Here is a 202,316-nt window from a genome sequence, read left to right as displayed (position 1 = left end):
TCAGGAAGCTGTCGGGTGCGAGGGGCTTGTGCCCTCCAGAACCCCGCTCCAGGTGCAGGAGCGGAGGGTCCATACCCACTGGTCTCCAGGGTGCGGGGTTCCCAGAGGGCCCTACCTCCAACCCTGGGATGTGCAGACCCCTCCCCAAAGTCTGGGAACCCAATCCTCCACGCTGTCTCGGGCCTGCCAAGCACCGAGGTGACACCGCTTTTTCTGTCCTCTGCGAGGACACATCGTAAATCCCCTTAGGAGCTCGGGCCAGGGCTTTAATAGGCCCAGGACCTAGGTCCTTGGGGACGGGGCTCTGCCCTAGCAGGCGCCACTTTTGGGCTGGACGGGGCTGGCGCCCGCCCCAGACCTATCCCCACAGGGAGATGGGCAGCGCACATATATTTTTAGCTGGTGAAAGGAGATAGTGGCTCCCAGCGGGTAGACGGGGCCTAACGAGGCCCTCGGGGGGAGGGAGGCTTGGGTCCACCTAGACCTCAGGCTCCTCGTCTGCCATTTGGCTCCCTCCTCCCATTCAGAAGCCCACCTGTGGGGGCGGTAGAAGCGGGACACGTCAGAAGGGACACAGGGACCTAAAGGCAAGTGGGATGGACGGCTCCCGTCGACGTTGCTCCCACTCACACCCCTTTCCTTGGTGTTACCGCAGGGAAAGAACCCTCTGTAGGCCTAGGGGGTGGTACCCGGCCCGTCCCCCTTTGCCCAGTGGATCTGGTGCCCCGCCCCACCCCACGTAGGTTGGTGTCCCTCCGACACGTGGGCTCCCCCGGAACACGGAATCACACCCAAGCTCCAATTTCCACACTTTATCTCGGTGCAGTAACTGGACAGTCCGGAGGCCTGGAAGGCACCTGCTGCGCACGCGCAGTCCGTCGCCGCGGGCCTAGCCAGGCGGGGCGGGTGGGGGCGCCGCCGCGCGGGCGTAGAGGGGGAGCCCGCCGTCCCGCCGGCCCGGTGAGGTAGGCTCAGACGCAGGCACACTCGCGCGCCGACAGCTCGTGGACCGTGTGGTAGCGGCTGTGCGCGTCCAGGAAGGACACCTCGTCCTCGTAGGCCGTCGGGCGACAGCAGGGCTGCGCGCGCACCCGCTCCCGCCGGACGCGCCTCCGCTGGCGGAGCCGCCGCAGCCCCAGGTCGTACACGCGCGCGGCCGCCTCGCAGGCGCCTGCGCAGTAGCGGAACAGCACCGTCTCGTCCGACGCGTAGCCCAAGCCCAGCTCGCTCACGCGCACTTCGAGCTCGCGCAGCCCGCACGGCCGCGCCCCCGATCGCGCGCGCGCGCGTCTCCGCCGGGCCCCCGCCCGACGGTGCGGACGCGGGGATCTGCCGGCCCAGGGCGTCAGCTGGCGCAGCTCCACCGCGTCCGGGGCGCCCTGCAGCAGCGCTCGATCTGCGGGGAGAGACACAGAGCGGGGTGGGTCGGTGGGGAGCTGGGGGAGAGCTCCGACCGTCGCCCTTCCCCTCGGAAAACAGCCCCTTTCTGGGCCCCGGGGGCCTTCGCGCACCCTCCCAAGGCCAAGTCTCAGCTCACGGCCACTTCCCAACATGGCACCTAAACGGTCCCTGTCTGGGGGCCCTGCGGGATGCCTGAGCAGAAGCCCAGCACCATGGCTCCCAACGACCTTCTCTGGACCCAGCCCCTGTGTTGGGCACCGGCCCTTCCGCTGGGCTGTTAATGAGTCCCTAGCTCACTCTGTGGGGGCCCCACCCAACACCCGCACCCACCCCCCTCCGCTCCATCTCGTGCTGGCACTCAGTGTCTCCGTGAACAGCACCACATCGGGCTGGGTGGGCTGCTCAGAACGTGCAGACGACAACAGCAGCAGACACCGAGGCCTGGTGTGGGGACCGCGTGGGGAGGCAGCAAGGGGATAGCCCGGCCTCCCCCGTGTTACAGGTGAGACAACTGGCCATCCAATAGGGCAGAGACTGGCCGAAGGCCACAGCACTCGCAGGTGACAGAGAGAGAGAGAGACACGAGTACAGGCTTCTTCCGGCCTCCCTCGTGTGGCCAAGTTTGGCCCAGGTCCAATTCTCTGCGCTCCCACGGTGCCGGGAGGTGCCCGGAGTCACAGATTCCCAGGGCCCCGGAGCCTAAATTTATTTCCCAGGCGGCTGGGCTGCCCCAGTCCTCTGGAGAGCCTGGCAGGCATGCCAATGGCAGGTGGCACTGATAGTGGAAAGGCAGGCGGGGGCTCCCAGCCTCTGAGCAGGTGGCAGGCATGCTTGTGGTTGGGAGAGGAGACCCTGAGTTTATCCCCTGCCTGGCCGCACCCCTGGCTCAGGGAGACCCTAGGGAGGGGGTGTGTCTGTTTCCGCAGGACATCTCAGGAAGCAGACAGACCCTAATTGTGAGTCTTGCTCTGCCAGTTCCAGCCCTATAAAACTTCAGGCAGGTGATGGCCCTGCTCTGTGCCTCACTTTCCCTGTCTGCTCAAGGAGCTCGGAGTATTCCGATCTGGCTGAGGCTGTGGCACTGGAAAGTGGGGATCAACTGAGCATGTTTCCAGTTCTTGAAGCCCTGGGCGAGGACTGGGGTGGCCGGTGGCGTCTGCTTTGGGGTTAGGTTGGAGCCTACCTAACTTAGGGTGCCTAAATTTCCACCCTGTAGTGTGCCTGTCTCTCAGGTATACATCCACACAGTTATTGTGGCCGCGGTGGGGGGCGGGCGGAGGAGGTTGCCAGATACAGTACAGATGCCCGGTTAAATTTGCATTTCAGATAAACAGTGAGAGCTCTCTTAGCCTATGTGTCCCTGCCTCCCTCCAGCAGGCCTGGCCACCTGCACAGGGTCTGAACACACCGATATGAGACGAGCAATAGCTCTCCCCCAATCCGAGCCCCACCCAAGCCCCACCCCGAGCTCCCACCACCCGCCCCCGCCTGCAATTCCACCACCCGCGCATTGGGCTCAGGGGGACTCGGGGCGGGGGGGTCAGCGGCCACTCTCTTCTCTTAGTAGGACTGCGCCCAGGAACAGGCTGCCAGGTGGGCAACCCCCGCCCAGGGGCCAAGAGCCTTCCCAGTGGATGCCCGAGATCCCACCGTCGGTGTCGCAGCTCAGGCTCTAAGCGCTAGGTTTTGGGGGCCCCACCCTGGTCTCTGGAACTCAGGGTCTTGGGAAGGACTTTGCTGCCCGCCGGAATAAGCGGGGGGCGGAAGTGGAGCCCGTGCCTCAGGCCGCCCTTGTCCATTGTAAGGACAAGAAAGGAGGATTGTGTGGGCCGGCAGGGCGGGCGCGGACTTGCCCACGAACCGCACGCGGTGCAACCCCGCGGGCGCCATGCACGCGCCGCGACCGCGCCCACACCTCAGCCGCCGGCGTTGCGCCCGCGTGGACACGCGCGCACTCACAGGAGGTCGGACCCAGGCCCTTCTACCCCAACTCCGTCAGGTGGGCGGGGCAGGGGGCGGGCCCCAGGGAGGAGCGGGGATCAGGGGCGCCAAGGCCACGCCCCTCGAAGGGGGCGGTTCTGTATCGCCACCCCAAGGTATTTTCCCCGGGCGCATCTCTCCCAACCTATGTCTCCCTGTCTCTGAGCATCTCTGTTTCTGTTTCTCCCCCCATTTCTACGTCTCTCGGGGTTTCCCACTCCCCTTGGTCCTTGTCCACTGGGCAGTTCCTTGGGGTCTCGGGTCCGGCCTTCCGGTACCTGCATCCCGTGCAGCGCATGGGAGCTCCCCCATATCAGAGGTTGGATGCCCCGGTCTAATCTCCATCCAGACCCCTGGCCCCTCAAGACCAGAACCTAATTCCTTGTGAAACCCCCAGCTCCCAGGAACCCCTCCACCACCACCCCTGCCAGGACCTTGGGGGAATTTGCACCCTCCCCACCCGATCTAAATTAAGCCTCTTTGGCCTCTAAATAGAGTTCCACCACTATGGCCGCCTCCCTATCAGGGAAGCTGACCTAAGTCGGGGACCCCCTTACACTGGGCCAGGCGGGCGATCCGGGCGTCCAGGGTGCGAGGTGGGCGGCGTAGTGGCGTCAGTGCGGGTCCCAGGCGGTGGCTGAGGAGCAGGCCGTCCCGACACATCCAGATGGAGAGCACCGAGCTGCAGAGCACCGAGGCCAAGGCTGCCGCCTTCCAGCGCTGCATCCTCGGCCTGCGGGCACGTGATGGTCAGCCCCACGGCCTCCGTCTGTCTGTCTGTCAGTCAGGCAACAAACGGAAACAGAGAGCTGGGCCAGGCGCCGGGGACACAGTGGGGCCCCTGATTTCCAGCCACTTCTGCTTAATGATCAGTAATAACATAGACACAACTCATCAAGGAACCACTGAACCAGCTTGTGAAAAATGCTGCCCAGGAAAGCGGTGGGCACTGTGCCAGGAGTAGCAGGGCAACCGCCCCCATCTGGGGCTGCCACAGTGCTTTCCTGAGCATTGACGAAAGCTGAGGCTTGAACAACCAAGGTAGGAGTCCGCCAGGCACAAGAGAATGGCATCTCAGGCAGGCGGGAAGAGCCAGTGCAAAGGTCCTGAGGCTGAACCAAAGTTGGCCAGTGCAGCCAGGAGGCTGGAGCCCAGGGAGCCTGGAGGGGAGACTGGAAGGAGGTGAGGGTGCTCCCAGCAGGGGGCACTGTGGGACTGGGGGGCGTGGAGAACAGAATGTGCTCTAGTGTGTTCCTGACATTGGGGTCCTCCAGAGTACCTCCCTCCCCTCTCTGAGCCCGAGTTTCCCCTCCAGACAGATGAAACTACTGCCCAGGAACAGGTGTCCATGGACCTAAGCTGCACTCGACCCACCCACCCGCAGGCCTTTGCACAAGCCCCTCCTCCCACCCAGCACAGTCTCTTCTCCTCCTCCCCACTCCCAACCCCATCTGAGTCTCAGCTTGGACAGCGACTCCCCCAGGAAGCCCTCTCTGGCTGCTCTCACCTGCGCCCTTCCCCCACCCCCTGCCCCCGGGTCGGAGCAGGTGTGCACCCCCAGTGGCCCCAGCCTTCCCGCCGTGTTTCACGGATGACTCAGTGCTGGGCCCGCCCAGCCCCGGCGCCCTGAGTGCACACAGTAGGTGTTTCCTGAGGCCTGCGCATTCCCGCCCACCTGGGCCAGAGCTTCTCCCCGCCGCTGGGCGGCCCCCAACCCGGGTTTACATTCCCAGGCCTGGCAGCCTGGTGGTGGCCCGCGCGGGGCCTGGCGGCCCGCCCGGTGTAAACATTTACACGGAGCGCTGAAAGCCGCGCTGGAGGCCGGTCAGCGCCTGGGCTGGGCTGTGGGGTGCCGGGCGCCCCCACGCGCGCACCTCGGGCGGCTCAGGCTGCGGGCCCCTGCGCGGAGCCGGCATTTGCGTGCGATTTGCATTTCAGTCTGGCCTGGACCCCGCAAGGGCAGACTGGGCTCAGTGGGTCTGGAACCGCCTCTCCATGCCTCCTCCCAACCCGGCACCTCCGCCCCACGGAATCGCTGGCGCGGGACCTACAGCGGCTAGACAGTAGCAGGGCACATGTATTAAGCACCTGCTGTGTACCAGAGCCGGTGCTGAGCCCACCTAGGAGGCATGGTGAGCTCCACTTACAGCTGGGGAAAGGCAGCACACAGCAGGTAGGGGCTTAGGCAAGGACACAGCTAGAAAAGCATCTGGGATTGGAATCTGCCTTCTTGGGTGGGACACACACGTGGGGGCTTTGCGGGGCTGGGCTTGGTCCTGGATGCCCGATGCCTGTGTAGTCCCCTGAGGACTCGGCTGCCCTGCTCGGTGGTGTGTGGATCGGGTGTGTGGGAGGAACACTGGTGGCCCCTGTGGCTGGAACAGAGTGAGGGGGGTGGAGGGGGGAGGAGGGGAGGCCGGGGAGGGGCCCGGGGCCGGTCTCGCAGGGCCTTGGTGGCCACGGGGGGCACATCTCCTTGTCAGGCTGGTGCAGCAAGCAGACGCAGCCTGGAAGTTGTCAGGTGCCCCAACCCACCCCCTGGCCTGAAGGAGTATCTGCTTTATGCTTTGGGGCCATAAAGCCCTCTCTGCACGCCCAGCACCCCGGGTGCTCTCACGCACGTCCTGCCGTGGTGTGCCTCCGTTTCCCTGCTAGGCTGGCACGAGAGCCCCGCCCGGTGCCAGGCTCTGGTCCTGTGTTTTTGCGGAGGCCTTCCTGGGGGGGGGGTGCTGAGAGGCTGGATGGGCTGGGAGACGGCCTGACCCCCAGAGCCCCCGGTGTCCTTGGAGCCGCAGACCCCCCGGAGCTCTGCTGAGGGGCAGGAAAGCAGAGGGCCAAGGGTGGAGGGGGCCCGGTGGGTGCGGCTGATAAGCGTCTGTTAACAATGGGCCTTTCAGGAAGGGGGTCACCCAACTGGTTTGTGTCTGGCGCGGCCCTGACACACGGAGGTGCTGCGCGTGTGGCCGAGGGCTCGGGGAGGGGGCCCGCTGTGCACCATCCGTGTGTCTGGGTCCTGAGGCTCCTGGTCCCGGGTCGGTGGGCTCACAGCACACGTGGGGGCTCACAATCACTCACAGTCGGCCTTCTTGTCCTCGGTCACGCACCTGGGTGCTCTCACTCCCGTGCACTCCCAGACGCTCCTGCACGCAGACCCTGGGACACGCTGTCGCTTGCACACTCCGACACCGGCCCACTTACACTCCCTGCGCTCGTGCTCACCAACCCCTTCCAGCAGGGTGGGGCTCACACACGCAGGTGTTTTCACGCGCACACGGGCATTTTCACTCATGTTGGAAACACATGGCCGTGCCCTCACACTCACACGGGCCAGTGTCTCACACGTCCATCCGAACGGGAGCACACTCACGCCCGAGGGCATTGTCACACACACTCCTGACATTATTCCACTCCCTGAAGTGTTCACAACTCACCCCCTCAAGGAAGATTACACTGACAGACACAGACACAGTCACGAACGAGGGCTTGCATACTCATATCTTCCAACACGATCACACTCACTTATTGGAACACAATCGCGCATTCAACCATTCTCACACGCCCTATCACTACCTCACCCACATCCTAGTGTCCTGCACTCAGAAGCTTGGGCGTTCACACTGAGGCATGTTAACGCTCACACTCACACGTTACGGCAGCCTTATTTACCTGCTAGTGTAATTCACGCTCACACATGGTCACACTTGGGCAGTTTCCACCACACTCGTAGGTTATGGTGTTTGAATACAGCCCTGCTCACACACGAGCATGTGCGCACACTTGGGCACTCGGACACAGCACAGACCGGCTGCCCCTGTCCTCTGGAGCTCTCACCCTCCCGGCCCCTCGGGTGTTCTTAGCCTCTTGCACACCTGGGAGCCCCTACACAAGCGTTTTCACACTCTCAAGAACAACACACATGGTCTCCGGCACATTGGCCCAGAGAACAGCAGGTCTGGCCATGCAGGCATGTCGCCCCCCGAGCCCTCCCCTGAGCACTCGACCTGTGCACACTCAGGGACACACACCTACAGGCGTGGGGTGTCCCACATTGTTTGCGCGCTTGGCCGAGGACCGAACTGGGCCCGCCACCTGCTTGCTTCTGCCATTCTCACTTCGTGCCCACAAGCTCATACACATGGGGACATGGGGACACACTGGTCCAGGGCCTCCCTCGCTGCTCAGACAGGGCCTGGCCCTGGTGTCCTCTCAACTCTCAGAAAATGTCCAGACCCTGGAGAATCCTCACTGCCCAGGGAAGGGAGCCCACCCATTTCTTGGGGTCCCTGACAGTCTGAACTCCAGAAAGTCGGATCCAGGATGACCTTACTTCCAGCTGGAGGCCACAGAGTGCCCAGGGCTGGGACGCGGCCCAGAGAGGGGTGATGAGTAACCCAGAGTCACACAGCCAGGCGAGCCCTTCCTATCTTCCAAGGAACAGACAGTCAGGGTGAAGGTGTGTGTATGTGGGTGTTTCTGGAACCTTTCCTTGGTAGTGCCAAGAAACTCTGCTCATTATCCTGGTGCCCAGGCAACGCCCTAAGGCTCCACCTTTCCACGGAGCCTCCCAGGAGACACAGGCCAGGCATTCCTGTTCTCGAGGTCAACAGCCTCCTTCCTGCAGAGCTCCTGGCCTCCGGGAGGCACCGGTTTCTTGCTCATTCCCAGGGAGAAGAAGGATGGGAGAAGGCACTTCTTTCCAGCCACTCGTCTCTCTAGTCTGAGGGAGGTCTTGAATCCGGGCCTCCCCCCATCTGGTAAACTCCTACTCATCCTTCAGAGCCCTAGCTCCTATGGAACCTCCTCCAGGAAGCCTTCCTGGCTTCCCATCTTGGATCTCCAGCTCTGGGTCCCTCCCTCTTACCTAGCCCCACTGGCATAGTGTTTGGACCCACATCTGTCTTTTCTGGACTGGGGGATTTTTGAGGGCTAGCCTGGCCTGGGTCCTTTTAAGGCACGGACAGGCGTCAAGAATTCTGTTCACAAAGGTAGGAGCTTGAGCGTCTGGGGGGCTCAGTCGGTCAGGCGTCTGCCTTCAGCTCAGGGCATGATCCCAGGGTCCTGGGATTGAGCCCACATCGGGCTCCATGCTCAGCAGGAAGCCTGCTTCTCCCTCTGCCTCTGCCTGCCACTCCTCCCGCTTCTGCGCTCGCTCTCTTTCTCTCTGTGTCAGATAAATAAATAAAACTTAAAAAAAAAAAAAAAAAAGGGTGTGCTGCGGCTCCTTGGCCGCCGTACTTGAGCCCCTGTGGGGTCTCCTTCCGCATACACCCTTCTCCTTCGCCACCGCACTCCTGGACACCTCCTGCGCCTTCCTAGAGGGGATCTCCCTGAAGGGTGCTGCCCAGCCCCGTGGGAACTCGAGGGAGGACACGGAGGAGCTGGACCGGCGGCTGGTGGGGCCGCCGTCACCGCCCGCGGGCAGAGTGAGCCAGGCCCCGAAGGCTGCAGGGTCGGCCGCGTGTGCCCCTGCGGGTGAGCGGGTGTGCGCGTGAGGAAGGGCTTGTGTCTGAGCCCCACGGCACCCGGGTCTAGATGGCTGCCTTAGGATCCCTGCTCTGCCTCTTCCTTGCTGGATGACTCAGGGCAAGGCCCTCCCCCTCCCTGGAGCCTCAGTTTCCCCCTCCGCACAGCGAGCTGCCTGGGACACCTCTGCTCTCATAGGGAGGGCCAGCTCCTGCATTCAGGGCAGACCTGCGGGCCTGGCCGGTGGCAGCAGCGGGCCGGGCCGGGCCTCCGCCCCCAGGGCTGACAGCAAGGGGGCTCCCTGCTCCTCTCCTTCCCCCTAGAAGGCCCCTGCAAGTTCCCGTGGTGGGGAAACTGAGGTCGCAGGAGGGGCAGGACTTGGCCTCCGACGAGGCAAGACTCAATGGTCCCTGCAAAAGAAGAACCAAATTCCACAGCCCACAAAAATGTGCCCCCTCCCTGGGAGGCCCCAGGGCCCAGCCCCGCCCCATGGTGGAGATGGGGAGGCCAGGGCAGCCTCGAGCCGGCGACACACATCTGGGGGTAAACCAGGAACATCTGGCTAGCGCAGCTGGTTCCGATGCCGCGTCTGCAGGGGCCTCATGGGGGTGGGGGGAAGCCGTTACAAACACCCCCAGCCAACCTTCCGTGCCTAGCTGGAGGTGGGGGCCCAGCCTATCGCCTTTTCCCCACCCAGAAGCTCTCTGTTGCCCACTTGCTAGAACCATCACTGGCTCCCTGCGTTTTTTTTTTTTTTTGATTGATTGATTTGAGATTGATTTTTTGATTTGATGGATTTGAGAATCAATCTGAGCTCCTGAGCTTCCATGAAGGGGCTCCAGGTGTGTCTTCACCAGAGGGAAGCCGAGAGAGGCACAGACAGAGTGACGTCTGGGGGGGGGGGGGACTGTGCTGATCGCCCTCTGACAATAATAGCAGCAAAAAATAAATAAAACTAAAACTAATAGCTCACACTAGCACCAGCGCACACCGTACTGGTGCTGTTCTAAGCACTTTACACAGAATAATTCACAGCAAAGTATGGACTATTTTATCTCCATTCTGGGGGTGGGAAAACGGGTCCAAGAAGTGACATTATTTGCTCAAGATCAAACAGAATAGAGTGTAAGTGGCCAAGCTGGGACTGGAACAGATAGTCAGGTGAACTCCTACTCATCCCTCAGAGTCCCAGCCCCAATACCCCCTCCACATTCTTAATCATGGTACCGCATGCCCTCTCTAATAGCAACAATAATAACATTAACGCCCCTACCACGCAAGCTATTATGTTTACGTAGTGTCAAGTACTGTGCTAAGTGCTTTCCACAGGTTTAATGGTCCCCACAGTCCCTGGAAAAGATGTCGTTTCCCCACACACAGCTGGTTGAGCATCTGACTCCTGATTTCGGCTCAGGCTCTGCACTCAGTGGGGACTCTACTAGAGTCTCTGCCTCTCCTCCTGTCCCTCCTTCCCCACTCGTCCCCATGAACGCGCTCTCTCTCTCTCTCTCTAAATATAGACAAATAAAATCTTAAAAAAATAATAAAGAAAAGAAAAGGCAAGGAAAAGAAAAGAAAAAAAGTGCCAAACTGAGGTTGAACCTGGGTCTCACTCCAAACATGTCCTCTCAAATGCCTCCACAGTCCCTGGGTCCTGGTGGCCAGGGCCATGGGGAGGGGGTGGCGAGCAGCGGGTGGGCACCATAGGTCCTGCTATCTGGGAGAAAGGGGGGCTGATATCCATGGAAATAAGAGGTTTTCTCGACGACCCGTAGCAGAGCAGAGCCAGCAAGTAAATAAAGTGTCCACATGGCAGCAAGCCCCGTGTGCCAGGCTGAGTTCTGCCCCCAACACACCAGATCAACACTTACTGAGCGCCTACTGTGCGCTGGGCCAGGCAGGGAACCGAGGCTAACCTGCACCCCACCCCCGCCAAGCCTCCCGTCCAGTCAGGGAGGTGGAGAAGAAAGAAGAAATGAATAAGGTAGTTTAGATGTTGGCAGTAGGGTAACAAAACAGAACACAGGGAAGTCATAGTGACTGGGGGAGACTTTGAGGGTGAGCAGCCAGGGGGGCTTCTTAGAGGAGGCCGCCTTGCAGCTGAGACCAAGTGAAGATTTGGAGAGAGTGTTCTAGGTGGAGGGAGTTGCAGGAGCAAATGGATTTTGGGGTCAGTGCGGGGAGATGAGGTAGGGGAGACAGAGGGCCATGGGACCTGCATGGTCAGCTCTCCAATCCAGCCCCCCCAACCACCACCAGTGCCTGGAATTCTCATCCTGAACCTGCTGCCACGTGGGGCATGTTTTCAGGGAGGCTGGGCTGGAGAGTGTGGGGGGCGGGCAGGGCCACCAGCTTTTCTGGCCCAGCCCTCATCGGCTGGCCTGTAAAGTTCTCACCTTGACCGTACGTAGCAGGCTGGTCTGCCTAGCCAGGCTGGCCTGGGGCGGGCCTCGCAGGCATCTGGGGCGGGCAGGAGGGGGTTCCCTGGGGGGGGGTGGATAACAGGATCAGCCTAATTAAGCCTGGCATGGGTAAGCAGCTGGTGTGGGGCCGGCGGGTGGCACAAGAGACTTGGGTCCTCTGGGAGTAGCCAGGAGGACACCGTGCAAAGCTGGCCATCGGACAGAGGGGGAACAGAGGCACAGAACTTGGGCCTGACTCAAACCCTACCATTGGTTTCCTGGGAACCTGGGGACCCGAGTCATCTCTTCTACCTCCCCAAGTACAAATTCTGCACTTGGTCCTCAACACATTGAGCTTTTTAGGCACGCTCTCTCGGGTGTCGGTCCCCAAAGCTGGGAAGTGAGACTACCTACTGCAAACGCGTGCCCCTTGTCTGATTTCTTCCAGGACCGACCTGAAGCCTGGTTTCCCTTGGATTTGAAGAGAAGCTCTTTCCTCTCCTGAATACCTTTGCTGAAGTGCCCCATTCTCCCCTCAGGCTTCCTTTGTAGCTGTTACCTCCCCTGAAAGTAACCTCGCCTGAAAATAACTTCCCACAAATATTTGTTGGTCAGTGAATGGTGTGGCCGTTGGGGTCAGGGCTCCTGGGCTTTGTCCTCCAAGGAAGACAGACTTGGACCCAGGGTGGGGCCCCGTGTGGGGAACAAAGTGTCTACATCAGGGTAGTAGGGTCAGAGGAGATTTCCTGGAAAAGGGGATTGAGAGGATGGGGCCGTGAAGGATGAGTAGGAGTTTCTAAGTAGGAAATGAGAAGTCATTCCGGGTAGCAGGAACTGCACATGCAAAGATCTGGCTGGCTGGCTTGGAAACCTCTCTTCCACTCCCTCACCCACCCCCAGGTGTGTCAGGCACCAGGCCCGTCTTATCCTGTGCTTTGTCCTAGCACAGAGCCTGGCACACAATAGCTTGATGCTTAGAAAATATATGGGGCAAGAAGGAAAGATCCCTCTGGTTCACACAGTCTCAGTTTTCTCAGCTGCAAACTGGGGAGAACCAGCCTCCTGCCGGGCCTGCCCGATGCTTACCTGGTGCTCACTAAGCAGAGGGAAAACCCCATCTGCCCCTCCTCTATCTCCCCATGTGGGCCTCGCCCCAGAGGCCCAGACTCCTCTGTCCTACCTTGGGGACCAGGAAAGATGTAGCTGCATTGGAATTTACAGTCTCAGCAAAGAACTCTGGGCCCAGTGGTGCCAGATGCATTAAAGACCCATTCCTCTCTGCTCTGTGTTTCCAGCCCTAACTCCTAGGAATCTGGCCCTGAATGCCCCAGCCCGGTTTTTCCTGGGCCAACCTCTCGGAACGGTCTCTCCCTCCCATACTCATCCAGACACTGGATTCTCCAAAACCAGTTGTGTTTTTACCTGCCTCCAGATCTCTGAATGTGCAGTTCCTGCTACCTGGAATGCCCTTTCTTTTCCCACTTAGAAAACTCCTATTCATCCTTCACAGCCCCAGCCCCAATGCCCCTCTTCCAGGAAGTCTCCCTTGATCGTCTTACCGTGAGGTAGACCCTTTGCTCCTCACTCTGGGCTCCACTCTGGGCTCCACCCTGGGTCTGTCTTCCCTGAAGGACAAGGCCCATGAGCCTGGATACCAACAGTCAGCCACACCATCACCATCCAGCAAACATTCATGGGAACAATCTCTCGATTGTGTCCTTGTGCCAGGCTGCAAACTCGTTCCTTCTCCTGCCCAGATTCTTGAAAGCTGTATCCTCTGCTTGTTTCTCAGAAGACTGAGGTCTGAAATCTGAGGGATAGTCCCGATGGTGGAATTTCAGCCAGGTGTCCTGCCGCTGGGGGGCTCCTGCTCTTTCCTGCACGGCTAGAACTAGCTCTTTGTAGCTCGCCACTAGGAGTAGTCTACAAGGCCCAGGGGTGGCTTCGGAACCCTGAACTTCAGGAGTCCTTGGATGAAGGGAATGAGGAGGGGTGTCCAAAGGGCCCCAAGGCAAGGGGGCTGGTGGCGGGGTGGGGGATGGGTCGGGGGGACTGGCAAAGCTAGAAGTCTTCCCTCCACTGACATCCGCCTAGACCAGTCACGCCCCACTGGGGCTTCCTCAGCCTGGGGCACTTGAAGACAGACAAAGAGTGTCATGGAACACACAGAGAAGGATTGAGCAGAGAGAGGGCAGGGCAGGAAGGCAGGAGTGAGGAAAGTCAGGAGTCTGGCCTCCAGCAAACCCCTCCCTCCCAGGACCATGGCCATGCTCCCCAGATCTGGGTTGGGGTCCCAGACTTGCAGGTAACCACAAGCCCAGAGCCCAGCCAGTGACACCATGATATATACAGTTACTTCTTGGGGGAAGGAGTAGTGGTGCCACCAAGTCCTGGGAGTGGCCATTTCTCTCTCCAGTCCCACCCCAAATCTGCCCCCGTCTGTATCCACCGCTGCCTAATGACTCCTAACCCACACGCTGCACCTTCTGGGAGAATTCCGAGACTATCTTGAGCAAGAGATGCCTTTTTTAAAAAGCAGGAGGCACAGCCCCCCTCTCCTTCAAATACACTCTTCGCCCTTAAGGGACTACCCTCCCCCCAAAAAGGGTTTCGCGCCCTCTTGTGGCTGAACAGGCGGCTCCCAGAGCCGAGAGAGCCGGGCCCTTACCGGAGGACACCGTGTCCCCGGAGGCGGCGGCGGCTGGAACGCGCCACTGACAGATGTTTACTTCTGCGCGCAGCTGGGCCGCGACGGCAGCTCCCCGGCTGGGGTCTGCGGATCCGAATGTCCCCCACAGCCCCTTGTACACCACAAGGCAGCGCGTGTGTCTGGGTCTCGCCCTCCTGGAGGCTGGGGAGGGGATTCAGGCTGCCCCCGCTTCCACCCTGTTCAGACGCACACTTGGGGGGGTCCAAGGAGGCAGAGGCGCGCCCGCCCCGTCGGACAAGGACCCTGGCCAGATCCTGGCTTGGAGAGGCGCCGAAGATCGCCCTGCCCACCTCTGCCCCCCCTGCCATGCGCGGACCTGTCGCCCCCTAGACCACACCTTCATACACATGCCGTTTCTTGGCTAGGGGAGGGAAGCTACCGGTCTATCCGGAGCCCCTGGTAGCCCCCAGATCCCCGTCCACGGAGCTGGTCCTCCCCCAGCGCCGATCCCCTACGGGTCCCCAGCCTGCCCTTGCTTACCTGCTCGGGGTGCCCGACTACCCGTCAGTGGTGGCCGCGCCTGCCGCCCGCGCCGACCCCAGCCCCTGCCCCTGCCGCCGCGACCGCCATCCGGGCCGCCTGGGCCCGCGGCGCTCGGGGGGGCCCGGGCCGGAGGGGGCGGCCGCGGGGGGGACGCGGCGCGGGCCAGCCCATGGCCCCCCCCGGGCTCGATCAGCCGCGGGCTGCGGCCAACCCGGCCGGGCTGGGGCTGGGGCTGGGGGCGCCCTGGACGGCCCGCGGCTCGGAGGGCGCAGAGCGCGGGGGCGCACGGACGGCGCGGGCGGCCTGAGCGCGCGGCGCTGGGCTCCGGGGCTGCTGCGCGAGGGGCCCGGGCTTTCGGAGCGGCTCCACGGCGCGCTCTCCCGCCGCCTCCGCCGCTCCCGCCGCGGACGGCTTGGCCGTCTCCGGGCGGGGGGCGGGGCTGGGGGCGGGGCCAGGGGCGGTGGCTCGGGTTTCCCGGGACGGGAGCCGCCCCCGCCCAAGGCGGGGGCCGGAGGAGCGCAGGTGCTGGGGTGCAGGGGCCACAGCGCCCCCTCTAGAAGGTAATCTCCCCGGGCCCCCGGAGACCACGGCGGTGCCCCTTTAGGAAAGCCAGCTCCCCATGACACCGCCTCCCCAAGGGCCCCCTTCTGGGATAAGAGGCACAGCGCCCCCGACGCCAGTATCCGCGGCCTTGAGCGCCCCACGCTCTGGTGAGGATCTGATTTTACTGCCAGACTCCTGGGTCCTGCCTGGTCCCCTTTCGGAAAGCAGAGTCCCAAGAAGTACCCTCACCAAGGAAGCCCCTCAAGGGAGCCCCGAGCAGCGCCCCGCTAACTAGCTGTTTCCCACCCCTATTCCAGAGACCCGGTCAGCGCATCTTCCAAAAGTCTGGGGCCCCGAGAAGCCCCTCCCCAGATTCTCCTCGGGGGAATTAAGAGCTCCAGCACTACCCCAGACGGCGGTTACAACGGCTACAGTCTCCTCTTACCCCGCTGAAGATTGTGGGGTCTTCCTAGTCCTGCCCCAGGTCCTCTTTTTAGAAAGCTAAAGAAGCCCCCGGTGACAAAGCCATTCTAGAGAACTGAGACTCCTAAGACCGTAAGTGATACCCTGAGACTGATGATACCCGCTGCCCACAGAGCCCATCACTAAGGGGCAGTTCTCCCCAGTCTGGCCTCAGAGCCCTGCGGGGGATCCCATCCCCGGCTCTCCACCGCGCTCTCTGGGTACCAAGACCTCGCGTTGCCCCTCCCGCCAGCGCGCCCAAACCCACCGGGCCCCCTCCCCGACGGCTCCGCGTTCCTAAAGCGCCCCCTGGCGGCCCCAGCCAACTGCGGGGGGGTGGAGTGGGCGGGGCTGGAACCGCCGTGGCCCCGCCCCACCGCGGCCTAGTTACCGAAAAACACCCTCCCTACAACCCCGCCCTCGGCCTCCGCGACCGGCTTTTTCCCGCGCGCCGCCTGCGTTCCTGGGGCCCGGTGCTCTGGTTTCTCTCTACTGCCGCCTGATTTCTTGGGGCCTCCTCGCTCCCGCACAGGCCGCCTGCCTTCCTCTGGTCCCAGACGCCCTGGGATACGTCTGGCTATTAGACCTTCCTAGGACCAGCGTCCCGTCTCCACGCCCTCAACGCGCGTACACACACACACACACACACACACACACCCAAGGGGCCTGTACAACTTGCACTACAACGCAGTGTAGGCGGTGACAGGAGACACTCAGGCAGTCTCACTTCCTGTACTCAGGCTCATGCGGCTGGGGGGACATCGGGGTCTGCGCACAGCCCCCAGGAAGGAGTCGGCCAGGACGTGAGCTTGTGGGTAGGCTGGGGGCATAAGGATGAGCAGGTGTCAGAGAAGTGGCGGCGTCAGAGCTGCCTGGTCCTGGTCCAGGATGGGAAGGACAGGTGTCTGCTCTATGCAGCCTTGGGCCCATCCTTCTTGAATGTGCCTCAGTTTCCCCATCTGTAAACGGGTATTATGCGTAGATTCTAATAGGGTTGTGGTAGAGACTGAGTAAGTAAATAGGAGTGACCATCCCTGGCTTGTGGTGAGCGAGGCCCATGCCACCAGTGTCTGCCGTCATTGGTGTCACCACATGGTCCCAGTGACATCCTGGCCGGAAGAGAAGGGTACGGTCCCTGCGGCCTTTCACACACAGATGCCCAAATCTTTGGCCCAGGCAGGCTCCAGCCAGCGCCATCCTTATTCTCACACACACTGGGGCACACGAAGTCCAGCAACATCTCTAACACACACAGAGCGGTCACAACGACCCACATCCTTGCCAAGGACAGGCATGGATGCACACACACACACACACACACACACACACAGCACATTCACACAGGAGCCCACGGACCTTCCAAGCAGCCCCTTGGTTGCTCGTGTCCGCTCACGCACACTCGGTGGCTTGCCCTGCACTCCCATGTCTCCTGGCGCCAGTTTGCGCCGTTAATACACACACCGTGCGGCCCGCTCCACACCCACTGCTGGGACACATGGCCACGCGGAGACAGCTCCCGCCCCTGCCGTGTGCACACACACAGCCCCCACGCAAACGTTCCACACAGTCACTCGTGGCGCACACGCCCCCAAGGGTGCAGTACACACCCCACAGCCACCCAAGCACAGGGGCCTCGGAGACACGATCACACGTGCACACAAGCATGCACACACGTGTGAGGCCAGTCTGGGGGGTACAGCCCTCTGCACACAGGCGGCCCGGCCAGGAGCCCATCCCCATGCACCCAGCCACCATTAAGCTGTCACCAGCTGCCCTTGGCCACCTCCCACTCACCCCACACTGCCGGTATCCCCCTCCCCACCATGGCTGGGGCTGTGGGGGTGGGGGCGTGCAGACACGTGGGGTGCAGGACACACACATGTGCCCACCATGTGGATGCTCGTAAAATGGTTGCCCGGGCAACAACGACTCGAAAACCCTCAGGGCTTCCTCTGGGGTGGGGAGGGCACCAGGGTGAGGCTGCGGCCAGGCGACACGGGAGGCTGGAGATGGGACGGCAGCACCCTCCACCGCGGCCAGAGACCCCATCACGCTCAGGCCCCCGGGGAACCCTGTTGCGCTCGGGGCCAGCCCCACGTGGTCACAGGAGACACATGTCCATGGCGTCCGGACACCACCACATGCTGCTGCGTCACCTCTGGACGCTGTCACCAACCCACAGACTTTGTCACCCCCTGGACAGGCGGTGACAGACACCCTGTCGCACCGGTTGACTCACACAGCAGCTGGGAACTGGGGCGCACGCAGCCACGCCCACCCTCTGGCCCCCGCCCCCCTCAAAGGAGCTGTCTGGGCCCGGCTGTCTGGGAGGCCACGGGGATTCAGGGGCTGGTTCTATTTGCAGGAAACACGGGTATTTACAATGCTTTATTTTTAAACCCTCCTTCTCCCAGACTGTGGCTGCTGTGGGGCGGGGGTGGGTGGAACAGAGCCTTGAGCCTCCCCTGCTTCTAGAGCAGCCCGAGGGTTGTGCGGGGCTGTGTCTCCCCAGCGTGCAAATAGGCACAGAGAAACTGAGGCCCAGTGTGGAGTAGGGGGCGTCTGTGGGCCACATGGCCACTGTGGCCGATTTGAGCCTGCTGGCCCTGGGGTCAAGGCCAAGGTAGGGGTGGGACAGCGCAGGTGCACCCAGAGCCCAGGCCCTGTCACCTGTCAGCCCTCCATGGTGTTTGCCTGGAAATTAGTTCCGCTCCCTCGCTGCCTCCTCGGATGTCCCCCCTGCTCCCCCGCCAGGTAGCTCCAGGCAACGCCCCCGCCCCTGCAGTGCTCTGTGCTCACTTGGCAGCTGTGAAACCTGGGGATCAGAGAGGTCAAGAGGATGGCCCAAGGTCACGGAGTAGGGGAAGAGGCTCAAACCGGGGCTGGATGATTCCAGAATATTCAGCCATGGCCATGGCTCCTCCTTCAGCCCTGACCCCCGAGGCTGGCCCCCCTGCCCTTGCTGCACAGTCACGGCTCCCAAGGGGAGTGCTCTGTTCACTAGTGGAGGCCCAGGCAGAGCTTCTGGGAGGCCAGCGGCCGCCGGCCAAGACATGGACTTGGCCGGTGGAGAAGTTTCCATCTTAGCACCAGGAGCTGGTCCAGGCCCTGTAGGCCCCGGGCTGTACCTCAGGACCCCCAGGAACCAGCACCGCAGCAGGGGAGGTGGCCCGGAGCCCTCTGTGTCTTCTGCCTCTCCTGCACCCGCCCCCAGCATCTCCATATTCAACATTGCTCCACTCCACAGTGAGCCGGTCGTGGAGATGGCTGGGCCTCTTGGCTCCTTGGGGAAATTGCTCCCACAGCCGTTCTGTGCCCAGTGCAGACCCTCAGGGACTAGCAGTGTTGTTCTCCTGCGGAGAAGGGAAAGGGCTTGCCAGGGGTCACTGGGACAGCTCAGGAACGCCAACTGCCAGCCAAGAGTCTCCCCTAAAGTGGGCTTCAGTTCTCAATTTAACATCCTGGCCCCAAGCTGGAGGATGCTGAGCAGAGAGAAGCCTCAGCCCCGATGGGAGACCCAGCCCAGGTCAGAGAGAGGGCCCCGGGGGCCAAGAGGAGCTGGTGGCCTCGGCCAGCATAGGGCCCTTGAGGCCTGTGGGCGGCGGGAAGGAGCTGGCCAGTTCCAGGCGAGGGAGGATGGGAAAAGCAGGGCTGGCGGCCGTCCCCATAGGGCCATTTGCAGCCACAGGCCACAGGTCGGGGGCCCTCTCCCTGGGGGCCCTGGGTCAGCAAGGTGGGAAAGCCATCAGGCCAGCCCAAGGGAGTCAGGGCAGCAGGGCAAGCGGCCGGGCAGGGCCTGGGCGGGGGGCGGGGGGCGGGGGGTTGTGGGCACATGTGGGGCAGGGCAGGGGATCACACAAGCACAGCCAGCCACACCCCCCCACACACAAAAGCCACAGATGTGTGCACACTGCCACACACACACACACACACACACACACACCAAACACAGACACACATAAACACGTGCACTCAGAAACACAATTATATTCACAGCCCCCCCCCAAATCAGACACACTCCCCAGTCACATAGCACAATAGATGCGTATACACCATCACACGTGCAAAAACCATAGACACTTACAACACACACACACACACACACACGCAGCAGCCCCAGCTGCCAAGGCTCACGGGTGCCCTGCGGTACGCCCCCCCTCCACAGCACCCTGGCTCTTACCACCCTCCGCCCAACCCTGCTGTCTCACGTCCTTGGCCTGGGCTGCCCTAATCCCTGTCTCGTGTCCTGAAGCCAGGAGATAAGGGGCAGCTGCAGCCCCAGATAAAGGAGGCGCAGCCACAAATCCGGGGTGGCCCCGGCAGAAACAGGCACTGAGCCCGGGCCGCACCTGTCCTGCTGCTGCCTTCCCATCCGGCCTGGCTGCCTGGCTGAGAGGGCCAGTGAGGGCAGGGGCGACAGAGACACAGGGAGGGAGCAGGGAGACAGAGAAGAGAGACTCAGAGGGAGAGAGGAAGGCAGAGACCAAAAGAAGCAGAGGCAGAAGGAGAGAGAGAGAGTGAGTGAGTACAGGCAGCGCCTTCCCCAGGCCCTGCCTCCCCCCATCTGAGTGCCTCAGTGTCCCCACTGGCACAGGGTTCCCTGGGCCACCTGCCTCCTTTCTGTTTCTCCAAATCAGTCAAGATAGGGCATTCAGAGGACGACTCAGGCCTGGTTCAGGGTGGGTGACTATACCTTAGTCATTAAACATGTACAGAACAAGGGGCGGGCCCATTGAGGGGCTCAGTGCCCACTGGTGGCGTCAAGAGAACAAGATGAGGCTCATTCTCCACCCCATCTTCCTGAATGTCCCCACGTTCTCCAGGGTGACACCTGGGACGTTCTCATCCCCCTGCCACAGCCTCAGTGAAGGCAGGGCTCCCTAGAGCAGGTCCTGGCCCCTCTGGGCCTCAGTTTCCCAGCCGTGGTAAGATGCACTCAGCATTCCTTGGGCACCTCCTGTGGGCTGGGCCTGGTCCTGGGTGCTGGGGACACAGAGTGACTGAGGTGGACCAATTCCCCCCCTCTCTGAACTCAGTACAGTGGGGAAGATGGCATGTGGCCAGGTAGCACCAGCATGGTGAGGGCCACGATTCCCAGGGGATGTCTGGATGGCTGCCAAGGCTAAAGGGGGCCGTATCCCCAGTACAGGGCAGTTAGAGAGGTTTCTGAAGGAGGAAGGTGGGGGAGGAAGAGGAGGAGGAGGAGGAGGAAAAGGAGAGAACTAGAGGGTGAGTGGAGATTGGGAGCAGGGAACAGACTTCTTGCAAGAGGGAACAGCACCTGCAAAGGCGGAGAGGTACAACTGCCTCATGGAATGTCTGGAATGAACTTGGTATTTGAGTTTAGGGTGTGGGGGGTGATGAGGAATGAAACGGAAGGCAGCAGGGGCTAGGAACTGTAGGAACTTGGGGGCCGTGGTACAGGGCTGGGGCAGTAGGGAGACACGGAAGCATTGGGAGCAGGGGAAACACCATGGTCAGATTTGTGCCTGGGAGTCTGGGCTTTGGGGGTAGGATGGAAGATTGAGGCCCAGAAGTTGCTAGGGGGTGTGATGGGAGAAGGGATGGACTAGAGAGAGACTCTGAAGGGCAGGTGGTCAGGACACAGGAACCCACAGGCTGTGGGGAGAGGGGCAAGGTGGGGAGGCTGATGCCCTGGTCTCTGGCTCAGGGCGGGTCGGCAGTCCCTGGGCCAGGGACCTCTGAGATCCTTAGATTCAGGTGGGTTGGGGATGAATGCCTGCTCCCTCTGCACAAAGTCAGAGTAGAATAAGTGAGTTAATGGAAAGGGCTTAGACAAAATTGGTGCTCAACAATTGTTTAGCTACTGGTAAACAATTAATACTACACCATTATAATAAGCAATTCATATTGCATCATTGGTATTAATGTTGTCAGTGGCCAATCCACAGTCATACCCCTTTCCCCCGCTTACAGGAGGCCCTCCTTGATTGCCTCACACAGAAAATACAGGCCATCGCAAGGCAGACCCAGGGAGCCCTTAGAGGCCCAGAGAGGGGAGGCTATGTTCAGACAGCCCTCTGCGGGCCTCAGTTTCCCTTTCTATCCAGCTGCCTCCCCGGAGGGGCCTGGGTGCCGTGGGACGGTGGGGGAGACTCCAGGTGGAACCTCAGAGGGCAATGGGACCGGCAGTCTAGGAGGAAGGAGGGAGCTCGGGCCTCTGGAGGTGGGCACGCACAGCCGGGCACGACGTCTCCCAAGACTGGACGCCGCAGGTCCTCCGTTTATCCCCGGACTGTCCTACAGAGGGCAGCCGAGGCCAGCGCTGGGAGCCAGTCCGCTCCCCCGCGAGCTCTCAGGGGCAGGGTGCCGCCTGTTGTCGTCGCGGGGGCTTGCCCGACGTCTAGGACCGCCTCCGGCACGCAGGCTTTCAACTGTCGATAATGCCCCGCAAAAAGTGAAGTTTAAGCTTTTTTTTTTTTTAAAGCCGCCGTTTTAAGGTTCTTCGAATACTCTTGTGGGTGGAACGCAGCGGGTCAGAAGAGGTACGGACCGTTTCGCTGTACCAACCTTAGCGGCACCGAGGCTCCACCCCCACCCAGGCTCCGCCCCCTTACGTAGGCTCGCGAACAATGGCGACACTTGGAGCGCCCCGGGCATGCGCGTTTCCCCAGCCCGACGGGAAGACGCTCTCGCGACCCGGAAGGCCTTCCCGCCGCTCTCCAAAGCCGGCGCGAGGGGGGCTGATGGCGGAGGGAGCGGCGGAGGCCCCAGCAGACAGTGGTGGCGGCGGCAGCGGTTCGGGAGCCGGCGCACCGGAACCGGGGGTGGCGCCCATTAAATCTCAGTGAGTCGCCGGGGCCGGGGGAGGCTCTCACGAGGCCTTCCCGGCATCTACAGGCGGTGCACGCCGGGTGGCGGGGCAGCGGCCCAGGTGGGAAGCTCGCAGGCTCTTCAGCCTGGGCTGGTTCTGCACCCGCAGGGTCGGAGCTGACAGCGCACGTTGGGGGCTGTCACGTGTGCGAAGGACACCACGGTGCTTGTAGGGGCGCGCAGGGTTGGAGGCTGGGGCCCGCAGTGCATGCTGGGGACTGTAGTCCGGGCGTGTGGCGGGAGTAGCGCTCGTGCACCTGCCGCTAGTCTCAGCTATGGGCAGGGACTTGGGTCTGAAGCGAGGGCCGTGGGGCATGCTGGGGAATGTGGCGACCGTGGCCCTGTTGCAAGGCATGCGGGGACATGTAGTTTTCTCTAGCCGAATGTGGTCGGGGATATTCTTGCTGTTTGTAGTGTGGCTGGGTACTCTGGGCAGTGAGACCCAGGGACAAAATTTAGGCTCTGCCTGTGGCCTTGAGACGCGCCCCGACTGGCAGCTGGCCGCTTCTAGGTGGTGTACTCCCCGTCAGCAGACGCACCTAAGCAGAGACAGGTGTTCTCGGTCCCTTTCCCCAGTGTCCCTTGCGTCTGAGCCGGAGAAGGGGTTCCTTCCACAAGCGCTCTTCCCGCTGCCTCTCTGCTGGCAGGTATCTCACCACCAAGGAGCAGTTCCACGAATTCCTGGAAGCCAACGGGCAGGAGAAGCCCAGCCAGGGAGTCGAGGCAGGAGACCCCAGTGGCAATGACCCGGCCGAACCTGAGGCCAAGCGCATCCGACTGGAGGATGGGGAGACGGGGGAGGCGGCCGAACCCGGGGACAAGCCGAAGGTTCAGAAGAGAGCCCGGGGCCAGAACAAGGGCCGGCCCCACATGAAACCCACCCACTACGACAAGAATAGGCTCTGCCCCTCCCTGGTCCAGGTGAGTGTAATTGTTGCTTGAAAGTTGCTTGAAAGAGTAAACTCAGGCTTGATGGGTTCCTGACTTGCCCTGGGACACCCACCAGCAGGGGAGGGCCTCTCACCCAGGCTGCCTGGCTGGCCCGGCGTGCCCCGATCTTTCCTCGTGGCCTCTTGGTTCCCACGCAGGAATCAGCAGCAAAGTGTTTCTTTGGCGACCGCTGCCGCTTCCTGCATGACGTGGGCCGCTACCTGGAGACCAAGCCTTCAGACCTGGGCCCCCGCTGTGTGCTTTTTGAGACCTTCGGCAGGTGTCCCTATGGCGTGACCTGCCGCTTCGCCGGGGCCCATCTGGGACCCGAAGGCCAGAACCTCGTGCGGGAAGAGCGGATCCAGGCCCCGCCGGTCCGCAATGGCCTGGACAAGGCCCTGCAGCAGCAGCTGCGGAAGCGCAAGGTCCGCTTCGAGCGCGCGGAGCAGGCCCTCCGCCAGCTGAGCAAGGGCCACCGGCCAGGCCCCTCCCCGGAGGCCTCAGTCCCCGACGTCTCGGGGGCCGAAGGTGCCCCTGGACAGGACAGCGGTGACACCCAGCAGGCCCTCCTGGAGCCAGCTGCTGATGCCCCAGTCAGTGGCTCGGGGCGGACCTGTGGACCCCTGACAGATGAGGATATAGTCCGGCTGCGGCCTTGTGAGAAGAGGAAGGTTCGTGTTCGGGGCTTCCTGCTGAGGGTGCTGGGAGCGTGCGGGCAGAGGGTGCTGGGAGCGTGCGGGCAGAAAGAGCCAGACGCACCCCTGAGCCCCAGAGAGTTGGGGCTGGGCGGGAGGGAGAGGAGGAGAGAGGGGAAGTCTTCCTGGAGGAAGGGGCATCGGGCCTGCGGTTTCGATGGTTGGGCAGAGACGGCAGCAGAGGTGAAGACGGAGTCGTCTTCGCACAGGGATCCGTTGGCTCGTGCAGAGGCCCAGAGGACGACTGCGGGCGGGGTGGGGAGCAGGGAGCTCCAGAGGCCTGGCGAGCCCCCCTGGGTTTTGTTTTGCTGCAGCTGGACCTCAGCGGCAAGCTGTACCTGGCCCCCCTCACCACGGTAGGTCAGCCCGGCAGGGCCCTGTGTCTGCCCATCTGGTGGGTTTTGGGGCTGCGATCGGCGTCCGGGGTTCCTGCCTGCTGCCCCTCACATGTGCCCATGGCCCCCATGGCCCCCAGTGCGGGAACCTGCCCTTCCGGCGGATCTGCAAACGCTTCGGGGCTGACGTGACGTGCGGGGAGATGGCCGTGTGCACCAACCTGCTGCAGGGCCAGACGTCTGAGTGGGCCCTGCTCAGACGCCACCCCTGTGAGGATGTCTTCGGCGTGCAGGTCGGTGCCGCCCCAAGGGGAGGGAGGCGGGAGGGACAGAAGGGCTCTCGGCCGGCTGCTCGCCCTGGGGCGGGTTCGGGGTTGGAGCTCCCTGACCGCAGGCCTGACTCAGGCACTCCCAGACCCGTCTTGCCTCAGCCGTGGGCTCAGGGGCTGACCCGATGCCGCTTTGCGGGTCGGTGAGACAGGAGGGCCTCTGGCTGGATCCCCACGGTGGGCAGGGCCAGCCTGGGCCGGGCCCTCACTCCCTGCTCCGCCCCCGGCCGCAGCTTGAGGGCGCCTTCCCTGACACCATGACCAAGTGCGCCGAGCTGCTCAACCGCACCGTGGACGTGGACTTCGTGGACATCAACGTTGGGTGCCCCATCGACCTCGTGTACAAGAAGGTAGGAGCTGCGCAGCCCTGGACCTCCATGGTGTGGGCGGGGATGGTAGCCTGGGACCCCATCCCAGGCTCTTGCCTGAGTGTCTGCGGGACCCGTGGGCGCTGCTGCGCCCTGGTTTCCCCCATTTGGCTGGAGCAGGCAGAGAAGGGTGGCAGGCCCGGCTCGCATTCCGCTGTCCCTTGCTCCAGCCCCCACTCTCTCCCAGGGCGGGGGCTGTGCCCTCATGAACCGCACGGCCAAGTTCCAGCAGATCGTCCGCGGCATGAACCAGGTACGCCCTCTGCCCCACCGCCCTCCCCTGCCCCGGCCGGCCCAGGTCCCGCTGACCGCTGCCGCCCCCCACCCCCCGCAGGTGCTGGACGTGCCGCTGACCGTGAAGATCCGCACCGGTGTCCAGGAGCGCGTGAACCTGGCCCACCGCTTGCTCCCTGAGCTGCGGGACTGGGGCGCGGCCCTGGTCACGGTGGGTCTCGGGGCACGGAGGGCGTGGGGGCCCCCACCGGAGCGCGCGGTGCGCGGCCCTTCCTAACGGTCTCTCTCTCCCCGCTCCTTCCTCCTGCTCTCTGGCTCTCCTCCGTCTCTGTCTCCGTCTGTCTCTTCATCTCTCTGTCTCTCTCTCTCAGCCCGTCCCTCTTGGTGTCTCTGGGTCTCTCTCTCTGTGTCTGATCCTCCACCCCCCGGACCGGCTCTCCCTCCCCGCGCGTGGCTTCTCCTTCAGCTCCACGGCCGCTCCCGGGAGCAGCGCTACACCAAGCTGGCCGACTGGGGGTACATCGCGCAGTGTGTGACGGCAGCCAGCCCCATGCCGCTGTTCGGTGGGTCCCCCGCCCCCGCCTGGGACCCTGCCCTGCCCCCGTGGGCATTACTGGGCTGCCAGAAGCTCCCCGAGAACTCCCGCCTGCCCCCGGCTCCCTGAGACCCCGCCTCTGTCCCTCAGGAAACGGGGACATTTTGTCGTACGAGGATGCCAACCGCGCCATGCAGACTGGCGTCGCAGGGGTGATGATCGCTCGGTAAGGGCGCTCTGTGCCTGGGGCGCCACGAAGAACTGGCCGGCGCCGGTTCTCCTCCCTGCTCGGTGTCACTGGCGTGGCTCTGCTGGGGGGCGGGGGGTGGGCAGCGGACCTCTGTGCTCTCAGGGGTTGGAACTCTTGGGCTTTGAAGGTTGGCTAAGCCTGGCGGAGCGGCAGGGCCCCGGAGCCCTCCAGCCCAGCGCTCCCTACCCCACTCCCAGGGGTGCCCTGCTGAAGCCGTGGCTGTTCACGGAGATCAAGGAGCAGCGGCACTGGGATATCTCGTCGTCCGAGCGCCTGGCCATCCTGCAGGACTTCACGCGATACGGCCTGGAGCACTGGGGCTCGGACACGCAGGGCGTGGAGAAGACGCGCCGTTTCCTCCTCGAGTGGCTGTCCTTCCTGTGCCGGTGGGTGCAGGGCCATGCGCGGGCTGGGGGGGGGGTCCCGTGGAGGGGGGCTGGCCTCACCCCTGCGCCCCGCCTGTAGGTACGTGCCCGTGGGCCTCCTGGAGCGGCTCCCACAGAGGATCAACGAGCGGCCACCCTACTACCTGGGCCGCGACTACCTGGAGACGCTCATGGCCAGCCAGAAGGCGGCCGACTGGATCCGGATCAGGTGCCGGGAAAGCGAGGCGCTGGGCTGCGGGAGGCCGGGGAGCCGCTGGGCCGCGGGCCTGACCCCGCCCTGTGCCCTCTCCACAGTGAGATGCTGCTGGGACCTGTGCCGCCCAACTTCGTCTTTCTGCCGAAGCATAAGGCCAACGCGTACAAGTAGCCGCGGGCTGGGAGGGGGCGTCTGAGGGGGGCCCCAGCGGGGCCTCCTGCTGCATGAAAACACAATAAATCTTATTCTTTTAAAACCCAGGCCTTTCTGTGACCCCAAGGCTTCCCCGTCCCACTCTGGGGTTTTGTCCCCATGCAGGGCCGACCCTCTCTCCAGCACTTAATTGTCCTTTCTCATTGACAAGAGTCTCCCAGTCGCCTCCATGGGCCCAGCCCTGTGCTGGCCACCACGGCTCCCCAGAGCGGCTTCACCCACCAAGAACGTGCTAGGCGCTCACGAGGCAGGGGCCTTGGCCTACGCAGGTGTGGATCAGGGCAGGCTACCTGGAGGAAGGAGCCCTAGAGCTGCCCAGAGCATGGAGGCAAAGGCAGAAGGCGGCAGACTGAGTTCAGGGTCTGCCCCGCTTTCTGTGAGGCCTGTCTCTGACTGCCTTGGTTTCTCCCTCTGCCCCCTGCCCCCCCACCCCCTGATACCCGGAATCCCGACCAGTGGGCGGGCCACAGCCTGGAACCCGCTGCCCACAGTAACCAGGCAAACAGAACTCGGCAGGACTGAGCCTGCTCTCCGGGTGGGCTGCCTGTGCTCCCACCTGCTGCCCCCCCGGCCTGCCCAGGCTGGCCCCCCTGCCTCCCCATGCAGCACCCCAAACCCTTCTATGCGCCTTCAGCTCCCCAAGAAGGCTTCAGCCCCCGGGGCCTGGATGGCACCGAGGGGTCAGGCAGCCAGCCTGCTCCCGCCTGCACGGAGCCGCTTCCTGCTGTGGGTACGAGTCAGAGGGTGTCGGGTGTGGTGGGTGTCGGGGTCCCCAAGGGGGTGGGGCCCAGGGCTCAGGACCCTGCCCAGCCACCTGCTTTTGTCCACAGGCTCCTCCAACCTCTATCAGCCCCCAAACCCGGAGAAAGAGGTGTTTCCAGGCCCTCCGGCAGGTACCAGCCTCCCCCCAACCCTTGATGGGGATTCGGGGGTGGGGAGGAGGGGTCGGGGCCTGTCCTGCCCATGCCCCTGGCCCTAGGTGGCCCCCAAAAGGTAAGGCCTAGGTCTCTGGTCTCTCAAGTAGGCCTTCAGGGGCAAAGCCTATGCCCACCGTTCCCCGGACAGGTCCCCAAAACAATACCCAGGTCCCTGACTCCCAGATGGGTCCCCCAAAGTGGGATCTCTGTCCCCATTCCTCAGATGGCCCCCCAGGCCAGGTGCCTATCCCCTGTCCCACAGATGGGCCCCCAGGGTTTGGGCTCTGCCCCTCCCCTCCTCTAGCCTGTACTCCTGGCCCCAGCTGGGGCTCAGAGCTCCTCTCAGGGTGCCCCTCCCTGGCCTGCAGGTTTCCAGATGGCACCCTGCGGGTGCTTCTTTGACCCCCGCATCTACCGAATCGAGTGGGCCACCACCGACTTCGGCCAGTCGTCCCTGTACAAGCTGACAGCAGTGGGCGGTGGGGGACCCCCTGGGGGTCCGGCTGGGGGTCCCGCCTCTCCAGGCACCTACCTCCTAGAGCCCCAGCACTACCTCAAGGCCCCCGTGCCAGCCCCACAGCCCCCGCCATACCCACACTACCAGCCGCTGCCTGGGGGCCCCCAGTACCTCATGCCCTACTTCCCCCCCGAGGGGCCTGGGCCAGAGGCTCTGGGCTTTGTGGGTGACGGGGGGCCCCCTGCCTACATGGAACTGCCCCCGCCCCTGCTCAAGGAAGGCCTGGGGCCAGCTGTGCCGCCACCCCCGGCCCCGCCCCCACCCCCTGTGCCCAAGGAGAACAAGCTGCCTCCCCTGCTCATCACGTTCCCCACGGAGGCCGTGTTGCCCCCTGGCGCCTATGGCCACCTCAAGGGCCGCCTCAGTCAGTTCCACGGGCCCAGCGAGCCGCTGGCCTTCCCCTCCAAGGAGCTACCGGGTGGTGGTGCTGGGCCGGCCCTACTGTACCCGCCTGGCCCCGGGGAGCCCAAGGTGGCGGAGGCGGAGGCCGCCCCCCTGGGGGCGGGCGAGGCCAGGACCCCCGAGGCAGCCAGGGCCTTCGTGCTGCCCGAGAAGGTGCTTCTGGAAGACGCCATGAAGCTCTTCGACTGCTTGCCGGGCAACGCTGAGCCCGATGGGTCCCCACGCAAGGCCCCTGGGCCAGCCCTGCCGGACAGCGGGGGCGGCGGGGACGACTCATCCAGCGACATCCGCTCGCTGCACCTGCCGGACGAACTGCTGTCCTTTGACTACAGTGTGCCTGAGATCCTGGACACCGTGTCTAATGTGGACTACTTCTTCAACTTCAAGGCCTTGGATGAGGAGCCACCACCCCGCCCGGGGCCCCCCGTCGCCAACACCGTGGCCCCCGCGGCACGACCCGAGCTGCCTGGCAAGAGGAAGGCCGGCGCCTCGTCCGCCAGAAAGGGCAGGCAGGGGGGCAAGGGCAAGCAGGCTGCGGGCCCGGCCAGCGCCGCCCCCTCGGGGCCCAGGCAGGACCTGGGAGCCGCCCCCCATTAAAATGGATTTGACCGCTCAGCTCACTGTCGGCTTGGTGGCATCGGGGCCCGGGGACAGCAGGCTGACGCTGGACGTGGAGGACGGTCCCCTCCTGCACCGTCGCAGCGGGCCCGGGGTCACACGGCAGGGCCCAGCAGGCCCACAGCGCCTCCCGGGTGAGCCGGGCAGCCCTACCGTCCCGAGGAGTCCTGAATCCCTCCTTTCCACGCCCCAGACAGTTGGGAGTCCGCCAGCAGAGACGGGGAAGGGGGGCTTCTGCAGGTGGGGAGACACTGTCCGCACTGCACGCTAAGGACCTTTCCCAGGTGTTTGGTGGGGAAAGGGTTGCCGGGGAGGGCCAGGAAGTGGCCTGGGGTTGAGGCCTACCCTCCCCCACACGCCTACCCCAAGCTGCTTCTCTCCCCCTGCAGAGGACCAAGGGGCCCTCCCGCCCCAGGCCCTGGGCTGGGTCCCTGGGGCCTTCGTGGTCGGACTCTGCTGGGGTAGAGCCCCGGGGGTGGCAGAGTCGGTAGCGAACCCGGGACTTCCTGTCTGCCGAGCTCGGCGCCGGGAGCCTGCTGGGCTCACCTCGGTCCGCTCGGCACAGCCTGCCCCGCCCGGCCCTGTTCTGTGCCCGGCTAGGGGAGCCTGGAGCCCGCTGCCCTTCACTTCCTGACCAGCTCCCCAACCCCCGCGGCCACGATCGGGGTACTTTTGAGACTAAAGCCAAACGCGCTTGATGAAGGGAAGGCCCTGGCGAAAGACGTTGGCAAATGGGCTTGGTTTCCTCGAAGGTCCATGCGAACGTCAGCGGTCGGCCTAACGTGGAGAGTGGCCGCCGTCATGCTCACCGGCCAGGCTGGGCTCCCTGCCCCGTCAAGGTCACGCTCCCACGACCGGACTGAGACGGGACTGGGCCACGAGGCGGACCGTGGACTAGACTCACTGAACCTCAGAAGAATCAGGAAACTCACGGGACCACCCGAGTTCTCCCTTGGGATGAGCTGGCCGTCCGTGCCACCGGGAGTCAGAGTGAGGTGGCGGGAGGGGAGGGAACCCCCCCGGACGGCTAGGGAGAGTGCACACGGCTGCGTACGTTGTGTATACGTGCACACGCCTGCGTAGACAAGTGCGCGTTTGTGTATACGTGCTGTGTGTGCAGGTCTGTGTATCTGTAGATGTGTAGACGCGTACACACGTTCATGTCCTGGGTAAACACGTGTGACTGTGTACACACGTTAGGGATGCACGCACACACATGTATCCACGCTACCAAACACCCGTGTGTGCGTCCCTGCACACTATGCCTGTGCACCTTGCCCAGGCACACCCATGTACACGTGTGTGCGGGCATGCCTGCGTCCATGCCATAGGCACGCATCCGTACGTGTGCGCACACATGAAATCACGCTTCCAAACATTCCTCCGGGGACACAGCAGAGCACACACGTGCGTGTTTGTATACACGGAGGGTTTATGCCCCAGAGACGGACTCCCGGCAGTGGCTGCCTCCTCCAGACACCCCCGCGCCCCCTCGAACGGGCCACGGGGCTGCGTCTTAGGCCTTTCAGGGAAGCGCCCCTCGCTCCGTGGGGTGCTCCGCTCCCTCACGTCGCCCGCGTCCCGTCGAGGGTCTGGGCTGCCCCGCTCCCAGCACAGGTGCTGCAGGGCAGGGGAGCTGCGACAGAATGATGGAAGGTGCCGGGGGGAGGACACAGCACGCTCCTAACACGCGGCACGAACACCGCCACCAGCCGCTTTATAGAACGCTTTAAGGCCACGCGGGGCTCCCCCGGTGCACTTAGCACCTGCCTCGGAAACACGCACAGGCCTTTCGGCACCTCCCGCACAGATAAATCCAGAAGCCCTTGAACTTGAGGCCCTTCTCCGTGTGCAGCAGTTTGGGGATGGCGTAGGCCAGCCACACGGACAGCAGCATGACGGCCACGAGCGGGATGATCGTGGCCGCCGCCAGGATGACGGACAGGGGGAAGGCGCCGTGCACGTAGATGCTGAAGGTGGTCTCCAAGTGACAGTAGCTGCAAGGGGCGGGTGGAGAGAGGCCATGGGGCACTGTCCCGTGGGGCCCTGCCCTTCGCCCCACTGAGTGTGCTAAAACCCACAGAAAGGAGTCCTGGGCCCCGGGTGCTGAGCTGGGACGCCTGGTTCCACTTCCATCCATTTCAGCTCTTCTCCAGTCTGAGTCTGCTGTCCTCCCTCTGCTGGCAACTGTCCTGTCCTCCCCGGGGTTTCCCGCGGCCCCCTCCTCCTCCAGGGACCTACTGTCTCCCTGACTCCATGCCCACACTCAGTCTAGAGAGGCGAACTAACCATCCTGCTCCCGAGTGGAAGCAGAGGGCGGGCGTGGTGGGGCCACAGGTGTCCATGAGGTGGGCTGCGAGCACCAGGGCGTAGCAGGCCGGGAGGGAAGGGCACCCCGGGAGACAGGACCCAGGGTAAAGGAGAACTCGCTGGACCCATGGTGCGGACAGAGGAGTGGATGGGACCAAAGGCCGTCCTGTCTCTCTCGATACGCCACCCCGTCCCCCCCGCCCGTTGGCCATCCCAGAGCTGGCCCCCCTAGATCAAGGCGCGGGGTCTCAAGGCAAGTTCTCCAGGTACTTTGGGGAGTGGAGTTCATATCCGTCTAGAGAGGACAGATGTCCCGCACGCACCCCCACAGTGGGAGATGTTGGCAACCCAGGCCAGCACACCTAGAAACCTCTTCGCACACGTGGGTAGTAAATATTCAACAACCAGCTCTAAGGGGAAAGGCTGAATTTGTAGGGTGTGCCGAATCCCATGGTGTAAATTCTCCCACCGTGGCGGATTCCAGGCAACCAAGGGAAAGGCAATTGGCTTGCGAGATCCCTGGAGATGTAAGGGTCTGCACGTGCACTCCACCCATGAGGTGGGGCTTGAGAGGGGCGTGGCCGCCCGCCACGGCTGCCCCCGCCCCCGGGAACCCAGAGTGGGCTCTGAGTAAGAACTTACTTAGGGAGTGAACAAATGTCATCTAGAACTTCGGATGCCACTCTTCCCAGGGACAGTCTGGGCGCTGGGAACATTGATGTTTATCCAGGACCCGCCCAGGGGAGGGAGAAAAGTGGGTCCCTCGCCTGTGTGCGAGCCTCCCCAGGAGAGCCAGTCATCCCCCCCAAAGGTCCCTGGCATGGAGTGATTCGCCCCTGTTCACCTGTAGTACGGATCCACGATAGAAATGTAGAAGACATAGATCCCATTCCTCTGGTCAAAGATAACCTTGTTTGCCGTCGGGCCTCCCAGGATCTGATACGGGACGTTTGGCCATCTCAAGGGGGCTTCATTGTCGGGGTCATGGCAGCTCACATAGTTCTGGGGAGAAGGACAGAGGCATGCCCACTAGCTCCGGGGGCTGGGGAGGGCCGGGCCCGTGCCCACAGATGTACCCCCACTGCAGGCTGCACCCCACCTGCAGCACTGCTCACCCAGCACCCATGGGAGCGAGTCCAGGGCCAAATGCCTGATGGGCGGGTGGTGCATGACCTTGGAGGGACACTGTGGGTGGCTGTCCTCCTGTATCCAGGCCTTGAACCCCCGAGTCTGGTGTGAATCAGATGCCTCTATTTCACGTACTCTTGGTGTTACGGCCTGACATGTTCTCCACATACACACACACACAACGAGCCCACCGCCAATGAAATGCTGGAATCCTAACTCTTAGGGCCTCAGAATGTGACCTTATTCAGAGATGGGTTCTTTTTCAGGTGATCCAGTTAAAATGAGGTTGTTGGGGTGCCTGGGTGGCTCAGTGGGTTAAAGCCTCTGCCTTCAGCTCCGGTCATGATCTCAGGGTCCTGGGATCGAGCCCCGCATCAGGTTCTCTGCGCAGCAGGGAGCCTGCTTCCTCCTCCCTCTCTGCCTGCCTCTCTGTCTACTTGTGATTTCTGTCTGTCAAATAAATAAATAAAAATCTAAAAAAAAGAAAAGAAAAAAGTGGCCCTTGATCCAACAAGTTTCGTGTCCTTATAAAAAGGGGAAATTTGGACCCAGACATGCCTGCGGAGAACATCATTTGTAGACAGAGGCAGAAATCAGGGTGTGTGTCTACAAGCCCGAGAACGCCGGAGATGACCGGGAAAACACCAGAGGCTGGGAGCCTGGAACAGATTCGCATTCACCCTTAGAAGGTACCGACCCTGGCAACACCTTGATCTCAGACTTCGGCGTCCAGAACTGGGAAAGGATCCATCTCTGGCATCAAAACTACCTGGTGGTGGTGTTTTTGTCACAGAAGCCCTAACTCCCTGGTGCACCTGGGAAGTCTGAAGGTAGAGAGGGCACAGAGCCACCTTCCTGGGGCTTCTCACTGGCGCTACTGCCGAGCATAGCCTCGGCGTCAAGAAGTGGTCAGGGGGTACCAGCAGCTTCTCGGCCCAGTCTCCAGGGCCCAGGATATTGTACGAAGGGGAACCTTTGAACCCAGCTGCTTGCCCTTAACCAGTACATCGTGCTGCCTCCCTGAGCAGAGTAACTTTGCCCTTCTGCGCTATTTTGGTGGACCCAGATGGGAGGAGGGGCTGGGCTTATAAAAAGCAAAGACAGAAAATGAAAAAGCAAAAAAGTCAAAGTGATGGGGAGCCCAGCGAAGGGTTGGGGCGCCTGGGTGGCTCAGTGGGTTAAGCCTCCGCCTTCGGCTCAAGTCATGATCTCAGGGTCCTGGGATCGAGCCCCGCATCGGGCTCTCTGTTTGGCAGGGAGCCTGCTTCCCCTTCTCTCTCTGCCTGCCTCTCTGCCTACTTGTGATCTCTCTCTCTCTCTCTGTCAAATAAATAAAATCTTAAAAAACAAAACAAAACAAAACAAAACTGAAGGCTCCTCTCATATGGCATCAGCAAAAACCCAGAAGACATCACGGATACACCATGGGACAGTTGCACTGCATTGCAACAGAGGGTTAATCTCTCAGCTCTAGAAAGAGCTCTTGACAAATGAGCAAATAAAAGAAGTGAAAGTGGCTCTCAATCAGGAAAAGGCATGAAGCCCGAAGCCTGGCCTGCAGCAGAAGTCAGGCACATGGAAATGGACAAGTCCATCCTGGGGTGGTACACCTAGCTGGTGTGCTGTGGAGAGAGATGCGTGGTGGGAGGCATGTGGCGCCGGCCCAGACTGCGCATGCGTGTACCTTATAACCCAGCCAGCCCTTCCCTGCCTGTAGACAGCTCCCCAGGACAAGGGACCCATGCGGGTGGATGGAAGAGAGAGACTGGATATAGCCCAAGATCATGGGTGTGGCAGCGGCTTAACAGCTTGGAAGCACCAGACTTTGGGGGTCTGGAAGCTTCCACTCTTGGAACCCCAAGCCATGCTGTAAGGGAGCCCAGGCTACCCTGCTGGGGAGAGAAAAAGCACACAGACCGACAGCCTAGCTCCTGCCTAACAGAAGCCCCACACAGGAGAGAACCTTCTCAGACCTGACAGCTGAAGCCCCCTGCGGGGGCCACCCCACCCATGCCGCAGGAAAGCACCCTGCTGAGTCGGGGGTGGGTTGTAATGGCCAGTTCTCCATCTTACTGCTCTTCTAGCCTTTCTGCGGGTTCGGAAGTTCTGATTAAAAACCAGAACACAAATGCAGAAGCAATGTCCATGGTGTGGATGGCCACTGGGGTGTATGTTCCCCAAACCCAGGCCCTGCCCGCCTCCCCCCAAAGGTTGAGGGATGGGGTGAGGGCGGACCCCTGATTTCACCTGTGCCCCAGCACCTAGCAACCCTTGGATCTCAGCCTCGTGGCTGTTAACAGCAACAGGCCCTCCCATCTGTCAGCAGCTCCCTGCGTGGTGGAACCACACAGTGCCCCACGAGGCACCCCTCCTCCGGGTCTCCCTTGGTTTCCTTGGCAGACACATCCCTAAGTTAGCACCCCAACAGGGCCGGTTCTCATACCCATACCAGACCTCACTTGTCCGTATGTTTTGCCTCTGGCCTCCTCTGGGTCACCTCTGAGCTCCCCCCATACAAACAAGCTGTGTATTTGCCTCTGCTGCTCCCGCTTCATCCTTACGATGTCACTGGCCCCAGGGTCTGCCCAGGAGCTTCAAGCTGGAAACAAGGCAACGCTTGACTCTGCACCTCTCCTCCTACCTCATCCTGTCCCTCCCCAGGCCCTGCTGGCTGTGTCCCTGTTAGGCACCGAATGTGTCCCCTGCCTCCCCAGATTCATATGTTGAGACCCTAGTCCACAGTGGAATTTGGAGGTGGGTCCTCTAGGAGGTAATTAGGTTTAGATGAGGTCCTGAGGGTGAGAACTGAAAACAGGGTCTCAAAGGAGAGATTTGTATATCTGTGTTCATAGCAACATTAATTAACCAAAATGCCCAACGTCCACTGACAGGTGAATGAATGGTGTCCATCCAGCCAGTGGAGTGTTATTCAGCCTTAGAAAGGAAGGGACTCTGACACCTGCCATGATGCAGAGGGACCCCGAGGACAATGGGCTCGGTGAGAGGAGCCAGACCCAGGTCACATCCCACAGGACCCCACTCCCAGGAGGTCCCCAGGGGAGTCCTGTCCACACAGAGAGGAGACTGGGGGAGCCAGGGCTGGGGCAGGGGGTACGGAGTCTATGCTCTGTGGGAACAGAGTTCAGTTTGGGGAGATGGAAAGTTCTGGAGACGGAGGGTGGGGTGGTCGCAGGACAGTGGGAGTGTGCTTCATGCCCCTTAAAATTATTACAATGGTACATTTTAGGTTGTGCATATTTTACCACAATAGAAAAAATTTTTAAATCCTTAATTTTTAAAAGGGGCTTGGGGCACTTGACTGGGTCAGTCAGTACAGTATGCAACTCTTGATCTCAGGGTCATGAGTTTGAGCCCCACGTGCGGTGTAGAGCCTACTTTATTAAAAAAGGGGGGGCACCTGGGTGGTTCAATGGGTTAAAAAAATCCTTCAGGGGGCACCTAGGTGGCTCAGTCAGTTAAGCATCCAACTCTTGGTTTTAGCTCAGGTCTTAATCTCAGGGTTGTGAGTTCAAGCCCCACATTGGGCTCCAAGCTGAGCATGGAGTCTACTTAAAAAAAAAAAAAAAAAAAGGTCTTTAGGGGTTAAAAAAAAACCCTGGGTTATATAAAGACCACATGAAATGGAAAAAGGAAACTGTTTCTTAGCCTCTAAAGCCCCATTTATACTGACAGAGCTAGCTGCACCTGGTTTCGGTTGCTGAGTGGCTTATAACAAGCAGTCCATCCAGACGTGCTGAAAATGCAGGCATTCAAAATTGCCAATCACTGGGACTGATGGGGAAAAAAGTAAGGGGACCATCTCCTAAATGCACGCTACTCTGAATGACGGCACTCGCGAGAAGAATGTAATACTCCGTATGGGCACAGTCGGAAAATTACAATAAACGCGAACCACATATGGGTGGCTTTCTCTATTAAAAAAGAAAGAAAGAAAGAAAGAAAGAACAAAGATCAGGGACGCGGTGCCTGTACAGCCTGGCGAGTGCACGGAACCGATCGTGGCAGTGAGCTGCGCGCTTTCACAGGGGTTGTAGGTTAGGTGAATTTCCCTTCAGACTGGGGGTGTGCGGGGGAGCAAACCCATCGTCCGTAAGAAAATACGTGATCAACTCAGAAGGAGTGTGTAGAGAAAGTTTCGGAGGCGCGGGGCTAAGAAAGGAAGCGCAAAAAAAAAGGAGCCAAGGTCTGCCCGCGGGGCCGGGCTGCGGGCGTGGGAAGCGAGCGCCACCTCTTGGCCGCGTCGCCGCCCTGAGTCCGCGCCCTTGGCCTTGACTGGGGAGCGCACACCCGCGGGTCAGCGGGCTCGCGGCGGCCCGCGCGGCAGCTTTTCCTTCCGCAGCACCGTGCGCTCGTTTCTCCGTCGTGCAACGCCCCCGCCGTGCCCCGAGCCCCCAGACGTGCCCCCCTGGCCGACCAGTCCGCGCGGTCTGACCTCCGGCCCGCAGCCCGCTGCTGGGGCCTGTCTTGGAAAAGGAGTGGACGCTACCTCTCGGTCCCAGGCGAAGGGCCGCCTGTCGCCCGCGGTCTCCATGATGGTGGTCCAGTTCTGCGGCTGGGCCTTGCAGAGCGCCGTCTGGGCCGTCAGGGAGTAGGTGTACGTGAACAGTCCGTGCACCTCCAGTAGGACGAACTCTGTCTCGATGACCTCCTGGAACTTGCCTTCCCGCCACCTGGGACACAGGCGCAGGGCCGGGCTGAGGGGGGATGCGGCGGCCCCCGGGTGTGATGAGCCCATGCTGGGGGCGGTGGGGGGGGGCGGCAGGGAAGGCGGTGCTCCCCTCCCCCCAAGCCTCCCCAGGCTGCCACTTTGCGGAGGAAAGCAGCGGCAGGTGGGACAGGGGAGGGCGGGCTGTTTCCCGCTGTGCCTCTCTGCCTCTTAGCTGAAGTCTAGAGCCAAAAACCACCACTTGTAAAGAAATAGATTGATTAGATAATAAGTAAACACACACACACACACACACACACACACACACACCCCTTCTGGCCTATCTGCCAACATTCCAAAGGGATATATTTAGGGCTGTTGATTCGGGTTGTTCTAAAACTGATTTGGGGCACACCATCTGTGATCTCCTGGCAGGTGGGAGCTCCGGCCCTTCCCCTGGCTGGTGGCTTTCCTTGATCTTTACCGTATGGGGGCTTGTGTGCCCCCACGTGGCGGCCCAGAGTTTGGGGATCGATCCCACATGCCCGGCCCCACAGTCTTGCCAGTGTGTGGGATTAGGGCCACCGGGAGCAGAGACATGATGTCCGAATGACCCCGCCTCTTTTCAAGGGTAAGCCGGTTTCTGCTGTCGCGAAGTCAGCGCACTACTATTGAGTCTGACGGTCTGCGGGGCACGGAGCTGTGCCCAGGCTGGCACATGCCTTGTATAAGTCAATTACCAATAAGTAAAATGGAATAGCCAGTTCCTGGAGTGCCCTGGCCACACTTGGGAGTGCTCGGGAGCCACATGTGTACTGACTGCGGACAGGGCTGCACGGAAGGATGGAGAACTTCCACTGGGCAGCGCTGGTCTGGGGCAGCAATGAGGTAGCTCCCTCCCAGGGCAGGGTGGTTCTGGTCTCCCCAGGCCGGGGCTCCAGGGGCCCCACGGGCTGGTCGACCACCCACGACAGTGTGGAAGCTACGCGCGGTGGGGTGTGCAGGGGCTGTGATGAGGAAAGGCAGCAGAGTCCACAGACGGGGGAGTGACGTGAGAGCCATGGGCTAAGTCGTGTCCCCCCAGACTCCCACGTGGCAGCCCTAGCTCCCCATGTGACTGTGTTTGGATGTGGGGCCTTTAAAGGGGTGGTTGAGCATGACCGAGGTCATAGGGTGGGCCCCGATCTCTCGGGAGGAGAGGGAAGCATGGCTGTCTTTGCTCCCTGCACCACCTGAGGACACAGGCAGAGGTGGCCGCCTGTACACCAAGGAGGGAACCTCGGCGAACCCAGCCGTGCCGCCCTGTGACCTTGGACCTCCAGCCTCCTGGACTGTGACAAAACCAGGGCCCATCATTTAAGCCCTAGTGGGTGGTAAGACATTGCAGGAAGCGGGGGCGCCTGGGTGGTTCAGTCGCTTGGGTGTCCACCTCCTGGTTTCGACTCAGGTCAGGATAGATCACGAGACCAAGCCCGCATGGAGTCCCCTGGAGCTCCTCGCTCCTCTGCCCCTCCCCCCACTCGTGTGCTCGCTCTCGCTCTCTCTAATAAATAAATAAATCTTAAAAGAAAAAAAAAAAAGACATTGCAGGGAGAGGGCATAGCAAGGGCGGGGCCTAGGGGTCCACTGGGGGTCCAGGCCGTACGGAGAGGAGTGAGGAGGCCCGCGGGGAGGAGGGAGCGCTGCGGGAGGTAGCCGGGGATTGGAGGGCCCCCCTGGGGTCTTACAGTTCCACCACGGGCTTCCAGGGGTTGTCCCAGTAGACGAGGCTGGGGCAGCCCAGCTTCTCATACTCGTACTGCACCACCAGGTCCTCAATGGCCTTCTGCCCCTGGAAGTTGGGGTCGTAGGCTTCCCTAGGCAGAGACAGGTGGGGTGGCAGCAGAGGGCCATTCAGAGCCATGGACCGAACGACCCCAGGAACCGTGCGGCAGTTAACGTCTCGGGCCCCCTTGGCCGGGGCGGCAAACCCAAAGCCCGGCAGACGGCCTTTGGGCTGGAACTACAACAGTTCCCTACGCCTACGGCCTCCCCCATCAGACTGTGGACCTGCCAAACCTGTGCACTGATGTGAACTGACTCCTTAAACTCTCCCCTCTCTCTGTCTGTCTCTGTCTCTGTCCCTCTCTCTGTCTCTCATGGTCTCTTATCTCTCTTCGTGTGTCCCGTTTACCTGTCTTTCCTGAGGTTCCGCCTCACGCACCCCTCAGTGCCCCCACGAGGTCTGACTGCGGGCTTCCTGGTCAGCAAGCCCAGCAGTGCCAGGATAGGCCTCGGCCGTGAGTGCAGACAGGGGCCTGACCCCTGGCTCATGTCTGAGGGGCTGTGGTGTGTAAAGCACACGCGTGTCTTCCCGTGCTGGGGGTCGGGGGCTCTCTGTGCCCGGGGGCCAGGCAGGGCCAAGGTCGGCCCCATGCTCTCTCAATGGCACTCAGGACCAGCCACGCCATACAGAGGGTCACCCTGGCCCTCACCCCCTCCCGCCTCGGCTGACGGGGTCTGGCCACCCCGCTCGCTCAGGTGAGCCGGTGCCCAGGCTCCAGGAGCAGGTAGGAGGCTGCCAAGATGGCAGCAGGGTGGCCCCGTAGCTGGGGGGACCTGGGCTGCGGGTCCTACCACATCGCGCCGGCTCCGGCAGACCCGCACCTCCCCTACCAGTCCGCTCCCCGCCTCAGATTCCCTATAGTCCAGATATCAGTCTAAAAATAATTTCCAGGGAGCCTGGGTGGCTCAGTGGGTTAAGCCTCTGCCTTCAGCTCAGGTCGTGATCCCAGAGTCCTGGGATCGAGCCCCGCGTCGGGCTCTCTGCTCAGCGGGGAGCCTGCTTCCCTTCCTCTCTCTCTGCCTGCCTTTTTGCCTACTTGTGATCTCTGTCTGTCAAATAAATAAATAAAATTTAAAAAAATATAAAAAAATAAAAATGATTTCCAATTAGCCTTTGGGGCTAGGGGACAGTCATGGGAGGGAGGTCGTGAACGGAAATCTCGGGCTCACCTCTCAATGACGTAGCTGTAATTGTCCTGAAGGCCCACGGGGTCGAGGATGTTGTTCTGACAGGCTGAGATTTCGCTGTGAGCGACAGAAGATGGTGAGAAGTTCCCTACCCCCACATAGCACCGAAAGGATCGTGAATTCTTCCCTGGGACACGTACAGCCCGGCTGGTTTCATATTTGAGTCCTTTCTTACTTCCAGGCTCAGTCTGCATCTTCCCTGCCCAGAGTCTCCAAGGAGCCCAAGTTCATGTGGGAGAATGATTATCCGAGCCCCAGACCTAGGCGCTGGGTGTCCTGACTCTTGAGACAATCATTTCCTGGATTTTCTTTGTAGCATTGATCCGGGCATGCCTCCTTAGGCAACACGGTTTCTTTCTGCCTGATTTGGGGTTTTAAAGACTAGAATCACGTTGTGTGTGTTCTGTTGTGCTTTCTGTTCCATGTTTCTACAACCCCGTCCAGGCACTTCTGCCTTGACGGTTTGCGTGGCTGGGACAGTCCGTTCATCCAACCACTGTACCTGTTTGCCCATCCTCCTGTTGAGGGATTCTAGCTGGCTTGCTTCCAGCTAGAAGCTATTAGGAATAATACTGCTCAGAACATTCTGGAACCCTTGCCAGTGTCCACGTGCATGACTGGAGTTACGGGGTCAAATGACGTGCTTTCTAAAGCACCTGAAAAACGTACCTACCCACCCACAAAGTTGGTGCGTTCTGGAGGCTACCTGGGGCTCCCTGTGCTGACCAGCCCTTGCTACTGGCCATGCTCTGTAAATTTCACCATGCTGGTGAGTGAATTTGGCCTCTAAGAAAATTTTTTTTCTTTTCCCTATTAAGTGAGGTTGGCCACCCTTTCAGCGCTTTTACCAAGCATATGGATTTCTTTACTTTTTCTTTTTCAGAAGTGCCTGTTCAAGACTTTTGCCCCTTTTTAAAAATTTTGTCTTTTTTTTATAATGATTAATTTGTAGGAATTCTTTATAAACCCTGGATACAAGCCTTTGTTGGTTCCACATGGGACAAATATCTTCCTACTCTGTTTATGGCAGAAGCTATTTGTATATTGTTTTAAAAATATTCCCTGTACACATGTCCTAACTATGCAATTTATTGATTCAACAAAATGTTTCCATTTGGGGGAAACATGGTAAAATCATCACCTGAGTTTTTCATTGCCCTCGAGCAGTGGAGAGCTGAAGCCAGCCTCGACTAGCTCCTGAGAGCCAAGTGTTAAATCTTCTGGAATTCTGTGGGCCCGCAGAAGCTGGAAATCGACAGGGTGGGCGTCTTCACACCACAGGAATTGGCACGTGCTTGGACTTGGGGCCTCCCCCTCCACCCAGAACCAATTGTTATACATTTATCAGCACACCACTGCCTGAGGGGGGAAAAGTATGGCAATTTGGCCAATCTTCTGGCTTTTTTTATTTTTATTTTTTTAATTTATTTTATTTTATTTTTTAAGATTTTATTTATTTATTTGACAGAGAGAGATCACAAGTAGGCAGAGAGGCAGAGAGAGAGAGGAGGAAGCAGGCTCCCCGCTGAGCAGAGAGCCCGATGTGGGACTCGATCTCAGGACCCCGAGATCATGACCTGAGCTGAAGGCAGCGGCTTAACCCACTGAGCCACCCAGGCACCCCTAATTTTTTATTTTTTATAAACATGTATTTTTATCCCCAGGGGTACAGGTCTATGAATTGCCAGGTTTACACACTTCACAGCACTCACCAAAGCATATACCCTCCCCAATGTTTTTTTATTTTTAAAATTGGATTCTCATGGCTGCATTCCCTGGGGGGTAACTATGGATACTGAAGGCAAAGTTCTGCAAAATTTCAGCAACCAATTAAAACCCAAAACCCTAAGCAATTTTAATCAAAATGAGGAATTCAGGGACTCATAAAAGAAAGAGAACACTCAAAGGATTAGAGAAGAGGGGAAAAAATGTAAATATCAACAAATTGATCAAGGAGGGGAAACCACTGTGCCAGAAGACCAACTTAAACCATTAGTATTCATTATTTGACTATTTGCTATGGAAATGTTAAATATATACAAAAGTGGACAGGACCATGTCACCCGACTTCAACACACTTACTTCTGAATGACGATCTTTTTTTCCTGGTCACAACCCACTGAAATGAACGCCGTCTGTGGAGGAGAGAGGCGGACACGCTGACCTGGGTCGGTGAGGGCCACTGATGGCCCAGCCACAGCAAACACTCACACCCAGGGGAGACTGGACATGATGAGCACAGATCCTGACACTGTGACCCAGGCTCCTGGGACTCACTGGAGCCAGGCTTGGCTGTTGGAGCTTTCAAGCCCTAAGACCCTCCCAGAGCTACGGGGTGAGCCTAAGTGCCCCCCACCACTTAGCTCCAACCAGAAACCAATTTATAAATGCAGGATAATACTTGGCATTATATACTTGGCATATAGAAGGCTGGGGAGAAGAATGAATGAATGAATGAATGAATGAATGAACCAACTAATGAATGAGTGGATGGGCTTCAATAAACAAACAGGAGATGGGACGCCTGGGTGGCTCAGTTGGTTAAGCATCTGCCTTCGGCTCAGGTCATGATCCCAGCGTCCTGGGATCGAGTCCCACATCGGGCTCTCTGCTCAGCAGGGAGCCTGCTTCTCCCTCTGCCTCTGCCTGCCATTCTGTCTGCCTGTGCTCACTCTCTCCCCCTCTCTCCCTCTGATAAATAAATAAAATCTTTAAAAAAAAAAAAAAAAAAAAACAGGAGAAAAGAGGAAAAAGCTATTTGTGCTTCTCAAAAAGCTAAGATGGGCTTCTCAAACTGGGGTACGGTGTTACCCTCAGAGATGTAAAAGGGAGTCTAAAAGCATATTAAGACAAACTTTATATTTTTATATTAAGTTTTTATATTATTGTCTTTATATTAAAACAAACATGGATTGGGGCGTCTGGGTAGCTCAGTGGGTTAAGCCTCTGCCTTCACCTCAGGCCATGATCTCAGGGTCCTGGGATCGAGCCTCGCATCAGGCTCTCTGCTCAGTAAGGAGCCTGCTTCCCCCACTTTCTCTACCTGCCTCTCTGCCTACTTGTGATCTCTGTCTGTCAAATAAATAAATAAAATCTTTAAAAAACAAACAAACATGGATTTATCAAGGAACAGAATGCAAGGTTTATATCAGTTTTACAAAAATTGTGGTATAGAATATATATAACATAAAATTCGCCATTTTTTAAATTTTTTTAAGATTTTATCCATCCATTTGACAGAGAGAGAGAGCACAATCAGGGAAAACAACAGGCAGAGGGAGAGGGAGAAGCAGGTTTCCCACGGACCAGGGAGCCCAATGTAGGAGCTCAATTCCAGGACCCATGACTTAAGCAGACACTCAGCCAACTGAGCCACCTAGGCACCCCTAAAATTCACCATCTTAGCCATTTTGAAGGGCAAATCACAGTGGCATCAAGTACACCCATCCTCCTCCAGAACTTTCCATCTCCCCACATGGAGACTCTTTCCCCACAAAGGATGGACTCCCCACCCCCTGCCCCAACCCTGGCTCCCATGGTCTCTTCTCTGTGTGGATGGGACTCCTCTGGGGACCTTCTGGGAGTGGGGTCCTGCAGGTTGTGTCCTTCTGGGTCTGGCTTCTCTCACTGAGCCCAGTGTCCTTGAGGTCTATGTTGTAGCAAGTGTCAGGATGTCCTTCCTTTCTAAGGCTGAATTCCAGTGTGAGGATGGGCCCCCATCTGTTTATTGATTCACACACAGGTAGACATTTGGGTTGCTTCCACCTTTTGACTACTATAAAAATGTCACTATGAATACTTGTGCATGGGTTTCTGTGTGGATGATGTTGTTTTCTGTCTCTTGGAGCACCAAAGAGTGCTGTGATCAGAGTTGGTGACTCTTGTTCTGGGGATGTCCAACAAGGAAAGAGACTATCCATGCACCTGCTCCAAGGATGGTGAATCATGAGGGGGTGCCCTGGGGAATGCTGTCAGGGGGAAAGGGAGTGACCCCGGCAACTGGGACAGGATTACCTCCATTTTCAGATTCCATCTGAGCATGGGCTCAGCCAGCCCCTCAAGGAAAAGATAGAGGAGGCCCACTGCCATATTCTTATTTTTTTTTTTAAGTAGGGTCCACACCCAGCATGGAGCCCAACGCGGGGCTTGAACTCATGACCCTGAGATTAAGACCTGAGGTGAGATCAAGAGCCAGATGCCTAATCGACTGAGTCACCCAGGTGCCGTGCCCACCCCTCACCACTGCCATCATTCTTAATACTACCAACAAAGAATATGGAACACAAATTTTACCAGCGGCTTGAGGTCCACACACGAAATTTCCTTGTTGGCTATGTCCAGAGTGATGGTAGATCCTGTGGGTCTCTTTATGCTGCAAGGCAATGGGATTGTGTGGTATTGCACACCTGTGTCACACATAGGGTCAGTGTTAAAAATAATCACTGACTCATCAATTTATTTATGCATGCATGCATCCATCATCCATCCATCATCCATCCATCATCCATCCATCCATCCATCCATTTGTCCATCTGTCCATCCATCCGTCTACCCATCATCCATCCATCATCCATCTATCCATCCTTCCATCCCTCCATTTGTCCATCTGTCCATCCATCCATCCATCCATCCCTCCATTTGTCCATCTGTCCGTCCATCCATCCATCCATTTGTACATCTGTCCATCCATCCGTCTACCCATCATCCATCTATCCATCCTTCCATCCCTCCATTTGTACATCTGTCCATCCATCCATCTACTCATCCATCCGCTCAGCCATTTGTTCCAGAACAGAGACAGAGAACCTCTGCTATTATATGGCGGCCCCACCCTCCCTTGAGTTTCTACCTCTTCTTGAGTCAGTTTTGTTCATTTACATATGATAACCTAATGAAAACATCTGAATTCCAATTTCATTATCCCCAAGCTACATCCATGTTTTCTTGTTCTGTTTTTTGCTGAGGTGTAAGTGAAATACAATAACATATTTGTTTCAGGTCTATGACATAGTTATCTGAGGCTTATATACATTGCAAAATGATCACCGTAATAATCCTCGTTACCATCTGTCGCCATACAAAGTCAGCGCATTCTTATTGACCATATTCCCCTGCTGGACATTACAGCCCCATGACTTGTTTATTTCATAACTGCTAGTTTGTACCTCTTGACCCTCTTCACCTGTTTTGCCCACTCTCCATCCCCCTCTCCTCTGGTAACAATCAGTCTTTTCTCTCCATCTATGAGTCTGGTTTTGTTTTGCTTGTTTGTTCATTTGTTTTGGGTTTTTTGGGATTCCACATGTAAGTGAAATCATATGGTATTTGTCTCTCTCTGCCTTTTTTCACTCAGCACAATGCCCTCAAGATCCATCCATGTCATCACAAATGGCAAGAGTCCACTCCTCTGATGGCCGCGTGATATGCCATTGTACACATACACTCCATCTTCTTTATCCATTCTTCTATAGATCGATACTTATGTTGCTTCCATAATTTGGTTACTTTGAATAATGCTGCTATAAACATAGGGGTGCATGGTCTTTTCAAATTAGTGTTTTTGTTTTCTTCAAATAAATATCCAGAAGTGGAATTACTGGATTGTACGGTGGATCTATGTTTAACTTTTGGGCAAAACTCCCTATTGTCTTCTGGACGGGCTGCATCAGTTTGCATTCTCACCAACGGAGCAAGAGGCTCCCCCTTTCTCCACATCCTCGCCAACAACTGTTGTTTGCTGTGTTGTTGATTTTAGCCATTCCAACAGTGTGAGGCGGTATCTCGTTGTAGTTTTGATTTATATTTCCCTGAGGATCAGTGACGTTGAGCATGTTTTCATGTACTATTGGCCATATAGATGGGGAAGTGTCTATTCAAATCTTCTGTCCGTTTTTTAATCGGACTGTTGCTGTTGCTATTGGGTTGTGTGTGTTCTTTACATATTGTGGAGATCAGCCTCAGTATCTTCTCCCAGTCAGAAGGTCGCCTTTTCCCTTTGTTGATGGTTTCCTTCGCTATGCAGGAGCTTTTTAGTTTGAGGAAGTCCCCCCGCCAACTATTCTTTTCATGGGTTCTGTGTCCATACTTTTCATTTTCTATTCCCAATGTTCATTTCGCTTCCTCCTCCTTTGTCAGGATCACGGGGTCTCATCTAGTGTACTGGTCTTCTGAAGAACCAGCCTTATGTCTCATTGTGACTTGATACTGTTCTTTGGCCTCTATTTAATACATTTCAGGGGCACCTGGGTGGCTCAGTGGGTTAAGCCTCTGCCTTCAGCTCAGGTCATGACCCCAGGGTCCTGGGATCAAGCCCCGCATCGGGCTCTCTGCTCAGCAGGGAGCCTGCTTCCCCCTCTCTCTGCCTGCCTCTCTGCCTACTTGTGATCTCTCTCTCTGTCAAATAAATAAATAAAATCTTTTTTTTAAAAAAAAGAATACATTTCAGATTGTATCACTGTTAATTCCCTTCTTTTTGTGGTTCCCCTAGTTCTTTAAGTTAAATATTTAGTTCGTGCATTCTTAGTCCATCTCCCTTAATAATAAAAGTGTCAGGGCACTCATTTTCCTCTGAGTACTTTAGGTGTGTTCCATGGATTCTAAGATTCAAGGATTATCTAGAAAAGTGTCTCTTAATTTCCAAGAAAAGGGTTTTTGTTGTTGTTACTGGTTTTACTTCTCTGGCTGTTCAGTTCTAGTTTTGTTGGATTAAAGTCTGAGCATGTGGTCTGAAAAATCTCTCCTAGGAGGTCTGGTGGATATTTCTAATGGCCAAGTACATATAAAAAATGAGTGATTTTTAAAAAAATTCACCATAAGTGTGGGAGAGAAGAACATGCATTCTACATGAATAACATACAACGTACTTTTCTTTTTAACTTTCTATTTACGTTTTTCAACTTCGCTCAGGTAAAACTGATAAATAAATTGTAAGACCGTTAAGGTATATAATGTAATTATTTGGTATCTGTGCATTTTGTGGAAGGATCCCACCCCCCAACACACCCATCACCTCACATATTTACCTTTGTTTGGGGGTAGTGGTGAGAATATTTAAGTTCTACTTAAATTATACTATACAGTGGTACAAAATTCTAGATCTAGAATTAAAACTTTTTCAACTACATACTCTGGGGACCTCCTGGGAGTGGAATCCTGCAAGACGTGTCTTTCCAGGAGTGGATTGCTTTATGGGGCAACTTGAGTGTCCTCAAGGTTTGTCCACATCGTGGCAGGTGTCCGGATGTCCCTCCTTTCTAAGGCTCAGTGATGTCCCGTTGTGTGGATGGTGCCATTGTGCTGATGCAATCCTCTGTCTGCGGACACAGGGCTGGCTTCCATGTTTTGGGGACTATAAATCACGCTACTGTGAACACTGGTGCGCAAGCATCTGTTTGAGTCCCTGCTTCTCCTTCTTCCTGGTGTAGACCCAGAAATGGGATTGCTGGATCATATAGTAATTTTAGGTTTAATTTTTTGAGGAACCCACCACTTAGAAACTGTTTTCAATTATTCTGGTCTTACTGTCCTTGGAGGGAGGGAGTCTGGATCTTGGCACCGGGGTTCCCAGTTCCCGTTAAGGGAACCGCTTAGATAGCCTGGGCCACCCCTTCCCCACTCCGGTCTAGGTGATCGACCACATACCTGGAGGTGAAATTGGGGTCGGCTCTGCCCCAGTGGTGCTGCTGCTTCAGGGAAATGTTCTGTGGAATCAAGGGTAAAAGGGTCAGTGACAGCCTGGAGCCGCGCACAGTCAGGGATCGGGGAGGTCGAGGTAGGACGGGGCCCTGGGAGGAGGAGCCTGGAGAGCGTCCAGCCCTCTCCTGATTCTTTTTTTTTTTTTTTTTTAAGATTTTATTTATTTGACAGAGAGAGATCACAAGTAGGCAGAGAGGCAGGCAGAGAGAGAGAGGGAAGCAGGCTCCCCGCTGAGCAGAGAGCCCGATGCGGGGCTCGATCCCAGGACCCTGAGCCAAAGGCAGAGGCTTTAACCCACTGAGCCACCAAGGCGCCCCAGCCCTCCCCTGTTTCTAATTGTACCACTGGTGAAAGACTTCTAGAAGCTCATGGAAATGAACACCCCAAGCCCCTGCATTTCCTTGCTGCCTTTGTCTGGAGGACCTGTAGTGAGGGGTGACTGTCTCCCCTCTTCTTTAGAAGGTGGCAAGGACTGGTCCAAAGGCTCTGTTGTGGTGGACTGATGCCCTGCCCTTGCCCCCTGGCAACCTCCCAACCACCCCCCCCAGGCTTCTGGCATCAAGCACAAAGCCCGTAGTGCGACCAGGAGGCCTGGCTTGCCCTGTGGATCCTCCAGACCCCTATTTGGCTAAGCCTCTCCTGGTCCCCCAGGTCATCTCCATCCTGATGCCTCGGTTTACCCAACCACCCACATTTCCCCAGGGCTGTATTAGGCTCCCTGCCATGGCCTCTGAGCTTATCCCCGTGAACCTTAAAGACCTCACTTGTCCTGGGAGACTGCTGCCTGCCTGCGGGGAGGGGCCCGGCTGTGTCCTCTCCAAATTCCCCAGGCCCTTACCCCGCTGTGTGCTGAGTACGAGGAGGGAAAGGAGGGAGGAAGGTCAGGCTGAGGAGTGCCTTAAGGTGGCCGGAGTGGGCTGGGTGCCCACAAGGCTGTGCCCTTCCTCACGTGCACCTGGGGCTGGGGCGGGGTCGGGGGCGCAGCTCACCATCCTGTGTTTGGTGTTCCCGTCGTAAGTGTAGCCGTCCTCATAGATGATGGCCTGCAGGCCCAGGGAGTGGGGGTTGCTCACCATTGCCTGGCAGGGGCCAGAGAGGAGAAGCACACACAGATGTTCTGGGCTAGAGGCACAGAGGGGTGCCCCTGGTGGGGGGGAGCGGGTCTCGTCCACACGTATCCTTGTGCACCTTCCCACCGAAAACCAAGCTTGCTCTGCAAAAGCGGGTGCCCCTCTGATTCCCGAATGTGCCGCACTTCAACTACTCCCCAGCTGTGGCCACACAGAGACACGGCTGTGTCTCTGCAGACAGCTCAGAGCTGCAGATCCCTGACCCGTCCCAGGTGCCTGGAGAGACCCAGAGGCCTGACCTGCACAGGAGGAGCTGGGAAGGAGAGCCCGAGATAAGAGCCGGAGCCAGCCTGGTGTCCCCTTCTAGGCACTGCTCCCAGCTGGCTGGACGTCGTCCTGTGACCTTGCATTAATCACCCCGCCCCCACCGTTTTCAGCTCTGTTACTTGTACCGGGGGTTCCAGGCTTGGACATTTGGGCTTCAGGCCCGGGGAGACCCACTGTCTCTGGAGCACCTCCCGCTGCCTGAGGGAAGGCATGAGTTAGGCTCCTGCCAGACTAAGAGGAAGAGGAGCTTTTGGGAAGCTCGGGGCAGCCCCAGAGAAGGGTGGAGAACCAGGCACACAGGTCCCGGGAGAGGAAGCCAGACAGGCAGAGGGTCATTGAGGAGCAGGACAGGGCATGTCTAAGAAGTACCCTGAGCAAGGTCTCCCCCTGGGGATCCCAGGGGACTCTGAAAGCCTGGGACCCTGGGGAGCACCCCGTCTCAGAAGCGCCCACCAAACTCGGGAGGTGGCCTTACCAGCGGGATCAGGGACTTGCCGGGCCGCGGGATCATCAGGGCGGTCAGCTCCAATTTGCTGTTCATGTCAATGGTGTACATTTTGTCGTCAAATTCTCCTTCCAAAAGTTCCACCTGGGCAGAAACGCCAAACAAATCCATGAATTAAACCAAACTCCTGTTCCCAAAAGCAGAACGGACAAGCAGGTGGGTGGCCCTCAGTGGTCTCCGCCAGGGATGGAACTTTCCACTCTGTCACTCATGCCAGTGTCTTCCCGGCTAGATCCTGCAGCCCCCTGAAGACCCTCGAGGTCCACCCCATCACCTCACCGCAGGGCCTCCTCTCTGCAGAAGTGCCCCCCCAACACCTGACTTTTTCCACCATCGCTTTCTTGCTACGTGTGCATCCCTAGGTGATGCGACTTAGTCCTGCCCATTTTCAAACATTGTTCTCTCGAAGGCTCCTTCAATCCCCAGGCCCCCCGCCTCGTCCCTTTCTTTTTGTTTCTATGCAGCTTTGAAGCGCCCAGGAAGCTGGACCTGTAGATTCCCACGGTCTGGATTTTCCTGGCACAGGTAGGCATGTTGCTTTGTGCTCAGAGTTTCTGGCAGATCGGCGGCTGGATCCGTTGGGTTTGGGTTGGATCGCGCTGGCAAGACTCAACGGGTGGTTGATCCTCCATCAGCAGCGCCTGGGGCTGGCTGCCACCCTTTATGATGTTGGGGTTGCCGCAAGACCACATTCTATCATTTCGTCTGCACACATTTGCCGGGGGAGTTTTACAGACTCTCTCCCACTTCGACTTTTCGCCGGCCCATTGGAACAGTTGGAAGGGAAGATGGGGTGAAGGCTTGCATCTTGCCTTTTATTTACCCCATGTTCAAGGAAACAGATTGGCTTCCTGCCGTCCTAGCAACGCAGCCAGCCAATGAGATGCTTCTTGGAGAAGCGGCTGATTCCGGGTCTGGGGTGGAGAAAAGGCCAAGAGAACCTGGGACTTCCTGTCCTTGCTACGGGACTGTCGAAGTGGATCCTATCTCCCGGCTAATGCAGTGCTTGCCAGGCTTCTCCACTACCAAGTGGCTACTCCCCCTTTCCAGACTGTTGCCTGCAGGCTCATGACAGAGACCAGTCCAGCCTCAGGCGGGGGGTGGGGGTTAAACTCCTCTAGGAGGGAGTGCATGCAAGCACATCACTCAGAGTTCTTCTGTGGCGGGCATGTGTCTCTGCTCCTTTATTTACCCAGTCACTTATTTATATCCCTGTGGACTCAAATTATCCAACGAATTGCCCCAGCTTTCTCTTTTTAAATTAAATTAAATTTACTTATTTGATGCAGAGAAAGCATAAGCAGGCAAAGTAGTAGGCAGAAGGAGAGGGAGAAGCAGGCTGCCCACTGAGCAGGGAGCCCGATGTGGGGCTCAATCCCAGGACCCTGGGATCATGACCTGAGCCGAAGGCAGAGGCTTTAACCCACTGAGCCACCCAGGCGCCCCATGAAATGACTGTTTTAAAGAGGTATCTCCTCCCATATTTACTGCAGCTCCGTGTCAAGACATGAAATCAACCTAAGTGTCCATGAACGGATGAATGGGTTAAAATTTGTGATATGGGGGCATCTGCGTGGTTCAGTGGGTTAAAGCCTCTGCCTTCGGCTCAGGTCACGATCCCAGGATCCTGGGATCGAGCCCCACATCGGACTCTGCTCGACTCTGCTCGGCGGGGAGCCTGCTCCACCCCCACCCCTCGCCTGCCTCTCTGCCTACTTGTGATCTCTGTCAAATAAATAAATAAAATCTTTTAAAAACGAAACGAAAAAATTAAACTCATAGATACTGAGAAAAGATTGGCGGTTGCCAGGGGTAGTGGACAGAGATGGGCAAAATGGGCGAAGTTGTTCAAAAAGCTACAAGGGTCCGGTTGGGAGATAAAGCGGTCGTGGGGATGTCACGCCCAGCGCAGCGATGGCAGGTAACAGCCCTGCACTGCGCGCGGGGAAGTGCCAAGAGAGGAGACCCTGAAAGTGCTCATCACCGGAAAAAAGCAATGTGTGACTGCGCCCTGGGGACAGTTTAAACATTCAAAGTGAAAGAAATGGTGTTCTCCTGCACTTGTGACCCATGGGATTGCCAGGGTCTGCGGGAGGGGCCCCGAGATGCTACCGTGCTACTTCGGTCCCTGTCCCGAGGCTGGTCCCTCCCCAGGGTATGCGCATCCCCTTCCGCAGAGAAGTCCTTGGCTCATCCTTGGGCAGATGGCCTGGTGGACTGACGTCATTGTTATCTGAAGGTGTGGACTCTGATGGGCTCACCTCCAGCCCTGCGATTGGCGCGGAAGTGGGCTTGTCATCTCCCCTAAGCCAATGAGATGCGGGAGACACTCGAGGGGGCGGGGATTTCTCTCGGCTTCTGCAGAGCGCGGATGAGAGGCCCTGTCTCTTGCCCGGGGATACTGCGAGGCTGCCCGTCTGCACCTGCCAGCTCGATGCCGCGGTGTGAGAACCCAGGGCTTCCAGCGGCATCTAGATGGATCTTCAGGGTGAAGCAGGGAACATCCCTGCAGGCAGGGTGGACAGATGGACAGGAGACGCCTCCTTGCTGGCCTGACCCGAGGTGCTGAAATCAAGCCTCGCCCGAGGCCTTCCCCCATCAGACCTTCTGACTGCACCGGGCAACAGTTGTTTTTGGAGTAACCCCATTCGACTGGGACTTTCTGTTACTCGCAGAACGACGAGTCAAAATTGATGCATCCATGTTTCCATAGTTGTACAATTTCCCCCCGCTTTGAGCGAGGGTCAAGGCTGACCCCGGGGCTAGGTGGAAGCCTGGAGCCCAATCGAATCTCCCTCTCCAGAACTCTCCAGGTTAGATTCCGGAGAACACTGACGGTAACTTTGCTGGAGGAGGAAGCAGCCCCCGCAAGAACATCATTTGCTTTACCCTCTTCCAAACCATTGTTAAGGGTTGGCCGGCTTCCTTGTTACAAAGAGTGTCTACTAAAGTGATGTATGTTTCTATCCAAAACAAGGGGCATGAAACCCACATGAGGTGAGGGCGCGAGCCTTTGGGGGCAGTGGTGGCTGGCTGCCAGATTCAGTCGTTTAGGTGAAATTCAGGAATAAGTGCCTGTCCCGTCCCGTTTTCCCCCAGCAACACCCATCGGAGCTATACGGTGTGGTTACCAACCACAAATGCCCAGCTCTGGCTCTGTGAGGTTTGCTATTTTTTTTTTTTTTTTTTAGAAAGAGTGCCCAGAACATTGATCCAAACAGCGATGATCACATACTTTGCAAATGTCGACTTCGAGTTGGGGATCCATGAGAATCGCCTGGATGTTCACAGAACACTTCTGGAAATCGAAAGCTGGAAACATCAAATCGGGGATTGGGGTCAGTATTTCTACTCTCCCCACATCAGTGAACATCAGGGCTGCGTCCTGGGTGCAGATGTTTTGGCCTGCAAACTAAGAGGAAAGCGATTTCAGGAATCAGGTCATTCTAAGTCGTTTTTGAGGATGCCAATTTTATCTTACGTTTCAGGTTTAAAGAAGGCAGACCAAACAGAAAGAAAATCATCGGCACACTTTGTGGAAATACCTGCTCTCCAGCTTTATTCATTCCTTGGTGATAAATAATGGAAACTTTGTCTTTCCTCAGCAGAAGGGGTAGGCAGGAACTAAGTCTAGACTTAGGCACAGGTCCTGGATGGCTCTGGAGAGTCAGGACAAAGGCTACAGACCCTCACCCAGAACACGCCCTGGGGTCAGGGTGAAGGCTTCAAGGAGACGGCCCTATATTCCTCGTCCTATCCTATGCCGATGTCACGCAGCCTTCTAGAACTCCAGTGTTTGCAGCTCAAGCAGCAAAGGACCAAAGTAGGGATCGTCACACTTAAGCACTTTTCTGGCTCAGCTGCTGCTGAGCTAAGGGGCCTGAGGAAAAGAGGCAAACTTCAGTTTTTCCTCCCTTGTAGAAGTTGGATGCTATGCTCTCCTTCCTGGGGCTTTGTGAGAATGAAATAGAAACAGATAGGCATGACGTCTAAGGCAGTGTGAAACGACCTCTGCCTGCCACCACTTCCTACCTCTCTGTGCCTCTGTTTTCCAGTCTGTCCAATGGGGACCATATAAGGCTCTACTTCTTTTCTCTCTGGCTTGTTTTTTTTTTTGTTAAGTTTATTTATTTATTTATTTATTTATTTTAGCCCCTCCCCCTGGGGGCTCAATGATCCTGAGATCAAGAGTCACATGCTCTCCACCTGAGCCAGCCAGGTCCCCCTAAGGCTCCACTTCCTAAGATGCTGGTTGGGATTGGGTTGCCTGGGTGTCTCAGTTGGTTGGGCCTCTGCCTTCGGCTCAGGTCATGGTCCTGGGATCCTGGGATCTGGTCCCGAGTCGGGATCCTTACTCTGTGGGAAACCTGCCTCTTCCTCTGCCTGCCCTTCCCCGTGCTTGTGCTCTCTCTCTGACAAATAAATAAATAAAATCTTAAAAAAAAAAAAAAAGATTATGGGGGCGCCTGGATGGCTCAGTGGGTTAAGCCTCTGCCTTCGGCTCAGGTCATGATCTTGGGGTCCTGGGATCAAGCCCCACATGGGGCTCTCTGCTCAGTGGGGAGCCTGCTTCCCCCTCTTTCTCTGCCTGCCTCTCTGCCTGCTTATGAGCTCTCTCTCTGTCAAATAAACAAATAAAATCTTTAAAAAAAAATGATGGTTGGGATTAAATGAGGGAGCAAGTGGAAAAGGCTCAGACCAGCACCTGCCACATTCCCAGGGCGCAACAGGTTTTAGCTGCTGTCGTGATTTTCACAACCAGTAAAATCACTATTAATGTTAAATTTTTTCAATATTAATGTTAATTCAATATTAATTAAATTATTACTGTTATTGAAGTACTACGATTGTTTCAATAACTAGAGTGATTTCTAGCCTTCAGAAAAAGGACAGAAGTTTGAGACTAGCCAGGTGCGTGGCTGGCTCAGTGGGTTAACCATCTGACTCTTGATTTCCGCTCAGGTCATGATCTCAGGGTTGTGAGATCAAGTCTTGCTTTGGACTCTACTTTGAGTGTGGAACCTACTTAAGATGCTCTCTTCCCGGGTGCCAGGGTGGCTCAGTCACTGGGCACCTGCCTTCGGCTCAGGTCATGATCCCAGGGTCCTGGGATTGAGCCCCGCATCTGGCTCCCTGCTCAGCGGGAGGCCTGCTTCTCCCTCTCCCACTCCCCCTGCTTGTGTTCCCTCTCTGTCTCTCTCTCTCTCTGTCAAATAAATAAATAAAATCTTTTAAAAAATTTTCTCTTCCCCTCTCTCTGCCCCCGGCCCCCACCACCTACTTGCTCTCTCTAAAAAAAAAAAAAAAAAAAAAAAAAAAGTTTGAGAACAATATATTTCCTCACTGACGGGTAACAACACTACTTTGATTTTACCTACTTTGATTAGAGAACTTGACAGGATTCCCAAGCTGCCGTAATACAAACTGTTCTCCTGGGTTAAAACTGCCAGTTCATATTCATCTAGGAAAGACCAACAAGATGGAACGAAATTGAAATGAGGTTGTTTCAATGGACAAAAATACAAAAAACAGAAGAAGTTTATTATAATTTTTTTAAGAGACAGAGAGTGAGCGGGCGCAGGGGCAGGGAGAGAGAGGGAGAGAGAGAATCCCAAGCAGGCTCCACGCTCAGCATGGAGCCCAAAGCAGGGCTCCATCTCATGACCCTGAGATCACGACACAAGCCGAAATCAAGAGTCAGACGCTTAAGCAACTAAGTCACCCAGGTGCCCCAAGGGACTTCAACTGTACTTTGAATATACTTTTTAAAAAATCCTTTAAAGGACCATGCACTACTGGTTTAATTATAAGAGCATTTTATATCACGGATTTCTGGAACTCTAAGTTAACTGTGAACAGCTGCAGGGACACACACCGTAGGATGTTATGGGGTGATCAGCAAACAGGGGAGACACTGACTTAGCCCCCAAGTGACCCCCCCGCAGCGTGTCCCACTCTCTGCCTCTAAGTTTGCAGTTCGGGAGCTGTGTGAGGAGAAACACTAGTCAGGCGAAGCTCATCTTTGGGGATAGCAGTGGGACAACAATGGAGTAGCAAAGAAATCCTGAGATGCTATTTGTGATGGCTTGAAATGGGGCCCTTCCAAAAAAGGTGTGTAGCAGTCCTAACTCCCAGGACCTCAGAATGTGACTGTATTTGGAGATCGGGTCTTTAAAGAGGTGCTAAGTTAAAATGAGGCCATCAGGGTAGGTCCGAATCCAGGAGGACTTGTGTCCTTGTAAAAAGGGGAGGAATTTGGACACAACCGCGCACAAAGGGAACGCAGTGCGGAGACACGGGGTGGGGGGCAGGGTGCAGCTATCTATAAGCCAAGGAGACAGACCTGGGGCAGATCCTTCCCTGGAGCCTATGCCCAGAGCGCGGCCCTGCTGACCCTTGATTTCAGGACCGTCTGTCGTTCTACGGCCCTTAGTGCATGGGCATTGGCTGCAGCGGCCCCAGGAATCAAACACCCCATCCTCATTCTACCTCACGGTGCAAGAGGACAGAAGTTTATGCCGGCAATTGTTCTCAAATATGCGATAATCACGTCTGGGTTTGGGTTTAGGTTGGTCTGGTTTGGTTTTGTCTGGACGGGGTCTAGCGGGTCAGTGGTTAGCAAGCCCGGGAGAAGGCACTTCTAGAAAACTACCCATAGGCAGGGCACGCACTGGCAGCAACGCTGTGGATGGTGACGTTGGCTTCAGAAATGGATGAATACAAGGTGTTCGGTCCTTCTCGCACATGGACAGGGTAGACGAGCTGACCTGTGAGACGACAGAGCGGAGTCACGAGGAAAGGGACCCCCCCCCCCCCCACTGCTGAAATGCAGAGCGATTCCGCCGCCTGCCCAGTCCTTGGTGAGGGACTCAAATGATACCTGGTGGGGGAAAGCACAGCACCAGGGCCCGGGGCAGAAGGTGCCTGGGTTCCAGAAAACCAACCCCGTGCGCCCCCATGGGACAGGAACGCGACACATCGGCTGCAGAGCTCACGAGAAAGGCTGTCTCACTGCGGGAGGCGTGGACGTCATGGAATGCCTTTCACTGTATGGGTAACATATATAAGGAAGGAGAGCTTCTCGAACTCTCCAAATGGACAGGCCAGCCCTGAGCCCTTCTCTTGCTCGGGGATAGGGGGGTGGGAGAGGGCGGGGGAGTGGGGGGGGTCGATGGTGTTCAGGAAGCCTGGCTGGTGCTCAGACTGGGTGGTCTTGCAGACACACCTGTGCCCAGGGGTCCTCGACAGTACCCCTTTCCTCCTCGGCGAGGGGGGCTGCCTTCTGCTTCCTGTCTCGTGCTTGCTGGCGGACATGGCTGGGATTCCTCTGCTAGGAGGAGCTGTGCTGTTTCCGAGTTCTCTCTGGCCAGGGGAAGTCCAAGTGGGCAGCCCTGAGCCAGGTCCCAGAGACGCTGACCTTGGTGCCAAAACAAGGCTTGTGGTTCTTGGAGGGAAGACTTGGGCTCTGCCCTAGGTGACCGGTGGATGACTTTCAGACCCTCCCCATGTGGCCCTAAGAACTCCAGGGGGCAGGAAACCGGGCGGGGGTGGTGGGGGGGAGAGATAGGACACAGCCAGGACTGCCATCCAGAATGGGCGGGTCCCCGTCTATGGGAGGTAGGAGAGAGAAAAGCCAGCGGGACACCCAGAGCCTGGGCCTGGCTCACCTGAGTTTCTGGAAACCAACAGGCTCTTCTCGAACCAGAAGATGAGAATGCCTTTCTGGCCTGGGGTGATGAGGATGCCCAGGGTTCCGTTGTAGTCGAAGGGCAGCCCAAAACTGCTGTTCAGGGGGTGTTCTGAGTAACTGAACCGAGCCTGAGAGGAAAGATGACGGAATTTGGGAGAAGACATCACGGGCTCAGCGGTAGCAGGGGTCCAAGAGTTTGAGGCTTTGCTGCAGAGACTTCCTTCAGACCTTATAATCTGGGCTGGTGTTCTCAGCTTGGGGCGGCCCTGCCCTCAGGGGGACACTGGACGATGTCCCCGGGGGGATAGGAGGGGATGTCAGGACTGGGGGTGCTCCCAGGATGGCGTGGGGGGGCTTCTCCACACCCCACAGTGCGTGGGATGCCCCCAAACACAGAACTCGTCCTCGTTCAATGCGCACAGTGGGAGGCTGAGAAGCCCTGTCCTCTCCTTCTGGGCTGCCAGACACACGGCGCCCAGGGCAGGATGGATGGCGCTGGACCCCCATTGAGGCCACCTCCCGGACACGGCGGTGGGGAAAGAGGGGTAGTTAATTAGGGGGTGTCGTTCGGGGGCACCTCAATGGACCTTAGGCTAGGAATGCAAACGTGCAGGGAGCGGGCCTCCGGAGCCTGCAGCGCATTTGCTCCGGCCCCCGTCCCAGGTGTGGACACGCCAGCCAAAGCCCACAGTGGGTCTGCCCACCCTCCCAGTGTGGACACTCGCCAGCCAAGGCCTGTGGGATTGCGGGTGGGCAGCCTGAGAAATCGTGCATAGGTGGTAACCCTGGACGCTGTGGTCACCCGGGAGCAGAGCAGGGCCTAGGCACTTGATGCTAATGAGAGCACTCTGGGCGGAGACTATGCTAATGAGAGCACTCTGGGCGGGGACTATGCTAATGAAACACTCTGGGAGGGGGATGGGACCCAGCATGTGGTCAGAGGGTGGGGGCTTCCATCCCGGAGGTCAGCCCAACCGCCCGAAGCTTCCTGACAGCCGGGCTCCCCTGAGCCCCCAGAGCAGCACATCCCATCTATGCAGGGTGCAATACCGTACTTGACCTTTTTCTGCCTTAATAGCTTTTCTTCAAATGCAGTTTACATGGACTGACTCCTCTACTTAACTTAGTCTTATTCTAAATAATGATACCCGTGAGGTCACAGGTGTCAGGTACTGAACTTCCAGATACCCATGAAAATAATCATTAACAAAGAGTTCAGTGTGAAGCATTTAACACAGTCTTGTGCATGGTCAGCGAAAGTACACCGCATTTTGTATCTTATCCTTAGTGTTCAGCACAGTGCTTAGCCCCTCTAGACACTACTTAAATACTGCCAAGGGCAGGACTGAATGAGCGGATGAAACAGGGAGGAGGGTGGGAAGACAGGCGCATGGAGGAATAGGTAGGTGACTAGATGGGTGAATGGCTGAGTAGGTGGATGGATGGATAAGTAGGTAAATGGATGGAGGGAAGGTCGAGAGAGGGATGGATGGACAGATGGATAAGTAGGTCCGATAGGAGGGTGGGTGGGTGCTGGGTGGATGGATGGATGGATGGTTGGTTGGATGGATGGGTGGATGGTTGGTCAGATGGATGGATAGATGGATGGATGGATGGGTGGGTGGATGGTTGGTTGGATGGATGCATGGGTGGGTGGTTGGTTGGATGGATGCATGGGTGGATGGATGGGTGGGTGGATGGTTGGTTGGATGGATTCATGGGTGGATGGATGGATGGGTGGGTGGATGGGTGGATGGTTGGTTGGATGGATGGGTAGATGGTTGGTCGGATGGATGGATAGATGGATGGATGGATGGATGGATGGATGGTTGGTTGGATGGATGGGTGGATGGTTGGTCAGATGGATGGATAGATGGATGGATGGATGGGTGGGTGGATGGTTGGTTGGATGGATGCATGGGTGGGTGGTTGGTTGGATGGATGCATGGGTGGATGGATGGGTGGGTGGATGGTTGGTTGGATGGATGGATGGGTGGATGGTTGGTTGGATGGATGGTTGGTTGGATGGATGGGTGGGTGGGTGGATGGTAGGTTGGTTAGGTAGATGAATACATGGATGGACAGGTGAATGAAAAGCTAGATGGATTTCAGATATGAAAATTCAAGTGTGTCAGTCTTAACAAAAACCTGGCTAGGGGCAACGGTCCCTTAAGTCTTTCTTCCTAGTCCAAAGTTACTCACCTTCCCTTGATCAATGAGAAGCAGCCCAACTTGTGACAAGGAGTGAAAGTAGAAGGTCCCACCCAAAGACCCAACTAGTTCTGCCTATAAAACAAACACACAAAAAATCACACATGAATAAATCATTAATGCATTTGATTTTTACTCCAGATTACCTCATAAGCTAAAATGAAGCAAAGTTTTTTTTTTTTGTTATGATCTATTTCCCCTCTATGGAAATGTAGCATGTAGCATAGAACCTTGAATGAAGATAGCTTTTGGGGGGGGGGGTTGTTGGAGGAAGTGGTGTGGACCCAGACTGTTAGATGGTTGTCTAAATCCTTCACTCCTGCTTTGGTTCCTCATACCTGATTTTGAATGGTCAGCAAAGCATCCAGAAGCCAAGTGGGAGCCTAAGACCAAGGGCCCTATCCTCAGGACAGTGGGACAGCCCAGCTAACTGCCTCCAGACATCTTTCAGGTAAGAGAGAGGAAGACTACTATTTTATTTAAGCCTCTTAGGTTATCGTGGGGAGTTGTCTATTATAAACAGCACCATGAACTGAACTGTCTCTCCCCCAGTGGTGGGGGGAGACACACAAACATTCAAACTAGCATCATCAATGGGACGGTCCTTAGAGGTGGGGCCTTTGGGAGCTAAGTGGGTTTAGATGAGACCATGAGAGTGGGCCCCGAGGATGGGGTTAGTGTCTTTATAAGAAGAGACACCAGAGCGCCTGGGTAAGAATTCCTATTGGAAGGGGTGCCTGGGGGGCTCAGTCAGTTAAGAATCTGCCTTGGGTTCAGGTCATGATGGCAGGGTCCTACTCAGCGAGGACTCTGCTTCTCCCTCTCCCTTTGCCCCTCTCCCACTCATGTTCTCTGTCTCTCTCTCTCTCTCTCTCTCTCTCTCAAATTAATTAATTAATTAAATCTTTAAAAAAGAGAGAGAGAGAGAGAGACCAAGCGTTCTCTCTTCTTCATGTGAGGACACAGTATGGAGATAGCCATCTGTGAGTCAGGAAGGGAGCCCTCGCCAGGAGCTCAATCAGCCATCATCTTGATCTTGGGTTTTCCATCCTCCAGAACTGTGAAAAATAAATGTCTGCTGTCTAAGTCACCTAATCTGTGGTGTCTATTATGGTGGCCCGAGGTGACCCAAGACATACAGTCAACCCATCCCAACTGGAACAGGTTGCTGGACTTCCCAGCCCATCACCTCCCTACCAGACGCTCCAACTCCTTCCCTGCTGGCAGAACTCCAAGGAGATGAATCAGGAACGTCAGCCTTCTGGCCTTGAAAAGAACAGTAACCGCCCTCCCCGCCACTCTCTCTCTCTCTCTCTCTCTCTCTCTCTCTCACACACACACACACACACACACACACACACATGCAAAGAGCGGGACTATTGTATTAATAATTGGTATTTGAGTGAGGAGGCATCAAACGTAAAAGGCTGACAAGAGGTGGACTTGTGTTGGTTCATTTTATGTGTCAGCCGGACTGAGCTAAGGTATGCCCAGGCAGGTGGTAAAACATTCTCTCTGGGTGTGTCTGGGAGGGTGATCCTGGAAGAGATTTGCATTTAATTTAGTAGACCCAATAAAGATCACTCTCACCTACGTAGTCGGGCATCACCCAATCGGTTGGGGGCCCTCACAGAACAAAGAGGAGGAGGAAAGGTGAATTTGGTCTCTCGTCTCGAGCTGGGATGTCCTGTCCATCTTCTGCCCTCAAACATCAGAGTTTCTGGTTCGTGCGCCTTCGGATGCTGGGACTTCTACCAGTGGTTCCCAGGTCCTCAGGCCTTTGTCTTCAGACTGAGCTATGCTACCAGGCTTCCTGGTTCCCCAGCTCACAGATGGCAGACTGTGGGGCTTCTCTGCCCCCTTAAGCATGTGAACTGATTCTTACTGTCTGTCTATCTACCTACCTACATCAGTTTTTTAGTGATGATCAATTCCAACTGAGCACAGATGTTAAGTCCTTCAAGGCCTAATTTTGAATGCAAACAAGGGGTCAGTTAGGTTCTAGGCTCCCTTTGGCTTCCTGGGCAGGGCAGAGAAACCGCATTCAGAACACGGTCAGAGCTGGAGAGCAGAGTAGGCCCCCTGCCTTGCTTTGCACATACTTTCCGAATGTTTGGGGGCAAAGCCACTCTCTGCATTAGAACAAAGCAACCTCATGCCGTTAGCTACCAAGGATCCTGTCTACTTGAGCTGTTCAGATCCCAGCTCTGCCAGGCTGTGTGGTAAAGGCCCCGCACCGCTCCGTGCATTCACCCCTGTATCCGTGTCCTGGGGCTGCCCTGTGCTTGATGGCTTCAAACGACAAAAATGTACCATCACATTGGTGGAAGCCGGAGGTCTGAAATCAAGGTGTTGGCAGCGCTGGTTCCTCTGAGGAAGAAACCTCGCCATCCCTCTCCTCCAGCGTCTGGTGGTTGCCAGGAGTCCTCGGCATCTCCTGGCTTGCAGGTGTGGCCCTGCAATGTCTCCTGCAGCATCACAAGAACTTCTCTGCGTGCATCTCTCCACGTCCTCTCTTCTTAGAAGGACACCAGTCATTGGGTTGAGGACCCAGCCCGATCCAGAATGATCTCAGCTTAAATTACTAAATCTGCAAAGACCCGATTTCCAAGTTGGGTTATGTGTGTGGTTCTGGATGAATATACTTTGGGGAGGGTGGGAACTGAGCCAGGTCTGTTCTGGCCTCTGTATCACTGGGATGTTGATGGTACCCGATGGTACTGAGTTTTGGGTGGACCTGGGCTTAAGTGCAGACTTTACTGTGGCCACAGCTTTGTTCACATGAGTATTCCAGAAGCCATCCAGTGCCCTAACACCTTTTGAAACCCTTCCTAACTTCCTACTCTCCCTAGCCAGCTCCTTTGACCTGAAATGTTCCCTACTCTCTTCAGCCCATCAGACTCTTCAAAAAAGAAAAGCTCTTGCTCACCCAGGGATTGCTAATGACTCCTACCATGCAGGACATAAATATATATTTATTATTTTGCTGTTCATTTTTTTACCAAATTGAACATACCTGTCTTTCATAGGCAAACTTCTGAAATTTGTATCCCCGGGTGTTTGAGAAATATACAGTGGTCTGAGATATCTGATCTCCGTACAAATAAGCAAAAACTGAATTACTCATATCCTGGAAGAAAGCACACGTTCAAAAGGAGATAGAGGGTTAGGGTTGTTGCGGAAATGTTCTTTAAGGGTACAAGCTTGCAACTGGTAGATAAATAAGTTTGAGAGATCTAATATACAGCATCGTGATTACAGAGAACAACACTGTATTATACATTTCAAAGTTGCTACGAGACTAGGTCTTAATTGTTCTCACCACAAAAAGGAAGAACAACCATCACGCGACGGCGCGATGGCGGTATTAGTTAATGCTATGGTGGTCAATTATATTGTAACATATAAATGTATCAAGTAAACACATTGTACACCTTAAATGTATACATTGTTGTATTTCAATTATATCTCAGTTTTTAAAAAAAGGAGACAGATGCCCATGATCATGCTCCTGGGCATTTATCCCAGAGATGAAAACTTACGTGCAGACACAAATGAATGTTCATTGCAGCTTTACTCGTAATAACCAAAAAGTGGAAACAACCAGATACACTCCATGGACTATTACTTGACAACAAAGGGGAATGGAATAGATACAAGCAATGAGTGGGAGGAGTCTCCAAGCAGTGGGAGGAGTCTCCAAGCAGTGGGAGGAGTCTCCAACCAGAGGGAGGAGTCTCCAGGCAGTGGGCGGAGTCTCCAGTGTGGACAAAAGCTAATTCCCCAGAGTTAAATGTTGTAGGAGCCCTGGTAGAAAATATTCTTGAAACGATGAGATTATAGAGATGGAGAACAGGTTAGTTCTTGCCAGGGGTTAGGAACCGTGAGGCAGGGATGTAGGGAGAGCTTTGGGCTGGTGGAAGAGTCTAGTATTTCGCAGGGTGTAATCTTTCTGTGACTTCACACATAGATAAATGGCACAGAATTAGACGCACACAGTTATTTCCATGTCAGCTTCCTGGTTGTAGTCCTCCCACTGCTTGGAGACTCCTCCCACTCATTGCTTGTATCTATTCCATTCCACCTTGAGGTGAGACCATTGGTGAGGGGCACGTGGGACGTCCTGCAGGGTCTATAATCATTTCAAAACAACAAGTTTAAAAAAGGAAGGTAGGCGGGTATATTCCTAGGGTGTCAGCCAGGTGATCCCGTATCTCAGGTCCTCTCTGAACCCTGGGGCAGGGATCCTGCCCATGTCCATTATGGAACCTGATGCCCCAGCTGTCATGTCTCTATTTTCATTCATAATTATCTATGTTCAAAATAGAGCAAAAAAAAAAAAAAATGGCAGGCTCCACACCATATACTCACCACACAAAATGAATGTCTGCTGTAACAACAGTTGTCACCAGAAACATGTGAAACGGGGCGTTCTATACCTAAAAGGACAAGATCATTTTTAAAAACATGAGCTTCTGGGGTGCCTGGCTGGCTCAGTTGGTGGAACATCCAACTCTTGGTCTCAGGGTTGTGAGTTCGAGCCCGACGTTGGGTGTGGAGCCTACTCTTTAAAAACAAACAAACAAACCATGACCTCCATAAATTTCAGAGAAAAGGGTAGAGCAGGGTTTCTCAACCTTGACACTACTGACATTTGGAGCCAGATGGTTCTCGGTTGTGGGGCCGTCCTGTGTGTATGGTACTCTGTCCTGCAGCAACTTTGTCTCTGCTGACTCAATGCCAGAATGGCACCCTCCCCCAGTCTTAACAACTAAAACTATCTCCAAACATTGCCAAGGGGGACATACCTGACACATGTGAGAACCACTGGTTTTGCAGACACTCTTAGGACCCTGCCAAAATGGCGGGAAGGGCTCCTTTCTCTTAGCTCCTTTCTCCTTCTCTTAGGGAGGCATTCTTTGATTCTATTGTAAAAACAGAAGTTTCAGCTCCAAAGAAAATATGCATGTGGCCCACAAGACAGAGAAAGGTGCTCTCGGCATCACCGATCATCAGGGAAATGCAAAGCAAAACCCCGGTGAGATGGCACGCCCATGTATTGGGATGGTTATTATCAAAGAATCAGAAATCAAGTGTTGGTGAGGATGGGGAGCTTAGGAGCCTCGTGCACTGTTGGTGGGAATGTAAATGGGTGCATGTGGTGTGGGAGACAGGATGACAGCTCCTCAAGAAATTGAAAATAGAAATCTGGCAATCCCACTTCTGGGTAGATCTACCACTCACAAGATTCGAAAGCAGAGGCTAAAGAAGATATTTGCATGCCTGTGTTCATGGCGGGATTATTCACAATCACTAAAACATGGAAGCAACCCAGGTGTCCGTTGACAGATAATGAATGGATGAGCAAAAATGTCATGCAGACACACAGTGGAATATTATTTGGCCTTAAAAAGGAAGGACAGGGGCGCCTGGGTGGCTCAGTGGGTTAAAGCCGCTGCCTTCGGCTCAGGTCATGATCCCAGGGTCCTGGGATCGAGCCCCACATCGGGCTCTCTGCTCAGCGGGGAGCCTGCTTCTTCCTCTCTCTCTGCCTGCCTCTCTGCCTACTTGTGATCTCTCTGTCAAATAAATAAATAAAATCTTAAAAAATAAATAAATAAAATAAATAAAAAGGAAGGACATACTGATACCTCCTGCAGCATGGATGGACCTTGAGGACATTGTGCTCAGTGAGAGGAGCCAGACCCGAGGACACACCCTGCATGAGTCTACTTGTATGAGCCCCATCCACAGAGACAGAAGGTAGATGTGGGAGCTAGGCTGGGTCAGGGGGTGGGGAGTCAGCCCTTTGGATGCTGTTGAAGAAAGCGATGGAGAGAAGAGGAAGAAGAGAGGCTGGACCGACTGGCATTATGAGGAGCCCTTATGGACCCTCAATACTTAAAACATGGAGTTTCCAGATGACCCAGCAATTCTACTCCTGGGTTAGGTTACTCCAGAGAACTGGAAACTTGTATCCACATACAGACTTGTACAGGAATAGGCACAGAAGCTCTATCGCACAATGGCTCAAAGGATGAAACAAGCCGAGTGTCCAGCAGCTAATGAATGGACAAAAGTGGTTCATCCACACAGTGGAATATTATTCAGCCTTAAAAAGGAGCAAGCCGCTGACACACGCTAAAATGGGAAGGAAGCTCTAAAACACAATACTCGGTGAGAGAAGCCAGACACAAAAAAAGCCACATAGTCTGCGATTCCACGCGTGTAAAACATGCTGAAAAGGCACGTCCATGGAGACAGAAAGTGGCTGTGGGGTTGCCAGGGGCTGCGGAGGGCTGGGAAGGAACCGCTGATGGGGAAGGTCTTTCTCCTTGGGGTGATGGAATGTTCCAAAACTAGATAGTGATGGTGGCACAACGTTGGGAATGTACTAAATGCCACTGAATTGTGCACTTTAAAATGGTTAAAACGGTCAGTTTTATGTGGCTTTTATGCTCCCTTCCCCCCTCCAAAATGAGAAAGGCATGAAATGTGAGAGAGAAAAGAAGGGATGCAGGAGGGGGGTAGAGGGGGCTGGCAGGGCGGCAAGGCGAGAGCCAGCCCAGGGGTGAATTTTGGAGGCAGGGAGGTGGGGGGGGGGAGCAGGGAGGGCCGTGCAGCTGTTTGGCTCCAGGCAGTAAGTTCTGCAAGGAATGGATGGCCTCGTGTTTCAGAGGCAGCTGGGTGTTTGATTTGGATGTGACAGTTGATCACGTGGCCCCCAGACTGGTCAGAGCAGGTTTCTGGGGCTTGTTTCTACAGTCCCTGAGGGAGGCCCCGGGGTCTCAGCTCCATCTGGGTTAGATACATTCTGTACCCGCCCAGCCGCCGCGCATCATTCACTCAGAATCCCCAGGTCACCTTGTTGCTGAGGGCCAAATCCCAGCGCAGTAATGAGAAGTCAGACGGGGGCCAAACCAGTGTGTGGCTCTTCTGCTCTGCTTCTCTGTCCCTCCCAGGGGCTGTCAGCCCCTCTCCAGCCAGGGCTCAGCAAGCACCTGGCAGGCACTGCACTGGCTGGACAAGGTTCCCTCTCGTGGGGGCCACAGTCTTTCACCAAAACTAATATAAGTGAAGCAAAAGAATAACACATGGCAAGATGGTGATCTACCAACCCTTGTGGCTCTCAACTGAGGAGATTTTGACTCCCGGGGGGACACTGGGTGATGTCTGGGGACGTCTGTGCTGTCAGGACATAGCAGGGGGAGGCGCACTCCTGGCAGGGGGTGGATGGGGCCAGAGATGCTGCCCCACATCCCCACGGTGCCCAGGGTGGCCCCCCACAGAGAACGACCTGGCCTTAAATGTCAGCAGTGCTGGGGTTGAGAAACCGTGAACTGACTTCTTGCCTGTCCTCTCCTTGTTAAAATTTTTTAAAGATTTATTTAAGAGAGAGAGAGAGAGCAGGAGAGTGGGGAGGAACAGAGGGAGAGGGAGAAGTAGACTCCGCGTTGAGTGTGGAACCCAACATAGGGCCCGATCTCTTGACCCTGACATCGTGACCAGAGCCAAAATCAAAAGTCAGACGCCGAACCATCCGAGCCACCCAGGCACCCCAGACTGACCCCTTCCTCATCACAACGCGTACCCAACCATCCCTCCTCCCGAAAGAATGGCATCTCCCTTCTCTTCCTTCCTGACCTCCTCCCCTGGCCTCCTGCATGAGGGTTCTCTCCTTTCTCTGTCCTCATACAGCTTACCTTCTGTCCTGTTCCCTGTCCCTAATGGGCAGCAGGTGGGACTGAATGTGCCCATCGCCCAGCCTTGTCACCGAGCACGTATGAGCCACTTGGCCCTCCTCGGTCCTCCCGGACCCCCACCCTAACACAACTCCCGCCGAAGTCCCTCATTTACTCCAATCACGTCAGAGCAGGCTTTTGTGGTGTGTAACTACAATCCCCAGCAGAAACAGGAGGTTCCCACCGTATGAACAATTTTCATCTGAATTTTAAAGGACAAGGTAGTGTCTAGGGGCTGAACATCTAAGGAGCAGCTTTGTTTCTAGTTCCAAAATTAATAAACCTGTTCTTGGATGTTGGCGGATTGCAAACAAAATAAGAAAAAATACAAAACACATATACCTAGAGATGTGTTCCAGGAATTGGCTTCATAGTCATAAATATAGACTTTTTGATTCACTACTAACACCAATACTGAGTCAGCGATATGTGCCGATGTTAATTCTGGTGTGCCAACCTGAAAATAACGAACAGGATATCAGGAAGTGCATCCTTTCTGACGGTTTGGAAACTAAGACGTCTAGATGCACATTTAAGAAATATGTGTGCCAACAAGTTGTTTGGTTCCTCGGTGTTGGGAACTGAATATTCTGGGCTCACCTGGGACCGAAACTGAGAGCTCAGATTTGGTGTTTGGTGCCCTCAGATACCTCCTTCTTCCTTATCAAAACTTTCTCTGAGGATATAGCTTAAAGTGTAAATTATGAACGATGAACATAAATGCTAAATGTGTTGCTTATAAGAGAAACACTGGTCTTTCAATAGATGGCAAAGCCTTCTTTAGTGTAGGGGCCAGCGGTAGAATTTCTCAAGATAGTTACTGAGAGGGTAAAGGTTTTTTCTGTTTTGGTTTAGGACAATTTAGGGAGGCCCTGAAATTAATGCATATAATCTATCTATTCATAATGCACAAAGAGTTATAAGGAGCACTTCCAACAATTCTGCTTCAGTGAAAGAAAAAAAAAAAAGCCTATCTTAATCGTGAGGGCAGAATACAATCAAGGCTTCTTCTGGCTTAGAAATTGGCTCTCAGTATCCTTTAGAGGTATTTTTTAATATACGCCCCCAAACTAACAAAAACAGACTAGTGTGCTATTTCCAAACTGTAACTGCTCCCGGAGTGTTACTTATGTTGAGAATCCTTCAGACGGTTCAGTAAAACAACTACCTTCAGGGCTGCAGGGATGGAAAATGGAAAGAGACTGCTTCTGAAATTATCTGTCGTGAAAAAGACTTGTCTTCTGAAAGACAAAAGGGTTAAATTAGGACAATTTCACACAAGAAAAGAAAAAGGATAATGTCAGACACTCTAAAAATGTTCTACTCAAACATAATTCCTTTAAAAAAAAAAAAAACACATTGGGGCACCTGGGTGGCTCAGTGGGTTAAGCTGCTGCCTTCAGCTCAGGTCATGGTCTCAGGGTCCTGGGATCGAGTCCCGCATCGGGCTCTCTGCTCGGCAGGGAGCCTGCTTCCCTCTCTCTCTCTCTGCCTGCCTCTCTGCCTACTTGTGATCTCTCTCTGTCAAATAAAAAAATAAAATCTTTAAAAAAAAAACACGTTTTATTTGAGAGAGAGAAAGTGTGTGTGTGTGTGTGTGTGTGTGTGTGTGTGTGTGTGAGAGCAGTGGGGAGAGGCAGAACGAGAGAGAGAATCCCAAGCTGACTCCCCACTGAGCACAGAGCCAGACATGGGCCTTGAGATCACAACCTGAGCCGAAATCAAGAATCAGATGCCCAATTGACTGAGCCATCCAGGTGCACCCCCTCCCGCCCCTGCTTTTTAAAGACAAGGTTTGGGTTTTTTCTTTTTTAAGATTTTATTTATTTGACAGACAGAAATCACAAGTAGGCAGAGGCAGGCAGAGAGAGAGAGGGAAGCAGGCTCCCTGCCAAGCAGAGAGCCCTAAACGGGGCTCGATCCCAGGACCCTGAGATCATGACCTGAGCCGAAGGCAGCGGCTTAACCCACTGAGCCACCCAGGCGTCCCCAAGGTTTGGGTTTTATCTATCTTTGCATGAGTAAACTTTTATTTTATTTATTTATTTGACAGACAGAGATCACAAGTAGGCAGAGAGGCAGGCAGAGAGAGAGGAGGAAGCCGACTCCCTGCTGAGCAGAGAGCCCTAAACGGGGCTCGATCCCAGGACCCTGAGATCATGACCTGAGCCGAAGGCAGAGGCTTAACCCACTGAGCCACCCAGGCGTCCCCAAGGTTTGGGTTTTATCTATCTTTGCATGAGTAAACTTTTATTTTATTTATTTATTTGACAGACAGAGATCACAAGTAGGCAGAGAGGCAGGCAGAGAGAGAGGAGGAAGCAGACTCCCTGCTGAGCAGAGAGCCCGATGCGGGGCTCAATCCCGGAACCCTGAGATCATGACCTGAGCCGAAGGCAGAGGCTTTAAACCACTGAGCTACCCAGGCGCCCCTGCATGAGTAAACTTCTATAGACTGGGTATTTGACTTCTTGAAATAATATTTGAAAAGTGTGACCATGCCAAATACAAAATTATATAAAAAGTACTTTAAGCAACAGCTTGCCTTACTCAGGATGAACTTCAGCTTTGTCATTTATATGGTTCTGACCCCACTAAAGTAAAAGGTTTCAGACCAGGAATGTGTATGCATGAAAGAAAAAATGTGTTCCCTCAGGGCAGGAAAGTTTTAAGAAGTGAAAGGCCATCCTTGAACATGGTATACTGCCTCCTTATCCAGGTCTTTTGCTTCTGCCTCCTCCAGGAGAGTCTTATGGTTTTAGACAGAGAGGAACTGCGAGTTATTTCTTAGGTTTTAACATGTTTGTTGCTATTGGGAATGATGTTTTTCGTAACTAATTTTCTGAGTCGTCATGGCTAGCTTACAAGAGAGGTGTTGATGTTTTCAACGTCTGTGTTGTATTTGGCCCTCCTGCTGCACTCAGATATTACTCCAAGGAGCTGACACTCTTGGTTTTGGCAAATGTTGTCTCTTTCTTTCCAATGGGATTTTACATTCCATGTATTTAATAGTCACACTGCATTGGCTGGGAACTCCAATACAAAGTAAATAAGAGTGATAGGATTCTCTGTTACTTTTACCATTATGTTGTCTCTTTTACAGGGCTGAAAACTTTCAGCAACTACACAGTCGACATCAAAACCAATAAAACATTGGAGGAGAAAGGAACACTGAAGCACAAACCGAGGAATATTATTTTATTTGTTTATTTACTTTCAGGTTTTGTTTCTCTTGCTCTCTCTGTTTTTTGAGTAGGGGCCGTGCCTAGTACAGAGCCCAGTGTGGGGCTTGAGCACATGACACGGAGGCTGAGACCTGATCTAAAGTCAAGAATCAGATGCTTAATGGACTGAGCCAGGCAGGTGCCCTGGGGTTTTGTTTCTGTTTCTGTCACTGGGGTTTGTTTTGTTTTGAGTTTTGTTTTGCTTTCTCTTCTTTTCTTTATTTAAAATTTTTTAAAGGGGCGCCTGGGTGGCTCAGTGGGTTAAGGCCTCTGCTTTCGGCTTGGGTCATGGTCCCGGGGTTCTGGGATCGAGCCCCGCATCGGGCTCTCTGCTCGGCGGGGAGCCTGCTTTCCTTCCTCTCTCTCTGCCTGCCTCTCTGTCTACCTGTGATCTCTGTCTGTCAAATAAATTTAAAAAAAAAAAAAAAAAAAAAATTTTTTAAAGATTTTATTTATTTATTTGTCAGAGAGTGAGAGAGAGCCCGCACAAGCAGGGGGAGCAGCAGGCAGAGGGAGAAGCAGGTTCCCCACTGAGTAGGGAGCCGGATGTGGGACTTGATCCCAGGACCCTGGGATCACGACCTGAACCAAAGGCAGACACTTAACTGACTGAGACACCCAGGCCTCCCTTTGCTTTTTAAGAGAGAGAGAGAGAGAGCGCGTGCGAGCGAGCCTGGGGGAGAAGGGGGTGTTGTTGGGGAGGAGGGGCAGAGGGAGAGGAAGAGACAGAATGCCCAGCAGGCTCCACGCCTAGCATAGGATTTCATCTCAGGACCCCGAGATATGACCTGAGGCAAAACTGAGTCGGATACTTAACCGACTGAGCCACCCAGGTGCTCCTAAGTATTCTAAACAAAAGTTTTCTGAACTACTATAAGGTTTTCACCTATTTTGACCTTTTTGTTTTTTAAAACAAACTCTAATTCATTCATGCATTTGGTACCCCTTTGTTGGATACCAGGCTCTGATGCCCAAACACTGTTTTTACCTACAAGACCTTCTTTAGGTCACTAGGGGAAAAAAAATATAAAGAAACAAGTTTGGGGTTGAAATAAATATATAATGGTTCACTTTTTCAGGAACCTTAGCTATTAGAAACCTAGTGAAGAACCTAGAAGGGGGGCGCCCGGGTGGCTCAGTGGGTTAAGCTGCTGCCTTCGGCTCAGGTCATGATCTCAGGTTCCTGGGATTGAGTCCCGCATCAGGCTCTCTGCTCGGCAGGGAGCCTGCTTCCTCCTCTCTCTCTCTCTGCCTGCCTCTCCATCTACTTGTGATTTCTCTCCGTCAAATAAATAAATAAAATCTTAAAAAAAAAAAAAAAAGAACCTAGAAGGAAGTAACCACAAATTCAGCACATGCAAAATCAACAATTTTGTTCACAGGCTAAAGTTCAAATATCTCAGTAATACACTTTCCTTCAAATTTTATTTGGTCTGGTTTTAGACAGAACTTGAAAACAGTAAATCAGAGGGGCACCTGGGTGGCTCAGGCCGTTAAGCATCTGACTTTCGGTTTCGACTTAAGTGAGGATCTCAGAGTTGTGAGGCTCTGTGCTTCTCTCCCTCAAATAAATGAATAAAATCTTAAAAAACAAAAAGAAAAGGTTTGAAACAGTAAATCAGAAAGTAGGAGACTCTTAAGACAGTCTTGCAAAAGACTGGCATGTGGTCAACAAAATAGGATGTCTATAAACATGGGAAAGAAATAGGAAACATGTTTAAATTAGATATATTGGGGCACCTGGGGGGCTCAGTCATTGGGCGTCTGCCTTGGGCTCAGGTCTTGATCCCAGGGTTCTGGGATCAAGCCCCGCGTCGGCCTACCTGCTCAGCAGTAAGCCTGCTTCTCCCTCTCCCGATCACCCTGTTTGTATTCCCTCTCTAGCCATCCCTCTCTCTGTCGAATAAATATGTTTTTAAATCTTTTAAAAAATTAGGCAGATCATGATTTTATAGCAAAAGATAACAGCTAGCTCCAAAGGCAGTGGCTGCTGGCATTAGCCAGGCCACACTTCTACTTAGAAAACTTGACTCGCTACCTATATCCTAAAGGATCAAGGGCAAGATTTCTAAACTGGCCTGCAGGGTGGTCCATTATCTGAACTCTACCCATCTCCCTACCCTAGGGCTTCTTGCCCTCAGCACTATTGACCTTCCCCACTGTCACCCTGATGGACTGAAGTCCTACCTGGGCTTCAACTAGTCCCTGATGCCCCTTCCTCCATGCAGCCTTCCTTGATTGCCCTCAAGCCTGCTCCTCCTCTGAACCACTAGATTTCATGTCTGACTCTCCTAACCCTATCTCCCTCCAATCCTGCCTCTCTGGTCTCTCTCACTGTGCTATAGCCTCAGCCCCTCACTTGTGTCCTTCTGCCTCTCACCTCTCTGCCACCTGTTTGTCACCCAACAATCAACAGTCATTTAAAAAAGAAGTTAGATTGTTTCACTCCTCTGCTTAATCTCTGGTGGCTTTCACTGAAATCCAAAGGTGTCACCACACCTTACAAAGCCCCACTAATGTCAACATCTGCCTTCACTCCTTCCCCTCACTCATTGTCCTTGAGCTGTTCCTCCAAAAATCAAGCGAGGTCCTGCCTCAGGGCCTTTGCTCATGCTGTCCCTCCCACCTGGAATGCTCTTCCCCCCTGACTGGAAAGGAAAGGACACTCCAGGGAGAGGTTCCAGATGGGACAAAGGGCTCAGGAAGCACATGCACGAGCAACATTTTAGGTTAACTGCCAAAAAATGGGGTCCTTGTGTCTGAGAATGTGTGTTGAACATTTTGACAGATTCTGCCAAACTGTCCAAACCCACTTAGCCTCATCCATGTTTGTCCTCATCCTCACCAGCGCTCCCGGCAGAAAAGTGACATTTTCATCACTGTATTAAGCATTAGAACGTCTCATTGCCAGAAGCTGTTGGAATCAGACCCTCTCTGTCTCCAGCGTGCTGTGGGGATCAGGATTTCGTTTAAGCATGTTATGCTCTAAGCTGGGTGTCTGGCAAACTTTTCCTGTAAAGGGACAGAAAGGCCATAGTTTAGGGACCCCAGAGCCTCTGTCTGGACTGCTGAACTCTGCTCTTATAGCACAAATGCTTCTGTGGACAATTAAAACCTTATTATGGACATCAAAATTTGAATTCCACGTCATTTCACTGCCACAAAATACGGTTCTACTCTTGACTGCCTTTCAGTCGTATAAATATATAAAGAGACTATTCTTAACTTGCCAGCCACACACAGTCAGGTGGCGGGGCTGAATCTGGCCGGGGAGGCCACTGTCTGTGATCCTGCTCTAAAGCAGAGATGATGAGGAGACCATTCTGCTCCTGGGCTGTCCCACACGCTTGCCACGAGCTCCGCTGTGTGCTTGAAATGTGCTTCGTTTGCGTGGCTTCTACACTGCCTTTAATTTTAATCAACTAAAAATTTTAATTTTTTGAACTGCAGTACAACACACACAACATAAAATGTGTGTCTCACAATTTATTTTAATTGTGATAAAATACACATAAAATATGCCATTATAATTGTTTCTAATGCCCAGCTCAGCAGCGCGAAGCACACTCACACTGTCCTGCAGCCACGCCCACCCTCTGACTCTAGAACTTTGCACCTCCCCACATGGAGACTCTGTCCCCGTGAAGCACGGACTCCCCACCCCTGCCCTAGCCCTGGCTCCCACCATTTCCTGTCTCTGTGGACGGGACTCCTCTGGGGACCTCCAGGGAGTGGGGTCCTGCGGGACGGGTCCTTCTGGGTCTGGCTTATGTCATTGAGCATAAGGTCCTCCGGGTTCATCCACATTGCACCAGGTACAGGGATGTCTTGGCTTCTGGAGAGAGTGACATAAACCTTGGACCTCTCTGCTCTTGCTTTTTCTCCTGTCTGTCCCACTGCTTTGCCAGCTGCTTCCCCACCACGTGCCCTGACTTCTCTGTGACATCCCTCTGTCTTCCCTCGCGCCTGCCTTCCCTAGCTTCTTGGGTCTCCTGGGTTCCCATTTCCCTTTCTCTTCTCCCACATGCTCTGTATAATCACGATTCACCAGAATCTCCGGCCGATGAACAGGAGATCACTGGGTGACGGCCCACAGCCAGAACTAGCACGGACAGGTAGAAGACCTTCTGTTCCCAGGTTTGGCCTCACGTGTCCTCAATGCCTCGCAAGCAGCAAGCCACCCCACACGGCCTCACGTGTCCTCAATGCCTCGCAAGCAGCAAGCCACCCCACACGGCCAACTCTCTCCCCCACCCTGTTCCTTACACCAGAAACTTACACCAGAGGGCCATCTTAGACGGCTCGCTCACCTCCGATCTCCACACCCCAGGAGAACTGACACATCCTGCCGTGTCTCCTCCTGTTTATAGCCTTGCCTTCTGTTTAGACTTTAGCACATTGTTGTTTTGTTGTGTTTCTTTTGTTTGTTTGTTGTTTGTTTTTGCTTGGGCTCTTGAAATCCTCCTGAACACAAACTGTGTAGCTCCCAACCCTCCACTGCCCTTAGGACGAGGAGTAAACATTTCAGTATGCTGTACACAGCTGGTTTCCTAACCTTGCACCCTGATGACCCCAAGTGCACGCTGGGCAGAGTATCCCCATTCCTTTGAATGCACCCCCCCATGATGGTTAATTATATCCAAGCTATGTGACAGGTGATACCATACCACACTGTAATTCTTTTATTTGCTGGTTTCTTCATTTCTCTTCCTCTGACCCTCACCCTGACTATGAACTCCCTACAGGCCAGCAACCAGCAACACCCATCTGCCTTAATGTTTGTTGAATGAATGAACGAATGAGGTCAAATCTAACATTTTAATAAAAAGGAAGTTAACAGTACCTGAAACGGTCACTTACCCTAGATACAGGGCTACGTTTTTCTTGCAAGGATGTTTAATCAATTGTGTTCTCGGAGATGAAAAATACAGTTGGTCCTAGAGAGAGTGTGTCACACAATAATATCAGTAATAATGAACGGTTGAGAAAAATAATTTCCTGATATAGAACATTGAAACTGTAAATGTGAAGTTGAGGCAAGTGCGTAATAGGAATGCAATGTAATTCTCCTGTTTTCCTAGTACACTCTGGTGACGTCAGATGTCAAGGGGAGGGCGGGGAGGAGGGTAGAGAAGCTGGGTGAGCAGTATCTGAGACATCTCTGTGCTCTATTTGCCACTTGCTGTGAATTTATGTCAAAATAAAAAATTAAGAGAGATTAACAGGATAATTACTGATATCACATTCCTTGTCCATGTTACCATGTATTTACAGATCATGAGTTATTTGGAAGAGACACCAGAGAGTGAGGAATTGTAAAGGTAACATGTTAGGGACCAGGCGCTTGGAGATGATTTAGAAATGCAGACATCACTTTCTGAAATAAGGCTGTGTCGACAGGAAACGTATTTTAACAGGTGAAATATTTCTTCCTGCATTATAGGCACACATGGGGTGAAAAAAAAATAAAGTTTGTTCTTGCAGGACCTCATGCAAGCCATGTAACGGTTTGTTTCTTATTATTCCAGAGTTACAGTGTAGCAAACGAACACTGAAAAGGAGTATCTGAGTTCTAAATCCACTTCCATCTCCTGGCTTTCTTCATGTCATTTGATTACTTGAAAGTTTTTTTAGTAAAATGGGAAAGATTAAGCCCTACTTCCAAGTGCAATGGTAGGAATTAGATAATGCTTATTTCACGGGCACCGAGAAATACTGAGCGTTAGTTCTGAAAGTGGAGGACAGAGGGAGAGCGAGAGAGAGAGAGCAGTACGGAGCCACATACCCCTTGAATTTGCTGTCTGATATGAAACACCTTTCCTGTCCTCACCATGTGATTACTAGAGATAAGTGACAAGAGAGACCATCTGTCATTTTTGCCAAATATTCAGCATGACTCCTACTAGGGTACACACACATGTACATGCAACAGTGGAGATTTAATTTCCGAGAGCTCATAAAGGCTCATTTGCAGATCTCAGATTAGGAACTCCTACTTCAACCCCAAGGTCTTCTTTCTCGCTCTCCTTTTTTTTTTTTTTTTTTTTTTTTAAAGGCTGTGTCCAGGCTAGGGTTGGGAAGATGGATGGTCTTGGCAGCTGGAGAAGGTTGGTATGGTTTATAGCTTATAGCGAGTTTGTCCAGCTTGACATGCGCCAGAAGCACCTAGAGGCTTGATAAAGGGTAGACTGCGGGGCCCCACCTCTGAGTCTCTGATTCAGTAGGTCCAAGTCTAACAAATTCCCAGGTGATGCTAATGTTGCTGATCCAGGACCACACTTGGGAGAACCAGTGCGAGGAAATGGGAGAATTGGTTATCACCCATCTTTCCAAACTCTGGGACAAATCCCATTGGTAAATCGTACTGGAAAACTGCTTTTTGCTTACTAGCTATGTGCCTTTAGGTTGGTGAGTCTTTAATTTCACTGGATCTGTTTTCACATCAATAAAGTAAAGTTAAGGAATCATTGCTCCGTGAACTGTTGTAAAGCTCAAGTTAGGTCATGCACCAGGAGCGCGCGTTTACTATTTCATGGGCAAACAGGGCCCTGCAGAATAGGACAGCTTACTCCAGGCAGGAGTTCCCTGAGGGCAGGAACTGGGCTTTCACATTTCCCTAATCCCTGTGGCACCCTCCACACAGCATCTACTAATCTAATATACACTGAAATCTAAAAATGTTCTGGGTAACGAGTGAGTGAGATAAGTACTCCACATCCTCATGGAGTTCACACTCTAGTGACAACATCAGACAAAAATTTGTCAAAACAATAACAGAAATTAGCCATTGCTAGGAAAAAGCCATTGCGGGCGGGGGCGGGGGGTAGTGCTTTAAATAAGGAGATGTGCTGTTTAAGTCAGGATCCGATTGACCTAAACTAGGATCAGGAACCAGACATGGAGAAATCTGGAAGCAAAGTGTGCCAGGCAGAGAGGATACCAAGCACCCTCTCCCCTGTCCCCAAGGCTGGCCAGACTTTGGCTTGTTCAAGGGATGCTGTGACTGGGGCGTTGATTTAGGGAAGGGCAGGCACCGGATTGGTGGTTCTCAAATTCCCTAGGCAGTGCCTGAAGACATTCTTGATAGAAGTACTATGGCACCCAGCAGGTGGAGGCCACGGACCCTGCTCCACATCTTACACGCCCAGGACGACCCCACCCCAAAGCGTCCTCAACGTCAGCAGCGCCGCTGTTGAGAACGCCCGGGCCAGATCATGCCGGGGGATTCAGGAACTTGGGTTTCTTCCCGGGCGCAACAGAGAATCGGGGCAGGCGAATGACGGGGTCAGATTCTTTTACCGATGATCCCCCTGACTGCGGGACTGGGCGACGGAGGGGAGGCACGGCCAGGGCGGCGGCAGCGGACGTGGCTCCCAGAGTGGGAATCGGGCCCAAGCTTTGAAATGGCAACGGGGGGGGGGGGGGGGGCGTGGTGATGGGCTGCAGGGAGTTGGGGTGAAAGAACGGGAAACATCAAGTTCAACTTCTAGAACAAGAAACTGGGAACCCTTAACGAGGTGGGGGAGCCTCCGCTCAGGGACGCGCCGGCCCCCTCCGCGACCCCGGGCAGCACCCCTCCCCGGGGAGGGCAGCCCCACCGGCACAGCGGCTGAGCTCTGGCCAGCAAGCAGAGTCGCAGGGTCGCCGCAGCCACCAGCATCAACACCAGCATCTTGCACAAAGAACCACCGCCACCAATGCGCCTCAACCGCCGCTGGGTGTCGCCTCACAGTCTGCGCATGCGCAGCCTGAACCTGAGCGCGCAGCGGCCAGCGAGCGGCGTGGGGGGGGTCCTGCTGGCGTCTGAGCATGCGCACCTCGTCTCCCGGGGAACGCCTAAGCTACACACAACACGCCCCCCATGAGCGCCGGGCTGTGCGCACACCGCCGCTCACGTTCTCCCCAGTCTGAGCATGCGTTCATCGTCTCCCGAACGCGCCACCAGGGAGGGCTCAGGCTGGCGCGCACAGCTGCCTGTGGGCAGGCTCGTTGGAGCATGCGCACGGGGTCTCCCGGGAAACCCGAGTCCACCAAGCAGGACGCGTTCCAGAGCCGGAGCGCGTGTCGCCCGCGCGCCTAAGCGAAGTGTACGCACAGGACTGCCTACGCGTTCTCGCAACTGCATTTGCAGCACCGGGGGTTCCCTTTTCAGAGGCGCTGGGGCGTGCCCACAGCCCTCCACGTGAGCCGAAGCGGCTTACAGCTTCCCCGCGGGCGGCCGGAAGAGGCGGAGGCAGTGAAGAGGCTGAGCCCCGCCTCCACGCTCCTTCAAGCCACACCCCCGCCGCTTTCCGTTCCGGGTCACGCCCCCCCTTGGGTTCCCCCCCCTCCCGCCCCGGGTCCCTGGGCACGCGCGAGACTTCACGTGCGCGCTAGCGGGGCGGGGGGAAATGACGCAAGTCCTGTGCGTCGCTAGGATGGCCGGGGCATGGCGGCGGGCACAGGCTACGTGCGGCTGTGGGGCGCTGCGCGGTGTTGGGCGCTGCGGCGGCCACTGTTGGCCGCCGCCGGGGGGCGGGTTCCGACTGCCGCTGGAGTGTGGTTGCCCAGAGGCCGGCGGGCCTGCGACGCCTTGCCTCCCTGGGTTCTGTGGGGCCGAGGCCCTGTGGCCGCGGGCCAGTGGCGGGGACTTTGGGAGGCGAACAGCCGCGGCGGCGGTGGCTCATTCTCCAGCGGCGAGGATGCCTCCGAGGGCGGTGCTGAGGATGGAGCCGCGGGCGCGGGGGGCAGCGCGGGGGGTGGGGAAGGCCCGATCATAACGGCACTGACTCCTATGACGATTCCGGACGTATTCCCGCACCTGCCGCTCATCGCCGTCACCCGCAACCCAGTGTTTCCGCGTTTCATCAAGATTATCGAGGTAATGAGCGCCCCCGCCGTGGCCTCCAGTTTCCGCTACTCTCCAGACGGCAGGTGGAACCGAGGGATCCTTGGGCACCCTCATGTTACACAACTTTTTCCACGCAAGAAGGTTCTTAAAAGTTGAAGTTCGAGTCCTTGTCTTCTCACTAGTTTCGTGAATTTGAGCCAGATTCCTCCCCCTTTGAGGTCCCCGATGAACCCAGTGAGTTTAGGACTGCCCAGTTAGAGCCCTAGTCATAGAAATCTCCGATGCTGGGAGGGACCGGACCAGAATAGTCTTTGCCGTCCAGTAACTTTTCTGCGGGTTTTCATAAATGTTTCATGACACTCTCACTCGGGGCGGTTTGCAGTCTGGTTGCGAGCCCCTTTGGGATTAGGATTCATTCCTTCCTTAAACATTTCTTGCCGGCTTACCAGGGGCCAGGCACGGTTCTTAGGGCTACGGCAGTGAACAAGAGTGATAATTCCTGCCTTTGGAGCTTCCGTCCTAGCGGGATACAAGAGGCAATAAACCAGATTAGTAGGTAAATTTCATGTTGGAAGGCAGTGACTACTGTAGGGATAAGAGAGCCAGGAACAGAGTACGGGAGACTTAAGAGGTAGGTGGGGGAAGGATGTTCTCAGAGGGGAGCAGCCATGGTTTAGTCATTCAGTAGAGTGTTTTTTACTTGTTATGTAGCAGGCACTGGGGAAGCAGACAAGCCACATGCAGTCCCTGTGCCTAAGGAACTTGTGTTCTGGTGGAAGAGACATTAAGCAACATCATTTCAGACTAAGAGCCAAGGGGATGGGGAGATGGACTTGGATGATGTAATAGAAAGCAACATGAGTGCAAGGAACTTGAATTTTTAGAGTAGGAAGGACCCGAATGCCTTCTTTCTTCCCTGACCCTTCCCCCACCCCCACTTTTTTTTTTTTTTAAACGATGTGGAAATTAGAGTCCTTGGTGAAAAGTTATCTGTTAACAGAGCAAGGTCGTACAATGAGTCAGCCTCCGCATTCACTCTCCAGCCTCTCCCTCATACTTTAGACTCCGCTAAACAAATCTCGGGTCGGGAGGAGCCCCTTCCACCTCCTCTCCCACCTGCTGATGGTGTGTGTTCGAGCTACTCTTCCAAGGGCCTTCCTTGGTTTTGAGTGGTGGTTACTTGTGGGCCCCAGAACCTATGGGTTCATATCCTGGCTCCACCACTAGTAGCTCCTTCACCTTCAGAAATCTGTGGTTCTGGGCCTCCATTTTCTCATCTGTGCAATGGGTATTGTAATCAAACCTCAATTTTTAGAGCTGGTCAGGGAGGTAAGTCCACCAGTGTCGGGGGTATGGCCCCATACCTTAATCAGAAGCTGCTGCTGCTCTTTCCTGTGTGGTACCCTCCTGACATTTCAGAAGCTTGCCCTTGAGGCCTTTTTTCTGTCCTTGACCCAGCCGACCTCTGGGGCCAGGAGTGTTCAGCTACAGTCAGATACCTTTTTTGCTTTTTGTCCAGAGAGTGAGGATTCCTCCAGGAGATTCTCTCTCCCCACCCGGAGTTAGCTAGGAGGGTTGACTGAATCTCTGTGGAAAGCAGGAGACTGGCACGTGTTGTTGTTACCTTGTCAGACAACAACAAATACTGCCAGAGGGAGGAGGCAGGTGCTAAGATGCAGCAGTTATCATCAGAGAGGAATGAGGGAAACTTCCATGGCACTGGGTGAAGGTTTCCGAACCTGTTAGCAAAGCTCTGTTCACTCTTGCTTCTGTGGTTGACACGGCCTGTGGCTAAATTGCCCCTCTAGTTTCTCCCCTTATTAGTGGCCTCTCAGTGTAGATCAATGGCTCTTAATTTGTGATGGGTTGGGGTGCCTGGGGGACTCAGTTGTTAAAGGTCTGCCTTCAGCTCAGGTCATGATCCCAAGATCCTGGGATCGAGCCCCACATTGGGCTCCCTGCTCAGCGGGAAGCCTGCTTCTGCCTCTCCCACTCCCCACTGCTTGTGTTCCCTCTTTCGCTGGGTCTCTTTCTGTCAAATAAATAAATTAAATCTTGAAAAAAAAAATTGTGGTGGGTCATGTACCCATCCTATGGCCGTCATGGACCTTTTCCCCAGGGAAAAATGCATCTGTCAGGAATTCCTGGATCATAAGTTAAGAGCCCCTGCTGAGGGATGAGTTTAGAACACTGGTTTTCAGGCCGTGGTGCAGAGGCCGACAGCCTCAGCATCACTTGGGAGCTTGTGTGAAATACAGGTTCTCGGGCCCACCCCAGGCCTCATCTGTCAAGACACCGAGGGCTGGGGCCCAGCTACCTGTCTTACCAAGTCCTCTAGGTAGCTCCGGTGCTGAAGTTTGTGGACCCTAAAGTGTAATCAGAGTCTGGGGTGGGAATTGATGCCTGCTGGAAGGAAATCATTTGGCTTTACAGACGTCTGTGCTCCTGCCCGTCAGATGTTGCCTGGAAGATGTTAGTCCTCTCCCTGCCGTTGAAATGACATCAAGATGATGGGTTGTCATCCCGGGGCTTTCGATCCTTGATGAAAAGGGTGTAGATGTGATTGAGAGATACTTCCGACGCAAATTGGGGGAAGTTACCAGTCTGTGGGATGGGCAGCGGTTGAATCACACACATTTAGTGTTGTCTTTCTGGCGTTGATAAAATCGGAATAGTCTACATTTTCAGGCCAAGACACTTCACCTCTGAAACAGCTCTTAAAATCGGAAGTGAAATCAGTTTCTTGGTTCTGGCTGTTGGTCTACTTTGAGTTTTCTTTAGAAGGCGGGGGGGCCCACCGTGGCCTGCAGCCCTGTCAGCCTGTCTCACCGCATTCTCTACGCCTTCGTGTGTGTGTGTGTGTGTGTGTGTGTGTGTGTGTGTGTGTGTGTTTGGTTTGGGGCTTCCTGGACTGTGTTGGTTAATGTCCTGGGTCAGGTTAGCATAGTCTTGAGAATCATCTTGAAAACGCTAGAGCTGTTGTCAAAATATCAGCTAGGAAACCTGCCCTGCGTTTTTCACTTTGGGGTCGTTGTCATGCTAGGTTAAAAATAAGAAGTTGGTTGAGCTGCTAAGAAGGAAAGTCCGTCTTGCCCAGCCGTATGCCGGCGTCTTTCTAAAGAGGGATGACAAGTAAGTGTAACTTTTCCTTCACTGCTTCGTTGAAGTTGCCCTGGAGTGTAGTTCACTACTGGTCTTGCTCCATAGAGTAGCCGGGACCTCTGACCTCTGACTGGGAAGAAATCAAGCAAAACCTTCTGAGTACAAGACCAAGAGCCGAGCCATCTTTTTAGTCTGGGCTGAAGACTTGGCTCACCTCTAGGTTTCATGTGGTCAGTTGTTGGGGAGGGGGAGGGGGGGGGTGCAGGTGTTAACCTCCAGGACCTTTGGTGGTGACCCCACTTGTGAGGTCGCTTCAGAGCAGAGCTAGGGGAGCAGATAGGGCAGCTCCAGGAACACCCACCTTGACTCTAGGTGGGAATTAGTTCCAGTTCTGAGTTAGGAGGTAAATTCTGTAGGGGAAAGTGTGGAATGAAATCTCTTCCATCCGGGCCTGTACAGCCAACTTAGCCCATGAACTGCTCACCTGGGTGCAGTGGAGGTGGATGCCAGGGGCCACGCTTAGCCTGTAGGTGCTCCACGGGGCTTTGCAGCACCTGTGGGAGCGAGGAGGTTGCCCTCGGGTTTCCGTGGAGGCTGGCAGGGGTGTTTCTCTTCTCTTCCTCCTCCCTCTTCACCCAAGACACCCCGTTGAGAATTGGGGCCTGTGACCATGCACCTTTCTGTCCCTGTCCCTTAGCAATGAGTCTGACGTGGTGGAGAGCCTGGATGAGGTCTACCACACGGGGACGTTTGTCCAGATCCACGAGATGCAAGACCTTGGGGACAAGCTGCGCATGATCGTCATGGGACACAGAAGGTGAGGGGCCCCGAGAGTCTGGGATGAGGCAGGAGGAGAGGCCCTGAGTGTCCTCAGGTTCCTGTCCTGGCCATCCTTCTTGCTCAGCCCTCCTGCCTTGTCACTGTCAGAACTAGACCAAAGCTGGAGGTGGCGGAGACAGGTCACTTCTGGGTCCCTCTTCTTAAAGTGGCTGTATGGGTGGCCAGCGGCAGGTTGTATCTTTTATGCACGTCATTCACATGAGCGTCACAAATAAAAAGTAGCAGGTTGCCTCATGTCCCGTGTAAGGTGTCAGCCGTTCACAGTTGGGTGTGCTTCTCCTCCAAGTGCCCTTGTCCGCATCTGGCCGCGGATCGTGCTGGATGTCCAGCTTAGCACCGCGGATTTTGACTCAGCCAGACACATAGCCTTGTCAACAAGGCAGCACACCCAGGGATACAGGGTGTGGCAGGCACTGGCTCTGTCCCAGGTCCTGGTGGTGGTCTTACTTCGTGAAGCCCTTTCTCCGGTCTTCATCTGCTCATTTTAGAGGCTGTTTTTAGGATAGAGGCTGCCGCTCTGTCTCCTGGGGGGGATTCGTGAGGGAGGAGACGATGCCACAAAATGACTAAGAGCTTGGTCTGCTGCTTAGTGCTGTCCTAACCTGCAAGGTGCCTCATGGAACGGTTCCCGCTGGCTCCGGGGGCCAGACCTGCTGTTCCTATGTGGTTTGCTGGCGTCAGCCAGGCACTGGGTCCACATCCCGCCAGCTCTCAGGCCAGCCCTCTGGAAAAGGTGGCATTAGTGACCCTGTGGGACAGGAGGATGCTGAGAGGGGAGGTGGCAGGTTTGCATTCACATCACTTAACCCCTGGTGTCTGCTGGGTATTTGGGTGTGGATGGAGAAACAGGCCCGGGGCCCACCCCACACCCCCAAGAGAGGTGGCTAGGAGCATCAAATGGGCTGCCAGCTGAATTTTTTTTTTTTTTTAAGATTTTATTTATTTGACAGAGATCACAAGCAGGCAGAGAGGCAGGCAGAGGGGTGCAGGGATCTGGCTCCCTGCTGAGCAGAGAGCCTGATGTGGGGCTCGATCCCAGGACTCTGGGATCATGACCTGAGCTGAAGGCAGAGGCTTTAACCCACTGAGCCACCCAGGCACCCCTGCCTGCTGAATTCTGACGGTGGTGGGAGCTTTTCGGGGAAGTGAAGATGGGCAGGGTGAGGGGTAGGTGTAGACGGGGGCTGGACCTCACATGGAGTGGACAGGGAGGGCTTCTCTGTGGAGGTGCCCTCGAACTGAGGTCCGAACAACAGAAGGAGCCGCTGTCTGGTGAGCTCCAGGCCGAGGGCGGGGCAGGTGGAGTCCTAGAGCCGGGCTGTGCTTGGTGATGCCCATGGCTTGTGATGGGCTCCAGCGCTGGCTGCTGCTGGCTCGCCGGGCAGACTTCAGAGGTGCGTGGGGGACAGCGGGTTGTTGATGTGGAACACAGAGTGGCTGGGGCAGCGGGAGGCCAGCGGTGTGCCCGGTGGGGGATGGGGGGTTGTCACTCTTGGGGTTCTGAGACAGCAGCTTGGTCTCCAGCCCCGGGGCCCAGCGCGCCCCTCCATTGTCAGCACTGGAAGCCCCAGCAGCTTCACGTCTGCCCCGTTTCCATCTTCAGGATTCACATCCACAAACAGCTGGAGGTAGAGCCTGAGGAGGCCGAAGCTGAAAACAAGCAGAAGGTCCGCAGGAAGACGAAGCGGGGCAAGAAGGAGGCGGAGGAGGAGCTGAGCGGGGGGTCCCAGAGCGGCGGGCCCCTCGCGGAGGTGACGGCAGAAGCTGCCTCGGGCCCCCTTGGCGAGGTGCTCATGGTGGAGGTGGAGAACGTTGCCCACGAGGACTTCCAGGTCACCGAGGAAGTGAAAGTAAGTCATTGCTGCCGCCCACGGGGCCCCTGAGCAGGGGACGTGCTCCCCTAGGCTCTAGGCCGTTCGGCTGTCAGGCTCTCGTGGAATGCAGAATGTGCCCCGCAGCCCCACAAGTCCTAGGAAGAAACCGGCAGCCGGGAGTGAAGGATTGGAACCTGGGTCCGGCCCCAGCCCATGTCGGCTGCGCAGGAACCCCCGGGCTTCCTTCCATACTGGCTCCTTCCGCTCGAGCCCAGGGCGCTGGCGAAGGGGAGCAGGGCCCACTGCCCGTTACCGGTGGCTTCTCGGCAGGAAAGCAGCAGCCTTCTGGCCGCCTTGACCCCAGATGTAGGCTTGCTTGCCGCCTTCGTAGCCTAGGGAGCCTGCTGTCACGGTGGTGGGTGCTGTCCTCCCACCGGTTCTGGGGCAGGGAGCAGCAGGGGGCCCGCCTCCAGGGGGTGGGGGTGAAGAAAGGCAGAGGTTATGGAGAGCCCCCCACCCCCCGCACAAGTCCTGGCATCGTTGTCCTTCCTGGGGGAGAGCGCACCCTGCACAGCCGGCCAGCAGCCTCAGTTGGCTCCTGCAGCACCATGTCGAACAGAATTCTGGGGGCTTCTGAGCTGAGGGAAGGAGTCCTGCGGTCCACAGGTGACATCTGCCCCGGGCGCTGGGAGGGCCTTGGCTGCGTCTGCCCGGGGCAGCCTCACACCCATGCAGCCATGCTGTCCGGAACTCGCCGACACGGTCTCTGGTTCTGCGCCATCGGCCCCGGTGGCTGTCAGGCGCTCGATCTGTGGCTGGTATCACCGAGGGACAAAATGTCAGCTTTTGTCTTGATTCTAAATTATTTAAACCTGGGTGGCTCTCCCGGCGGCTGGACTGGGCCTCAGAGCTTCCTTCCTCTGAGGAAACTCCCGCAGCCGGAGGGGAGAAAGACATCGAAATTCATAGATGCCACAGGGAAAAGAATCCGGGAGACTTGAGGAGGCTTAACGCTCGTGCTCGTCCGTGCAAGCGCGATGGGCCTCTAGCTGCCCTCTGCAGGTTCCTTCTGGAAAGTCCCATCGTTTGAGGGACTAACCCGTAGCTAGAGGCTGGGTGCTTGCAGTGAAGGAACGCACGGCGGCCGCTTCCCGATCCTTCCTGTGCCCTCGCTGGGGTTTGGTGTGCTGGGAGCCACCTTCCGGAAATTGCCAGGGGCCGGTGGTTGCACCACCAACTGTCTGTGGTCCCGCCAGGAGCATCCTGGTCTTCGCTGTGGCGGTGATGCTCCTGGTGTCCACAGTGTGGTTGGCGGGGGGGAGGTCCTCCACCTCCTCGGGGAGCCTGGGCCCAGCGTTCTGGCAGGGGACAGGCTGATAGCCCCGGTGACTTGCAAGGACCTCCCCAGACAGAGAATTTTCAAGCCAGGGTGTGCTGACGTGGAGGACGCGGGTGTTGGTTGTGAGGCTTGTGCTTGAAATGAAGGAATAAAGAAACCCGCGTCCCCCGTTTTCCTCCAAGTGGCTCGTTCTAAGGTCCAGGTTCGACAGGGTGTAGGGAGCTAGGCACTGGTGTTCGTTTTTACGGTCTTGATCCTGAGCCCCCATGGCTGGTGGATTCAGGGTCCACTCCTGGGGTCTGAGGCCATCCATGGCCTGGGCCAGGCGGGAGGGGCTCCTTGCGCCACGGCCCCTGCTGGCCCCAGGCACCGATGGCCGCCTCCCTGTTTGCCAGGCCCTGACCGCCGAGATTGTGAAGACCATCCGGGACATCATCGCCTTGAACCCGCTCTACAGGTTGGTCTCCGGCGCCGTTCCCCAGGCCTGGTGTGCGGTCGGTCCTCCCTGAGGCCAGGCGGGGGTCTGCCTGTGTCTTTCTGCAGCTGGGTCGATGGGAGGCTTTCTCAAGAGTGTCGTCCCGGGGGGAGGGTGGAGGGAGAGGCCTTATGCAGTGCGCGTTTTTTGAGAGCGTGGACTTGCCCGGAAGCCTTTTCATCATCAGCTGAGGTGGAGGCGGGGAGTCTCATGCGGGGGTCACGCCACGGCCGGAGGGGGCTTGTGTCTGGCATGGGGTTGTGAGTCTCATGGCTCTAGGACAAGACGGGAGGCCCCACCGGCCCACACCCGGCACTCTGAGCATCCCAGACCTTGACCGTCGCTGCCGGGACACGCGGGCCAGCGCTGCTGCCGGGCCGGCCCCAGCTGCAGCAGCGCGCTCTGTCCCTGCAGAGAGTCTGTGCTGCAGATGATGCAGGCGGGCCAGCGCGTGGTGGACAACCCCATCTACCTGAGCGACATGGGCGCCGCGCTGACCGGAGCCGAGTCCCACGAGCTGCAGGACGTCCTGGAGGAGACCAACGTGAGTGCGCGGGCCGGCCTCCCAGCCTGGCTGCTTGTCCGGGCTCGGCTTGGCCATTCCACCTTGCGCTCCTGAGGCCGTCAGCCACCCCCGCTCCTCAGTCTCTGTGGCGACAGCGGGCGTTCGCTCCGGGTGGGGTCTTTGTTCATCGGGTGGCGTATTTGGCTCGCCACCAGTCTTCTGCTGTTACCAGCGACAGCGCTACGAAAGTTCTCGACCACAGCTTGCAGACGTGCTGGCCTTTAACTGTAGGAGAACTGGGTCAGAGGGGCTTGTCTGCACCTGGGGACACGTGGCTGGGTCGAGCTGCCCTGTGTGCATCCGTCGGGAGGGGCCTGCTCCCCCGCCCACTCCCCCCACACAGAGATGCCCATTTCTGACCATCACTCGCATCTTCCCTTTCTCGGCAGATTCCCAAGCGGCTGTACAAGGCCCTCTCCCTCCTCAAGAAGGAGTTTGAGCTGAGCAAGCTGCAGCAGCGCCTGGGGCGCGAGGTGAGCCCGGGGGAGGGTGGAAGGTGTCCCTCACTCTTGTCCGGGGCGGCGAAGCTCTCTGAGAACCCCAGGCTGGTCTCGGCGCTGAGCCCGGGGTCTGCAGCCCCCAGGATGCCCTCCATCACGGTGGAGCTGCTCTCACGTCCATGTCCTGGGAAGATGCTGGGCACTGGGAACCAGTCTGGGAAGGGGTGAAGCTGTTTCCCCGAGGCCCTGCTGATTGTGGCCCAGTCCAGGGTCCTCGTGGATGGTCGGTTGCTTACCGCTCGTGTTGTTTCTCAGAACTGACTTGCTTTTTCCACTTTATTTTCGAGAAAACTTTCGAGTCACATTTTTACATGGAAAACTTTTAACACTGAGTTATTAGCCCAAGGCAACTTCTTTAATTTTTAATTTTTTAAAAAGACTTTTTTATTTGAGAGCGAAAGCACACACCGGGGGAGGGATAGTGGTAGAGGGAGAGGGAGAAGCAGGCCCCCTGCTCGGGCCCAGCTCGGGGCTCTATTCCCGGACCCTGAGAGGATGACCCAAAGTAAAGGCAGATGCTTAACTGCCAGCCACCCTTTGTGAAGCTCAGACTCATAACCCCAAAGTCAGAGTCACAGGCTCTACCAGCTGAGCCCGCATGGTGCCCCAGCACGAGGCAGTCCTTAACGCACCTCTGGTAGGAGACAGGAATGGGCCTTGTAGGCAGGCCTGATGCTCAGTGGCCTCCGAGCCGTCACCTGCCACCCTGTCCACGTGGAGGAGCTCCGCGCCCGTGGCGGCTGCACCAGCATCAGGCTGGCTTCATCTGGTTATGGTCAGGACGGAGGATCGAATCCGCTCCTCACCGGGAACTTGGTATTTTTATTTCCAGCTTGGGGAGACTGGGTTCACGGGGGAGGGAGCTGGAGACGGGCTTCCTGTGTCTGGAGGAAGCTGCACCCCTGGTCCATGGCCGTGTGTCATCCCCCTACCCCCACCCCCACCGCGCTGACGGCTGTGCTCCCCGCAGGTGGAGGAGAAGATCAAGCAGACGCACCGGAAGTACCTCCTGCAGGAGCAGCTGAAGATCATCAAGAAGGAGCTGGGGCTGGAGAAGGAGGACAAGGACGCCATCGAGGAGAAGTTCCGCGAGCGGCTCAAGGAGCTCGTGGTCCCCAAGCACGTCATGGACGTGGTGGACGAGGAGCTGAGCAAGCTGGCCCTGCTGGACAACCACTCCTCCGAGTTCAAGTGAGCCTCCCGGGGCGGCCCGGCCGCGAGGCATCCACCCTCGAGGACAGCCCCCGTCTTGTGCCTCAGGCTCAGAGAAGCTGGTGACCGCCAGGGGCCGGGAAGCCGGGAGGGAGGGTGGGTGCTTTGGCCACTCTCCGGTCACGATGGTGAAGCCCAAGAAGCACTTGGCATGTGGCAGTCCGCTCTCGGCGCCCCCGAAAAGACACACTTCTCTTTGTCACTCGTTCCCCGCTGGGCAGAGGCGGCTCAGAGAAGTGGAGTCAGTGAGCAGGGCCTCTGTGCTGGTGGGTGGGGATGGGGCTTTGAGCCCAGGGGTGTCTGGCTTTAAGCAGTGCTTCCAGCCAGGGCCCCTCCTTTTGCCTCTGTCCCCTCCTCTGCGTGGCCTTGAGAGCCTGGGAGTCCTTGCATCTTCCTGGGTGCTCAGCCTTCCCTGTGGGTGTGCAGCTCCCAACCCGGGGTCGCTCTCGGTGCAGCGCTGACTGGCCACCAGCTTCTGCCACGCGTGCCCTGGGAGGGGTCATCTCCCATTTTTACCTCTGCCGCCTCTGGAGCAGGATTCCGAGCAGTCCCTGTGCTGCCATTGTCCAGGCCCCTGTCCTGGGAGCCGTGTGGTTCCCACGGCGAGGCTTTTGCCGATTACCGGCTCCTCCAGCTGACGTGCTCGGGCGCAGTTCGAGCGGCAGGGGCAGCGGGCGCTGGCACCGTGGACTGGCAGTGGCAGCACCAGGCAACGGGCTGGGCTCCACTCACGGGTCTGGTCTGTCCCCCGGCAGCGTCACTCGAAACTACCTGGACTGGCTGACGTCCATCCCGTGGGGCAAGTACAGTGACGAGAATCTGGACTTGGCCCGGGCCCAGGCGGTGCTGGAGGAGGACCACTACGGGATGGAGGACGTCAAGAAGCGCATCCTGGTGGGGGACCCTGCGCCCCGCCCTTGGGTCCCAGCCTGCCCCCAGCTCCATCCCACCCCGTCCCTGTGAGGCCCCCCGCGCCCCTCTCCTAGGTCCCAGGCCTTCCCCCACCCCACCCTGCCTGTACCCCTCCTGTATGTCCTTGGGCACGGGCTACTCGAAGCCTCCCCTGGGCGCCACAGTCCCACCTCCCCGGCTCTTGTTCTGAGCACGCAGGGCGGGCACTGCGCAGCAGGGTGTGTCATCGTCTGGATTCCAGACCCAGGATTCCCCCATGGTGGGGTGGGGTGCCAGAGGAGTGGTTTGGGGGGTTTCTGGTCTAGGGTCCAGGAGGGCCTTGGCCGAGGCAGGGCTGGCGGGGTTGGCAGAGGCTGAGGAAGGAGAAGGTGGAGGGCTTCAGGGGGAAGGACCGGCACTGGAGCAGACCAGAAGGCGGCAAGGGCACCCTGGGCCGGGCACACTGCTCTAGGGGCCTCGGATTCCTGAGGGGAGGGACAGGAGTCGTGCCTGAGACAACAGATGATGGGCCTGGCTCAGGGCCAGTAATTTGTGGCCGGAGCAGCAAGAGGGTCAGTACAGTCCAGGATTGGGAAGAAGGGGTTGCTACCAGCTCAGCCTGGCGCCCTGATCACCCAGTCGGTCACTGCAGTCACCTCGGCCCCTCTGGGACATGCCTTGTCCCTTCCACAGCCCCCCAAGGTCTGAAAGGCAAGGTGACAGTGGCAAAAGTCAGAGTAGGCAGGGCTCCTGAGCGAGGGCAGCGCGGGTCTCACGGGAGCCGGCCTCTGCCCACAGGAGTTCATCGCCGTCAGCCAGCTCCGAGGCTCCACGCAGGGCAAGATCCTCTGCTTCTACGGTCCGCCTGGCGTGGGCAAGACCAGCATCGCCCGCTCCATCGCCCGTGCCCTGAACCGCGAGTACTTCCGCTTCAGCGTCGGGGGCATGACGGACGTGGCCGAGATCAAAGGGCATAGGTAGGCCTGGCCTGGCTCCATTCCTATGTGTGCGAGGGGGTGTCGGCGGCGAGCGGTGGCCTCCGCTCATGCTGGGCTAAGTGCCGACGAGCCGGGGCACCGCTGCCTGCAGGCCCGGCGGAGTCCGGCTGCTCAAACGTCGGCTCAAAACCTTGGCCTCTTGACCAGCAGGAGGGCGGACCCCCAGGAGCGTTGGTTTACCAGGTTCTTGGCAGATGGTCCCCGCCAGTTCCAGCTCCAATCCTACCTGGTTCAGGTCCCCCAGCGCTGCGGCCAGAGTTCCGGGGCAAGGCGCTCTCCCCACTGAGAACGGGGCCGCACGCCAGTGAGGCCTCAACGCCTCTCCTGATTCTTCGCTCCCTCACCGGGTCTAGCAGGGGCTGGTACTCCGCGTCCAGGGTCTGAAGACTGCTGGGCTGTGTGCGCGCGCCCTCCCGTTGCAGCGGGCGTGGCGTGTTCTCCTGGGGCTCGCATCATTTCCTCTCTCCGCTCTGCACTCCCTCTGCTCTAGCCACGAGGGCTTTCAGCACACCAGGCCTGGTCCTGCTCTGCCCTAGGACCTCTGCACAGGCTATTCCTGCTACTCAGAAAACCCTCTTCTTTCAAGTACCCGCACACCTTGCTGCTTCACGTTTTGCTTAGAACCTCTCCCTGAGACATTTCTTGTTCCTGCTTTAATGCCCCTGAGACGGCATTCCAGGTCCCCTGTCCCATTTTACTTTTGTAGCACGTATAAAGTTCATCGCACCTCTGAGTTCCTCCTTCATCTCTTGTGCCATTTGTCTGCCCTGCTGGGCCTTATCTCTCAGGCACAAGACTGGTGTCTGCCTTACTCTGTGAGTGCCAGACCCCCGCACCTGAGCTGGGACAGTAGAGCAAGGTGGTGGCAAGAAGCACCCCGGCAGGTGCCAGGCAGGTGCGGGCTGTGGGCCCAGGGACCCCACGGCCTAGGAGGCCGTGCTGTGCCTGCAAGGACCTGGGTGGGGAGAGCATTTCTGCTGCCAGCACCTGGCTGCTTCCGACCTCTCTTGTTCTGTTACATTGGGCAATGTGCGCTGGGTTTCACCGTCCGGACAGGAGGTGCTGGCTTCGGGGACAGGTTTGAGCAAGACCTGGTTTTGCATCTGTACCCGGCCCAAGTCGGAGCTGGGGTGAGATGGCGACATTGCCATTGCTGGAGAGCCACAGGCCATCGGGGAGGCCATCAGCCGGTGCCACACGCATCACCTCCCCATTGGCCACCTCTGGGCGGCCCTCCATGGAGGCCGAGTGCTACACCGAGAATCTGTGCGCTCTGGGAGCCGGCAGGGGAGGAGCCGACCACTCCAGCTGTGCTCTGCCCCCCAGGCGGACGTATGTGGGTGCTATGCCAGGGAAGGTCATCCAGTGCCTGAAGAAGACCAAGACGGAGAACCCCTTGATCCTGATAGACGAGGTGCGCATGGGCTGGGGGCTGGGTGTGCAGCGGGGCTCAGGGCTGACACGGCAGCACGGCTTCTGTTCCTAGCACCCTTCCCCGAGGTCAGACGTCCCTGAGGCCTTCCTGGGCCAGAGCTCCAGGCAGTCCCGACCAGGCGGAGTCTCTCCGAGATCGGAACCATGTTCCCCACCATTTCGGTTGTCCCCTAGTCCCGGGGGGGGGGGGGTGCACAGCTGCTGGGCCACTTCACAATAAGCTTCTGTTCGTGTCCTCAGACACCCCATGGCAGCCCTCCTGCTCCAGGCTCACCCAGTGCCAGGCCCTGGTGCTGGTGAAATGGGGTCCCACCCTCCTCCGTCCCATCAGGAGCAAGGACCAGTGCCCAGAGCACCCACCTTGCGCTGCCCCTTCAGGTGGACAAGATAGGCCGGGGCTACCAGGGGGACCCGTCGTCAGCGCTGCTTGAGCTGCTGGACCCCGAGCAGAATGCCAACTTCCTGGATCACTACTTGGATGTGCCCGTGGACCTGTCCAAGGTATGTGTGTCCTGCCGGAGAGCCGGGCCCAGTGGGGAGAGGCAGGGGGGCTGGTTCTCCAGAACCTTCCTGCTGGCCTCCCCAGGTGCTGTTCATCTGCACAGCCAACGTCACCGAGACCATCCCCGAGCCGCTGAGGGACCGGATGGAGATGATCAACGTGTCTGGCTACGTGGCACAGGAGAAGCTCGCTATTGCAGAGGTGAGGGTGCGACCCTCGCCCCAGCTCTGGACAGACGGGGGTGCCCACTGCAGCTGGGGGTCTGGGTATATTTGAGGCCAAGTGCCAGGCCCCTAACCAGAGCTGCAGGGGACGGTCCATAGTGGTCCTCCTCGGAGTAGGGATGGCCAGGGTCTGTCCACTGGCGTAGCGTGAGCATGGCCAAGAGCAGCGGTGCAGCCAGCTGTGAGCTGTGTAGCCGCGCACGTGTGACCCCTGCATGGGCAGGTCCCCGCCCCACCCGCTTTCCATCTGGGTGTCCGGTGGCTCCCATTTGCCCCTGCCCGTGCCTGGCGTCAGACCCCCGGGCTGTTCCTGCTTCCGGGCCGGTTGTGCATTGCAGGGCTGGCTGTCCTCCAACCGACTGCCTCTCGGGGGTTCCCACACCTTGTGTTTGGGTTTGGCGGTTTGCTGTAACAGCTCCCAGAGCTCGGGGCCACAGTCTGCTTCCTCACCAGTTTGATACAGAGGATACAGCCAGGGAACAGCCGTGACCATGCATCAAGCCCAGCAGGGCCGCGGGCTTCTGTGTCCCTGGGTGCGCCCCCCTTCCAGTGCCGCCCAGTGGGCCCGCCTTCTCCCAGCTCCGCGGCCCAGGCTATTCAGGGAGGCTTCCGACCCTGTGCGTTGTTGAGTAAATCATGATCTGCTGGTGCCGGACAGGGCCGAGGCTGACCAGTACCCACCTACCGCACCCCACCCCGGCCCTTAGACCCCCACTCCAGGGGCCGCCTCACTGGCACAGGCCCCGGTAAGGCGGCAGGGGGCCCTGGGGGGCACCAGCAGCTGCGCTGCTCCCCCGCTCTCCTGCAGACCCACGCTGTACAGAGTTCTCCTACCCACTCTCTGGGCCCCAGAACAGGAATGAGGGAGAGACCGCCGTGAAGGTGATGTTGGGGGAACACAGCAGGGCTATCCGCGCTCTGTGGGGGGCCGTGTGCTGGGCCCTGCTAGTCCCCTCCCCCGTCGGTGCCGCTCTCTGTCCCGCTGCACAGCTGTCCCAGGGCCGGCACCCCTGCCGCCCGTCTTCCCACCGGCCCTGGGCCTTCGAGTTCTGTGGCCGCGGAACGCTTGTCCGAGGCCCAGGCTCAGCTGGAATTCAGGTCTCTGCGTTTCCTAGACCTTACTGGTCTCCCTGGCGGGGGGCTGGCTTCCTACCCAGAAGAATGTTAGAGCAGAGCCAGATTTCTCTCTAGAGCCAAAGGAAGGTGTTTCTGACTTGGGGTTTTCTTGCTGGAAGGGGGTCGAGCGCATTTTTTACTGAGCCCATTTCAGCCCTCAGGTGCTGGGCCCCAGCTCTCGGGGCCTGCTAGTGGCCTCCTGTCCCCTGCTCTGGGAGGGGAGCCAGAGGAGCTCTTGGCTGAGGTAGTTACAGGGGTCCTGGGGCCTCCCCCGCCGGCCAAGGAGGGGGGCAGGCTTGGGGACCTAGACAGGGAACTTCTTTTAAAACTTTGAAGGGGCAAGAAGAACACGGACTTACAGAGGCTTCGGGGCCAGCCCATGTCAGTTGACAAACGTACTGACGCGTAAGGTTGTGTCCTCCATGTTTCCATTGCCTTCTGCCGCAGAGCTGGTGCTCGGGCCTGTCTGTCCCATGACTGCTGTATGGCAGGAGTCGGGCTGGGCTGTGAGTGACCTTGTAGCCTCTTGACCTTCCCATTCCTGTCTGTTCGGGGTGGCAACCCCGAGTGTGAGTAGGGTGAGCCCAGGGATCCAGGAGACCTTCCTGGAGAGGTGATGTCTTAAGTGCCATTTGGAGGGAGGGCAGGAATGGAACCTGGACAGAGGGCGGCCCAGGAGCAGAGCCCTGGGAGCTTCTGGAGGGGGCAGGCTGGGCCTCTGTGGGCTCCCAGGAGGGCCTGGCGCCCGCCATGCGCTCTACGCAGACTCCCTGCCTCCCTTCCTCCCCGCCCTGCTGGCTCCTTACCCTCAGGTCTCCCCTTTGGTGCCCACTCCGGGGCAGCCTTCCCCGAGCGCCCCGCCCCCCCGAGCCCGGGGATGAGAGCTTGTGCAGACAGATGCTGGGGCCACCTCCATCACCTCTAGCCAGCCAAGGGTTGTGGGAAGGTTTCGGGGGTGAGTGGGGGCGGGGGCACGCAGGAGAGGCACCCGTTCCTGGTCCCGAGGCCCCGAGGGTCCTGATGGCGGCGTGCTCCTCCTGCCAGCGGTACCTGGTGCCTCAGGCACGTGCCCTGTGTGGCCTGGACGAGAGCAAGGCCAAGTTGTCGGCGGACGTGCTGACCCTGCTCATCAAGCAGTACTGCCGGGAGAGTGGCGTGCGCAACCTGCAGAAGCAGGTGGAGAAGGTGAGCCGGGCAGCTGGGGGGAGCGGGAGGTCTGCAGGCTGTGCGGGCGGGTGGGGGCCGACTCAGGGACCTGTCCTGCCGGACCCCACTCCCAGGAGGTCCTCAGAGGAGGCCTGTCCACAGAGACAGGGAGGAGCTGGTGGGAGCCGGGGCTGGGGCAGTGGGTGGAGGGGTCTGTACTTCATGGGGATGGACCCTCCATTTGGGGAGATGGAAAGACATTCACATCTGGAGACAGATGTGAATGTACTCGATACCATGAATCTGTAAACGTGGAAGTGGTTGAACTGGTCACTTTATGTACTTTATCCCGATGTTAAGAATTAAAAAGCGGAGTGACGGGCGCACGCTCACGCTGCTGCCTCGCCTGCTCCAGGTGTTGCGGAAGTCCGCCTACAAGATCGTCAGCGGCGAGGCTGACCAGGTAGAGGTGACACCCGAGAACCTGCAGGACTTCGTGGGGAAGCCCGTGTTCACCGTGGAGCGCATGTACGATGTGACGCCGCCCGGCGTGGTCATGGGGCTGGCCTGGACCGCCATGGGTGAGCAGCAGAGTCCTCTGAGCCCCCTCGGCAGTGGGAGTCCAGGAGACCAGGGGCTGATCAGGGTGGGGAAAGATGGGCCCCCCAAGGTGGCAGGAGTGCCCCACAAGCCTTATTTGCCTTGGGAGTCCCTCTGGCCTGGGGGCAGGGCTGCCACCCAGCAGTGGGGGCTTCCCCACTCCACCCCAGGCCGATGGGTGGTGCCGTGGGAGGAGTCCGCAGAACAGGCCGGCTCTGAGTGGTGCACTGCCTGCACATCTGGAGAACGTAAAGGAACTGGGGTTCTGCGCTGGGAGGCTGCACCCTCACTGCGCCCACGAAAACGAAGCAGAGGGCAGCAGCCGCCCCAGGGGCAGTGCTGCACTGTGGAGAGGCAGGCGGGCATCAAGCCAGGGAGAGGGCGCAGAAGGAGCACTTGGGGTGTTCCCTAGGCACCCCACTGTGAAGGTTGGGGGAGGGGTCCTAGGGTTCCCAGCCTCTGCCTGCTGGTTCCCAGGAGGCTCGACGCTGTTTGTTGAGACGTCCCCTCGGCGGCCCCGCGACAAGGATGGTAAGGGGGACAAGGATGGAAGCCTGGAGGTGACAGGCCAGCTGGGGGACGTGATGAAGGAGAGCGCTCGCATCGCCTACACCTTCGCCAGGGCCTTCCTGATGCAGCACGAGCCCAGCAACGATTACCTGGTGACCTCCCACATCCACCTGCATGTGCCTGAGGTGAGGACCCGCCTGGCAGCCCGGTCCCTGGTCCCCTGCCCCGGGCTGTGCCCACCTCTCATCCAGCCTGCCCACCCGCATCTCCCCACCAGGGTGCGACCCCCAAGGATGGCCCGAGCGCCGGCTGCACCATCGTCACGGCCTTGCTCTCCCTGGCCATGGACCGGCCTGTGCGGCCAAACCTGGCCATGACGGGCGAGGTGTCCCTCACTGGGAAGATCCTGCCAGTGGGTGGCATCAAGGAGAAGACCATTGCGGTGAGTCTCACCCCCTCTGCCCCGGGATGGGTCTACACTAGAGGGCCCCCAGAAGACACTGTGTCCTTGCAGAGTTGGTGTACGCCTCATGCAGGCAGGGAGGGTACCAGCCCCTTACAGACTAGGGTTTGGGTCCGTGTTGAGCAGAGTGTCCAGCTGTTCCGCTCTGCAGTGGTCCTTTGTCTCTCCGAGATTTCCCATCTTGGCTGCTCTCAAGCTAGCAGGGCTTCCTGCTTCCTCAGCCAAGCACCAAGGATGGCAGAAGCAGAAAAAGCAGGAGAGTCTGGCCTTGGAGTGCGAGAGGCCTTGCTTTGGCCAGTTAGTCCTGTGCTTCTCCCTCAGTGCTGGGACTCCCGTCCTTGCGTTCAACCCGCGATCCCGAACTCCTGAAACCTGGATGCCCCCATCTGTGCCTTGACCAGCCCGCTAGGCAGAGTTCATGTCTGGGGACTTCAGAGGCTCTATATCCCAGTAGCGAAGTGGAAGAAATAAGGCTGCATTCGCTGTGTCCCTGGGTGGTGCCAGGTGGCCAGTGGGAACCATTGTCCCCCAGGGGGTAGTCAGGCAGGGTGAAATTGGGGCTGGTGGCCTGTGGGCTGAACACAGACCAGCATCCAGAGCTCACAGGTGCTCGCGTGGGCTGCGCCTCGCTTTAATGCACTTCGTGTTCAGATCCTGTGTACTTGTAGCTGCCAAAATGCTTAACCGGCTCTGGTTACTGCCATCGATTAAACCCGGGGGTTCTGCGGAAGCAGGCTACTGGAACGGAGGCCAGGGATGGCGCTGGGCTTCCGATTTCTCCGCTGCGAGCCCCGTCCCACAGCCCTTCCATTCGCCCTCGGCCTCCCCCTCCCCCTCTCCCAGGCAAAGCGAGCTGGTGTGACGTGCATCGTCCTGCCGGCGGAGAACAAGAAGGACTTCTACGACCTGGCTGCCTTCATCACGGAGGGCCTGGAGGTGCACTTCGTGGAGCACTACCGAGAGATCTTCACCATCGCCTTCCCTGAGGAGCAGCCGGAGGCCCTGGCCGTGGAGCGGTGACGGTGCCTGGGCTCACTGGCACGGACAGGCCCGTTTGGGCCAAGCAGGCACTGGACCAGGAGCCCGGGGCCGCTGAGCCCTCCGGAGAGGCGGCAGAGGCCCGAGGAAGGGCCACAGCAACGGCTCAATCACGGCGCCCCGCACGGATGACGAACTATTTAATTATGATTAAAACGCCTTCCCAGGACTGCTCGCCTGCTTGTTCTGTGCCCTCCGGCGCCTGCCCCTCCCCAGTGCGCCGCGAGGACTCCCCCGCCTTCCTCACACCAGCACGACACCCCGAGTTCCAAAAACGCTTTATTACAGACGGGCGGGGGGCTCAGTCCTTCTTGGCCGCCGCTTTCCTCATGGCGGCGAGGACGTTGCTCAGCTCCTCTCGCTTCCTCTTGGCGCGGATGTGCGTCCCCACCTGCGGGGCAGGGAGCGCGCTCAGTCGGGGAGTCGGGGACCCGGGACCCCGAGCCCCGGCCCCGGGCCGCGACCCCGCACCTACCCTTTTCTTGATGAACTTGAGGGCGCGCTTGTCCTTGGACACCTTGAGCAGCTCCATGGCCCGCCGCTCGTAGGGGGCGAAGCCGCACACCTCTCGGATCATGTCCCGCACGAACTTGGTGTGCTTGGTGAGGCGCTGCGGGGCGGGCGGCGCTCAGAGCCGGGGCCGCCCGCGGTCCTCGGTCCCGTGCGCCCGCCCTCCCGCGCCAGGGCGCCCCTGCCCGGGCCCGCGCCGCCTCCCGCGGCCGGCCTCGCCCCTGCGTCCGGGCGCGCCCCGCCGACCGTTCCCCGCGTAGGCGATTCCCAGGGGTGTCCGCCCTCGGCCGGGGCGAGCCCTGCGTCCCCCGCCGCTGTCGCCGGGGCCGTGCCCTCCTCCCGCCAACGCGGCCCCCGACGGCGCGCGCCCGCACTCACCCCGCGGCGGCGGCTGTGCCTTGGCTTGCTCACGTTCTTGGTCACTTTGTGGCCCTTGTTGAGGCCCACGGCCATAGGGTAGCGCAGAGCCATGGCTGCGGACGGAAGTGGAGAGGGACGTGGGGCTGAGTCCGGGCTCGGCCCCCGCCGCCCGGAACCCCGCGTCCCGACTCCCCCGGGTTCGTTCGCGGCGCCCAGCCGTAGCCCGGAGCCGCGACGGGGCCCCGGAGCCCGGATGGCAGCAGATCCCAGTCGCCCGACGCCCCACTAACCTGCAGCTCTCCAATGGCTCCCGCGGCGGAAGGGCTTGGGCCTCGCGGAACTCTGGGATTTCTAGCTTCCGCGGGTCGAGCGGGCCAGAGCGGCAGAAACCCCGCGGGCGCCCCCTGGAGGCTGGAGGCCCTGCGGTTCCACCCCCCCCACCACCACCACCGAAGCGCATGCGCAAGCCGTCTCCCTGTGCATGCCCGCTCAGTACTAAAATTAGCCTTAGCCGGAGTTGCGATCGCTTTGTTTGCGGAGGGTTTGAGTGTTCGAGTCCTACTTCTGCCGCTTGCTGGCTGAAATCCCGCCTACGGCGGGGGCTTGCGGACCCGGAGCCAAGGACTTCAGCTCCTGTACTTGGATTTCCTCATGTATAGAATGAAAATAATAAGGGCCGCCTGGGTGGCTCAGTCGGTTAAGCATCTGCCTTCGGCTCAGGTCTTGCTCCCAGAGTCCTGGGGTGGAGGCCCGCATGGGGCTCCCTGCTCATGGGAGCCTGCTTCTCCCTCTCCCTGGTCGTGCTATCTCTTAAATAAATAAACATTTTTTTTAAGTCTTTATTAGAATGAGGACAATAATAGCACTTATTCCGTACTGTTTGAGTAAGATATAATGATACTTGACACAAAATAAAACTTCCATAAATAGGTATTGGCTTCATTCTATATGACACCAAACTCTGTGTTAGAACTGAAGAGGGTGATTTGGTATAGTAACCCCTGATGGCATTTGATATAAGTTTAGGTCGTGCAGGGACAGGAAGTGTGCTAGGAAGTGTGCTTTTTTTTAATGATTTTGTTTATTTATTTGACAGATCACAAGTAGGCAGAGAGGCAGGCGGGAGGTGGAGTGGAAGCAGGCTCCCTGCTGAACAGAGAGCCTGATTAGGGCTGATCCCAGGACCCCAAGATCATGACTGGAGCCTAAGGCAGAGGCTAAACCCACTGATTGACCCAGGCACCCTTATCTTTTAACCCTACTCATCCCCCAAATGATGGTCCCCATTTGGGGCTAGTCTGGGGTTAACCCTTCTAACTCTTGCTAATTCTAGAGCCTTCCACAGCCAACAATAGCTAGCATTTTGTAATGTTGTATTCATCCTACAGTTGTCGTCTGTAAAGTTGTTTTTTCTTTATGCAAACCACACTAACTTATCATCTTAGAAGAACTGTCCATTTTTCACTAATTGATGTAAATATCTGTGAAGTGCAAATACAAGTGGCCCAAACTTTGTTTAAAGCCCGTTGTCAGAATCCTACCTCCTGCCACCGACTTCCTCCCTCTCGTTTTTAAAGATATTATTTATTTATTAATTTGAGACAAAGAGAGAGCACGAGTAGCGAGGAGGATCAGAGGCAGAGGGAGAAGCAGACTTCCCAGTGAACAGAAGCCCAATGTGGGGCTCCATCCCAGGACCCTGGGATCACGACCTGAGCTGAAGGCAGACACTTAACCAACTGAGCCCCAAGACGCCCCTTCCTCCTTCTCTCTCAGCACATTTCTTTATCTATAAAATGGAAACAATGGTAGCACCAACTTCCGGTTGTGAAGATGCCACGAGACCACTCATGTCAAGGGCTCAGTGCCTGATACACATTTTCATCATTGGCACAAAAACCACGTACTTTACACTGCAAATAAGGCCTTTGGCCCACTGACTCTGTACCTTTTCTTTTGACCCCTGACCTCCTGGGGTAGATCTACCCCTTTCAGCTTCCACTTCTCCACTGGCAAATAGGGTGGAGAGGTCCCTCTTTACCCACCTCCCACCAGCAAACTGGAGAAACAAAGCACCGTGAACAACCTCCGAGCAAGGGAAGAAGGGTTTTATTATGAAACAGAAGGCTGGGTCCAGCCCAGAACACATTCTTTCCCGCATTCCCTGCCTGAGACCCCGTGGGCAGGTGGTCCGTTTGAAGGCTGTCCCCTGCTTGGGGCAAGGGTAGGCGGACGCTCCAAGGCTGAGCGAGTGCAAAGAGATCAGAGATGCCCTGGTTCCGAGTGGGAGGCGGACAGGGTTCCCAGGGTTCCCAGCTCTCAGGGGTCTAGGCAAGTCACGCCACCTCTCTGAGCCTTATTTTTCTCATCTGCAAAATGGAAGCAGCCACTGTGTCACCGAGGGTGGCCCAGAAGACGGAGGTAACGCTTTCCAAGTTGCTGCCTGGCTGCCTGGCCCACCATTAGCACTTGCACACCCGCAGCTGGGGCTGTTTCCAGGGGCTGGTAGTTTTTCTCGATTGTCCTTTTCTGTCTTGATGACTCTGCCTTGAGCCACGGCCACCAGCTCAGAGGTGTCTCGGTTTGTGTCACCGCTCCGGGGCGGCTGGATGGAGGGTTCCCCGCTGGAAGGATGAAGGCCACCCCCGGGAGCTCAGGCAGCAGCGGCAGCCGAGACATTGAGCTCCTGGCGGATGAACCAGGCCCTCGGGTGCGGCAGCCATCCCCGCAGCAGACAGAGCAGGTGGAAGCGCCAGGGGTAGAAGACGCCCGGGGCGCGGGTGGCGCCACCGCGGATCACCGCCAGGGCTGCCTTGGGCCCTGGGGCCGCCTTGGCCCTCGAGACGCCCCTGCGGACGGAAGGATGCGGTGGAGACTGCAGGCGGGCGGCCCCCCACCGCTCCCCTCCCGCCCCGGATGGCCCTGGGGCCTCACCTGACTGCCTCGGCGGTCGAGGCGCGATCCCGGAGGCCCAGGACGCACATGGTGATGGCCACGTTCACGTCCTGCACGTCCAGCTCCCGCCGGAGAGAGCCGAAGAAGCCGTCCAGCGCGAACTTGGCCGCCGAGTACGGGCTGGAGAAGGATGTGGGCACAGGGCCTAGGAGCGCGGGAGGGCACCCCTGAGCTCCCCCTCCTCCAGGCGGCCTTCCTGCCCTCTGCAGGCTCGCCCGCCTCGAGCCCTGTGGCCTCCCGACTCCCCGCCCCACGGGCCCGCACCGAGCAGCGAGGACACGACCACCAGAGAGCCTTTGCTGTCTGTCAGGCTGGGCAGCGCCAACGAAGTCAGCTGCACGTAACTCAGGAAGTTCACCTGGAGGCGGTGGCGACTGCGAGTCACCGCATCTCGGACAAACTGCTGCCCGGGAGGGGCGGGGCCTGGCGGCGGTGGGCGGGGCCTAGGAGGGGCCGGACCTGGGGTGGGAATTGGGAGGGGCGGAGGGTGCAGCCTGGGGATACCAGGGGTGAGGGGCTGGGCGCGGCGGGGCGGGGCACCTGCAGGAGCCAGCGGGTCGCCTGGACGCTCCGGGACCGCGTGCCTGCCGGGGTGGCGCCGAGGTGGTTCAGCACGAGGTAGTCCAGCCCTCCTGGCCCGGAGACGCCCATCAGCAAGGAGCTAGTCCTTGAGGCCCCGCCCCGGCCCCGAAGAGACCCCGCCCCTGGCCCAATTACCTTGAACTAGAGAAGCGGGGGCCAGAGCACTGAGCCAGTGAGTTCCGCCCCGGCTAGCTCCCCGCCTACTATCAAAGAGACCAGGCCCTACTCCCCGGATCTTGCCAGGTTTCGTCCCTGATCCAATAAGGCCCAATCCCGAGCAATAAGGCCCAGTCCAGAGTTCCGCTCCCTGGAGGCAATAAAGTCCCACCCCCTAGCCACGCCCCAGACTGCATAGTCCTCCCCTCACCGACTGCCCCCGCCCCACCGCTTTCGGGTCCTGCCCTTAAGGCCTAGGCCCGGGTCCCAGAGTCCAGGCCCGCCCCTCACCCAGCTTGTCCAGCGCAAACTGCACCACGCGCTCGGGCACCTCGGGGGAGGCCATGTCCGCAGCGATGAAGAAGACCTTGGGAGCGCCCAGCTTCCGGCAGTTCCCCACCACCTGGGGGCGGGGTGCAGAGCTACCCGTGGGCCGTCCACCAGGGCTGGGCCCCTCCACCTGCTAGACCATTGGGGCCCCACCCTCAAGCCCCCTCCCCGAACTTGAGCTCCAAGTGACATTCGACATTGTTCCCAAGCGCTGCCACTGGAGTCACAAACTGGCAGCCTGGGGGCCCAAATCGGGTACATTTTATTTGCTCAATACCAACATTTAAAACTCAGGAAACTTCATATAAATCTCGACAGTTCTGGGCTTTCTAGGAATTTTGCAAGGTTTGTCCCCAAGGACTGTACATCTCCATGGAGCCACGATGGGCTGCGGCTAAGGAGTGTCCATCCACCCCTCTTTTGAGAACCCTGGCTGTTGGCACAGACTTTGGACACCACTAATAATCCCATTTTTAAGGAACACTCCGTTTTACACTCACTGTCTTAATGGATCAACCCAACGCTGTAACCAGTGAGAAGGTACTTTTGTGGTCTCTGGCTTGCAAAAGCGGAAACTAAGGCTCAGGGACTAAGCTACGCCCTTAAGGCCACCCAGGGGGCCTGGATCTTGGCAAAGAAGGGCCCTATTTTCCAGCCACTCCCCACCACCACTCAGCTGGAAATGGGCTGTCTCACCTTCTGCAGGAGGGCCTCGGTGTGGGCCGTGAGCACCAGGTGGGAGCCCAGGCGGGCGTAGTGATAAGCCAGCTCCTCCCCAACGCCGGCGCTGGCCCCGGTCAGCAGCACTCGGGCTCCCTGGAGGCTAGCTAGCAGGGCGCAGGGGTGGTCAACCTGAAGGGGGGCGGGCGGCACCGGACAGCTGGCCCGATTCCTCCCTCCCCCACCTCCAGGCACTCACCAGGGTCGAAGTTGTCATCCCAGTAGTAGGAGAAGAACAGGGCCCCCAGCCCGGTGAGAAGCAGAACCTTCATGGCCCACCCTGGGTGTGTAGGTTCTGCAGCGGGAGAGAGGACGGCGGGCAGGGACCTGGCCCACAGCCATCCCCATTCCCCCAGCGAGGCCCTTGTTTGATGAAGATGCTCCAGGCCCTGCCCTCTCTCCTCCATCTGGCAGCCACCACCTGGTCCAGGGCACCACACAGCTTTCCCTGGGCCTCTTCAGGGTTTTCTCTTTACATCTTGCCTCCCCGCTTCATTGAGGACAAAAGCCGGGCTCCTTGATGGTCAAAAGGGCCTTGCAGGGGGGACCAGCCCTTCCGGCTCACTCTGTGTTTGCCACGCGCCCCGCCTCTTCACGGTTTCTCAGAACCAGCCAGTCTCCAGCCAGCCTCAGGGCCTTTGCATTGGCTGTTGCCTCTGCCAGGAATGCTCTTCCCAAATAGAACCTAATGAGTTGCTCTCTCACTTCTTGAAGTCAGCACCAAACGGACCTTCTCCAAGGGAAATTCCCTGGCCTCCTTCTCTAAAGCAACTCCTGGTCCCTGTCCCTCCCTGGCCTCGGTCTACAACATCTTGACATGACCCGAAATTATCCTGATGGGTTGTTACATGTTCACTGTCCCTCTCTCCTCCCTGGCTGTCAGCTCCAGGACGTGAGAAGGAAATGGAAACCTGGAGCTGCGTGGTTCACTGTCGGGTCCTCGGGGGCCCCAAGGGTGCCAGCCATGCTGTAGGTGCTCGGCAGATACCAGACTGACCCTGAGACCTGGAGTGATACGAGGAACACTGGAGGGAAGAGCTAGGGGCAGGGGGCAGGAGGTGCAGAAAGACGACTCTGTCTGGAGACACTCAGAAGGAATCTTAGGGCTCGGTAGGAGACACAGGAGCAGTATCAGCGGGATTAAGATGTGACTTCAGCTGTGGGAGTGGATTTACTTGTTCCAGAGAGAAGGTGAAAGAGAGAAATGGGCCAAATGCTTAACATTGGTGGGGGCTGGGGGCGTTCATGAATCTTCCCTGAGAAAGGCACAGGCCCATCACATCTTGGGGGTTCTGTCCTCTGAACTCAGTGGGACAAAGAGGAGGGAGACTTCCAGAACCAAGAGATGGTGGGTTGGGCTGTCCTGAGGTCTCCAGATTAGGTCTCAGTCCTTTGCCCCCTATTGCAAAGTTCCAGCCGCCTCCCCCTGCCTCCCCTACCCTCCTTCTCCCTTCCTTCCGCCCTACGCTTTTCGGGCAGCCAAAGCGATCTTCCAAAGAAATCTGATGTTCCCCTTCCTGCTCCAAACCGTGTTAGGGTTCGCCACTGCCCCCCACGGAGACCAAGCTCCTCGCCTCAGTGCCTCGCGGGTCTGGCCCAGGCTCACCAGTCCAATCTCACCTTCCACCATTACCGTCTATGAATCTTTCTCCGCTCTCAGAAAGGTGAACTGCTCGCTCTTCCCCAGTCATGGCAGCCATCCCACCTCTCCCCACGTTGCAGGGGAAGCCCGTGGAGCCCCGCAACCTGACCCTCTTCCCACCTTGACCGCAGCAGCCTCGCAGGGCAAGGTGGGGCGGGGCGGATGAATGGCTGGCTGGCCGTCTGGGTGGAGAGATGGAGGGATGGAGCGAGGGATGAAGCGGCCGCCGGCGACCGGGGAGGACGTGGGAGAACCAGACCCTCGCAGAACGTACTGGTCCCCTGACCTCGCCAGGCCTTAGTTTCCCCTCTGGACAAAAAGGGTGTACGACGTGCTGCGCGCTCCCAATCTCGCACTCACCCGCTCTGGCCTCAGGTTCTCTCGCAGTCCAGCGGGGCTGGATCCGGACCTGGGAACCCGGCGCGCACTCCTCGGACCTCCCTAAGCAGCCGGTCCGGCCGGGCCCCCCGACCGCGCCCCCTCCCGTAGGGCCCAGGTCACGTGACACCGAGCCCACCTCCTCAGGGGGCGGGCCTAGCTACGAGAACTCCGTGCCAGGGCGTTGCCCGGCAACGGCCTTCCACCGGGCTAGCCCCCTCCCGCCACCGGTCCTGATCCCGATCCCGCCCCCTCGAAGAAAGCCCCACCCCGGATCAGATCACGTGATTCAGGCTCCGCCTCCCTCGCACAATTCCGACCCCGCGTTGCCATGACAACAATGTTATCGGTACCCTCTTCCTGGGCCTGGGCCCTCAGTGCCCCGCGCGGGCGCGGGTGGATCTCCCGGGCTCCGAAATCTTCTTGGGTCACTTTCAGGTCTCACTCTAGACGCCTGACTGCTCTTTCTCCCCCACGCCCCCCGGGCGGTGCCAGGCCGGACTGCATTTCCCAGGAGCCTCGGCGGCGAGGCGAGGCGTCCGGCGCCTCACGGGGCGGTGCTGACTCCATTTCCCAGGCAGCTTTGCGGCAGACGGGCTCTGAAGATCACGCCCCTCGGAATCCTTTCGATCCCCTCGCGGTGGGACTGCGGTCCGGCTTCTGGCGTCCCTGAGCCGTAGTGCGACTTCGACTCCCTCAGGCCTTTGCGACTCACCGGGGCGACTACAATTCCCACAGGCCGCTGCGGCGTCGTCACCGGAAGCGGCGGGCGAGCCGAGTGTCCTTGCGCGCGGAGCCGAGCGACCATGGTTCCCCGAGTGTGGTCGCTGATGAGGTGCGTCGGGCTGCAGGGCGGGCCCCGCGCCCCCGAGCAGGTCCCCTCCCGTGGGCACCCCCTCTGGTTTGCTCCCAACTGGATCTCCGAATTCCGTGGTGTCAGGCCCCGCGTCGCGCAGATGGGGAAACTGAGGTTCAGGCGGGGACGGCCTTCCCGAGATCGCTTGTCGCGCGTCCTTCCCGCCTCCCAGCGAGCGCTTGCCCCCTGATCGTGTCCGAGCGCCCTCGGAGCCCCAGTTGCCTCCTCTGTAAGGTGGGCATGTCACAGGCGCCCTATCAGGAAGCGACCAGGGCCACTCGGAAACCCCTCGAGGGTGGCGCGCAAGTCGGGCCTGCTGGGGCTGGCAGGCAGAAAGCCAGGGCTCTCCGGTCTTCACGGTTCCCTGTTCTGTGCGGGATCACGAGTGACCCCTTTTCCTCTCCGGGCCTCAGTTTACCAGTTAAATGGGGCTGAGAAGCTCTGCTTTCTTTGTGCAGGGTGGGTTGAGAGCTGTGCAGAGTAGGTGCCAGGCACGCCTCGGGGCTCGGGGGGTGGGGGGTGGCTCGTTCTGTCGTAGGAGCTGCCTGGCCTCAGGTGTGTCACTGCTAGGGCTGCGCCCGCGAGGCCGACTCCTCCCCGCGACTGGCCGGCTGTGCCCGAGGAGCTGCTGAGCGGCTGTCCTTCCCCGACCACAGGTTCCTCATCAAGGGCAGTGTGGCCGGGGGTGCCGTCTACCTGGTGTATGACCAGGAGCTGCTGGGGCCGAGCGAAAAGAGCCAGGCTGTCCTTCAGAAGGCTGAGGAGGTAGTGCCCCCAGCCATGTACCAGTTCAGCCAGTACGTGTGTGAGCAGACCGGTCTGAAGATGCCCCAGGTACCCTGAGGCTGGGAACGAGGCTGAGGCTTGGTGGGAGGAGGGTGTCATTTCCTGGGTGGCTTTTGGTCCCTGGTCCCTCCAGCCCTGCTTGGTGTCCTCCGCCTTGGGCTTTGTGCTGCCCTTCCCTGCCTGGGGAAGGGGCTGGGGCTGCTGGCTGGGCCCTCCCCTTTTCACCTGCCCCTTCTCGCCTCTCTTCCCAGCTCCCAGCCCCTACAAAGTTTAACTTTCACATCCGCGACACCTGGAATTCAGGTAGGCCCTGGTCCCGGTGCTTGGGGGGTGGCCCCCGATACCCCCCAGTCTAGGACCCTCTACCGCCCCTCCCTGGTCATTCCTTCCCGTCGCTGCCCTTGCTGCTCCGCGCAGCTCCCGTGGATCTAAAAGAGGAAAAGGGGCAGAGATCTCAGGGATCCTCTTTTCAGGACGGGTCATCGTGTGACCTCAGACAAGAGGAGGCCCTGCCCCACCTCTGCCTCAGTTTCCCTGTGTGGAACCGATGGAGCTGGAACGGGTGCCTCTAAAGGCCTTGCAGAGCTAGGGTTTCCGGGGGGCCGGTGTCGGTGGACTAAAGCCGGGGGCTGAAGGCGCTGGGCCCTCCCTCTCCACAGGCATCATTACGGTGATGTCAGCTCTGTCCGTGGCCCCCTCCAAGGCCTGCGAGTACTCCAAGGAGGGCTGGGAATATCTGAAGGAGCGAACCAAGTAGCCTGTCAGAAGAGGCCACCTGCCCTGGTCAGGAACAGGGGCAGGGACGCCACAGACCCGGAGACTCCAGACTGGGACTGGGACCCCACTCCAAGGGCAGCTCCGGCCTTGCCGGCCCAATAAAGGACTTTGGAAGTGCTCCCCAACCCGTGTGCTGGCCCCGGGGACTTGGGTGGCCTGGCTGGTGCTCGGAGCGCGGGGTTCCCGGGCTTCTGGCGCCCAGCAGCTCCTCGGGCCATGGGTTCACCCTTCGCCGTCCAGGGCCCTGCCTGCTGAGTCCCCAACCTGGTATGGGAGTGCGGAGCAGACACTTGGCCCTGGTGCCCCATAGACTGTGCTCAGGGCCCAGGAATGGGTTGGGGAAGTACTGATGGCCAGGCCAGGTTGGGGGGGTCTCAGCTCGTGGAGGGCTGAGCCCAGAGTGGGGTTATTCTGGAGGTGGGGACTCGGGGTGGGCACAATTCATCTCTTCCATGTCTACATGGCCAGGAGTTCCTGCGGCCGCTGAGTCTCCATCTGGCTCAGCTCACTGATGCCCGTGTGTCATCTCGTCCTGACCCTCCCTTGCCTGCTCTACCCGCAGTCCACCCTCCCCACCATCTGGGGATTCCTGGGACCACAGGCTTCGTGGTCATTACAGTGGGGGGGGGGGCTCCCCTACCCTCACATGTCCTGCCCTCCCAGCTCCCCCTGCTCCCCTGGGAAGGCTTTCCCACCCCACACTGGGTCAGCTGCCTGGTGACCTAATGTTCCTCCCCACCGGGCTGAAGCGCCAGGTAGGCGGGCCCTGGGCATACTACCAGCCGGGAGGGCATCCCACCATGATGGCAGTGGGAGGAAACCTGTGTCCCAGACAGACGGACAGTAGAAAGTGGGCTTGGCTGAGACCTGGAGACTCAGCCAAGACGCCTCTCTAGGAGCTCGGAGCAGGCCTGGGCGACAGGGCCCTGAGCTGGCACGGGATCCTCTGTTCCTGAGAGTTCTGGGGGTTATGTTTCTTGGTTTGGGGGACAGAGCTCACTGAAGCCCATGAACTAGGATGGTAGCTTCCAGTGAGGAAAGCAGAGACCGGAAGCCAAGACATTGCCCAAGGCGCTCCCTGGGAAGAACCCCGGCGTGTGTCCAAGGGAGGTGTGGGGAGGGGTGTGGGGGAGGACAGGTGGCCTGGCTGGCAGTGTTTGGGGAGGCAGAGCCCAGAGTGACCTGTGTCACTGTGCTCTCCAGGAACAGGCTCTGGGTGGATCTCCCACGTCCGCTGTGGCACCTGGAGGTCACGTGGCTCCCTGTGCCACCCTGCCTGCTCATGGCCCCAGGGCAGCACTCACTGTCCCCAAGCGCGGTTTGACTGTATCGTCGGTGCCCACCAGCTCACACTGCTTTCTGGATGGTTCTCAGCCTCCCAGGTGTTTTGGGGCTTGGTTGATGGGGTGTAGCCTCTGCCCACATGGACCCAGCCACTAGCCCAGAGACTATGATACCATTCTTTTTTTTTTTTTTTAAGATTTTATTTATTTAACAGAGATCACAAGTAGGCAGAAAGGCAGGCAGAGAAAGAGGAGGAAGCAGGCTCCCTGCTGAGCAGAGAGCTTGATGTGGGGCTCGATCCCAGGACCCTGAGATCACGACCCGAGCCAAAGGCAGAGGCTTCCACCCACTGAACCACCCAGGCACCCCTATGGTGCCATTCTTGACCCCTCTATTCCCTTGTGCAGTCAGACTTGAATCCGTCACCAGTGCCGAGGCCACCACCCTGGTCTTCTGCCTGTTCCCTGCCGTCTGCTTCCCCAGGTCCAAGTCTGATCATGTCACTGCCCTAGTCAGAAATCTGTGGCTCCCTGCTGCCCTCTGCTTGAGCCCAGACTCCTGCGAGCGCTCTCTGTTCCCAGAACACAGCTGGCTTTCACCACTGGCCTTGGCACAGCACTCCCACACCCTGTCACTTGGCCGTCCTGATTCCTGCTCGTCTTGGCCACAGCTCAGCCGTGGCCTCTGAAAAGCCTCCCTTTGGGCCTCCTGACCGTCCCGTGGGTGGTCCCTTCGAGGCAGGAGCCCCCCACCTCAGCAACACACAGGCTGAGGCCCAACCCCCAGAACACCAGCAGCACCCTGTCCCCCTACTCGGGACAGTTCCAGATGTCTCCATGGGTTGGCAGGTGTCTGTCCTCTGGGGACAGTCATTCCAGCTGACCGCCACCGCCCTGGGAGGATATAGTAGTCCTGTGACAAAGGTCCACAGGTTCAGGGGCTTGAAACTGCACACACTGATTATGTCACAGATCTGGAAGCCGTCAGTCCAACATGGGTCCCCCTGGGTTAAGTGTGGGTGTGGACAGGGCTGGCTCTCAAGGCTCCAGGAATTACCGTTCCAGCCTCTTCCTGCTGTGAGAGGCCACCGCAGTCCTTGCAAGTCAGCCTGTTCACCTTCAAAGCCAGCCAGTCTGCCTGTCCGCCCCTCCTCCGGCTCCCCCGCCTCACTGCTCCCCACAGAAGGACCCTAACGAGGACCCTGGGCCCACCTGGGCAACCTGGTTAACCCTCCATCTCCAGGTCCTTAACTGAATCCCGGCAGCAAAGCCCCTTCTGCCATGGTAGGTGCTGTGCGTACAGGTTCTAGGGTTTAGGGCGGGGACCCCTCCGGCCCCACCGGGAGGGGTTTATGTACGCCACCACACGGTCTGAAGCCTGGGTCACGTGTCTGTCTGCCCCCAGACAGGACTGGACTCCACTCTGATGTGACGAAGATGGAGCCCAGAGAGGGGGGCGACCAGAGCAAGAGGCAGCAGGCCTCCCGGCCAGCACGGCTCCCCCAGCTGGGCGGACGGGACTCCCTCCAGGCACCAGGGGCACAGCCGCGGGGCCCCCGGAGACGGAGTCTGGCTGACCTGGGGGGGCAGTGCATGGCTACCCGGTCTCACTGGGATGCGGTCCCACGTAGCACATCTCAGGAGTCAAAGCCCGATGCGAGGAGTCGACGTGGGGTGTGCGGACCGGGGACAGTTGGGGTCAGGGAAGATGGAAGGTTCTGCAGATGGAGGTTGGGGACGGCTGCACAGCAGTGTGCAAACATGAATGCCACCGAGCTGTACGTGTAGACATGGTCAGGATGGGAAATTCCATGTTCTGTGTATTTTACATTAAAAAAACAAAAGCACCACTGGGTGCATCCTGGACACAGAGACAGCCTGGGGGACAGAAATACTGGAGGTGTGGCAAAGGGCCCAGGAGGGGGCGCTGTCAGCGCACGGCTTCTGGAAACCCTAAGAGCCCCTTAAGCTGCTCCTTCTGTCCTTTCCTGAAGGAACAGCCATGGCTCAGCAAGACCAAGTATAATTCACACAAGGAGATGAAATAAAGAGAGAAAACACTTTAAATAAAGGGTATGTGAACAGAAACACGTTTATTACAAAAAAAAAAACAAAAAAACAAACAAAACAAAACAAAAACATTCACATTGTATTGAGCTACAATATGGCAGCAGATAAAAAAATCATTGTACACAGTTTAAGAGAACTCCTAACAGAACAGACTCTCGTAGCCACGTGACAGAGCACAGGGATCGGAGCACTCAGTAGCGGCGAGTGAAGCGGGTGTCGTTGGGTCGGCTCCCCCGGTTCTGTCCTCCGAAGCCCCCCTGCATTCCACCGCGTGGGATCACGTGGCCCCGCGACGCCCCACCTGGGGCGAAGCTGCCGCGCCTATGACCAACACAGATCCTGGGTCACGGAAGCCCGTGCTGTGCACCCCCGCGCCTGCCCGGCCCGCACGGTTTCTAACCTTCTCCCAGGCGAGCCACCACGCAAGGGAGGAGAGCGGTAAGAGGGACAAGCAGCACGCGACACCTTACCCTGACATCCCTCCCCGGTTCATCATGTGACCCGGCCCAGAGTGACCAGACATACTTCTTTCGCCACCTACAAGAGATCCAATCCAGACAGCGCCTCAGCGCGGCCCGTGGAGTTCGAAGAACACCAATGTGGGGCTCATGGGGCTCCAGTCCCTTCCCCGAGCTTCTGGTCAAGCAGAACCCACGGGTCCCGGCCGAGCCATCAGCACATGAAACGCACACACCCGCTGCCCTGGGCAAGTTGGGACAGAGAAGTGAACCCCCTCCATTTCCCCCTCCCCAGGTCCAGTCAGTGACCAGGAAGACCCTGTGGCCTTGGGGAGAGCCGAGAAAGTTCTCCCTGCCCTCAAGAAGCAGCTTGAGCTTTCCGATGTTTCTCCAGGGAGAGACCGTCCCGGCGGCGAGCCAGGCTTACCTTGCCACCTCTTGTGGTCCCTGTCTATCATGCCTCCGTCGGCAGCACCCTGCCACGCACGGTCGTCCTCTAGTCTTCGGCCATGGTCCCCCCAGTCACGTCTGCCCCTTGGAAAAAGAGAGCTCTGATTTGGATTGCCCCTCTCGGCCTTTCCGAGTAGCAGGGGTGGTGGGTTCAGCATTCTGTGTGCCCAGTGCCCATCCCTGAGTGGCGGGGCTCTGCGGGAGGCAGGACCCGGCTCCTGGTCCGAGGCTGCTCGGGGCTCTGAGGCGGCCCAAGCGAGGCCAGTGGGCTGGGGCTGGGGCTGGGGCTGGCACCCATCCTTCTCTCAGGCCGATGGTCCTGAGCTGGACACACCAACCGAGCCAGCAGTGTGAGGCCTGCGCAGGCGCAGCGGGGTGCAGGACACAAACCTGGGTGGAGGAGGCAGCCCCCGGCCCTCGCTCATCCTCTTGTCAGAGCCGTAGCCGCCCCACCCGTCGCGGGAGTCCCGGCCGTGGCGCTCTGGTCCTCCGTGGCGTTCGGGGTAATGCTGGACATTAGAGAACCGGGAGAAAAAGAAAGTTCTGGTACCGAGCCTGGCTCCCAAGGTCGTTGGGGCAACGAGCTAATGATGACAATGAGGACAGCTCGGAAGTGCAGCTGAGCACTCAACGCATGGCCTCGTGCCACACGGGTCTTTAGCCTGCGTGACCGCCACATCCCGTTTGCCCGTGGACCAGCGAGCAAAGTCGAAGAATGGAGTCACAGAATGGAGAAACTGAGGGCTGAGATTCGCCCTAATCTAAGCGGAGAGAACTCGGGCACCATGGAGAGAAGAGTGCCAGGCCCAGCGGCTGCCCCGCGCCAAGAACAGACAGCGGTACGCCGAGTGCCTGTGCTCCGGCCCTGCAGAACCACCAGAACGGAAGGGCCACTGGGGATCCCTGACCACACTCATTCTGGACCTGACGCCCCTGGGCCAGGCCACCGCCAGCCACCCTGGGGCCTCACTCGTGGAAACAGCTTGCTGGCACAGGCCATGGGGATGCTTGCCTCCGTTCCGGATGCCATCTGAAGGATGGATGCAAGAGGAAGCCTCCCATTCGAAGAAAAGCCTGTTTTGAAGGTTTATTTGAGTGAGAGAATGAGTGAGCATGTGGGACTTGTGGGGAGCACAGAGAGAGAGAGAGAATTCCAAACGGACTCCCTGCTTAGTGTGAGCCCAACACGGGGCTCCATACCACCTGAGTCCAAAACCAAGAGTTAGACACCAACAGACCCAGGCACCCCGAGGAGAAGCTGTTTGAAGTAAATGTCCACCCGTCCTCCAGCTGCACCCTGCCCGGAGTGCTGGGAACGTCCACGGCTCTTAGGGAGCTGGGGAGGTGGCTTTGGTTCCACTGAGGGTCTCACTGTCCCAAAGATCCAACCTGTGGCCCTGGGGTCATTTGTGCCAGGATCACATTCTAAGTAGTAAGACATAGAAAGGAATCCCGGTCATGAAGCCCCTCGGATGAGTATGCCGGGCGCCTGGTGCTGTTCCGGTCCGTGCTCCTCTTCACCATTAAGACAGGACTCCCGGAAGCCGGCGCGCATGCTCCCACGCGGGAAGTCCCGGAAGCCGGCGCGCACATTCTCCCACCCCGGGAGCCCTAACCACCTGGGCCTCCACCCCGCTTCCCCGGGCCTCTCATTCCCAAATGTGTGCAGACATCTCGCTCAACTGTAGAAGATGGACAAAATACAGCACTGTTCCCTCCAGGAGCAAAATCAAAACCCAAGAGGGTCCAAGAAAGTCAGTGCTGCCAGATGGCAAGAGCTGTTAAAATGAAACCCCAGAATAACATTTCCATAAAGAACCTTCAAAACACACCAACCAAAATAAAAAAGAATTTTTTAACTTCATCTTGTGATTGAAACCATTTCCTTCACTTTTATTTTTTTATTTTTTAAAGACTTTATTTATTTATTTGAGAGAGAGACAGTGAGAGAGAACATGAGTGAGGAGAAGGTCAGAGAGAGAAGCAGACTCCCGGTGGAGCTGGGAGCCCGATGCGGGACTCGATCCCAGGACCCCGGGATCATGACCTTAGCCGAAGGCAGTCGTCCAACCAACTGAGCCACCCAGGCGTCCCAGCATTTCCTTCACTTTTAAACAATCAAAAATATTTAATAAAGAACAAAAGGGTGCCTGGGTGTCTCAGTTGGTTAAGCAGCTGCCTTCGGCTCAGGTCATGATCCCAGCGTCCTGGGATCGAGTCCCGCATCGGGCTCCTTGCTCGGCAGGGAGCCTGCTTCTCCCTCTGTCTCTGCTGCCTCTCTGTCTGCTGTGCTCGCTCTCGCTCCCTCTCTCTCTCTGACAAATAAATAAAATCATAAAAAAAAAAAAAAAAGAACAATAGGGCGCCTGGGTGGCTCAGTGGGTTAAGCGTCTGCCTTCAGCTCAGGTCATGACCCTGCGGTCCTGCGATCAAGCCCCACATCGGGCTCCCTGCTCACTGGGAACCTGCTCCTCCCCTGTGTGTGCGTGCACGCTCTCATAAGTAAAGTCTTTAAAAACAAAACAAAACAACAACAACAAAACAAGGAATAATCTTTTAACCATAGCCTTCTAAAAACACAAAGCTAAGAGAGAAAGACTTTTTACATAAGGCCCATTTCTAGTTCTACCTAATACTTCCCCACATAGCCACGCTCTGCCGTCCGACCGACCGACCCCTGTAAGGGTTCAGCAAGACCAGAAGTCTGCACCAGAGCTCCTCTCTGTGTCCCCTGCCCTCACCTGCCATCCAGGGCAGCACCGCTGTCTTACTTAGGACAGTGTGCAAGAGGAAAAAACCCGTTTCAGGTTCAGGGGTGCTCTGGCTACTAATGGTGGGCAAGGGAGCCCACGGTGACCAGCAGCCGCACGCGAGCGACCCGGCTCACATGGCTCTCAGCCCGCGCCGCCCCACTCCCTCATGCAGGCGAGGAAGCCCCCTCAGTCTCACAGCTGGAGACACCCGCTCTGCCCAAGTGCCGGCACCAGGGGACTGTGTTCTGGTCTGGAACGTGGACATTTAACCACCGCGCTCAACTTCAGAGAAACCGGAGACAAGGTGTACATTTAACTGCGTCCCAGATTCACCTCCAGGAGCAGAGAAAAAGGAATCCTGTGAGGAGTCCCCCAGAGCGGGCAGAGGAACCCCCTCCATCTGGCCACGGCTGGCAGCCGGCCCCTACCAGGCCCTCAGGAAGAGGGAGGGAGCCAGACGGGAGCGGTCTGTGCTCGCCCCAGGGAAAGGACGCCCACCGGGCAGCAATTCGCACAACGACGATGCCCTGACCACATCCTCCCCTCGTTCCCCACGATCTTCCAAGTAAGCCCGCGGAAGTCAGGGCTCTTTGGGGAAGTTCTCAAACTAAGTCTAAGACAGGAAAAGGAGCCGATCAAGCCCGTTTTCTAACGCACTCACCCTGCAAGGCACTCTGGGTGTGGCTCAGAGAGAGAGCTGCCTCCCGAGGCCGCCCTGGACTCCCGTGCGCTCAGCTGCGCGGGGCACAAGCATGCAGCCGCCCTGCCAGCCGCGCCCGAAGCTCGTTAGCCGGGACTACGGGCGTTATTGGCTCTTACTCAGAGGCGGACAGAACCTCAGGGTCAAGACCCAGAGAGGCTCCAGAATACACAGCTTCTCCCCCTCAGCTGCAGAGAGAGGAGAAGGCACGCCAAAGGAGATAGAACCGATCCCAAGACAAAGCTGGACACAACTGGAGTTTCTGACTCACCTGTCCTTCTCTTTCTGCCATCATAGATCTTGAACCTTCTCTCCTGAAAAAGACAATTTACATAAAAACATTAAGAAAAGAAAAATTAAGTTGGTTAGGCCCTCCCAGACAAAACACTTCCCACACGGAAACCAGGCACTTCATGCTCTGATGGGTCGAGTCGGCCCACAAAGCCTAAAAGGGCTGAGCCTGGTTCTCAGGCACTTAGAAGAGAGGAGAACAGAGAGCCAGTGAGAGAGGGCAGGGCCAGGGGACCCGGCTGACCTGTCGACAGAGTGGTCCGGGTAGCGGCCCCGGTCCCTGTGGTCAAAGTCGTGGAAGCGGTCCTGGCGGTTGAAGTCGGAGTGGTAGCGCTCGTCCAGGGCGGCCCGCTTTGCTTCGGGCCAATAGGCATCGTCGCGTCTGCAAGGGGAAGAAAGAGGTGAACCTAGCTTCTCTTCCACCTTCGTGACCTCGGGGGGGAGCTGGTGAGTCGGACCCTCCACTGGTCCTTGGCTCCTGTCACTTCCCAAAATGGGAACGGACTTTACTGGGGGGTCTTCTCTGCTACGTGATCTGAGGGGGGCTGGCAAGGTGACGTGATCCGACCCGCGTCGGATCCGCTCTATTTCCTCCAACGTGCCCCACGTCCCCTGCACGGAAGAGCTGCGGCTTCCCCAACAGGAGTGGGCACACGTGCACCCCTGCGGGTCCCCTCCAGAACTGTGCACGGCCTGGACCAGGACAGCAAGCGAGAGAGGCTGGACCCTGAGCTCTCCTTTGCACAAGGGCTCTCCTCCGAGGTGGACTTGACCCAGCAAAGACACCAGTGAGAGGGCTTTGAGATGCACTTGAAACACACGGCTTTGAAACACTTAGGGCCGTAACGGACTCTCGTCATCAGTATTTTGCACAAAGGTCCTAAATCCAAAAATAGCACGAAGTCCCCGAAGAGCGGTCCTCCTGGCCGTCACCCAGGCCTGCTCTGAGCCGTGCAGCTGACAGCACATGAGTACAAACTGGTTTTTCCCAAGTGGGGACGCAGGCGGAGAAGCCTGGATCGCACCAGTACAGGGACTACCACCCCCAACTCCCAACAGCAGGTTTGAAATCAGGCTCTTATCAATGGGGCTCATTTCAGAATTCAGAATTGTCTGGGAAACAAAACAATGTTCTTGGAATAAACCAGAACAAACCACTACAGTGACAACAAAGCCTAAAAAGGGGGCCCGAAGGAGCCGTTTTTTGGTCTCCGGCCACCTGTTTAGCCCTCACGTGTCACGTGTGGCTCTGCGAGTCTGCACTCCCTCCTCAGGGGTCTGCGCTGGGACCTGAACTTGAGGCACCAGACAGGCGCTGCTTTGTGCAACCATTTCTCCACACCCCCCAACCACCTCCCAGGTTCCGGACGAAGTAGAGGACGTCAAACGGGGCTGTAGCATGGACCGTGCCACCTCCGGAACAAGACTCTCCCGTTCAGCTGACCCTGGGGCCGGCCCATCGCCCAATCCCGAGGGCCCCGGGGTGCTAAGAGCAGCCCGACTCACCGGCCGTCCACGTCGTAGGGCCTCCGCACGGCCGGCCGCCGCTCCTGCTCGTAGCGCAGCTCCTGCTGGCGCCGCAGCTCCTCGCGCTCGCGGTGGATGCGCTCCTGCTCCCGCCGGCGCTCGTGCTCCACGTGCATGCGCTCGCGCTCCAGCCGCTCGCGCTCCATGCGCTCCCGCTCCAGCCGGTGCCGGTGGAAGGCCAGCCGCTCGCGGGCGATCTCCAGCCGCTCCCGCTCCTCCCGCTCCCACTGCGCCTGCATGCGCTGCTCCCACTCGCTGCGCTCACGCACCCTGCGGGACAGCAGCAGCTGCAGGGGCCCCGGGCCACGGAGCTGCAGGACACAGACCACAGCGCCCACCCCGGAGAACGCAGACCCGCCCCGGGGCGCGGCACAAATGCGGGCTCGGGGCTGTGCCTCCTACTATGGGTCTCCAGCTTTGCAGGCTCGCGGACGCGAGGGCAAGGGCGGCGGCGGCCCTGCCATGCCCGCTAGGCCCCGTTCCACGTGGTTCCTGCCCGGCGAGCCATGAGGCCAAGAGGCGTGTGCACGCTGAGGGTCAGCTAGAGTACGAGCTCAGCCTCGCTCCCTGAATGTTTTTTCTGGAGCTCCACACCTCATTCCACGGAACAGTCCACTAACAACAAGCAACAGAACATACTTTTCACAGCAAATCAAGTCTCACCGAAAACCTCCGCTCCCTGACCCATGAGCTTCAATGAGTCCCCATGAGACGGGGCTAGGGCACTAGCATCGAAACTGCTGGATGCGGCTGTACAAGTTCAGATGATCTGACCAACCAGCAGGGGCCTGCAGCGGCTGCGTGAGGTGCCGACAAGGCTGCGCGGGGACCCGCGGCATCCACTGTTGCCAGTCTCCCCGCTGGCCCCTGTGCGTGTGGTGGCGAGGAGCCGGGGGCGACGGCTGCCAGCTGTCCTCCCACAAGCCCTGGCCACCCACTTACAGATACGGTCTATACCTGCAGAAATGCATACTCTGGCCTCACTGTGCTTGTGGTTTGGACCAAAACAGCTACTCCTCTCATATGCACTCCTGATGCCCAGCGAGGCGGAGCCCACGGCACGACCAGCGGCACCTGGCCTGTCCTGTCGGCAACTCTCTCCTGTCCGCTCTCCGGTCATGTTACCGTTGCCTTATTGCACTGATTTCAAACTGCATTTGTTCCCATCGCTCATGTACAGAAGTCACGTTTGCATTCGGTCAACTTCTCCTCTGTGACATTCTGAGCTGTCCAACCCTAACTCCTGAATTCGCTCACGTACACTTTCTGCGAACGCAGACGTTATGTTTCACGTTCACGTTCAGTCACCAGTGTATGGGGAGGGTTTGGTCACGGGCGTGAGCGGGAGACCCAAAGCGCTGTGTAAAGAGCAGCCAAGTGATCTGAAGCTACTCAGGCTCTAGTCTATCCTGTCACGTTCGCAGATCACACCCCCACACGCGCATGGGTCAGGTCTGCGGCTCTATCTGCCAGTTACCTCAAGAAAAGTGCCCGCTGACCGCTGCCTTGCCCTTGGAAGCAGGAAGCTGAGTGTGGACTAATTAAAAACAATGCTTTACCCCCTTTACTCATTCTTACTCTGCCAATAGCGCTAATGATTATTTTAGACTATGAAGTTTAGGGGTACCTGGGGGGGCTCAGTCAGTGGAGCGTCTGAGTCTTGGTCTCAGGTCATGATCTCTGGGTCATGAGATCGAGCCCCATGTAGGGCTCTGCACTCAACAGGGAGTCTGTTTGATATTCTCACTCTCCCCCTCTGCTCCCAACCTGCCCCCTAAAATAAATAAATCTTAAAAAAAAAAAAAAAAAGGTTTCTTGATAGTCAAAATTAACTGTTGTAACTCTCTCCCTACATACGCGCCACCGTTCCTTTTTCCCTTTCCATAGCTTCCGGAGTACATTTGGAATGTTTGCTAACTAGCACTACTATACCAGGAAGGCATTCCAGCTCCCTACTGTTACCTTCCATAATCTTTAATAAAGAGATGGGCAGGGGCGCCTGGGGACTCAGTCATTAAGCTGCTGCCTTCAGATCAGGTCATGATCCCAGGGTCCTGGGATCGAGTCCCACATCAGGCTCCCTGCTCAGCAGGAAGCCTGCTTCTCCCTCTGCCCACTCCCCCTGCTTGTTTCCCTCTCTCACTGTCAAATAAAATCTTTAAAAAAGAGAGAGAGAGGGGAGCTCAGCGGGTTAAGCCTTTGCCTTCAGCTCAGGTCACGGTCTTGGGGTCCTGGGATCGAACCCTGTGCTGGGCTCTCTGCTCAGCGGGGAGCCTGCTCCCCCCCGCCTGCCTCTCTGCCTACTTGTGCTCCGTAAAATAAATAAATAAATCTTAAAAAGAAAAAAAAAGAGAGAGATGGACCTATGTACTTCTCTGAGATCACTGAAAAACGAAAACAAAAACAAAACAAACAAAAAAAAAGGATGAAAGCCAAAGGAGTCAAGAGGTTTAACGCAATATTCCACAGAGGACTTTGGAAATACCCCCTACGACATGATTATAACTAGTCCAGAGATACAAGCAAACCAGTAACACTCCTGGACATGGACTCACCTGCGGGACTCAGAGTCTCTTGACTTCCGAGGCTCTTTGACTTTATCAAAGGACACAACTGACCGCTTCTCTCTGCTGGCCGATTTGCGATCCTGGCTCTTGGAAACCTGGTTCACCAAAAACATCCAGAAGTTAAAGCAGAAATGACAACAGAAGAATCAGGCAGGTCCAGGTCCACGCATCCGACATGAAGATTGGAAATGAACGCTGTATGTTTAATGCAACAACCAAGTAACAAGGCGTTCCCCTCCTAAAAACTGTCACGTTGGGGTGCTTGGGTGGCTCAGTGGGTTAAAGTCTCTGCCTTTGGCTCAGGTCATGATCCCAGGGTCCTGGGATCGAACCCCACATTGGGCTCTCTGCTTAGTGGGGAGCCTACTTCCCTTCCTTTCTCTCTGCCTGCCTCTCTGCCTACCTGTGATCTCTGTCTGTCAAATAAATAAATAAAATCTTAAAAACAAAAACAAAAAAAGCCCCCCCAAAACCCAAAAAAAACCCCGTCACATTTTCCTTCTCATAATTCAAAGAGCCTTATCTCCATGCTCAACTACCCCCAGTACTTTGAACGGGGTCGAAACGGCAGCACTTCCACGCCAAAACTTATTAATGATCGTAACCAATTTTTTAAATATTTTGTCTTCTGCATCTACAATCAATTCCTTCTGTTCTTTTCCTTCCTTAACTAAACAGGCAGTGAGCACCTGACCACAGCTACTTCTGGTGTATCTGAGGATTCCCGAGTGATTTTGATGAGATTGTCCCATCTCAGCCCTGGAGCCTGTACTCCTGTTTTGGCCACTTTCCAATTACTTTACGTAAAATAAATGTAAAAGAGCTCACTTGTATTACAGATTTGCGCAAATACAAGCAGACTGAAACCTTCCGTAACTGCAAGGCTGGCTTGCCAGAGCTTCAACGGTTTGTTACCTCGCAGCATGCGGCGGCATGGCCAGCCGGGGTCTGGCACCTGGGAACTTAGTGCCCAGAGCGCCTCCAAGTGAGAGCTCCCTGGTAAGGGCGGTTCACTGGGCCTAGACCATGCAAATGTGCTTTGTGCTGACCACCTGCTCTCAAATCTCAAACAGAAGTTTGGTCTGTACCTGGCAGAACGCCTATGTAACCAGGCCCCAGTAAAAGCCTGGGGTGCTGAGGCTCTAACGGGCGACGGTGATGGGCGCCCTGGGCAGGAGCAGTCCCCACATGCTGCTGCACTTTCAGCGCTGCGTGAGCCCACGGGCAGAGGAGAGCTCCAGGGAGCCTGCAAGGGTCTCCCGCACACTCTGCCTGCGTCTCTCCCCCACGATCTGGCTGTGTCTTTACTGCACCACTGGAGTCAGTCTTCGTTGGGCGTGCCACCACAGGGGAAGCCCAGCGGTCCTTAGCGCGAATCACGGCATGTGGGTAGCCTTGGGGACCCCGGACCCGAATCTATCAAAAATTGCATTTATGGACAACAGCTGCCCAAGACTCTAAGAGCAGGAGGAGTGAAGTGGTTAAGAACCCGAGATGGGTCCTTCTGTGAATTGTGTTCTGTGGAGCACCTCAAGGATAAAGAGTGTGGGACTGAACCAAAATGGAGGCCAGACTCAGGAAAGGCAGGAAAGGCTGGCTGGGTTGCATGTGAGTTTAGGAATGCACGACGGAGCTGCTGCAACTTCCAGGGGAGGCAATGGAAACAGCCAGACCCGGGCTGATTCGGGGCAGGGAGGGCAGGAACCAACCAGTCCCATATTTGAATTTTTTAAGACCAGTGCTCTAACCCTTGATCTACTATGGAACCTTCTCCACCAAATGTGAATTTTAAAATCAGCTTTAGGGAAATAAAATAAAAAAATAAAAAAAAACCTCTCATCAGAAAAGAGTTAAGTATTTATAAACAAAAGCTTTTTAAACTCTGCTTTTTAGCATATCAAGCTGTCTACATTTTAAAAAGGTATACCACCTTCCTCTTAAATGAAGTTCAAGAACTGCCTAAACTCTACAGAAACGTAAATGAAAGAAATGCGAAATGAGAAAATACTATGCCCTACTGTGAAAATTAGTACTCACCCTCTCTTTGGATCCGGATGTTTTGACACTAATAACAGGCACGCCTTTCGATTTATCCATCACCACGGTCCGCTCCGTGCCTCGACTTCCTACAGGAGGAAAGGAGTTGTGTGACGTAAGAAACAAGAAACACTCAGATTAGCAAAAAGTACTCAACTCTATGGCAAAGAAATCCAGTCCGTGCTGTTGGCTGACTACAGCGAACCACAAACCACACCAACCAGGAAGAGAAAAAACACAGGTGGTATCTCGGGGGACAACACCTGATTTCGTAGTCCGGGATCGCTCTGACGGGCCAGGTTTCTGATCGTCTTGATCCTTACTCTTTTCCCCGCCTCCATCTTCGCTCTTCTTAACATCCTCCTTCCGATCGGCTTTATCTTCCCTCTTAAGGTTCGCAGACCTAGAAGTAACGGCCCAGGACACACAAGCATGTTATGTCCGGTACTCAAGAAGCGAAGCGAAGCAGCCCTTGGCCCTTGGGACCCTTGGCCCGAGCACCGCAGGACCAGGAGGCTGCCTGGGCCGGCACGAAGCGACGGTGAACAACAGGAAGTCCCCCCTGCTCTCCCCAAGCTCCCCTGGCATCGGGCCTGCAGGAAGGACCGTCTCAGCTGCCGCAGGTGAGACCCTTCCCCCAAACCTAAGAAAGGAGGGGGTGAGGAGCCCCGCGCCCCCCAAGCTGTGGAAAACGCGCAGACCGGGAACTACAGAGAAGTCGGCCACAGCTCCCTCGGAGCAGAGCAGTACCTGTCGCTGGTGCTGGACTTCTCCTTTTTCCCCTCACCCTCTCTCTTTTCAGAGGTCTTCTTCCCAGTAGGCTCATTTTTCGCCTGAAAAAGAGAATCAAACCCAAGTATTACCACAGCCACATACACGTTACCTGATATATATATAAAAGGGTCACGTCCCTGGAAGAAAACGACCACTCGCCTTTTCCACTGAGATCATCTTCCCGTGGAGCTCTGTTTTGTGCAGGTGGTTAATGCACTTTGTGGCCTCTTCTGCTGTGGACATTGTAACGAAGCCGTAGCAGCGAGCTCCAGGACTCCGGGCATTTGTCACCACCTTGGCACCCACCACCTCAAAGGAAAGCACACAAAGGAAAGCTCAGACAGGAGTCCCCTCCAGCCCCCATGGGAAACGAGCAAGGCATCCCAGTTCCCGATGCTTCCCGCGAAACCTAGAGTCCTGGTGACCTCCCTGGGGTGCGGACATCGGGGAGGCCGTCACCTGGTGCTTCACAAGTGGCATCTGAAAGCGGGGAAGATGAGGCTATTGCCTCACTGCAACTCCTCGGAGGCTCTGCCCCCGACTTCCGGCTGCTCCTCCTGGGGACCAGGACGGCAGTGCCGAGGAGCGGCACGGAAGTGAGATGCACGGCACGCCGCTGCCGGCAGCCCACCAGCCGCATGCGCAGTGAGGCAGGAAGACGGGCCTGCGGATGGAGCCCGACAGAGGACACGAACTCGGAGCAACCACGAGTCGTGGTGCGCACGTCCGGGCGCTACAGGCACATCATCACACATGACTCAGTTTTCCTGACGGCCCACAAGCCAAGGGTTGGCCCCGAGGCTCGGGGAGGTCCCACACAGCCTATACTCCCATCCCTATTCCTGTATTAGGCCACAGGGAGACTCAGATCCAAGGGAGTTTCTGAAAGGGCTGCTCCCTGACTCAAATACCCAAAGCCTGCAATGTACCCAGGACACTGGAGGCCCCGGGTGACAGGTCCCTGCTGGGAGCACCCACCTGCTGAGGGCCACAGAGAATCATCAAAGGGATGAGCCTCAGGGACTCGCTAGTTACTGCTACAGGCACGTCGTATTTAATTTTGCTCATGAGTTCTTGGACATCGATAACCAAAGTAAATACTATTAGTTTTCTCTGCTGTGATCTGTTGAACCCTTAGTACAAATAAAAAGTCCGTGTCTTCCGCTTGCCCCAAAAGCTACATCTGAGACAAGGAGCCCAGGATATTGAGGACAACTAGGGAAGCGACCCAGCACAGGTGCTGTGAAACATACAGGGACCCGCAGCAGGCCTCGGGGCCAGGGGGAGGCGGCCGCTCTACCCATCACGGCCACAGCTCATGGCTGAGCAGGGAGGGAGGACAGGCACGTGCTCCAGAGGGCACGTGGCCAGCGCTGGCCCAGCTGTGGGTGAGCGCAGGGGTGTGGAGAGTCACGGGGCAGAGGCACCAACAGCTCGGCTCCGGCTCCACACACCATCTGGAGGAAGCAGCAGCTCTGAGGGCTCCCAGATGTACAGATGCCGTGGGGAAGGGCCAGGCTCACGGCCACACAGCTGCGGCCTCCAGCTCTCCGCCCCAGTCTGGCTCCACAGGCCCTGTTCACAACCCCCTGCCACAGCCTCACTCGTGTTCTGAATCTTCCCAACCCACCCTCTGCTACGACCCCCAAAGCCCTCCCTGAGTTTACGGCCCAAAACCACATAAATGAATTCAGGAAATCCTCTGACTGAAAATGGTGGCCTTCGGCAGGGGAAAAGGAAGAAAAAATACGAAGCTGATGTGGGATCTGGGACCTTATACCTCTCTCCCTCTAGCCGTGGATAGACAGATTGTCCACGGCCGTGAGCAAATGTGAGCTTAAAGAATGGCAACGTGCTGTTCAGAGCAGTCACCAGGAGGCCACAATCATCTGCATGTCAAGGCCATACTACACTGGCTTCAAAACATTTTCTTCTCCAGAAGACCCCTGGTCTTACCTTCCCATATTTGCTGAAAAGATTCTTCAAATCTGTCGCTCTGGTAGTAGAAGAAAGTCCACTGACCCAGAAATTTCTACCACAACTGCTCCGACCTATTTCAAAAGAAAAGACTGGTCAGAAACACCAGACTCACCGGAGCCTGAACCTGGCAGACTGAAGGCATCCCAGACCACACTCTTTCCCACCTCTCCCAGATGCCAGCTGGGGCAGAAGGACCCGCCCCCTGCCCTCACACAACCCTTGCAAATGCGCACGAGGCCCACCAGGGCTGGGAGCAACGCCACTTATGACAGTGATTCGGGGCTTTTAGAGCCATGAGAAGTTTGCTCCCTTACGAGTCACCCCAGAGCATTAGGCAGCACACCGGGGCGGCTTCCGAACATAAAGCTGCTGTCAGGATGAACCCAACTCAGATGCTTCTCCTTCTTGTCACAAATACCTTCCCTCCTACATCCTTTGTTGGTATTCTAGGCTGCTAAGGACTCTGAACCGACAGAATGTGTTCTCCATTAGCGATTTTTTAATAAACAGAAACGGTGTTGATAAACCTGATGTGCCAGGTAACCCCAAGGTATCCTGAAACTGGACAAAAGCTTTCCATATGCAAGTGTCCCTGAGGCTAAGGCACCAGAAAATGGGGCGGGGGGGGGAGGACAGTCAGGGTCAGCAACCTGAGAGGGTCACGGTGCTCTAGCGAAAGCAAAAGTCAGCTTCAGATCGGTACCTTAACTCTGAGGACCTGGCCTGCTGCCTACAACCCAGAACCTGCAGACTGAATAGCAGAGGAGCAGAGAAAGGCTTCAGGAGAGGCTGAGGCAAATCTGGGTGAGAAACGCAGTACGCAGTGAATGAGAACCAGAAAGCCCACCGCTGCCAAGGCCAAACGTGGTGCAAGAGACAGACCGCTGTCGCCCCAGTGACCTACCCTTTTCCTCTTTGGAAAGCCTTTTTGTATCCGACTCATCTTCGACAGAACTAGAGACAAAAGATAATGTCACTCCAGAAGGAAGAAGCAGAGACGAAACAAACTCAAAATTATAGAACACGTGCTGAGGTTGCATACCTACCCGAAATTTAGTTCTGAAAAAATGATACCCCGACAAACTGGTATTGGAAATCTGACCTAACCATAAGATTTCAGACCCACAGGAGTTAATTAATTCTGCTGGGCTAAAGATAATTAGGAAGAATTAAAGAAAACAACCATGATAGGTTGAGAAAAGAAAAAAGATTATGTAATCAGTTTAAAATAAACAAAGAGAAATAAAACATGGTTCAGAAGTAAGCTACGACTGCATCAGTCTGGCTGGCCAATTGCAGAAAAAACAGCTTATGTGTGTCATTAAATGACCAATGGAAAGGAGATAGCGTCTGGTCTAAAACTGAGAAAAAACAAACCTCATTTTCTGATCAGCGCCCTCACTGGCTGAGGACTCTTTAGGAGCCGGAGGGACTTCATTACAAGCTTCAAAAGCAAACTTCTTCACGTCTTCTTTGCTATCTCTGGGGTCTGGGCTTGAGGCTTCCGGGGGCGCTTCCGCGGCCTCCTCGCTAGAGGCTTCCGTGCGCTCGGAGGCTTTACTACTCTGCTCAACCGGCTGCTCTAGCCCTACAGGCTCACAGTCCGTCCGCGCGCCACCGCCTGGCTGCTCCACGGGCTCCCTTTTCACTACCGCTAACAGGGTGTCTGCCCTGCTCGCCTGAGCTTGCGCTGTTGACTCGCTGGCCAAATCTAAGTCACCCTCCTCCGGGTGGCCGCTGCCAAAAAGGTCCTCTTCCTCCGCAAGCTTTCTGTCTGGCCCCACGCTACTTGTATCCTGTGCCAAGGGCTGCTCCAGCTCGGAACCTTCTTCTTTTACTGGCTCAGATTTACAAGTTTCCCCCAAAATGTCGAGTATTTTCTCATTTTCTACGGATTTAACAGGAATAGAATGGCACAAGGTTTAATTACCAGGGAAATAAAGCAATCACAAATGCGGAACTGGCACGGCTGCCACACTAACACGAAGAGAACCGCTAGCTACACAGAGATTGGAAAACCCGCGGGTACACAAAGTTACACCGGTTACACTACCTGCGCTCCAACCGACTGCTACAGTAAGCCGCTACGCTACATGGAAGAGAAAAGCATCCCAGAGATTTAACCCCCAAAACCTTCTGGCTGATTCTTGACAGTCTTCATTCTGTCGTCGTTTACATAGGACTCTTCCAAATTTAGCTTCCAAAGTCCAAGGTGCTTAACTGAATGTATCACCATTCACTGAACAGCTCAATTTCCAAATTTCTTTGAATTTCTTTTAACAGAACAGTCCAACATGAAAACCAGAATCTCTTCCGTCGGTGCTCTGAGATATTTGCAGTCCAGAAAGTGAATAGCATTTGTTTGGAATTCTCATGAAGAAACGCTTTCCTCTTCTGGAATCCAGTTATGTCTCAATGTTTTAAAATGCGTCTCCCTACAGCTACCTGCACTGCCTGAATTAAAAACCACAAAGTTAAGACACTGCCCAATATCACAAGATCTGTTTTGTGGGGAGCACAACAATGAGCTCGCGAGAGGCATCATGCAAACTTTCTACATACGTTTAAGTGCCGTTTACGTTTAAAAAGGCATGAGATCGGTTCATCTCAATACGTTCTGTGACATGAGAAGCGAGCCACCTTCACAGATCTGGTGATACGGCTGGGTTTCCAATCTCTATGATCCTGGTCTGTTCTGGGTCGTAACCCTTCAGAACAATGTCTACTACAGTAAGGCAACTTTTTAAAATTAAAGAATTTAAATTAGAGAAGGTGGAAAGCTAGAATGGTTCAAACCCCCGCTGGTAAGTTTTTCATTTAACAGTACCTGGCTCCAAGGATGGCTCTTCAATTTCCTGCAACAAAAAACATAAATAAGATTGTGCCAGATGAATGAAACCTACAGCTTCTTTACACCAAAAACTGTAACTAAAAAGGGCACTTCTAAAACACGGTACTAGGAAACTCACAGACACGACAGGTGGAGAACCTAGTCACATTCAGGACAGAGCCCACACACGACAGTGCACCTGGCCAGCCTCCGCCCGAGCCCCGCCCCACCCCCTCCGCCTGGGCTACTCTCAAGGGACCCAGGACCTGGTGGCTGCTCCTGTTCGTGCTGCCTCGTTTCCCCAGCGCCTGGCAACGTTCTCACTTTCCATGGCAATGACCGTATCACATGCCCGTCTGTCCCCCTAGACTGAACCCTTAAAAGCCAAGAGAGCAGGGTTTTTGTCTACTTGGAGCACGTAACAGAGTGCCTGACATTTACCAGTCATGGTTTTCGCTTAATGTAGTTTAACTTCTGAAAATTCGAATGAGTGAGGGAATAGAGGCACAGGCGGTCCAACCCCTGTTCTCACTTCTGGTCCTACCACATCTGCACCTGGTCACCTGAGCACTCTCGAGGATGACAACACACTACTCCTCCCTTATCTCTTCCACCAGCACTCCCCCTGGGCCACCTCTAATCCCTAAACATTCCTGAAACCCTTCCCAGGAGGCCCTGGCTGGCAATCCAGACCACTGCTGTTCCTTGCCTCCAACAGCACCCGGTCTTACTGTCCCTACGCTGTCTATCTGCCACCATGGTGAGCACACGGTCCCCTCTGGCCTATAGCTTTCGGCAAGGGCCCCTCATATCCACTCTCTCCTGACAGGCCCATCTACACCCCTCCTGATCCCCAGCCGAGTCCCACACATCCCCCAGCACCTAGCTCAAGGGACATCTCCTCCCAGAAAGGTTTCTCCCAACGGCTTCAGAGGCCGCCACCCTACAGAAGAGCCTCTCTCTCACTACGCGGTCCTCAGCGCCCACAGCCCCTCAGCGTGAGGCACTTTACCCTGGAATTCCAGCCACCACTGATGAGCGCGGGCTAGGTTCCAGGCACAAATGTAAACCCTTTACATCCACACAGTAATCATCAGCCCTAACGGGTTGGTACTATTAGTACCGTCCTGGCACAGAGTGGCTGGCTAACTGCCTCAGGACACACAGCAGAGCCACATTCCGCACCATGGCTGCGTGAGCGCGAGTCTCCATCAGCCCAGGTCTCTCCCCAGCCTGCTGGTTTGTACTGCACACAGGAAGGGCCCCGCGAGGATGGCGACATTCATCTCTGCACGCACGCCTGACACACTGCAGGCACGAACACACGCCTGGGAGGGGGGCGGGCGGTCTGCACCTTCGTGGCCGCCGGCCTGCCATTGTGAAAGCCCCGGGAAACTGCTCACTTTCTTCATACGTTCATTCTGTGTATCTTGTTTCTCAGGCAACATACCCTATTCTGGGACTGAACCCCGCAACTAAAGCCGAAGATCGTTCTAGGCAGAAGAATTCTCTCTGTAACTTTCTGCAGAGAGAAACAAAATCTATCCCTATCGGTGTCTGTAAGGGTTTATGTTTTTTCCACTTTAGCACAGGAGTCTTGGACCTAGAAAGACTTGAGAAAGTGTAAGACCCAGCTCCCCCTTTCCCTTCAGAGCCAAGAATGGGTGGTGTCGCTCTGCAGCTGGAGAGAGGTATTAGCCCTAAAGGTGGGCTGGGTTTTCTTGAGGTCTGCAGCTTCCTTGAAGCTGGGATTCTGACTTCCCAGTAACTATCCTTGCCCCTGCCTGGCGGAAGCAAATGCAGATTGCATCTGAAAGAGGGTTCTAATTAAGCAGTACAAGTGAATAAAATATGACAGCAAAATACCCCCAGAACCAAAATCAGCAAAACAAAACCAGCAAAACCAGCAAAAATCAGCAAAAGCTGACTGCATTTTCCAATGAAAATCACACAGCTACCCAGGTTAAGTTTATGTATCTAGGTAAGCTGGCAGAAAAATTAAAAAGGAAACTCAAGACCCACATTTATGTAAATCCTACCTGAAAGTTAGTCCACATCTCATTTGTTCTCATCTAAGATTTAATATTTACACAGATGATACAGTCAAGATGATAAAGTCATCAAAAGAAATCTGTGCATTTTCTATGAGACAAATTCCCAAAGGCAGAACCAGACCCCGCACCCCCAAAATTTCACCTTCCCCAGCTGTGATGTCAGTGTTCTGGCCATCCCCACCCTCCTGAATCCTCATCTGGGCCCCATTATTAGTATCTCCTGCGGGGGAAGTGTCCCCCAACCCCCCCCACCATCTCCCCTTACAAGTCTTTCTGCAGAGAATGCCCCCCAGAACAGATCAGACAGGTAGCCTTTCCCCCGGCAATCAAATCAACAAGAACTTCCCCAAACGGGCCCTCCTCTCAGCTGCAGATAAGCCACAGCGCTTGGAGGGGAAGTCAAGATGGTAAGTCCTTTGTGACAGGCCTGTTGTTACCTGGGGAAAGTGGAAGGCAAAGTGTCTGAAGACGCCAAGAGGGCAAACCAACCCTGCAAGGACTTTCACTTGGGAATGCCATACAATGTCTGAAGGCGTTTGCAGAAATGGAAGGCTGACCTGATTCTAAAATTCCTGAGACATACAATTTACCTGTAATATAGTGAAGTCAGATGATGAAGTATCTAAATTGTTTAAAGTTTCTTTGTCCTCTATCTGTAAAATAAACAAAAGTACAGTTTGCAATGCAATATTAGATAACACAATAGTACATCTGTAAGATGAAAAGAAAGAGCGATAAAAACTACTTATGACAAAATTCTAAACACAATGCAGGAATCCAAACAGCATTAGAGATTGACTTTACCTCAATTTAAAGAAATAGTACCTGCAAATAGACTGGGAAGCCCACTATGGTACCACTGAGGGTTTTAAGGTACAACCAAAGAAAGAAAAACAGAGTTTAAGTTGAGCAGAAAAGAGATTAAAATGAGACAGCACGTGACTCTCCCAAGTCGACGGGAACATCAGGTTTGGGGGCTGCTCTTCTGTGAACAACGACCAGAAGCAGACTACTGAATGGATTCTTGGATCTCTGGGGCCACCACCACTTCTCCAAGCCCAAATGCTGTTGCTACTGCTACTGAACCCACTGCCCCAGGATGACTCTGGCCCAGACTGACATGGCATATCTGAGTACTAGCCTCCTAAATTTCCTAGAGTGCAGGGACAGGAACACAGAACTACCAAGGCAGGTGGCCCACGGAGGCCCCTCTGTTGGGGAAAAATGAATGGTATGTTGACCTCCTATTCCAAGAGGTTGGCTCTGTCCAAAAAGGTGGAGGTTCACCAAACACATAAGGGAGGTTCATAATATTACTTTTTGAGAACCAAAATAATTTGAACTGCTTGCTGTAAAGCCCCAAGGCTGTTGTACTTTAGGGTAAATTATTTTGCAAATATTTTACCAACAATATGTCTGGCTATTACGATTACCTGACTAGGAAACCACCCGTGCACCACTCCTTCCTTGCCCTGATGCAACTGTCTTCAAACAGTCCAGGAGTGCTCACAAGAGCACAGCACACATGCGTTCAAGACCCCCTCTCCTTTCTCTGTCTACATGAGTGGCAGCACATTCTGTCCCCTGCCCTATTCTCACTTCCCTCTTGAGGACGGTTTAGTTCACATGAACCTACTTCCTTCGTTTACACGGTTATGTAACAGTAATAACTGTACTGCTGGATGGAGGAATAAAATCACACAGTAACAACACCGCTATGGTGTTGCTATATGCCAGGCACAGTTCTAAACCAAGGTCAGCAAACTTTTCCTATCAAGGGGCAGAGAGCGAGTATTTAAGACTCTGCGGGGCAGACGGTCTCTGTCGTCACTACTGTTTGGGAAATCGGCCACCACGGATGACTGCCACAAATGGGTATGGGTACGTTCCAACCGCTCACTGGCCAGTCTGAGGACTCTAGATCTAAGCTAGTAATAAATGTTCATCTATTCAATCCTCCCAAAACCTATCATTTTTACAAGTGAGGTCCAGAGAGATTAAGTAATTTGCCCAAGGTCACACAGCAAATCAAGTGTCAGACCTCTAGTGAATGGGCTTAATTCTTAACTTACCCTACTTCCATTAGTATAATTTAACCATCACTGGCAGACATGTAGGATGTTTCCAGGCTTTAATGAGTAAAGGTATGAATTTTGTTTTTTTGTTTGTTTTTAGATTTTTTATTTATTTATTTGACAGAGATCACAAGTAGGCAGAGAGAGAGGAGGAAGCAGGCTCCCTGCTGAGCAAAGAGCCCGATGTGGGGCTCGATCCCAGGACCTGGGACCATGACCTGAGCCGAAGGCAGAAGCTTTAACCCACTGAGCCACCCAGGTGCCCCAAGGTATGAATTTTCTAATCAGAGGAGGAAAAAACAGCCTTGAGCAAGAGCAGCTAATAAGGAAGGGTACGCTCTTCCTATAACTGCGTGAGTGTTTCAGGTCCTTTCTAGGAAACCAGCGAACGGAAACTTAGACCAAAGTAAAATTATACACCCTATTTGTATCAAAATGACGAGCCACTTCTCAAAATCAAACTCCCCATTCAAAGAGGACAGTCCCCTACTTCTCAGGATACTCAGAATCACTTCCAGGAGGAAATGCGAAAATATTCTAAGGCATGGCAGAAGCGGATCCACTAGCAGAGAACAGGGCTTCTGTCCCCTGGGGTGCATGGGACACTCACTGCAAGATTGGAGCCACGAAGACAACAAGGTACCTCCCAGCAACCAACACATAAGGATTTCTACTGAGATGCCCAAGAGCTTCTAATTTTCACAGCCTTTTCAGTCCACCGGACACGCACGCTTCCTCATGGAAAGTAATCTAATAAATAATTCGCACCAAGTCCACACGATGTAGGAGTGAAGCACACAGACTGTGGAATTAGCCCGGTTTTAACTCTCCTTCTCTCCTGAGCTATGTGCTGCCTGGGAAGCATTCTCTACCTCTTCACTCCCTGATTTCCTCAAGTGGAAAATCGGCAAAATACCACGCACATACGTCCCATTCTTGTTAAAAGGACAGCTGCCTAATGCCTGGCAAACAGAACTCAATAAATACTACCTTTATAACTGTAGTATAATTAGATTTGTTTCTAAAATGAAAAAAAAAAAAAAAAAAAAAAAACGAATGCTTTAAAAACCACGTCAAAGGGGCGCCTGGGTGGCTCAGTGGGTTAAGCCACTGCCTTTGGCTCAGCTCATGATCTCAGGGTCCTGGGATCGAGCCCCGCATCAGGCTCTCTGCTCAGCAGGGAGCCTGCTTCCTCCTCTCTCTCTGTCTGCCTGTGATCTCTGTCAAATAAATAAAATCTTAAAAAAAAACCAAACCAAAACAAAACACCACGTCAAAGCTTACTTTATGAAAGACTGACTAGGAGGAAGGCACAGATTGGTTCTTCATCAGGAAAAGGTCAACTTTCAACCTCTTTTGCTACTTTTAAGGCATGCGAGCCATACCACCACAGACCAAGCTCCTCTAACAGGAAGGTCTCTGACAGCACGCCGAAATGCTTCATGACGACACAGCCCTGGCAAGTTCACCTCGGCGAGCTGAGACACTTCTCAACAAAGTGTTTTCAGAATGGTCTGGATTCTCCGCAGTCCCACGGAACCAGCCCCGAGAGAGCTCGATTCCAAACATAAACCCTATCATCTCTCACGACATTCACGGCGCATCCTAGAGAGACACTGCCACGTTACCTACAGCGTGTTCTTGAAGCTGCTCAGGAAGCTCTTTCATTTCCCCCTCGACTAGCTCTCGGCTTTCGGACAGGGACTCTGGGAGGTTATCCGCATCGTCGTCGTCTACACAGTCGGCGACGCTGCCGTTGTCGATCTCCGCTTCATCCAATACGCTGATGTCCATCATGTCGATGTCCTGCAAGTTCTCCAAGCTCGTTTCAACATCCTCCTGCAACGAAATAGAACCCAGCCGTCCCGTGACTGCCAGAGTCCGCCCACCAAGCCGATTCACTGACAAGGCTGCACATACCTGTCCGTCCCCAGAATTCTCCTCTAGCCCGTTGTCCTCCACGCCCTCTTCTTCTGGTTTACGCCCTGAAGACAGAACAGTTTACAGAACCTGATCAATGACCTGTACCTTCCAGAAGCAGTAACTTTTACAGGCCCTAAGCATCACGGAATCAGACACCAAAACCTGTAGTACTTCCCAATTTCGGAACAGTAATCCTGTAAGCGTAATAAGCTCGCTCACAGCCCAAGCACGGGAGGTTCTGTTCTCATCAAGTGGGGGGGGGGGGGGGGCAACGAGTCTAAGGAGCTAGAAATGAGAGCTTAGGGTCAAGGTAGATCAGACCTGTATGAAGGCCTGGCCTTCGTGTCGAGCAGCTTTGCTTGTGGGGAAAAAAAATTTTTCATACAGTGTTTTTTAGTTAAGAAACATGGGGCATATTTTCCAACAGAAACGGATATAAAACAAAATATAACTAAGCAGTAAGAAAAGCCATTCATAATTTTACCACCTAGAGTTAGCCCCCATGTTACCCTGACACACACAGACATCCGCCTCTATTCTATGTGTAAACATGCACTACGCTTACAAAAATGACACTGTTCCGTCATTCTGTGACCTTCCCAACTACTAAGTTACGAATTTATTTCCATATTCTTTCACGGCATTACAGAGAGAGTGCTATTGATCTAATTAATACACATGCACGGAAACTCAAGAAAACGCTTATAAAGAACATCCTGATCATTCTTTTTGCACATAAGCAATTACCATTTTAGAGCATTCCTAAATGGCATTCCTAAGGCAAAGGGTATGTATATTTTTAAGGCTTTTAGTAAAAACAAAGAACCCGCATATTACCAAGATGCCCCAGAGGAAAGCTGCTCCGGTACAGTTCCATCAACGACGAATCAAAGCCCTGATCTTTCGGAATCTCTTTTAAAAACAGCTCTTATTTCTTACCCCTGCCAATGTTCCAGGCAAAAAGGGAAAACTTTTATACCTGAATATATCCTTAGGTTGAGTATTTTTTTGTTTTTCTTGTTCAGGAGGCTAGACTCATTTTCTGTCTCACATTTCAATTTTTGGACAAATTTGATCCACTGCTTTGAAAAATGAGGAAATCATTTCCCCTTAACTTCCGTCACTCAACCTTTTAGTATTTCTTATGAATAGATTTATTTTAGGACACTCACAATCTGTTCTGAAGATGACAGTTCACCGTGGGCAGGCACATGGGCACACTCCTCAAAATAGCTTTTATGTGGCCATTTGCCTTTATTTTTTTGTATAAATTATGAGGATGAATAAAAAAAGAAATAGGAAAATGTAAATGTTAATAGAAATGTCAGGGCTGTAGAGAAAATGGAGATCACTAGCCATGGTAAGACTGAAAGATTAGGGGAAAAGTGAAGTTTGGGTCTAAGAACAGGCTTGCTACAATTAAACTTACTCTCTGCACCATAAGGAATAAAATCCCATGTATGACATACGAGACCAGGTCTCCAAAGCAGAGGGTTGCACGGTCACGGATGTGCTCTGGAGCTACAGCTCCTTATCACAAGGGCAGTGCTCAATTTCTTTTGTGACTTAGTCACAAAACGAAAAAACTCACTTCCCTCAACACCTTTTCCCCAAAATGAGCATCAATTTCTTAAGGGCATTAAGGGTTTTTTGAGGAATGTAAAGGAAATAGACACTACCTTGCTTATACTTAAGAATTAAGCTTGTAAGTGTATGAAATGTGTAATATTCAGGGCAAAAAAGCGGGGGGATAAAAACCCAAACCCAATCATTTATACCATAATTGAGATATTTTAAATTTTATGAATAAATAAATAACTCTCTCATGGATAAGAACTTCCTTATTACATGTGTTACCTCATTTTTCTATATTCTTTTTTTTTTTTTAAAGAGTTTATTCAGTTATTTGACACAGAGAGCGAGCACAAGCAAGGACAGGGGCCCAGGAGGAAGCAGGCTCTCTGCTATGCAGGGACTGAGACTAGGGGCTTGATTTGGGATACTGACCTGAGCCAAAGGTAGACGCCCAACTGACTGAGCCACCCAGGCACCCCTGATTTTTCCATATTCTAATTTCATTCAGGAATCTTTCAGGAAATCTGAAAGGTTTGTCAGGAATACATTATTTAAAAACAGAGATCATGACACTAACAGCAGAATTCAATACATTATGTGAAACAGCCTTAGTGGCTGGCTGGGAACACCATTGCCATTTTGTAGTATCTATGACAAAACATGCCTTGAGCTTTTTAAAAAAATGTCTGGAACTCAACCCAATGGCCTTTATGTAAAGATATCAGGAAGTTGCACCAGCAGCATGTCCACAGACTTATATCTGATAAAGCTAAAGTCATTCTAAAATATATTTATTGGTTTTTGTCCAGTTCTATCCTAGTTACTAGGAAAAATCTAAGTAGGTCACCACAAATTTGCAATCCTTTCTCTCTCCCTTTCACAAGAAAGGCAGCAGGTTTCCAACAAGCAAAATCAGTTTTCCACTTTCACAACCACCTTTGCCCCAGAGGGTAGCACAGATATACTGCAGCCCAAACCCCCTGGGGTGGGATTGGGGAGCTTTCTCAAGTAAGAAAGGACACAAGGGAATGAGTGCTCTTAAGAACATTTAATCTTGGGGCGTCTGGGTGGCTCAGTCATTAAGCATCTGTCTTCAGCTCAGGTCATGATCCCAGCATCCTGGGATGAAGCCCCCATCGGGCTCCCTGTTTCTCCCACTCCAGCTCCCCTGTGCTGTGTTCCCTCTCTTGCTACCTCTATCAAATAAACATATAAAGTCTTTAAAAAACAAAAACGGGGCGCCTGGGTGGCTCAGTGGGTTAAAGCCTCTGCCTTTGGCTCAGGTCGTGATCCCAGGGTTCTGGGATCGAGCCCCACACTGGGCTCTCTGCTCGCTGGGGAGCCTGCTTCCTCCTCTCTCTCTGCCTGCCTCTCCACCTACTTGTGATCTGTCTGTCAAATAAATAAAATATTTAAACAAACAAACAAACAAAAACACTTGGTCTTGAGTACATACAGAAGAAAGCATAACCCTGGCTGGAAAGCTGATCAAGAAGCACTATTTGGGAAAAGGCACCCTACTTTCTAGAAAGAAGAAAAAAATGTGCTTAAGCCAATGCAGAACTGATGAGAATGGAAACCAGAGCTCTCCCCAACAAAGCCAAGCGCTTGCTTCAGCAGCAAGGGAAAAAGGGTGGCCCTCAGATCCTTCCTCCAGAGTGTCATCCTCATTCGCAGCCTCCAAATTGGAAGGCACAGCTCTATCTGCCCCGCTCTGGCTTCCCTAACCTGGCCCCAGCAACCCTGCGTGGGATCCTAGCTCCTCTTGCCCTGCGGAGCTTCTGCCTCGGGGATCATGTCCAAACTCACCAGTGGGACCGCCTCCCCCGACGTCTGCCGGATTCCCCCACAGCACCCCGAGTGGGCTAAAACGTATTCGATCGTAAATACACTGACGTACCTATGTCCTCATTTTCCCGTGAGTTTTACTTCCATGGAAGGTCGTGCTCCTAAGGACCTTCCCGCACGGCATGCGGACCCTCCTGCGTGTTTCACATCATGCCGCGCGCGTTCTTCTGTTTGTGGCCCCCGTGCAAAGAGGCTTCAATTCAGCACGTGCAACGGCTGCCCACCTCTCCCCCCCTTGCTAGCACGGGACACTGCGAGCAGTGTAAGGTTTCACAAGTGTGAGAGACAAAATGATAATTCTGCTTTTGTGTGCCTTCCTTCACTCCCTCCCGAGAGAACGTTTGTATCACAGTCCATGTTTGTTTCTTCTCTAGTCTGCGAACTGCGTATTCACAGTCTCCACTTTGCCGACCGGACGGCATGTCTGCCTTACTGATGTGTAAGAATACTCGACTTTTCCTGGGTATTTGTATTCCACAACGCTCTTCTAAGTCTGTTGCACTCGGATTATTTATGATGTCTTTTGCTGAGAGAATTAAACCTTTCATGCAGCTGAGTTTATTTGCCTTTTTGTTTTACTTTTAGTGTCCTGTCAGGTCTCCCTCACCAAGGCGACTATAAAAGTACTATCCTAGCCAGAATGTCTATTTTCCACAAAAGGAAGAAGAACACGTCCTTCCCCACCATCAGATAGAGCCAACTGCTCCAGCATCATCTACTGAAAAACCCTTACAGCCACCTTTTATTTATTAATTTGAGAGACAGAGATCATAAGTAGGCAGAGAGGCAGACTGAGAGAGAGGGGGAAACAGGCTCCCTACTGAGCAGAGAGCCTGATGTGGGGCTTGATCCCAGGACCTGGATATCATGTCCTGAGCTGAAGGCAGAAGCTTAACCCACTGAGCCACCCAGGCGTCCCTAGAGCCACCTTTAAAAAACATATATATTTCAGGGGCGCCTGGGTGGCTCAGTCGTTAAGCATCTGCCTTCAGCTCAGGTCACAATCCCAGGGTTCTGAGATCGAGTCCCGCACCGGGCTCCCTGCTCAGCAGGAAGCCTGCTTCTCCCTCTCCCATTCCCGCTTACTTCTGTTCCCTCTCTTGCTATCCGGCAAATAAATAAAAAATCTTAAAAACCATATATATATAAAGTAGGCTCTATAACCAACATGGGGCTTGAACCCGCGACCCTGAGATGAAGAGCTGCTCGCGTTAACAACTGAGTCAGCCAGGCAACCCCAATGCCAACTTTAAGATGAACAAATCTTCAAACTTCCGACTCTTCTGATAACCTACTAGTAAAATGAGAGCAACTCTACGTCACTGATTACTTAGAATTTCAGTTGTTACGCACTTTCTTTTAAGATCAGCTTGGGGCTGATCAACAACTTTCTAGCAAGATCATCACACCTAGGAAAACCTCAAAATTAGTCATGTCACAGGTCTTAAATATTTCCTTTTACTTTTATTTTGTCATTTAAGAACACTAAACGTGTTTTTTTAATATCCACCCTGCTTCAGTCTCAAGTATGACTGCCCCTCCAAAATCCAAGAGAATCAGTTAGTAAACAATTTTAACTAGCTAGCAAGCTCAGTTGGTACACAGCTCATATTAGCCAGAGCTTTATTTTTTCATGTTTCTGAAGCTGTCACTGGCTAATCTGATTGCTTCACTAGGATTTAAATTCATGAGGCTTATTCAGTCCAACAGACCTTACACACCCAGCACTGGCCTACAAGGTACCACTCTCCACAAAGGACAGGGGAGCCTAGAAGAAATAGCTGATTCCCAAGGTGCAGCAGGAAGTACAAGAGATTGGAATGCCCTGTTCTGCCAGAACGTAAGAAGGTGTTCGAAGACGGACAGGGATACGTCAAAAGGACACACAAGTCAGCCTGAAGGGCTCTCACTGGAACAATAAGAACATTAAAATAATCATCACAAAGGTTTATAACTTACTGAACGAAGTAAGACTCTCTAAGTACACAATGATAAATAGGGAAGAAGGGCGAGTCACCCCTTACAGCAGAAACCAACTAAGAAATGTAGATAGGATAATAAATTTAGAGAATCACCAACAGATAACAATCAGTGGGTGATAAAACTGGCGGAGGATGAACAAGATATTTAGAGAAGTCTTACAGTTTCTCCCCCAGAGATAAAATTACAAAGGGTAAGAGAGTAACTTTCCAGTGGAGAAACCCGACCAGCAGCACTTTCAGGCAGTCACTCAACTGGACAGCATGTGCCTTGCGAGGCTATGCCGAGGAACAGAGAGCACAGAGGGAGAGGAATGTGTGGTACTGCTGACAAAAGTGTTTCATCTGGACCTAATGAGAGGAGAACAAAATGAATGAATGAACAAATAAATAAACCCCAATTCAGAAACCAGCCTTCAAAACAAATGGTCTGTGCGCTTCAAAACCGGCAAGACAGGAACACAACGGAAGTCTCAGAAACTGCCCCGGGACACGTGACAACTGCACGCAATGGCCGACCCTGGATGATTCTTCCTTTTGAGCAATAAAGAATCTAACATCTAAAGAAGATCTCAGCTTAGGCAACTGTATCTATGTTAATGCCTCAATTTGGATTAACTAGGGCTCCCTAATACGCTTGCTGCCAGGCGATACGGAAGCTTGTGGGCCAAAGGGGTCCATGCCGGCCATTTATTCTCAGAAATGAAACAAAACACACATAAGGAGGTGGTGGCAGGATAAAGAAACTTAGTAAAATGCTAACATCTGGGGAGGCTGGATGAAGGACACGTGAAAAATTTTTGATTCTTGCATCTTTTCCTTATGATTAACCTGTGTCACAACAGACAAACAGCACAGGATCGGTAAGAGCTAAAAAGCAAACAGATCAACTTTACTTTGCCAGTGAGGTTTGCTTTTCTGATAATTACTTTAAAAAAGATTATGCTTAACAGATTCCTGGTATGGAACTACTCTGGGGAAGTGCCGAAACCGCCTGACACACACTCCGACTGTGATTACGGTAATCAGTATGCAGGTTTCAAAGCATTTTCAGTTTGTTCACCAAGCGGGTCAGAAGAACGAACTTACTTTCATTAAACTCTTCCTAAAATGTAGTAAGGCTGCTGAAAACAATACAGTAGAATGCACATGCTCGCCCCAGCAAACATAACACGGACTGTACCGCTCAGGAATCGAACAAATGACGTCGAGCAAAGAACCAGACACGAGAGAGTTCATACTGAATGGTTCCATTTGACATGAAGTTCTAGAACAGGCAAAACTAATTCATCATGAAGTCATCACAACAAACTGTTTCTGGAGTGGGGTGAGGTGTTAGGGGGCTTCAGGGAGTGTGACTGGGAAAGAGCACAAAGAAACAGAAATGTTCTGTACTCTGATCCCTACCTATCTCACAGCACGTGTAAATTCCAAACGAATTAAACATCCGAATTAAAAAACAAAACCATAAATATTACTCTACAACATAGAATACGTTTTATAATTTTAAAGCAAAGAAGGACTTTTCTTTCTCTCTCTCTCTCTTTTTTTGCTTTCTAAAAATAACATAAAAAAAAAAGATTTTTATCTATTTAGAGAAAGAGTGTGCAAATGTGCAGGAGCAGAGGGGGAGGGAGAGAATCTCCGCAAATCTGCACTCAGCCTGCCGCGGAGCTCCAGCCCCCGTCCACCTACTTGCAGATGACGACCCGAGATGGAAGTCAGTTGGGATGTTTCACTGACTGAGCCACGCAGGCACCCCAAGGAGGGCCTTTAAAAACACAACAAAATCTAGAAACCAGGGGTGCTGGGTGGCTTGGTCCTTAAGCAGCTGCCTTCCGCTCTGGTCATGATCCCAGGGTCCTGGCATGGAGCCCTGCATCAGGCTCCCTGCTCCGCGGGAAGCCTGCTTCTCCCTCTCCCACTCCCCCTGCTTGTGCTCCCTCTCTCCCTGTGTCTCTTTCTGTTAAATAAACAAATAAAATCTTTGGAAAAAAAATCTAGAAACCATACAGAATAGGTTCACAGTGCAGACTGTATTAAAGATTAAAACTCAAAGGACCAAAACATCATGCACAAGTCAGGTCAAATGACACACTAGGAAAAACAACTGCGACATTTTAGAGAGCAAGCACTCAAAAATCAGTAAGACAAACTCAGCAGAAAAGTATGCAAAGGGCCTTAAAGGCAGTTCAGAAAGTTCAGATGGCCAATTACCAGAAGCAGTTTAACCTGTAACCAGATGTAAATTAACACTTTACCTGTGAACAAATGCAGATAAACATAGTAGTTTTCTCCTTAAACATAGATTTAACAAGATAATCCTCAATGTTCCGGAAGATGTGCAATAGGCGGCCCTCTCCTGGGTGCTGGTGGAGATACCAGCCAGCACAGTCTGTTAGAAGAGCTACTTGTCAGTAGCTATTTCAAAATGCACATATCCTTGACCCCATAATTCTACTTCTAATTAAGTTATCAAAAAATAGGGCACCTGGGTGGCTCAGTCAGTTGAGCATCTGCCTTGGATTCAGGTTCTGATCCAAGGGTCCTGGGGATCAAGTCCTGCATCCAGCAGGCTCACTGCTCAGCTAGGAGTCTGCTTCTCCCCTTGCCTCTGCCCCTCGCCCCTGCTTGTGCTTTCTCAACTCATCCCCTCTCAAAATATTTTTTTAAAAAATCAAAAAATATGTTTCTTTACATATAGACATTTCTGGTTCATGGCAGCACTGAAAACTGGAAATGCCAAGTCAAAAATGGAAAAAAAAAATCTCAACAGTTTAATAACAAAGGAGACTGATGAGCTAAACTGTGGTACACTGATCGGAAAAGTTACAATTACACTGTTTAAAAAAGAATAAAATCTTTTTATACTTTGAGGTACTATGGAAATACGTCCTTAATGTGGAAAATAAAAGAAGCAATCTAAAAAATATTTTGTAAACTAAGACCTATTTCCTTAAGAAAAATACATGTGCACGGTTGTATGAACATGTTTATATATTTACTTTTCCAAAGATTTTACTTATTTATTTTAGAGAGCGAAGGAAACACACACACACACACACACACACACACAACGCGGGCACAGGCACAAGCAGGGAGAGCGCCAAAGGGAGAGGGAGAAGCAGGCTCCCTGCTGAACAAGGAGCCCAAAGATGTGGGACTGGATGCCAGGACCCTGGGATCATGACCTGAGCCAAAGTGAGATGCTTCACCAACTGACCACCCAGGCGCCCCTCTATATATATATATATATATATATATATATATATATATATATATATATATATATATATATATTTTTTTTTTTTTTTTTAAAGATTTTATTTATTTGTCAGAGCGAGCGAGAGCGAGCACAGGCAGACAGAGTGGAAGGCAGAGTCAGAGGGAGAAGCAGGCTCCCTGCAGACCAAGGAGCCCGATGTGGGACTCGATCCCAGGACGCTGGGATCATGACCTGAGCCGAAGGCAGCTGCTTAACCAACTGAGACACCCAGGCATCCCATACTTTTAAAAGACTGCATACACACAGAAAAGTCTAAGAAAGAATGGCCCACCTTCTAATAATGGGTTACCACCCCCTTACTGGGAAAAAAGAGCTGCTTCTACATTTTACTTAATGCTTACCTATACTTTAAAAAAAAAAAAAAAAAAAGCAGCACTTAAAGTACTTTTTTTTTTAAGATTTTATTTATTTATTTGACAGAGATCACAAGTAGGCAGAGAGGCAGGCAGAGAGACAGAGGAGGAAGCAGACTCCCTGCAGAGCAGGGAGGCCGATGCGGGGCTCAATCCCAGGACCTTGGGACCATGATCTGAGCCGAAGGCAGAAGCTTGAACCCACTGAGCCACCCAGGTGCCCCACAATTATTTCTTTTATTAAAAAGAAAGTAAAACACAAAAAGAAGCTCTATTTTCTACCAGTATGACTATCTTTCTGGGATTTTCCAGTACTCTTATCCTGGCAAAGACATTTACTTAGGCAAAGCCAAAAAATGCACAATGTACTAGGGACCACAGAAGTGACTTCATTCCAAAGTGAGGTTGCCTGACCGCTGCTGTCCAAGGGCTTAAACCACACCGTGTGGCTGACCTTAGTCCCTGCCCCTTAGACCTTTCAAACCCAATTCTTCACCACTAGCCAGGTAATATGAGTATTTCATTTTGTTGTGGGGTTCACGCAACAAAGCCACCAATTACCAAAAGAACTTTTAGAACAGTTCAAATGTCCAGTTTTAACTGATTCTTTCTTAAAAACAGTAGTTGAATGTTACTGAATGAAATTACAAGTAAATACTAAAGAAAACTGACAAGAAAGATAGAGCTGCTGCCCCCAACAATCTCATTAACACGGGGCAGAGTGACATTAGCATTAAAGCAAGATCTAAGCGAGGGTGCCTAGGTGGCTCAGTTGGTTAACGATCTGCCTTTGGCTCTGGTCATGATCCAGGTCCTAGGACTGAGTCCCACATTGGGCTCCTTGCTTGGTGGGGAACCTGTTTCTCCCTCTGCCTGCCACCCCTCCAGCCTGTGAGCTTCCTGGCAAATGCTGACAAACAAATAAAATTTAAAAAAAAAAAAAAAAAAAAGGCAAGGCCTAAGGAACCTGGTCATGACTGTGCAGAGGGCAAAGGGGGGAGGAGTTGCTACTGGAGAGATCACAGGTGTTTGCTGATAAACAAGGACTTGACTGCAGACACATGGGGAGAGGGGTAGGCAGAGAACATAAGCCTAGGCAAAAGAGGACCAAGAAAGGGAAGCACATCTTCAGCACTTGACTAAAGCCCAGGACGCAGTAGAGGAAAGCTGAAGGGGAGAAGGAAATGGGAGATTTCGGTCTGATGGTAACGGTCACTACTGCCATGTGGACTGGAGCACTTATGCACTAGGCAATTTTAAAAGCAAAGTCTGTGAAACTGACAACTCTCTTTCGGCCAGGTGGTATTTAAAAGAGAAATTACATTCCTCAGTCAGAGAAATAGGAGACCCAAGCAACCCTAAGTTCTCTCTATGTAAAGAAGGTTAAAAGTCTGGGTAAACAAGGGCTGCTGAGTGCCTGATGAACCAATATGCAAACATCCCTCCCATCCTGTCAGAATTCCCAAGTACCAGAAAAAGAAAATACACTGGAGATCTTGAAGGAAACGCAAAGCTTCATCCCAGGCCCTTTGGATTCACAGGGTAGTTCCCAGACCCCAAACACAGCCAGGTGAACAGGCTCATTAGCAAAGGAAATAACTGTGAAGGAAGTTCTCAACATTAGCCGTGCTGATAAAATCCTCCATACCTTTGCTGGATCTCTTTGACGTCTTCTTGTTTCCTTCGGAGGTAATTTCAATTTCGTCAGGATTACCCCCCTCATCTTCAATTGCCTAGAGGGGAGGTTAAAAAAAGGTTTACCAAAAAAGGCAGCACACAGACTTGACTTTCACAGAAACTTCAGGTTGCTGATCTGGAAAGGGCCTCCCTCTACCCATCCGCGCTCTTGCTCTCCCTTGGACAATGGCTCTGGAGTCAACTTATTTCTTGGTATTCACATCGCCACCATCTAGATTATCCTATTCCTGGACCCAAGGGACCTCAGAAAGGAAAAAGCACACTCCTTTCCCGAGACTTTACCCAGCAATGTGTTGTTTGACCCTCTGTGACTCCCTCTCCATGCCATGCCTACACTTGGCACTGTCTGGACAGATACTTACACTCACTCGGCTGAGATCGTACTGTGTGTGCCATGAGGCTGGACATAACCCGCACTACCTCATCAGATCATGCACATCTAAGACTGACTCCAAAGGTCTTGCTCTTAACCAGTAGGGGACTTGCCTGAAAGGGTAAGGAATTAAAACCATCTCTTGGTAAGCCCCACCTCCCACCCAAGAGCTCATCATTCCCTTGAACAGCCCACACCCACACTTGGCACAGTGCGGAGCACCAAGGAGGTGCACAGCAAACGATTTCTGAGCATGTCCTCAATGATATTCTTGGATACTGGACTTCGATTTTAGGTTTTACCGATAATCCTTTCTCTTCTTATTGCATTATCCTGCGAGTAAGAATTCTGTTTAAACCTACTTCAAATAGAATCTTTTATATGCAGACGGTTTCAGAAATTTCAGATCTTCAGGAGTTTCTCAGCGTGGAAGTCTGAATTTGCAAGAGCTGTGAATTTGTGGGCTTACACGCTCCATATCTGATCTGCACCAGGAACAAAAAAAAAATCTCTCTTCTCTCTGTAAACCAGGGTGAGGAGGAGGAACTGGGACTTCTACTCTGGAATCAAGGAAAGCACAACCAGAATATCTGTCCCATTCTTCCTGGCAAAAGAGAATTCTGGAATACCACTAGAACAGAGAACTGCTCCAGACAGGAGGTGTACCGTTTTGCCCCTCAGTAAGTCTCCTCTGGGTGCAGTGCTTACAGGATCATCCCTAGGGACGCTGCAGGCTATGAGTCATCCTTACAGAGCTCGGGAAACTACTCTTTGTGCTCCTTCCACCTTTTCCTCATTTGCCCTTTCTGGAAAAATGACCAAAAAGGGGGGACACTAACTAGACGGTAGAAGTAAAAAAAAAAAAAAAAAAAAAAAAAAGTCAATCAGTAATTCTAGACTCACTTGGGTCAAGTAGCAGGTAAACATACAAGCTGCTGCTATTTACATGCTATGACCACACCCCTAAGAAAATGAAAACAGAAGAAATGGAAATCCGCTCGAAGAGGACAGTGATGGAGGCTCCTTGAAGTCACACACCAGTCTCAGCCACCAAATCTGAATGGAAAACTCAGTGCCATCCTATCCTCTTTGCCGGCTTGCAGACTGGGAGTAAAAACGATAAAAGTCCCAATTTCACTTTGCTGAGGGGAGACCCTGGTGGCAACCCTCAACCTTCCAGCAATTTTTCTAGATCATCTTTGTTGATGAACTACCTGCCCTGAGGTGAGCCAAGGGAATTAGTATCCATAGTGAAACAAACAAACTCAAGTTGTAAGAGCCCCACAGACTCTGGGCTCATCAACCCACCATTTCCGAGCCCTAGCTTCCTCATTCGAAAAATGAGAACCAATCCCTACTCCTGCTTAATGGTAATCAGTAATAATTAATGCCCTGGTCCTCCGTCGCCGGGGAGCCAGGATGGTGGAAAGAGTCACAAGTCACACCGTCTGCAGGGGCTGGGTGGGGAGGTGGCCGAGGCTGAGATTACACCCAAGTCCCAAGATGAGAACAGGCAGATGGGAGAGGAGCACAGAAGCCAACCAGAGTCCGGGAAAGGGGAAGCAGAAGGCCCCGAACGTTTAATGACCTCCTCAGGCTCTGGCACCGGCCCCTCAGAACCCTCACGGCAGGGACCACAGTCCTGCTGCTGCACAAAACAAACGGAGGCACGCAGAGGAAAAGTGCATTGTGACAACGATCGCGTCTCCCGCGCCAGGCAGCGAGCCAAGCCCGGTTCATCCTAACACGAAAGCTCGCTCTTCGCGGCTCCTTCCGGCATAAACAGGCCGAGCGCGCGTCCGACCTCGTCCGCGCCACGGAGACCCGGCAGAGGCCCGAGGCCCGAGGCCCGAACGCGCGCCCTGCCTGCCTGCCTGCCTCCCGGCGAAGCCCCGCGGCCGTCCTCACGGCCCCCGCCGGGTCTCCCACGTTGCCGCTCGCTACCGCAAACAGCGCTTCCCTTTCCGCGTTACTTCCCCGACCCGGGACTAGCGAGTCCACAAGCCGTCTTGTTTTGTTTTAACCTCCGAACTAGTTCCCGGCGCAGTCGCTCGCTAAACTAGCCCCTCTCCTCGAAGGACGTCCACCCTCCCCGGTCGGCGAGCGTCGGAACCTCCAGGGGAAGCCCGGCGGCCAGCGCGGGCTCAGGAAATCGGCCGGCCTGTCGCCACGGCCGTGTGACCTTGGCCGAGTCCCCCCACCTGGCCCAGGAAATGAGGGCTTCCGGGTTTCCCGTCATTTCTGGAGGCTGGGGTGGGCCCCTGAGAGGAAGGCCGCGCGGCGCGGTGGCGGGCGCGGAGAACAGGAGCCCTCGGCCTGGGTGCCCCGCCGCCCTCCACCGCAAGGCCGCGGCGCCGTCGCCGGGTCGCGCCCAGATGTCGCTCTCTCCCCACGGCGGCGCTGAGGTTCGCACCCCGGCCGCGCTGGGGCGGGAGCTCCCTCGTGGGCCCGGGAGGAGCCGGGAGAAGCCTGGAGCGCCAGACCAGATGCAGGCCCCAACACCGGGCCGGGGGCGGACCCCGAGGCCAGGGGACCTCGGTCGCGGCCGCCAGGACCCCCCTTCCCACCTCCTTCCCGCCCCCGCAGGGCCCCAGCTCTACCTTTTTGAGCCGCTCCATCAAAACGCTCTTGTTGCCGCTCGAGTCCAGATTCCGTTTCCTCAGCTCCGCCCGCAGATCGATCACCCGCAGGTCGCTGAGCCGCCGCGTCCCGGTCTCCGACGAGGCAGAGCTCAGAGCCGCTGCGCCCACCGCACCCGAATCGCCTAGGCCTGAAAGAGTCTCCGCCATTCCAGGGACCCTGGCTCCGCCGCCCACTTCACACAGAACCGGGCCGGTTTTATCTGGGCACCTAGCACAAAATGGCGCCGCCTGCGAGGGAACCGCTCCAGCCGCCCTGGCGCGCCTCGCTTCTGCGCAGGCGCACCCGGCGCGGAGCCGACGCTGCCGGTCGCATTTGCACATGCGTGGTGAGCACTAAAAGGGAAGTGCGCAGGCGCATTGCATCTCGCCAGCCTCCCGCCGCGAACGGCCGTGACACATGCGTGCTGCAGTTACGGCGCCTGCGCGTTATGGTGGGGAACGTGCGGTTGGTCGACGCGCGAGCGCTCGTGCTGTTAAGAAAGCTGGCAAGTGCGGCACGCATGCGCGGCCGGAAAGCGGGGCGGGAGGAAGCGAGTGCGTTTTCCTCTTAGGCGGCGCCATTTTGTGCTCAGAGCCGCTACAGCCGCCGGCGGTGTGGGAAGAGGGTGGCGGGGCCGTGAGACCTGGGATGGCGGAGACTCTGGCAGGGTCCAGCGAGTCGGGTTCTGGCACAGCCGCTGTCGGATCGGGTGCTTCGGAGGCCGGGACGCGGCGGCTGAGTGACTTGCGAGTGATAGACCTGCGGGCGGAGCTGAAGAAGCGGAATCTGGACACGGGCGGCAACAAGAGCGTCTTGATGGAGCGGCTCAAGAAGGTGAGGCGGCTCGACGTCCCGGGTTGGAGCAGGAGGCCGGGGCACGCCCCCGTGCCGGCCTGTCAGCGCGATTGCCGGACGCGGGCCCCCCTCCACCATTTCGCCTTGTGACCGACCCCGGCCCGAGCCAGCGGGGACCGGGGGGCCCGGCTCTGTGACCTTGGCCCGTCACCACCTCTCTCTGTACCTTGTTTTTGCTCCTCCTTGCAGCTGGTCGCCTCGAGAGTGCTGAAAGCGCGTCCTTTCAGCCGCCGAGCGGCCGCTGGACTTCTTCCGGGCTCCGGTCGGAGACTCGGTTCTGTGACCTTGGATAGGTGCTTTTATCTCCCCGCGCCTCAGTTTCCTCCCCTGGGGAACGGAGGAACGAAGAGCCTTTGAGATCTTAAACGGGTGGGGGTTGTGCTTGTTCCCACTCCAGGACTTTCGCTCCTGTCATGCCCTCCCCCCCCCCCCCCGCCCTTCCAGGGCTTCTCCTGGTTGGTGCCTTCCAGGGCTCCTCTCTCTACCTGAGATGTCTCCCCGCGGGCCGGCTCAGGTGTTGCTCCATCTCCCGCTCCCGGTGTTCATGCCCCACCTGGCCGCGCTCAACCCCGCGCTGAGTATGGAGGGATTGCTGACTCTCCCGCCGGAGCAAGCTCTTAGCTCGAGTTTACCATCGAGCGCCCAGTCCTATGTCCGTCTGGAGGAGGGCACCGAGCAGCACCCGCCCCCCTCCCCCAGTCTGTCGGGTGGGGTTTTTCCCCAGAGGTCAAACCTGGCTTGTGGAACCCCGCTCAGCCTGGCAGATGGTGGACTTAGCGCGGTGTCTCTTTGACGGTGATCAGTATTAAAGTGGAGGTTTGGGCAAGATCGAGTTTAAGGGCCATTTTGGAACTAGACATTGACTCGCACCCTGGAGCCCCAGCTCTCCCATCCCTTTGTCTTTTGTGCTTAGGGCCCGGAGAGAACCGAGTTGTGCTGGGTTCATCCCGTGCCTTCTGGGCTGGCAGCCCAGATAGTATGACCGGAGTTACTCCTCTTTCCAAGTGTTTGACTTTGTTTGCTGGGGAGTCGTTACTTAACAAAGAACGGTGTGTGCCCTGCAGCTGTCCACGGTGTTGTAGTAAAGTTTCATCTCTTCTTAATAGGCAGTTAAGGAAGAAGGGCAGGATCCTGATGAAATTGGTGTCGCCTTGGAAGCCACAAGCAAGAGGACAGCAAAGAGATACATTAAAGGTACCCGTGTGTGCTTACTGCCGCTGGAGGCCTGAGCGTGTAGAGAACTTCCTTACAGATCGAATTTTTGAACTCCGTTTCTGACCTTTGGGGCAGGAGAATGTCCTTGGCCTTCATTGTTCCCCTCTAACAAATAGGCTTGGTTTTCACTACCTTACACGTAGCTCTGTCAGGAGTGCCGGAAGGAGTAGAGAGTTGGGCAAGTGCTATGTAAATTAAAATTGAAACATGTGTTAGAGACCTCTTGGCTCTTGTTGTTGGGATTCAGAAAGAACCAGCTTAAGGCACGCTCTTAAAGCTGCCCCGAGCAACCAAATACACTACGTGGCTTCCTTGCTAGAAGTTCAAAACACGATTTCAAACCACAGAAAATGACACCAGTCTGAGACAGAGTAGAACTCAGTATCTTTAAGGATCCAAAATAGATTGTTGGAGAATTTGCACCCAGCCTTTTTTTTTTATAACCAGTGAGTTGTTTTTTGTTTTGTTTTGTTTTTAGAATCTTATTTTTAAGGGGCGCCTGGGTGGCTCAGTGGGTTAAGCCTCTGCCTTTGGCTCAGGTCATGATCTCAGGGTCCTGGGATCGAGCCCCACATCCAGCTCTCTGCTCAGCAGGGAGCCTGCTTCCCCCCAACCTCTTTCTGCCTGTCTCTCTGTCAAATAAATAAATAGATAAATCTTAAAAAAAAAAAAAGAAAGAAAGAAAAAAGAAAAAGATCTTATTTTTAAGTAATCTCTATATTCGATGTGGGGCTCATATTTACAACCCCAAGATCAAGATTCCCATGTTCTACCTGCTGAGCCAGCCAGGCGCCCCACAGTGAGATTTCTTTTCTTCTTTTTTTTTTTTTTCAAATTGAGGTATAGTTCATATACTATAGAATTCACTCATTTACAGCGTAACTTCATTGCTTTTTTTTTTTTTTTTAAGATTTTATTTATTTATTTGACAGATCACAAGTAGGCAGAGAGGCAGGCAGAGAGAGAGGAGGAAGCAGGCTCCCCGCCAAGCAGAGAGCCCAACTCAGGGCTCAATCCGAGGTCCATGACCTGAGTTGAAGGCAGAGGCTTTAACCCACTGAGCCACCCAGGCGCCCCCTACTTCATTGCTTTTTAATACATTCACAAAGCTGTGTTGCTGTCAGCACATTTGCAGTACCCCAAAAAGAAGCCCCTGTGCCTTTTAGCACTTCTTCCCCATTTCCCCCTCCTGTGTGTGGCCTCTGGCAGTGTGTCACTGTTTCATGTAAATAGGGTTACACAGTATGTGGTCTTCTGTGTCTCCTTATCTTCACTTTGTGACATAGATTCAAGCCTCATTTTTTTGTATGGATGGTACTAGCTTTGGAATCATTTAATCCCATAAAACTTTGAAACCTCGTTACCCTCCTTGGTATCGTGGTCATTCGTTTTTGCATGGGTAAGGACGATACAATGGGGAACCTCCGTGGGACGGGGATTATTTTCTTGAAAGGGACCAACACAAGAAATTGTCACGGATGGACATACCCTGTTCATCTGAAGAAGAGTTAAATTTAGGCAGTGGAGGACAGATGCTTAGAAAGGGAAAGTAACTTGCAGCTTTTCCAGTAATTTTAATCTACTTTTTATGAGTGCTTTCCTAGGACTTTGACGTGGCTCATTCGTTAAAGCTTTCTATGTGTTTTGAAAGGTTAAACTTTTTAATTAGGTTGTATAAAGGAGTTACTTCTTTTTTTTTTTTTTTTAAGATTTTATTTTTTTATTTATTTATTTATTTTAAGGATTTTATTTATTTATTTGACAGACAGAGATCACAAGTAGGCAGAGAGAGAGAGAGAGAGGAGGAAGCAGGCTCCCTGCTGAGCAGAGAGCCCAATGCGGGGCTTGATCCCAGGACCCTGGGATCATGACCTGAGCCGAAAGCAGAGGCTTTAACCCACTGAGCCACCCAGGCGCCCCAAGGAGTTACATTTTAAGCTGAATTTGAACCCATCGATGTGTTTTTATTGATCTTGTAATGGTCGAGTGTAAGTGCTGACTAGTCAAGCAAGCAGAGGCTGAGCGATGTGTGTCTGTCAGTCTAAAAGTTCTTAGTGGAAGTCTCTAACGTAGGCGCTCCTTTAAAACTTGGGAGGGTCAAGGCTTACTAATCAAAGTGTTCTTGGCTCTTAACAGGGATCTTTGCACCATTAGACCAACCAAACCTCAGCCAAGGGCTCGCAGCGCATGTCTGAATGTCTGGGTTACAGTTTAGGTGCCGGTAAAACCACTTGGACTTACCATTTTGTCAAAAAAGCTTTGGTAGTACTTATTTTTCTTGGTACAAAGAGATGCCAGTCCCAGGGGAGCTGTAGTGGGATAAGAAGGACACTGGTCCCTTCCCCTTTTTTTCTGCGAAGTCGCCAAAAGCACAGAGAGAAAACAGGTGGCCCCGGCCCTGTTTGGTGGAGGTGGTGGAGCTGGGCTGTTACTCTGTAGCAGTCTGGACACACGAAGCGCTGACCCTCGTGGTGTCCTGGTCGGAACTAGGTCTTCAAGATTATGTAAAAGTAAAAAGTAAGTTAAACTTTCTGAGAAAAACACTTCAGGTTGAGACAAGGGAACTTCTCTTTAGCTCATTGAAACAGACAAGTTTTGAACCTCGTGGGTTTGTTTGGAAAGATTATAGTTTTGGATTAGGTTTTTTAGCCTCTCGGTCCCCCACCCCTGTAGCTTTTGTTACTGAAACCAGGCCCTTGGAGTTGGGGTCTGGACCGCTCTGGCAGCGTGTCATCCCCCCCTTTCCTTCAGGGCACTTTGCAGTCTGCATCTGTCCTGTTGGCGTCCTGGGTACTGCAGACCCTGAAAGTGGGTGCTGCTGCCACGCACGTTGAGAACCACTTTTAAGAGGTGAACCGAATACCTGTGTGCCGGGTGCAGCTACTAAGCCTGCTGGTGTTGTGGGGGCCAGTGACGGAGAGGCCACGGTGCCCCACACACAGTAAAGCCACACATCTTGAGTGAGTGTCTCGATGGCGGCGCAGAGATCGCATCAGTGTACACACTGCAGTCTGGGTCTTTATGCAAAGATCGATGTCCCTTTGGTGTGGTTTTTCTCGTTTCAAGAGAAAATTGAGAAATTTCAAGAGAAAATTCTTGTAAAAAATTACAAGAACCATACTTCTAGATACTTTAGAAAACGTAAGAAGTATGCCTGTGAAAATAAAATCATCTCTAATGTTACCACCTTGTATTTTAACCCCTGTTGGTGACTGCCTAAGTCGTTCTCGTGTGTGTATTTTATAAATGGTCTTTATCCTTGATTGCATCCATATGTGTACGCGCCTTTTAATGAAAGTGGAACTACTCTCTGTGGTTCCCCCCCACCGTGGGCATTTTCCCATATTATTATTCCTTAGAAGTATAATTTTTTTTTAAGATTTTGTTTATTTATTTGACAGAGAGATCACAAGGAGGCAGAGAGGCAGGCAGGGAGGTGGAAGCAGGCTCCCCGCTGAGCAGACCCCCAGGACCCCAAGATCACAACCTAAGCAGAGGCTTAACCCATTGAGCCACCCAGGCGCCCCCATAATTTTTTTTTTAAAGTTGTAAGACGTTGTCTGGTGGGCCACCGTGTTTTGCCTGCTTGGTGCTGTTGACTGTTGGGGGCGGGTCATTCTTCCCGGCAGGCGCTGTCCTTCGCGCTCGTGTCGCACAGCATCCCTGGTCACTCCCACCCGCCGCTGGGAGCATCCCCGAGTTGTGATGCCAGAAACGTTTCCAGTCGTCGCCAGATTTCCCCTCCACTTCCCCTGTTGAGGACAGCTGGTGGCCCACACATGAACACACTGTAGTGATTTGAATGTTTGGGCTAAATACAGTTTCTAGATAGATGGGTTACGTTTTTGGTTTGGTCCCAGACATTTTAGCGCATGCCCTTAACTGGGGGGATTTCTAGAATAAAAGGTACGCACGTTTTGTAGGCCAGAACCTGAGTATTATCTCATTAAAAAATTATTTTGTCATCAGGACAAAAGATGGAGGAAGAAGGTACAGAAGACAACGGCCTGGAAGAAGATTCCAGAGACGGGCAGGTATGGGGCGTCCGCGGCCGAGGCGCTAGCAGGAGCTCCGTGACCAGCCGCCCCGTCGCTGACACCGTGCTTTCTCTTGGCAGGAGGATGCGGACGCAGGGTCCGACAGCTTGCAGAGCCTCGGCGTGATGGATGTGGGTGTGTGGGAAGAGAGCGAAGTTGAGAATCGCAGTGCTCCCGGCTTTGGGGAGGACGGCGCTGACAGCATTCTCGGTTCCCTTTGTGACAGCAAAGAATACGTGACGGCCCGACGGCGAGAGCTCCCGGTGCAGCTCGCAGAGCACGCTGTAGGTGACTTGATGACACGGGGGAAGGTGCCGGCAGCCCCGGGGCTCCGTGGTGCTCCCGGGCCACCGCGCAGAGTGAGCACACGCTGGCGGTTGGGTAGCACAGCATCCCGGTCAGCGGTCACCGTAAACACAGGGTACCTGTCTAGGGCCTGGTGCTAAATGGTGTCTGTTTAAACAGCATGCAAGTCCCGTGTTAGCTGGCACCTAACTTTTCAACAGTCCTGAGGAGTCGTTTGATACAAGGGCGAGAGGCCCTTCCTCGGCATGAGTCGGAAAAGGCTGACACTGTTGGTAAAAGTTTTCCTTTGAAAAACAGGAAACCAAAAACAATTCATCATGTCAGCATTCGGGTCTTCCTGTTGTTGTTTTTCTGTTTTAAGGTTTTATTTGTTTACTTATTTATTTTATTTATTTGAGAGATCACAAGTAGGCAGAGAGGCAGGCAGAGAGGGGTTAGGGGGCCAAGTAGGCTCCCCACTGAGCAGAGAGCCCAATGCGGGGCTCGATTCCAGGACCCTGGGATCACGACCTGAGCTGAAGGCAGAGGCATTAATCCACTGAGCCACCCAGGCGCCCCTTCTTGTTGGTCTTTTTAGGATGTGCTCTAGGCACAAGGTTAGATGGTTACGTTGAAAGACATGAGTGAGGGAAAGTGCTCATGCCCTCGGAAGCACCCCTCCCGTGGGGAAGAAAAACCACTCTTAACATTCCTGTATATAAAAGAGGACTTGAATTCTATTAACAATATTACTTTCTCGAGCTTTCACTTCATTTGGTGAGGAATTCTGTGGCCATCCTAAAACTGATTGCCATTTTAATCCTACTACCTTGGTGCATTCAGCCTCTTAGTTTCCTTGATATTTTTTGTATTTGGGTTAGCTTTTCTATTCTCACTGTCCTTTTTTTTTTTTTTTTTATGTGGGAGGGGAAGAAAAAGTGCTCTCGGACTGGACTTTAAATGTTAAAGGTCAAAAATCACAAACACCACTGCCCCTCAGCCTAGGGTGACGATGAGTAACTGACCTGCTGGTCTTGGCCTCTTTTGGTACAATCCTGCTGTGTGTTAATTATTTCCAGAGCACGGACTTGGTTTCTTACGTCTTGGTTAATCGAAGTATCCAGGTCATGAGCTTCAAACCTGGAAAAGGAAAAAAAAAACATTTGGGAGGGCATAGTTTTTGTATTTCACTTAAGAAGTAAAAAGCTCTCGGGGCACCTGGGTGGCTCAGTGGGTTAATCCTCTGCCTTCGGCTCAGTTCATGATCCCAGAGTCCTGGGATCAAGCTCTGCTGAGCGGAGAGCCTGCTTCCTCCTCTCTCTGCCTGCCTCTCTACCTACTTGTGACTTGTCTCTGCCAAAGAAATAAATAAAATCTTTATTAAAAAGAAGAAGAAGTAAAAACTTTCAAACAGTGAGGTGTAAGGTAGTAGTTCAGTTAAACGTTTTAAATAAGGCACAGTAGATAAAAGTTCCTGGTTATTGTTACCCTTTTTTTTTTAAGATTTATTTATTTATTTGACAGAGATCACAAGTAGGCAGCAAGGCAGGCAGGGGTGGGGAGGAGCAGGCTCCCCGCGGAGCAGAGAGCCTGATGTGGGGCTCAATCCCAGGACCCTGGGATCATGACTTGAGCCGAAAGCAGAGGCTTAACCCACTGAGCCACCCAGGCGTCCCCCCCAGTTATTGTTACTTTTAAAAGCATTGTTAGCAAGTGAAATCAGGGAAGTGTGAAGGTTTTCATTTTCCTTCTGAGCTCTGCTCCGGAAATGGTGTCCGGGTTGCGTGTGTGGACCGCCAACAAACAGATGCTGCCTGGGAATGGAGTGTGCATGTTCCTGGGCCGGTGCCAACCGAGCACCTGCTGTCTGGGAGACCCGCTCAGAGGTTCTGTGCCGCCCGGCCCTGGAGCCGGCGGGGAGGCCACCAGAAACCCGACAACAGCAGTGGACTTGGAGGGGGCAGTGGGCGCTCGAGGGGAGTGGACACGTAGGCCGCTCAGGAACTGGTGAGGTGTCGGACTGGCACTCACAGCTCTGTCTCCACTAAGTGGTTCTCTGTTTTTGTCTTTCAGGTGGATGGGGAGGGCTTCGAGAACACTTTGGACGCTTCGTCACTGGACTTCAAAGTACCTCCGGTAAGTGACCTTTCTGGTGCTGCAGGGCTGGAGACGCGACGCAAGTGCTTGGTTTTCCTTGGAGAGAGAGGGCGTGTGTTTGTGTAAGAAGGATTCATTCAGTGCTGATGCTGAGCTGAGTGCCTGTGGTAAGAGGTCAAGCCAAACAAGTAGTCTTAACTGTTTGCATTCTAGTGGGGATGGAGTTCATAATTAGGAAGGAGAAGTTCTTCCAGGGAGAAGTTGAAGGGGTTGGGCTGTAAATGCTCCCAGAGGAAGCCCTACCCAAACTGAGGTCCCACCGGTGGGCCAGGAGGGAGACTGGCTGAATGTAGGGCTGGAGGCCGACGACGTGGGTAGGCCTGACTGCCCGAGTCTGTGGGTCAGGGAAAGGATTTGGCCCATTGTCTTAAGTTCAGTGGGCAGTCGGGAAGGTTTTGAGAGAGGTGAACAGATCGTTTTGTTGACAGGTTCCAGTTATAAATCACAGCTTACTTGGGGAGAAATAGAGCTTTCTCAGATCTGGTATGACATACGGAGCAGTCGCTGTCTTTGCTCTCTCCAGAGGCTGCTAGGTCAGCCTAGTTGGGGCTGGGGCTACCAGACCCTCCAGGGAGAACGGAATAGGCCGAGTGTCACTGCTGTGCCAGGGAGAGGACAACAAAATGGGCTTCTCACCGAATGCTCCCAGAATGGAATAGGGTCATTTTGAGTGGAAAATGTTGATTCTCATGTGATTGAAGCTATGTCTGCCAGGGAAATATATTTGCTCAGTTTTTAAGTGCCTTGTGGATTTCTTTCTCTTTTCTTTTTAAAACAGGATATTGAAGAAGCTCTCTTGGAGCCAGGTACTGATAAGAGAAACACGACAGTTAATGGTTTGAAAGTTTTCCCACTCTTTTTTTCAATCTATCTATATATTCTAAGCTGTGTATGGTCGCGTAAATGATTTTAATGGTGGACAATCCAGATCGTACAAGGATCAGAGATTGGAAACCCAGTCATATCACCAGATCTGTGGAAGTGCCCTTCTGGTTTCTGGAGGTCGAATATATTGGGTGAGATGTAGTGATTATCTTCATCTCTCTCACCGCATAGAGGGGCATTTAAGTAATTCCCCCGGTGATTCTTCCATGTGTTTCTACACATGAAACAGATCTTGTGATATTTTGCTGCAGTCTTTTTGATTAATACAGTTAAGGCAGGATAAAGCGGTTGTCAGGGCACTCATAACCCGAGAAGTGACTGGATTCCAGAAGAGGAAACAGAGTCTCTTCAGGAAAATTTCCAATGTGTTATTCCCCTTCTGGACTGCGTTTATCTCCCACCATCAGAAGAGTTTCTGGTTTGCATATCGGACTGTTCCGTTAAAAGAAGTCAGAAGAAGCTTTGGAAATTGAGCTGTCATCGAATGGTGATCGCATTTGGTTCGGCACCTTGGACACTGGGAAACTAAGTCTGAAGACCCACACTTGAACAAAAACACGAGGAAGACTGTCGAGAAGCAGCCACGTGGTTGTAGGTGTTTGAATCTGTGGGGGCCTTTTCTCTTCCATGTAGCGTAGCGGCTTACTGTAGCAGTCGGTTGGAGCGCAGGTAGTGTAACCGGTGTAACTTTGTGTACCCGCGGGTTTTCCAATCTCTGTGTAGCTAGCGGTTCTCTTCGTGTTAGTGTGGCAGCCGTGCCAGTTCCGCATTTGTGATTGCTTTATTTCCCTGGTAATTAAACCTTGTGCCATTCTATTCCTGTTAAATCCGTAGAAAATGAGAAAATACTCGACATTTTGGGGGAAACTTGTAAATCTGAGCCAGTAAAAGAAGAAGGTTCCGAGCTGGAGCAGCCCTTGGCACAGGATACAAGTAGCGTGGGGCCAGACAGAAAGCTTGCGGAGGAAGAGGACCTTTTTGGCAGCGGCCACCCGGAGGAGGGTGACTTAGATTTGGCCAGCGAGTCAACAGCGCAAGCTCAGGCGAGCAGGGCAGACACCCTGTTAGCGGTAGTGAAAAGGGAGCCCGTGGAGCAGCCAGGCGGTGGCGCGCGGACGGACTGTGAGCCTGTAGGGCTAGAGCAGCCGGTTGAGCAGAGTAGTAAAGCCTCCGAGCGCACGGAAGCCTCTAGCGAGGAGGCCGCGGAAGCGCCCCCGGAAGCCTCAAGCCCAGACCCCAGAGATAGCAAAGAAGACGTGAAGAAGTTTGCTTTTGAAGCTTGTAATGAAGTCCCTCCGGCTCCTAAAGAGTCCTCAGCCAGTGAGGGCGCTGATCAGAAAATGAGGTTTGTTTTTTCTCAGTTTTAGACCAGACGCTATCTCCTTTCCATTGGTCATTTAATGACACACATAAGCTGTTTTTTCTGCAATTGGCCAGCCAGACTGATGCAGTCGTAGCTTACTTCTGAACCATGTTTTATTTCTCGTTGTGTATTTTTTAATGGGTGAATCTATTCCCTTTCTTTTTCCCAACCTACTATGGTTGTGTTCTTAAATCGTTAACTGCTATCTTCAGCTAAATGCAATTGACTTTTAAGAATCTGACATCGTATTTTGGGGGTCAGATTTCCTAGAGAAGCTTGCAAAGGTGTCTTAAGATTTTATTTCAGACTAATTTTCTGGTAGGTATTCAGTTTTTAGCACATACCATACTTTTAATTTAGTTCTCTCTCCTTTTGTTCCCATGTGAGTAACATTCACTTTTGTCTCTAGCTCTTTTAAGGAAGAAAAAGATATAAAGCCAATCATTAAAGATGAAAAAGGTATGATTCAACTTACGTGGCAGGGAGCCGACTACGGATCCCTTATTTGGGGAGGGAGGGGCCTGCAGGAACCCACACTGGGGATCCGATGGTTGGTTTCATTGAGGATTACTGGAAGTAACCCATCTACCAGTATCTTGAGAGACTAGATTGAAATGTTGGTGAGCTTCTGTGGTTTACGTCTCTGTTGTGGTCGTCCTTTATGGGATAGTGAAAATCCCAGTGCGTCACGTCCTGGTACAGACCCGTTCTGTCCGTTAGAATAACAGAACAGAGTCGCAGAAACTTCCACCCGAGTTGAGTATTGGTCACCAAAATTCATTTCTGTTTGTAATGGACGAGGACCTGAGGATTCCTCAAGTAAGGGGCCGTTCTCTGCAACCCGTAGATTTTGTCTTCCGTCCTGTAAATGCTCAGACCAGGGGAGCTGAGGTGGGGGGGTAGTTGGGGTTCAGGAGCGGGCTGCGTGCTGAGGCAGGTCATGCTTCCCGCTCTGCCTGGAGGCCAAGCCTGATTCCTTCCCTCCTGCGGCAGGTCGCACCAGCAGCAGCTCTGGCCGGAACCTCTGGGTCAGCGGACTGTCCTCCACGACTCGAGCGACGGATCTGAAGAGCCTCTTCAACAAGTACGGGAAGGTACGTGCCCCTGGCGCCCCGCAGCCCGGCCTCCGCGTGGCGCCCAGGGACGAACGCAGGACTTCAGAGCGTTCTTTCTTCTGTCGTTGGTTTTGTTGGTCTTTTCAGTGTGTGTTGCTGTGTTTTTGTTGTTGTTTTAATTTTATTTATTTGACAGAGATCACAAGTAGGCAGAGAGGCAGGCGGGGGGTAGGGGAAGCAAGCTCCTCACTGAGCAGAAAGCCCAATGCGGGGCTCGATCCCAGGACCTTGAGATCGTGACCTGAGCCGAAAGCAGAGGCTTTAACCCACTGAGACACCCAGGCGCCCCATCAGTGTGTGTATTTTTTAAAAGCACAGAAAACAAAACCGCAAGGGAGAGGAGGCCCACCTGGTTTGGGGTAGTGAGCCTCGTTTCCTTGCTGAGAGCGGGTAATAGCAGGTAGTTGATTGTGTCGCAGAAAATGTGTGTAAATCGTTACATTCTGAACGTTCTTGTGGTTCATTCTCATTGCTCGTAAAGAAACTGCTCTTTTTTTGGCCCATACAAAACTTAAAGAGTTGTTTTTTAATATATCAGTATTTTCAGGCCTATAGTTCGAGAACAGGAACATGACAGTGGTTTAAAAATAAATCAAGGAATACATGGTCCGCGGGGCAGAAAGAAAATTAATACCACTCAGAAGCCTCTCAGGGACTCGAGGACTTTGAACGCCAATTTGCACTATCCTGGAGTTAGTGAAACAGTCGCCCCTTCAGCCGGGAGCTCTGTGCTGGTCTGGTGCGGGCCGGTGGGCGGTGGTGCCCCTTGGCCAGGAGGAGCTATAGGGAGCCCAGGCGGAGCTTGGCAGGGTGTCCTGGCTGCCCTGGGGGGTTCTCAGCCCAGGTCTGTGTCCCGAGTAGGAGCTGGTGAGTGCGTTCGTGATTTAAGTGGACAGGACCCAGAAGAAGCGTTCGCGAGGTGAATTTTTCTTGACGGCGGATGTCTTTTGGAAAAGCTCACGACTGAGAAGCCTCCACCCGTCCTCAGTTTGCCTGCCTTCTTGGTCAGGGCAGCAGTCATGAGGGCCAACAGCAGCTGTGAGGGCGCTGCCCTCGTGCTTACGGGCTGCTGGAGAGATGACCTAGGTAAACACAGCGAGTTCCGGGGGTTCATGTAGGAATGTCACAGCCTGCCGTCAGGGTGTGGGAGGGAGGCCGAGTTTAGCCGGGGGTCTTGCGTTTACCGCTCCTTGGGGTGGAGGAGCGCCGTGAGCCGAGGCTTGAGTGATGAGAGAGTCGCCCTTGCGCACGGAGCTCGGCACTGGACTAACGCTGCGGGACTTGGGCCCTGTGATGGGACGAGTCTGTGATTTGATTAAACTGCTCAAAGGCTGCTGTGATGGCGGAGCACGAGGCAAGGGGGCCCAGGGACAGGTCAGGTGGTCTTGGATTCTGCACTCAGGGCCATGGGAGGTGATGTCCTTGCGAGGATAAATAGTTTGATGAGAAGGTCAAGTGACCCCGTCATTGGCTCAGCTGCCTGATCTTGAAGAGAGAGGGAAGAAAGGCAAGCTTCCTAAGAGGAGTGACATTGATATCTCTCCAGGGAGTGTCTGTCCCCTTTGGCCATGTATGGGGTGCTCTGGACAGAGGGGGGCTTTCTTCAGGGAAAGCCGGCTCCGCCATATCTGCAAGTGGGAACATGGACACTGGGGTCTGCCAGGACCATAGCAGGGACGAGCACCCCATCCCACCCCTGGTCATCTCGCGGTTGGGGACCCTGAGGTCCAGAGAGAGGAGGGGCCTTTCTCACGTTGACCTGCGGCTTCGCAGGTGGTCAGAGCCAGACCTACTAGGGCTTGTGTGTCCTGACGCACAGCTCCGTACCTGGCATAGGTGCTGGCCCTACCTTCAGTTCTCTCGCACGCCCTGCAGGAACGTTGACATTTAACTCGAGTGTCCGTGTAGTGCGGCTTCCAGCTGCCGTCTGGCTCCCTGTCTCCCTGCTCTGTTTCTTGGCTCTCTTGCTCCTCTGTATCTGCTGCCTCTTGCACGGAGTATTTTTTATGCTTTGTCGTTTTTTGGCTGAACTAGTATGTGTAAGTAGTGTTGCTGCGTCCTGGTTTCTTGAGGTGTGAAGTTAGCTAGCTTATTTGGGGTTTTTTTGTGTTTCTTGATGGGGACTTAGCTCTTAACTGCTTTTGCCATACCCCGTAGGTTTTGCTGTGTTTCTTTTTCATCTGTCTCAGGGTATTTTTTGTCTTTTGGTTTCTTCCTTGAGCAGTTGGATGAGCGACAGCATTTTTCTTTGGTGGCTGCATTTAGGAATTCTGTTCCTAGACTCTGTGCAGTCTCTCCTTCAGTGACGTTCCAGTCCTTGGGGGTGGGGGGACCCACGAACCTGGGGACAGTGCACCGCCCTCCCACCCTCCCAGCCTTTGTGGTGGTTTCAGCGCTGCGTAAATTTGGGTTAATAGACAACGTAGCATGGTTTGGGCTCATTGACAGGTGGGGTGGTTGGTCGGGTTTTGGTGTATTTGTGTCTTTGGTTTTTGAGGGGGGTCTTCTTGTCTTGTTTGCTTTAAACAATTATCTTTTAAGGAGTTACGTAAATAAGACAAATCACAGGCTTTTAGTTATCTCCGTGTTTACCTTTCAGGGTGCTCTTTTTTCCCCTCTTGTTGATACCCAAGTTCCCTTTAGGTATCTTTTTTCTCCCTCTTCAAACCTTTCTTACAATACAGGGTGGCCCGGGAGGAATTCCTGCTGCCTTTGTAGGTCTGAAAATGTCACTTTTGCTTCCACTTTGAAAGCTGTTCTTGCTCCTGCGGAATTCAGGGTTGGTTGGTGGGTTTTTGTCCTCCCTCCTCCTGGTTCCTGTTGTCTAACTGGCTCTGGGTCTCACCTTTGCTCCCTAGGGCATAGATAGGTGTCTTTCTCGTCTGGCTTACCTGGCAGGTTCTCTTTGTCACCGCTCTGGAGCAGATTGCGCCGCCCATATGCTGTGGTTTCATCCGGGAAGGTTTTCCTGTGCTGCTTGGCTTTTGGCGGCACCACAGGTGGTCCGACAGCCCACTGACGCTCTGGTGGTTTTGGTTTGTTTTCCGTCTTTTTTCTTCCAGTTCTTTTCAAGTAGCTTCTGTCGCTACGTCTTCAGTTCCTCATTATTTTTTCTGCGGTGTCCGCTGTACATCCCATCGCATGTACGTTCATCTCCAGAATCTTGGGTTGGGTGTTTTTAAATATCTTCTCTGTGTTTACTTAACATGCTCAGTGGTTTCTCCAACTTCTTGAACACTTAAGATGCAGCTAAAATAACTTTAATATCACCGTTTACTAATTCTGTTGTTGGAACGGCACTCTGGATCTCTGTTTATTGGTTGGTTCTCTTTGTTAGAGTCATTTTCTTATTTCTTGGCTGCCTAGTGGGTTTTGATCGGACACCAGATGTTGTGATGTGCATGTTGTATTCTAGTTACTCGCGTGTCCCTGTCAGTGTTCTTAAGCTTTTGCTGGGACACAGTTCAGTTACTTGTTCCTCCCCAGGCTGGCTGTTAGGCATCGTTAGATCAGAGCAGCCTTAGTTCGGGGCTAGTTCTGTTCACTTCTGGGGCAGGATCCTCCTGAGATCTTAGCCTAAAGCCCCATGAATTGCAAGCTTTTCCTTTCCATTCTGGTTCACTCCAGAAGAAGTGAACTCTATGAGTCCCTGAGCCTGTGGGGCTGTTTGCTCGCACAGGTGGCATTCTCCCTGGCCTCTCACGTGCGTGCTGCTTAGGGGCCACATGGAGCTCTCTGGAGCTGCCTTTATGCAGCACTTCCTCTCCTGTACTGTGTCCTGCTGCCTCGATTTCTTCAGATGCTGCCATGCTCAGCTCCCGGATACCACCTCCCCTGCTCACCTCCTGTCCTCCCCCCGCCCCCACGCAACTGGGAACCTCTAGGAAGTAAGCGGGGGCAACCATGCAGCTTGGCTCGTGTGTGTGTCCCCACCCCTGGGTCACCATCCTGTGTGGCCTGGTATATGGTGTTTGAAAACCCTGGTGGCCTCCACTCCAGTTCGCAAGGTTTTTTTCAGGCAGCAGGGGTGGGTAAATGCTTGGTGCGCCAACCTGTCTGAGAGTCGAAGTCCAGCTGGAGAAAATGATCCAAGTGGGAAGAACTTTTGATTAATTTTTTTAAGATTTTATTTATTTATTTGACAGACCGAGATCACAAGTAGGCAGAGAAGCAGGCGGTGGCGGGGGGAGCAGGCTCCCCGCTGAGCAGAGAGCCCGATGCAGGGCTCGATGCAGGGCTCGATCCCAGGACCTGGGATCATGACCCAAGCCGAAGGCAGAGGCTTTAACTCACTGAGCCATTCAGGCGCCCCGGACTTTGGATTAATTAATGAGTTGTGGTTGGTGAAGTTTTAAATGTCTTTAGCTTTCCCTGTTCGTCTTTTGCCACCCTGAAGGCTGATCTTGTTTCAAAAGCACATGTATTTTGATAGGATAAGGTAGAACCACTTCAATAACTAATTACAGCGAACCAACCTTTGTGGAGAAGTAAAAACTATTGAAAAGAATTCTGGTGATCAGTTAACTGCTAGTTTTTTTTTTGACAAATCATGTGGTGATTTATATGGAAGAATACATGTCCTCTCTCACAAAGGTTGTCGGGGCCAAAGTGGTGACAAACGCCCGCAGTCCTGGAGCTCGGTGCTATGGCTTTGTCACCATGTCGACATCTGACGAAGCTACCAAGTGCATCAGCCATCTCCACAGAACGGAGCTGCACGGAAGGATGATCTCCGTAGAGAAGGTGAGGCGACTCACCTGCTGTAAGCCACCAAGCTCATGAGCCAGGGGACCCGGACCGTGGGCCATTTCTAACCCATGTTGTATTTTAGGCCAAAAACGAACCGGCTGGGAAAAAGCTGTCTGACAGGAAAGAGTGTGAAGTGAAGAAGGAAAAATTATCTAGTGCTGACAGACATCATCCTGTGGAGATCAAAATGGAAAAGTAAAGTGATTATTTAAAACCTTTCTCTTTCTGTCGGGTCGTGGGGAGGGGCTGGTCCGGAAGAGGGCAGGTGGCAGCCCCAGGGTCACCGCAGAGGCACGCGGCCTCCTCGCCACAGGCAGCCTCGCTGGCTTCTCGCGTACGTATCACATCTGCGCATCTTGCCACCACTTCCACGTCCAGGTTTCAGTAAGGGTCCCTGTGCAGTCCCCTCTACTTCTTCAAACTGTCTTTATAAGGAGCCTTAGTAAGTGTTTACGTCCAAACGACCCCATGGGCTTTTGAAAGAAAATAACACGCCCGAAAGGAAAGAATAGTAATTTTACTTCACTAGTGTTCGGGGTCCTTGCACGACCCCTGCCACCGTGCAGTCGTTTCCTGATCCAGACTGGGGTTCTGCAGTCCTCGCTTTTTATCCCAGGAACTAACCTGATCTGGTGGTGAAAAGAACGACCTCGAGCTACTAGTAGTTTGTGCGGTGTCTGGCATTGCCAAGTTTTGCTGTGTTTCCGTCAAAACCGAAGCCTCCCGGGGTACCTATGAGTTTTCTGTGTTCCCCGGGGGGGCACCTTGGCCCGGAACTTATGGATCGGTGGGTCTGAGATGGCGTCTATAAAGGATGGAAATCGGGACTGGTCTTTCCAGAGCAGGCACTGCTTGATAATAATTTTCTCAAAGTCGTCGATGTGTCTTCTGGGGGAGGTAGATTTTGATGATGCTACTGACGGTATAATTCTCAGGGCTGAGTACAGTAAGTTTACACTGTCAGGACCACTTACTCGTCCTCCCGGGCCACTCTCTCTAAAGACCGAGCCCTGTGCTGAGAATCGGTCCGTCTCCCTGACTCCACTGGCCGTTGTTTGTTGTGTTAAGAAAGTGTATAGGTGAGTGCACGTGTGGACTTCACTGACACTCCTCTAAGTGTACAGCTCCCGTTTTGAAAGGTTTAGTTGCTGGTCTTCATGCCAAAGAGGAGTCCTCAGGCCGGTGAGCAATGATGTCGGATTAAGCCTTTGTATATTTACAAGTGAGACCTGTCTCAGAGACGTGTTCTGTCTGCCACGCTGAAAACTCCGCTGTGCTTGCAGACTACTGGTAGCTGCGCAGAGTTGTTCAGAGTTCTTGTGTTTTGGAATGCATTTTCTTTATTGGTTTTCTGACCACATGGTGAGATGTGTTTTCGGGAGAGAAAGGACGGGGTAAAAGCTCACCTGCATCACGTGGTCCACTCCATCCCTGGAAGGGTCCTAGGTCGCAGGGGGAGCAGGCTCCGGAAAGGGAAGTGCCCGGCTGAAGGGCACCGAGCCCAGCTAGCGAGGAGCAAGGCCAGGATTCAGTCTGGGCTGGCCGCCCCCCAGTGTGGGGGCACAGAACCAGCTGATGAACTTGGGATCACCTGGCTTCAGGTGGTCTGATTAGGAGGTTGAGTAATTCAAAATACGTTTGAACAATAGTTCTTTCTGCTAGTAAACCTTTTTTAATCTTTTCTTTCGCTTTAAGAATTTCAAGATTCAGGTGACTGAATTCAGGTGACCTGGGTGACTCAGTCGGTTAGGCGTCTGCCTTGAGGTGGGGTCATGATCCCAGGGTCCTGAGATTGAGCCTTGCAGCGGGCCTCTTGCTTGGCAGGGAGCCTGCTTCTGCCTCTGTCTGCTGCTCCTCCTATTTGTGTGTGGATGCAGTCTCTAACAGATAAATACATAAAATCTTCAAAAAAAAATTTTGTAGGTACAGTAGTCCGTAGTAGTAGTGAAATGGAAGGACTTTTCCAACGAAGTGGCTGGTCCTCCCCGGGTTGGATGAGTGATTTCCATGTGGTTGCTATTTGGAAAGTCCAGGCAAATGTCAAGTGTAATCCCACTACCCGAGGGTGGCCCTCTTCCGTGTATATTTCTCCAGCCTTTTCTCGTGCTTATGTTTGTATTTTAGAAATTACTGTTTAACGTGGTGTCCAGAGAAGTTCCTTTGTGTCTGGGATGTGTCATGTGACTACAGACGGGCAGGAGGTCTCCTTGGAGAGAGAGGGCGTCCCCCCCTCGAATGGCGGCAGGTGCACATCAGATGTGACTTGTTAGGGCTTTACTTGCAAGTGTGGTCCCCAAAAGCCATCTCTGTCCCAGTAGAAGGGACATGGACTCCTGTAGCCGTTGAGGGGAAGCAGATGCACGGGTATTACCCGTGACAAAGCCTAGGGGAGAGGTGCTGTAGTGCAGCAAGCCGAGTGCCCAACCAGCCTCGCTGAGCCTCGGCCCAGGCCTGGAACCCAGTGATCGACTGCAAAGGCCCCATGGTGGTCGTCCCAGGGCAATTGTTTGACATACCTGTGGTATTTGGGGTTCTTGGGTTGTGTCTTTTTTTTTTCTTTCTTTTTAATATTTTATTTATTTATTTGACAGAGATCACAAGTAGGCAGAGAGGCAGGCAGAGGGGAGGAAGCTGGCTCCCTGCTGAGCATAGAGCCCGATGCGGGGTTCGATCCCAGGACCCTGAGATCATGACCTGAGCTGAAGGCAGACCTGAGCCACCCAGGCGCCCCTGGGTTGTGTCTTTTTAAGCAGAACCAATACGCTAGAAACAGGTTCTTGATCCTGGTTACGCTATCACTTATTATGGTGTGTGTTTACAGTGTAAAAAAATTTTAGGGGCACCTGCGTGGCTCTGTTGGTTGAGCATCCAACTCATGCTTTTGGCTCAGGCCATGATCTCAGGATCGTGAAATTCAGTCCCATCGAGCTCTGTGCTCAGCAGAATCTGCTTGGGCTTCTTTCCCTCTGCTCCTCCCTTGTTTGTTATCTCTCTCTCTCTTTTCTTGCTCAAATATTTATTTTTTAAAAAACTTCTACTTAATAAAGTTTCCCTTGGGGGCTCCTGGCTTGCTCCATTAGTGGCACATTCTGACTCTTGAGCTCAGGGTGGTAGGTTCGGGCCCCAGATCGGGTGTAGAGATGACTTAAAAATAAAATCTTTAAAAAAGGATAAAGTTTTCTTAAAGTGAATATTATTTTAATCTTTTTAAAAATTTTTTACTTATTCATTTGAGAGGGAGAGGGCATGAGCACAAGTTGGCAGAGAGGGCCAGAGGGAGAGGCAGACTCCAAGCTGAGTGTAGAGGACAACACGGGACTTGATGCCAGGCCCCTGAGATCACGATCTGAGTGAAAGCAGATGCTTAACCTACTGAGTGACCCAGGGGTCCCAAAGTGGGTATTATTTAAAAGAGGATGGCTCCGAGGTGCCTGAGTGGCTTGTTGGGTTAGGCGAATTTTTGCGAAGGTGGTGAGCTCCAGGTCTGTAAGATTGAGCTCTAGGTTGGGCCGTGCAATGGGCATGGAGTGCGCTTAGGATTCTCCCTTTCCTTCTTCCTCTGCCCCTTCCCATTCACCAAACCCCCAACACACACACACACACACACACACACTCTCTCTCTCTCTCTCTCTCTGTCTCTTCCTCTCTCTCTCCCTCAAAAAAAAAAGATGACCGCTTTGTACTGTGGAAGCTGAGGGAAGAAGAGTGAGCTGGGAGGGGTTTCCTTGGACAGCCTGAGTTGTAGGGAACAGAGGGCGGGAGCGCTGGTTAGGGGACCCCGAGGGGCCCGTTTTTCCCGTCCTGGACCCTGGCACATGGTAGGCATTTAATAAGTGTGGAATTTAATTACTCGAGACAAACAGCGTTAGGGAACATGGAAGACAAGTGTGCGTGGCAGTGATGATTCAGTTCACTGTGTAGGATAAAGCCGGCTTCAGTGGAAACCTTACCGACAGGTTCTGTAGGAGCTGGTGCGTGGCGTGCCACTGTAGCTCCCCCAAAGTGTGCAGCGGTGACTTGGTGCCGAGTGGAGGGCAAGGGGCCCGCTGCTCCGTGGCGCAGGCACCTCACATCCATGTGCTCTGCTTCCGTTCTGTTCTGTGCCGTATTTGGAAAAAATGTTTACACAAACTTAAAAATTCCATCCGGAGTGAAACGCGATAAGTCAGTTTTTCACAGGCATTCTTCTCTACTTGGGAGTGTCTCTCACGTGTGCCCGCGTGTCTGTCCTACAGACCAGTGCGTCAGGCAGTGTGGAAAACTGTCCACGAGCCTCCGTGCTGCCTATTTCCGCGCGTAGCCGAGAACTCCGGGGGGCATGAGGGCCAGGTCCCAGGAGGGCATTAAATCATTTCCGCGGTTCCCCGGTAACTGTCCCTGTCCGCTTGCCGCCCGGAGGGTTGGTTTTGTGCGGGAGTCCGGATGACCTGCGGCCAGAGTCCCAGGAACGTAAGCGTGATGACCATGTTTTTAAACAGAACCGTGATTAAGAAGGAAGAGAAGATGGAGAAAAAGGAGGAAAAAAAGCCTGAAGACATTAAGAAGGAAGAAAAAGATGAGGATGAGCCGAAACCAGGGCCTACCAATCGCTCCCGCGTCACCAAATCAGGTGAGCGGAGCCTGCCGAGGTCTCCTGGGGAGGGTAGAGCCTGGCGGGAGGCGCTGGCAGGAGGCGGGCGTGGGCCGAGGGAGCCAGCGAGGGCCTGTGCGCGGCCCGGCCGACTGCGGCTTCCGGCGACGGGCAGCCTTGAAAAGCAGCAGGGCCTGGGGGTGCCGCGGCTTGTAGGAGTCGCTGCTGACATCGCACACCTGCAGGGGTTGCGCTCCGTGATTTATGGTCACTGGCGGCTTGGGGACCGGGCTTGATCTTCCCGAGTACCTTTGGCAGCTGTGGGAGGGAGAGGTGGCCCCGTTCTTGTCACAGATTTGATGGGGCTCTGCAGCTTGTTCCACGCCTGCAGACTGCCTTGAGGCGCCACAGAATGTTTTGTGGAAAAAACAAAACCCAGTTCTCCCCGCCCCCCCCCCCATAAAACAAACAAAACTCAGCCATCTGGAGCGTTGGAATTGGGTACAGCGCGTTACAAATTGGATCTTAAGCGTTCGGGGTAATTTACTGGCAGTCTCATGAGGAACGTGTTTTTAAAATGTTCCTCAAGTATTGCAAATCTCCCCAAATCAGTAATAGTCGCCGTGGTTAGAGTCTGGTTATTGGGTCGTCGAGGGGCAGAATCCATTTGGAAGCCTTTATTGCTGTACACCAATGAAGGGAAGCCCAGCCATCTGACTCAGAGCACAAGGGCCTGAGCTCTGCAGAGCTTTCCAGAATGTGGAGGAGGATGACAAAATGGAAAGTGGTTATCCTGGAGCCGCTAGGATTGAGCGTGCGGGTGAAGCCAGCGGGTGGGTCGGGTGCGTGTGCTGCCGAACGCGCCTTGACTTCGGTTCACAGTGTACGTTGCGGGGAAACCAGAGCCGCTCCGTCCAGGTGAGCGAGGCCCGGTCAGGGCACGCCAGCGGCCTCCTGTCCACGGTGCTCGCCGCAGGTCAGGACGAGCGGGGAGGGGAGATGGCGGAGGCTCCGGGGTTCGCTTGAGTCACTCGAGGAGGCTGCGACAGTCCCCTGGCAGCCTGGCCACGGCCTGCCGTCGGGAAGCGGGGCTGTGGGCAGGCGCACAGAGCGCTGTTTTCTCCCTGAAGGAAGCAGAGGAATGGAGCGGACGGTCGTGATGGACAAATCGAAAGGAGAGCCGGTCATTAGCGTCAAAACCACAAGCAGGTCAAAAGAGAGAGTAAGTATTGTGTGTTTCCTGCGTCAGGTCCCTGCGCGTTTGTGGGTGGTTGAAGGACCGCTTGGATTCAAGTTAGGAAAACCGCATCGAAGTGTTCTTTGAAGTGCTCAGAGGCACGTTCCTCCCTGTTGAGGCTGGATGTGCGCACCCAGGGTTGGGTTCTACGGCGTATCAAAACTGTGCTTAGTGTTTTTCCTTTCCGTGATGTATTGACCCTTTGCTGGTTCTTTGTCGGATTATACCATCTTCTAGAAGGAAACCGGTTCACAGCCCACCATGGGGTGGGACGGGCAGGACCCAGGCTGTTCAAGTCGGAAGGTGGGCTCTGCTGTGTGGCTGACCTGTGCTGGACAATCCCCTTCTTCTGGGACGTTCATGGGGAAGAAAAGGGGAGTCCACTGCAAAACCGACTTCCACGTTGTCAGAGAACGGGCCTCCGTGTCGTAAGCGGCACACGGCCGGACAGACCGGTGGCTTCTCCTTTTGTTTTTTTCCCCCACCCTGGAAAATGAACCCCTCTGCTTACCACCTGAAGGTTCTGGCTGAAACGTTCCTGAGGAGAGTTGTCCTCTTAGAACAAACACAGAGCGAACGGTGTTCATCTAAGAACGCTTCATTGTGACTTTTGCAGTGAACGTTTGCTTTCTTGAATACAGTCATTTCTAAAGTCATGTTTCTTATGGGCTATGTGAAAACTAAAAATTTAGAACTATAAAATAGAGAAATCTAAAGAAAGCCCCCCCAAAACCCTATAAACTTATCAGCTGAAAAGCTCTGAAGTTAGAAAAAATAAATAGGAATAAAGTCTGCGAAATTAGAATCTTGAGATCACATAGGAGGACAACGTGAGAACAGAAGCCTCTTTCACGTGGACTCCTCACACTTCCTTTCCAAGGGCATCACACGCGTGACACGGCATGCACACTCTGTTTCCAAATAATTATGGAGTCACAGAAAGTTGCCAAAATAGTATGGAGATACGTGTACCCGTCACCCTGCTTCCTCCAGGGATTTCCGGTCGCATAACTATAGCCCAGTTTCAAAGCCAGGGACGGTGACATTGGTCTGCGGGGTGTGTGTGAGTGGAGTGCCGGGACTTTTGGGTCCTGGTGGAGTCTCACGTGAGCACCGCTGCCCTCAGGATCCAGGGCCATCCGGTCACCATAGAGCTCTCCCCGCTCGTGACCTGCCCCACCGGCCTAGCCCCAGCCCCAGCCCCGGGAAGCTAAGCTGTTCTCTGCCCCCATCTCTAGAATGTTGTCCTGGTGAGACTGTAGCACACAACCTCAGGGTGGTGCCCTTGGAAGCTGTCCGGGGGGTGTGTGTGTGTGTCACGTGCACGCTTTTCCGGCTGCACTGTGATCCTCTGGGACACTCGCTGGTGTCATAGCCCCTGTCGAGGACTGCTGTGGGGCAGCATTTGTGGACATGGGCCATGCCGGGCTCTGGGTCTCTAGGTGCTGAGGAGCACAGATGTTCCTTGGGACGGGTGTTCTCCGAGCGCCCTTCAGAAAGGAAACAGGATGCTACGGTCCCTGGGTGTGTAGAGCGCGCCGGGCTGCGGGGACGCGGGAGGCCCACTGGGAGCCCAGGGCCCGACTGGGAGACTCCAGCGCGCCTCGCTTGGGCGCCCCCCGGCCTGCGGTTGTGTGATTAGTCTCCAGACTCGGCCCCTCTCTCAGGCGGAGTGTCATCTTGGTGTTTGGGTTCTGGTCTCTGTTTGTGATGAGGTCGTCCCGGCTGTGCTCCTCTCTTTGTTCAGCAAAATCCTCTGTTTCTAACTACGGCTTGTCTTTTTCTTGGGTTGGGCCTCAAGGTAATTAAGAAAATAACCTGAGGACGTTTTTAAAAATGTTTACCAAGCCCCTTTCCTAGAGACGGGGGCAGGGGGGCTGCAGGACACACAGGTGTCCCACGCTGTGAAAGCTTTCCGAGAGGGTGATCGTGGCCAGCTTGGGCATCCTAGCCCCTGAGAGCCTCAGAGGTGAGAGTCGGGGAGGGAGCAGCACGGCGGTTGCCCGGGAGTGGTCGTCGCCCAGCAGGAGGAGCTCCTCTGCAGGGCAGAGCTAGCTGCTTTGGCCTGTGGGGTTTGAAGGCCTGAGGCGGCAGGTGAGAAGCGAGCAGTGAGGCCCACTGTCCCAGGGTACACGTGCCCGCGGCTCCGTGGGGCCTTGTTCTAGACGGTGTGGAGTCCTTGGCTCTGCTGGGCAGGGAGAGCTGCCTGTAGGTTTTGTGAGGTGTCCCCCCTCCTTGCTCTCCCGTGACCCCCATGATTGCGGTGTGAGAAGGCAGTTCTCCCAAGCGAGCAGTGCCTCTGGGCTGTGGGTGAGCTGAACTGCCTCCTGGGCCTTCCTGGAAGCCATGGGGACAGAGGAATTTTAACATACCCCAGAGAAACGCGTATCTAACTTCCACTGTGCACCGACTGCATTTTTCTGACGAGAATGAACCAATTTCGGTAAACAGAGCTCCAAGAGTCAGGACCGCAAATCGGAAAGCAAAGAGAAGAGAGACATCTTATCATTTGATAAAATCAAAGAGCAGAGGGAGCGCGAGCGCCAGAGGCAGCGGGAACGCGAGATCCGAGAGACGGAGAGGCGGCGGTGAGTGGGGCCCGGCAGGCCGGCAGGTGGGTGGTCTCGTCCGGGGGCGCTCCGCCCTTCTCCCCAAGCGAGTGTCCTGTCTGGCCCAGGCTTGCTGGCTGCCTGCTGTTAGCCGAGGCGAAAGGCGAGGGTCAAGAGCGGTCGTGGTCAGCCTCGACATGACGTTTGTCAGAGCTGGTTTCATTCGAGACCTGACGCTTACCCGACTGAGCCGCGCAAGTGCTCGCTCTCTGCTATGTGGCGAGTGCCCTGGCCTGGGGAGCGGGCTCACCCGTGTGTGGCCTGGATGGAAGGGCCCCCAGCTTCAAGGTCTCATAGTCGTCCTGCTGCAGCCCCACATGCATAAGAGCAGGAATGCAGCCAGGGACCGTGGCACGTTTATTAGAGACGGTACGCACCGAAGCGGCATCTTTGCTCAAATGCCGTTTGTGGCAGCCTCGGTCACACACGACAGTCTTTGCCACGTTTACCTCCTGTTTAGGAAGACAGTTTCTGGAAGTTGGCCTCTTCCCAGTTCTGCCTTCTGCCTTTTTCCGTCTAAGGCCCCCTTGTCATTTTTCTTCATACCTCACTTAGCGAAACGAAAGCTTTGTGTCACGGTGTGGGCGATCTTGCTTGAGTGGAAGCGGGATGTGTAGAAACTTCTCCGGTTACACACCGTCTGCTTTCCGACGTAGTGGGACTGGGACGCTAGCATCTCTGTTTATGCGGCCTTAGGAAGTAAAGACACCGTTGGCTCTCTTTATTTCCCAGTGGCCCACGCTGGCCTTGGAGCTTCCCAGTCCCCAGGGCTGGTGGGAGGTGCGGCAGCAGCTCCCTTTGAAGGTGCAGAGGGGGCGTCTCCCGTGCCCCGGAGCCCCGGGTGTGTGGTGGCTGATGACCTAGCCAGGCTCCATACCTCTGACCACCGTAGTGCACCCGCAGCTTCCCGGGTCCGCTGGAAGAGGCAGGGTCCCTAGAAAGTGCCGCCTTCTGGCGGGGAAGGTGGGAAGAAAGAAGGCCCGTTCCAGGTTATGCGGGCCTTGCTCCGGGGTCCTCCTGTGCCCCGCAGCCTTCATGGCCGCGGCTACCCCCTGTTCTCTTACTTCTCTCCCCTGTAACCTGTGACTTCACTTCGTGCCTGTGAGCCAAGCCCTCTTGGCCTGTGCCCCCCGGCCTCCCTGGGCAGGAGTGACAGGCTCACTCCTGGCTTGGCTCTAGCCACAAAGGAGGGAGCGTGGAGGCGGGGTTTGCGGCCCAGGCGCACAGCTCCACGCAGTGGGGGTCGCGCCTGTCGCCAGGTCTCCGGTCACCCGGCAGGGAACTCAGCGCAGCCCTCCATGTCCCAGCAGAGAGCGGGAGCAGCGCGAGCGGGAGCAGCGCCTGGAGGCCTTCCACGAGCGCAAGGAGAAGGCGCGGCTGCAGCGGGAGCGCCTGCAGCTCGAGTGCCAGCGGCAGCGGCTGGAGCGGGAGCGCATGGAGCGCGAGCGGCTGGAGCGCGAGCGCATGCGCGTGGAGCGGGAGCGGCGCAAGGAGCAGGAGCGCATCCACCGCGAGCGCGAGGAGCTGCGGCGCCAGCAGGAGCAGCTGCGCTACGAGCAGGAGCGGCGGCCCGTGCTGCGGAGGCCCTACGACGACGGGCGGTGAGCCTCCCCGCTTTCCCTGCCGAGTGGGGGACGTTGACGACCAAGCCTGGCGCCCCCGGACGCCTACGCAGGACTCTCAGCGGCCACAAGCTCCAGCTTCTGGGGCCTGGGGTCCGCGGTCCGGGGGCTCGGCAGCGGTTTCCCTGACTTGTCCCGTGGAGAATCTCGATAGTTGCCCCTTGGTGAGGTTTGCGGTGCTCGTTGAGGCCACGCCTGTCTTCACAGCGCAGTTCCCTGCGGGGCGTAACCGCCTGCCAGGTGCCGGTCGTGGGGTGGGCGAGCCTGCCGTGGGGCCCGTGGGCGCCAGGGCCGCCAGTCGGCCGGTAGAGGGAGAGCGCGGAATGGCGCTGTAGAACAGGAAAATGCCTTCCCGTTCACGAAGTAGGTTTATTGGTCTTCAGCCCCTCTGAGCTGGTTAATTGACGGTCACCTGTCACCCCACCCCCCGTGAGCCCAGTGTTCTGGGGAGGATCAGGAAGAAGATAATTGGATGCCATCCCGAGCTGTATGTAGTTCACTATCCCCCCGTCTGATTCCCTTTGCTCTTGCAAAAAACTCAGAGGGAGGTTCAGGTTCCCGTAGAAGACAGGAAGGGGAAATGTGGCAGCTCGGCATGGCGATGCAGAAGAACCAAATACTTCATTTCACTTGCATCTGGGCTCACGCGGGGATCAAGGTATTAACAGCCTTGTGATACAATTAGCTCCCAGCAGCCCTCCTTTCAGGGCTGTCAGATGAGAATGCGGGCATGCCTCTTGGCAGTTTGGGGGATTTTAATTTATCAAATCAAAGCAATAATGGTTGAATGTTTAGAGATTAGCCCTGCAGGACATTTTAAACGATACTGGGTCTGGAGAGAGCTCCCCTCCCCACCTCTACCTCCTTCCATTTTTTCTTCATTCTTTGTCATAATTGAAACTCATGTCCTTTTAAAAATAAAAAACAGGCGAGATGATGCTTATTGGCCGGAAGGCAAGCGTGTGGCCATGGAGGACAGGTACCGTCCCGACTTCCCTCGCCCTGATCACCGCTTCCACGACTTTGACCATCGAGACCGGGGCCAGTACCAGGACCACGTGGCTGACAGGTCAGCACCATCCTCTCTTGCAGCTGTGGACGGAGCCACCTCAGCTCGACGCAGGGATGGGTCTCTGTCCTCTGACGTCTCATTTACTCGTGAGGCTCCCCGCAGCTGGCCAGCCTGCTGCACGTGGGACTTACAGGGTCACGCCTGCAGCAGGATGTGGGACTCAGGTCCCTTAGGGCATCCCCAGCTCATTTCACGCAGTGCCCTCTTCACGGATTGGTGGAGTCTGGGGGCAGTTCTGAGCCTCCACTCTCCTGGGCCCCACACTCTGGGCCTCACAGCTCCCAGGACTCTCCCGGCCACCCCTCCATTGAGGCAAGCCCCTTGGGAAGCAGGGTTTCAAGGAGGGTATGCCCAGCCCCCTTGTCTGTACGGGGAGGAAGCTGTTTAGAGAAAGAGCCTTTGCAGGCAGAGTGGCCAGAGTCCACGTCCCCAAGCCTTGCTGACCAGCATAGGCTCCTCTGCCAGCACGCCCAGTTGAGAACCGACCAGCACGCAGGAAAGTTCTTGTTGCCTGGCTGGGCGGTTTAAAGGTTTGAGAAGGTTTTTTTAGCCAGGCCCTTTTAAAGAAATAGTAATTCTGTGTGTGTGTGTGTGTGTGTGTGTGTGTGTGTGTGTGTCATTTTAAAAGAGAAATATATATAGTTCATTAGAAAGGCAGCCCTCGATTTTCTAGTTTACGAGTTCTCTATCTGGGTTTCTCATCGTGCTCCCCTGGGCTGCATATGCCTGGGCCGTTTCACCGTTCATTAGCTCTTCAGTAAGGCAGGGAGCGCAGGGAGAGGCGGGCCGAGAAGCCACTCGTGTAATGAATGGGGGTTTGGAGATTTGGTGTGAATCACGTGTGTTGGATCAAACCAGAGGTTGGGGACCCTCTAAGGCTTCTCTGGTAGACCTTGGATTTTGTCGCCAGGCCACAGATAAATGAGGCATGGGCTAGGTGGGGTGGGTTGCTGCCTCTGAGATCGCTCCAAGGGAATTCAGTTCAGTGAAATCTTTATTCCCACCTTCTTAGGCCGCAGCTTCACTCCCGTCCTCAGGGAGAAGGCTTTAGATGCAAGCCAGCTTTGTTTCACAGGCCAGTAAATTACAGTTCTTACTGGGTGGAATGGAATAAGTACCCCAATTGTGAAACTTGTGTGTGGGGCCTGCCATAGGTGGTCTGGTGCCACCGGCAGCCATTGGAACGAGGTATTTCCCTTTTGCAGGAGGGAAGGTTCAAGGTCAGTGATGGGAGAGCGAGATGGGCAAGTAAGTAAAATCCAGACCCCAAGCCTGGGGCGCACCTGCTTCTGTGCTGCGGGGGCGGGGGGTTGTGGACATGTCCGTTCTGACCATGAGTGGAAGTATATGTGACTGATTATTTTCTGATTAGTGTGTCTGTGTGTTTCTTGAATACGTAGGGTTTGTTTTTGTTTAATTGCATTTGGTGGAATCTGCGAGTATTTCTGGGTCGCCCACTTGTTTAGAGGGTCTTTGAGTCTCAGTACTGTGAGCTGCCCCACAATACCCCACTCAGGGGCTTAGCCCATGAGGTGTTTTTGCCCATGTTGGTGTGGGGGGGCCCCTGTGTCTCTGGTGCTCTGCAGAGGGCTGCTCAGAGAAGAGGGTAGTCCTCCAGGAGAAAGGGGGTGAGCGTCGGAATCATGTTCTTTCAAGCCAGCAGTGTGGTTTTTGAGGGAACGTGGCATGACTCCGTCCGGCTGCAGCATGCTGGGTCCCGGAGCACAGGATTGGTTGGCCAGAGCAGAGTGGTTCCTCTCTGCCTTGCTGTCTCTGGTGTCACAGGGCGAGGCCGCTGACCACCCTGGGGGTGTGGGAGGGGCCCTCCTGTCACCAGCAGGAGGAGCTGTCCTGATTCTTCCCGGGAAGACTCTAAGGGACTCTCCGCAGAGGACCCTTCAGCGCCATAAAGTGCGGGGCTTTGCACGTGCACGGGGCTGGAGCGGCCTCTGCTGGCACTAGGCGTGGTGCCAGAGATGGGCTGTAGGGGCGCCTGATGGTTCTTACGTCGGAGGGGACTGGGAGGCAGGAAGCCCCATTCAGGTTCCCGTGGCGCTGTCAGGGTAGAAGAGCGTGTCCGGCGAGATGGGGTCAGGAGGGGCCTGGGCAGGTCCTCTCAGAACCGCCTCCCGGCCGCCTACACCAAACTCACAGGCCTGTCTAAGAGTGACATGGCTAGAGTCGCCTTGTCCCTCTTATGCCTTCCAGCACTACTCAGATGACCGCCATGGACACGGAGGACCGCCAGAGCGCCACAGCCGGGACTCCCGGGACGGCTGGGGGGGTTACGGCTCCGACAAGAGGATGAGTGAGGGCCGGGGGCCACCGCCTCCACCCAGGTTAGCAGATGGGCCGGCCGGAGGAGCCTTGCTGGTTTGCCCCCAACAGCCCTTCCCCACACGCCTCAGCCCCTAGGCACGGGAGCCCCCGCCTGCTGACGGGGACAGCCCTGGAGCCTCTCTTATACTTGCCCCGGGGTCCTAGCGAATAGAGAGGCTCTGCACCCCGACCCCTGCCCCCCAGTCCCTTGTAGGCGTTTGCGGGGGGGCTGCTTGTCAGAAGGTTCTGCCTCCCTGAGGTGCGTTTTTGGGTGTGGAGCAGAGGGCAGCACCGTTTTGCTAGATCGACGTGAAGTGCTTTCCCGAACCTACTTAGCACTCGGTCCTGGAACACCGCGTAGTCCGTTCTGCCTTAAGTACCAGCGGGAAGCAGGACCAGGAGAACTCCGGCAGACAAAAGGGAGCTGTGAGTGCCGTCACCCTCTGGCTGGGCGATGGCCACCTGTGCATATGGGGCAGCCAAGCAGTCACCCTTGAGGACAGGTGTCGGGGGCTCGGATGGCCTCCTCGTCGCATGTCTTAGAACATGGGTCAGCCTGGGCCTGGGCGCCGCTGGTGGTGGCTGCCGCCCGCACTCCGGGACCCTGTGTGGGCTCGCACTCCCTGGAGCTTCTCTTTTAAGAAACCACTTGCTTGAGCCACAGTCCTGCGCCGTAGAGGTGCCTCCTTTGAAGCCACGGCTGCTAGTATGTCCAGAGCCGTACACTCATCCCCGCCGCCCACTATAGAACGTTGTCATCACCCCCAGAGGACCCTCAGTTCACGGTCCTCCCCATTCTGCCTCCCCCTGCCCCGGCTCCTGTGGATCCAGTCCGAGTCTGGATTTGCCTGCCCTGGGCATTTCGGGCGAGTTGAAATCCCATTATATGGCTCGCGTCTGTCTTCTCTCCCTGTCGTGTTGGCAGGGCTTAGCCACGCTGTCTCACGGGTCAGAGCTGCGTTCCTTTCTTTGGCTCAGTAATGTGCCACGTGTGCAGAGACCACGTTTTATTTCTCTGCTCACCAGCGGGGGGACATGGGCCGTTCCACTTCGGGGCTCGCACAGAGCCGTGCTGCAGTGTGTGTTCCAGTTTTTCCGTGAACACGTTTCCCGCTCCCTTGGGCGAATGGGCAGGGATGGACGCGGCGGGTCCCACGGTCACCGTGCGCTGTCCTGTTTTACTTTCTCGAACTGGCCACACGCAGGGATCCCTGTTTGTCTACATCCTCGACAGCTCTTCCCATCTGTCCTTTGGACACAGGCCAGCCTCACGGGTGGTGCAGGGGTCTGACAGCTGACGCGCTTGCTTGTCGCAGTGGCCGAGCTGAACTCCCGTTCGTGTGTGTGCTGGCCACGTGCGTGTCTTTGGAGGCGTGTCCTCATATTCTGCCCTCTTAGGAACCCTCAGTATAGGGCAGGATCAGCCGGGCCACAGCCTCACCCTAGAGGCATGCGGGGACACTTACGTATCTGTTTTCTGTTTTGACGCAGGGGTGGACGTGACTGGGCAGAGCACAGTCAGAGGCTAGAAGAGCATCCAGAGCGCGCGTGGCCGGGCTCGGTGGACGCAGGCACGGCAGGCAGGGAGCACGCGCGGTGGCAAGGTACGGGCTGAAGGAGGGGCCGCACGTTTCCAGGACATTCCAAGGCGCACTCCCTCCCGGCAGTTGCTGAGGCCTCCAGGGGCTTCTGAGAAAAGTGTGTGCAAACACTTTCCTTTCTTCCCAGGTGGTGAGAGGGGCCTCTCCGGACCCTCGGGGCCAGGACACATGGCAAATCGGGGCGGGATGTCGGGGTAAGGAGTTTTGTCCCTGCTCCTCCTTTCCTTTCCTATTTTTGCATGTTTGATCAGCTTGCTGGTTTGAGTGTTTAGACAACAAGCCCCCAGAGCGGCTCTGGGAAGCCCCCACAAGTCACACTCCCCAGGCGCCCGGAATGCGGTCCGTGATGAGGACTGCTCCCACCTGGAAAAAGCCAGACGGGCTCTAAAGGCTGCAGAGCCTTCTGCTGCCCCACATAACGAGGAAAGCGTACAGCACTTCGAGGGGACAAAACGTGTGTCTCTGTTCGTAGGCGAGGCGGCTTTGCACAAGGCGGGCATTCCCAGGGCCACATGGTGCCCGGCGGCGGACTGGAAGGTGGAGGACTGGCCGGCCAGGAGCGGGGCAGCCGGGTCCCGCACCCCCACCCCCACCCGTACCCCCACTTCACCCGCCGCTACTAAGCCCCACTCACTCTGAGCGTCCAGGTAGGCAGACGTACTGTTGACTCTGCCCGAGTCACCTTGAACTTGTGGAACCTTTTAAGAAACAAAAGCAAATCCTGCCACCATGTTGTAGCTCAATACAATGTGAATTCACTTTTTTTTTTTTTTTAAATAAACGTGTTCTCTGCCGTTTTTAAGACGATTTCTGTTAACGAGGCATTCCATTTTCCATTAATAAAAGTTTATGGTTCGCACTCGTGTGTGTCACGGTGACTGCGGGGCCGAGGGCAGTGCCCACCTCAGCAGCGGCCTCGTGCCTTTGGGCCCGTCTGAGTCCCCCCAACAGCCCTGCGCCTCCCCCCTACCCCTGCCACAGATGAGGAACCAGGTGGATTGCAGTAGGGGCAGGGCCGGGATCCGAATTAGAAATTCTTCCTGGCGGTGGGGGGTCTGCATCGTGGGGGCCTCAGACCAGTCACTTTGCTCCTCACGCTGGTGTGCCTGAGGTGAGGGGGGCTCTGATGATGGTGTGCCAGGTTTGGGGGTCTGGCTGAGGGCAGGCCCTGCTTGGTACAGGGGCTTGATCGCCCCATTTTTCTGGAAATACAAATTAATAGGTAATTTCTCACATGTGATTACTAGGCCCCTGGCTGGCCCTCAGTGCTGGGCACGGCCCCTCTGTCCCAGGCCCCTCCAGCGTGACCCCAGAGAGCAGCTGAGCTGTGGCTGGCGGGGAGCTTGGGTGACCACAGGCTCATCGGGGTACCCAGAGGCCAAGCCTGTCCCTCCCCCCACCCCTATAAATGGGGTGGACCTGGGGGCAGGCAGGAGGACAACCCACGAATCCTGGCCCTGATCCGGAGTGGGGAGAGTTAACCCCCCAGCGTCCCCTGCCAGGCATCTGGATTCCCTCCCTCCAGAACTAGGACAGCCGCCCCGCAGGCTACCGAACAATTGCCAGTTCTCCCGGAGTAGCCTGTGTTCCCGCTGGGGTGTTTAGCTTTAAAAGAGCAATCTGAAAGTCCTCCCCAGCCTGCCGCGGAAGGCGAGCGTTAAAGGCAGGTCAGCTCTGGCCCTTGGTGTCCTCTGAGTCGCACCGAGGACATGCCACGTGAGCTTCCCCCGCCATGGGGGCTCTCAGAGTCATTCTCCAATGACAGGCTGACAGGATGCCGTCTCCACGGTGCCTCCTGCACGGGGCCCGTCTCTTCTCCACAAGCCAGAGCCTGGAAATTGGGGTCTGAGCTCACCATGTGGGGTGATAAAAGCCAGACTCAGCCTGGGGTTGTGGGTGAGACCCGTTTTGAGATCTTGTCCCCAGTGGCTGTGAAGCGACCCCTCTCCAGGAGGTAGGAGTGACTGACGTCCAGGAGCGAGACCAAGGGCCCTCCACCTCGAGTGTTGCCGCCAAGCTGCCCCATCGGAGCTTTAGACAGCCTGGTGGGGTGAGAACACCCCCTTGCTAACAGCTGGGCCTGAAACTGGACTTGTTCTTTTTTTTTTTTTGACACAGAGACATCACAAGTAGGCAGAGAGGCAGGCAGAGAGAGGAGGAAGCAGGCTCCCTGCTGAGCAGAGAGCCCGATGTGGGGCTCAATCCCAGGACCCTGAGATCATGACCTGAGCCGAAGGCAGAGGCTTTAACCCACTGAGCCACCCAGGTGCTCCCAGACTTGTTCTTAACATAGGTAAAATCTGGGCATTTGCTGGGGCTGTCATAGCACAGTGCTGGAAACGATACTCTCTCACCGTCCCAGAGACCAGAAGTCTGGGTCAAGTTTCCCTCCGAGGCTATGACAGAATCTGTCCCATACCCTCCCAGCTTTGGGGGTCACCGGCAAACTTTGGTGGTGTCCCTTGTCTTGTTGACGCGTCACCTTGATCTCTGCCTGTCAGTGACCAGATTTCCCCTTTACTGTAAGTACACCAGTCACGTGGGTCGGGGCTCGTCTCCAAATACAGCCACCTTCTAAGGTCCTGGGGCCAGCACCTCAACATGGGAGTTTTGCCGGGGTGCAACTTCCCGGTAAGTAGAGGGAAAATTGCTATGATCAAGTCCGGGACCTTCCCTAGAGTTACCCCACTCTATGGACAGGCTACTAGGGTGTCTCTGCCTCCCCACCACCTTCATGCAGGGTCAGAGCTGTGTGTGGCTGAGTGCCCCATCATGCCAGGCCCAAGCGTTTTCCTGCCGGAGTGCACAGTATCTGTTATAAACTGTTTTCTTATTTTTTCTGTTTGTGTCTGATAACCCACCTTACTTTGTTTTGTTTTTAAACAGTGTGTAGTTAGATTATGTTAGGTCAGATTTTTATTCCAGGAGAGAAAAGGGAAGTAGAACCAACTCTGTGTTTTTATTTTAAATTTTTGACCATTTTTTGTAAACACAGCGTTTAGGTCTGTGATCCGTCAGTCCTCTGTAGCACCCAGTGCTCACCGGAACACGTACCTCCCTGATGTCCAGCACCCAGTAACCCCATCGCTCCGCCCCCTCCCCCCAGCAACCCTCAGTTTGTTTCCTGCAATTAAAGAGTCTCACGGTTTGTCTCCCACGTCTGTGTTCTGAAGGGGCTGCTCATGGGCACGGGTTGTTGGCATCTTCGGCTCCTCTGAAAGTTCATGGCCACGTGTTTGCCTGCACACCTGTTTCCCATTCTGGGTAGACACCTAGGCCTGGAACTGCTGGCTCCCACAGTCATTCTGCCTTCGTCTTTTGAGGAACCCTGTTTCCCACAGCGGCTGTGCCTCTCACGGCCCCACTAGTGACGCACGGAGGGCCACTCCGCATCCTCACCAACACTGATTCTCTGGTTTCTGCGCATTTGTAACAGCCACCATAACGGGGTATGGGGGTGGTGTGGGTAAATGGCGTGGTCCATCCGTAGTTTGAACACCTGCCACCGTGGGGAGGGCCTGCCCTGCGCCCCCAGGACATAGGTTCGGTGGATGGAGCCAGGCACTGCAGGACCCCACTCCCAGGAGGGCCCCAGAGGAGTCCCGTCCACCCCGACACAGAGGAGAGGGTGGGAGCCGGGCTGGGGCAGCGGCTGAGGGGGCCCGTGCTTCATGGGTTCAGAGTTTCTGTTTGGAGAGATGGAAGGTTCTGGAGATGGACGGTGGGGATGTTTGCACAATGGCAATGTGTTTAATGCCACTGAGCTCTGCACTTAGAGTTGGGTTACATTTTATGTGTATTTTATCACAATTTAAAAATTTTGGGGGGCGCCTGGGTGGCTCAGTGGGTTAAGCCGCTGCCTTCGGCTCGGGTCATGATCTCAGGGTCCTGGGATCGAGTCCCGCATCGGGCTCTCTGCTCAGCAGGGAGCCTGCTTCCCTCTCTCTCTCTGCCTGCCTCTCCGTCTACTTGTGATTTCTCTCTGTCAAATAAATAAATAAAATCTTTAAAAAAAAAATTTTTTTTTAGGGACTCCTGGGTGCCTCGGTCGTTAAGTGTCTGCCTTCGGCTCAGGTCATGATCTCAGGGTCCTGGGATCGAGTCCCACATCAGGCTCCCTGCTCAGCGGGAGGCCTGTTTCTCCCGCTCCCACTCCCCCTGCTTATGTTCCCTCTCTCTCTGTCTCTCTTCTCTGTCAAATAAATTAATTAATTAAATCTTTTTTTTTAAGATTTTATTTATTTATTTGACAGAGATCACAAGTAGGCACAGAGGCAGGCAGAGAGAGAGGAGGAAGCAGGCTCCCTGCCAAGCGGAGAGCCCGATGTGGGGCTCGATCCCAGGACTCCAGAACCATGACCCAAGTCGAAGGCAGAGGCTTTAACCCACTGAGCCACCCAGGTGCCCCAAATTAATTAAATCTTTAAAAAAATAAAAATAAAAATAATTTTTTTAAAGACAGGGCTTCTGTCGCCTACCATCAGATTGAGAGGCCCTGGGTAGAGGCGGGCACGGCAGGCACACAACACCCCCCCATTTGCCCGTCTGCCCACGGGGAGTTCATAGTCCTCTGCTTCTGCTTCCTTAACTGGAAGAATTTACCGTATTCAGTAGTAGTATTTACCGTAAAGGGTCTTTGTGAAGATGAAATTAGTCAAATACGTGAAAAATTTGGATTTGTTCTTGGTATACAGTAAGTGCTTAATGTTGACGGGCACTGTGTGGGGGGCCTGCAGGGAAAGGTTCCGGGGTGCTCGTGCTGTCCAGGGAACTTGTAAGATGTTTTGAGGCCTGGAAGGACTGGATTCTCTGCTCCAGATATAAGGAAAACTGCAAAATCGGAATTAATACCTTATCAAATGTCTCCACATCTACAAAAATGTGTCAGCTTCATCAATTGCGAAATTTTGTACTCATACAGATTTCATTACATTTCAAAACAGTTGCTAGGTTAAATTTTCTCACTTTGCAGAAATTCCCAAGCCTGCATGATGATTGCCAGTCGTAAATTGCGTGTGTGACTCCCAGTCAAAAAACTTCAAACGTGAAGTTATAAAAAGCCCTTTTGATTTTCAGAAAATAACAGCTGCAAAAGACAGCCAGTGGGGACAAGAGGGCCTTTTAGCCGGCTGGCCAGGCTGAGGGGCGGGGGTCTCTGCGGACAATCCTGGGGTTGACACCCGCCCCCCCCACCGACACACACACTAATTAAGACCACCCCTCCCTGGGGCACGGTTGTCACAGGCTGGTGAGACGGGGTTTGGACCTGGGCTCAGTGCGTTCACATCTCGGCTCCCCTTCTTTCATACGCTGTGTGTCCTTAGGAAAGTGACTCACCCCCTCTGAGCCCCCTGCTTTCCCATTCCTCAGAGGGGTGTGATACCTTCTTCATCCTAGGAGGATTTGATGGGCGACCATGGCAGGTCCAACGTGTCTGCTGGATGCCTCTTTTGCTCGATGGGGCGCTGGGTCCCCACGATGGTGATTTCCTCCTCTCCCCAAGAGTGCTATGCTCATCTTAGGACTGGAGTGTTGCTCGCAATGCTTGCAAGATAACTGGGTGTGTGCATTTCCCCCAGGGTCCGTGACCTTAATCACATGTGCCACAGTCCCTTTTGCCACGTCAGGAGACATTGTCCCTGGTGTCAGGTATTGGGATATGGACGTCCTTGGGTAGCGGGCAGGACTTGACTTCGTCCATCACCCTGGGGCGTGACACACACTGCTTTCGGGGTCGCAGATGTGAACACTGGCCGAAGAAATGAGACCTATTCGTGTCCTGTGGCCATGAAGACGTCCTCAGGCCCAGACATGCTCAGGCCAGCTTTGGAATCAGAGAAGTGACCACGCCTTTGGGCACCAGTGAACAGGCTGACTCAAAGTTTACTGTCTATGCTGTCGCCTGTGTGTGTGTGTGTGTGTGTGTTTGCGCGTGCGTGTGCATGCCTGACCTTTGGAGTTGACCTCCAGGGCAACTTGCTGCGTCCCTAATGGCGTCAGAGATCCCAGATGGCCTAAGTGAAAGTGAAAACAGCACGGGGTGGGGTGGGGGGGAATCTCAGATCGCTCCTGGAAAGGCAGGTGCGTCCAGGAGCAGCAGGGTGGCCTGGGGCTGTTGGCTTGTACCTGTGCGACCTCGAACCCACAGCAGATGTAGCTGCCCGGGTCGCCTGCGGCAGCAAACACCAACACAGCAGAGACTGCCCTGCTACACAGAAGGGCCTCCAGGACGGTGACGCGGGACCTGGCGAATTAAGGGCGGTGCTGGGGTCTCCGATTCCATCCCCTCCCCCAGCGCCCGCATACCGTCCACACCCTGCCCCAAAGGTAGATGTCCCAGGTGTGTGCTCAGGAGGCTCTCCAGGGCCTGGCCTTTCCAAACCCAGAGCTCGGGATCAGGAAGGTAACAGAGCAGAATGGACCGCCCCCGGTAACGCTGGTCACACAGCTTGGGGGTGCCCTGCTGGCCCAGTCCATGGACTGTGCAACTCTTGATCTTGGGGATGTGAGTTCGAGCCCCGCACTGGGTGCAGAGATTACATTTTTAAAAATCCTTAAAAAAAAGATGGTTTGTTATTCACTGGTCCCAAGATGGGGCAGGGAGAGGGGAGTACAGAATGGACAAGGACTTTACTGTGGTTCTGCTAGCAGGAACAGCGAAGCACTGTCTGTCGGCAGGCTCAGGCCTGGCCAGTCTGAATGATCTCAGCGGGCTCTGGGGTGTGGGAGCTGGCCTCATTGTCTGGCCCTGGGCTCTGGGGCGATCCCGGCCCTGAGTATGAGAGCCCCCCAGGGAACTGAGTTGTGGGGTCTGTGTGGGTGAGTTTGCACATGAAAGGCACACTGGGGGTGAGTCCTTTGCTATTAGCTAGCCCGGGGAATTAGCTAGCCCGGGAGGGGCTGCCCCTCCAGGCTGAGCCAGGCCCCTGGATGTTAAAGCATCAGACACCCACCAAAGGTGGAAAATCCCCCTAGGTTAGTGTCTGATGGGACCGGCAAGGTCTCGGTCTTGTGGTGTCTTCAGGAAACAGCAGGTGGCAGCCCGTGCCCCCTGGGATTGAGAGGAAGCGTTGGGAACCCGTTGGGAGGGAAGCAGTAGTAAGGCTGCTGTCTGTATGGAAGGACAGAGGGCCACCTGCAGCCAGAGTCGCCCAGGGCAGAGGCAGGTGCTAACCTAAAATGCAGGCTCCCGGGCCCCAACTCCGAACTGCTGATCTGATTCAAGCCTTACATCCAGTCACCCCTGGGGTCCTGACCGGTGAGAAGCGCACTGCAGTTTCCAGGGCGGACCTGCGGTGGCCCTACCAGGGAGGTCTCCATGAGGGACAGAGACTTACCGGAGACCACGCTGCCCTTCGCCACCTGGATGACCTTAAGCCAGTTACCCTGAACCCCTCTGACTTTTCCTGTGGGACAGTGGGTGCTTTCTGAGGGCACGACAAGACGATGCATTGATGGCATTTTGCACACTACTCAGCATACAGCAGGTGCTTAGCCAGTAGTTGGGGCCTCTGTGGATTCTTCTAGAAGACCTACGTCTACACCAGGGCCTTCCACCTCCTCGCCAGAAACCCCTTCCCCTAAGGATTCAGTGTGTCCTTCTGACTGGGAAGGGGGTCTCTTCAGTCTCCCATCTCAAGCACGCTGTCATCTGCAGTGTTGCATTAGCAATTTTTTAAAACAGGAGGCCCCGTTCTGTCCTCGTGTTGCTGCACGCTGGGCGGGTAAGTGCCAGAAGCCGCCGGGGGCATCTCGCAGCTCCCCGCAGCCCCCCCAGTCTTCCCCACCCCTTGCCAACCCGTTGCGAAACTGCCCGGACGCCCCACATACCCAGCCACAGAAACCTCGCGTTAGGTCCCCACAGGGAGGCTCGTAAAAGGCACTGGAGCTTCCCCCTGCATGGATGCTGCTGGCCACGGCGGCCCGAATATTTACAGACTCGGCTGAAATGAGACCCAGCAGGGTAGAATTCGCCAGGGGCCCAGGAAATGTCCCCTCACCCCCTGTCCCGGGGACACGGGGCACAGAGCGGGGAGCAGCCCACTGGGCCAGGGGGCCCCCAGCAAGGCAAGATGGGAGTTCTGGGCCTGAAGGCACGTCCTGGAGCCCCGGAGGCCCTGAACCCTCTCTCCGGTGCTCATTTGTTTAGCGAACGCTTCCTGGACACTTCCTGTGTCCTCCCTGGAGGAGGTGACCGGAAGGGATCTGGAGAGAGAACAGAATGTGGGGGGGGCACCCAGAAAGGAAAGGGTGTGGCACCTTGAAGGAACGGAGCCAGTGGAAGCCCAGGAGGCTTGGGGTCAGAGTGGGCTCTGAGGCTTGGGTTAGGCAGGGATCAGGCCGCCAGCCTGCAGGGGATGAGGGGCCCGTGGTAGGTTTTCAGCAGCTGAGGAGATCCCTGCCCTCCCAGCAGTGTTCAGGGTGACCATTCCTGCCTCTCTCTGGGCCTTTCCTTTCTTGGGCTTCCAAATCCTCTTTGTCCCCCTGCCCTCCCCCGCTCCCCCCCAAGCAGCCGACTGAGAGGCCAGGTGCGGCCTGCTGGCGTGGGGTCCGCTCCCCAGAGACCAGAAGGTAGGCTGGCAAAGCCGACAAGGTTGGCCATCATGCCTCGCCTGGACTGAGTCACACTGGCAGCCACCGGTGGCCGGAAATGCCAAGATGCCATGGGGGGACAGGGCACAGGTGACGCTGCTGATAAGGGGGGGGCAGGGAGGGGGTCACTGGACGCACTTGGGCTCCTCTGTGGAAGAGGTCCTGGGCTCCAGAGGTAGGGAGAGGCATGGGTGGGGAAGAAAAACAGAGACAGAGAGACACAGAAGAGACAGAAGCAGAAAGAGATGGAGACTTCCAGAGAAGGGAGACAGGCTGAGACACAGAAAGAGACACAGACGCAGAGTCAAGGCACACACACGCACCCAGAGAACACCCGCAGACCCACAAAGATGTCGAGCTGAGGGGGCTGTCGTGCCCCCTGCCCCCTGTGCCCGCCGGGTGGCGCCCGAGAGCCGTGCTCTGTGCCCTCCGCCTGCCCGCCAGACCCTCCTGCAACCGGGCAAGTCCGTTTCTCGCGCAGCCTCTGCCTGCGGCTCCCCAACTAGTCAGCGCCCCCCTCCACTTAGTGGGAGACCCCGGGCCCCAGGATGAACGGACAGAAGTGGGGGCGGGAGCTGGGGCTGGGATCCAGGCTGTGAGATGTCTCACAGGCAGTGGTGTCTCTGTGTTTGTCTTAGGGGAGGCTGTTCATGGGTGTCCCTGCGTCTGTGTGGGGAGAAGGGGCCACTCTGGGTCGTGGGTCTCCCCGCCCCGCCCCCAGAAACATGCCATGACCACCTCTGTTCACCTTCCCTGGCAGTTCTCCTTTGAGTCACTCAAGGAATTTAAGATTTGAAACAGGAAGCAGTTACTGGTCCTCCATGGGAGGGACCACCGTCTCCCAGAGGAAGACGCTGGAGGAAATGCTTCCTTCAGAGACAAGAAGTGATGCCCACACACTCACTGAGAAAGATTTAGGTTCTACTAACCCTAAGCACGGACGACGCGCCAGGCCCTAGGTAGGGTACTGCATTCACGTTGGGGACTCAGTTTCCTCATCTGTGAAATGGGCCTAACGTTAGTTTTGTTATTAAGTGATTGAGCTGAGTTTTTGTAAAGCTCTTTGAACACTATCTGGCACAGCCCAAGGACTAATAAGTGTCAGAAATCATCTCACTTAATCCTTAGGATTACAAGCACATCCATTAAAACATGGGTCAGTGGGAGCCCCTGAGACTCCTCCCCGCAATGCTAGGGAAATGATGGTTGTCTTAAAGACCTAAATAAGGTGGACACTCGGTATCTGTCTGTGCCAAAACTTCCCTTTTGGTCTAGTCTAGCTCAGTGTTTCTCAAACTTCAGGAAAATGAACAGACTAGATTGTGCTGGGTATACAGAGCAGAACCAGGTGCTGTTCCCGGCACCAGGAACTCAGCAGTGAACCAAACCCAGGAGAATTCCTGCCCTAGGGGCGCTTCTGTTCAAGTGGGGAAAACATAATAAAGGAAGTTGATTTGTGACTCAACAAAGGTGAGTTATTATAATGGCTTATTATCCATCCAAGGCTTCCAATATATTTAACCATCTTGCCTTCCAGAAAGATGGTACTAACTTATAAAATTTATACTAGCAATGGACATGCATACCCATTGTCATGCATCCTCAGAAATCTAATATTATCAGATATCAGGTATCTTTCTCAAATATAAAAATGGGGGAATTCTAGGGTGGTTAAACACTTTTTATTTTTTATTTTTTAAAGATTTTTTATGTATTTATTTGACAGAGAGAAATCACAAGCAGATGGAGAGGCAGGCAGAGAGAGAGAGAGAGAAGCAGGCTCTCTGCCGAGCAGAGAGCCCGATGCAGGACTCGATCCCAGGACCCTGAGATCATGACCCGAGCCGAAGGCAGCGGCCTAACCCACTGAGCCACTCAGGCACCCCAACACTTTAAAAAAAAAAAAGGATTTTATTTATTTATTAGAGAGAGAGAGATTGAGATCACAAGTAGGCAGAGAGGCAGGCAGAGAGAGAGGGGGAAGCAGGCTCCCTGCTAAGCAGAGAGCCCGATGTGGGGTTTGATCCCAGGATTCTGAGATCATGACATGAGCTGAAGGCAGAGGCTTAATCCACTGAGCCACCCAGGCACCCCTGGTTAAACACTTTTGCATGTGAGCCTTTCTTTTATAATTTCCCACTGACATCTGTGTATGCAAAGTAGCATCCATGTTCTATGCATGTGTCTCTCTATTCTTATTTATTTCTAACCACTCTTTATATAGGAAGGATGTCACTTTTGAACACGTTGGTGGTGAATACCTTTTGCTTTCAATAAAGATAGATGAGAATAACCCAGTTTATCAACAGGGACCACCATGAGTCCTCATTTGCCAGACATTCTAGCAATGAATTCCTTATGAAGTTTCGCTGGAGAGGGACAGAGGCCCAAGAAGTAGTAGCTATGAAGAGAGCACTCTGACCTGAGGCAAGGCCTTTCTTAGCTAAGGATCAATGTATCCATCTTCTTTTTCTTTTCTTTCTTTCTTTATTTGTGAGAGAGGGAGAGCAAGCACAAGCACAAGCACAGGGAACAACAGGCAGAGGGAGAAGCAGTCTCCCTGCTGAGCAGGGAGCCCAATGTGGGACTCAAACCCAGGACCCTGGGATCATGACTGAGCTGAAGGCAGATGTTTAACCCACTGAGCCATCCAGGCATCCCCTGTATCCATCTTCTGAGATACACTCAGCGCTCAGGGACTTTTCTAATGTATAAAATAGATCACACCGCTCTCTTGCTTCACAATCTTCCATGGCTCCCCATTGCTCTTAGAAGAAAACAAACTCCTTTTTCCTTGCCTTTCTCAAAGCCCTTCCCATATCCGCACCACATTGTCCTTTCTGCTTACCCTGAGGTAAAGAGGAGCCTGAGCCCTCCCATTAGTTCTCTTCTGCCTTGTTCCAGGGACGCTTCCCCTGCCTTCTGGTGTGGCTTCGGAGAAGTGATTTCTCTCTCCTAGCCCCAGCGTTCTCATCTGAGAAATGGGATAACAACAGCCAAAAGTGATGGGTGCCAATTTCCGTTCCAAGCCCTAGCTCTCCTAGTTCTAGAATGTCCTAGGGCGTACATCCTGAGTGTCTAGAATGCCAGGCATTCCAAGATTCTGAGAGTCCACAATTTCAGTGATCCCATGACTCTGAACCTCCCAGGTTCCGGAGCTCAGGAACTCTCTGAGCTTGTCACTGTATGCCTGGGTCTTCCATAATTGCCCGTGACAGATAATATAGTGTCTTGAGGCAGAAACCATGATCCCTCTAAGCCAGCAGCCCAGGCAGAGGGCTACTGCCTGCAGCCACCTGGATCTTCTAACGGCTTAATGAGAAAGTCAGAATTAATTGGAACTGGCACCCAACACTCACAGGGCTCGGCGTGGCTGGCTTGGCCTCCGTATGCTAAAGCCCGGCATCCCGGGGCCTTGCTCCGACCTGTTGGAGACACCAGCGGGTATTTGATGCATGAAGCTTGACTTACCCGGACGAGGGGGGTGGCTGGGACCGTGCTGACCTCGTTCTGCAGGAACAGCCAGCCCATGCACCTGCCTTGGAAAGAGTGCACAGCAGCCTGGGCCCTCATTCTGCCACTTCCCCTCTCTGGGCCTTAGTTTCCCTCCTTTGTGCAATGAGTTTAGCCTCAGACTTTGCTGAGGATTATGTGTAAATGGCTCAGCACTTGCGCTATCTTCTATCCTTCGGCACATGGACCGATTCCCAGAAGGGCTACAGCCAGCTTATCCTTTCAATAGCTGCTATCAGAGAGATTATGTCTTTTCACACTCCGAACCTGATGTGTGAGATTGCCCTTTTCCCAAAATGGGGCCTGGCAATGTGGTGAATTATCCAATTTTTTCATCTCAAGCAACCTGATAAATTTAGTTTTTAAAAAAGGGTATTTTCTTGGTAGTTTTCTTTTATATTTAGCTTACTACAAGTGACAATAATAAGTTCCTTTCACATGCTTAGAAGATATTTGTATTTCATTTTCAAAAACTGTGTGTCTTTTGCTGATTTTTCTATTGGGCTGCTGGTCCTTATTGATTTCTGGAAGCTTTTTACATATTAAGGAAATCAGCTTATTGTCTGGTATGTCTTGGAAAAGTTTCCCTAACTTTGTCTATTGACCTTCGTGTGTGTGTGTGTGTGTGTGTGTGTGTGTGTGTGTGTATGCAGGAATTTTATATTTGTATGCAGCTAATTACTAATCTTTTAATTAAAGGCTTTAGGGCTTAATGTCATGCTTCAACACTCTGGGATTGCTATTTTGAACTCCCATGTTCTCTTCTAGTAGTTTTATAGTTTCTTTCTGTCTTTTTTTTTTTTTTTTCCTTATATTTTTTGGAAACCATGTTCAGGGGCCGGGGACCCATCTGCAATTTATTTTGCTTTTAGTCACTTTGTTTTTTTGAGAGAGAGAGACTGCGCAAGCATGCCAGCAAGGGTGCAGGGGATAGGGGCAGAGGGAGAAGGAGACACAGAATCTCCACGCCCAGCGTGGAGGCTGACTCGGGGCACAGTCTCACGACCCTGAGATCATGACCTGAGCTGAAATTATGAGTCCCATGTTTAACTGACTGAGACACCCAGGCGCCCCGCTTTATAGTCATTTTTAGTATCTACACCTGAAATCTGATGATTGTATATGGACAAAAGCATGGTTGCTGGAGGCAGGTGGCTAGTGTTGAGCTAGGGTTCTGGCTCTGACATTTTCCATGATGTATCCTTAGCGAAGTCACGTATCCTCTCTATGCCTCAGTTTACTCATCTGTAAAACAGGTGCTAATAGTGTCATGTGAAAATTAATTTCTTTCTTTCTTTCTTTCTTTCTTAAGATTTTGTTTATTTATTTGACAGAGAGAGACACAGCAAGAGAGGGAACACAGCAGAGGGAGTGGGAGAGGGAGAAGCAGGCTACCCGCGGAGCAGGGAGCCCAATGCGGGGCTCGATCCCAGGACCCCAGGATCATGACCTGAGCCAAAGGCAGACACTCAACGACTGAGCCACCCAGGCACCCCCCCTTTTTTTAATTGAAAACCCCAAACACCACCTGTCACTTAGCAGGTCCCTTTTCTGTTTGCTTTTTTTTTTTTTAAGATTTTTATTTAATTATTCAACAGATAGAGATCACAAGTAGGCAGAAAGGCAGGCAGAGGGAGAGGAGGAAGCAGGTTCCCTGCTGATCAGAGAGCCCTATGCGGGGCTTGATCCCAGGACCTTGAGCTCATGACCTGAGCCAAAGGCAGAGGCTCAACCCACTGAGCCACCTAGGCGCCCCTCTGTTTTCTGTTTTTGTTTTTATCTGCTTTTCTTTGAGGAGTCGAATTGCACTTCTGTGTGACTATCCTAAAAGCACAGCCGGTCGGTGAGTGGCCGCGCTTCAGGAACATTCTAAGTGTTTCCCCTGCAGTGGTTTCTCCTCACAACAATCGCACTGGATAGATGGGCACCTTGAAGACCGGAGAGGGTAGTGTCCTTCCTCAGGAACTTTCAAGGGTCAAGGTCAGGACTGGAGCCCACTCTCTGTCTTGCTCCGGCCTCAGCCTCCCTCCCTCCGTCCCTTCCTCCCAGCTCCTGGCCACTGCTAGAGGAGGACTTACAAGCGGGCCCAGTGAAACTGGCTTCCAAGTCCAGGCTTAGAGTCCTTGAGGTCAAGCCAGAATCCTGGATTCCCAGAACTGGTCAGTCCTGTCCTGGCTGGTAGGGCAGTGCGTAGGGACAGGCAGCAATCAGGGAAGGCTTCTGGGAAGAGGGTACTTGGAGAAGTGTGACTGGAGAGGTCAGCTGAGCCTTGAGAAAGGGATTGCAGGGGTGAAAGAGGACAGGCAAGAAATTGGGGGTGGGCGAGCCCTGCTCACAGCCTCCCGTGGCTGCTACTCACCCTAAGTCTTGACTCCTCCTTTTCCCCCAACTAGGCACACACTGGACTAATAGCTGGGGCCCATGGGCAGGTGCCTCCTTCCTGGGAGTGTTGAACTCCTACTCATCTGCCAGAGCCCAAGCTCTCATGCCCACCCATCTGGGAAGCCATCCCCACCTACTGGCCTTTCCCAGCCTGAGAGCTTTTTTTTTTTTTTTAGATTTTATTTATTCGACAGACAGAGATCACAGGTAGGCAGAGAGAGAGGGGAAGGGAAGCAGGTTCCCCGCTGAGCAGAGAGCCTGAGGCAGGGCTCTATCCCAGGACCCTGGGATCATGACCCCAGCTGAAGGCAGAGGCCTTAACCCACTGAGCCACCCAGGCACCCCCAAGATCTACTTCTTCTTCTTTTTTTAAATTTCCTTTTATACTCATTTTACATAGTTTCTTCTTCTTCTTTTATTTTTTTATTTTTAAGATTTTATTTATTTATTTGACAGACAGAGATCACAATTAGGCAGAGGCAGGCAGAGAGAGAGGGGGGAGAAGGCTCCCCGCGGAGCAGAGAGCCTCATGTGGGGCTCCATCCCAGGACCCTGGGATCACGACCGGAGCCGAAGGCAGAGGCTTTATTTAACCCACTGGGCCACCCAGGTGCCCCCCAAGATCTACTTCTTAAGCCTTGACCACATAAGGCCGAGAGAGTTGTCTGAGTCCTGCTCTCCGTTCCCACCTCCCCAGCTAGAGACCTTTCAGGGCCAGGCCCTAGGCTGAGATTTCTCTGGTGCCCGGCATGACCCCGGGCAGTGCACACACAGAGTCAGCGCTGGCTGAATGTGTCTCTAATGACATAAGGGAATAAATGAGTAACAAATATGAACTTTAGTCACTTCCCGCCTCTGCCCATAGCCTTCCAGGGGTCCCACCTCCCTTGGGGTCAAAGCCGAAGTCCCCCTCCGTCCTTTGGCTCCAGGCACCCGGCCTCCTCCTCCCTGGCCTCGTCCTCCCTGTTCTTCCAACAGGCCTGGCAGGGGGTCCTGCCCCAGGGCTTTTGCACCAGCCCTTGCAGCGGTACTCCAAACCGTGACCTCTTCCCTCGTCCCTCACCACTCAACCCAAACGCCACGTCCCGGGAGAGACCTCCCCGACCCTCGTCTGCCCGCCTCTCTTCCTCCTTCCCCCTCCCCGGCCCTTCCCACGACCCGATGCACCGCGTCGGCTTCGTTAGTGTCTCGGTTTTGCGCCCTTTGGCCGCGGGTCTCCGGGGCGCGTCCCTCCGCCTCGTCTCGGCCGCAGCCGGGCCACCCCCGCCACCGCCACCCCCGCCCCCCCCTCGGCCCGGCGTCGCCGCGTCCCGCCCTCCGGGGCCCCCGCCTGCTTGCCGGGCGTGCCCGGGCGGGCTGGCGCGGGGGCGGGCGGGCGGCCGGGCCGGTCGGGCGGGCGGCCGGGGCGGGCGCGCGTGGCCGGGGCCGGGGCCGGGGCCGGGGCCGGGGCGCCGCGCGGGCGCCATGGAGGGGCTGCGGCGGGGCCTGTCGCGCTGGAAGCGCTACCACATCAAGGTGCACCTGGCGGACGAGGCGCTGCTGCTGCCGCTCACGGTGCGGCCGCGGGACACGCTCAGCGACCTGCGCGCGCAGCTCGTGGGCCAGGGCGTGAGCTCCTGGAAGCGCACCTTCTACTACAACGCGCGGCGGCTGGACGACCACCAGACGGTGCGCGACGTGCGCCTGCAGGACGGCTCGGTGCTGCTGCTCGTCAGCGACCCCAGGTGGCGGGGCGCGGGCGCGGCGGGGGGCCTGGGCGGGGTCCCGCGCGCCGAGGGGGGGCTGCGGCGGGGGTGGGGGGCAGGGGTGCGGCGAGGCGAGAAGGGTTAGGGCGGGCTGGGGGTCGCGGCTGGGGGCCGGGGTCGGGGCAGACAGGAGGGCCCGGCGGCGGAATGGCGTGGGATGGGGGCAGCCCAGGGCCCGAGCTCCGGCTCTTCTGGGAACCAGCTGGGAAGAGACTGGAAACAGGCAGGGAGAGGCCTGGGGCGGCTGGCTCGGCCCCCACCACCCCTGCCTCATTCCTTTTCGTTTGCTCTGCCCCCTCTCCTTGACCTGTCCGGTCTTTCTTACGGTCCCTCTGTCTCAGTCCCTTCCCCACACAGTGGTGCTGTCCCTGTTTAGTTCATTTCCGGTCATTCTTCCTGTGTCTGTGTCTCTGTCCATTGCTGTCTGTGTTGCTTTCCTTTGTCTCCCTGAGTCTCTCCGCCTTCTCCGCCCTTCTGTCTCCCTCACCAGTCCTGTCCTGATGCTTGCTGTTCACGCTCTGATCTGGCCACGTGAGGTTTCCAAAGAGGTCCCAGTGGCCAAGGTGGCGCTGGAGGGGCATCTCTCTGCCCAAGGAGGGGGTCTGTGGAGAGCACGTGGAGAGGCCGGGGACAGCTCTGGGGAAGGCTGGAGGCCAGCCCATGGCCAGCCTGGTATTGAGGTGGTGGTAGTGGGCAGGGGAGGGACCCGAGCCAGGATGTGTAACCCTAGAGTTTATGGGGGTCGCACTCACTGGGTTGGGCCCTTAAGGCTTGATCTGCCAAGCCTGGGGTGATGCTTGGAGAGCAGGAGGCTCGGGGTCGGGTAGGAGGGCTGCCTCCCCTGGCCCTCTGGAAGGCGGGTGTCAGGCGGTCCGATGGTTTGGGACTGCAGGGGTGAGCGTTGTCATTTTCTAATTTTTTAAAATGATATTTATTTATTTAAACATAACTTGTCTCTTCCATTTATTTTTATTTAGAGATTTATTTATTTGAGAGAGAGAGAGGGAGGGAGCACAAGCAGGGAGGCAGCAGAGGCAGAGGGAGAAGCAGGCTCCCCGCTGAGCAGAGAGCCCGATGCGGGGCTCCATCCCAGGACCCTGAGATCAGGACCTGAGCTGAAAGCAGATGCTTAACCGACTGAGCTACCCAGGCGCCCTGAGAGTTGTCATTTTGAGAAAAAGATTTATTTACTTATTCATGAGAGAGAGAGAGAGAGAGAGCCAGCGAGAGCAGAGCAGGACGAGGGTCAGAGGGAGAGGGAGAAGCAGACTCCCCACTGAGCAGAGAGCCTGACATGGGCTCCAGCCCAGGCCCCAGGGATCATGACCAGATGCTTCACTGACTGAGCCACGCAGGCGTCCCCAAGAGTTGTCATTTTTTTTTTTTGACATTTATTCATTTATTTGAGGGAGAGAAAGAGAGAGAGTGGGGGTGGGGAAGGGCGGAGGGAGACAGAGAGTGTTTCAAGCCTACTCCATGCTGATGGTGGAGCCCGACATGGGGCTCAATCCTACAACCCCAAGACTATGACCCGAGCCAAAACCGAGTCTGACGCTCAAACAGACTATGCCACCCAAGTGCCCTGAGAGTTGTTATTTTTTTATTTTAAGATTTTATTTATTTGGGGCTTCTGGGTGGCTCAGTGGGTTAAGCCTCTGCCTTCGGTTCAGGTCATGATCCCAGGGTCCTGGGATCGAGCCCCGCATCGGGCTCTTTGCTCGGAGGGGAGCCTGCTTCGCCCTCTCTCTCTCTCTGCCTGCCTCTCTGCCTACTTGTGATCTGTCAAAGAAATAAATAAAATCTTAAAAAAAAAGATTTTATTTATTTATTTGAGAGAGAGAGAGATCACAAGAAGGCAGAGAGGCTGGCAGAGAGAGAGGAAGGGAAGCAGGCTCCCCGCCGAGCAAAGAGCCCGATGCGGGGCTCGATCCCAGGACCCTGGGATCACGACCTGACTCGAAGGCAGAGGCTTTAACCTACTGAGCCACCCAGGCGCCCCTGAGAGTTGTTATTTTAAACAGGGCTGTAGGGACAGCTTCACTTACACGGTGACAGTTTCAGTAAATTCCTAATGTAGGTGAGGGAGGGAACCAAGTGGATATGTTGGGGGCGAATGGTCTGGGCAGAGGGCACAATCTGTGCAAAGGCCCTGGGGCAGAACCAGGTGTGGTGTGTTAGAGCAGTGAGGAGGCATGTGTGACTGGAGCAGAGTGAGGGGGAGAGAGAGAAGAGAGGAGGGTGGGGAGGGGACAGGGCAGGGAGTGCAGGGCTTTGGGGGCCCATGAAGAGGACTTTTACCCTGAGGAAGGTGGAGCCCTGGAGGGCTGTGGGCAGAAGGCAGAGCCTGATTCAGGAGCTCACAGGTGCCCTCTTGTGGCCAGTATGGGGAGGACAGACTGTGGGGGGTGGACGGCAGAATCTGGGGGGGCCAAAGTGCATAGTTGCAAGACAGCAATGGCAGAGACTGAAATAGGATTGGGCCTGCTCACTGTTCTTCCAGCTCGCGAGGCAGGGTCCTGCCTCAGGGCCTTTACACTGGCTGTTCCATCAGGCCTGGAAGGCTTTCCACCTCCCTTCCTCCATCTAGGGCCTTTGTTCAGATAACATCACAAAGCAGTCTTCCCGAGCCACCCTGCTGACGTGCCTCACCCCCACCCGTGCCTTATCTTTCTCCCTAGCACTTACCAGGAGCTGACTTATGTTTCATTAATTTTTTCACCCCATCTCCTCCCCCTGGACTGTAAACTCTCTGAGGGCACTCACTGCTGTCTTCCCAGTGCAGGGCCTGGCATGTAGTAGGTCCTCAGTAAATGTTTGTCCAATGTATTGCTCCTGGAGGTGAGGTTCGGGCTGCTTAGAACACTTTCTTGAAGCTCTAGCAGTCTCTGGAAGTGGGGGGAGGGTCTCAGGCCAGAAGTGAGTCCAGTATGTGCTGGAAGACGCATTGGCCCTGCACTGAGCAGATCAGGCATTGAGTGCCGAGGGGAGGGCTGCACTTGGCCTGCAACCTGAGTCTCTCCCCCACCCTCCGTCCTTCAGGTAGTTGGAGGAGGTGGAGTCATGACCCAGGGGACCGGAGGTGCTGGCTAAAGGAGCAGGCTGGGGCTGGGGTCACCTTCCAGAGGCATCTCCCAGGAGCCCTGACATCACTCTGGGTGAGTCTCTTCTTTCTTTCTTTTTTTTTTTTTTTTTAAAGATTTTATTTATTTATTTGACAGAGTTCACAAGTAGGTAGAGAGGCAGGCAGAGGGAGAGGAGGAAGCAGGCTCCCTGCTGAGCAGACAGCCCGATATGGGGCTCGATCCCAGGACCCTGGGATCATGACCTGAGCCGAAGGCAGAGGCTTTAACCCACTGAGCTACCCAGGCGCCCCTTTCTTTCCTTTTTTTAAGGATTTGTTTTAAGTAATCTCTATACCCCACGTGGGGCTCAAACTCACAACCTTGAGATTAAGAGTCCCATGTTCTACCAACGGAGCCAACCAGGCGCCCCTTAAATCTCTAGTACTTCTAATGCAGACTGTGGAGATCACAGATGTGGAAACTGAGGCCCAGAGAGGAGAAGGGACTTGCCTCTGTTGACTATCACTGCACTCCATGCCCTGGTGATTTTTTGCCCCTTGGGTAAGGACATGGACCTTACCGTCCCACTTACTTTTAGACTAATATTTTTCGCCCCTAACTAACAGAAATGATGTTGCCCCGACTTGCTGTGTGACCTTGGGCAAGTCACTCCTCTCTGGGCTCTGTTACTCACTTCTTCCCCCAGAAAGATGAGGCTTTGGTGGGCAGGGTTGTGCTCTTTGCCTGCAATTCCAGAGAGCGGTCGCCAGGTGGCTCCAAACAGCCGAACTAGGCCCCCGCCCCTGGGGGAGGGAGGAGATGGCTCCCTGTGTCACTGTCCAAGTCAGGGATGTGGGGACAAGGGAAAAAGGAAAGCTGGCGTTTCACCCTTCCTCGGGCCTGGCTTGAAATTGTTTTATTCCCTCCTTGCTGCCGTTGCAAGTTCTGGGCTCCTGGGGTGCTCAGTGAAGTACTGGCCTGACCTCAAGACCAGCTGCTGCCTCGGACACTCCCGCAGGCCCGGCACCGACCTAGCATGTACCTGCTCAGGCCCAGCCAGCAGCGGGGAGCCTGCGTGATCCTGAGGCTGTGGATGCCCCCGCAGGGCCTCCAGTGCCCAGTCTGCGGTGGGAGCCAGAGTGCGCCGGGAACCGTGTGCAGCCAGGGGATATGACATGAAGAGAGGCGCAGACGGGGGAGGAGAGGACCTCAGAGACATCATCCCTCCCGCCGTGTACATTCTCTGGGCCACACCTGTGTCCGGGCTGCGCCCCCTGGCCTGACGCACCTTCCACACTCCTGTCTGCCGCTCCAGCTCATCTGGGATTCCAGCCTCCTCCAGGAAGTCTTCTGGGATTCCCTCCTCACCAGCCAGTGAGCACTTTGTCCTCTGTGGCACCCCCAGGAGCCCCCTCTACTGTGAACTGCCTTGACTGGGGGAGGGGGGAGTGCAGCCAATTACTGATGAAAGTTCCAATGACTACACGTGGAGACTGGGGGACCCAGCCCTGCCCCAGCTCTCCAGCGTCCCACGATGCATGCCCCCAGCCCCAAACACATCCCCATGGTGTGCCTGTGCCCACTCTCTTGGCTGTGTCCTCATCCCCTACACCCCTATGCGGGGTCTCCTGGTTGGGTCTGAAGGGCCCTGGGTAAGTAGGCGGGGCTGGAGGAGCCGGTAGTGTCCGAAGAGCCGTGGACACACGGGCAGTGTGTCGCGGGAATTCTGGGGACGAGACCCGCCGGGTAGAACGCCGGGCCGGTTGGACCTCTGCCCTGCTCTGCTCTGCATGCTGTCCCGACCTGGGAGGGTTGGGGGAGGCGTGGGGCCGGCGCACTCCCTCGAGGGCGGTGTGTACGGTCCAGGTGCTGGCGTGGTGCAGGGCAGAGGCGCGGGAGCCTGGGAAGAAATAATGTTTTAATTAAGAGTGGTGTTGGCCGCAGGTTGCCGAGTGGGGACGGCGGGGAGAGCCAGGCTTGGACTGCCCGCCTTTGCTGTTGCAGGGATGGTGCCAGGCGGTCCAGCCCTGCTCCCCTGCCCTCTGGGGTGCAGCGTGGGTGACCCGGGTTCCACCAAGACCTCCGTACCTGTTCCTTGGGGTTTCTCTTAGGTCAGGGCTCCCAACTCCTGCTTTTGTGATGGGTAAACTGAGGCCGCAGCTGCTTGCAAGGAACCCTCAGGGCCAGCACAGGGAAGAAGCCCAGACTCCTGCTCCTTTGCTTCCGATCCGCCCAGCACATGCCCACAGAGACATCTCTAAGCTACACAGGTGCCCAGCACATGCCCACAGACAACTCTGTGCACACGTGGGGGCCTGCTCAGAAAGTGGGGCTCTGTGATGATCCTCTAGTTCCCCCCCTCAGTCCCTAATCCCGGCTAAAGCTGAGCTGGTCAGCTCTGACTAACTGCAGAAGGCTTACTGCCTTGTGGTGGTGGCCGGGATTATGACCCATTTTACAGATGGGGTGTGCAAGGTCATCTTTCCCAGGGCTGCTGAACAGAGGGGCCCCAGCCCCTGCAGGGTCCCTGATCGAAGAAGGGGAGGGATTCCTGCTTCTTGACTGAGGGTAGGGGCAGGAGGGTCGGGGAGGCATTTCAGGCCCTTTTTGACATTTAACAAACACTATGCAAATCACATGCAAATCACTACCCATTTCTTAAGGCTCGACAGCCCAGGCGTGCACTGAAATAATAATGTTGGACCTGTCCGTGGGTGTTTGCCTGGAGGAGGAGCGCAGAGCCTCTCCTCCCCCTCCTCCCTCCCATGCCCTTTATTGCCTTTACTGCTTCTCTTCCTGCGCTTGGTTCCTAGGAGGCCTCCCAGTCCCCAGGTGAATGGAAAAAGCAACAAAAGTGGCTCCCAGCGTTCCCATCTTCCAGATGGGATACAGGGAGGCCCAAGTCTGGCCTGAAGTCCCAGGGCCACATGAAAGTGGTGGCCTGGCAGGGCTTGGCGGAGCCCAGGGAAGTCATCCTGGAGGGTTTGGGCCTCAATGGCAGGCTGCCCCGAGCTTGGATTTGGAGAACGTGGACCTTGATGGACTGTGCCCCCCCTGCCCCCCAGTCCTGCTTTCTCCTGCTACTCCATCAGCTTGTTTTTTGAATTCTGGCCACCGCCAGGTTGCACGCCCTACCCTCTCTCTTTGGCAAACTCTTATTCATCCCTCAAAGCCCAGCTGCAATACCCCTTTTCTTCACGCAGGCATTTCTGATTCTCCAAGAAGAGCCTCCACTTCCCTCTGGGCTTTGGTTACACTAAACCCTCTATGGTCCGGCCCTGACTCCTTGGGGGGCCACAGCATCCCAGCCCACTGGGCTCAGTTCTGGCACCTTCCTGGTTATGACACGGCTCAGTGTGAGCTCTGCAGTGGCCCCCAAGGGCCTCTGGGC

General features: G+C 55.1%; 10 protein-coding genes across 32 annotated transcripts; 5 read left to right on the top strand and 5 right to left on the bottom strand.

Annotated features, from left to right (window-relative positions):
- Nucleotides 1-645: 645 nt before the first annotated feature.
- NRTN (neurturin) lies at nucleotides 646-14,857 on the bottom strand. Of its 2 annotated transcripts, none has more exons than XM_032307653.1 (3): nucleotides 14,437-14,857; nucleotides 3,939-4,114; nucleotides 646-1,396 (listed from the first exon to the last, which is right to left on the bottom strand). In XM_032307653.1, exons 2-3 carry the CDS (start codon nucleotides 4,105-4,107, stop codon nucleotides 972-974), a joined length of 594 nt encoding a protein of 197 aa, XP_032163544.1. In that variant the 5' UTR covers nucleotides 4,108-4,114; nucleotides 14,437-14,857; the 3' UTR covers nucleotides 646-971. The 2 variants fall into 2 exon arrangements, with proteins under 2 accessions (XP_032163544.1, XP_032163534.1); XM_032307643.1 differs by having other exon boundaries at nucleotides 648-1,396; nucleotides 3,939-4,158.
- A 7,190-nt stretch (nucleotides 14,858-22,047) lies between these two features.
- DUS3L (dihydrouridine synthase 3 like) lies at nucleotides 22,048-26,792 on the top strand. Its single transcript, XM_032307616.1, has 13 exons — nucleotides 22,048-22,252; nucleotides 22,926-23,199; nucleotides 23,367-23,879; nucleotides 24,218-24,259; nucleotides 24,379-24,531; nucleotides 24,801-24,917; nucleotides 25,123-25,188; nucleotides 25,270-25,380; nucleotides 25,636-25,732; nucleotides 25,855-25,930; nucleotides 26,152-26,340; nucleotides 26,420-26,548; nucleotides 26,635-26,792. Exons 1-13 carry the CDS (start codon nucleotides 22,152-22,154, stop codon nucleotides 26,705-26,707), a joined length of 1,941 nt encoding a protein of 646 aa, XP_032163507.1. The 5' UTR covers nucleotides 22,048-22,151; the 3' UTR covers nucleotides 26,708-26,792.
- A 92-nt stretch (nucleotides 26,793-26,884) lies between these two features.
- Nucleotides 26,885-29,200, top strand: PRR22 (proline rich 22). The gene is made up of 3 exons (XM_032307630.1): nucleotides 26,885-27,479; nucleotides 27,580-27,642; nucleotides 28,035-29,200. Exons 1-3 carry the CDS (start codon nucleotides 27,350-27,352, stop codon nucleotides 29,180-29,182), a joined length of 1,341 nt encoding a protein of 446 aa, XP_032163521.1. The 5' UTR covers nucleotides 26,885-27,349; the 3' UTR covers nucleotides 29,183-29,200.
- A 1,392-nt stretch (nucleotides 29,201-30,592) lies between these two features.
- Nucleotides 30,593-79,038, bottom strand: CATSPERD (cation channel sperm associated auxiliary subunit delta). Of its 6 annotated transcripts, XM_032307565.1 has the most exons (23): nucleotides 78,382-78,574; nucleotides 76,569-76,623; nucleotides 75,644-75,720; nucleotides 68,728-68,800; nucleotides 67,902-68,016; nucleotides 64,189-64,256; nucleotides 62,834-62,947; nucleotides 59,809-59,892; nucleotides 57,584-57,734; nucleotides 56,588-56,683; nucleotides 55,295-55,377; nucleotides 53,152-53,328; nucleotides 49,887-50,000; nucleotides 49,004-49,093; nucleotides 47,961-48,019; nucleotides 44,613-44,691; nucleotides 42,402-42,454; nucleotides 40,302-40,376; nucleotides 39,035-39,163; nucleotides 37,149-37,332; nucleotides 32,358-32,515; nucleotides 31,145-31,200; nucleotides 30,593-31,105 (listed from the first exon to the last, which is right to left on the bottom strand). In XM_032307565.1, exons 1-23 carry the CDS (start codon nucleotides 78,453-78,455, stop codon nucleotides 30,963-30,965), a joined length of 2,307 nt encoding a protein of 768 aa, XP_032163456.1. In that variant the 5' UTR covers nucleotides 78,456-78,574; the 3' UTR covers nucleotides 30,593-30,962. The 6 variants fall into 6 exon arrangements, with proteins under 6 accessions (XP_032163456.1, XP_032163446.1, XP_032163463.1 ...); XM_032307555.1 differs by having other exon boundaries at nucleotides 30,593-31,200; XM_032307572.1 differs by lacking the exons at nucleotides 76,569-76,623; nucleotides 78,382-78,574 and adding an exon at nucleotides 78,879-79,038 and having other exon boundaries at nucleotides 30,593-31,200.
- A 136-nt stretch (nucleotides 79,039-79,174) lies between these two features.
- On the top strand, nucleotides 79,175-98,551 carry LONP1 (lon peptidase 1, mitochondrial). The gene is made up of 18 exons (XM_032307544.1): nucleotides 79,175-79,643; nucleotides 82,657-82,745; nucleotides 83,413-83,532; nucleotides 85,159-85,405; nucleotides 87,104-87,165; nucleotides 87,598-87,727; nucleotides 88,138-88,221; nucleotides 89,219-89,439; nucleotides 90,216-90,354; nucleotides 91,150-91,328; nucleotides 92,676-92,763; nucleotides 93,162-93,284; nucleotides 93,370-93,486; nucleotides 95,670-95,810; nucleotides 96,187-96,352; nucleotides 96,849-97,066; nucleotides 97,159-97,323; nucleotides 98,188-98,551. The coding sequence occupies exons 1-18, from the start codon at nucleotides 79,212-79,214 to the stop codon at nucleotides 98,362-98,364; spliced, it is 2,898 nt and encodes a 965-aa protein (XP_032163435.1). The 5' UTR covers nucleotides 79,175-79,211; the 3' UTR covers nucleotides 98,365-98,551.
- Nucleotides 98,552-98,648: 97 nt separating this feature from the next.
- On the bottom strand, nucleotides 98,649-99,646 carry RPL36 (ribosomal protein L36). The gene is made up of 4 exons (XM_032307605.1): nucleotides 99,543-99,646; nucleotides 99,271-99,365; nucleotides 98,858-98,992; nucleotides 98,649-98,773 (listed from the first exon to the last, which is right to left on the bottom strand). The coding sequence occupies exons 2-4, from the start codon at nucleotides 99,361-99,363 to the stop codon at nucleotides 98,684-98,686; spliced, it is 318 nt and encodes a 105-aa protein (XP_032163496.1). The 5' UTR covers nucleotides 99,364-99,365; nucleotides 99,543-99,646; the 3' UTR covers nucleotides 98,649-98,683.
- A 1,698-nt stretch (nucleotides 99,647-101,344) lies between these two features.
- HSD11B1L (hydroxysteroid 11-beta dehydrogenase 1 like) lies at nucleotides 101,345-106,442 on the bottom strand. Of its 9 annotated transcripts, XM_032307501.1 has the most exons (9): nucleotides 106,369-106,387; nucleotides 105,998-106,046; nucleotides 104,195-104,290; nucleotides 103,972-104,102; nucleotides 103,237-103,367; nucleotides 102,748-102,839; nucleotides 102,472-102,666; nucleotides 102,187-102,352; nucleotides 101,345-102,101 (listed from the first exon to the last, which is right to left on the bottom strand). In XM_032307501.1, the coding sequence occupies exons 3-9, from the start codon at nucleotides 104,265-104,267 to the stop codon at nucleotides 101,906-101,908; spliced, it is 984 nt and encodes a 327-aa protein (XP_032163392.1). In that variant the 5' UTR covers nucleotides 104,268-104,290; nucleotides 105,998-106,046; nucleotides 106,369-106,387; the 3' UTR covers nucleotides 101,345-101,905. The 9 variants fall into 9 exon arrangements, with proteins under 9 accessions (XP_032163392.1, XP_032163338.1, XP_032163348.1 ...); XM_032307447.1 differs by having other exon boundaries at nucleotides 104,195-106,046; nucleotides 106,369-106,442; XM_032307457.1 differs by lacking the exon at nucleotides 106,369-106,387 and having other exon boundaries at nucleotides 104,195-105,819; nucleotides 105,998-106,287.
- A 9-nt stretch (nucleotides 106,443-106,451) lies between these two features.
- On the top strand, nucleotides 106,452-108,552 carry MICOS13 (mitochondrial contact site and cristae organizing system subunit 13). Its single transcript, XM_032307531.1, has 4 exons — nucleotides 106,452-106,850; nucleotides 107,528-107,705; nucleotides 107,909-107,960; nucleotides 108,317-108,552. Exons 1-4 carry the CDS (start codon nucleotides 106,822-106,824, stop codon nucleotides 108,412-108,414), a joined length of 357 nt encoding a protein of 118 aa, XP_032163422.1. The 5' UTR covers nucleotides 106,452-106,821; the 3' UTR covers nucleotides 108,415-108,552.
- A 3,232-nt stretch (nucleotides 108,553-111,784) lies between these two features.
- On the bottom strand, nucleotides 111,785-148,256 carry SAFB (scaffold attachment factor B). Of its 4 annotated transcripts, none has more exons than XM_032307402.1 (22): nucleotides 147,919-148,256; nucleotides 144,896-144,980; nucleotides 134,204-134,268; nucleotides 133,916-134,122; nucleotides 130,799-130,861; nucleotides 130,194-130,226; nucleotides 128,152-128,179; nucleotides 126,702-127,212; nucleotides 126,229-126,278; nucleotides 125,301-125,395; nucleotides 123,504-123,653; nucleotides 123,321-123,403; nucleotides 122,834-122,973; nucleotides 122,571-122,659; nucleotides 120,522-120,628; nucleotides 117,946-118,236; nucleotides 116,684-116,821; nucleotides 116,420-116,462; nucleotides 113,086-113,204; nucleotides 112,673-112,779; nucleotides 112,258-112,324; nucleotides 111,785-112,108 (listed from the first exon to the last, which is right to left on the bottom strand). In XM_032307402.1, exons 1-22 carry the CDS (start codon nucleotides 148,105-148,107, stop codon nucleotides 111,979-111,981), a joined length of 2,790 nt encoding a protein of 929 aa, XP_032163293.1. In that variant the 5' UTR covers nucleotides 148,108-148,256; the 3' UTR covers nucleotides 111,785-111,978. The 4 variants fall into 4 exon arrangements, with proteins under 4 accessions (XP_032163293.1, XP_032163302.1, XP_032163311.1 ...); XM_032307411.1 differs by having other exon boundaries at nucleotides 112,673-112,773; XM_032307420.1 differs by lacking the exon at nucleotides 130,194-130,226.
- A 206-nt stretch (nucleotides 148,257-148,462) lies between these two features.
- On the top strand, nucleotides 148,463-180,490 carry SAFB2 (scaffold attachment factor B2). 6 transcript variants are annotated; one of them, XM_032307348.1, is made up of 22 exons: nucleotides 148,463-148,774; nucleotides 149,902-149,989; nucleotides 153,980-154,044; nucleotides 154,128-154,331; nucleotides 156,406-156,468; nucleotides 157,268-157,295; nucleotides 158,209-158,719; nucleotides 159,147-159,196; nucleotides 159,731-159,831; nucleotides 164,446-164,595; nucleotides 164,684-164,796; nucleotides 169,080-169,210; nucleotides 170,302-170,393; nucleotides 172,860-172,996; nucleotides 174,328-174,618; nucleotides 175,568-175,708; nucleotides 176,724-176,786; nucleotides 176,917-176,959; nucleotides 177,920-178,050; nucleotides 179,522-179,634; nucleotides 179,759-179,825; nucleotides 180,104-180,490. In XM_032307348.1, the coding sequence occupies exons 1-22, from the start codon at nucleotides 148,589-148,591 to the stop codon at nucleotides 180,252-180,254; spliced, it is 2,919 nt and encodes a 972-aa protein (XP_032163239.1). In that variant the 5' UTR covers nucleotides 148,463-148,588; the 3' UTR covers nucleotides 180,255-180,490. The 6 variants fall into 6 exon arrangements, with proteins under 6 accessions (XP_032163239.1, XP_032163231.1, XP_032163260.1 ...); XM_032307340.1 differs by having other exon boundaries at nucleotides 159,728-159,831; XM_032307369.1 differs by lacking the exon at nucleotides 176,724-176,786 and having other exon boundaries at nucleotides 148,464-148,774.
- The last annotated feature ends 21,826 nt before the right edge of the window (nucleotides 180,491-202,316 follow it).

The sequence above is a fragment of the Mustela erminea genome, chromosome 1, assembly GCF_009829155.1.
Source record: "Mustela erminea isolate mMusErm1 chromosome 1, mMusErm1.Pri, whole genome shotgun sequence".
In the NCBI taxonomy this organism is placed as follows: domain Eukaryota; kingdom Metazoa; phylum Chordata; class Mammalia; order Carnivora; family Mustelidae; genus Mustela; species Mustela erminea.
Note: the sequence above shows the minus strand (reverse complement) of the source record. Positions and strands in the feature narration are given on the sequence as shown.

Coding starts and splice junctions, on each gene's coding strand:
- CATSPERD (XM_032307555.1), bottom strand. CDS start 78,455: ATGCTGGTGTTGATGCTGGTGGCTGCGGCGACCCTGCGACTCTGCTTG. Junction 53,329..55,294: donor TGTCAAGTTCTCTAATCAAA/GTAGGTAAAATC, acceptor CTTTCCTCTTAG/TTTGCAGGCCAAAACATCTG. Junction 44,692..47,960: donor GACCCCAATTTCACCTCCAG/GTATGTGGTCGA, acceptor ATTGCCTTGCAG/CATAAAGAGACCCACAGGAT.
- MICOS13 (XM_032307531.1), top strand. CDS start 106,822: ATGGTTCCCCGAGTGTGGTCGCTGATGAG. Junction 106,851..107,527: donor CGAGTGTGGTCGCTGATGAG/GTGCGTCGGGCT, acceptor CCCCGACCACAG/GTTCCTCATCAAGGGCAGTG. Junction 107,706..107,908: donor CCGGTCTGAAGATGCCCCAG/GTACCCTGAGGC, acceptor CTCTCTTCCCAG/CTCCCAGCCCCTACAAAGTT.
- SAFB (XM_032307402.1), bottom strand. CDS start 148,107: ATGGCGGAGACTCTTTCAGGCCTAGGCGATTCGGGTGCGGTGGGCGCA. Junction 123,404..123,503: donor AGATGATCTCAGTGGAAAAG/GCGAGTGGTCGT, acceptor TCTCTTTTTCAG/GCGAAAAATGAGCCTACTGG. Junction 116,822..117,945: donor CCCTACGACGTGGACGGCCG/GTGAGTCGGGCT, acceptor TTCCCCTTGCAG/ACGCGACGATGCCTATTGGC.
- LONP1 (XM_032307544.1), top strand. CDS start 79,212: ATGGCGGCGGGCACAGGCTACGTGCGGCTGTGGGGCGCTGCGCGGTGT. Junction 87,728..88,137: donor ACGTCCTGGAGGAGACCAAC/GTGAGTGCGCGG, acceptor CTTTCTCGGCAG/ATTCCCAAGCGGCTGTACAA. Junction 93,285..93,369: donor TGCCCGTGGACCTGTCCAAG/GTATGTGTGTCC, acceptor TGGCCTCCCCAG/GTGCTGTTCATCTGCACAGC.
- RPL36 (XM_032307605.1), bottom strand. CDS start 99,363: ATGGCTCTGCGCTACCCTATGGCCGTGGGCCTCAACAAGGGCCACAAA. Junction 98,993..99,270: donor GGCACAGCCGCCGCCGCGGG/GTGAGTGCGGGC, acceptor CCCGCCCCGCAG/CGCCTCACCAAGCACACCAA. Junction 98,774..98,857: donor TCAAGTTCATCAAGAAAAGG/GTAGGTGCGGGG, acceptor CCTGCCCCGCAG/GTGGGGACGCACATCCGCGC.
- HSD11B1L (XM_032307447.1), bottom strand. CDS start 104,402: ATGGAGGAGAGAGGGCAGGGCCTGGAGCATCTTCATCAAACAAGGGCC. Junction 103,368..103,971: donor CCGAGGCCCTCCTGCAGAAG/GTGAGACAGCCC, acceptor GCCCACGGGTAG/CTCTGCACCCCGCCCCCAGG. Junction 102,667..102,747: donor CGACCCGCTGGCTCCTGCAG/GTGCCCCGCCCC, acceptor TTCCCACCCCAG/GTCCGGCCCCTCCTAGGCCC.
- NRTN (XM_032307653.1), bottom strand. CDS start 4,107: ATGCAGCGCTGGAAGGCGGCAGCCTTGGCCTCGGTGCTCTGCAGCTCG. Junction 1,397..3,938: donor GATCGCCCGCCTGGCCCAGT/GTAAGGGGGTCC, acceptor CTCTCCCCGCAG/ATCGAGCGCTGCTGCAGGGC.
- DUS3L (XM_032307616.1), top strand. CDS start 22,152: ATGGCGGAGGGAGCGGCGGAGGCCCCAGCAGACAGTGGTGGCGGCGGC. Junction 23,200..23,366: donor TCTGCCCCTCCCTGGTCCAG/GTGAGTGTAATT, acceptor GTTCCCACGCAG/GAATCAGCAGCAAAGTGTTT. Junction 23,880..24,217: donor GGCCTTGTGAGAAGAGGAAG/GTTCGTGTTCGG, acceptor GTTTTGCTGCAG/CTGGACCTCAGCGGCAAGCT.
- PRR22 (XM_032307630.1), top strand. CDS start 27,350: ATGCAGCACCCCAAACCCTTCTATGCGCCTTCAGCTCCCCAAGAAGGC. Junction 27,480..27,579: donor GGAGCCGCTTCCTGCTGTGG/GTACGAGTCAGA, acceptor TTTTGTCCACAG/GCTCCTCCAACCTCTATCAG. Junction 27,643..28,034: donor GTTTCCAGGCCCTCCGGCAG/GTACCAGCCTCC, acceptor CCTGGCCTGCAG/GTTTCCAGATGGCACCCTGC.
- SAFB2 (XM_032307340.1), top strand. CDS start 148,589: ATGGCGGAGACTCTGGCAGGGTCCAGCGAGTCGGGTTCTGGCACAGCC. Junction 169,211..170,301: donor CTCCCGCGTCACCAAATCAG/GTGAGCGGAGCC, acceptor TTCTCCCTGAAG/GAAGCAGAGGAATGGAGCGG. Junction 176,960..177,919: donor TGGGAGAGCGAGATGGGCAA/GTAAGTAAAATC, acceptor TATGCCTTCCAG/CACTACTCAGATGACCGCCA.